General features: G+C 39.2%; 1 protein-coding gene across 1 annotated transcript; it reads right to left on the reverse strand.

Annotated features, from left to right (window-relative positions):
• Nucleotides 1-31595: 31595 nt before the first annotated feature.
• Nucleotides 31596-218131, reverse strand: MEI4 (meiotic double-stranded break formation protein 4; the record flags this gene model as incomplete). Its single annotated transcript, XM_081251102.1, has 4 exons — nucleotides 217891-218131; nucleotides 177190-177725; nucleotides 80568-80699; nucleotides 31596-31865 (listed from the first exon to the last, which is right to left on the reverse strand). The coding sequence occupies exons 1-4, from the start codon at nucleotides 218120-218122 to the stop codon at nucleotides 31596-31598; spliced, it is 1170 nt and encodes a 389-aa protein (XP_081107228.1). The 5' UTR covers nucleotides 218123-218131.
• Between the last annotated feature and the right edge of the window lie 70227 nt (nucleotides 218132-288358).

Genomic DNA, 288358 nt, shown 5'->3' on the forward strand with positions numbered 1-288358 from the left:
TAAATGAATCAGGAGCACTATTTTGAGCATCTCTACGGCATTTTTGTAAAAGGACTAACCATCTTCATTTATCCATCTGAATTATCAATTGCCGTGAGTATTTAAAATGGGGCTGTTTCGGACTGGTCAGAATGTCCGTTCATCATGTTTGCAATGGCTTTGTGTCATTGCCATCCTTTAGTGACCAGGAGAGGGGCCATCTCCTCTGAGAGGGACATTCTGTTCTCAAGAGCTTTAGGAGTCCTCAGCACCACCGTAGAGCTTTAAGAGTCCTCAGCACCACTACTTTGGTACAAGTCACCCCACCTTTTTCTAACAACTTAGATTTACAAGTTTGTGTTGTAAATATTGGTTCTGCCACCCACCTGTGTATGGCATTCCCCAGGGATGGGAATAATTATTGATGCTTAACTCTGTGTCAAGCATCTAACGGAATGTCTTTCATTTATTCAATGAACACATATTTCTGAGGTCTGTATAAGTTAGGCACTATTTACTGTGTTTTATATGGGGCATAAGACAATGAACAAAAAACCAAAACCCCTTACCTCCAGTGTCTTATATTCTAGTGGGAATAGATAGGAAATAAAAAAAAAATAACATATGTGGTGTGTAAGAAGTCAATAAATGTTAAGAACACTAAAGCAGGGAAGAAAGTTGGTGATGTGGTCAGGAGGAAGCTTGCAAGTTAACATAGGATGGTCTGAGCGACCTCACAGAGAAGGCAGCATTTGTGAACGGACCTCAAGAATGTGAGGTTGTATGTTTATCTTTAGCCATTTTCAGTTGCCTGGGTACAGATGGATATTTAGGAAGAGAAATCTCCAGATATGGAAAGCAACAAGTAGAGAAGACTTGAGGTGAGGGTGTGCCTGGAATGTTCTTGAACAATAAGGAGGGCTGCCGCAGAAGAAGTGAGCAGGAGAAGGAAAGGAAATAGGTCAGAGACAATGGGTGTTCAGAAAGTAGAGTATCTTGTGGGTGACGCAAGGATTCTGGCTCTTCTTAGAGTCTGTCTGGGTCACCGGAGGATTTTGAGCAGAGCAGTGACATTATTTGACTTTACAGGATTACTCGGACTTCTGTGCTGAGGATCAAGTGTAGGTGGGTGAGGCAGGACTGAGAATCGTAAGTGCTCATGGGATGCTGATCAAGCCAGACCTCCACTAGAGATGGGAGACGGCTTGTGCACGCGAGCAGGCTTCGTTATGGGCTCCTGAGTTCCAGAACTCTCTTAACTGTAGTCTCTGGACACTGAGCTGCCTGCCCTTTCAAATCGCCAGAACCTCTAACCTATCCTGAGCTTTCTGTCCTGAAAGCTGAATTCTGGCAAGTTTTACCTCATACGTCTAAGACATCTTTTTTTTTTTTTTTTTTTTTGACAGGAAAGTAGGATTTATTGGTGGGCAAGAGTAAGGAGCGGACAGTGCCAAGGCTCTCACGAGCGCAGGGCCCGTCATGTGTCCAGAGGGTCACGATTAGGGATGTATCCGACCCCACAGCCATCGGGGATGAGCCGCTTTTCTGCCACCATGTTTTCAAACTCGTCTGCATTAAACTTAGTAAATCCCCACTTCTTGGAGATGTGGATCTTCTGGCGGCCAGGGGACTTGAACTTGGCCCTGCGGAGGGCCTCAATCACATGCTCCTTGTTCTGCAGCTTGGGGTGGATGGACATTATGACTTGGCCAATGTGGACCCTGGCCACTGTGCCCTGGGGCTTTCCAAGGGCACCGCACATACCTGTCTGGAGCCTAGATTAGGGACAGCATGCCGGTCACTAATGTCCACTGGAAAGGGCTGTCTCCAAGGTCCCTTAGGGCAAACCATGCAGGCAATAGGCTGCGTACACTATACCCAGGAGGCTGCTGTTTGCAGACATTGCACACCGGGCCCTCATGGGGAAAAGAGTGCAGTCAACTTAATTGGCTGCAAACATCTAAGACATTTTTTACTTTACATTTGTTTCCTTTGAGTGTGGGCAAGGCACATTGGATTAGCAAATTAAAATGTACTAATTGTACATTATCTCTCCTAAGAAAAACAGATGGTTATGTTATTAAAAAAAAGGAATGATTTTAGAAAAATATCCAATTGTGAATGAAGAAGTGTCTGAAGATAACCTAATGCCAAGTTTGGGCCTTATCTAAAATGTGAAACTGTCGACATTTACCTGGAGCTCCTGTTCCCTCTTTTTTCTTGCTATCCCTTCTGCAGTTAGGCTCCTGGCTGCTCAGGGCTCGCATGCCTGGATATCTGCACCTTCCTCACTCTTACGTAAATCCACACATTACAGCCCCCTCTTTACATCTTGTGTTCTGCTAGGTGCCTAAGAGTTAAGATCATTTTCTCATGAGATACAGCTAAAGGAAAATGACTACATTACCACTCTCAAACAATGTCATTCCTTAATCTAGTTAAAATGACTAGTATATATTTGAGCAGGTTGGTCGCAGGTAGTTTTGATTTAGAAAACTTGTTGACACCTTTCAAATCACCTAGAAAGGAGACACCCACTCGGACCAAATTAATGACCATTAGCATCCCCGGGAATACTGTGCAACCTAGGATATTATTTTAAAATTATTATTCAGGTATGAGGAGGCCAACAGATCAGAGGATGATTGTTCTTGAAAAGACAGATAATTAAAGTCACAGATGCCAAGAGGAGAGGGGTGTACCATCCCATGAGGGGCCATGTGTGGAAGCCACAGGGTTAGGTAAGAGGCTGACGGAGCAGGGAACACAAGGGCGATAGTCTTTCCTGTGGTTTCCATAGGACAGTATGGGCAAGCAGTGTAAGCATGTTCAGGATTGGTTAGTTTGGATCATTTCAGCAGGCTCTGGGGTCTAGGGACTGTCCCTAGTTATCTGGCACCTGGCCCTGGAGTGATTCGGGCAGGTGGAGGGTACCCAGAATGTAAGAGGTCTGTGAAAGCCCCTACAGGAGAGTTGGGGTATGGCTTTTGGATTGGATGGTTTGCATATGAAAGCTGTGCTCTCAGCCCAGTAGTTCCCTACCTTTAGGAATTGGCTAGCCCTGGCAGGGACAGTCTCTCCAGGATCAGCAAGGGCCCAGATGTCAAAGATTCAGAGACATGGTAAATATAGACATTGATGCGTATGTCCTGACTTCAGAAGATTTCATGTTTCCTGGGCATAATGACACACATCCGAGAACTCTCAACAGAAGAAAACATAAAGTGGATCTTCCCTGAGTGTGAACCATGATAAGCAAAGCAGATGTACTGATGAGGTTTTATGTATTTATTTTGGGCTGTACCACACGGCTTGTGGGATCTCAGTTCCCTGACCAGGGATCGAACCCGGGTCCCTTGCAGTGATCGAACCCGGGTCCCTTGCAGTGATAGCGTGGAGTCCTAACCACTGGATCGCCAGGGAATTCCCCTGATGAGGTTTTAAATTTCCTCTAAATTTCACTACAAGAGAGATTTTTCAGAGGTTTCAGATTATAATTATACTATTATGGAACCTGCCAGGCTGTAAACCTCTCTACTTGTAATAAAATCCTTGAAAGGATCTTTGACCTCCTCATGATGGTAGACAAACAGTCTTGTCCACAATAGAAGTCTAAGTAGTTTCTGACTCATACTTGCACCTAAGAGTTATGTGTCCTCTAAAAATATAGAAAAATTCATTGCAGACAATACTTCAATTACACTAAAGTGTTCTGTAAAAATGTGGCAAATGCAACTGCATTTTAACTTCTCCCCCTTGATGTTTGCTGAGAAGCTTGTTATTTCTTTATTTCTCTGAACAATATCCAGGCAGCTTCAAGAGAAAATCCATTAAGGCCCCTAAATTTGCATTTGTATAGCAGTTTTCTCAATTCTTTAACACAGTACGGAGGAAAACATTATGACAGCTGCCATGCACCCCTAAAGAAACACTGTGTTGGAAAGTAAGAGAGGTCTGTGGAGGATTTGGATTCACTTGAAAAAATCAGCTGTGGGACCTGCCAAATTGCTGCTAGCTATCGCAGACACGATGCTCATTAAGAAGTCCCACTGGCTCACGATTTATTGATTAGAGACCAAATATCCTGGAAGACTCATAAATTACTCTTTAAATGGGCTTTTAAACATCCCTCCTACATCCCACCAATGGATTATGCTTCAGATACATTTGCAACTGACTTAACCTATGTGAAAATTTATCCGTTCTTCCTATCTCATTACTTAGATTGTTATATAAAAAGATTATGTAGCTGGAATATGGAATATATTTAAACAACAGAGTTTTTGTTAACAAGATATTATCAGTCCTATTAAATTCTAAAAACGATTTTCAGAGAGATGTTATTTCAAATCTAGGTTTTAATATTTGACTGATTTGCTAAAATGCTTTCTGGATGTAGGGGTTAGGGCATTCACACAGATCAAGCTACAGCTATTTTTATTCTAAAATAGGCTTTCTTTAATTTGGAGGAGAAAAAAAATCAAAGTATCAGAATTTTCTCTACCTCCCCAGATATGAAGGATATTTAATAGTTTCTGCAAAAGCTTGAATCCAAAAAATTGTCAGCATTCTGTGCATGAGGTATGAGAATTAAAGAAACCAACCCCTGGTTTCCAAACAGTTTAGAAAATTGAAACTAAAATGATTCCATGCTAGCAGTAAACTGGACATAGAAAAATAAAACAAAATAAAGAACAGATGGGCAAACAACATCATGTAAACAACAAACAATGGTAATTTTTAAAACTATGAAGTTAAAAAATAGCTGGATATGGGCTTCCCTGGTGGCACAGTGGTTAGGAGTCCGCCTGCCAATGCAGGGGACACAGGTCCGATCCCTGGTCCAGGAAGATCCCACATGCCGCGGAGCAACTAAGCCCATGTGCCACAACTACTGAGCCTGCGCTCTAGAGCCCGTGAGCCACAACTACTGAGCGTACATGCCACAACTACTGAAGCCTGCATGCCTAGAGCCCGTGCTTCACAGCAAGAGAAGCCACTGCAGTGAGAAGCCTGTGCACCACAACAAAGAGTAGCCCCCGCTTGCTGCAACTAGAGAACGACCACACGCAGTGATGAAGACCCAACGCAGCCAAAAATAAATACATTTATTTTTTTAAAAAAAGAATTTCCTTCCTTTTAAAATAAAATAGCTGGACATAGACTTAAGTAGGCAGAACAACTGAAAAACTGGAAGACGATAAATGTGTAAAAGCATCTTCTAAGTGTCATTCATTTATTCAGAGACAAACCCTCATTCAGAACAATACTATTGATGGCCTTTGTCGTGTTAGACATTGAAGAAACAGTGGCAATCCAGCCAATGTTTTCTTCATCATGGAATGTAAAGACTATTTTGAGAAAACAAAGATAAGATACAACAAAAGGACGGCATGAGTGAACATTAAGTATGAAATACTTTGGGAGCATATCACTGGTCCAGAGGACCAAGGATGAAGACTTGTTTCCTGAGGCAACAGCATTGAACAGAGATGTAGATGAGGCCCTGGCATCAGAGACTGAGTGATGTCGTAAGATAGAGGTGGTGGTGGTGGTAGTGGATGTATTGGGTGGTTGGGGAAGTGACTACAGATAAAGGACGCAACAGCAGAACAGAAGCTCTGAGCTGAGGAAAAGGATAGCAAGTCTTCAGAACTGAATGCCAGTCAGCACTTGCAGAGAACAGTATGAAGATCTGATGAGCAAAAGGCTAGACCATGTAGAACCTTAAAGGTCTCAGTCAGGAATTCCAACTTACACTAAGAAATGAGAAGCCATTGGTGGCTTTAATGAAGAGGTTTTAAATCTATACTTAAAACTAAACAATCACCTGAAGAACCATGTTGGCAGTAGCATGGGGGCTGGCTTGTAAGGCAGTGATAAATGGGGGGTAACTAGGTATGAGGCTATTTCATTAAATTATGTAAGAGATGATGGGGTTTTTTTGGACTAGGCTATTGGAAGTAGGGTCCAGGACTAGAGAAACATAGAGGAAGTGAAAAACCATAGCACCTGGACATTGACAGCATGTGAGTAATAGAAAATAGGAAGAATCAGGAAAGATTCTTAAGTTTTTAAATTGATCAAACGTACAGTTGTTGGAGGATTTATTGAGGCAGGAAACACTGGAGGAAGAATAATTTATGGAAGAGTTCATGAGTTCTGTTTTGGACATGTTGAACTTGACGTGTTGTACAATAGTCCTGTGTCATGACTTGCAAGCTGTTAGCTATGTATAGTATAAAAGGTGCAGTCAGAAGAGAGGTCTGGGCTTCTGTCCGTCAGCATGGGCTGGATTATGTCACAGCAAAATTTCAGGAAATTAGAACAAGTTTTTTTTGTTGTTGTTGTTGTTTTTGCGGTACGCGGGCCTCTCACTGCCGTGGCCTCTCCCGTTGCGGAGCACAGGCTCCGGACACGCAGGCTCAGCGGCCATGGCTCACGGGCCCAGCCACTCCGCGGCATGTGGTATCCTCCCGGACCGGGGCACGAACCCGTGTCCCCTGCATCGGCAGGCGGACTCTCAACCACTGCGCCACCAGGGAAGCCCAGAACAAGTTTTATTTCTTGCTTTTGCCACATGTCCATGGTAGATCAAGAAGGGAGTTGTTCAGATCATTTAGACACCCAGGCTGATTGAAGACTTACTGTGTTACGATGCTGCCGCCTCTACTGGGGGCTTCAGCGTTGACCGTGGCAAGGCGAGAGAGTACATAGAAGGCATATCAGCTCAAATATGTCCTGTCCTGACATGACACTTGTCACTTCCATTTACATTACATCAGCCAAGGGAAGTTATATGACCTCTGCTGCAGTTTCCAATTATCTTCTAGGAAGAGGAAGAGATCCATAAAGTTTTTTGTGAGTGCTAATAATGGCTACCACAGAATTGAGGATGTCATTTTAGGTGATCTTAACATATGGCGCATGTAGTGAATACTTATCACGTGTGATGCCCCAGTATTTTGCCTAAACTTTGGTAACTCCTCAAATTATTAATCTATCTTCACAAGACAGAGGACAGAATATTTATATTCCAGACCCTCTTGCAGTTTTAGATGCAGGCATGCGACTTAGATTTTTCCAGTCATTTGAACCCACTTGAGATTTGCATTATAAAGTTAGAATTGTGAAGAGGTGACCATGAAAGGAAGAATACACACTCCAGCACATGTGATGACAGAGACTCTGGCTCTTTCTGGGTGTGGAGGAAAGGAAGGGAGTGGAGCATCAGGCTTCCAACCCTGAGGGCAGTCAGTCCCAAGTGGCATGGCCATGGTATCTTTTCCAGAGCCGCCCCTTTGGTGCAGTTTCATTGCTCCTGGTTGGGTAGCTTCAGAATCTGATCCTCTGACGCTTCCCTAATTTACATTAGCTCATAAGTTCCCTTTAAAAATCCATTTTCTCTTTAAATAAATCAGAATATTTTATAGTATTTGCAGTTACAAGCCTGACCAATATGGTATTTGATTCCAGGAAAGGCAACAAGCCCTCAAAGAAATGGAAATCAGTGAGTGGGTTATTTAACCTGGTTGAGCTTTCAGGTATTGAAGATCTAGCTAGTCCAGAACTGGGGACTCTGGTGGTTAATGGCAGAGCAAGTTAAAAAGTTACTTAAATCATCCTCTACAATGAAATGGCTATTGAAGACAAGACTTTGGAAAAGCATGTAGCTGTTGATAAAGAATGAGTAGGGAGGACTGAGGATTACCAGGAAGAGAAGGAAGACCGGCTGCCTCTAGCTGGACTGGGGAGCTTAGGGACAGAAAATGATTAGATCAAAGTTTTAAATTCTTGGCTCAAGGCAGATGTTAAGAGAATCAGGGACTTGCTGTGTCTGTCAAAAGTATTTGTTGCAACAGCAAGATTGACATAGTTAAGAATAAAACATCAGGCCTGATGCTCTGGGTTGCTGAAATTCAGATTAGCTTGAATTCACCTCTTTGTCAGACTCCTTAGTAATAGCATGGTGAATGGAAAAGATGTGGACACTAGAATCAAAAAGAAGGCATTTGGGAGAGCCCTAAAGGAAGAGAAATACCCAGACACTTTGTTGAGTTTTGGACACCAACTCTGAATTTATACTACTGGCTGAGCCACTTTTGTAATTCACTAAAAATGCTGGGTTTATTGGGGGTCAGGTGATTAATGGATGTCTCAGCCAGCTTGGTCTACTACAACAAAATACCACAGCTGGGTGGCTTGAACAACAGATTTTTTTCTCACAGTTCTGGAGGCTGGGATATTTGAGACCAAGATGCCAGTAGAGTCAGCCCACCTTCAAGACTCATCTAAACGTAATTACCTCCCAAAGGCTCCACCTTCCAATACTGTTGCATTGGGGTTTAGGGCTCCAACATAGTAATTTGGGGAGGGACACAAACATTCAGTCCATAGCAAGGGAGGTTGGGCGCGAATATATTTCAAAGTAGGCCCTGTGAGTTTGCAAACATCCTGTTGCTATTTCCCTAGTTCCTTGTGATAGTTGGAATAAATATAATCAGTAACTGGAATGATTTGCAGATTGGATTCATAACTCATGGAGCAAACTCTATTATGGCTGGCTAAGTAGAAGTTCCTGGACCTATTCTTTGCCTTTAAGTTTAAATTTTAAAATTAAAAGTCAAAGTGTTATCATATCTCAGGTGGAATTATAGGGATTTATATTCCCACCAAAGTAGACTTCCCTACATTTAATTAGGTATTAATTCTAATTTCAAGTACTGTTTTAGATTCAGTCTTATTTCATGAGGAAAATTTTAAAAAACAGGCTTGGAATAGCACTTGGAATGCAGCTATTGATATAGTAAATACCATTTCCTATCCTAATAGGCATACTAGAGAACAACAGTAACAGTTTGCTTTTACCTGGTACAAACAGCAGTACATCTTTACTATCTTGTCTTCAGAACTGCATTACATCTATGCCTCTGTACCATAATTTATTCTAGGGGGACCTTGATCTTCTCACAATGTCAGGGAGCATCAACCAAGCTCACTATATTAACAACATCATGAGGAAAGGAATTTGAAAGCAAGTACTCTAGATTTTAGGTGGACAAATTTTGTATGCATGCTAAAGTCTGGGTAATAAATACCATGAAAATACAGAGGTCTGCCACCTTAGAAAAGTTTCTGATCATCCTGTGGTATAGGACATGGTACGATATACTATTTGAAGTGAAAGGCAAGTTGCTGTACCTTGCCCCATAATTCTCTAAAAAAGAAGTCCAGTGAATTTCTATGGATATTGGAGAAAATTATCACCACATTTGTGTTGGCTGCTTGATTGATTTGCCAAGGGACTCCAAGGATGCCTTTTTTAAAGGGAGTCTCAGCAAGAGAAGGCTTTTTAGTTGGACCACATGCCATGAAAGCAACTCTCCAATGGGCCCTATGACAACCAATCCGATTGTGCCCTAAGTATCTGTGGCAGAGGAGATGTTGTATAAAGCGTGTGTCAAGTCTTAATAGGAGAATCATAGTATAGATACCCAAGGTTTTGAAGCAAAATTGCAGCCTCTTTGCCAGTAACTCTTTCCTTTTGATTAACAGTTTTTGGTTTTCTCGTAGAAACAAGATCATGATAGGCACTGGACAGCTAGCAATAGAGCACCAAATGACCTGATCTTATATTCATAAACTCGGTGTTACCTAATAGTCCAAGCTCTAGAACTGATTACGCCGGGCAATAACCCATCAATTAAAAATCATATATACATGTTTGACCTCAAACAGGTCCTGAAGGACAAATAAGTTGCATAAACACATTCGTCAATCAAAAATAAAAGAAGCTGGAAATTGAAGTGTGGCCAAGATGGCAGAGTAGGGTGTCCCTGACCTTACCCCCTCCCATGGGCACACCAAAATTACAACTATTTACAGAGCAACTATCTATGAGAATGACCTGAAGACTAGCAGAAAAGATTTTCCACAACTAAAGATACAAAGAAGGAACAACAACAAGATGGGTAGGAGAGGTGGAGATGCGATATAATCAAGACCCACAGCCCCAGGGAAGGATAATGGTAGGATAATCACAATTGCAGAGGTTCTCTCCAAGGAGTGAGGGGTTTGAGCTCCCCAGCCTGGGGGGCTGCACCAGGAAGATGAGTCCCCAGAATGCCTGGCTTTGAAGGCCAGAGGGACTTGCATACTGGAGAGCAATCCCTATCAAAATACCAATGGCATTTTTCACAGAACTAGAAAAAAAAATTAAGTCAGTTATTCTTTTATTTTAAAAAAGGCATCACATGTAGCCACAAAAAGACAAGTAAAAAATAAACAAAACTGGACAATAAAGTGATAAACAGTTTTAAATCAATATACTATATAATACAGCATAATTATTGCAATAGGGAAGGGGGTTCAGGGTAAATTAAACTCAACTTCAATTTTTACAAACGTGACTGGGCAGAAGAGCAGAATGAGGGAGTGAGGTAGGGGCCTGGAGGAGGCTTGAGCAGAGCCCGGGAAGTGAAAACATTGCAAAGGGTTGGTCAATATAAATGCATTGAGCCCAGCTGAGTCTGTCAGCTGGCAATTATTGAAGTTAGGATTCTTTCCTACCACCGTGACCTGGAGACAGAGGCACTGTCCTTCCTAATGGTGATTACATTTCAAAGGAATGAACTTTCAGGACCCTGAGAAGACATTCCTGAGTTCAAGGACATACCTGTATATCTCAAAGGAGTAGGGGAAGGGTTCACAGTTGTAAGTTCTTTTTAGCAAATGCTCTAAGAAAGTCAGAGGCCTACCTGATGAGGTATTGGCTAGAACACACAGTATATTCTTTGAGCAGCCTTGAGTTTTCTTTCATCCTAGGGGGTTAGGGTCATCCTAGGGATGCAGCCTTGAGCTGTTAGAAATTATGCTAGTGCTGTTCAAGTCTTTTAATGTGGGGGGTGCGCGCCCACGTGTGTGTGTGTGTGTGTGTGTGTGTGTGTGTGTGTGTAGGTGAGGAACTAAATAATTTGCGCTCAGAGTCTGCAGTCCTTTTGGCCAAAGTTGAGGCTTTGTCAAAGAGAGGGATCAGAGGAGACTGACTAGAGTTTGGTTCAAGGAGAGAACTTTTGTAATGTCATAATCCCAGTGTCCCACTGGTTTTCTACTATCATTCCCCATCAACTTGCTTTCATAACTCATGAGGAGGTCCTATAACAAACAGATTGAGAAGGAAATAATCTGAGCCTAGTTCACTTAGCACCACATGGTGGCACTAATCAGAACTGGAGAGCTGTCACATTAAACCCATTCAGAGGTGGCCATAAAGACAGTAGAAAAAGAATATCCTCTCAAAATACAGAAGTTCAGGTGTTCAAGTTCAAGTTCATATTTTGTGTTCTGCTTAGAGAGAGATATGGCTGAAGCCTGGCTCTATGCTGACTCATGAGTAATAAGCAACAGTTTGACTAGCTGGTCTGGCACTTGATGGAAGAAACTTGAAGTGTTGGTGAAAAGGAAGTTTGGGGTTAGATTTATGGACTTATTTCTCAAATGTATTCCAAGTGAATACTCTGTAAAAGGTCCCCACCGTGGAAGAGGCTCTCAGTAATCAGTTGGACAAAATGACCTTCCTGATGGATGAAGGTCTGATCCCTTCCCAGTCACCCCAGAATCTGCCCAGTACACTCAGGAATAAAGTGACCATGGTGCCAAGGACAGTGGATTTCGATGGACTTCCCCACAACAAGGCTGACCTGGACACCACAGCTGCTGATTACCTGATTTTTCTGCATCAGGAAACAATCCTAAGGCCCCAGTAGGGTTCTATACCCTAGGGAAGCTATCCAGTTTGGGGTGGTAAATTAATTATGTAAGGCTGCTTCCATTATGGAATAGAAATTTGTCCTTAGTAGGATAAATGCTTAATTTGGATTTATTTTCGCATCCATGCTCATTCTCCTTCCTCCAGCACCGTCATTCACAGACTTTATGAAATATCATATTTAGTGTTAAGACTTTGCACACAACAGTTCTGCCTTTTTGAGGACTCATTTTTCAGTAAAAGAAATAAATCAGTGGGCCAACTGTCATGAAAATCACTGGTCCTATGGATACTATGATTGACGAAACGCTTGCTTCCTTCTCGAGAAGGTGATGATATATTTGTTTATAGGTAGTTGCAATGGGATGGGTGGTGGCCTGTGGCTATTTGGAAGATTAATTTTGAAAGAAGGATATTAATGTTGGGTCAGTAAGAGTGGACTGCTGTGGATCTTTGCCATTTTTGGTCACCTGATGTCTTAGAATACTCTCCCTATTTTTTATAATCTCTATATTATGAATCCTGTCCAGCTAGGAATCAGAAAACTCACATTTGTTGACTCTTTGCTGTCTGAGTGAGGACAGATGCAGACATGTGACCTAAGTTCCCCTAATTAGACACAATTTTTTAAAAAAATGTTGAGCCTTCTTTTAATTAATTTATTTTTATTTTTGGCTGTGTTGGGTCTTCGTTTCTGTGCAAGGGCTTTCTCTAGTTGTGGCAAGCGGGAGCCACTCTTCATTGCGGTGCGTGGGCCTCTCACTGTCGTGGCCTCTCTTGTTGCGGAGCACAGGCTCTGGACCCGCAGGCTCAGTAGTTGTGGTTCACGGGCCCAGCTGCACTGCGGCACACGGGATCTTCCCAGACCAGGGCTCGAACCCGTGTCCCCTGCATTAGCAGGCAGATTCTCAACCACTGCACCACCAGGGAAGCCCCAGACACAATTTTGAGAGACTTGGATGCATACGTGAGAAATGTGAGGAGCTTGCTGTGTAGGGGGAAGCATAGTGGCAGAGCCCTCCCATTCTTCAGAGGCACCACTAGCATTTTCACTAACACATCTTCCTAGCATGGGTCCTATTTCTGGGATTAGCTTTACAGACTGTCTCTCTCACCCTTCTCCAGATTTTGTGAGCACTCGAATATGAATAAATTCCTTTTCTGCTTAAGCTAGTTGATATGCAGGTGTTTTCAACTAGGCACTCTGACCCATAGGGCAAAATTATGGTCACTAAAACCATGGGGACAAATATTTCTCCTAGAGAGAGAGACTGTATGAAGCGAAAAGAAGGCCTGAGAGTAGAATCCTGAGGACCTTCACGGTGACTCATCAGGTAGAGGAAGAGAAGCCAATAAGGGAGAAGGATATAGAGGTGTCAGGGATGTGGGGACACCACGCAAAGAGCGTGGATCACTGTGTCCAGAAAGGAGAGTGTTTCCAGAGGAGAGTGGTTGTCCTGAAAGAGTAATGGGGAATAACAATCATCTTTTATTGTGCTGTTTACCCGACTACCACATTTCATCATCACAAGAACCCTATCAGAGAGGCAATATTTCCTAATACGAATTGAGGAGAATGAGGATGATAGGGAAATAATAGTAGATACCACAGAAAATTATTTAAATTAATGAGAAATAGAGTGTTAGTCAGAGGAAGATGTGGCACACTGGGAGGCTGTTTGTTTGTGGTGTGGAAATTTGGAAAAATTTAAAGACACTGGAGAGAGGACATAGAATGACATAGAGAGAATGTGATACAAAATGTAAATAACCTCATTACCTTTGATAGGAGGAGGCCAACATAACTTCATTATTATAAAATTGATAAAGAGAAGATGGTTGTAGATGGACAGGCTTACGTTTGATAGCAGGAATTAAAGAGAATTCCTGTTTTTTCTTTTTCTTTTTTCTAATTTCTATGTAAAGTACAAGATAAAGTTATTTGCTGAGAATGAGGAGAATTTGTTCAAAATTCTGAGGAAAGAAGAGGTGCTTTGAGAAATTTCTTGAGGACGAGAGTTGAGGACAAAATGAGAAAAAAAGAAGAGGTTCAGGGTGCAGCTACGCTGAAATTGGTAACAGTGAAAATATAGCAGCACGATTAGGTCTTCCTTTGTGGTTTTCTCCAGGAACACTCAGCAGGTGGGTATAGGACACAGAAGATGGATCACAGTCCTCATCCAGAGTTGGAGAAATGGAGATGTAAGATACCCGCCACCGTCTTTGTCAGTAGGACAGAGATATGCACACCCTATGATAAAAATCAGTATGGGCCATAGTGGTGGCACAGAGCAGGAAGTGATCAACCCCACTGGGGGACCACTTCATAGATAAGGTGCCCCTCGACTGGGTGCTTGGAAGACTTGAGGATGGGCTATGTGTGACGTGAGGAGTGTACTCAGGGCAAAGGTAAACTTGTATGAAAACGTCTTGGTTTTGATAATCGACTCCCTGTGCATTCTGAGTAATGTAGGGAAATAGGTCATAAATATTTCTCACAAAATAAATATTAAACTGGGGTTGCACATCCAATTCCAGTGATTTAGTAATACTGTATTGCCATCTTGTCATTGATACTGGGACCAACTGGAGAGACTAGGCCAGCTTACACAAGACGTTACTGCTACATTCAGGTGTGTAGCTAGTATCAATAAATGATATTTCACTGTGCCTATGAAGCTCCAGGTGGACAATAGTGACCCACTGCATAACAAACCCATCAACCAGCATTTAACCTTAGATGATTGCAAACAAAACAAACAAATGAACAAACAAAACTGTGTTTCTCAACACGTGCTAAGATTTTACTTTCTAGTGCTAGGTTAGTGATGAGTGTATCAGTAACTTAGTTTCATATGATGTCTCTAATATCCAAAGGCACTATGGTAAAAGGTACCAGGTATGGTATCTGGAAAGTAGTCTATAATTTAAAGTGATGGAGGTAACACAGAGAAAGTAAAATAGTCTATGGATATTAAGTTAAATTTGCTGAAATAGTCAAAGGCTGTGAGTACATGTCTGAATGTCTGAGGTATTTCCATATATGTTGTTTCTAATGTATACTATATATTTTTTAAAATAAATTAATTTTTTGGTTTTGGCTGTGTTGGGTCTTCGTTGTTGCACACGGGCTTTCTCTAGTTGTGGAGAGCAGGGGCTACTCTTCATTGTGGTGCGCGGGCTTCTCATTGCGGTGGCTTCTCCTATTGCGGAGCACGGGTTCTAGGCGTGCGGGCTTCAGTAGTTGTGGCACGTGGGCTGTAGAGCACAGGCTCAGTAGTTGTGGCGCATGGGCTTAGTTGCTCCACAGCATGTGGGATCTTCCTGGACCAAGGCTAGAACCCGTGTCCCTGGCATTGGCAGGCAGATTCTTAACCACTGCACCACCAGGGAAGTCCAATCCTATATTTTCACACTTGCTTTATTTTCTTTTTTTTTTTAACAGTGAGAATAGATCACTTTCATTGTTAGTATTTAGGGAATACTTAATGAGTGTTGTATCAGAAAATTAATGGACTTTAAATGTAAAATGTTAAAAAGTTTCTTGACTTCTCAAATATTATAGAATTGCATGTAGGATTAACATTTCTTTCCAACAAATATTATGTAAATTATTATATCATTCAAAATAGAAGTAAAGGCTTCCCTGGTGGCACAGTGGTTGAGAGTCCGCCTGCCGACGCAGGGGACACGGGTTTGTGCCCCGGTCCGGGAAGATCCCACATGCTGCGGAGTGGCTGGGCCCGTGAGCCATGGCTGCTGAGCCTACGCGTCCAGAGCCTGTGCTCTGCAACGTGAGAGGCCACAACAGTGAGAGGCCCGCGTACCGCAAAAAAAAAAAAAAAAAAAAAAAAATCTGGTGGCTCACAGACCGAACTGGAAAGCTGAGGATCAGGTTTAGAAAAAGGCAGAAAGCAGGCAGCAGTGGGAATCTAGGAGCAGGAATTGTGCAACAATCTCATCAGCGTGCTGTGGCTGGGATCAATGAGCTACAGCTGGTTTCAGTGATTCTGCACAGGAGTCAAATGTTAGAGAGGGAGTTTCCAAATGGTTCAGCTTGTGTCATGCGAACACCTTTCAGCTAGATAAAAAGGCATCTTGATTTTTTTAGTGTTAAAAAAGACTGTACACAATGGGACAAGGAAATTCACAAAAGAAAATTAAGATGCTCTTTCCAAAAGATGAGGAACTAACATCCCCTCTCCAGATCCCATTTAGGAGAAGGACCCAAATTCAACAGGAAATCAGAATGAGAATCAGGAGTCAGTGCAGGAAGCCTGGCATGTGAACCACACACAAAAAACTGTCTGTCTAGGCTGCAGGCATGTGAAAGCCAGAGTCCCTGGCTGGCAGGAAGAGGTCTCCTACATTTACCGCTATTTCAGAATGTCACTGGTTCTAGACTTCTGCATGACTGGTTTGTCTACGGCAGGTCAGCAAATTAAACTACAGAATATAGTGAAGCATGTTGCAGTTTCTAGCACACATAAATTATGGCTGACATTTGTTGATTATCATAAATATAATGGGAAAGATTCAGCCAGAGATTGAGTTTCATTACGGCTCAGCTATGAGTCCACTTAGAATTCATGTCGAACATTTGGAATCAAAGGAGATAGGAATGAATAAAACTTGTTTAATACGATCTCTGTCACATTCTTTGTGACTCTGGAAAGTTCTTAAACTCTCTGTGCCTGTTTCCTCATCTGTAAAAAAAGGACTAATAGAAATAATAGTACTGGCCTATGTTAGAGAGTTGTTATGAGGGTTGAAGGAGGAAGTACATGTAAAGTGCCTGGTGCATAATAAACACTAAGTGTTCACTCATCTGCTTCTTAGTATCATTATTTTTATTATTATTATTATTATTTTTTGGGGTACGCGGGCCTCTCACTGTTGTGGCCTCTCCCGTTGTGGAGCACAGGCTCCGGACGTGCAGGCTCAGCGGCCATGGCTCACAGGCCCAGCCGCTCCGTGGCACGTGGGATCCTCCCGGACCGGGGCCCGAACCCGCATCCCCTGCATCGGCAGGCAGACTCTCAACCACTGCGCCACCAGGGAAGCCCCTTAGTATCATTATTTTACCTGTAGAGTTCACAAAGTAGTTTTCACAGACCTCATTCCATTTCATTCACCCAATCCTATGGTGAGATTGTCCTTGTAAAAAAAAAAAAATTAACAATGAAGAAATGGAGTTTTTATTTATATGACAGGGATAGAATGATACCCTCATCTTTTAACTCCAAGTACTAGAACCTGTTACGTGTGTAAAAATACATATCAAGGGAAGACTTCCATGAAGACAGAAAAGAGACAAAACTTCCAATGCTGGGCAGTCACATTTAGTAATAAGGGGTAGGTACCGTGAACAATTTTAGTCTAATCATTTATGCATACATTCAGAGAAACACATTTTCCAAGCAGAGATACAGATACTTTTTGTTCTTTCCACTTGAAAACTGAAACACAGATGCTCTATATTACAAGGTGAAACCGAGAGTATTAATTTACTTGTCCTAAGTCACATGATGGCTGGGCCCGTGATGGCCCTCCGTTCTCTGTTCTTCCGTCCACTCCACAACACATTCCCCTGCATCTGTGCCTTCCACAGCCTGTTCCTTTCTGGGCTTCACTGTTGTCTCCCTGTGGGAAAAATAGAAAAGCTCTCAAATGAAACGGGGTGCAGTGAGAGCTGATGGACAAGGCAGATGGCCAGTCAAGTCCCCATATCTCTTTTCCCGGATCAAAGGAAAATGAGTCAACAAGAACTGCCTAAACTTTTTGGGGGAACATGTCACTGAAATGCTTTATTTATTTATTTATACATCTTTTTCCTGTGATGTATAGAGTTATAAAGACATTTTCTGTCTACTTCATAGGATTGTTGAGAAATGTCAAATACTGTCAACAGGCTCATACTCATCAATTTCAATCATGAAATGGAGATATTTTTCTTTACACTAACAACAGAAAAGTATGATTTTGGAGCCAATATAGAGAAACTGTGCTTCACATGTATTATTTATTTCCATGCCTAAGACTTAGGAATTAACTGTAATCCATATACGGTTGTCTGATCTTGATCCTCGCATTTTGAAAGATTTAACCTCCTTTATCCTCGGAAAGTGTTACTCATACTGGCTTACAAAACAATCAGATACTAGAGCAGAATTTATATCTATTTCATTTAAATAAATGCCACCAATTGGATATCGCTGGTGTCTTTCTGAACTTCTTTTATTCTTCCAAATATAAAGGAATGTTTCAATCATCCCAGTTTTACTTAATGGAGTGTAAATTGCCCACCATTGTAATTATCACAGGCACATGCTCTGTATGTCTAAAATGAACTCCTAAAAAGAGTGCACACTGGAGTTTTACTGTCAGGGTAACTTTATTCTGTACACTTAGTTTCCACTTTTGCAGAGCACATGGCAGCTGAGGGCAGCTGAGTGCTCAGAATGCAGGCTCTTGACTCAGTGGCTCGTTGCCTCTTTGAATCTTGGCTCTGATTTTTTTTTTCCCAGCCTTGTGATTATGAGCTAATTACTTACAATATACACAGAGCATGTAAGCAATGCATGCATTACTTAACAATACTCTCAGTTTCTCCTTGTAATATAGCATGTAAGTAATGCATTCCTAAGTATATTATCATCAAACTGGGGATGATAATATACTTACCTCATAAGGTTGTTAGAAGGATTAAGCAAAATAATAAATGTCAAGAATTGAGTGGAGTGCCTAGCACATACCAGGGGTTCACTAAACGCTGGGTATTACAACCTGCCTTAATAAAGTGATGGTGCAAAGGCACATGGATTAGATGGTACGTATGGAGGAGACTCTAATTAAAAGGAAAGTGTGTCATGAGCCAAGCTCATACTAACCTTAGAAATTATTTTTAACTTTTCACATGGAAATAATATCAGTATATTCATTTGGAGTTGGAGACATCCTCACATTTCTATAGTAACTTCTAGCTCTGTTTTTTTGGTTTGTTGGTTGTATAATTGGAGTTGCTATATTTTCTCAGCCCAGTCTCTGGAACTCCCTCCTAGATTTTATCAAGTTGTGAGGTAAGATGCCTAACCAGCTGTGGCGAGCTACACTTCTTGGTCATGAGCCACTGTGGAAGGGGACAAACCACACATTTTAATGGACCGTGGTCACTCCTCCCAGGAGAGTGCCCTAGCTCTGGAGTCCTCGCAGAGGGGAAGATCATGTCAGGGTAGTTCCAGGACCTGCACCCCGTCCTCAGTGCAAGTTAGCTATCAACACTTAAGGACCACGAGGTAAAATATAAGAAAGGATAATTTGTTTTCCAAACAATAGACTTAGTTTCAAGAGGTTTGGATCTCTTTTTACAAAATGAATGTTGAAGTCGAGTGTGAGTTTGAAAGAGAAATAAGAACAAATACATCCTTTTCCATGCTGGTGGAGTGTCTGGTGTTTCTAGTGTTCCTGAAATGATTAATCATTCATGAAAATGTCTTAGCAAGTCATTAAGGCTAAAAGGAGTGATGGTTCTGTTCCGTCATCACGTCATCACATCATCGGGGCTGCTGTCTTTAGGTCACTCTGGAGATTATAGTAACATGGTAAAGCCTCAAAATGGTGAAAATAAATTAAGCACAAGAGTTGAGAACAGGCCATTGTTTATTATACATCTCACCATATTCCAGGATTGAAAGAAGATAGAATTTCATCTCTAGGGTTGAGAAATAGAATCATATATTTATAACTAAACTATATTTACTGTATGTATAAAAACAGAACTGGAATAAGAGAAATATTCTGATACTATTTGGGATGCCCAATATCTCGACTTAAAAGTAACATCCTGGGGGCTTCCCTGGTGGCACAGTGGTTGAGAGTCTGCCTGCCGATGCAGGGGACATGGGTTCGTGCCCCAGTCCGGGAAGATCCCACATGCCGCGGAGTGGCTGGGCCCGTGAGCCATGGCTGCTGAGCCTGCGCGTCCGGAGTCTGTGCTCCACAACGGGAGAGGCCACAGCAGTGAGAGGCCCGCGTACCACAAAAACAAACAAACAAACAAAAAACATGTAACATCCTGTCTGCATCTCTCTGCATGCTCCATACTGGGACTAATGCAGAAAGCTGTAATTAGTTTATATCTCTTAAACTCAGATTATAATAATTTTTAAAAATACCATCAACAGAGAGTATTTTAGTGAAGGAACTAAAAGCTAAGTGTAAACATGCTCATTTTTAAAGTGCTATTAAGGTTGATATGTTTATAAATTTGCTACTCATTTTAAGTAAATCGTGAATAATTTAGGTTCCCCAACTCCTCCTTTGGAATTTTAAGGCACTCACTGGGGAAGTTTAAAAATTCAGTAATTTGGGATGACTGAATTTCTACTTTCTGAATGATATTATATGTGGTAAGCCCTCCTGTTCAGTAAAAAACAATGATTATGACAGTGGTTCTTCTTATTTTTTATTTTTTAATTTTTATTGGCATATAGTTGCTTTACAATGTTGTGTTAGTTTCTGCTGTACAACAAAGTGAATCTGTTATACGTATACGTGGCAGTGGTTCTTAAACGTTGGTGGAGGGCTTGATCCAACACAGATTTCTGGGCTCTACCCCAGCCTTTCTGATTCTAACGTAGGTCTGGTGTGGGACCCTAGAACATGTATTTCTAACAGCTTCCTAAGAGTTGCTGATGCTGATGGCCTGGGACCCACATCTGAGAACCACTGCTTTACATCAGAGACAATTGAGGTTAATGTTATCACTGTAAATCTGGTTGCTCGAATGGATTGGCTATGGAACACTTAACAACTACGGAATAAAATACAACAGAGGGCTTCCCTGGTGGCGCAGTGGTTGAGAGTCCGCCTGCCGATGCAGGGGACACGGGTTCGTGCCCCTATCCCGGAAGATCCCACATGCCGCGGAGCGGCTGGGCCCGTGAGCCATGGCCGCGGAGCCTGTGTGTCCGGAGCCTGTGCTCCGCAACGGGAGAGGCCACAGCAGTGAGAGGCCCGCGTACAGCAAAAAAAAAAAAAAAAAAAAAAAAAAAAAAATACAACAGAAGTTCACCAACCAGTTAAGCAGCCACAAGAGAAATTAGATTAAAATATCAAAAGAAAATATTACAAATTCAGAATGTACACCTATGAATTATAAAATGGAGTTTGATGTCTTGAATGTTAGATTCATATTTTCTTTTCACAAGCTTTACTTCCTATTTGTAGTCGATTCTTAAAACAACTTAGAGCACTTTCATATTAAAGACAAATAAGAGGCCAACATCATTTCCTATGTGTCAATCATATTCTATAATATTTAGACAATTCTTAAAAGAGTAGCCCATTCTTTGGCCAGATAAATTTAGTTCTGTCCAATTCTATAAATACTTCTAAAAGAATAAATGGACTTTAAAAAATAATAAAAATCCTATATATATATTTTTCAGTATTAGGTAAATATCATCACCCTAATAATCTCCTTCAGCAAATACAAACTGATTTTTTATTTGGTGTTATATTGACTGTTGGGTTGTTATATTGGCTGTTAAAAGAAAATTTCTGTTTTATAATCATGATAAAAGATAAAGTTTAGTATGCTTATTTTTCATATGTACAAATAATTCATTTGCACAAAGTTGGTGCTTAATGAATAAATGAAACTACATTATCACAAACCAGAGCCATCAATATTTTAAAAAAATCTACAAATGTACATAAAAATATGGAAACGTGAAAGGCTTTTTTTGCTTGCCTCTTTAGGAATATCCTGCCCTTATTTATAGGACGACAACAGACATGATTAATCAGTACAACAGGCTGTGAAAGAATTGCATCTATTTATAGATCCAAGAACAAAATAATCAGATTTGTTTCCTCTGAGCACTGCACCCTGACAGCCCACCTACCCTACCTTTAGAGAGAGCTTTGCACTTTTTAGAACATTATTGTTGGAAGATGCTCTATAACATATCTAAAGAGTCTTGACTATGGTAAAATGCTACAGTCCAGAAAAGGACAGCTGCTCAGCACAGGTTGAAGAATCCAAAATAAGCTAAAAATGAACTGCCACGCTATAAGATTTGTAGTTGAGGGCTTATAAAGCTTTGATGACAATCACAAAGAAGTATTTTTGAAAGTTTCATGAAGTGCCAGGACAGCTGATTAGGGGAGTCGACTGCAAAGACAGAATTCCTGGGGGTGAAACCCAAGTCTTCCCTTCCTGGTTTGCCTGAGTTCCTCATCTCTAAAACGGAGGTAACAATGTTACCTATCACATAGAGTTGTTGGGGGAATTGAATGAGTAAATATATGTAAAATGCTTAGACCAGTGCATCTGTTTATTACATATATATGTATACTACATATAATAAATACTATATGAGTGTAAGCACTTAACATTTTTATTATTTCCTCCATTATTAGGAGTGTTCTATGGTCATTATTTCCCATCCTATCCTACATCCAATTTCATCGCTGCCTAAATGCTAATGTCTCCATTATTATTATCCCCCAAGTCTTAATTGCTACATCATTCTTAGATATTGTTAATTCTAGTTTAAATCATTCATTCTCTATCTTTCACCATTTTACTGAAACACAGAGATACAAATGTCTCATTTGATCTTTTTCACCAGCAGGCAATTTAGACCTCAATACTATTGGGTTCACCAAGTAGTTACTTGGGTCAACTTTTCAGCCAGCCCAATACATACACTGCACAGTTAACAGTGTTGTAGACCTAAACACAGGAAATGAAGGGTTAGGTATTGTAGAAATGACTGAAGTTAAGTGTTTACATAAACCTAATACCAAATAGAAATAAAATGTATCTCCATATTGTACCTTAAGGATGACCCCCAACACCTTGTCTCTTCTTCTGTAAAAAATACATTTTCTAGGCTAATTTTCAGACCATGAAGCTTTGAAGATTACTGGAATTATTCTTAGGGTCACTACATTGTCTGACTGCAGTGGAAAAAGGGCCACTGCTGTTGCTTGTATATTTATCCACCTTGTCTAATCATTACGGCAGAGAGATGATAGGGTGATGTTGTGGGTAGTGAATTTGTACAAATCTTCAGAGGTGTTCCCAGGAATCAAATAATAGAAAAAAATCCTTCTAATTCAGGATCGGGAATATCTTTCGTGTGTTCAACTAGGAAGTGTGGTGCAGCAAATTATCTGCCCCAACTCTTTAGCCTCTCGTGTATCCATACCCTTTGACATGTAACTAAGTTTGCAAGTCTTCCCACTCAAGGTGGAGGGTACTTCCCTGTCTCTTTCCTCTGGGCTTGACCCTTTGAAGTACTCGGCCCAGGCATGTGGGCAGGAGTAACAATGTGTGATTTCTCAGCCTAGCCCTTTTGCTCTTGCCCAGGGTAAGCACATGTGGAAGAGAACAAAGCCCAATCTATAAAAAGGAAACTTGCCCAGGGGGAGCTGCCAAGTGAGGAGAATTTTCCAGCAGAGCCCAGATGAACTGACCCTGAAGCAACCCTCAGATATCTGAGAAGAAACACTTATTGCCGTATACCACTAAGATTTTGAGGTTCTTTGTTACATAACAATAGCTGACTGATATATTTTGTTTCAGTATTATAAAAAAGGCTTTATCTTTTCTAGTAATAGAAAGCTAGAAATAACTCCACAAATGTGTGTCAAATAATGATACGATTTTATATAAATTGTTTTTTAATACCAATGACATTCAGGAATGGTAATTAAATTATAAAAAATATCACATACAATTAATAAAGCAAATTTGTATTTGTTGTGCCCTAAATTGCACTATAGGAAAGTAAATAATGTTTTCTCATTAAGTTAGTTGGTTATGATTTTTTTAAAAACTTTATTGGAGAATAATTGCTTCAAAATGGTGTGTTACTTTCTGCTTTTTTTTTTTACAACTTTATTGGAGTATAATTCCTTCACAATGGTGTATTAGTTTCTGCATTATAACAAAATGAATCAGTTATACATATACATCTGTCCCCATATCCCTTCCCTCTTGCATCTCTCTCCCTCCCACCCTCCACATCCCACCCCTCCAGGTGGTCACAAAGCAGCGAGCTGATCTCCCTGTGCTATGCGGCTGCTTCCCACTAGCTATCTACCTTACGTTTGGTAGTGTATATATGCCCATGCCTCTATCTCGCTTTGTCACAGCTTACCCTTCCCCCTCCCCATATCCTCAAGTCCATTCTCTAGTAGGTCTGTGTCTTTATTCCTGTTTTACCCCTAGGTTCTTCATGACCATTTCTTTTTCTTAGATTCCATATATATGTGTTAGCATATGGTAGTTGTTTTTCTCTTTCTGACTTACTTCACTCTGTATGACAGACTATAGGTCTATCCACCTCATTACAAATAGCTCAGTTTCGTTTCTTTTTATGGCTGAGTAATATTCCATTGTATATATGTGCCACATCTTCTTTATCCATTCATCCGATGATGGACATTTAGGTTGGTTCCATGTCCTGGCTATTGTAAATAGAGCTGCAGTGAACATTTGGGTACATGACTCTTTTTGAATTATAGTTTTCTCAGGGTATATGCCCCATAGTGGGATTGCTGGGTCATATGGTAGTTCTATTTGTAGTTTTTTAAGGAACCTCCATACTGTTCTTCATAGTGGATGTACCAATTCACATTCCCAACAGCAGTGCAAGAGTGTTCCCTTTTCTCCACACCCTCTCCAGCATTTATTGTTTCTAGAGTTTTTGATAATGGCCATTCTGACTGCTGTGAGATGATATCTCATTGTAGTTTTGATTTGCATTTCTCTAATGATTAATGATGTTGAGCATTCTTTCATGTGTTTGTTGGCAGTCTGTATATCTTCTTTGGAGAAATGTCTATTTAAGTCTTCTGCCCATTTTTGGATTGGGTTGTTTGTTTTTTTGTTATTGAGCTGCATGAGCTGCTTATAAATTTTGCAGATTAATCCTTTGTCAGTTGCTTCATTTGCAAATACTTTCTCCCATTCTGAGTGTTGTCTTTTTATCTTGTTTATGGTTTCCTTTGCTGTGCAAAAGCTTTGAAGTTTCATTAGGTCCCATTTGTTTGTTTTTATTTCCATTTCTCTAGGAGGTGGGTCCAAAAGGATCTTGCTGTGATTTATGTCATAGAGTGTTCTGCCTATGTTTTCCTCTAAGAGTTTGATAGTTTTTGGCCTTACATTTAGGTCTTTAATCCATTTTGAGCTTATTTTTGTGTATGGTGTTAGGGAGTGGTCTAATCTCATACTTTTACATGTCCCTGTCCAGTTTTCCCAGCACCACTTATTGAAGAGGCTGTCCTTTCTCCACTGTACATTCCTGCCTCCTTTATCAAAGATAAGGTGACCATATGTGCGTGGGTTTATCTGTGGGCTTTCTATCCTGTTCCATTGATCTATCTTTCTGTTTTTGTGCCAGGACCATACTGTCTTGATTACTGTAGCTTAGTAGTATAGTCTGAAATCAGGGAGCCTGATTATTCCACCTCCGTTTTTCGTTCTCAAGATTGCTTTGGCTATTCGGGGTCTTTTGTGTTTTCATGCAAATTGTGAAATTTTTTGTTCTAGTTCTGTGAAAAATGCCAGTGGTATTTTGAAAGGGATTGCATTGAATCTGTAGATTGCTTTGGGTAGTAGAGTCATTTTCACAATGTTGATTCTTCCAATCCAGGAACATGGTATATCTCTCCATCTATTTGTATCATCTTTAATTTCTTTCATCAGTGTCTTATAATTTTCTGCATACAGGTCTTTTGTCTCCTTAGGTAGGTTTATTCCTAGATATTTTATTCTTTTTGTTGCAATGGTAAATGGGAGTGTTTCCTTGATTTCACTTTCAGATTTTTCATCATTAGTGTACAGGAATGCCAGAGATCTCTGTGCATTAATTTTGTATCCTGCTACTTTACCAAATTCATTGATTAGCTCTAGTAGTTTTCTGGTAGCATCTTTAGGATTCTCTATGTATAGTATCATGTCATCTGCAAACAGTGACAGCTTTACTTCTTCTTTTCTGATTTGGATTCCTTTTATTTCCTTTTCTTCTCTGATTGCTGTGGCTAAAACTTCCAAAACTATGTTGAATAAGAGTGGTGAGAATGGGCAGCCTTCTCTTGTTCCTTATCTTAGTGGAAATGCTTTCCGTTTTTCACCATTGATGATGATGTTGGCTGTGGGTTTGTCATATATGGCCTTTATTATGTTGAGGAAAGTTCCCTCTATGCCTACCCTCTGCAGGGTTTTTATCATAAATGGGTGTTGAATTTTGTCGAAAGCTTTCTCTGCATCTATTGAGATGATCATATGGTTTTTCTCCTTCAACTTGTTAATATGGTGTATCACATTGATTGATTTGCGTATATTGAAGAATCCTTGCATTCCTGGAATAAACCCCACTTGATCATGGTGTATGATCTTTTTAATGTGCTGTTGGATTCTGTTTGCTAGTATTTTGTTGAGGATTTTTGCATCTATGTTCATCAGTGATATTGGCCTGTAGTTTTCTTTCTGTGTGACATCCTTGTCTGGTTTTGGTATCAAGGTGATGGTGGCCTCGTAGAACGAGTTTGGGAGTGTTCCTCCCTCTGCTATATTTTGGAAGAGTTTGAGAAGGATAGGTGTTAGCTCTTCGCTAAATGTTGGATAGAATTCGCCTGTGAAGCCATCTGGTCCTGGGCTTTTGTTTGTTGGAAGATTTTTAATCACAGTTTCAATTTCAGTGCTTGTGATCGGTCTGTTCATATTTTCTATTCCTGATTCAGTCTTGGCAGGTTGTGCATTTCTAAGAATTTGTCCATTTCTTCCAGGTTGTCCATTTTATTGGCATAGACTTTCTTGTAGTAATCTCTCATGATCTTTTGTATTTCTGCAGTGTCAGTTGCTACTTCTCCTTTTTCATTTCTAATTCTATTGATTTGAGTCTTCTCCTTTTTTTCCTTGATGAGTCTGGCTAATGGTTTATCAATTTTGTTTATCTTCTCAAAGAGCCAGCTTTTAGTTTTATTGATGTTTGCTATCATTTCCTTCATTTCTTTTTCATTTATTTCTGATCTGATTTTTATGATTTCTTTCCTTCCGCTAACTTTGGGGTTTTTTTGTTCTTCTTTCTCTAATTGCTTTAGGTGCAAGGTCAGGTTGTTTATTCGAGATGTTTCCTGTTTCTTAAGGTGGGTTTGTATTGCTATAAACTTCCCTCTTAGAACTGCTGTTGCTGCATCGCACAGGTTTTGGGTCCTCGTGTCTCCATTGTCATTTGTTTCTAGGTATTTTTTTATTTCCTCTGTGATTTCTTCAGTGATCACTTTGTTATTAAGTAATGTATTGTTTAGCCTCCATGTGTTTGTATTTTTTGCAGGTCTTTTCCTATAATTGTTATCTAGTCTCATAGCATTGTGGTCGGAAAAGATACTTGATACAATTTCAATTTTCTTAAATTTACCAAGGCTTGATTTGTGACCCAAGATATGATCTATCCTGGAGAATGTTCCATGAGCACTTGAGAAAAATGTGTATTCTGTTGTTTTTAGATGGAATGTCCTATAAATATCAATTAAGTCCATCTTGTTTAATGTATCACTTAAAGCTTGTGTTTCCTCATTTATTTTCATTTTGGATGATCTGTCCATTGGTGAAAGTGGGATGTTAAAAGTCCCCTACTATGAATGTGTTACTGTCGATTTCTCCTTTTATGGCTGTTAGTATTTGCCTTATGTATTGAGGTGCTGCTATGTTGGATGCATAAATATTTACAATTGTTATATCTTCTCCTTGGATCCATCCCTTGATCATTATGTAATATCCTTTTTTGTTTTTTCTAATAGTCTTTATTTTAAAGTCTATTTTGTCTGATATGGGAATTGCTACTCCAGCTTTCTTTTGCTTTTCATTTGTATGGAATATCTTTTTCCATTCCCTTACTTTCAGTCTGTATGTGTCTGTAGGTCTGAAGTGCGTCTCTTATAGACAGCATATATATGGGTCTTGTTTTTGTATCCATTCAGCCAATCTGTGTCTTTTGGTGGGAGCATTTAGTCTATTTTCATTTAAGCTAATTATTGACATGTATGTTCCTAGTCTCATTTTCTTAATTGTTTTGGGTTCATTATTGTAGGTCTTTTCCTTGTCTTGTGTTTCTTGCCTAGAGAAGTTCCTTTAGCATTTGTTGTAAAGCTGGTTTGGTGGTGCTGAAATCTCTCAGCTTTTGCTTGTCTGTAGAGGTTTTAATTTCTGCATCAAATCTGAATGAGGTCTTTGCTTGGTAGAGTAATCTTGCTTGCAGTTTTTTCTCCTTCATCACTTTAAAATGTCCTCCCACTCCCTTCCAGGTTGCAGAATTTCTGCTGAAAGATCAGCTGTTAACCTTATGGGTATTCCCTTGTGTGTTATTTGTTGTTATTCCCTTGCTGCTTTTAATATGTTTTCTTTGTATGTAATTTTTGACAGTTTCATTAATATGTGTCTTGGCGTATTCCTCCTTGGATTTATTCTGTATGGGGTTCTCTGTGCCTCCTGGACTTAACTATTTCCTTTCCCGTATTAGGGAAGTTTTCAACTATAATCTCTTCAAATATTTTCTTAGTCCCTTTCTTTTTCTCTTCTTCTTCTGGAACCCCTATAATTCGAATGTTGGTGTGTTTAATGTTGTCCCAGAGGTCTCTGAGACTGTCCTCAATGCTTTTCATTCTTTTTTCTTTACTGTGCTCTGCAGTAGTTATTTCCACTATTTTATCTTCTCTGCCTCAGTTATTCTGCTATTGATCCCATCTAGAGTGTTTTTAATTTCATTTATTGTGTTGTTCATCATTGCTTGTTTCATCTGCAGTTCTTCTAGACCCTTGTTAAATGTTTCTTGCATTTTCTCTGTTCTATTTCCAAGATTTTGTATCATCTTTACTATCATTATTCTGAATTCTTTTTCAGGTAGACGCCTATTTGCTCTTCATTTGTTAGGTCTGGTGGGTTTTTATCTTGCTCCTTCACCTGCTGTTTTTCTGTCTTCTCATTTTGCTTATCTTACTGTTTGGGGTCTCCTTTTTGCAGGCTGCAGGTTCATAGTTCCCATTGTTTTTGGTGTCTGTCCCCAGTGGCTAAGGTTGGTTCAGTGAGTTGTGTAGGCTTCCTGGTGGAGGGGACTAGTGCCTGTGTTCTGGTGGATGAGGCTGGATCTTGTCTGTCTGGTGGGCAGGTCCACGTCTGGTGGTGTGTTTTGGGGTGTCTGTGGACTTATGATTTTAGGCAGCCTCTCTGCTAATGGTTGGGGTTGTGTTCCTGTCTTGCTACTTGTTTGGCATAGGGTGTCCAGCACTGTAGCTTGCTGGTCGTTGAGTGAAGCTGGGTGCTGGTGTTGAGATGGAGATCTCTGGGAGATTTTTGCCATTTGATATTGCATGGAGCTGGGAGGTCTCTTGTGGACCCATGTCCTGAATTTGGCTCTCCCACCTCAGAGGCACAGCACTGACTCCTGGCTGCAGCACCAAGAACCTTTCATCCACACGGCTCAGAATAAAAAGGAGAAAAAGTAGAAAGAAAGAATTAATAGAAGTAGAAAGAAAGGAAGGAAGGAAGAAAGAAAGGATGGAGGGAGGGAGGAAGGAAGGAGGGAAGGTAGGAAAAAAGAAAGAAAGAAGGTAAAGTAAAATAGAAGTATGTTAAAATATAATAAAGTTATTAAAATAAAAAATAATTATTAAGAAGAAAAATTTTAAACAAAACAAAAAAACGGATGGATAGAGCCCTGGGACAAATGGTGGAAGCAAAGCTATACAGACAAAATCTCACACAGAAGCATACACATACACACTCACAGAGGAAAAGGGAAAAAATCATAAATCTTGCTCTCAAAGTCCACCTCCTCAATTTGGGATGATTCATTGTCTATTCATGTATTCCACAGATGTAGGGTACATCAAGTTGATTGTGGAGCTTTAATCCGCTGCTTCTGAGGCTGCTGGGAGAGATTCCCCTTTCTCTTCTTTGTTCTCACAACTCCCGGGTCTCAGCTTTGGATTTGGCCCCAGCTCTTCGTGTAGGTCACCGGAGGGCGTCTGTTCTTTGCTCAGACAGGATGGGGTTAAAGGAGCAGCTGCTTCGGGGACTCTGGGTCACTCAGGGCAGGGAGGAGGGAGGGGTACGGAGTGCGGGGCGAGCCTGCGGCTGCAGAGGCCGGCGTGACGTTGCACCAGCCCAAGGCGCGCAGTGCACTCTACCGGGGAAGCCGTCCCTGGATCACAGGACCCCAGCAGTGGCGGGCTGCACAGGCTCCTGGGAGGGGAGGTATGGACAGTGACCTGCGCTTGCACACAGGCCTCTTGGCGGCGGCAGTAGCAGCCCCAGCATCCCACGCCCCTCCTTGTGGTCCGTGCTTTTAGCCGCGGCTCGTGCCCATCTCCGGAGCTCCTTTAAGCAGCACTCTGAATCCCCTCTCCTCGCGCACCAGGAAACAAAGAGGTAAGAAAAAGTCTATTGCCTCTTCGGCAGCTCCCGACTTTTCCCGGACTCCCTCCCGGCCAGCCGTGGCGCACTAGCCCCTGCAGGCTGTGTTCACACTGGCAAACCCAGTCCTCTCCCTGTGCCCGAGCCTCAGCTCCCAGCCCTGCCCGCCCGGCGGGTGAGCAGACAGGCCTCTCGGGCTGGTGAGTGCCGGTCGGCACAGGTCCTCTGTGCGGGAATCTCTCTGCTTTGCCCTCCACACCCCTGTGGCTGTGCTCTCCTCCACGGCCCCGAAGCTTCCCCCCTCTGCCACCCACAGTCTCCGCCCGCGAAGGGGCTTCCTAATGTGTGCAAACCTTTCCTCCTTCACGGCTCCCTCCCCCTGGTGCAGGTCCCGTCCCTATCCTTTTGTCTCTGTTTATTCTATTTTCTTTTGCCCTACCCATGTACGTGGGGGAGTTTCTTGCCTTTTGGGAGGTCTGAGGTCTTCTGCCAGTGTTCAGTAGGTGTTCTGTAGGAGTTGTTCCTCGTGTAGATGTATTTCTGATGTATCTGTGGGGAGGCAGGTGATCTCCACATCTTACTCTTCCACCACCTTCCCCGGAAGTCACCCATCTTCTAGTTATGATTTTAATAATTGAATGAAAGTCAATGAAATTGTGTGACTTGAAAATTAAACCAATACGTTCATAAGTATAATTATACTTTTAATAAATATAAAGTATATTTCTAGACAGATGTTAGACTTAATTTCACATAACAACTACATTTTTAACAACAGGAATATTTTATATAATCAACAGAATCAAAACAAACAATTTGAAAAACAAACAGAACATTTTTAACTAATTAGTACTTTCAAAAGGACTTGAAAAATATGTTGATTATGTGAAATTACAGGCCGTTAGTTTTACCAATGTTAAAAACTTTTCTCCTACATGAGTCCCCTCTAAGACAACAGAAAATTATATAAGTGAAACTATTTAAGAAAGAAAAGTTAAAAAAATCTTATTTATAACCACTTATTTTAAATGCCCTGTTGATAAAGTGACAAAACATAAGATCTCTTCTGTTACCTTTTAGCATCTATTACACGAAAATCTTTTAAAATGTAATTTTTTAATAAAAGGCAATTAATGGTCCATTTTAGAGAATAACAGAACTAGACTGTATTGAGTAACATATTGTAAGATACCATTCCGTAAGAATAAGGAGGGCATTCTCAACTAAAACTGGCTGATTTTAGTATAGAAATATGACTCATAATCTTCTTTTATACACAATTTAAGACTATTAAATTGATTTAATGATTATATTTAGAGATGCATTTAAAATGCTCATTTAAAAATATTCTTGAAAATCTGTTAAGCACAAGATCTTCATATATTCAACTTTAGTATGCTTCTGATATTTGGTAAATTGCTAAGGAAGTGAGTTATTTTCAACAGTTCCTATCTCTACTGAGTTCAAGAGAGTGCCCAGTCTCCATAAATAAAAAGTAAATAAAGGAAATGCATCAGAGAGTTGCAAAATAGTTTCATCATGCTTCTGAAGAAATTTCTTGATTTCTTGGTCCTCATGCCCTATTCTTGAAGCGTTGCCTTCTTCAGTTTCCTTCTGAAGAAGTTGTTCCAGAATGCAGAACACAGAGAAAATATTTTCATAGCGTGTCACATCGTAACTGGCTTGCACCTACAGATAAACAACAAACTAATGAGAACCTACTGTATAGCACAGGGAACTCTACTCGGTGCTCTGCATGACCTAAATGAGAAGGAAATCCAAAAAAGAGGGGATATATGTATATGTATAGCTGATTCACTTTGCTTTACAGTATCAACTAACACAATGTTGCATAATAATGTAAAGCAACTGTACTCCAATTAAAAGAAAAAAAAAACTCCTTTAAAAAAATACTGGTTGTAGCTCAGATCAGCAAAAGCCAAATAAAGAGATCAAATTTTTCAACAAAAAGTAAAATATTTGGCTTATTTAACACCTTCTATCTTCCCATTCCGCTGATTGGAGTGGGGGGAGAGAGAACAAAAGAGAACATTTCCTCTTCCAATCTTGGTGAATGACTTTTCCTTCTCACGGTTTACAGAGTTCTGAATCCTTTCTCTATGGTGCTGCTATAATTCGTTACTGAGATGAATCTGCGAATACTCGGCAGAGAGTCTAACACACAACAAATCTTGTGTGTTGAATTCAATGTTTCACCAAAGACTTCCAATGCCTGATACTCCTGTCAATGATAACAAAAGGATCTTTGGTGGTAGGATTTTAGGAACGTGTTTCGAAGTATAACTCAGTCCTAAAGTAGTTAGGGTTATGACCTGTAAGCGACTGGATGTGATCTCATCCTGAGACTACACAAACTGGGGAGGAGGAGGATTAGACTGTGTGGAATCAGACAGATGGTCATGAGAAGAAATGTAGATGTTTCTTGTAGAAATTTTTTGGCCTAGATGGCTGAAAGTGAGAAAAAATCAAAGGAAGGCCTAAAAAGTGCACAATGGAAAGCAGAACATGAGGGGATACAGGAAGCATGTAAAGATATAAACTGGCTTTATCATTTGCTTATTAAGAAATATGTTGGAAACATTCCAACAAATTTATCCACTGTAATAACATATATAAAGAAACATTCTATTAGAGCCCAGAGGAATTATCTTCAACAAGGTTGTCTGATAAAAGAATCAAACATATACAGATAACTGATACTGTCTTTTTCTTGATTGAGGTATATAATTGACATCACATTATATTAGTTTCATGTGTACAATGTAACGATTCAATATTTGTATATGCTGCAAAATGATCATCACAGTAAGTCCATTTAAAATCCATCAGCCTACATAGTTACAAATTTTTTTTCTTGTGATATTTTAAGGTTGACTCTCCTAGGCACTTTCAAACATGCAATACAGTATTATTAACTATAGTTATCATGTTGTACATTACATCCCAATGACTTATTCATTTTATAATGAAATCTGCACCTTGTGACTCCCTTAACCCATTTTGCCCCCTACCCTCACCTCAGGCAACCCCCAATCTGTTTTCCATATCCAGGAGCTCAGTTGTTTGCTTTTCGGTTTCACATATAAAAGAGATCACACAGTGATTATTATTTTTTTACAACTTTATTGGAGTATAATTGCTTTACAATGGTGTTAGTTTCTGCTTTATAACAAAGTGAATCAGTTATACATATACATCTGTTCCCATATCTCTTCCCTCTTGCGTCTCCCTCCCTCCCACCCTCCCTATCCCACCCCTCCAGGCGGTCACAAAGCACTGAGCTGACCTCCCTGTGCTATGCGGCTGCTTCCCACTAGCTATCTACCTTATGTTTGGTAGTGTATATATGTCCATGCCTCTCTCTCGCTGTGTCACAGCTTACCCTTCCCCCTCCCCATATCCTCAAGTCCATTCTCAAGTAGGTCTGTGCCTTTATTCCTGTTTTACACTTAGGTTCTTCATGACATATTTTTTTCTTAAATTCCATATATATGTGTTAGCATACGGTATTTGTCTTTCTCTTTCTTACTTCACTCTGTATGACAGACTCTAGGTCTATCCACCTCATTACAAATAGCTGAATTTCGTTTCTTTTTATGGCTGAGTAATATTCCATTGTATATATGTGCCACATCTTCTTTATCCATTCATCTGATGATGGACACTTAGGTTGTTTCCATCTCTGGGCTATTGTAAATAGAACTGCAATGAACATTTTGCTACATGACTCTTTTTGAATTATAGTTTTCTCAGGGTATATGCCCTGTAGTGGGATTGCTGGGTCATATGGTAGTTCTATTTGTAGTTTTTAAAGGAACCTCCATACTGTTCTCCATAGTGGGTGTACCAATTCACACTCCCACCAGCAGTGGAAAAGTGTTCCGTTTTCTCCACACCCTCTCCAGCATTTATTGTTTCTAGATTTTTTGATGATGGCCGTTCTGACTGGTGTGAGATGATATCTCATTGTAGTTTTCATTGCATTTCTCTAATGATTAATGATGTTGAGCATTCTTTCATGTGTTTGTTGGCAGTCTGTATATCTTCTTTGGAGAAGTGTCTATTTAGGTCTTCTGCCCATTTTTGGATTGGGTTGTTTTTTTGTTATTGAGCTGCATGAGCTGCTTATAAATTTTGAGGATTAATCCTTTGTCAGTTGCTTCATTTGCAAATACTTTCTCCCATTCTGAGGGTTGTCTTTTGGTCTTGTTTATGGTTTCCTTTGCTGTGCAAAAGCTTTGAAGTTTCGTTAGGTCCCATTTGTTTATTTTTGTTTTTATTTCCATTTCTCTAGGAGGTGGGTCCAAAAGGATCTTGCTGTGATTTATGTCATAGTGTTCTGCCTATGTTTTCCTCTAAGAGTTTGATAATTTTTGGCCTTACATTTAGGTCTTTAATCCATTTTGAGCTTATTTTTGTGTATGGTGTTAGGGAGTGGTCTAATCTCATACTTTTACATGTCCCTGTCCAGTTTTCCCAGCACCACTTATTGAAGAGGCTGTCCTTTCTCCACTGTACTTTCCTGCCTCCTTTATCAAAGATAAGGTGACCATATGTGTGTGGGTTTATCTCTGGGCTTTCTATCCTGTTCCATTGATCTATCTTTCTGTTTTTGTGCCAGTACCATACTGTCTTGATTACTGTAGCTTTGTAGTATAGTCTGAAGTCAGGGAGCCCGATTCCTTACTATTTGACTTAGCATAAGGCCTCAAGGTCCCTCCATGTGTTGCAAATGGAATGACTTCATTCTTTTTTTACAGCTGAATAATAGTCCATTTTACATACATATATACGTATATGTGTGTGTGTGTATATATATGTATATGTGCATGTGTATATATACCCCACCTTTTCTTTATTCATCCATCGATGACATTTAGGTTGTTTCCATGTCTTGGCTATTTGGCTGTTGTAAATAATGCTGCAATGAACACAGGGGCGCAGTGCATATACCTTTTCTAATTAGTGTTTCAAATTAGTTAAGACTAATACTCAGAAGTGGAATTGTTGGATCATACAGTAGTTCTATTTTTAATTTTTTGAGGGAGCTCCATACTGTTTTCCATAGTGGCTGCACCAGTTTTCATTCCCACCAACAGGTGCACAAGGGTTCCCTTTTTCTCTACATCTTCACCATCATTTGTTATTTCTTGTCTTTTTGATAATAACCATCCTAACAGGTGTAATATGATATCTCATTGTGGTTTTAATTTGCATTTCCTTGATGACTAGTGATGTTGGGAATCTTTTCATGTACCTATTGGCCATGTGTACATCTTCTTTGGAAAAACATCTATCCAGCTCCTCTGCCCATTTTTTAATTGGATGGTTGTTTGCTATTGAGATATATGAGATCTTTATATATTTTGGATATTAACCTCTTAACAAGTATATGATTTGCAAACATTTTCTCACATTCAGTAGGTTGCCTTTTCATTTTGTTGACTTTCTTTGCTTTGCTGAAGCTTTTTAAAAGTTTGAAGTAGCCCCAGGTTGATTTTTGCTTTTGGTGTCAATCCAAAAAATAATTGCCAAGACCAGTGTCAAGGCACTCACTGCCTATGTTTCTTCCAGGAGTTTTATGGGTGTAAAGCAGGCAGAGTATGTCTTGGTCCCTTTCCATTTGCTTGGAGAATCTCACTTTGGGCATATTTAGCTCTGCTTCCAGGTGGGCTGGGGTTCCCTGTAGTATCGCATTTCTCTACACTGTTTGGGACTTTGATTTTACCAGAATTTATCTGTCTTGAGTTCCACCTTTATCCCAAATGCCTATTCTCATAATATTAATTGGATAAACTCTTTTTGCTCCAAGATATTTACATCTCATAGAACATTAACTTGAAACTAACTCCTCCATTTAGAGACAGTATACATTTAACTTACACCCCTTAGCAGCCCTCCTGCTCAACGTGACTCAGATGGCATGTCTGTGGGGGAGGTCTTTCCTGTAGTTCCCAAATTTTATCACACTGGCAGCTGCCTGCTCTGCCTAATCATATGTTCAGACACTTTCTGAAATAGTGCATAAGCTGAATAAAAACTAAAATAAATGGAATTAAGATGACAGCTGATACCCTTCTACTATATTTTGGTGTAATTTTTACATTCTCACTGTCAAATTAGACTGAACCACACCAGTGCTGGAAAATCCGCAACACAGATGAAACATACTCACCTGGAAAATGCCCACGTGTTTTTGCCTGAACACCTACCAGGAAGACTGAATGAAGCCCGATATACAAGCATGATGGCTCTATACATCCAACAGAAGGCTATCAATTTGTCTCTCTATCTGGGTCTTTCTGAACTGAAGGACCCCTGAGAGGCAGCTTCGATAGTCCCATGACTACTTCTTATACCTAATCCTATTTTATACAGTAGGGGACCTTCAGAAGAGGAAATACTTTCCTGGTAGGAAAATCACCATGTATTTTTGTAGGTCACTTTTAGAATTAAATATTTCTTTGATTATTTTTCTTTTTCTGAGTTGGGCTTGAGAAAGTCAAAGTATCCAAATATTTATTTAAATAGTAAAAAAAATATTTCTTTACAAGGCCATGCAGAAGTGCAGTCTGACTCTTTCAGAAATAAGCATGCTGCTACAGAAAGGGTAAAAACACAACACGACATTTTTCTTATTGCTCCAAATGTAAGAGATGAAGGAGAAAACTGGATCGTTAAAAGGCAGAAAACCAAGTCAAAGAGTACAGGTGCATGGCCTAAATGTTAAATTAAATGTTCACGGAATATAATATGCCACTGGCTCAGTATCCCACATGCCAGATTTTATTAGACAGAAGCAATAAGTAAGATACAATTAAAACAAGCAGTTTCTAAAACAATGAATTCAACACAGTACTTTAAAGGAAAAGGTCAGTTGTCTACCTGATAATTAAGTGAAAAACTTACCCCTAAGTTTTAATAACTTAGCATTTTTTATCTACTAGAGGGCAGTAGATTTCAGTCAAGGAGCTGAGGAGGATGAAAGTTAACTCTCTAGCAGCTGTTTACTAAGCAGATTGCAGCTTCTGAAGCACACGAAAGGTACTGAAAGAGCCCAGTGCAATACTGCACGTGACCATGCTAGCAACAGTGCCTGAGAACAGAGTAGCAGAGCCACATGCATCTTATATATCATCTGTATAAAATATAAATCACACACACACACACACACACACACACACAATCAAGGAACTTATGGCTGCAACAGAACCCTGGCAACCTGGGTGCCAGACCCATACCGAGGGAGTATAAGGCAAAAGGCTGATCAGAGCAGAGTGTAGTTAGCTAATTAGGGACGATTTCCTAGAGATGATTTGTGAGCCAAGGCCCAAAGGGAGCGAGGGGTATAGACTGGTGAATCACCTTTTGATCAAAGTGTCAGGTCAAAAAGAATAAAAAGGATTCAATGGATATTAATCCATTTTGCTTTAACAGATAATGGTATAGTTATCTCCCTAAAATGTTGCATCCTAGAGACTGGTTCCAAGGGGCTTATGTCTAATTTGTAGGTAACTTAGATGAAAAATTCTAAACTATTAAACTATTACAATGACTAGCATTTAGGATCTTGATATTTTGCCATGTTTCCAGTGGGAAGATTTATACATAAAAATATCAATGAAAGAAAGACATAACAGAATTTAAAAAAAATCTGTCATAATTAGCCTTGTTTAAAGATGATGGTTTTCTCATTAACCAATTTTACCTACTTTTCTCAAATCTGTTTCTTGAGGCTGAATATTAAAAACACAGCACAGGATCACAAATTTTCAAATAAGTATTATCTATTATCATTTATCATCATCATCATCGTTATGTTTTTACCCAAAGTGAAAAAGATATCATCCCTATCCCTATCCATAAGGTACTTTGAACCTAGAGGAAAGCTACTGGTATTATTCAAGTACTGTACTATGGTCAACTGTTGGGGGCATTTCACGTTCACTGTGAACTGTTCCTGTAGAGATGTGTGAGAACCTGATGATGCACCTTCATCTACTTTCCTCTACCAAGAAAATCCTTCACGAATAGCAGTCATCTAGCAGACAGCTCCTTTTTGCATAGAAGGGTGGTAACAAGGAACCTAAGTGTGAGACGATCGTCTTTCTGATATTAGAAGGCCCTGAAGTAGGCATAGGTGTGGGCTAAAGATGGCATCTTATAGGAAATAGAAAAAGGTCCAGTTATTTGACTAGTGTGAGATGAATCAACTTGTTCATCTATTCTAGTGGTAGTTTGGTAAAAATGACCTTCTAAGCAGTACGCCCTTTTGGTGACTAACTCAATAACATCACAGATTAAACCCCAAGTGCTTAAAATTTTATATTTGCACATTTCTCTGGGGAAATCTCCTGTGGTTTGACTCCAATTCATCCCTTTCTTGGTCATCAGAATAGCAGATTGTTGGACATAATAATAAGATAGATCCCACATCATTTTTAATTCTCAAATCTCTTCGTGTAGAGAACAGAGGGTTCCCGATACAGGGACAAAGCATTTCTTTGTTCTATGAGATCCCCTGAGTCAACTTGAAGTAGCTTTACCCTGCATCCCCACTGCTTTCTTAGGATCTGCACCCTTAATTATGGGGTCATCAACCCCACTCAGAGAAACTTTTTCACGACTTTATACCACAATATTAAACTTAGTCTCAGGCTGGAAATGCCTTTCAAGCATTTTGAGAAGCAAACAGATCATTTATTTGTCTGGACTTCCATCACAGCAGTTCTTGACAAAGCAGTACAAACCGGATGACTTTGTTATTATTATAAGAGTCTATTAAGTGAAAGAACAGGGCTCACAGACTGGAATAAAAGTAGCTGAATTCATTAAGGATGAATTTAGCTGCGAATACTTAGCACTTTATGACGTTATGTTTCTGCCTGCCTCACGCGCCTCCTCTCTTGCTTCAGTCCTGTTACAAGCACTGATTGGATACCTTCGAATGCCAGACCCCACGGTGAAAGCTGAGAACGCAGAGGTGAGCAGGACAGGATCCCTACCTGTAGGAGAGCTCCTCGTATGCATCTAGGGAGACAGAGAAGTAGAAAATAATGGCAATGCAAAGTACGTGCATGCTCTAAGGGCTACGGAGGAATGCTAAAGATAGCTGAGTCACATGTGTGAGAAGACACTGAAGGGCAGGAAACGAGTTAGTCATGAGTGATCACCCTGTAGGCTCAGCTCCTTCTGGATGGGCTGGCAGGATTCTTTTGGAGAGATGACTTGAAAGTTATTGTCAGCACAGGCCAACGCCTGTTTGGCTTCCACCACAGGGCTCTCAGTCTGGTCGTTCAGGATGCACTGAGGCAAGGGAGCAGCAGAGAGCTTAAAGGGGGAGTTGGGGGCCGTCAGCATTCTCTGCAACAGCTCACTCGGCACAGACCCCACCTCTCAGCCTTCTTTAAGGCAGTGGAACCAGACCCATCTGACCGGTGCATGCAGTCAGAGGCCAAGTCAGGTCTATACGTTAAGAAAATCTTAAAGACTGTGCGTTTGGTTCCATGAGGTCTATAGTCACTTTCATGCCTGACACACTTATCTTCCTGAAGGAAGGCACGGAGAACAAGAGAAATGACGAAAGTATAATTTGTCATTGTTATACTTTATAGCAGAGAGAATGCACTGCTTCACTAAGTTAAGCCACCACCGCCATGCAGTTCAGACACCGCGTGAGTAGAAGAAATCAGAGCTGGTGAAATGTCTGATGTATATTAGAACCAGAGATCCAGATGGCTATTATTTACGGCAAACACATGTCCAAATAGCCAGTGGGGATAAAATCAACAAGATACTTTCTTCTTTAGGACTCTAAATAAATACTATCCAAGATAGCATCAAAACCTGCGCAACCAGGCAGGAACCAGATTTGCTGGAGTAGAATCGATGACCACCCAGACTAAAAAAGAATCTCCTAGAGGCTGCTTAGCTAAGCACTGATAAATGTGCCAAAGTAAGCAAGAAATGTAGATATATCTTTAAGAGCACTGGATCCAAAGCCTAAGATTAGTGGCAATAAGGGGGTGGACTCATAGTGACCAGATCTTTTCCAATACTTTTGTTTGGAAACTGAAAGCTAACTTTGGCCTCAGATAAATCTACTAATTATCTCCCAAAGCACAACTGAACGGGATTGTATTTATAGAAATTAAAAGCCAACACATTTGTCCCTTTTTCTTCCTATTTTAAACATGTGTCACCACTGATTCAATGAAATCATTTTATCAGAACTTGCTTTCAAAGGCTAAGTGGAACTGCACAACACCCAGGAAAGTCTGGAAACACAAAAGAGAAAAAACTGAATGTGTTCTCATGAACATTTATTGACATAGAGACTGTGTCTATAGCAAAGTGAGTACTGCATTTCTTGTTCTTTTGTTCTTTTTAAAAAATCAACTGACCACCATTTCTCTTTTTTTTAAAATCAGATTTTTTGAGATATAATTGACATACAGTAAAATTTACCCTTTTTAAGTGTTTGGTATTGTGAATTTGATAAGTTACTTTTAAGAACAAAGAAATGTCATAATAGAAATACTCTTTGAATAAAAGAAAAAGCAATCATGCTATAGCCATGTGATATTGTTTAACAACATTTTAAATGTTTTGCTACCTTCTAGTTGATTTATTAAAAGATATATAAAACATTGTGTTTTTTACTATTATATGAAATACTTCTATAACCATGATTATAATAACTATAATTTGTTACTTGAAGATACTCTAGAGAATTTTTTTAAAAGTAAAGATCCATATGCAATGCAGAAAGTTTAGGACAAGGCACTAGACTTCAAACTATGAGACAGTTATCTGGTTTGACTATTTTCATTACCTTTGTGCTGAGAGGCTGCTGGGGAAATTTATCTGTTACAAAAGTGCTAAGTGGTTCTACAGAAAGCTTTGGTATGTTAGTGCTGGTGAAAGTCACTACCTGATGACAAATGTAAAGGAAGGAATATAGAACCAGAGGACCTTCTGTCTCTCCTTCAAAGAACATCTCCTCAGTAGCTACAGCCAACCGCATGCTGAGATGGAAATTATAGAAAGATGACTAGAAGTATGGCTTCATATCCTTTAGGCATCACGGTTCAAGGTAGAATTACATATGGGAATAAGCATAATACAATGGGATGTATATTGTAAGAGTGTTATTCTATTTGCATTGCTCCTGGATGAGTTACAGTCAAAAACATGAAGAATGCGCTCAGCACATATTCTCAGTGGAGAATGCTAAATGCCTCTGTTTTAAACTAGCAGTGGCTTACAAGGAAAATTAAATACGTTATGGGGAATTAAGTTAACTTAAATGCACTGAAAATAAAACAAGTGGGAGAACAACTCAGTATACGTATATTAATACACAGGTTATAAAAGTCTTTTTTAGATACATGTTGCAAAACGAAAATTGGCCAGTTGGTCAGAAGTGCAGACCTCTGAACCAGTGGCTGGCATCTGAAATGAGGGCAGTCTTGTTGGGGACTATGTCTTTGCCCTGTGAAGTCTGCACTAAGTCCAGGTGACTAGCATCAGAACTGAACTGATCTGGAATACACCAGTCTGCCTTGAAGTTGAGGCAAGTTACACGAAGGTATTCAAAAGTTCTAAGAAGTCACAAGAATGTAAAATAAATTTCCCAAGATTTCTTCCTCATCTTTCACACTTGTTTTTACTGAGGTATAACATATAATGTTATATGAGTTTCAGGTGTACAACATAATAATTCAATATCTGTATATATGTGAAATGGTCGCCACAATAAGTCTAGTTAACATCCATCACCACCAAACAGTTACAAATGTTTTTTTCTTCTGATGAGGACTTTTAAGATTTACTGTCTTCGCAAGAGGGAAGGGATGTGGGAACAGATGTATATGTATGACTGATTCACTTTGTTATAAAGCAGAAACTAATAAATAAATAAAAACAAACAAAAAAATAAAAAATAATTATATGGAGTTTATGTAAAAAAAAAAAAGATTTACTGTCTTAGCAATTTTCCAATATGCAATACAGTATTATTAACCATAGTTACCATGCTGTACATTACATCCTCATGACATGTATTTTATAACTAGCCTGTACCTTTTGACCACCTTAACCAATTTCACCCATCCCCCCCCCAGCCTGTTGTATCTATGAGCTTGTTTTCGGTTTGCTTATTTTGTTACCATCCATCACCATACAGTTGACCCCTTTCACCCATTTTGCCCACTCCTAACCTCCTTCCCCTCTGATAACCACTAATCTGATCTCTGTATCTATGAGTTTGTTTGTTTGTTTTGTTCTTTTAGATTCCACATATGAGTGAAATCATACACATTTCACTTAATATAATACCTTCGAGGTCCATCCACATTGTGGAATATGGCAGGGCTTCATTCTTTTTAATGGCTGAGTAGTATTCCATTGTATTCATATACCACATCTTTATCCATTCATCATCCATCAGTGAACACCTAGGTTGTTTCCATATCTTGGCTCTCATGAATAATGCCACAATGACATTGGCATGCATGTATCTCTTTGAATTAGTGTTTTGTGTCCTTTGGATAAACACCCAGAAGTGGAATAACTGGGTCATTCTTTATTTTTTGAGGAATCTCCATACTGTTTTCCATTGTGGCTGTACCAATTTACAATCCTTCCAAAATGTACAAGCATTCCTTTTGCTCCACAGCCTACCAACATTTGTAATTTCTTGTCTTTTTGATAATAGTCATTCTAACAAATGTGAGGTGATCTCATTGTAGTTTTGATTTGCATTTCCCTAATAATTGGTGATGTTGGACATTTTTTTCATGCACCTGTTGGCCATGTGTATATCTTCTTTGAAAAAAAAGTCTACTCAGATCCTTTGCCCATTTTTAATCAGATTGTTTTGTTGTTGTTGCTGTGTTGTATAAATTCTATATATTTTGGATATTAACCCCTTAACAAATATGATTTGAAAATATTTCTGATTCAGTTAGTGGCCTTTTAATTTTAATCATGGTTTCCTTCACTGTGCAGAAGCTTTGTAGTTTAATGGAACCTCATGTTTATTTTTGCTTTTATTTCCCTTACTTTTGGAGCTAGATTCACAACAACATCGCTAAGACCAATGTAAATGAGTTCTGCCTATGTTTACTTCTAGAAATTTTATGGTTTCTGGTCTTACATTCAAGTCTTTAATCCATTTTAATTTTTGTGTATACTGTAAGATAGTGGTCTAGTCTCATTCTTTCACATGTGGCTGTCCAGTTTTCCCAACACCATTTACTGATGAGATTGTCCTTTCTCCACTGCATGTTCTTTGCTCTTTTGTTGTAAGTTAATCGTCCATACATGTGTGGGTTTATTTCTGGGCTCTCTATTCTGTTCCATTGATCTGTGTGTCTTTTTTGTTGCACCAGTACAATGCTGTTTTTTATTACTGTAGCTTTGTATTACAGTTTGAAAAACACGGAGTATTATATCTCCAGCTTTGTTCTTTTTTCTCAAACTGTTTCGCTTATTCAGGGTCTTTTGTGGTTCCATATGAATTTTAGGATTATTTGCACTAGTTCTGTGAAATATGCCATTGGAATTTTGATAGGGATTGCACTGAATCTGTAGATTGCTTTGGGTAGTATGGGCAACATTTTAACAATATTAATTCTTCTAACCCAAGAACGTGGAATACCTTTCCATCTACTTGTGTCTTCTTCACTTTCTTTCATTAGTATCTTATCATTTTCAGGATACAGTTCTTTCACCTCTTTGGTTAAACTTATTTGTAGGTATTTTGTTCTATTTGATGCCATTATAAATGAGATTTTCTTAATTTCCCATTCTGATAGCTCATTATTAGTATATAGAAACAACATGATTTCTGTACATTGATTTCATATCCTGTGACTTTCCTGAATTCATTTATTAGTTCTAACGGATTTTTTGGTGGAGTCTTCAGGGTTTTCTATACGTAGTATCATGTCACCTACAAATAGTGGCAGTTTTACTTCTTCCTTTCTGATTTGGATGACATTTAATTCTTTTTCTTACATAATTAGTGTAGCTAATAAGACTTCCAAAACCATATTGAACAAAAGTGATGAGAGTGGGCATCCTTGTCTTGTTTCTGATCTTAGAGGAAAAGCTTTCAGCCTTTCACCTTTGAGTATGATGTTAGCTATTGGTTTTTCATATATGGTCTTTATTTCGTTGAGGTACATTCCCTCTATACCCAGTTTGTTGACAGTTGTTATGATAAATGGATGTTGAATTTTATCATATGCTTTTTCTGCATCTAATGAGATGATTTTTACTCTTCATTTTGTTAATTTGATGGATCACGATGATTGCTTTGCAGATGTTGAACCACCCTTGTGTCTCTGGAGTAAACTCCACCTGATCATGTTGTATGAGCCTTTTAATGTATTGCTGGATTCAGTTTGCTAATATTTTGTTGAGAATTTCTGCATCAGTGTTCATCAGGGATATTGGCCTGATATTGCTCTAACTAAGTGACAAGAATACAAATAAAATTTGCAAAGTTTTCACCTCATATTTCATACTCTAGTGACCTCACATGGTACTGTTTAATTAGGTGCCCCTTGCTATTTAAAACCCTTTCACACCATCACTTAGATGTCTATTCCTCCAGCTCAAAATCTTTCAATTAGATGGCACAAACAGTCCAAAAGGTAAGTAAGTATTTATAACTAACAAAGGTAAATATTCCCACAATACTTATGTCTGCTTGTTGTTCTGCTTCTCTGGAGCTTTTCTGTTTTTCATCAATAATAAAATCTATGTCATTCTAAGGCACAGCTGCCCCACCAGAATAGCTTTTCTGGGATAGTGGAAGTGCATCGAACAGTGTCTGTTCTCTTTGCTCTGGGTTTGCTCTAGACACTTTCAGGGTCCAAATATGGATTCTGAGGGATCGAATGTGAGCCTCACCTACTCAGGGAAGAGCAGTCTTTAAAACAGACCCTGAGGCCCTTGTTCTCATGAACTTCCACAGATCATTCCTAGCATGGCATGTCCTCGTTGTACAGACAGAATCCAAGACAACTTCTAAAGCAGCAGCACAAGTCTACACTGAAGATGGCTACAAAGGTCACTGGTAGGAGGGCGTTCTTCTCTCTTCAACCACTAACGGGGCAACTGCAGCATGTAGAGAGGAACTTCTCAACCTTTATATGAGACAAGGATGCTGTTTACTGTGAAATGCTGTGAGGATGCTATGAAATCAAAGATGTAAGTTTGCATGGCCTATGTGTTCTAAATTCAGCCTTGGCACAGTTTCAGAGAATACTCAGAAGCTTGATTTAAAGGGGGAATAAAACACTTATGATTAATTTCGAGTTTGGTTGAATTTAAGCCTTGTGATTTGGTGTTTTAAGTGTCGTTGATGTGCATGGTGTTTTCTCTACATAATACAAGACAATCCCTACATGTACTTTTCATGTCATCATTTTCTAATTCTAAATGTTTGACTCAGTTTTAGAGACACAAAAACAGGCAGTTGATATTGAAACTTTAAAAATTTGATAGCCTATAAATATAAAACAGCATCACATTTTGCTTAATACATTTACTTAATATGAGGAAATATTATATACATATTTCATTTTGAATCCAAAAGAAGTAAAATGTTTTTTGTGTGTGTTTATTTGTTTTGGTTAATTTGTTTTCCCAGGTTACTCATGTTTCAAGAGACATGATAGCCTTGTCATGCCAAAGGAATATCTGGTATCCTGAACAATTCTATCCTCAGTATCACTGAATAAATTTGGATTCTGATTGTTTTTAAATGTTGACAATTGTAGAACAGATATTTAGGTCACTGACTGTGGGATCCTCATGAGATTTCAAACGTTTTCCACCTTAAATGTCTATATGTTGCCACATCATACAGATTCTTACACAAAAACCTGGAGTGTAACCTAACCTTTAGGAGATCCAGACCTAGACCTATATCCTTGTTGTATTAGGTTAAGCCATATCAAATTTTCTATATTTGACAGTTGTGACCTACAAAAACAGCAGTTTTATATGGTTCAATGTAATACTATATGTATGTATCCCTATACCAGTAAATAAAATTTACTTTAATAGTTCATTTGATTAAGAACAAAATGAAAACAAAATGAAAAGACAACCTACGGACTGGGAGAAAATATTTGCAAATGATGCGGCTGATAAGGGCTTAATTTCCAAAATATACAAATAGCTCGTACAGCTCAATATCAAAAAAACAAACAGCCCAACTGAAAAATAAGCAGAAGACCTAAATTGACATTTCTCCAAAAAAGATATACAGATGGCCTATAGGCACATAAAAAGATGCTCAACATCACTAATTATTAGAGAAATGCAAATCAAAACTACAATGAGGTATTGACTCACACTGGTCAGAATGGCCATCATTAAAAAGTCTACCAATAACAAATGCTCAAGAAGGTGTGGAGAACAGGGAACACTCCTGCACCGTTGGTGGGAATGTAAATCAGTGCAGCCACTATGGAGAACAGTATGGAGGTTCCTCAAAAAGTAAAAATAGAGTTGCCATATGATTCAGCAGTCCCACTCCTGGGCATATATCCAGACAAAACTATAATTCGAAAAAATGCATGCACCCCTATGTTCATAGCAGCACTATTTACAATAGCCAAGACATGGAAACAACCTGAATGTCCATTGACAGATGAATGGACAAAGAAGAAATGGTATGTATATACAATGGAATATTACTCAGCCATAAAAATGAACGAAATAATGCCATTTACAGCAACATGGATGGACCTAGAGATTATCATACTAAGCGAAGTAAGTCAGAAAAAGAAAGACAAATGCCATATTATATCACTTATATGTGGAATCTAAAATATGAAACAAATGCACATGTCTATGAAACAAACAGACTGACAGACATAGAGAACAGACTTGTGGTTGCCAAGGGGGAGGGGGTGGGGGAGGGATGGATTGGGAGTTTGGTGTTAGCAGATGCAAACTATTATATACAGAATGGATAAACAACAAGGTCCTACTGTATAGCACAGGGAACTATATTCAATATCCTCTGATAAACCATAACAAAAAAGAACATGAAATAGTATATATATATGTATAACTGAATCACTTTGCTGTACAGCAGAAATTAAAACATTGTAAATCAACTATACTTCAATAAAAAATGAAATAGAAAAAATAAAATAACAAACCTCTGATCAAATATCTGTAGGTCATCTGAAATTAAAACATCCACTATAAAGTGACTATTTCTGACTTAGCTAGCTAATGGTCAACAATTAATTGCATGAAACTAACTTCTAAAAAGATTGCCATCTAAAGGTTTCACCATGTCCCTTTACAATGTATTATTATGCTTACCTTTTCTGAAGACTTCTATACTCATCTCCTATCTATTAATTGTGCATTTTAGACATCTATTTCAAATCATTTCCAGTATTCATTAGGAAGAGTCCTATGATGATTATTTATTGTTGAACACTTCAAGTTTGGAATATTGACAATCAATGGTACTTAATTTACTAATTAATTCCTTTTTATTTGTCACCTACAGGTAGTCAGGCTTTCGAATCAGGGGGTTATTTATTCTAGTAGGTGTGTGTGTGTATGTGTCGGGGGTGGGGAGAGAGCGCACGTGAGCAAGAGAGCTATAAATGACAAAACGCAGGCAGAAGCCCATGGAATCAGCTCTTCTCCACCCAGTGACACAGCAGTGCTGCCCATGATGACCACTCAGGGCCCAGTGCAAAGCAGTCTTTCAAAAGTGGTCACAGCAAAGGAATTAATTGTTTGATGCATTTTATTGCTAATTTGCTATATTAAATTTTAATTATTAAAGACTGAGTATCATTAAATGCTCTCTTTCCACTTACTTGCATCAGGTTCAACATATTATGACTTCACTTCTATTTCACGGTGAAAGTAGTAATGCAGTTTTCAAAAAAGTCATACCATGGATTATCTTTTCCAAGCAATCCTCTGATTCTCACATCTTTTTTTTAATGATGTTTCAATAAGAATATGAGATTTTTGAGAGGAGCGAGAATCATTCTCACATTCTCCAGTGCCTTTTCCAATGCTCCTTACCCAGTGAGTTTTCCAGAAAAGGGGGTTGACTACTCGGTTTCTGGAGCACAGCATTTTCAGCTCTCCAAATCAAAACCAGCAGGGGGACAGACTTGAGTCAGTGCTTCCCTCAGTCACAGCAACTGATATTTTCAAAACAGTCATTTTTCAGATGGCTAGATTTGCCATTTCTGATAATCAGTGTTTAAGATGGTTATTCACGTCCTGAACTATAAGCCATCTACTTGAGTATGTATGTGAATTGAAAAGGTTAGCAAACCTAAGCGTGTGAGGAAATCTTCCCTTGTCAGCCATCAACTGTATGACATTCAGGGAAAAAGGCATAACTTCTTTCCTTTTGAATATGGGCATTTCAACCGTCAAAAGATTATCTTCCTAAATATTTGGCCAAGGAAATCTGAGCAACGCCATCTGCTCATGGGCTCTTATCAATACAACCTGGAAGAATCGTAAGAAACTTAGAAGGAAAGTTATATATATCTTCTGTTCGTAGCTAGTAGCACTAAGAGTTAAGTGTGATTCCATTTTATTTGCTTCAGACAAAAAATAAGTATATATATTATATATATATGTAAAATTATATATTATATATATGAATATATAATATATATGAACAACATGAATAAATAAGCAGTTAAAAGCAAAGTGGGTATTTCTAGGATTTCCATCGAAATGTACTTTAAAACTCCATTTTTTCTTAAATGTTCCAATTCCATCCTGAGCCTTAAATCAGTGCTGCTTCATAAGTAGTATGCATTCTACAAAAGATTAACAGAGTCCTTGTACTAATGGGCATGACCCTAACATTTGACAATTTCACTGTGCATTTTTGTTTTCTTTTCTTTCTCTTCCTTCTTTCTCTCCTCTTCCCCCCCTACTTCACACTTTTTCTATTTCTCTTCCTAATTTGAGAAGCACTGCCTGAGACATTTTGTCATTGAAGTTGTTATGGTATTTTGTCTCATATTTTGCTAAGTCATTATGTTTTATATTTTTAATGGCTTTAACTGATCAGTAAACAGCTTGTCTTGGCAACAACATTGTGGGGTTGCTATTACTGGACATGGTATGAGGAGAGGTAATATTTAGGAGAAGGCAGAGGAAACTGATATTTATTGTCACACCAGGGACCTGACATGAACTCTTATTTAAACCACACTGGGTTAGGCAGTTAGTATTATCATTGTTATTTTATAGACCAAGAAACAGTGCAACTGACCTGGGTCATGGTATAGCTGTGATCCTCCCCAGGTCTCTATGGCTCTGAAGCCTGTGTTCTTTTATATCCTAAACTCCAGTATCTGGTGGTGAGACCTTGATTTACATCATCACATTGCAGAAAAAGGATTTGAAGTAGATAAATTACCTAATCTCTCTGGATTACAGCTTCTTTGTCAAAAAATGAGGATTTCCATTCAACTATCCCTTGAATACTGTGGTTTGATCACTTCCACATGGACTAGCGCTCCCAAAGTGCCCAGATTAAGTGGTACATGCGTCTCTTATGCTGCATGATTGGCATTTTATCATGAAATACATAATTCAACACAACTCTTAATTCTTTGAGCAGTCTTAAGATCTGTTAAATTCTGTTGCCACAGAACAGTATTACAACATTTATTTAGTATAAAACTATATGGATGAGTATTAATCCAGTGCTTGTCATTTAGTATAGAAATTCCTTCCCAAGATTCTGAACTTCTGAATTTTGAAGCCCTAAAAATCACTGACAATGGTTAAAACTACTCTTTGTCCAGTTTGCAGACCGTTTGCAAAGCTTGTTTCACAATTTCAGAGATGTATAATGGGGTTTAAAGGCTCCTAGATCTTCTGCAGTCATGTCAAACAGAGCAAAAAACTAAAGCTATCGTTAAACTACACTTTGTTCATACTTATCACACAGTCAGTTATTCAAGGAGTCATTCATTCACATAACGTTTCCTAACTGCCTATGGGCCACATAAAATTCAGGGCCTCTATGTAGTAGTGAACCGAAAAGATGTAGACTGTGCCTCGTGGAGTTTACAGTCTAATTAAGGAGAAAGAAAAGAAACAACTAAACGTGCACGCGCGCACACACACACACACAGTGATGAGCACCATGAAGAAAACATGGAACGCTGTGACAGATCGGCTTAGGAGATGGGGAGCTACCCATGGTGGGCCCAGCAGGGGGGGGGCCTATGGAGGGGCCACCTTTGTGAAGGACGTGGGCCGAGCACACCAGTAACATGAGCTGGGCTGGGTACCTGGGTCCATGTACACACCTGGACAGGCTGAACCCCATCCTTCAGCCACGACCCTTCAGCTTTTTTTTTTTTGGTACGCGGGCCTCTCACTGTTGTGGCCTCTCCCATTGCGGAGCACAGGCTCCGGACGCGCAGGCTCAGTGGCCATGGCTCACGGGCCCAGCCGCTCCGCGGCACGTGGGATCTTCCCGGACCGGGGCACGAACCCGTGTCCCCTGCATCGGCAGGCGGACTCTCAACCACTGCGCCACCAGGGAAGCCCGACCCTTCAGCTTTTAAAGGAACCAAATTGCTAACAGGCAAGACCTTCCACCTCCCTGCCTTCTTCAGGGCTCACAGAAGACAATTTTGCCTTCCTGTGTAAACATTTCTCCTGAACGTAACTTTTTATGTTATGGTGTAACATCTGTATCTAAGTCTACAAAATTAAATTGAAATTAAAATGAGTATATTCTACAGCGTGATTATAATTTCTCAAGGTTTTTTTCAACGGACTTAGGGTTCTTTCTGGTCTTTTTTTTTTTTTTTTTCTAGTAGGACAAAAGAGCACCAGATGTCAAAAGCTTCCAATCCTAGCTCTGACTTTGCAACTTGCTCGATGAAGTCCTTTCTCTCCCTTGAGTTTTGTCTCTTCATTTGTAAAAAGAAGGATTGGCTGTGAGGTACGTAAGTACTTTAAGCCATCTCCAGCTGTAAATTCTATGATGATCAAAGACGAGGTAAGGCTCTGTCTGAATGTTAAGGAATCCAACTCATGGTGCTAAGTCTACAAATATGAAAATATGTGTAGGAGGTGTGTTATTTACTATAGAAGTCTTGTTTAAACATAATTCATAGGCATTTGCCAAAAAAATGCTTAATTAACTGATGAAATCTCCCTCAAAGGAAACCTACAGTTTTGAACCTAATCTAAAATGGTATTTCAGTAGTTAATTTAAAAGGAAGAACTAGTTTCAATAATTTATTATCAGAAAGCATTACGCTAACCAGATATTCACTACAAATTCAGGACACGTTTTAGAAACTACACTGCCCTGCTGTAAAAAAAGAACTTTTAATAATGCAGCTACCTGATGAAAACCAGCACATCACGGCTTCGCTCAGTGTAATTACAGTTTTGCTGGCTCCGTAACAGTCATGTTTGTAAACTGTTTGATTGGCGTGTAATTATGTTTTCTCCTAAAACTCTCCCTGAACCTCTCTGTTAATGTCAAAAAAAAAAAAAAAAAAAAAAAAAGGCGTTCCAAAATTAAAGGCAGTCAAATTGAAGCGACATCCGTTTAACTTTACAGTTTGGGCACCTTGCTTTAGGAAGTAAAGTGATGTTGCGCAGTGTTGCATAACTCACTCTACACTTCATTGGCGATTCTTCTGTTCATCCCCCATGGCGTTTAAAACGTGGGTTTAACACGCATCATTAGAATGTTTACATTGGAAGGGAACCAATTTACCCATGTCCCTTCTGTCTCTCCTCGCCCCATCTGCTCTTCCGCCTGCAGCCCCTGCCCGCTGCCCCTCCGGGGGTGGCAGGATGGCCCTCAGAAGCCTCCCCGCGGAGCAGTTCCACATCGTGCCCAGCCTGGCCTCGGAGCCCTCGCCAGGTGGCGTGTCCGGCAGCCCCATAAATCCCGATTCGGCAGGTACCCACTGCAGACCCACGTCCCCCCTCCACTCCGCCATTCACGTGCTCACCAGGTATCCGCCCCCAGCACTCTGCAGCCTCAGGACGTCTGTGCTTGCTGCCCCCCTCCCTGATGGTCCCCTCACTGAACAGTCACAAGAGTCCATGCCCTTGCTTCACCCAGGCTGGTGTTCAAACGTCACCTCTGCAGGGAGGTCCACCCTTCCTAATGACAGCGCCCCATTCCGTTCCATCTCCTCCTCACTGCAACTGACTTTTCTTCACAGCACTTACTAGGGGACATTATTGATATGTAGCTCTTTTTCATTTAAGGTCCAGGAAATACTTTGGCTCACTGCACAGTATTCCCAGCATGTAAACTGGTCTCCAGTATGGAGTCGCCATTCAGAATATAAAAGCTGAATGGGGGAGTGATTTTTCTCAGGACCTCCGCTGCCTAAGGCAGGGGTCCCCAACCTCCGGGTTGTGGCCTCTTAGGAACCGGGCCGCACAGCAGGAGGTGAACGGCGGGCGAGGACCGAAGCTTCATCTGCCGCTCCCCATCGCTCGCATCACCACCTGAGCCATATCCCAGTCCCCTCACCGGCCCCTTCCCGTGGGAAAAGATATCTTCCACAAAACCAGTCCCTGGTGCAGAAAAGTCTGGGAACCGCTGGCCTAAGACACTGGACTGGGCCAAGTGGGGGATGCAGCCAAGAGGAGGCCACATCCCAACAGCCGGGGAGCAGAACCCAAACAAGGACAGGGGCTGCACCAAGCACAGGGCTCCTCTTCAGTTGCCCGTCCCTGCTCTTCCACAGCGGGGGCCACACTGTGCTTCATCTGGGCACTGCTGGTGGGGATCTTGGGATGACCCCAGAATCCGGGCAAACGTGAACACCTACTTCATACGTAGCCTAGACGTTAATCCAGTCTTAGACTCTTTCTCTAGAGAGTTTGCTCAAGAGCTCTGTCTTTTGACTTAAAAGGCAGGGGACAAGAACTTTAGAGGTGGGTTCTTACCTTCCTTTCTTGCTCATTACCTTCAACACCTATACTTTTTCCACTTTTGAGTAGAAATCACGTAGCTGTTCTTTTGGAGAAACAAGGGGGCATGGAGAGAAGAATTTATTGCACAGTGCTCTAGACTGTGCCTTTAATAGCTTGTTTGTTCAATTTTGCAAAGTAAAAAAATATAGTTTTAAATATATACACACACACACACGTATGGACATGGAAGACTTCATTTACATATATGTTACTGCTGGTGTGTAATGGTTTAACCTACCCAAGTTTTCCTTTTCTTCAAGTATGTGTAGTGCTGATCTGTTCACAGAGGCCCTGCAGTCTGATTGCCAAAAGCACATAATATCAGTGTCTGAACATATACTGCTACTAGGGAAAGCAAGGCAAACAGATAAATGTTCTGTATCCTGAGTTTTCTTATATAATCTAAAAAATTAAAACTACTGTACTTACTTGCGTAATTAATGAAATTAGTATAATATTTGTAACCAGAAAAATGCTACTTCTACTCATCAATTGCGTATCTTTCCTGCTATTGGCAACTTTTCTTTTTAAATTTTTCCTGCACATGTGCCTAGGCTTCTGAAACTCACTGGCCACAAAACATGTCCTAGAGTAGTGTTTCCCAAACTGTGTTTGATTAAAAGATGCTTCATCCCAAGAAGATAAAAAGATTTCATGGTCAATAAGCTTGGTAATATTCATAGTAAAGGCTCCGATAAGTTCTTCAGCAAATACATATGAATAACTGTCTTTAAACCAATGTTTCCTATACTTTTATTTTGAATGCCTTATTCACAGAACAACAAGATCTAGTGAGACAATGATCTGTGGGGTATTGATTTGGGAAATGCTAGTCTCCAAGCCTTTTGGATCATACTCTTCTTTCTGTTATCCTTCCCCTTTTTCCTTCTCCCAGGTCGTTGCACCTGCCATGACACTACCCATCACTTAGAGCCCACTGCAAACACTCTCCTGGGGATTACCCTGCGTCCCTTCCTCCACCCTCTCTGCCCTCCTTCCAATAACTATTTTCCCCACATCTACTGTGTGCCAGGCTCTGTGCTTGGCTCCCACGATGTAAGATCAACAGACTGATTACCCTTGAGGAGTCCTGCGGATGTGGAGCAACACGGAACCCAAGCTGAGCTGATAACTGGGCTGAACAAGGATGAATTAGGGAAGTGATCCAGGTGAAAGGGGACACAGGACCGTATGTGTGTGCAGAGGAGCAACTGGGGGAGGGTTATTTGGTGCACATGACACAGTATGTGCAAAAGTAGCTTGACCTACAGGAATCTGCGGATTTCCCTGCCCTCTCTAGAACTCTCTCTAGGGAGAAAGTAGGGAGGTGGGCTGTGAAGGAGAATGATGGAGAGGTAAGAATGACTGTGATCACAGAGGGCTCTGCATGTTAGGCATATTGAATTTATCCTCTAAACCAGAGGTTCTCAACCTAGACTCCGCTTTTGCATTACCTGGAGCTTTTAAGAAATGCTTATTCATGCAGCCGGCATCAATTCAGGGGGCGTCGAGAGGACAGTCTACTGCATAATGCTCTAGATTTTGTCTTTAACAGTTTGTTTACCTTCGCAAAGTTAAAAAAATAAGGTTCTATGTATCTTTTTGGGCACGGAAGATTTATTTTATTTACATGTATATTATTGTTGGTATATAAGGGCCTAACATACCCAAGTTTTTCCTTTGCTTTTAAGTATCTGTATCGCTGCTCTGTTCACAGAGGCCCTGCAGTCTGACTGCCAAAAGCACGTTATATCACTGTCTGGAGTAGGGCCTGTTTTTCTGTTTTGTTTTTTAAACTTCACAGGTGATTTAATATGCAGCCAGAGTTGAAACTGCTGTTGGATGCCTTGGAAACTTTGAAAGCTATTGAAAGATTTTGAAAAGTATGAAACATGATCAGATTTATATTTCAGAGATATTACTTTAAAGGAAAACAAAAGATGTCTATGATTACAGAATGATGTTTAACCCCGAGAATCCCTGGCACGCAGAAGCCATCCAAGAAACATTTGGTGCAAGAATAAATAGGAAGCAAACAAAACATTTGTGGTAGACACTGGAGCCCTTGCTTTCCAAGCTGGTCAAGGGAGGACTGACAGCAGCAGGAACAGAGCTCTCTAATAAGGAAAGAGAGCAGGAGAGTGTTATCTCAAATCTGACCCTTTTTGTCAAGACCTTTCTCTAAGGGCTGTCTGGTACCCAGGGTAGGGGCATGAGGTTGGAAGCAAACAGACCTGGTTTCTAATTCCTACCTAATACATACAACTGTTTACTTTTGGATGAGTTATTTATTCTCTTTAAGCCTCAGCTTTAAGATCTGTAAAATGGGGATGAAGATAAGACAAATGAGGTAATGGTTAAGAATCATTTAGTCTAATGCCTGATATAGAATGAAAACTCATTAAGTGTTCACGGAAAAAAAAACCTTATGACTGACACGTACTTCCTGGGAATTCATGGAATTTCTCCCCTTTCTGTTCTATGTGTAGCCACCAAACACACCAACTATAAAGAGAAGTTTCACCTACAAAGTATAGCTGTTAGCATACCCTAGGCATATGCTTAGTCTTTCTTAAAGCAAACGTCTTGGGATGCCAATATGGCAACACAAAAACATGTACATAGCTCAAAACTTCGCCCAAATGCACTTCTAGGTGAACAGTGAATGAGTAGCATGGTATAGAGAGATTGTGGGAGGCCTGGAGAGGTCAGGCCAGTAGACGGTATGGCAGGCTGCAGGACCCAGCATCAAAGGGTCTAAACCAAAGAAAGCTATAGAGAATATGAATATTATAAAACTTTGTGGCTGTTTTAATCATTATAAAATGTCAACCTCATAGAAAATATAGTATTTATTCAACTGTCTATGAAATATTCACAAAAGGTGATCATATATATTATATGTGATTCAATATATAAAGTAAACACAAAAAGAAATACATAGGCCGCATGATCTAACCAGAACACAATAGAAATAGTAATTAATAATAAAAATATAAATAACCAAAAATAATAGTTAAGATTAACTAAATACTACACATACTGCTTTGGGCATTTTATATGTTTTTGTTAATTTAATGCTACCAAACACCCCTTGAAGTATTTATTACTATTGTCTGCATTTTACAGATGAAGCTTAAAAAAGATGAATGACTTGTCCAGCTAATTAGAGGTGAAGACAGCACTGAAATTCAAGAAGTCTTATGTCAAAACTTTGTTTAACCACTATTCTACACTGCCTCTCAAACTCTTGGAAATGAAATTTTCTTTCTCAGAATGAAACTTTAAGTTAAAATAGTTTTTTTTAAACAAAAGAAATGCAATTCAAGAAAGAAGAAAAAATAAAGTCAAAAGCAGAAGTTAATGAACTAAAGACTGAAAACCAATATACATACTAAAGATTCAACGTGGTTTTTTTTTGAGATGTGCACAATAATAACAAATGACCACATACTCTAATTATAGAAAAAATAATTAGCAGCATTGCTTCTACTAGTAAGAGTAATGACAATATGAGAGCCAACTGTTACACAGAATTTACTATGTGCCAGGCACTGAGCTAAGTGCTTCAATTTGTACTACATCAATTAATCCTCACAATAAACCTTCATGATAAACACTCTAAAAAAACTCATTTTACAGATGAGGAAACTGAGTCTCAGAGAAGTTAATTAACTTGCTTAAGTTCACCCAATTACTAAGTGCCTGCATCAGGTTTTGAATTCATGTCCTTTTGATTCCAGAACCCAATCTCATATGATTATACATGTAGCTACTCAGAGAAAACAAATATCTAAAATTACGAACAAGAAAGTACATGTAACAAAGTAAGTGAAGAATATTAAAATTTATTAGAGAATACTAGGAAAAAAAATTGTGTGGCACAGAAGTCAAAACCTCTATTAAATGACTGATTTTTACCAGGAAAATAGTATTGACTCAAGCTGATGTAAGAAGGAGTTTAAAAATGCATAACCATAAAAAAATGGGAGGTGCTGTTTTAAAATAAAACAAAACAAAAACCTTTCAATAAAAGAACCCTGCCTAGATCGTTTTATATGTAAATTTTATGAAGATTTAAGAGGCAGATAATTCCATTACTATGTAAATCTTTGCAACCCATCAAAAGGGCACTAGGGAACAAGACAGACAAATGAAGATGGCATTACAGAGGGTGAAGCAGATAATAAAGTAGCCGTTACAATGAAGCAACTTTAGATAAGTTCTGTGAAGGCGATGGGGTTGAGAGGAATTCTGCTTCAGACGCTACTGCCAGTACAGCCCTCTCCGAGAAGCAGCTGGACATGACAAGATAGGCAGAAAGCAGCATTCAAGGGAATAACAGAGAGAATAACAAGGAAAAACACCCTGCGGCAGGAATGTAGGGAACACGGACAGGAGATAGAAGAAAGGACAGAACAAAAATATTAACAGTGAAGAGGGAGGAGGGGTGAGATCCTTCTGGAGAGGCAATTCAGTCATCTAAGTGACAGAGGGTGGTAACGGAGAGACGGTGAGATGGGAAAGTTGTGAATTGTATTTTGGAAATGCTGACATTCAATATACATGTGTAATATGTTATATATATTGTATATGTATATATACACACACGTATATCTCTTTTACTCTGAACATGGTCAGGGAGGCATAATGAAATGCAAAAAAATATTTTTCTATAAGTGGTCTGATATAATGATATGAAATGTAATAAAAGAAACTCTGAGTTTAGACTGAGAGATGTGGTTTATTAATGAAAAGATGCTTCTTTATGAAATAAAATCATTCTACAGCATTTTAAGCCATCATGATGACCCCTGTTAACACCCCTGTGAGTGGGAACAGATCTCCTAGTAAAGTACACCGACCAGAATGTTGTTTGGTGGAATGGAAAAGAATAGGCAACAAACTGTGCCACAGAATCTTTGAAACTGTCAGTTCTAAGGAATCATTAGGAGTACCTTCAAATTACTGTCTGTGTAATTGGAGAATCTGTGTCAAAGCAATAGGAATCATTCTTCTATGATGAAGTCAATGTTCCACTCCTGTGAACAATGCTTTCTCTAATCAATTCGTCAGTAACAACTTCCTATCCCTTTCTTCCAACTATTTGCTGAATAGCAACCAAAACGAAAATGTATCCATATTTTAAAAATAGGTCTTTTTTTTGTGTGTGTGGTACGCGGGCCTCTCACTGCTGTGACCGCTCCCGTTGCGGAGCACAGGCTCTGGACGCGCAGGCTTCAGCAGCCATGGCTCACGGGCCCAGCTGCTCTGTGGCATGTGGGATCTTCCCGGACCAGGGCATGAACCCGCGTCCCCTGCATCGGCAGGCGGACTCCCAACCACTGCGCCACCAGGGAAGCCCTCAAAAATAGGTCTTTTAAGAAGTCCGTGATTACCAAAATGAGAAATTCTGTCCTGAAGACGACTCATTGTATTGTAATTTTGAGATATAGAGATGTTCCAGATTATCACAGCATAATCTGAAATTTCTGCACATGAACCTTCTCTAAAAGAATTGCTTGAGGATCTGCTTCAGCAAATGAAAAAAGGATTCTAAAAAAAAATGTGGATATAAAAATGGAATACACACTAAGGAAGGCTCTGATGACTATTTTTCAGCAATAAAGTGTTTTTAATTAACAGACTTAACAGACTACAGTATAGTGTAAACATAACTTTTATATGCACTGGGAAATCAAAAACATTGTGTGGCTGGCTTTACTGCAGTTGTCTGGAATTGAACCCGCAATATCTCTGAGGTCTGCCTGTCCCTAACAGTAAGACACAAAACAGCACATCACTGTTTACCTTATTTAACCTGACCTCCATTTAGGTCCCCAATTGCTTTCTTAATAAGGCTTATCAAAATGTGTAATTATTTTATTCTTTCTTGTTCAGGGTCTCCCTGTTCCACTAGAATGTAAGCATCACAAGGGAAGGGATTATCACCTTTTTATTCACTAATATATTCTTAGTAACTTGCACAGTGCTATATGCTGTTTACATCAGATAAATATTAAATAAAACTAACAAAGAAAAGTACAAAATAATTGGTTGGAACACAGATACAACAGGAAAATGCTAATAAAAATCAAGCAAGCATGGACATATAATAGACAAAACACAGTCAAGATGAAAAGTACTGAATAAGACAAAAAAGGCTTATTTTGTATTGAGCAAAATTATAATTCACCACAAAGATATATTGGTCATTTATCAATATAGCTGCAAAAAATGAACATGCAATAAAAACCTGTCAAAAACAGAAGCAACAGATGTGCCTACAATCAGAATAATTTAACATTTCTAAGGTTGTGATAGATGAAGAAGACAAAACATAAGTAAGCCTATAAATAATATAACCAGATAATTATAACACAGAACTTGTTACCAGACAAAGAGAATACAGTCAGCCCTCCGTATCTGTAGGTTCCACATCTGTGGATTCAACCAGCTGTTGGTTGAATCTGCTGGATGCAGAACTGGCAGATGTGGACGGCCGACTGTACTACATCTTTTTCTATGAGGGACTTGAGTGTCCTCAGATATTAGTATCTGGGGAGGGGGAGAGGGGTCCTGGAACCAGTCCCCCCCAGGTATTGAGGGACGACTGTGTATTCTTTTGAAATAACCCTGGAACAGTTTTGTTCTTTTTTTTAAGTCATGTATTAGGTTACAAAGAAATTCCAAAACACACCAAAAAGTGTAAGTCATAAAGGTCTTGCTAAACCATAATACAATTAAATTGGAATTTAAAAAGAAAAGGATAGCAACAATGCCCATAACCGATTCAAACCACTTGGAAATAAAGATACACAGCGTGTAGCTGGAAGAAAAGACAATACTGTAAGAATGAATTATCCTTATATCAAACTAAAGAATCACTGCAGTACCAGTGAAAATCCTAAGAATATACTTTAATGACCTCACCAAGCTGGCTGTAAAGTTCACTAGGAAGAGAAAATTAAACTTATCAGTGAATAGATGAGTGAAATTAAAAAAAAAAGAACCCTGTTCACATAACAGCAGAGTTCTACAAAGTCTCATGCTGTCCATCAGATACATGGCAAATCAGCTGTATTCAAAAGGCCACACACCATTTAGGATTCAGTTTGAGACACCTTTGATTCCCTCTATAAAAGCAATAACAGTAACACCAATTGGTTGTAAGATTTAAAATTTTAAAATATTCTAAAAATATCAAAATTAGTACTCTCTTTGAATTCTATATAACCTGATTAAGTAATGTGTCTATTAATTTCTTGAATTTTCATTATTTGCCAGATACTTTCTCCTTTACACTTAATGACCTTCATTTGAATCTTACTGTAGGGTGTTCAGTGTCCTTTCACATACCTGATTTTAGCATCTGCGTGCAATAGGTGCATTAAGATTATCCTGCTTTATAAATAAACAGCCCCAAAGTTTAGTTTGCCCAAATCTATGTAGCTGTGAGTGACACGGGTCTAAGCCTAGCTCTTGCACTCCACACTCTGAAGCCCTGAGGGGCCAATGCAGAAGATCTTGATGTACGGTTGGAGATCAAAGGGCATTCCCCAAACCACATGCCATGCTCCTGGGCTCTGTCTCTAAACGGGTTATCATCAGTCTGTTTCCCTTCTCCATCTCTCAAATAGTTACCAATGTTAATTTCATGAAGCCTGTCCTCCTTTATACTTCTGGGTAACCCTTCATGTGTACAATGGCATAAACAGATGGGGTTTCATGGGAACATAAGACAGGGATACGCAACAGAGTCTGGGGAGAGTCAGGTAGGCACCTGAGTTGAATTTGAAGGATGAGGAGTCAGCAAAGAGAAGGAAGGCTGGGGTTAGGGAATGACATTCTAGCAGCGAGGGAGTAACCAAGGCAAGGATGTAAGAAAGAGAACACCACCTGTCAGTACACACTGTGCCAGACTGGCTGGAAAGGCCAGTTCACACAGCGGCTTGTCTATCATGCGAGGGAGCTTGGGTTTAACCAGGGGACTAATGAGGTGCCGGGGAATGGATGCAGGCGCAAGAGAAGCGCTGTTGATGGAGCCCTGTGGGAGCTGGGTGAGGAACTGACGCCCAGGGTAAAATGATGAGAGTAAGGAAATCCTATTAGGAGAGAAATAGCAACTTCTTCTCCCAAGAATACAAAGCGCCTATTTTGAGTTCTAATTCTTTGTTAGAGTTAAGCCAGCTGTCTCAATTACCAACTCCTGATTCTACTGAGATGAGTAAACCATTACAGTTATGTTTCCTTGACAGTGTGATTTCTTTCCAAAGGGAGAGTGGGGAGGAGACTTTTTTGAAACTACCTTTTTAGTGATCGCAGAGTTTTTCTCCATTTTATCTTAGCAAAACAGAAAGTCTTTTTAAATTTATCTGCTTTGACCTCTCCCAAGAAGAAATATTACTAGTTAAGGGCCCTGAGTTTGGAGTCAGATAGGCCTGAGCCTTAGTATCCATGTGACCTAAAGCAGTTTATCCCCCCTCTCTGAACCTCAGCTCCTGAGCAGTAATGCGAAAATAATATATATCTTGGGGGGCTTGTAATGTTTAAAAGCAGTAATTTTCTTAAGTACTTAGCACAAGTCCCATACATAGGAAGGGCTCAAAAAATAACAGCAGCTATTATTATTATTATATTGAGGTAGCATAGGTTGATACCTAACATCATGAGGCTTTGAAATTAGTCAGGTTTGAATTCCAGCTCAGACACCCAAGTTTCTGATCTCAAAAGTTATTTATCATCTCATCTGCAAATTGGAAAAAAAATTATACCTACACCAGAGGGTCGTTTTGAAGATTAAATGAGACAATGTAAGTCCAGCGCATCTCTGGGCTGGCACACAGCGAGCAGTCAGGGCATGTTTACACTACCATGTGCACCACCACTATCACGACCCCTGTCGTTAGTAACCTCTTCCCGGCTCAGTCATGAGTCTAACAGGCCAGACAGACACAAACGTCTTCACATAAACTCTTTACATAAGCTACTGCAATATGGCTATTACTGGGGCAAACATATATTTTGGCCACAATTACTTCCTTTCTTTCCTCCTTATCTTTGTTTATAACCATGTGTTTTAGTCTTTAAAGAAAAATAATATTTTTTCCTTATTAAAAAAGACATACCACATGATCCATGAAAGAAATAATTGGTGAGCTGGAGTTTATTAAAATTAAAACCTCTGCTCTCAGGGCTTCCCTGGTGGCGCAGTGGTTGAGAGTCCGCCTGCCGATGCAGGGGACACGGGTTTGTGCCCCGGTCCGGGAAGATCCCACGTGCCACGGAGCGGCTGGGCCCGTGAGCCATGGCCGCTGAGCCTGAGCGTCCGGAGCCTGTGCTCCGCAACGGGAGAAGCCACAACGGAGAGGCCTGCGTACCGCAAAAAAAAAAAAAAAAAAAAAAAAAAAAAAACCCTCTGCTCTATGAAAGACAATGTCAAGAAAAGACAGCAAGCCAGAGGCTGGGAGAAAATATTTACAACAGACACATCTGATAAAGGACTGTTAACCAAAATATACAAAGAACTCTTAAAACTCAACAAGTAGAAATCAACCCAATTAAAAAATGGGCCAAAGATCTGAATAGACACCTCACAAAAGACACACAGATGGCAAATAAGCACGTGAAAAGATGCTCAACATCACATATCATCAGAGAAATGCAAATTAAAACAACAGGAGATCGTTAGGCACCTACTAAAATGGTTAAAATCCAGAACGTTGACAACACTAAGTGCTGATGAGGAAGGAATGCTCATTCACTGCTGGTGGGAGTGCACAGTGGTACAGCTACTCTGAAAGACAGTTTGGTGGTTTCTTACAAAACTAAACATATCCTGATCACATGATCCAGCAATTGCGCTCCTTGGCATTTATCCAACGGAGTTAAAAACATGTCTACACAAAAACCTGTACACAGATGTTTACTGCAGCTTTATTCATACATGCCCAAACTTGGAAGCAACCAAGGTGTCCTTTAGTGAATGAGTGGATACATAAACTGTAGAACATCCAGAACATGGAATGTTATTCAGCACTAAAAAGAAATTAGCTATCAAGCTTCAAAAAGACATGGAGGAACTTAAAGGCACATTACTAAGTGAAAGAAGTCAATCTGAAAAGGCTACATACGGTGTAATTCCAGGTATATGACATTCTGGACAGGGCCAAGCTATGGAGACAGTAAAATGATCAGTGGTTTGGGGAAGGGAAGAGATGCAGAGGCCGAGCACAGAAAATATTTAGATCATGAAACTACACTGCGTGATGCTACAGGAGTGGGGACCTGTCAGGAGACGTTCGTCTAAACCCACAGAATGCACACCACCGAGAGGACATCGTCATGTAAACTCGGGACTCTGGCTAATAAAGACGTGCTAGTGTAGGTTCATGTACTGCTCTGCTGGGGGCACTGATCATGGGGGAGGCTGTGCATGGGTGGAAACAAGGGGGCACATGGGAAATCTCTGTACCTAAACCTCAGTTTTGCAGTGACTGTATAACTGCTCTAAAAGTAAAGCATATTAGAAAAAGGCATGCATAGTATAATGGAAATTTAGAGAATGTAGATTAACAAAGAATAAATAAAAATCATTCATAATCCATCACTCTACAATTACTGCTGACATTAACAATGTATTGTACATTAGTTCACTCATTTTTACATTTGTTTCTGTTTTTTTCTTATTTAAAAAAAAGATGATTTCTAGGGCTTCCCTGGTGGCGCAGTGGTTGAGAGTCCGCCTGCCGATGCAGGGGACACGGGTTCGTGCCCCTGTCCGGGAAGATCCCACATGCCGCGGAGCGGCTGGGCGCGTGAGCCATGGCCGCTGAGCCTGCGCGTCCGGAGCCTGTGCTCCGCAACGGGAGAGGCCACAACAGTGAGAGGCCCACGTACCGCAAAAAAAAAAAGATTATTTCTAGACAAAAGTCTTATACTGAGCACGATGGCCAAGCCTTTCATTTCAAACACTGAAGCAAACAGTTGGGGTGAATGATACCATCTCTCGTTTACATTTAAAGGGTAAATTTAATAGCATGTCTTTAATACAGCAAATTCTCAAACAAAAACCTTAACTAGAATCCAAAGGATTTAGAATCCTCATTTAACTTGCTCCCCCCTGCCTCCATGCTGTGCTTTTAGGAGAAATATTACAATAAGAATAAGAAGAGAACACATGATTTATTTTTTAAGAGGAAGTTCACTGTCACAAAGAATCACTATTAACACAGTCTCTTTAGTTCAGCTAAGTCCAAGGACAAGTGATATTCACCAGCATCACACTTTTCAAGATTATCTAGAAAATATTTAATTATGTTGAATTGATTCGTAGTTAAACATAAAATCCAATTAACCAGAATAGCCCATTACTTGGATATTCCAATAAAATATTACATAGTCTTTGAAGAATGAGAGTCATTAAAAATGGATCTTCTTTAACATAGCTACCTTTTAGATTGTACTTTCTAAGACTCTCATTATTTCATTTGCTAATCTTCTAACAGAACCTATTTATTTATTTTTGTCTGTGTGCCGTGCAGCTTGCGGGATCTTAGTTCCCTGACCAGGGACTGAACCCATGCCCCTCCCAGTGGAAGCAGGAGTCCTAACCACTGGACCACTAGGAAATTCCCTAACAGAACCTAATTTAGACCCTGAAATAGAAAATTCCTGAGACGTACATTCAAGGATTCAGGCCAACCTTCGGATTTAACTCTTCTGGAAGAGACCGAGTTTTAGTACTTTGACAGAGAATAAGAATTCTGCAGACCTTGATCTGTCACAGAGTTTCAGTATAGTTTTCAAAGCACCCAGATACACACTGTCTCATGTGCTTTTCACAGCCATTTAAGTTATGCAGTGAAGATATTGTTATCTTTCACTTACAACAAAGACACAGATTCAGAGATATTAAATGGCTTTTTTCCTATGGGCACAAAACACTGAAATTGCAGAGTTAGCACAGCCTTCTTGTTTTTCCTACTGTGAAAATGAGCAACCTTGGGCATGTCACAGAATCTCCTAGTTCTTCTTCTTTCACTAGTAAAATGCAGGGATCAGGCTAGATGACCTTTTCTTTCCCACCCAGCGGGATGATTCTATGAGCTATCACCCTCTAGAGCACAATGCTCCTGGGCCCTAACAGTTAGGTAGTAGGAAACCTTATTTTGCTGGAAATAACCTTTCTTACTGACTTTATTGATCCCTTTTCCTCTCAAAGTGTGGTTCACAAATTCCTGGGGGCTGAAGACCCCTTAATAGTGTCTGTGAGTTAAAACTATCAGAATAAAAGTAAGAAATTATCTTTTTCACTGTGTTAATATCTGTTAAGATTATACAAAAGTGATAATGGGTCAAATTGTGAGCACCTAAGCACCAAATCAAAGCAGTGGTACCAAACTATCTAAGCAGGTATTGTTTTCTTCATCATCTAGCAGTACAAACAAAAGTAAAAAACAAAACAAAACAACAACAACAAATGCTACATTCAAGAATGTCCTTCATGGAGCAGTAAAAATTATTCATCTTATTAAATAGCCATTCTTGAGTGCACATCTTTTTAATCATCTATATGACAAAATTGGAAGCATGCATAAAGCACTTCTGCTGCATGCCTAAGTATAATGGTTTTCACAAGAAAAATGACTTGGGTGATTGTCTGAGTTGTAAGCTGAACTAACTTCTTTTTAGATGGAACAACATTTTTACTTGGAAAAATAGCTATTAGAAAACTATGGATGACGTGAAACCACCATTTCAAAGAAAACAAATTACAGTATTTGCTGCTGATGCTAAATTCTAGCTTTCAAGCAAAAATTAGACGTTTGAAAGATTTGTATCCACCACAATGGGCTGGTAAGTTTTCTAATATTTAGAGACTTTTCTAATGAGATCAATGGTAATATTAACAGAAATAATTTTTTTAGTATTGTATAATGAAATGTGTCAACATTTACAAACTTTATGTAACTCAGTGAACCAGTATTTTCCAAATAATTAATGCATGGGTACAAGGTCCATTCAAAGTGCAAGCTAGACCAAAGGACTTGAAGATAACACAGTATGAAAAGTTCACTGTTGTGATTTCACATCAGTTGATGCCCAGAGCAAACACGTCTGGTGTTTCTCATCTTTTTTCTTGTGTGCTTCTCCATTCCTACAATTCCCTCCCATTTTTCACTGTGTCTCTATATTCTCATTCTTTAAGGTCTATCAAATCTTGCATATAGGAAGCGCTAAAGAAGCATGTATTAATTTGTGTTAAATTATAACACAAATACCCAACAAGCCAAATCTTTCAAATCTCACCTCACTCAAGAAAAACAAGTACTTACTGCCCATTTCCCATAAGGAATTGGGGATTCAGAGGTGCATGTAATACACGTTCTCCCTGCAGGACAGACATGCTTCCTGCACACTCCCTACCTGGGAACCTCCCACGGCAGCCCAGTCCCCTGCGGTCTCTTACTCCACATCTTGGGCAGCAATCACTTGAAGCCTCTGAGTTCTGTGTCTATGTCTGTATGTTAATATATGGTGGCATACACTTCACTGCTCGGGAAGACCAAGCCCTTTGAATGCTTGCTTGACTGGTTCTAGTGCAATGAAAAATTCACTTGCTCCTTGTCCACAGTTTAGACGTGAAGACTTTTCAATTACTTAGTTGCTGTCTTTCTGTAAAAGTTTTTGCATTTATTTGTATCGCATCTTGATTCAAAAAGGAATCAAAGCACACCAAATTGTTACATATATATGCTTTACACATACTTTGAATTGTGAACTTCGACTTTTTCCCGGGTAGGGACACGTGCTACAACACTCTCATGATGCTGTGTAGTGGCTGCTACTCCCATTCAGTTGGCCACACCATCACAAGGGAAAACAATCAGTACACTTAAAACCATTCTGTGTCCATATGACCATTCTGTTTTTCACTTTCAGTATAGTATTCAACAAATTATGCATGAGACGTTCAACAGTATTTATAAAACAGGCTTTGTGTTAGACGATTCTGCCAACTGTAGGCTAGTTTAAGTGTTCTGAGCACATTTAAGGTGGGCTGGTCTAAGCTCTGAGGCTCCGTAGGGTAGGTGTCTGAAATGCATTTTCAACATACAACATGTTCAACTTATGACAACCCATCGTAAGTCCAGGAATATGTGTACCTCCTCCTCTGTGACCCCAAAGAAACCTGGCTCTGAACTAACAGTGGCACCTCCAGAGTTTCCTTGAGAGAGGAGCTTAGGCAAAGAGAAGGGGGTGGGATAACATAGCAGATCTGGATGTGCTGTGTCATGGCCACCAAGCTCACCTTCCCAGACATCCTAGCAGAGCGGAGCCCAATGCCCACAGCAGCGACCTTCATAGTGCTCACTCACCACCCTCTCTTCTCTACTTCTCATCCAAAGATTTTTCATTCTTTCATTCATTTTCTGAGCTTAGATGTACCCAGCACTCTCGCAGGCACTGATCAAAGAGTCAGGCACCTGTCTCTCAGGCCCCTTTCCTTCTGCTTTACTGTCATTTGACTGATTCCTATGCCCACTGAATGAACCATCTAAGAATAATGAACCATACCTCGAATGATTTCTCGGCCTTGTCAATTGCAATAAACTTCACCACCTTCACCATAACCGAAAGCTACAAGTGGGTGCCCCAATTCTAAAATCTTAAAACGCTAAACTTCCATACGCAGGACACAGCTTTCCTTCTTTTTGTTTCTTTCTTTTATTCACTAGACTTGACACTTGACACCCCAGGCCATCCAAAACACCTCTCTTTATCACTGTACCTTTTAGTTGCTTTTGTTTTTTCCCTGTTTTACTGTGATATAATTGACTTATAACTTTGCATTAGTTTAGGTGTTTTGCCTAATGATTTGATATATATTTTTATCATGAAATGATTACCACAGTAAGTTTAGTTAACATCCACCACCTTACACAGAAAGTTTTTTTTCTTCTTCTTTTTTCTATATATTTATTTATTTATTTATATTTTTGGCTGCATTGGGTCTTCATTGTTGTGCTCGGGCTTTCTCTAGTTGCAGCGAGTGGGGGCTACTCTTCATTGTGGTGCACGGGTTTCTCACTGCAGTGGCTTCTCTTGTTGCAGAGCACAGGCTCTAGGTGTGCGGGCTTCAGTAGTTGTGACACGTGGGCTCAGCAGTTGTGGCTGGCGGGCCCTAGAGCGCAGGCTCAGTAGTTGTGGCACATGGGCTTAGTTGCTCCGTGGCATGTGGGATCTTCCCCGACCAGGGCTTGAACCCGTGTCCCCTGCATTGGCAGGCGGATTCTTAACCACTGCACCACCAGGGAAGTCCCAGTTTTTCTTTTTATGATAAGAACTTTTAAGGTCTACTCTCCTAGCAACTTTCAAATATACAATAGAGTATTGCTTACTATAGTAACTATATTGTATCTTACACCCTAGAACTTATTTATCCTGTAACTGGAAGTCTGCGTCTTTTGATCACCCAGCCCCTATGTGACAGTATGGTATTTGTCCTTCTCTGACTTATTTCACTTGGTATAATGCCCTCAGGATGCAACCATGTTGTCAAAAATGGCAAGATTTCATTCCTTTTTAATGGCTGAATAATATTACATTGTGTGTGTATTATATGTACATGTACACTCTATCTATATATATTTATACCCCGTTTTCTTTATCCACTCATCCACGGATAGACACCTTGTTTCCATGTCTTGGCTACTGTGAATGCTGTAAAAAACATAGGAATGCAGATTCCCGTTCGAGATCCTGATTTCATTTTCTTTGAATATATACCATAAGTGGGATTGCTGGATCATATGGTAGCTCTATTTTTAGTTTTTTGAGGACCCTCCATACTGTTCTCCACAGTGGCTGCACTGATTTACATTCCCACCAACAGCATACATTTTCTTCATGTCCCTGCCAGCACTTCTTATCTCCTGTCTTTGGATGATGGCCATTCTAAGAGGTGTGAGGTGATGTCTCACTGCAGTTTTGTTTTCCATTTCTATGATGATTAGTGATGTTGAGCACCTTTTCATGTACGCATTGGCCATCTGTACGTCGTCTTTGGAAAAATGTCTATTCAGATCCTCTGCCCATTTTTCAAATCAGATCTTTTTTTTTTTTGCTATTGCATTGCATGAATTCTTTATGTATTTTGGATATTAACCCTTTATCAGGAATATGATTCGCAAATATTTTCTCCCATTCCATAGGTTGCCTTTTCGTTATGTTGATGTTTCCTATGCAGGAAGCTTTTTAGTTTGGTGTAGTCCCAGTTTATTTTTAATTTTGTTGCCTTTGCTTTTGGTGTCAAATTCATTTCTTTCTATTTCTTCAATAAGTACTTTTTAAAGTACCAAATATGTACCTTCTCAGAAAAATACAAAGAGCCATAGATCAGCCTTTCATCTGAAATCATTCTTTTTAGGTCCTCAGAGGATTTCTGCACAAAGTGAACATGGTGAGATTTAGATTCCAACATCCTTTTCTTTCTTTTTTTCCTTTTTAATTTTGAGTGAATCACAGCTTAGAAAACAAGTGGTGTGTGTTTCAGGGTCAGTGAGAGTTGCTGATTATGGGTTGATTCCTTTCTACTTAAAGTGAAAAATCCTGATTTGATCAACACATTTCTTTCTTTCATAGGTGAGTTACAGAGAGAGAACAATGGATAAGACGTTTTCGCTAACCTCAGTACATTAAAAAAAAAAGCATGTAAATGATACTGGATTCTAATGATTTCCAATAAAATGTGTTAATATCTATCATACAGAGACAGGAGTGGGAAGGATTTGGGTGCTCTTGCCCTTGGTGATTAGAGAAGACTTCCAAGAAGGCATTAGGTTTCAAGTACATCAGAAAATCGCTCAGAACAAATATAATTTTACTTGCCACGGAGAGCAAAAGCAAAACAATCAGGAAAGGATACATTATTGAAATACATTTGGATTTTCTCATGACACTGAAGTGACTCTGATAATTTCTTTTGAGTACTGATAGATCTCAATCTGACAGCCGTTAAAACTGCAGTAATACATTCTCCCGCTTATGGAAAAAAGAAAGAATCATATTTAATTGATATTTTATTGCTAGCCTAGCCAAGTGCAGTGGAAATAACTGGTTTTATTTTCTGTACTTACTCAAAACTTCTCTTATATTAATTGTACTGTAAGGCACAGAATTGTTGTGACAGCCACTGGTCACCTGGTCTCCCCACAACATTTTGCTCCTGCATATAACGAATGACTCCATATACTGCCTCAGAACTTGTAGAAAGAGCCCCAATGATTCTTTTATTTAAGCACATTTAAATTTTTTTAATTAACTTTCCAAAATAAATGAATAAGGAAATGTTCCCTCACTCCTTTCAACTCCTTATAAGGGCACAGAACCTTTAAAGGTGATAGGAATTCTTGTTAAAAATGACTTCCCCAAGAGTCCTCCAGTTTCACACTAAAGAATCTGTGATGGCAAAAGAAACTCTAAGCAAGAAGCCGACTGAGCAGAATAGAGAAACATAATCCATAACCTCCCCCTAAATTCTCCTGTACTTGCCAAACAACAGGCTGGGGGACTGGGGGCACTGATGCCATGTACATGGCAAGATGTGGCAGAAGCTCTGGAAACCGTCAGTGCTTGGCACTCTAGTCCTACTGTTTCTGGTTAACTCATCAAAACACTATGGTCAAGGCTACCGGAGTCCATGTCGGGTCAACAGAAACGCGCTGACCACAGGTGCCACAATCTGCTCTCCAGGACAGGAGTGGGAGGGGTGTTTCTCCTGTCATCGAGTGCACTGACCAGGGAGAAAGGACACAGGCAATTGTGGGAAAATTCTGGTCAGATCCAATGATAATTTTCTCCTTATAAGGGAAAAGGAAAAAGGCAATTAAACAAATGAAAATATAGATCCCATGAGAAACACTGAGGTGACACAGGAAAAGGGATAGCATCCTAAATACAAGGAGGAAGAGCACAACGGAAAAGACTTACCAAGGAGACCAGAGTAAACAGGGAAGCGGATGTGGTAAGCTCGGCGGTAGGCAAGGATGTGTACCATTATGAGAGGGGGAAGCCAAGAGAAGATAAAAAGGCAAGCGTATTTAATTACGGAAAGCATGTAAAAACTGAAATAAAAATGGAATGCGGTGAAATGATGAAAATTTATGAGAACTAAAATTCCAAAAGGAAAACTGAAATCCACCATTGAAGATAATAAACTGAAGAAGCAATACTACAGAAAGTCAAATAAACAATGAAGGAAGAACTTGAAAAGTTCTACTTGACATATAATGGGTAAGGACAAAGAAATTAAAATAATAAGAAAATATGATACATATAGAGAATGTCAACTATAAACTACAATGACTGGTCTTTTTGAAGACATAATTTTTAAAAATGTTTCCTCGAAAAAATTCTCAATGAAATTCTATATAGTTTTATTTTTGAACTTGAAAAAAATTATTCTCAAGGCCATTTAGAAGTATGAACAGGAAGAACACCTAATAAAAAGCAGTTATAACAATTGGGTATTAAAATATCTAATAAAACTAAGGTAACTAAGTTAATGTGGTGGTAGCGTAGGAACCTACAGGTTAGATTAATAAACAAATGCCGTATGTGAAAACAAAGTATAAACTAAAGGAAGCATCACAAACCAAAGGAAAGTCATTAGAGTGATTCAACAAATAACTGGGAACTTGATTTCTTTTTCCACTTGGAGCCTCAGTTCACTCTATGCATCAATATATTTTCCAAATATATTAAATAAAGGTAGAAAAGTAAGATATGAGATGAATCAATTTTTAGCAATATGATGAACCAGGCTACCAAATTAACCCTCATGCTACAGAATACCTAAGAGTATTAAATAGATACATTCCCCCTCACAGACCCATACAGACACACAAACCTAGAATTAACAGGAAGAGGAGAGGGGCTGAACTGTCTGGAAAATAAGGATCACTGTGGGAGTCTGAAATAACAAGAAAGAGCAAACACGAAGAGCTGGTCTGCCTGACACTGCTGAAGCTGTGCTACCGGGGAATTTACCAATTCCTTGCTGACAAACATTTTGGGTTTTGCCTGGCTACCTCCACACAGGACGGAAGACAAAGGCTGCTGCCTGTACAGGGTGAGATTTTGGAACTGAGGCAACCACACGAGGCTGAAGCCATCAAAAGTCACTGTAAGTAGGTGAACTGGGAAAAAAAACAAAAGGAGAGTGTGCAATCTTCTCTGCTTCACTTGGTTCCCAGTGGATAAGACAAAAGGAAAAAGAATTTCTGAAAATTCGGAGCTGTAAACCAACCCTCACCCAGGTTGGAGACCAAGTTCGCATCTATTTTAACATTTATATGGACTGTCTTATTCCTTGAAGGTTAAGTAGTCCTAGGTCCTAAAGCCACTTGCATGTATTGCTTTGTCCAGGAGTCTAGGAAAGGGTGTGGAGATCTTGGCTTCCCTTTCATTTTTTACTATCCATATAATATAAATATATTTATGGATTCTATTAAATCCACATAATATAAATCTATATAATAAAATATAAAACCATTGCCTTTAACTTCCTTCCTCAACGTGTAGCAAGGAGTGGGGGATGGATTCAGGCATGGTAAGTGTTGTAAATATAACAATAAATATACTCTGATATATTCACTGCATATTTTAAATTTTTGCCTCAAGATTTTTACCAAATTACTGATTTCTGTGTAATTATTTAGTGTTTTGTATTTGTCCCATCATTCTTTAACATAAAGATTTTAATTTTCAATACACACTTCTGAATAAATAAGCAAAAATTTAGAGAGCTGAGAAAGCTTGATCAATCATGGAGAAATGACTAGCCTAGATCTTCAAGACAGAGGAAATTAACCCCAATGTGTTCATGTATTGCTAGAAGGCTTCTGTTAGGTTTTCAGGGTTTGAAAGACGGTGACCTTTCAAGGTAGACAGAGAGATTTGGTTTGCAGGTGTGAAAATACTTAGAAATTCCACATTTAAATTTTAGGACATGGCTTTGTGATCATGAACTCTACTTTTAAAAGAATTATTCATATCATGATTCAAAAAGTTATGAACAATGTTTGTGTCAAGAGAAAAACAAACAGAAACAGATTCATGATCCATTCTAACAAGCATCAGTAATGTCGCTATGCTTTGTGTGGGCATCTGCTCTATACAACCCTTGAGATGTTCTCCAAACTAAAATGGTAAAATGGCCAGAAAAGTGGAGTGACCATGATGCAATCTGTTTGAAGAATACCCATAAACCACATGTTGGATTGGCTGCCACTCTAAGTCTTTGATTCAACTGCCTGAACACAAAAAACATACTTCTCACCAAACAGCAACTGCATCTGATTTTAGAATTAAGCTCAGAGGAGTGGATTTTCCAAAGCCACTAAACTAGTTAATGATGGAGCCAGACCAGAACCCAGGGCTCCCAGCTGGCACTCTGCTCTATGTCCCCACATTTCCCCAATTCTATTACATCTCTGTCTTCATTATGATCAAATCATGAGTAAATTAATAATTACTTGAAAATGTCATTTTTAAGAATAACTCATTTTCATACTTTGAGTTGCCTTGTCACAGCCTCTTCAGATATGGCTTCTGAAATTAGAACATAGAGGCCATCAAAATACTCACAAGTACATAGTAATGTATGGCCTTTAGTGATAAATCACCCTAGCCTTTATCTTTCTTACAAATTGATTATGCCCTCTAGCATGAGCTAGACAGGGATTCAAGTGGTTATTTTGAACTACTTGTTCTTTAATAGGTTTTTTAAAATAAAAAAGTCTGCCTATCTTTTTATAGCTTTCTCCTTGGTTTTTTTTTTCTCAACAGGCCTATGGCTTTGAATTTTTTTTTTTTTTTTTTTTTTGCGGTATGCGGGCCTCTCACTGTTGTGGCCTCTCCTGTTGCGGAGCACAGGCTCTGGACGCGCAGGCTCAGCGGCCATGGCTCACGGGCCCAGCCGCTTCGCGGCATATGGGATCCTCCCAGACCGGGGCACGAACCCGTATCCCCTGCATCGGCAGGCGGACTCTCAACCACTGCGCCACCAGGGAAGCCCTGGCTTTGAATTTAAACAGAAAAAATGGGTAATTAAAGTTACCAAACATTTAATGAGGATATTATGGTAATAGAGAAGATTATGCAAAATAAGGCATCTTAAACAGATCTTAAGAAATTTTACTTTTAGATAAAAATAAAAGAAGACATCCACTTATTTATCCAGTGTTAACTTCTCAGTAATATTATCTAAGTGGAAGCCATACTCCATAGAAATGCTGTAATGGTGTTTTATTTTAAATACTTACCATCTGCATGCCATTCTACCATAAAGCATTTACTTGAAGTAAGCACAGTGTCCAAAACTTTAGCAGGTTTCTAAAAGGCTAATTATTTTTACATCCCACCACCGCAGAAACTTATAATAGTCAAACCTGTGAAACCAATCTTGGAAATAGAAAAAAACAAAAACAAAAACAAAACACATGCTACCTAATGTCTCTCAAAGACAATCAGAATTTATGTTTGCTCCTCCCATCTCCCCCCTACCCTCTCCTGCTCTCATTTCTCACTGCTTTTTGCCAGAGACACTAGGTGTCTCTCAGTTTTAACCATTCATGCTACTGGTGCACATTGACATGACCGTGACCATTACAGAAGGCACTGGAGAGAAAGCAGATACAAAACCAAACAGCTATAGGATTCCTGCCACACTTTCCAGCTCATCAAGGCCCTGCTCCCCATCTGCTTGCCAGAGATGTTTCTGCCCAAGCTTTTGGGCAGACACTGTCTTAAAATATAGCCTCCTTATTCCTCTCTTTCCCCCCCTTCCACTTCTTCTCTCTATAATACAATCTATTTGTTGGGAAAATAAGTTGTTTTTCCTATATAGGCTGGATTTTACCAAAGGTTTCCTCATGGTTAATTTAACATGTTCCTCTGCATTGCCTGTAAGTTTGTAACTCATTCTAGAGCCTTCAAGCTTGATGTGTTGACAAGACAGACTACTTCAGAAGTCACGTGGCATTTTAACCAGGCATCTGATTCCAAAGCTCATGCTCTGAGCCAAAATAATTTCACTTCCCCTTGGAGCCATCTCTTAAAAAGATCTAGCCTCCATGTGGCAAATGCCCCAGATAACGTTCATCTTTGTTGCCAGTTGAGCTGATAGATAGAAGTTTTTTCTTAATACGCAGTAGCTACAAAAAGGCATTCAGTGATGTGGAAACGTTTAGGCCAATAGTATATTTTGACAAATTTTAAGCCTTATTTCATCCTTACCTAATAAATTATTATTTGCATCAAAAACACTGGTAAAGGAAAAATTGCGCTAATCTAAAATAGAGCTCATTATTGGGAATTTCTAAGTCCTTGTTAAAAAATTCAAAATAAAAAGGGAAAAGCCATACTGAAGACCCCTAATCCCTATATTGTCCACTTGAGCACAGTTTGATGCAAACTCTATTCTCACCGATGGATTGACTGCTGACTGCACCAGGCTTCCCAGATCTTAGAGATGATCAAAATATGCATCATTTGAGAAAACAATATGGTTTCTCTCTCAGCTGAAATAGGTCAGCTGTTTCTTGCTCTTTATCTTACTAAAAATGATTATTTTGTTGCCACATTTTGCCCTGATGTAAAAAATTAGTTTACTTTGGAGAAAGTATGCATAAACTCATTCCAGATTCAGAATCTTTAATTTTCATGTTCTATTTTTATAAATGAGTTGCTTAGCTTTTATTTTAATTAACAAGTTAAACAGACATTTGAAAAGTAAAAATGCTTCCTGATGTAAGCAGGCGAGTTCTTCTGCTTTCTTTTGCTAATATGCTTTACTTCCAATTAAAAAAATCTGTTTTCATGTAGAAATTTCATTTACTTTGTAAACATTAGGCTTATAAAGTATTTAACATGAGTAGGCATATAATACTCTAAATTCAGATTTCACCCCAACCTTATCAATATTCCAAAAGCATTGCCATTTCTAATAGCTTGGCTACTATACCCAAAACATGCTGAGAGGTATGAACTGTAAATAAGGAGAAAATATTTCTGTAAAAAAGCCATTAAAAACTCAAGTTTCATTTTAAATGAATTTTATAGTTCTGATGCTCAGAGACTTTTTCTTTTAGAATCTATTTTGTATTTTTAATTCTGAAATATTTTTTCAACATAAAAATATTTCACAATATAAAAAGCATAGCTCTTGAGTACACAAACTATATATTTTCAACACTCATTGATATTTTTCTTATATTTACTTCAGATTCCATATTTTTAAAAGAAACTTTAGAAGTATGAATATACTGGAGAACTGTTTCATGTGTTTGTGTGTTTGTTAGAGTTGCTTTGTGTATATAATTTTCAAAACTGGTTTGAGTATCTCTCCTCCTTGGATACTTCCTTCTTCCCTATAAGTCAACATTTATGCTTTCAAAATTTATCACTGTTGACACATGAAGACCTAATTTATTCATTTTAACTGCTACAGAATATTCATTTTTACCATACCACATCCAGCCATCTTTTGAAAAGGGACAATGTTATTTCCAAGTTTTAGCTACTTCAGAAATGTTAACATGCACATCCCTGTACAGGTGTCCTTTGTACAGTATACAAAGTATCTTAGAGCATATATATCTTTAACTTTACCCAGTGATAAACTCCATTTCCCCACACAATCACTAACACCTGATATTGTTGCTACGTTATCTTTTTTTTAAAGTTAATATCAATAGAATCGGTATGAAACATCTCATTGTTTTCTAGACTTGCATTTCCTGGAACTGCTGAGGTTGATCATCATTCAGGTTAATTTTCCTTCTGTGTTTTCCCTTCTATTAAAGTGCCTTTTCATATTGTTACCTCACTTTTCTATTGGATTGTTTACCTCTTCTTATTGGTATGCAGTTCATTGTATAATATATAATATTATATAATTATAATGATAAATTTTACAGATTTTTTGAGGGAAATACCATAACCCTATTTACCATGTGAAAAAACTGAAATATACCTTTATAAAAACATTTTCTTTCTCAGCTGTCTTGGTTCCATAAACAATTCTAGCACACCGAGGCCTTGGGAACTTGACAGCCAGTTGGGAGGAAGAAGACAAAGCTGCTGGTACTTACTGGGGATATGCCCCCCGGGAGAAAGACAAGAAGCTGATGACTAGGCCTATCTCCTCCTCAGGTGGACCTCCTGGTATTTGCTAGTAGGAGGAAATTTTATCTATGGAACATTCTTAGTTGGACATTCCTAGCAAAAGAATTACTTATTTAAATGGACCAAGAATCTATGAGACATAGCTCCTTGAAGATGGTCATACAAGCTGTAAAATTCTCCGGGTTATAAAATGGAGATGCTTAACAACTTAAAGCTCCCTCTGTGTGAGACACCCCACAAAATCTCACTTGGGGACCTCATCTACTGTTCGAGGATAGAGACACATCTCTCAACAAGGACGCTGGGAAACACAGAGAATGTCCCACATTTTGTTCTGATTCACCTTTGCCCTGTGATTTTCTGTCTCTTTGAAATAATTAGTTAAGCTGGTATTGAATAAGGTCTCTCTGATTCATAGGATCCAATCTGACAATCCAATCATGAGTGTGCTCACACGTATGGGCAGCGATTTTGCCTGGATAAGCCTGACCCTCTCTGAACCTCTGTATTGTCTACTTTCTACCTTGTTTCTAGACTCCATTTCTGCCTATCTGATTTTACTTGAAACAACATAGAAATGGTCTTTCTATTGATTTCAGTTTCTTCAAAAAATACTATCTTTGCCACCTTCCTAATTATTCTCGCCTCAAGGCAACTGGTTTGTTAATGAGGCCCAAATTGGAGCCAGGATTGGAGTTAGGATTCTTCAACATTCATATAAAGTATAAACTAAACAGTTATGCCTCTTTTTCCATATTGCCTTTCTGCATTAACAAAACACTCCACTTTTGTTAAAATTTAAAAATAAAATATACTGATAAACCAGCTTTCAGTAGTATAATATTTTTGTAATGCCTGATCAAAAGGATGATTCTGTGAAAATCAGGTACCATCTAGATCTAGACAAACCTATAAACTTATTAATAAAATTCTAATAAATAAAACAGGAAACTTACTAAAAACATGTGTATTGTTTTTTATAGAGATATCCACCCTGTGCATTCTAACTATTTGTGTACTGGCTGGCTTTTCCTAGATGGCAGCTGCTTGAATTCTATCTGAAAAGAGGAAGAAAGCTATTCAAAGAAGGAGTTACAGAATTTTCCAACACAAAGTCCCAATGGCATAAGGATAAAAAAATTAAAATCAATGTCTTGATTTTGTTCTCTGTTTTGAACAGCCAAACAATGCAGGCCCTTAGAAAATCAATATGTCAGCAGTCTACGGAATCCTATGGGAGCCACCTTTTCAAAGTTATTTTAAAAACAAATAGAAAATAAAGGTGATTATGTCACAAGGTGGTGAATATACAATAACTGTGGTGAGAAGATTCTGTCACTCCAAAAATGAATGACAGACACAAATTCTTAATTTTAATCAATTGATAAAGAAAAGACTCCAACAGGAGAATACAAAAAACATAATTTGTCAAGATATTAGGACAGTTTTATGCTCAGCATCATGTAAACAATTTTTTCAAGACCTAAGAAAACTGCATTCAAATAAGCACAGCTATAGAAAAGGGTAACAAAATAAAAGGATACAAGCCCACTTTATCATAAATCTGGTTCACAGATTACAGATGAAGGATATATTAAAATTGACACAAATATATTATCTACTATAATTTTACCTCTATAAAAATAGGTGAGACAGTATACATATCAGATGAAGACAAGTTAAAATAAAAACTGTCAGTGAAATACAAAGAACTAAGGTGGGCAGTCAGTGGCTTATTTATTTTATAACTGGAGGTTTGTACCTCTTAATCTCGTTCACCTATTTCCCAGCTGCCCTGGCAACCACGCATTTGTTCTCTGTATCTGTTCCTTTTTCATGAAATCTTTTCAGGACTTGCAACCTACCTTGATCACTTCCTTGATCTTGGAGCTCCTACAAATGGCACCATGCATTTTAGCACTTCACTGTTTTTTTTTCCACTAGTAAATGTGCCTTATTTCTTTCTCAAATGGATTTTTAGCTCCTTGAGATCAGTAACAACTACTTTTTAAAAATATATCTAACAGGGGCTTCCCTGGTGGCACAGTGGTTGAGAGTCCGCCTGCCGATGCAGGGGACACGGGGTCGTGCCCCGGTCCGGGAAGATCCCACATGCCGCGGAGCAGCTGGGCCCGTGAGTCATGGCCGCTGAACCTGCGCGTCCATAGCCTGTGCTCCACAATGGGAGAGGCCACAACAGTGAGAGGCCCGCATACCACACACACAGACACACACAAATATATATATATATCTAACAGAGCTCTTACAAGGGGTCACCATTTAACAGTCACTTGAAAAACTGCTGACTAGATGATTTACCATGACATTGATTGAATTCAAGTAGATTATATAATACTTTGGAATATGTTATTAAATGTAGAGAATTTAGATGTAAGAACTTGGTTTAAAGCATTTAATATTATATAAATATATATACATTTCTCTTATTAATTTATTCTCTTTACCAAAACATTTCTGTCTCTAATTTCCTTTATTTGTGTTTAATTCTAACCACAGAAAGAATAATATTAAGTGAGCTGAGAAAGTGAACACGTAATATGTCACCGTCAACATTAAAACATGGGAATGACTTCTGTTCCTTAGACACATTTGTCAGCAGTGACATAAGATTTTGCACAGATAAAAGAGTACTGTTTTCAACCTTGGTTACACACTGGAATCATCTGGAGAACTTTAACAATACCAATACCTGCGTCTTAACCCCAGAGACCTCCATTTAATTGGATTGGCATATGGCTTGGCAACGGAATATTTAAAGTTAGCCACGTGAGTGCCATGAGCAATTAGGAGTAAGAACCACTGGTCAGAGGCTGTTCTCCATTTATCATCCTCTCCTGTTCACTTTGCACTCACTGCTTTGCTTTAGGAACACACTGCCTTCTTGGAGAGGTTTAAGGTCATTCCTTTGCCATCACTAGTGACACCTTTGGCACAGATATACCAGTAAGGATGATAAAACGGCATTACTCTGAAAACTATTTTCTGAAAATATCCTTCTGTAATTTCAGCAGGCAGCAACAGTATTCATGTAGATTAGAAATAAGGTAACGACTAAAATATCAGCCGGCAAAAAGAGAGGGGAGGAGAAAGGGAAAGAAAAGTCTACAGCTGCATTAACTATAAGTGAAAGTTACAGTGTCAAGTTATATGTACCTGACTGATGGCGCCCAGATCATCAGCGAAGCTGTTTACTTCTGACAGAAGCAGGGATATTATAGATTTTCTCAACAAGCTGCAACTTCCCAGGGTTACCAGACTCTGAGAGACGTAACGCTGCACCTGAAACTAAAGATCAAAATGAGTTGATTTCTATTTTCTATCAAGTTAACTCAAAATATATTTAATGGGCACTTTCTAAAATTTACTGTTGAGCTCCATGCTGCAGGGAGTACAAAAAGTGTCAACATAATTCTGGGTCAGTCTCAAGCAAAACTGTGAAACAGACAGACTATCATAATAGAAGTAATGAAATTTTATAGCAGTTAATATTTTGAAATGTGTGACAAGGTGCTAAAATGGAAGTCTTAGCTGAAGAACCAAAAAATCATATCATTTAGAGAGAGTACATACAGAATGAATCAAGATGATAAAACAAGACTCTCAAGCCCTTAACCACTAAATATACTGGGTGGGCCAAAAAGTGCCTTCATTTTTTTAAGTAAAAATAAAAGACACAGCTTTCCTTTTCACCAGGAACTTTATTGAACAATGTATTCACCCTTTTGCTCCACTACCTTCTGCCATTTTTCAGGCAACTTCATAATTCCATCTATCCAAAACTTTTTATCTTTTTGAGCAAAGAACTGTTCCAGGTACCTTTTACAGTCTTCCAGGGAATGGAAATTTTTTCCATTAAGAGAATTTTGTAAAGACCTAAATCAATGGAAACCTGAAGGTGCAACATCTGGTGAATATGGCAGATGAATCAGAACTTCCCAGCCAAGCTGTAGCAATTTTTGCCTGGTCATCAAAGAAACGTGTAGTCTTGCGTTATCTTGATGGAAGATTATGCGTTTTCTGCTGACTAATTCCAGATGTTTTTTGTCAAGTGCTGCTTTCAGTTGGTCTAATTGGGAACACTCCTTGTTGGAATTAGTCGTTTGGTTTTCCGGAAGGAGCTCATAATAGAGCATTCCCTTCCAATCCCACCATATACACAACATCACCTTCTCTGGATGAAGACCTGCCTTTGGTATAGTTGGTAGTGATTCGTTTCACTTGCTCCACAATCTCTTCTGTGCCACACAGTTGTACAGTATCCACTTTTCATTGCCCGTCACAATTTGTTTTTAAAATGGAACGTTTTCATTACATTTCAGCAGAGAATCTCATGTGGAAATATGGTCAAGAAGGTTTTGTTCACTTAACTTATGTGGAACCCAAACATCAAAGCGATTCACATAAACAAGCTTGTGCAAATGATTTTCACGCTTGATTTGGATAAGTTGGATTTGAGTATGTCGGCTATCTCCCGTGTGGTATAACGTCTCAATTAATGTCTCAATTTGATCGTTATCAACTTCAACTGGTCTACCCGACTGTGGAACATCATCCAGCGAGAAATCTCCAGCAAGAAACTTCGCAAACCACTTCAGACATGTTCAATCAGTCACAGCCCCTTCTCCACACACTGCACAAATCTTTTTGTGTGTTTCTGTTGCATTTTTACCTTTCTTGAAATAATAAAGCATAATATGCCAAACTGTTGCTTTTTTTTCTTCCATCTTCAATATTAAAATGGATACACACAAATTCACCGATTTTGATGTCTTTTTTTTAAAAGCACGTTGACATGACAGCTGTCACATACAGTCTTAACAAAATTGTTTGGAATGAAGTTAAAGACAACTAAGGGCTACTAGAGCCATCTAACGGAGAAAAAATCAAACGAACCTTTTGGCCCACCCAATAGATATGGAGATATAGAGGTAGAGGTGGATAAACAGGGCAAGAGGAAAAAGTTTGAAGACGTTTTTGAGGAGAGTCCCACCTCCACGTTGCAGAGGGACAGGTGTGGGTGTGGGCGTGGGTGTTTATTTTCCACTAGTCAAAAGTCTAAAGTCACAATGTTTTAGAAGGAGGAGAAAGAAATGTGGGACTCTGAATTTTCATCTAGAGGCAGCAAAAGAACTCGTCATTAAATAAATGTCAAAGGATTGTGGGAGACAATAAACTATATCCCCTATAGTTAGTAGGAGAAAGGCCATTTGACTATAATTCACATTAAGTTGCATATAACTCTATCTGGAATTTCATTAAATCTTTCCTTTAATATATCTGGGAGAAAGGAGGCTCCATGGAGTATCTCAAAACACAGAAACAGCATCTGCCTTGCCACTGTTCTCTATGGGCTTAAAATCAGATTGAGGAGACACTGCTTTTATATGTAAAATGTTTAAATGACAATGCTTAAATAACTAATGCCATATGAAACTAGGAAATGCCATCTGTGTCCTTTACGATGTATACTTAATATAGATATTTCTCAAACTGATATTTTAATAATATACTTTAACTTTCAAAGTTAATCAGTGGGGCTTCCTTGGTGGCACAGTGGTTGAGAGTCCGCCTGCCGATGCAGGGGACACGGGTTCGTGCCCCGGTGTGGGAAGATCCCACATGCCACGGAGCAGCTGGGCCCGTGAGCCACGGCCGCTGGGCCTGTGCGTCCGGAGGCTGTGCTCCGCAACGGGAGAGGCCACAGCAGCAAGAGGTCCGCATACCGCCAAAAAAAAAAGTTAATCAGTGACACTAAGAAAGTGAATGGATTATAGACTTCAAAAGAAATTTCTATTATAAATCTGGACATGCATAACTAGCTGTTAATAATAATTTTTGAAATCGACTTATCAAATTTAAAACTAAAACCACATCAATTTATTATCATAGAAAATCATAGTTATTTATTATTGTTATTTCCTAACAATGTAATCAGCTAAGACTCCCATCTTTTGTAACTCTCCAGTATGACTTATTAGATGTCACATGTTTTACAACATTTTAATTTGTACCTGAAAAAAGAGTACTTTTACCTAAGCCCTAAAAACTTCGGTTGAGTATTTCACTGGTGCTTTAACTGTTTGTTTATCTTTTTTCCTCAATATTTCATCTTTAGGAGATAACTTAAAGAGAAGAAAAATTTCACCATAAACTGAAAGGGACTTTACAGAATGGGGATGAAATGAAAGTGTGACAGGGTAGGCTACAGACTCTGGAGCCCAACACTGCCTGAGTCAAATCCCAACTCCATGCTTACTAACTTGTACTAGCAACTTACTTAACCTTTTATGTCTCAGCGTACACATCTGCAAATCAGTGACTGGGACAGCACCCACTACCTAGAGTCGTGCATATTAAGTTAGACAGCAAAAGTGATTAGCATAGTGTCAAGCCCCTAGCAAGTGCCCAATAAGTGTTAAACGTTATAATGTAGGATAATAATGTAAAAGCATCGAAGGTTATACGTGTAATTCATTGACCCTTAAGAAGTTAAACACTAGAAGTAAAATCCATTTGTCTAGAGTTAATACAGTCCTTTTAGAGGACATTGCTGAGAAGGAAAGTTCACCACAAAGAGATTTTCCACAATACAGCTATGAACTGTGACTGTCTCCCCAGTATGACTGAGGTTCAAACGAGAGCAAAGACTAAGTATAGAGCCATGAAGGTGATTTAAAATTCTGTGAATATTATTATAAAATGGCCTCTCTTCTTCCTTACATTTAATTTATTTATTTATAAATAAATAGGCCTCTCGCTGCTGTGGCCTCTCCCGTGGCGGAGCACAGGCTCCGGACGCGCAGGCTCAGCGGCCGTGGCTCACGGGCCCAGCCGCTGCGCAGCATGTGGGATCCTCCCGGACCGGGGCACGAACCCGTGTCCCCCTGCATCGGCAGGAGGACTCTCAACCACTGCGCCACCAGGGAAGCCCTTCCTTACATTTCAATTGTCACTTGCCCTTTTGTAAATGCAGCGGAACTTTGAGGGGGGCTGACGTGGAGGCCTGGGCTCACATTACGCACGAGGCAAGTGCAGCGGAAACCGCGGGAGGACCTGCCAACACCCTCGCCATCATTTCCTACTCTAGCGCATCTTTCTGCATTTCAGGGGCACATTTCCCCAGATTCCTCTGCAGTTAGGATTTTGGAGGAGGTTTGAGTTCTGCCAATCAGAGCACTCATTTGGGAACCGGATTTAGCCGTGCGTTACGGAAGAAGAGGAGGGGGCTCAGGGCATGCGTTTTGCTGGTTCGGACTGTAGCAGAGGCGGCACGGTTCTGGCTTATCGTGCAGCTGGTCCAGAGGCTTCCTGCGCTTCCGGGTTCTCAATCCTAGTAGAAGCAGCGGGATGCTATCTTGGTGACCCACTGGTTTAGGGAGTCATTGCTGTAAGCTCAGTCTTCCCAAAGGTGCTTAGATCTATATATCCACCTGGAAGATTCACAGAGGTCAGTGCCACGCTGAAGTCTTGAAATATTCAGGGGTGGAAATGCCTACCACATGCCCAATAAATGTGCCTATTTGACCTGTTCAGGACATTGAAGTATCTTGGAGAATAACAGTGAGTTATCACAAAATTAATCGGGTGGTGTTTGTAATTACACAGTGCTAATTGCTGTTCCAGATGTAGCTCCCAGCCTCTGACACATATTAGACAGGTCTTGATCTGGGGGTTTGCATTCACCTAGGAGATAGCAGGGCACTTTTCCTGTCCTATTAAGGCTATGTCAACTTGCTGGCTCCGGGCCATTATTTAATAGTTCATAGGATTCTGATCATGGAAACATTCCACAGGACATCGTGCCAGTGCACTGTACTGATGACATCATGCTGATATGGCAGGGGTTTTGAGGGCCCTGGTAAATCACATGCATTCCAGAGAGGGAACCCCAGAATTCAGGTGCCTGATACACTTGGGCAGTTTCTGGGTCTTAGGCATGTTGGAATACACCCCTAAAGTGAAAAACATGTTGCTTTAGATGTACTTACTATCACTAATAAACAGATACAATGCTTGATGGGTCTCTGGATATTTGAGGCAACATATATTTCTTTGGTTTTCTACTCAGATGCACATATTGAGAAACCACAAGGCTGTGAACTTTGAGCAGGGTCCAGAGGAGCATATTAAGATCTCTAGCTGGTCTACGTTGGGGAACAAGAGGCTCTGCCCCATGGACCTGATAACCAGTAAGAGCCACTATTCCTGGAGCTAATCAGTACACCTGTAGCTGACCCTAATGAGACAATCACGGGGTGGGGGGCACTTGGGTTTGGGAAGAAAGTCATAACTTTCTTGACAAGTAAATATTACCCTTTATAGAAAAAAAGAAAAACTCCTTGCTTATGCTATTTGGCCCCAGTAATGACTGAACGCGTGCCTGATAGTGGGACACCACGTGACTATACGCCCAGAGCTGCTCATCTGAACTGGGTATCACCTAAGGTTAGGTATACACAGTGATACTCCATCATCAAGTAGTTGTACTAGATACAAAATTGGGATCAAGGGGGAACTAAAAACAGAAGTAAACTTTCCTTGAACAGTTAGTTCCAACTGGAATACCACTTCTTATAAGGTTGAGGGATAGGAAACTTATGTTCTAAACCAGTGACCAATATCCGATGCTCTTTCTCCCACATCCAGAATATACAGGTTCAGGAGCCAAGGTATGAAGGCCAGACTGGAAACTCTCGATATTACACCTAATGGTTATATTGGCAAAGTGTTATTGCCATCCTTGTGGCATTGGATTTTGTCTTAGAGGTCTACATAACCACATGAAAAGGGTTCCGACCAAAGGACCAAACAATGGCTCCGTGGACTGGAAGCTGAGATTGCCACCTGGCTACATGGATTTCTTCATGCCACTGTACCAATGGCAAAAAAGAAGTTCCTGTGTTGGCTGGTGCAATTGACCGCTATGGTGGAGGAAAACAGGCATTTACAGTGCCGTGTCAGCAGGGAAGATTACATCTGGAAGCCAGGGATTGCCCTCTATTTCTGACACGTCCCAGTGGCAGAAATAAATAGATTACTACAGCAACCTCATGAGGCAAGATGACCAAAAGGTCAGATCCTTCAGGGATGAAACTCTGGGTAGATCAACTAAGTGAGGTTCTGGCTGAGGACAAAGGGAGAATGTAACTGGCAGTGGAGGGAGAAAATCAATACAAACTATGGACTTATAACCAGTTGTAGAACCGAAGGCCATGATGGGTTACTTTATTCCTTCTTTGTGGGTATGTGTGCGTGTTTGTGTATTTTATAATTTAGTCCATGAATTACAAAGTATCAAACTAGAACTGTGACTGAACTAGCATAGGGATGATCATCACATCACACTACAACACACGAAAAGATCGAGATTGAATCCTTCCTTTTGATAAGAGGTCTACAGATTTTTGTTTCTATAGCGCACTGGTGCATTACGTTTTCACAGCACATTGCTGTTGCTATTGAGATTTGGTGGAAGTTTGAATACGGGAAAAAGGGAGTCTATGAACACTGAATAATTAGAGGAGCAGGCCACAGCAGGTAGACTGGGATCACCACTCAAATATTCTTCAAGCATGCTTCCAGTGCTGAAGAGGCTAAAACTCTCTTTTAGAGAGGGTTCTGGATATAACGTAAATGTTTGTAGTAAGTCGATCTTATGTAAGACATAGTCAGAATTACTTGAGGTGAAAGGCAGGTTGCAGGGCATCCCTTTTGAATGATGATACGGTTCCTAGAAGATGCAGCAGGATTCTGGAACAGATGGCAGAAGTGTTCCTGATTCAGGAGATTCCTGATGATGACAGAAGTGCTTTCGATCTGGGACTGGCAGCTTTGGAAACTTCTATCTCTGTGCTGCCTCGATCGTGGCAGAAGCAGCAGCAACCCTGATTCTGTGGTGTGGTTTACAAGAAGAGATTTTAAGACAAATTTCAGAACTGTGCTTAATGTGAGCACTGATCCCAAAGATACAAGTTCAGCAGAGAAAGAGAAAAGAGTAAAGAGAACCAAGCAGAGATTCAAGAACGTGTGAAATAAAAACTCAAGGCAGATGAGCTCAGGAGCAGAATGAAGGTGACTGAGGAAAGAGTCTATGAACTTGAATACAAGTCAGTAGAATTTATGCACCCTGAGGAATGAACAGAATCTCAGGGGCGCATGGGACAATACACACAGGTCTATCAAGTGTAACTGGGATCCAGAAGGAGAAATGGGTCAGAACAGGCAGAAAATGTTTGAACAAATAATGGCTGAAAACCCCCTGAATTTGGCCAAAGACATACATTAAAGAATCTCATTGAACCCAAGCAACAAATATAAAAAGAAAAAGTAAAGCCTAGGCATATCAGAGCCAAACCCTTAAAACTGTGGATAAAGAGACAAAGTTGAGAGCAATCAGAGAAAAATGACACCTTACAGGGCACATAATACAAATAACTGTGGACTTCCCATCAGAAACTAGGGTGGTTTGAAAAGACTAGATTATTATCTTTAAATTGCTGGGAAAAAAAGAAATGTCAACCTAGTATTCTATATCCAGCAAAAAATCCTTCAAGAATGAAGGTAAAATAGATATTTTCAGGTAAAATAGATATTTTCAGATAAGAAGTAAAAGTAAGAAAATAGGTAACCCACAGAGCCACAGTATAAGAAATGCTAAGATAAATTATTTTTATGCTTAGTAGAAATGATACTAGTGGAAAATTTGAATCTTCATGAAGAAATGAAGGCCATCAAAAATGGTAACTATTTGGAAAAATATAAAAGTTTATTTCCCCCTTAATTTCTTCAAAATACAAGTAAAAATATATACAATATTGTCTTGGATGTGGATGTAATATATGGGACAATTATAGCATAAGAAATAAGGGCATGAGCCAATGATCAATTTATCACCTCTCAGCTCCAAATTCACCCTTCAATATATGATCAGCGATAGCAGACACCATTCTTTTAAATATCTCCTTTACATGAGCAACACAGTAGGTTTCTCAGCACAGGATGCTGAGAAAGGATTAACTGCAGGAGAAAGAAGGTTTCCTGCTGTTTCTGGCTGCTGCACAGCGGGCCGGTGGCGCCAATGGGAGCACATCTGGTGGAGATCAGCCCCAGCTGCCCATCCAGAACATGAGGCCCCCTGAAGACCTTGCAAGCTCACCCTAGCCTGGCGATAATCCTCCCACAACCCTCTCTCCGCAGAAACCAGCAGCCTGAAGTCCTCCTGCCCTGGGTGCCTTCTGCAGGCATCAGGGTGGCTTGTCTGCAGCCCAGAAGGTTCCTGCCAAGCTGACCCTTCCTCTGTGGCTTTCCTGTGACCTGGAGGGTTTCCTCTGAGCCCCCACTCCCTGTGTACACTCACTCCACTAATTGCTGACCACCTGAATCCTGCTGCATGAAAATACAACATATAGACCCTTGTGTAATACAGCTGAAGATGCTCTTGGAGGCAAATTTAGGGGGGAAGCACGGGAAGAAAAGCCTAAATCAAAGTAACTGATCGTTCACTATTTCTTAACTTCATTCATCTGGAAAGCAGAAGCTAAGCTGCCTTTGAGGGCCTTAGAGATTACATTGCCCACCTCTCAGCAGCCAACACTGACTTTTGCAATTTGATCTTTTTATTTTGGATAACAGCTCTCCATTTGCCACCCCTCCCCCAACAGCCCCTGGCAACCACTAATCTACATTCTGTCTCTACTCTGTCTCTATAGATTTACCTATCTGGACATTTCATGTAATAGAATGATACTACAGGTGGTGTTCGTGCCTGACTTGTGCCATTTAGAATATTTTTTCGAAGTTCATAAATTCTGTAGCATGTATCAGTATGCCATTCTTTTTAATGGCCAAATCATAGTCCATTGTATTTATGAATATACTATTTTTGTTTATCCACCCATCAACTGACGGACATTTGGGTTGTTTCCATTTTTTGGCTATTAGGAGTATTGATGCTATGAACATTCATGTGCATGTTTTTAGATAGATACATGTTTCAACTCTCTTGAACACATACCTAGGAGTGGAACTGCTCAGTAACATGATAACTCTATATTTAACTTTTTGAGGAAATGCCAAACTGTTTTTCAAAGTGACTACACCATTTTATATGCCCGCCAGCCATGGACAATGATGAGTTTCTCCACATCCTTGTTCCATCCTCATCAACACCTGCCATCTTTTTTATTTTAGCCATCCTACTGGATGCGAACTGGTATCTCATTGTGCTTTTGGTTTCTACTTCCCTGAACGACTAATGCTTCTGAGCATCTTTTCATGTTGTTTATTGGCCATCTGTATATTTCCTTTGCAGAAATATCTACTCAACTCATTTGCCTATCTTTATTGGTTTATGTATCTTTTTTTATTATTGAGTTTTAAGAGTTCCTTATATAGTCTGGATATAGGTCCCGTATCAGATATAAGGCTTGCAAAAATTTTCTCCCATTCTGTGGGATGTCTGTCTATTTTCCTGTTATCATTAATAGCACAAAAGTTTATTTTTTGTCTTTTGGCATCTCTGTGTTTGGTTTCACATCTAAGAAACAAATGCCTAGCCCTAGGTCAGAAATAATTACTCCTATGTTTGCTCCTCAGAATTTACAGTTTTAGTTCTTTAACTTACAATCCATTTTGAGTTAGTTTTGGTATATGGTCCATTTGCATGTGGATATGCAGTTGTTCCAGGACCATTTGTTGAAAAAACTATCTTTACCACACTGAATTGCTTTAGTACCCTTGCTGAAATCAACTGTCTACAAATTTAAGGGTTTACTGACAGATCCTCAATTCTATTACATTAATATATATACGTATCCTTAACCCTTACTCTTTGCTATAGATTTGTAGCAAGTTTTGTATTTAGGACATGTGAATCCTCCAACTTTGTTCTCCTTTTTGAAGATTATTTTGGTTATTCTGGGCCCCCCTTTTCTTTTTTTTTTTGCGGTACACAGGCCTCTCACTGTTGCGGCCTCTCCCGTTGTGGAGCACAGGCTCCGGATGCTCAGGCCCAGCCGCCATGGCTTACGGGCCCAGCCGCTCCGCGGCACGTGGGATCCTCCCAGACCAGGGCACGAACCCGTGTCCCCTGCATCAGCAGGCGGACTCTCAACCACTGCGCCACCAGGGAAGGCCTCTGGGTCCTTTTTATTTCCATGTGAACTTTAGTGTCAGCTTGTCAATTTCTGAAAACAAATGTGGCTGGGATTTTAGTAGGGATTGTGTGGGATCTCTAGATCAATTTGAGGAATATTACCATCTTAAAAATATAATCCCTGAACATGAAATATTTTTCTCTTTGATTTATTTCAACAATGTCTGGTAGTTTTTAGCAAGGATATCTTGTACTTCTCTTGATAATTCATTCCTAAGTATTTTGTTATTTTCATGCTAATATAAACAGAATTATCTTAATTTCATTTTAGAATCAAATCACTTTTTGAATATGTATTTTATATATAACTTTCCTTAATATATATTTTTCTTAAACATGTGCAAGAAACTTGGGTTAGAAACAACTAAATTATCAATACATTCTTCCTATAGTATATAAGATACATCAATAAACCTAAGAATTGTGGGTGGGAAGCAAAAAAAAATTACATACAGCATCTCCTTTGGTTCCCTTTTTGCTTCAAAAAAAATTAACTTCAGCCATTAAAGATAGGAAATGAAATTTGTAACAGAATTATATCATCAAAGTGGTACTGCTGTGTAGCATTTTCATGAATATTTGGGATATACAATACTATGGATTCTGTAATCATCTCTATATTCTCTAAAATGTCCATCACCTAACCTCTCAGGAGGCTCCCATAACTTGGGGTGTAACTTGCCTATCCCTCTGCTGCTGCTATAGCTACTACTAGGATACTTACAACTATTTCTACTACTATCCCCACCTCTGAGAGGTGAGATAATCTGGTCACTAAGAGTTCAGACTCTGAAGCCAGACGCCTGTTCAAAACTTGACTCTGCAAAGTACTCCCTATGTGACCATTGGGAAGTTACCACACTTCTCTGCATCTCAGTTTTCTCACTTGTAAAAGGGGGTTAAGAAGAGTTAAAGTTTCATAGGCTTGTTTTGAAAAATAGATGAGTTAATACACACAGGTACTTGTAATAGTGCTTGGCACGTAGAAATGCCCAATAAATGTCAGCTATTTTCAACTCCAAGAAAAGAAGATAACAAAATGGAAGTATGGAAATGTCTTTCTTTCATCCCACCTGTAGCTTTATGAAGCGCTTACATCTCCTCTACCCTATTTCTTCTCTCAAGGAGAAGTGCAGGAATGACTGGGCTCTGGACTGAAGTGCCAAAGAAGGAACAGGCTGGGTGAAGAAATAACAGGATTTGTGCCTTTGGCTTTAGCTCTCAGGGAACATCATGTCTTTGTGACTGCAGTGATAAGAGACTCTCAGAGGGTGCCTATCTCCTGACTAAGAGTACACCCCAGTTAAAAAAAAAAAAAGAGGGCTTCCCTGGTGGCGCAGTCGTTGAGAGTCTGCCTGCCGATGCAGGGGACGCGGGTTCGTGTCCCGGTCTGGGAAGATCCCACATGCTGCAGAGCGGCTGGGCCCGTGAGCCATGGCCGCTGAGCCTGCGCGTCCGGAGCCTGTGCTCCGCAACGGGAAAAGCCACAACAGTGAGAGGCCCGTGCAAAAAAAAAAAAAAAAGGGAAAAAGGGTGACAATGAGGAGGAACAAGGTATGGCCAAGAATGCCTAGATCAAGCACTATTGTTGGCCAGAGATATGCACATATGCCTGACACAGGTACATCCCAGTCCTTTAAGGCAACATTACAGGTAGGCCTTCATTATAGTAGGGCTTTTGCTCTAAAGACAGTGCATAGGTCTGTGGGCAGAATTCTGGAAATCTTCTCCTCAGAGGCGCCACTAAGGAGAAATCTAAAAACTAGAGCTTAGCAGGTTTCCAAAGGAGAGACCTAGTGTTGGATAACACTGATCGGCGGGAGGAATAACTCCAAACAAGTGTGTTTAGAAAGACAGTAATAGTAGACAAGTTCAGACCTTGTCAGAAGAACAGCAAGAAGTGACAGGCACCCTGGCAATCAAGTTCAATACAAGAAAGAAGGGTCTGAGAAGAGGTCATGTTTGAAAATCCATGATCAGCTGTACACTGCAGGATCTCAGTTTTGAGGATAAAGTAAGAAATTGGGAAGGCTGACAATGCAGGGAACCAAGCAGAGAGAAATAAGACAGGAACTCAGTTCCCATGCCTGCCAGACACGGGCAAAGCACAAAATATGCTTACTGGGATTAGAATATGAGGTCTGCAGTTCTAGAAGCACTACTGATTTGAGATGAAATTATCCAGGTCTCCTCAAATCCTCGCCATGGAACAGCTGAGAGCACAGGGCTTGAGGAAGAGTTAAGCACACAGATATGGGTCAACTGACTGCTGGGGAAATAGGTAGAAGGGGCAACGTCCCACTATGTGAAGACGCTCAAATACTTCGTGTGTCATGGAGCTTCAAAATAAAGCAAGGCTTTAAAAACAATCAAAAGGTAGGCAAACGTTTGATTAAGTTTAGGGCAAGGAGTAAAAAATGGTGGTACAGGGCTAACAGATGACCAAAAAAACCCCTATGCATTTACTTCCCATTTTTCCCATTCAAAGGGATGATCTTCAATCTGGAGATAATAAAAAATAGTATAAATAGAAGATAATATAATGCAGAATTAGAAGTTCAAATTCAGTGATTACTGGGTAGAGCAGATGTAAGTGCTTTGTAAAGCTTCAGATGTGATTAAAAAAGACATACTGGGGCTTCCCTGGTGGCGCAGTGGTTGGGGGTCCGCCTGCCAATGCAGGGGACATGGGTTTGGGCCCTGGTCCGGGAGGATCCCACATGCCGCTGAGCGGCCGGGCCGGTGTGCCGCAACTACTGAGCCTGTGCTCTAGAGCCCGAGAACCACGACTACTGAGGTCCGCATGCCTAGAGCCTGTGCTCTGCTACAGGAAAAAAGCCACCGCGGTGAGAGGCCTGTGCACTGCGGCGGGGAGTGGCCCCCGCTTGCCGCAGCTGGAGAGGGCCCGTGCGAAGCAATGAAGACCCAATGAAGCCAAAAGTAAATAAATTAAATAAATAATTAAAAAAAAAAAAGACATACTGTGAGAACTGAACTACTTGAACTGAGCTCAAAGTTTAAAGGATTTTATCCTAAAGTACACAAGGTACTTGTAAATATGACTGATAATATATTCATGATAACTGTTGAGAAATCAGAAAAAAGGCGCTAAGGAATAGAAATGGGCAAGTGACACACGGATTTAAAAAAATATGAGAGTAGACGTCTTGATTTATAGAATAATATATATGTGGATACTGGGACAATTCTAGACATTACTATGCTGAAATTTTTTTTTTTTTTTTTGCGGTACGCGGGCCTCTCACTGTTGTGGCCTCTCTCGTTGGGGAGCACAGGCTCCGGAGGCGCAGGCTCAGCGGCCATGGCTCATGGGCCCAGCCGCTCCACGGCATGTGGGATCTTCCCGGACTGGGGCACAAACCCGTGTCCCCTGCATCGGCAGGTGGACTCTCAACCACTGCGCCACCAGGGAAGCCCTGGTAATATTTTTAATGAATAATTTGAACAAAATCTTGCAAATCAAAATTTAAACTATGTAATACTGGAACAGACAGTTAGTGCTGTGGTAGCAAAATCAAGACGCAAATGAACTCCCTCAGCTACAATAACTAGCCCTAATTAAGTGAAATTTAATAGGGATATGTGAAAAGTTATGTTTATTTAAATTCCTATAACTGGTGAAAACAATAATTGTAACTATAGATATTGGAAATATCTTTTTTTAATATGCTAAGTACCTACTCAGGTTGGTGCTAAGGACAATTAACATCCAGAAGAATCCAAAAGGTCCCAAAAGGGAACAGTGGTACCTTCATAAAGGTCTTCATATTTCCTATAAGATTTCTCACATAGGCTCAGACATGGGCTAGGCAGTGATTTCTGTTAGACTTTGTCATTTTGTTCAAGCCAATGTGACTGAGAATCTGGAAGGATGTGGCACCCTACCCAATAAACTTTAAAACAGCCATCTGCCTATATGCAGAGTGGATCTTGCTTATTTATGAAACTTCTCAAAGGCAGCAGATTAACTGAACAAAATTTCATTTCCTTATCACTGGGGACTGTGTGACATTTGAATGGAAGTCAGAAGTAAATAATAATAATAACATGGCATTTTATATGCTCAAAAGGATCTGAGCGGGTTGTAGAAATTCTATGCTTTGTCATTTATTCAAATGGTTCCTATCCTTGAGTCACTGACATGTGTTTAAAGATGTACATGCTAGTAAGAGATACATCATATCACACTTCACAAAAGAATAATAGCAAACATGTGAGTGCTAGCAAGTTCACACTGAATTCTGGGAAACAATCTGAAGAAAACAGTTTGAGATCAAAGGTACATAATTATCACTGAATAACCAAACAAGTAGTAGAGATTGGTTATATGGAAGGACTGCCTTGGATAGGCATTAGGATGCTGAACCACGCCTTCTATTTCTATGATATCTATTTGTATAACTCTACTAATGAAGGAAACTAAGTTAAACCAACTAAAAATGTCTATTAGAACAACAAGAACTATGCTAGTTTCTTCTGCCTAAGATTTAGGCAAAAGAGTTGGGATACTCCATTTAGTATCTTGACAACACTGATAATGGCATTCCCCATTTTTAAAAGAATTTGAAAAATGAGGCAATTAAGACTCAAAAATGTTAAGGTTACATGGTGAGTGGTAGAGTCTAGTACTAGATTTATATATTTTTTTCAACTTGAATGCCTATTATCTCTGCTGCCAGTAAAGTAAAACTTACAGGATAACATGGCAACAGAGTAGCAGAAAATAATATCAGTAAAAATACACTGCAATTTATTAAGCTTTTATGTTGCATTATACACAATGCTTAGTGTCTATATATTATATCATTTAATCCTCAAAACAATCCTAGGAGGAGGTGTCATCTCAATCTAAATAATAGGAATTCGGTTGAGAGAGAGTAGTCTGTTCAAAGTTAGATCAAATACACATTAGAATCAGAATTGTCTTGTGCTCTTAACCATTGCATACCTAAAGCTATCATATCCCAATCTCTCATGGAGGCATAATTAATCTGAATGCCTCCAAGAGCATTCATGGAGAATGTTTAACCACTTGCCATATTTTGGTAAGAATGTTATTACCACTTTGAATTAAAGATACAATTGCTGGACTATAAAGTATTGACTTCTGTTACTAGACCAACACTGGAAACAAGCTGAACTGTAAGGGAAAAGAGACTCAAATACATAGGTACAGATGGTATCAGCCCTAAATCTGGGTGGACAATGCACTGATAATTGTTTCCTACTTCCTGAAACATCTAACATTATATTTTACCCCTTTATTTCCCTAGTATTCTATAGTTAACATTCATTAATTATATAAAACAAGAAAACCAAAGTCTACGTAGAACAAAAAATATATATTCTAGGGAATGTTACTCCAGGAAAGCTGGGGAAATAAACAGTTATGAAAACCCTCTTCCCGTAAATGTTACAAGCACACCTATGAAACTTCTGAAATAACCAAAATATTCAGCAATATAAACTGTAGCTATTAATATAAATCTGGATTATCAGAATGGAGGTGACCACAGTAGTCAAGCAATTTAGAGGTAGAAATGTCCAGAGAATTGACCTCTGGAACTAACCACGGCTTTACACAAACCATATGAAGGGCCCTGCCACTGCCCTAGCCCTCCAGGATCTGAGCAGTGCCGATCTGTGGAAGAGAAGCTGTTTTACAAAGATCTTAGAACTTCAGCACAACAAGAGTGACGGTAAGCAATCCAAACTCAATCGAAAGTAAATCACAGTAAAAAATTTTCAAGGCTCTCACTGATGAAAAAATATATACTACAAAAGTAAATATGTTATACAGTTTAGAGTAAAAGTTACTGCTGCAATTAATTACATAAAATGATTTTTTTTAAACAACTGCATGTGTTAAGATTTCCTATGAGGTAGGAGATTATTCATGAAAATGCCATGATTCTAAAGAATAGGACACAACAAAATTAAAGCTATAATAGTCAAAAGTAAATGGTCATACATTCATTCATTCTTTATAGCAAACTTTGACTGAGTGTAGACCTTGTGCAAATGACTGAGCTAGTCCCCACTGTCACTTAGAATTCAATAAAGAAGAAAATAAGATTACTTTTGCTTTAGTGGTTACTTCTGCCTATGGTGGGCAAGATAATTTAAAAAGCTTTCAAAATGCAATCCGACTTGATCCTGATGTGAAAGGATTCTTTTCAAAAAGTTTAAGACGTGACTCCTACAAATTTGGAGTGAACACATCAGTGGTGTATTTGTATCATTAATGAGGGTAAAGAACATTTGAGGAATTGAGCATTGGCTTTAAACAAAGAATACTGTAATAAGACTGCTAGGTTAGATACAAAACTGGTTAATACCTCGGGTCCACAAGAGACCTCCCAGCTCCACATAATATCAAGCAGCGAAAATCTCCCAGAGATCTCCATCTCAACACCAGCACCCAGCTTCAGTCAACGACCAGCAAGCTACAGTGCTGGTCACCCTATGCCAAGCAACTAGCAAGACAGGAACACAACCCCACCCATTAGCAGAGAGGCTGCCTAAAAACATAATAAGGCCACAGGCACCCCAAAACACACCACCAGACACGGACCTGTCCACCAGAAAGACAAGATAGAGCCTCAACCACCAGAACACAGGCACTAGTCCCCCCCCCACCAGGAAGCCTACACAACCTACTGAAACAACCTTAGCCACTGGGGACAGACACCAAAAACAATGGGAACTACGAATCTGCAGCCTGCAAAAAGGAGACCCCAAACATAGTAACATAAGCAAAATGAGAAGACAGAAAAACACACAGCAGGTGAAGGAGCAAGATAAAAACCTACCAGACCTAACAAATGAAGAGGTAATAGGCAGTCTACCTGAAAAAGAATTCAGAATAATGATAGTAAAGATGATCCAAGATTCTATTTCCAAGATCCAAAATCTTGGAAATAGAATAGACAAAATGCAAGAAACAGTTAACAAGGACCTAGAAGAACTAAAGATGAATCAAGCATTGATTAAAAACACAATAAATGAAATGAAAAATACTCTAGATGGGATCAATAGCAGAATAACTGAGACAGAAGAACGGATAAGTGAGGTGGAAGATAAAAGAGTGGAAATAACTGATGCAGAGTAAAATAAAGAAAAAAGAATGAAAAGAACAGAGGACAGACTCAGAGACCTCTGGGAAAACATTAAATGCACCAACATTCGAATTATAGGAGTTCCAGAAGAAGAAGAGAAAAAGAAAGGGACTGAGAAAATATTTGAAGAGATTATAGTTGAAAACTTCCCTAATATGGGAAAGGAAATAGCTAATCAAGTCCAGGAGGCACAGAGAGTCCCATACAGAATAAATCCAAGGAGAAATACGCCAAGACACATATTAATCAAACTGTCAAAAATTAAACACAAAGAAATCATATTAAAAGCAGCAAGGCAAAAACAACAAATAACACGCAAGGGAATCCCCATCAGGATAACAGCTGATCTCTCAGCAGAAACTCTACAAGCCAGAAGGGAATGGCAGGACATAATTAAAGTGATGAAGGAGAAAAACCTGCAACCAAGATTACTCTACCCAGCAAGGATCTCATTCAGATTTGATGGAGAAATTAAAACGTTTACAGACAAGCAAAAGCTGAGAGAGTTCAGCACCACCAAACCAGCTTTACAACAAATGCTAAAGGAACTTCTCTAGGCAAGAAACACAACAGAAGGAATATACCTACAATAACGAACCCAAAGCAATTAAGGAAATGGGAATAGGAACATACATATCAATAATTACCTTAAATGTAAATGGACTAAATGCTCCCACCAAAAGACACAGATTGGCTGAATGGATACAAAAACAAGACCCATATATATGCTGTCTACAAGAGACCCACTTCAGACCTAGAGACACATACAGATTGAAAGTAAGGGGATGGAAAAAGATATTCCATGCAAATGGAAATCAAAAGAAAGCTGGAGTAGCAATTCTTATATCAGACAAAATAGACTTTAAAATAAAGACTATTAGAAGAGACAAAGAAGGACACTACATAATGAACAAGGGACTGATCCAAGAAGAAGATATAACAATTATAAATATTTATGCACCCAACATAGGAGCACCTCAATACATAAGGCAAATACTGACAGCCATAAAAGGGGAAATCGACAGTAACACACTCATAGTAGGGGACTTGAACACCCCACTTTCACCAATGGACAGATCATCCAAAATGAAAATAAATAAGGAGACATAAGCTTTAAATGATACACTTAACAAGATGGACTTAACTGATATTTATAGGACATTCCATCCAAAAACAACAGAATACATATTTTTCTCAAGTGCTCATGGAACATTCTCCAGGATAGATCATATCTTGGGTCACAAATCAAGCCTTGGTAAATTTAAGAAAATTGAAATTGTATCAAGTATCTTTTCCGACCACAATGCTATGAGACTAGATATCAATTACAGGAAAAGAGCTGTAAAAAATACAAACACATGGAGGCTAAACAATACACTACTTAATAACGAAGTGATCACTGAAGAAATCAAAGAGGAAATAAAAAAATACCTAGAAACAAATGACAACGGAGATACGATGACCCAAAACCTATGGGACGCAGCAAAAGCAGTTCTAAGGGGGAAGTTTATAGCAATACAATCCCACCTTAAGAAACAGGAAACATCTCGAGTAAACAACCTGACCCTGCACCTAAAGCAATTAGAGAAAGAAGAACAAAAAAACCCCAAAGTTAGTAGAAGGAAAGAAATCATAAAGATCAGATCAGAAAAAAATGAAAAAGAAATGAAGGAAATGATAGCAATGATCAATAAAACTAAAAGCTGGTTCTTTGAGAAGATAAACAAAATTGACAAACCATTAGCCAGACTCATCAAGAAAAAAAGGGAGAAGACTCAAATCAATAGAATTAGAAATGAAAAAGGAGAAGTAACAACTGACACTGCAGAAATACAAAAGATCATGAGAGATTACTACAAGCAACTATATGCCAATAAAATGGACAACCTGGAAGAAATGGACACATTCTTAGAAATGCACAACCTTCTGAGACTGAACCAGGAAGAAGTAGAAAATATGAACAGACCAATCACAAGCACTGAAATTGAAACTGTGATTAAAAATCTTCCAACAAACAAAAGCCCAGGACCAGATGGCTTCACAGGCGAATTCTATCAAACATTTAGAGAAGAGCTAACACCTATCCTTCTCAAACTCTTCCAAACAATTTCAGAAGAAGGAACACTCCCAAACTCATTCTACGAGGCCACCATCACCTTGATACCAAAACCAGGCAAGGATGTCACAAAGAAAGAAAACTACAGGCCAATATCACTGATGAACATAGATGCAAAAATCCTCAACAAAATACTAGCAAACAGAATCCAACAGCACATTAAAAGGATCATACACCATGATCAAGTGGGGTTTATTCCAGGAATGCAAGGATTCTTCAATATACGCAAATCAATCAATGTGATACATCATATTAACAAACTGAAAAAGAAAAACCAAATGATCATCTCAATAGATGAAGAGAAAGCTTTCGACAAAATTCAACACCCATTTATGATAAAAACCCTGCAGAAAGAAGGCATAGAGGGAACTTTCCTCAACATAATAAAGGCTATATATGACAAACCCACAGCCAACATTGTCCTCAATGGTGAAAAACTGAAACCATTTCCACTAAGATCAGGAACAAGACAAGGCTGTCCACTCTCACCACTCTTATTCAACCTAGTTTTGGAAATTTTAGCCACAGCAATCAGAGAAGAAAAGGAAATAAAAGGAATCCAAATTGGAAAAGAAGAAGTAAAGCTGTCACTGTTTGCAGATGACATGATACTATACATAGAGAATCCTAAAGATGCTACCAGAAAACTACTAGAGCTAATCAATTAATTTGGTAAAGTAGCAGGATATAAAATTAATGCACAGAAATCTCTGGCATTCCTGTACACTAAAGATGAAAAATCTGAAAGTGAAATCAAGAAAACACTCCCATTTACCATTGCAACAAAAAGAATAAAATATCTAGGAATAAACCTACCTAAGGAGACAAAAGACCTGTATGCAGAAAATTATAAGACACTGATGAAAGAAATTAAAGATGATACAAATAGATGGAGAGATATACTATGCTCCTGGATTGGAAGAATCAATATTGTGAAAATGACTCTACTACCCAAAGCAATCTACAGATTCAATGCAATCCCTATCAAACTACCACTGGCATTTTTCACAGAACTATAACAAAAAATTTCAAAATTTGTTTAGAAACACAAAAGACTCCGAATAGCCAAAGCAATCTTGAGAACGAAAAACGGAGCTGGAGGAATCAGGCTCCCTGACTTCAGACTTTACTACAAAGCTACAGTAATCAAGACAGTGTGGTACTGGCACAAAAACAAAGATAGATCAATGGAACAGGATAGAAAGCCCAGAGATAAACACACGCACATATGGTCAACTTATCTTTGATAAAGGAGGCAGGAATGTATAGTGGAGAAAGGACAGCCTCTTCAATAAGTGGTGCTGGGAAAACTGGACAGGGACATGTAAAAGTATGAGATTAGATCACTCCTTAACACCATACACAAAAATAAGCTCAAAATGGATTAAAGACCTAAATGTAAGGCCAGAAACTATCAAACTCTTAGAGGAAAACATAGACAGAACACTCTATGACATAAATCACAGCAAGATCCTTTTGGACCCACCTCCTAGAGAAATGGAAATAAAAACAAAGATAAACAAATGGGACCTAATGAAACTTCAAAGCTTTTGCACAGCAAAGGAAACCATAAACAAGACCAAAAGACAACCCTCAGAATGGGAGAAAATATTTGCAAATGAAGCAACTGACAAAGGATTAATCTCCAAAATTTATAAACAGGCTCATGCAGCTCAATAGCAAAAAAACAAACAACCCAATCCAAAAATGGGCAGAAGACCTAAATAGGCATTTCTCCAAAGAAGATATACAGATTGCCAACAAACACATGAAAGAATACTCAACAACACTAATCATTAGAGAAATGCAAATCAAAACTACAATGAGATATCATCTCACACCAGTCAGAATGGCCATCATCAAGAAATCTAGAAACAATAAATGCTGGAGAGGGTGTGGAGAAAAGGGAACACTCTTGCACTGCTGGTGGGAATGTGAATTGTTACAGCCACTATGGAGAACAGCACGGAGGTTCCTTAAAAAACTACAAATAGAACTACCATATGACCCAGCAATCCCACTACTAGGCATATATCCTGAGAAAACCATAATTCAAAAAGAGACATGTACCAAAATGTTCATTGCAGCTCTATTCACAATAGCCTGGAGATGGAAACAACCTAAGTGTCCATCATCGGATGAATGGATAAAGAAGATGTGGCACATATATACAATGGAATATTACTCAGCCATAAAAAGAAATGAAACTGAGTTATGTGTAACGAGGTGGATGGACCGAGAGTCTGTCATACAGAGTGAAGTAAGTCAGAAAGAGAAAGACAAATACTGTATGCTAACACATATATATGGAATTAAAAAAAATGTCATGAAGAACCTAGGGGTAAATTGGGAATAAAGACACAGACCTACTTGAGAATGCACTTGAGGATATGGGGAGGGGGAAGGGTAATCTGTGACAAAGCGAAAGAGAGGCATGGACATATATACACTACCAAACGTAAGGTAGATAGATAGTGGGAAGCAGCCACAGAGCACAGGGAGATCAGCTCGGTGCTTTGTGACCGCCTGGAGGGGTGGGATGGGGAGGGTGGGAGGGAGGGAGATGCATGAGGGAAGGGATGTGGGAACAGATGTATATGTATGACTGATTCAGTTTGTTATAAAGCAGAAACTAATAAAAAAAATTAAAAAAAAACTGCTTAATACCTTACAGAATAAATCCCTAACGTAACCTCCAGGCTAATCTTTTTCTTTTCTTTTTATAAGCTTTGAGAGAGTTTATGCATTTATGCATTAACACAAATGGCTGTGCCTAGTAGGGCTTATCTTTTCAACTGTACAGAATCATTTGCATCTATACTAGACAAGAATCAATGTGTTAATACGGAACATTACAGAGTCAGGGCTCTGATGAAGTACATTCCCAGACATTTCAATACTCCTTGGGTTAGCCTATTAGATAAGGCCCTAGTATGTCACTAAGAGGATGACTAGTCAACCTCTTATCTTATTTCTAGCTCTTGATAATGTATCTTAACACTAGATAAAGCAGTATATTTTAATGCATTGTTGAATTCTTAAGAAAGAAGGAGGGATCCTCAGAGGCCAAAAGACAAAGAGGAAATAAAGGGAAAAAAGATGAAATCAGACAGTTAACTTTTAGAAATGGGTAAGCTGGGGCTGCCTTGTCAGTAAACAAGTACTAACAGCACAGAATTCTCAACTAATGACTGGGCACTTCTGACGCAAGCGAAATCCTGAGATTCCCCAGATTAAGTCTAAAGGGCTAAAGTACTAATGAAAGGTGTCCTGGGAAACATCTACTAGCAAAAGAAACTTCCAAATTAGTAATAATAATACCAGTGGAAGAACTAGTAATAATCACCTCTAAGGACGTGAAAAGTCAGCTATGTCTACATGGGGTCTGCAGTTCAAATTTATACTACTGCATATTCCGGGACCCCAAGCTGAGAAAGTCAGCTAATTTCTTCTGGCAACTAGAAGATGCAAATATAAAAACCCTTTTTTCTAGCTTTACTGAGATATAATTGATATATAATCTTGTGTATGCTTCAGATATATAATTTGATGATTTGATGCACTTTCATATTGTGAAATGATTACTACTGTAGGGTTAGTGAACACCTCCATCACCTCACATAATCACTGTTTCTTTTTCTGTAGTAAAAGTTTAAGATCTACACTCTTAGCATCTTTCAAGTATATAATACAATATGATTAACTATAATCACCATGCTGTACATTAGGTCCCTAGAACTTGTTCATCTTATAGCTGAAAGTCTGTACCCCTTGACCAACATCTCCCAGTTTCTTCCACCCAACAGCCCTTCATAAACACCATTCTACTCTCTATGAGTTCAGCTTTTTTAGAATTCACTTCTAAGTGATACCATATGGCATTTGTCTCTCTCTGTCTGACTTATTTCACTTTGCATACTGCCCTCAAGCTCCACCCATGTTGTCAAAAATGGCAGGATTTCCTTCTTTCTTGTGACTGAATAATATTCCATTATATGTATATATGCTACATCATCTTTACCCATTCATCTATAGATAGACACTTATGTTGTTTCCTTCCTTATCTTGGCCATTATGAATAATGCTACAATGAACATAGGAATAAGGATATCTCTTTGAGATCCTGATTTCATTTCCTTTGGATATATAACCAGAAGTGGAATTGCTGGATCATATAGTAGTTCCAATTTTAATTTTTTGAGGAACCTCCATACTATTTTCCCTACTGGCTGTACATTTTACATTCCCACCAACAGTGCACCAGGGCCCCTTTCTCTACATCCTCATCAACATTTATCTCTTCCCTTTTTTATGACAGCTGTTCTAACGCGTGTAAGGTGATATCTCCTTGTGGTTTTGTTTTGCATTTGCCTGTTGATTTGTGATATTGAGCGTTCTTTCATGTACCTGTTGGTCATGTTTATGCCTTCTCTGGAAAAATGCCTGTTCAGTTCCTCTGCCCAGTTTTAAACAGATTGTATGTTTTTTTGTTATTCAGTTGTACAAGTTCTTTATTTTCTCCCATTCTGTAGGTTGCCTTTTCATTTTGGTGATTCTTTCTTTTGCTGTGCAGAAGCTTTGAAGTTTGATGTAGTCCCACTTGTTGAATTTTGCTTTCGTTGCATGTGCTTTGGTGTCATATCCAAAAAAATCACTGCCAAGACCAATGTTAAAGAGCTTCTTCCCTGTTTTCTCCCAGGAATTTTATAGTGTTAGCTCTTATGTTTAAACCTTTAATCCATTTCAAATTAATATTTGTGAGTGGTATAAGATAGGACTAGGGGTCTGATTTCATTTTTCTGCATGTGGTTATACAGTTTTCCCAATACAATTTGTTGAAGAGACTATCCTTTCCCCATTGAGTGCTCTTGCCTCCCTTGTCAAATATTAGTTGACCATATATGTGGAGGATTTATTTCAGCTCTGTATTCTGTTCCATTGGTCTATGGGTCTATTTTTATGTCAGAACCATACTGTTTTAATTACTATAGCTTTGTAGCATGGTTTGGAAATGTGTGATGCCTCCAGCTTTGTACTTCTTTCTTAGGATTGTTTTGGTTATTTGTGGTCTTTTGTGGTTCCATAAGAATTTTAGGATTGGGGTTTCTATTTCTGTGAAAAATGCCATTTGAATTTTAATAGGGATGCCATTCAATCTATAGATGGTTTTGGGTAGTATGGACATTTTAACAACATTAATTTTTTCTGAGCAATGAATATAGAATATTTTTCTATTTATTTGTATCTTAACTTCTTTCTCCAACATCTTTAAGTTTTCAGTGTACAGATTTTTCACTTCCTTGGTTATACTTATTCCAAACTATTTTTTTGTTTAATTTATTTCTGGCTGTGTTGGGTCTTTGTTGCTGTGCAAGGGCTTTCTCTAGTTGTGGCGAGCAGGGGCTACTCTTCATTGTGGTGCACGGGCTTCTCATTGTGGTGGATTCTCTCATTGTGGAGCATGGGGTCTAGGCACATAGGCTTCAGTAGTTGTGGTGTACAGGCTCAGTAGTTATGGCTTGCAGGCTCTAGAGCACAGGCTCAGTAGTTGTGGTGCACCTGCTCCGTGGCAGGTGGGATCTTCCCAGACCAGGGCTCAAACCCGTGTCCCTAACATTGGCAGGCAGATTCTTAACCACTGTGCCACCAGGGAAGTCTCCAAAGTATTTTATTTTATTTTTATTTTTTTGCGGTACATGGGCCTCTCACTGCTGTGGCCTCTCCCGTTGCGGAGTACAGGCTCCGGACGCGCAGGCTCAGCGGCCATGGCTCACAGACCCAGCCGCTCCGCGGCATGTGGAATCCTCCCAGACCGGGGCACGAACCCATGTCCCCTGCATTGGCAGGCGGACTCTCAACCACTGCACCACCAGGGAAGCCCCAAAGTATTTTAATGTATAATACATTTGGGAGTGCTCCAGCCTCTTCAATTATTTGGAAGACTTTGAGACAGATTGGCATTAATTCCTTAAACATTTGGTAGAATTCACCAGAGAAACTACTACAAAACCACTCTTGAGGAAAACATTGCCAACTTAGTTCTTCAGGATAAACACAGATTAAATTCAAATATGGGCTTATAATAAAAACTGACCAAATAAACTTGAAAATAAGCCATCATCCATTAAACAGCAATAACAACATAACAAATTTGGATCTCTGATGACTTCAGACATAACGAGATTTATGAAATATAGGCTATAAAATAACTATGAATGAAATGATGAGATTTGAAAAAATAAAATTAACTGAAGCTGAAAAATAAAATATTAAAATTATACACAGTTAATGAGAGAAATAGCAGTTTAGTCACAGTTAAAGGGAAAGGTAGTAAGTTAGAAATGGATATAAAGAAATCATCCAGAATATAGAAATATAAAAAATAGAAGATATTTTTTGGCCATGACATGGCTTGTGGGATCTTATTTGCCTGACCAGGGATTGAACCTGGGCCAGAGCAGTGAAAGAACTGAGTCCTAACCAGTGGACCACTAGGGTATTCCCAAGAAAGGATGTTTAATATGTGAATAGAGGTTAAGAGACATAGAGAATAGAATGACAAGATATATGTTTATAGAGTTTTGCTTTTTTTTTTTTTGTGGTACACGGGCCTCTCACTGTTGTGGCCTCTCCCGTTGCGGAGCACAGGCTCCGGACGCGCAGGCTCAGTGGCCAAGGCTCACGGGCACAGCCACTCCGCGGCATGTGGGATCCTCCCAGACCGGGGCATGAACCCGCATCCCCTGCATTGGCAGGCGGACTCTCAACCACTGCGCCACCAGGGAAGCCCCTGCTTTTTCTTTTAAAGAGAGAAATCTGGACAGGAAACAATATAGGAAAATATAAAGGAAGAAAGTTTTCCAGGCATAAGGAACAACAAGAATTTATAGATAAGGGAAGCATAACGTATACTAACAGAAAAGAACAGACTGACAACATAATTCCTCAATAGCAACAATTAAAGCCGTAAGTCTTTGGTATATTATCTTCAAGATACCTAGAAATAACTGTGTACCTAGCAGAACTATTCTTCAAGAACAAAGAGAAAATAAGACAATTTTAATGACTAAAACATGATTTCAACACTTAACTGTACTGAAGGCACCTCTGAAGGTTGGACTTAAAGAAAAAGGAAAATGGTCCCAGGAGTCTCTTTTTGTTTAGTATTCTGAAGAGGTCTGTTTCCATTTTCTTATGTCTATTTATTTAAAAGTTTTTTTTTAGACATACTTTTATATTCATTTTAACCTGCATCAAAAGAAAGCTTATCCCAATACTGACATTTGGTGGATGTGTTAAGTAAAGCCACACACTGCATAGTGAGAAAAGGGATAACATGGTAAAAAAAATAAATAAGGCTTATGTTCTCAGAAAGCTCAGTAAAAAGCAAACACAAACTTAAATAATACATGGAGGAAATAAATGAAGAAAAGAAAATAAGAAAAGCAGGTACATATAAAGGTTAGATATTGTGAAAATCAGACTTTCTTGAAGAAGAAAATAGAACAAATGAATCAGAATAAATTCTCAAAGCTCAAAGTAAGTAAATCTTCCTAGAAAAAAACAAAAGATCAGATATAGGAAACTGAAGGACCTCTTCTTCCAAACAAAATCGATACACTGAAACCAACACCAAGATATATGTAGGAAATATTAAATCCCAGTTAAAAAGAAAGGCTCTTATTATTTCCTTCCTAAGGCAGTTGTTGGATCTCTTTAATGGAGGAAAGCTACCAGCCAATTTCCAGTTCTCAAGCATCACTTAAAAGTATTTCCCACATCGCAGGTTAATGTATTCATAGGGGAAAGACAAGGGCAAAGTGAAGAAAACTTTGGATGAAAAGAACTTGGGGTGATCAATGGATAAATATAGACAGCCTTTTGGGGAAGAGCCTGGAGTCTAGAGCAGGAGCTCGCACCTCTTCATTCTTTGATCCATGAGTAAAGCTTTCCTTTGCTTCTGAACCGAACTTGGTCTCACTCTACTGACGCAAGCAACACCAGACAGAAGGACCAACTCAAGAGGATCCCATTAGACTACTGCATTTATTTTTCTCAAGTTTGTTTTTCCCTTCAGAGAAGATCTCATAACAAGCATGAGCACCAAAAGTACTTGTTTTTGGCCTTAATCTTCACTAGCTCTTTAAAAGAGCCATTATAGGGGAGAGACCTTCAAGATGGTGGAGGAGTAAGATGTGGAGATCACCTTGCTCCCCATAAATACATCAAAGATACATCTACATGTGGAACAACTCCTACAAAACACTTACTGAACGCTGGCAGAAGACCTCAGACTTCCTCAGAGGCAAGAAAATCCCCACATACCTGGGCAGGGCAAAAGGAAAAAACAGAGAGAAAAGAATAGGGACAGGACCCGCACCTCTGGGAGGGAGCTGTGAAGGAGGAAAAGATTCCACACACTAGGAAACCCCTTCACTGGCGGGGATGGGGGGAAGCTTCAGAGCCACGAAGGAAATGCAGCAACAGGGGTGCAGAGGGCAAAGTGGAGAGATTCCTGCACAGAGGATCGGGGCCGACCATCACTCACAAGTCTGAGGGGCTTGTCTGCTCACCCGCCAGGGCAGGTGGGGGGTGGGAGCTGAGGCTCAGGCTTTGGAGGTCAGACCCCAGGGAGAGGACGGGTTGGCTGCATGAACACAGCCTGAAGGGGGCTAGTGCGCCACAGCTAGCCAGGAGTGTGTTTGGGAAAAAGACTGGACCTGTGGAGAAGCAAAAGACCTTTGTTTTGGGGGTGCGCGAGGAGAGGGGATTCCTCCCCAGTGTGCCCACAGAACCAGAGCACCAACTAAGTGAGCTCCAGAGATGGGTGCGAGCCGCGGCCATCAGATTAGACCCCAGAGATGGGCATGAAATGCCAAGGCTGCTGCCGCTGCCACCAAGAATCCTGTATGCAAGCACAGGTCAATATCCAAACATCCCAGGAGCCTGTGCAGCCCGCCACTGCAAGGGTCCTAGGAACCAGGGACAACTTCCCCGGGAGAACACACAGCACGCCTCAGGCTACTGCAACGTCACTCTGGCCTCTGCTGCCTCAGGCTTGCTCCGCAGTTCAACTGGACAACTGTACCCCTCCCTCTCCCTGGCCTGAGTGAGCAAGAGCCCCCTAATCAGCTGCTGCTCTAACCTCCTACCGTCTGGGCGGGTAAGACTCCTGCAGGCAGCCTACACACAGAGGCGGGGCCAAATCCAAAGCTGAACCCCAGGAACTGTGCGAACGAAGAAGAGAAAGGGAAATCTCTCCGTGCAGCCTCCATGCAGACTCAGGAGCAGCAGATTAAATCCCCACAATCAATTTGATAAACCCTGAATCTGAAGAATACCTGAACAGACAACGAATGTTCCCAAAACTGAGGTGGTAGACTTTAGGAGCAACTGTAGAGTTGGGGTTGCCTTCTGTATCTGATTTGTTTCTGGCTTTTTATTTATCTTAGTATAGTATTCAGTGCTTTTTATCATTGGTGGATTTGTTTATTGAGTTGGTTGCTCTCTTCCTATATATATATACACACACACACACACACATATATATATATATATAGTGTTTTTCCTTTTTCTCTTTTTTTGAGTGTCTATGTGTAAGCTTCTTTGTGTGATTTTGTCTGTAGAGGTTTGCTTTTACAAACCTAGGGTTGTCCTAGGGTTCTGTCTGTTCTCTTTTGTTGGTTTGTTTCTTTTCCCTCTTCCTTTTCTTCAGAGCAATGTAGCTGGCAGGATCCTTGGTGCTCCAGCCAGGTGTTGGGCCAGAGACTTCGAGGTGGGAGGGCCACATCCAGGACACTGGACCACCAGAAACCTCCCGGCCCCACGTAATATCAATCGGTGAGAGCTCTCCCAGAGATCTTCATCTAAACACAAAGACCCAGCTGCACCCAAGGGCCAGCAAGCTCCAGTGATGAACGCCCCATGCAAAACAACTAACAAGACAGGAATACAACCACACTCATTAGCAGAGAGGCTGCCTAAAGTCATACTAAGTTCAAAGAAACTCCAAAACACATCACCGGACATGACCCTGACCACCAGAAGAACAAGATAAAGTCCACCCAGCAGAACACAGGCACAAACCCACTGGGGGCAGACACCAAAAATAACGGGAACTAAGAACTTGCAGCCTACCGAAAGGAGACACCAAAAACAGTAAGTTAAACAAAATGAGAAGACAGATATATATGCAGCAGATGAAGGAGCAAGGTAAAAACCCAATAGATCAAACAAATGAAGAGGAAATAGTCAGTCTACCTGAAAAAGAATTCAGAGTAATGATAATAAGGATGATGTAAAACCTTGGAAACAGAATGGAGAAACTACAAGAAACGTTTAACAAGGACCTAGAAGAACTAAAGAGCAAACACACAATGATGAACAACACAAGAAGTGAAATTAAAAATACTCTAGAAGAAATCAATAGCAGAATAACTGAGGCAGAAGAACGGAGAAGTGACCTGGAAAATAAAAGAGCGGAAATAACTGCCACAGAGTAGAATAAAGAAAAAAGAATGAAAAGAATTTAGGACAGTCTCAGAGACCTCTGGGACAACATTAAATGCACCAACATTTGAAGTATAGGGGTCCCAGAAGAAGAAGAGAAAAAGAAAGGATCTGAGAAAATATGTGAAGAGATTATAGTTGACTACTTCCCTAATATGGGAAAGGAAATAGTCATTCAAGTCCAGGAAGCACAGAAGTCCCATACTGGATAAACCCAAGGAGAAACAGGCCAAGACACATATTAATCAAACTATCAAAATTTAACTTCAAAGAAAAAATATTAAAAGCAGCAAGGGAAAAGCAACAAACAACACCCAAGGGAAACCCCATAAGGATAAGAGCTGATCTTACAGCAGAAACTCTATAAGCCAGAAAGGAGTGGCAGGACATACTTAAAGTGATGAAAGGGAAAAACCTACAACCAAGATGATGCAGCAAAGATCTCATTCAGATTCAATGGAGAAATTAAAACCTTTACAAACAAGCAAAAGCTAAGAGAATTCAGCACCACCAAACCAGCTTTACAACAAATGCTCAAGGAACTTCTCTAGACAGGAAACACCACAAAAGGAAAAGACCTACAATAACAACCCAAAACAATTAAGAAAATGGTACTAAGAACATACATATCGATAATTACCTTAAATGTAAATGGATTAAATGCTCCCATCAAAAGACACAAACTGGCTGAATGAATACAAAAACAAGACCAGTATATATGCTGTCTACAAGAGACCCACTTCAGACCTAGGGACACACAGACTGAAAGTGAGGGGATGGAAAAAGATATTCCATGGAAATGGAAATCAAAAGAAAGCTGGAGTAGCAATACACACAACAGACAAAACAGAATTTAAAATAAAGAATGTTACAAGAGAAAAAGGAGGACACTATATAATGATCAAGGGATCAATCTAAGAAGAAGATATAACAACAGTAAATATTTATGCACTCAACATAGGAGCACCTCAATACATAAGGCAAATGCTAACAGCTATAAAAGAGGAAACTGACAGTAACACAGTAATAGTGGGGGAGTTTAACACCCCACTTTCACCAATGGACATATCATCCGGACAGAAAATTAATAAGGAAACACAAGCATTAAATGACACAATAGACCAAATAGATTTAAATGATATTTATAGGACATTCCATCCAAAAACAGCTGATTACACTATCTTCTTAAGTGCACATGAAACATTCGCCAGGATTGATAACATCTTGGGTCACAAAACAAGCCTTGGTAAACTTAAGAAAATTGAAATAATATCAAGCATCTTTTCCAACCACAACACTATGAGATTAGAAATCAATTACAGGGAAAAAAACATAAAAAAACACAAAAACGTGGAGGCTAAACAATACACTACTAAAAAATCAAGAGATCATTGAAGAAATCAAAGAGGAAATCAAAAAATACCAAGAGACAAATTACAATGAAAACACGATGATCCAAAATCCATGGGACGCAGCAAAAGCAGTTCAAGAGGGAAGTTTAGAGCAAATAAACTAAATCTAACCTTATCAAATAAAAAATAAAATAAAATAAATAATCTAACCTTACACCTAAAGGACCTAGAGAAAGAAGAACAAACAAAACCCAAAGTTGGTAGAAGGAAAGAAATCATAAAGATCAGAGCAGAAATAAATGAAATAGAAACAAAGAAAACAATAGCAAAGATCAATAAAACTAAAAGCTGGTTCTTTGAGAAGACAAACAAATTTGATAAAACTTTAGCCAGACTCATCAAGAAAAAGAGGGAGAGGACTCAAATCAAAATTAGAAATGAAAAAGAAGTCAAACAGACACTGCAGAAATACAAAGCATCCTAAGAGACTACTACAGGCAACTCTATGCCAATCAAATGGACAACCTGGAAGAAATGAACAAATTCTTAGAAAGGTATAACCTTCCAAGACTGTACCAGGAAGAAATAGAAAATATGAACAGACCAATCGCAAGTAATGAAATTGAAAGTGTGATTAAAAATCTTCCAACAAACAAAAGTCCAGGACCAGATGGCTTCACAGGTGAATTCTATGAAACATTTAGAGAAGAGTTAACACCTATCCTTCTCAAGCTCTTCCAAAATATAGCAGTGGGAGGAACACTCCAAAACTCATTCTATGAGGCCACCATCACTCTGATATCAAAACCAGACAAAGATACTACAAAAAAAAGAAAATTATAAGCCAATATCACTGATGAATATAGATGCAAAAATCCTCAGCAAAACAGTAGCACAAAGAATCCAATAACACATTAAAAGGATCATACACCATGATCAAGTGGGATTTATCCCAGTGATGCAAGGATTCTCCAATATATGCAAATCAATCAATGTGATACACCATTTTAACAAATTGAAGAATAAAAACCATATGATCATCTCAATAGATGCAGGAAAAACTTTTGACAAAATTCGACACCCATTTATGATAAAAACTCTCTAGGAAGTGGGCCTAGAGGGAACCTACCTCGACATATTAAAGGCCATATATGACAGACCCACAGCAAACATCTTTCTCAATGGTGAAAAACTGAAACCATTTCCACTAAGATCAGGAAAAAGACAAGGATGTCCACTCTCACTGCTATTATTCAACACAGTTTTGGAGTCCTACCCATGGCAATCAGAGAAGAAAATGAAATAAAAGTAATGCAGATTGCAAAAGAAGAAGTGAAACTGTCATTGTTTGCAGATGACATGATACTATACATAGAGAATCCTAAAGATGCCACCAGAAAACTACTGGAGCTAATTAATGAATTTGGTAAAGTTGCAGGATACAAAATTTATGCACAGAAATCTCTTGCCTTCCTATACACTAACAATGAAAGATCAGAAAGAGAAATTAAGGAAACAATCCCATTCAACACTGTAACAAAAATAATAAAATACCTAGGAATAAAACTACCTAAGGAGACAAGAGACCTGTATGCAGAAAACTGTAAGACACTGATGAAAGAAATTAAAGATAATATAAACAGATGGAGAGATACACCATGTTCTTGGTTTAGAATAATTAACATTATGAAAGTGACTATACTACCCAAAGCAATCTACAGATTCAATGCAATCCCTATCAAACTACCAATGGCATTTTTCAGAGAACAAGAACAAAAATATTCACAATTTGTATAGAATCACAGAAGACCCCGAATAGCCAAAGCCATCTTGAGAAAGAAAAACAGAGCAGGAGGAATCAGGCTCCCTCACTTCAAACTATACCACAAAGCTATGGTAATCAAGACAGTATGGTACTGGCACAAAAACAGAAATATAGATCAATGGAACAGGATAGAAAGCTCAGAGCTAAACCCACACACATGTGGTCACCTTATCTTTGATAAAAGAAGCAAGAATATACAAGGGAGAAGAGACAGCCTCTTCAATAAGTGGTGCTGGGAAAACTGGACAGCTACATGTAAACGAATGTAATTAGAACACTTCCTAACAGCATACACAAAAAAAAAAACCCTCAAAAGGATTAAAGACCTAAATGTAAGGTCAGAAACTATGAAACTCTTAGAGGAGAACATAGCCAAAACACTCTATGACATAAATCATAGCAAGATCCTTTTTGACCCACCTCCTAGAGAAATAGAAATAAAAACAGAAATAAATGAATGGGACCTAATGAATCTTAAAAGCTTTTGCACAGCAAAGGAAACATAAACAAGATGAAAAGACAACCCTCAGAAAACGAGAAAATATTCGCAAATGAATCAATGGACAATGGATTAATCTCCAAAATATACAAGCAGCTCATGCAGTTCAATATCAAAAAAACCAAACAACCCAATCCAAAAATGGGCAGAAGACCTAAATAGACATTTCTCCAAAGAAGATATACAGACTGCCAACAAACACAAGAAAGAATGCTCAACATCATTAATCATTAGAGAAATGCAAATCAAAACTACAATGAGATATCATCTCACACCAGTCAGCATGGCCATCGTCAAAAAGTCTACAAACAATAAATGCTGGAGAGGGTGTGGAGAAAAGGGAACCCTCTTGCACTGTTGGTGGGAATGTAAATTGATACAGCCACTATCAGAACAGTATGGAGGTTCCTTAAAAAACTAAAAACAGAACTACCATATGACCCAGCAATCCCACTACTGGGCATATAACCTGAGAAAACCGTAATTCAAAACGAGTCATGTACCACTTTGCTCACTGCAGCACTATTTACAGTAGCCAGGACATGGAAGCAACCTAAATGTCCATGAACAGATGAATGGATAAAGAAGATGTGGCACATATATACAATGGAATATTACTCAGCCATAGAAAGAAATGAAATTGAGTTATTTGTAGTGATGTGGATGGACCTAGAGTCTGTCATACAGAGTGAAGTAAGTCTGAAAGAGAAAAACAAATACCATATACTAACACATATGTAATCTAAAAAAAATGATTTTAATGAACCTAGGGGCAGGACAGGAATAAATATGCAGAGGTAAGAAGGGACTTGAGGACACGGGGAGGGGGAACGGTAAAGTGGGACGAAGTGGAAGAGTAACATTGACATATATACACTACTAAATGTAAAATAGATAGCTAGTGGGAAGCAGCTGCATAGAATAGGGAGATCAGCTTGGTGGTCTGTGACCACCTAGAGGGGTGGGATAGGGAGGGTGGGAGTGGGGCACAGGAGGGAGGGGATATGGGATATATATATACATATAGCTGATTCACTTGTTTTACAGCAGAGGCTAACACAACATTGTAAGGTGACTATGCTCCAATAAAGATGTTAAAAATAATAAAAAATTTAAAAAATAAAGTAAAAAAAAAATAAAAGTGCCACGATCAAAAAAAAAAGGGTTAATCATAATATCCCCATCACATTGAATTAAGAGTAGATTAAGGAGTTAATGTTTTAATCCTAGGAATAATACCAGAATGTAATACTAATATCCATTAGAGTTCTGATCAGGTAATAATTTTTCTAAGTTTTGAGCAGTAATATGATTAAGACAAAAAAAATCACCTATATAAAATGTTTAAACTACAGTACCACAACTTTAAGTAAACTAAAAGTGAAAAACAATTGTGAGAAAAAAAATCTACTAAATATGACAAAAGAGTTAATGGTGCTAGTCAAAAAGCACTTAAACCAGTTAAAACATTATTGAGTACCCAATGATTAACAGCAAAATGTTACTAGATAATTCATACAGAAGTAAACAGAGATAATACACCCTACTATATATAGATAACTAATAAGGACCTACTGTATAGCAGAGGGAACTCTACTTAGTACTCTGTAATGGCCTATGTGGGAAAAGAATCTAAAAAGAGTGGATATATGTATACATATAGCTGATTCACTTTGCTGTACACTTGAAACTAACACAAGATTGTAAATCAACTATACGCCAATAAAAATAGAAAAAAAGAAATAGAAATAGTAAATACAGTAAATATATATAAAAAACGTTCTACACCTCAAAATAACCAAATTTAAATTAAAACAAGGTATCACACTCATTAAATTGGAATATAATATTTAAATGTGAATGAATGAAAATACTGTATATTTACACTGAAACTGTATTTTTTAAACAGCTAAATAACCAACAATGTAGGAACAGTAAGATTAGGTTGTATCCACTAAATAAGTACCATAAATATTAAAATTATATAGTAACACAGAATACTTATAATACACAGCAGAAAAGTATGAAAAATAATGGTGTAAAAAACTAACTGATGGTTTTTAAAATAAATTTTTAAAATGTGTGTATATTAAAATGACCAGGAAGGAAATTTTAAGTTTCTAAAGAAGAAGGATTGTGAAAATTAATTCACTGTAATTTGAGAGTTGTATTGATGTTGACATTTCTGTTTAAAAAGCTCAAGAAATCGTGAATTTAAAAAACCAATTAGATTGATATAAATGTAACTCATATACTGCTGTACATCTGAGACATACAAATGTTTACCTTATGAAAAGATATGAAAGATAAGACTCCTATTTTGACAGATCCTCTAATGCTTTCCAAATACGATATAAAGGAGAATTAGATATAAAATAAACTTTTCCAGGGACACTGATTATAAACACTAGTTTCAAATGAAAAGTTAAGGTAGTAAACATACAAAGCACCAAAACATAATGAAAGTCCTGAAACATAGGCTATGCAGCAAAGTAAATTTTCCAAACTAGTGGGTAGGTGGCAGAAATCATATTTAAAAAAAAAAAAAAGACAAGCTCTAATTGAATAAAACTTTGAAAAAGCCTTGTTCTGTTGGCTTCAATGACTTGGTTTATAGATTGTGATGAGCAGGTTTTTACACACTGGCTAAGGGCTCTGCAGCCCGTGAGCAATGAGGCTCAAGTCATTATCAAGACGACAAGGCCAGTGAGCAGCAGGAAGACGGCGCTGCCCGAGTGAGGGACAGGAGCACTGCCTAGTGCAGCCCTTAAGAGCACGGTAAGCCACAGGATATGTGAGATCTCTTCCCGTGTTACCTGAGCTCTGGGCCCTAAAAGCCAGTCTGCTTGCATTATTCTGGCCTATTTCAGGGAGGAAAAAAAAAGAAAAAGAGTGAAAAAGTAAAATGTTTTTTCAAGAAGAACCAAAACATTGTCAGAGTAGTTAAGAGTAAGACTAGAGAAATAAGAAGAGGTTGTAGAGCCTACAAAGGCTAAGCTAATTATTGCTTTGAATACGGCACATGGCAAACTTCCTTCAAGATGGTACAGATTCATGGGGAAAGAACAGAGAGCAGGCCAAGTCCAGAGACAATCCAACTGGCCATTAATGACAATCAGAACTCAGGTCTGCAGAGGTGTAAACAGAAAGGCAACTCTGATGAGGATTCAGTATCAGGTGGCTAAGGTTACCCTGGAGGTAAGAACTGAAATCTAGGGATCCTAAGCTCAAGGAGGCTCCTCGCCCCTCAGGGAACTTTAGCATTCAATCCTCACAAAGGGAGACATCTTTCAGAAGGATGCAGGAGACCGTCAAGGACAACTTACCCCACAGGGTGCGAGAAAGTGTTGCCTTTATTGCCTATATCTTTTTCAGTACCTGAGTTATACCAAGGATAATGTACATAGAGTAATAATAAAACTGAGCTACAGATAAAATGCTGGAAAGCAGGAATATTTTAAAAAGTAAAATAAACAAGCAAACACACACACACACACACACACACACACACACACACACCCCAGTGTCATCCAACAACAAATACAGGATGAATTACAGCTTCACTCAATAACATGATCGGATCTTACAGACATAACATTTTTCTCAACACATTAAAGAATATTTATGGTATTTTATTTGCAAAAAGTTCAAAAACAGACAAAGCTAAACTATATTCTTTAGAAACACATGCATAGGTAATATAACTATTTCAAAAAAGAAAGTTATTGGTGTAAAAGTCAGAAAAGTGTCTATGTCTGGTGGAGAGGGGGTGCCAGTTAAATTTTATTTCTTGACCTGGGGTGGTGGTTACATGGGTGTTCATTTTCTAACCATCTGTTAAAATGTGAATGTGCGTGTGTGTGTGTGTATAACAAAGCACTTTTCTGTATATGTTAGTTGGAAAGAAGAGGCCTAAAATTGAATAATGCCGTCATCATACTCTTGCAAATTCAAGAGAACATGACAGAAACTGAGCCCAGGAATGTGTGGGTCAGTATAAAGGGCCAGCCACTAAGAAGCTTGGTAGAAGAGCCAGGCCTTTAGCACATTCGACAGTGAGTCTTCTTGTGAGATGACACTGAGCACCATTTTAATGAGGAGAATAAAATAGGAGTCCTGTCTAGTGAACTCAAGTAGAAAACCATATGGGAAAAGCATGTACAGATTTGATGTTTGGGTGTACACTCTTCTGGATACTTCTGACAGATTTTGCCCATGGTCTGAATCTAGAATTTTGGCCAACATGGTGTTGTTTCACTTAGCCACTCCACTGTCCCTCTGCCACCACACAGGGAAAGGTAGCAACTAGGAATCTGTTCACAGCTGGAACATGGTCTAGCTCTTTTTAAGACTCCACCCACCTTTTAATCAGCATTCCCTGTAATTGGCCCCTTGTTCTTCTATAGATGAGAAAACAAAAGATAAACTGATAGTGATTATAAGAAATGGAAGCGATGTTGGCTTCTCTAAGGTACTGATAACTTCTTTTATGTATCCAGGATGCAGCAAAGTCAGAGTTTGGGGTCAAAGGTAACAGCAGTAACAGTCTGGGAGGTTGTGTCAGGAGAGGGGCTTGGGAATGCCTGGGATGATTTCCTCTGACTCCTGGGGCTTGATATGATTTTGTTTCTCCTCATCTGGGTCTCCACTTTAATTTGGTCTGTGGGCTGATTTCTACTGAGCTGAAGGAGATTCACTGTCCATCAGAGGCCAAAACTAATATCCAAATGTGCCCTCACTATGTACAGGACTGCTCAGAGCCCTGTAGGGTGTCCCCATAGTACCTTTTAGGTCACATCTTTGAACACTTTAAGTATGGAGCTAATATTTTATGACCAAGACATTTTTATTAACAAAAAGTGTTACTGCTTCTTTTTCTTAGTGGTATTTTAGACTATGAAATTCTCTTTCTTATTTATAAAAGTTTGCTTTGTTTTGCTCCTGATTTCCTTTTTTTTTTTTTTTTTTTTGCGGTACGCGGGCCTCTCACTGCTGTGGCCTCTCCCATTGCAGAGCACAGGCTCAGGACACGCAGGCTCAGCAGTCATGGCTCACGGGCCCAGCCGCTCCGCGGCATGTGGGACCCTCCCAGACTGGGGCACGAACCCGTGTCCCCTGCATCAGCAGGAGGACTCCCAACCACTGCGCCACCAGGGAAGCCCTTGATTTCCATTTATTCTAGTGTAGCGACTCATCACTTACTCCTTTCCATTCTCAAAGTTTCTGTATACTATCTTGCTGCCTTCATTAGGTAGCTTCAGTTTTATTGTTTCCTCCTTACCCATACATAGCAATGTGCGTTGTTATTCTCCATTCTGTAGGCATTTAACTGTAAATACAATTAACTTCCTAAATAATATAAGTAGCTGAACTAAGCTAAAATACCACCTTGCCTAGATGTTTTAATACACTGTCAACCTGACTTTGGCTTTTTATTCATTCTCTTGTAAGTAGATATTTTAAATTATTAATAGTAAATATTTAAACTACTGTTGGCAAATTTTGAGCCTAAAATTTATCATTTCATAATTAAATAACCCATATCCAATTCAATCCAATCCAATTTGATTTTGTTATTTAGAATACTAAATCAAAGCTTTACATCAAATAAGAGCCAAAGATGGATTGTCAATACAAGTACTCTAACATGACTTCAAGTAAGCATTTAAACAGTTTATTCCCTAAGTGATGTTTTGTGCTGTAAACTTATTGCAATTGTGAATACCAATGCTTGGAATACTCTAGTGTTTAATGTTCAATTCCAACTTGTCCTAATGAAATTCTCACCATCATCTGAATACTGTCATCATCATATTTATCTTTTAAAGACTACATTTGCTTACTCCTTCAGGCTATAATTCATATAACTGCTCTTTTTCACAAAAAATCAAAGACTCTACTTATTACCTGGTTAGAGACTACAGAGAATAAAAAATAAACATTAACTTTGTTATTCAACATAAATTCCCAGGCACCATTATAATTCTGTGCATTATTACAGATCTTCCTTGACTTACAATGGGGTTACATCCCAATAAATCCATTGTAGTTGAAAATATCAGTATGTCGAACATGCATTTAATACACCAAACCAACCAAACATCATAGCTTATGCTAGCCCACCTCAAAGGTGCACAGAACATTTGCATTAGTTTACAGTTGGGCAAAATCCTTTAACACAAAGCCTGTTTTACAATACAGTGTTGAATATCTCATGTAGTTTATTGAATACTCTACTGAAAGTGAAAAACAGAATGGTTATATGGGTACAGAACTGTTGTCAATCACTAAGAACTTCAACAAGGAGAAAATATGAGAAAGTTCATAACAGAAGTCACAGACCTGAAGAATACAATAACTGAATTGAAAAATACACTAGAGGAGTATATGAACCAGTAGACTATATGAACAGCAGACTACATGAACCAGGAAAGGAACATGAAGGCAGAGGAACTCACCCAATCAGAGCAAGGAAATAAAGAAAGAGAGGGAAGGAGGAAGGGAGGGAGAGAGAAGGCAGGGAGGAAGAAAAAAAGTGAAGACAGCCTAAGGGACTTATGGAACAACATCAAGAGGACTAACTGTCAAATTACAGGAGTCCCTTAAGGTGAAAAGAGAAAGGGGCAGAAAACTTATTTAAAGAAATAATGGCTGAAAACTCCCATAACCTGGAGAAAGAAAAAGACATCAAGATCCAGTAAGCTCAGCAAGTCCCCCAAAAAAATAAATTCAAGGAGGCCCACAACAAGATACAGTATAATGAAAAAGTCAAAATTTAAGGACAAGAAGAGAATCTTAAAAGCAGAAAGGAAAAAAACATCTTGTTACATAAAAGGGAATGCCCATAAAACTATGGGTAGATTTCTCAAGAGAAACTTTGCAGGCCAGAGGGAGTGACACAATATATTCAAAGTGCTAAAAGAAAAGAATTCCAACCAAGAATATTCTACCCAGCAAAGATAAGAGTTTTCCAGACAAGCAAAAGCTAAAGGAGTTCATCACCACTAAGCCAGCCTTACAAGGAATGTTAAAGGGATTTCCTTAAGGTGACTAGCTAATAAGTAACAAGAAAATATATAAAGTGTAAATCTCACTGATAAGGTTAAATATATAGTATATATAGTGTATTAATCACTTATAAGGCTAGTATGAAGGTTAAAAGACAAAATTAGTAAAAATGTAATTACACAGTTAAGGGATATACAAGGTGAAAGGGGCAAAGTGAGACTAGCATTGGCATATATACACTACCAAATGTAAAATAGTTAGCTAGTGGGAAGCAGCAGCATAGCACAGGGAGATCAGCTCGGTGCTTTGTGATGACCTAGAGGGGTAGGATAGGGAGTGTGGGAGGGAGGCTTAAGAGGGAGGGGATATAGGGATATATGTACTCATATGGCTGACTTACTTTGTTGTACAACAGAAACTAACACAGTATTGTGAAGCGATTATACTCCAATATAGATTTATTAAAAAAATATAAAACACGGTTGGGGAGAGAGGAAAAATGTAGAACTTTAGAATGTGTTCAAATTTAAGTTTTTTATGAACTTAAAATAGACTTTTATAAATATTAGTTTTCATATAGAAGCCTCACATTAACCACAAAGGTAAAACAATGGATAAACAAGAGACAATGAGAAAGAAATCTAAGCATACCACTAAAGAAAGTAATCAAACCACAAAGGAAGAAAACAAGAGAAGGAACAGAGAAACTGCAAAACAGACAGAAAACAATGAGCAAAATGGCAATAAGTACATACCTATCAGTAATTACTTTAAATGTAAATGAACTAGATTCTCCAAACAAAAGACAGAGTGGCAGAATGGATAAAAAAACAAGACCCATCTATATGCTGCCTATAAGAGATTTACTTCTTATGTAAGAACACACACAGACTGAAAGTAAAGGAATGGAAAAAGATATTCCATGCAAATGCAAACCAAAGGAAAGCTGGGATAGCTACACTAATATCAAATAAAACAGACTTCAAAACAAGGACTGTAATAACAAAGAATGGCATTACATAATAACAAAGGGGTCAATCCAACTACAGAATGTAACATTTGTAAATATTTATGCATCCCATACAGGAGCACCTAAATATACAAAGGAAATATTAACAAATCTAGGGGAGAAATAAACAGCGATACAATAATAGTAGGGGACTTTAACACCCCACTTACATCAATGAATAGATCACCAAGACATTAAATCAATAAGGAAACATCACATAATAAATAACGCATTAGAACAGATTACCTTAACACGTATATACAGAAAATTCCATCCGAAAGCAACAGAATACAAATTCTTCTCAAGTGCCCTGGAACATTCTTTAGGATAGATCATACGATAGTCCAAAATACAAGTCTTAACAAATTTAAAAGGAATGAAATCATATCAAGCATCTTTACCATTGTGGTAAAGATGGTATGAAACTAGAAATCAATTAGAAGAAAAAACTGGAAAATTCATAGATATGCAGAGATTAAAAAACATTCTACTGAACAATCAATGGATCAACAAAGAAACCAAAATCAAAATCAAAAAAATCTGAGACAAATAAAAATTGAAACACAATATACAAAAACTTATGGGATGCAGCAAAAGTAGTCCTAGGAGGGACATTCATAGTGATAAATGCTTACCTCAAGAAACAAGAAAAATCTCAAATGAACAACCTAACTTTACACCTCAAGGAACTGGAAGAAGAACAAGCAAAGCACAATGTTAGCAGAAGGAAGAGAATTACAAAAATTAGAACAAAAATAAAGACTGAAAAAAAATAGAAAAGATCACTGAAAACAAGAGTTGGTTCTTTGAAAATATAAAATTGACAAACACTTAGCTAGGTTCACCAAGAAAAAAAGAGAGAGGACTCAAATAAATAAAATCAGAAACAGATGATGAGACATTACACTCATACCACACAAATACAAGGGATCATAAGATGGTACTTTGGTATCAACAATGGTAAGATAGTATAAACAATTATATACCAACAAACTGGACAACCTAAAAAATGAAAAAAAAAATCCTAGAAATAGACAATCTTCCAAGACTAAATCATGATGAAGTAGAATATCTGAACAGACTGATTGCTAGTAAGGAAACTGAATCAGTAATTAACACTCTCCCAACAAACAAAGGTCCAGGACCAGATGGCTTCAAATTCTACCAAACATTCAAAGAAGAATTAATACAAATCCTTCTCAAATTCTTCTAAAAAGCATTAGGGAAGGGAATACTTCCAAACTCATTTTATGAGGTTAGTATTACCCCACTACCAAAATGAGACAAGGACACCCACCAGAAAAGAAAACTACAGGCCAATATTCCTGATGAACATAAATGTAAAATTCCTCCAAAAAATACTAGTGAACTGAATTCAATGATATTTTAAAAGGATCATACACCATGACCAAGTGGGATTTATTCTAGGGATGCAAGGATGGTTCAAAATATACAATTCAATGGGATACATCACATTAACAAAATTAAGAATAAAAGTCATATGATCAAATGTATGGACACCAAGGGGGGAAAGTGGCATGGGGTGGGTGTGTGATGAATTGGGAGATTGGGATTGACATGTATACACTAATATGTATAAAATGGATAACTAATAAGAACCTGCTGTATAAAAAAAAATTAAATAAAATTCAAAAAGAAATGTTTTTAAAAAGTCATATGACCCTCTCAATAGATGCAAAAAAAAGCATTTGTCAAAATTCAACATCCATTTATCATAATAACTATCAACAAAGTTGGTATAAGGGAATGTACCTCAACATAATAAAGGTCATTTGACAAGACCACAGCTAACATTATATTCAACAGTTAAAAGCTGAAAGCTTTTCCTCAAAGATCAGAAACAAGACAAGGATGACCACTCTTGGCACTTTTATTCAACGTAGTATTGGAATTCCTAGTCTGAGCAAAAAAATAAATAAAAGACATCTAAATTGGAAAAGAATAAGTAAAACTGCTACTATTTGTGGATGACATGATATTATATATAGAAAACCCTAATGAATCTACAAAAAAACTGTTGGAACTAATAAATGAATTAGGTAAAGTTCCAGGGCACGAAATCAATATTTAAAAATCTTTTGTGTTTTTATTCACTAATAACAAACTACCAGAAAGAGAAATAAAGAAGACAATTCCATTTACACTTATATCAAAAAGAATAAAATACCTAGGAATAAATTTGACCAAGGAGGGTGAAAAAAACTGAACACTAAAAACTGTAAGACACTGATAAAAGAAATTGAAGATGACACAAATAAATGGAAAGACAGTCCATGCTCATGGATTAGAAGAAGTAATACTGCTAAAATGTCCATACTACCCAAAGCAATCTACAGATTCAATGTAATCCTTATCAAAATTCCAATGGCATTTTACACAGAAATAAACAAACAGTACTAAAATTTGTATGGACAGAAAGGACCATGAATAGCCAAAGTAATCATGATAAAGAAGAAGAAAGTTGGAGGTATCACACTCCCTGATTTCAACCTATATTGCAAAGCTATAGTAATCAAAACAGTATGGTACTGGCATAAAAACAAACACACAGATCAATGAAACAGAAGAGAGAGCCCAGAAAGAAACTCATGCATATGTTGTCAATTAATTCATAACAAAGAAGCTAAGACTATATAATGGGAAAAGGACAGTCTCTTCAATAAATGTGTTGGAAAAACTGTACAGCCACATGCAAAAGAATGAAACTGGACTACTGTCTTACACTGTATGTAAAATTTGGCTCAAAATGGATTAAATATTTAAATGTAAGATCTGAAATCATGAAACTCCTACAAAGAAACATAATTGATAAGCTCCTTGACACTGGTCTTTTAGATGATTTTTTTTTAATTTGACATCAAAAGCAAAGGCAAAATTCAACAAGCAGATTAAATCAAACTAAAAAGCTTCTGCACAAAAAAGGAAACTATAAAAAAAAATGAAAAGGCAACTTATTGAATGGGAGAAGACATTTGCAAATTATGTATTAGAGGTTAATATCCAAAATATATTAAGAACTCAACACCAAAAATAAATCAATTGAAAAATAGGCAGAGGATTTTAACAGAAATTATTCCAAATAAGACATACAGAAGGCCAGCAGGTACATGAAAAGATGCTCAGTATCACTAATCATCAGAGAAATGCAGAGCAAAACCACATTGATATATCACCTCACACCTAGTCAGAATAGCTATCATCAAAAAAACAAGAAATGACAGGTGTTGGTGAGAATGTGGAGAAAAGGGAACTATTTTGTGCACTGTAGGTGGGAATGTAAATTGGTATAGCCTCTATGAAAAAGAGTAAGGAGTTTCCTCAAAAAATTTTAAATACCGTATGATCCAGCAATTCCAGTTTTGGGTATTTATCCAAAGAAACAAAAACACTAACTCAAGAAGATATATGCACCTCTATGCTCACTGCAGCATTATTTACAATAGTCAATTTATGGAAACAACCTAAGTGAATGGATAAAGAAAATGTGATACACACACACACACACACACACACACAGGAATATTATTCAGCTATTAAAAAAGAAGGAAATCCTGCCACTTATAACAACATGGTTGAACCTTAAGGGTGCTAAATTTGAAATAAGTCAGATAGAGAAAGACAAATACTGTATAATCTCACTTATATGCGGCATCTGAAAATAAAATAAAACCCAAGCTCAGATACAAAGAACATATTGATGGTTGCCAGAGGTGAAGGGTGGGGAGTGGGTGAAATGGGTGTAGGGATTCAAAAGGTACAAACGTCCAGTTATAAAATAAATAAATTATAGGGATGCAATGTACAGCATGGCAACTACAGTTTATACTGTATTGCATATTTGAAAGTTACTAAGAGTGTAAACCTCAGGCACATTGTTTAATGTATCTTTTAATTTTCTCCTTCAAAAGTTCTATCTGCTTACATTTTTTTCTCACCCAAATTAATTCATTAATAATCAGTGATCAGCATGGATTATATAATCAAAATAATACTTAGTACCTTGCATATTTAAACTTTTTATAATTAAGGAATATAGGAAATGTTTCTTTGTGGATTCCCCAAAGAATAGTTATTGTATGGGTTAACAGCAGCTGTTATATATTCCATTGCTGTGCTTTCCAAATCATTCATAAATATTAACCGGAAACTGAAAAGCAACTACTCAGGGAAAACATAAAGAAAAGAAAACTATAAGTAATATGTTTTAGCTCTAACTTCACAGAAAAAGGTTGTTTGTTATCATTATGTAATACCCCCTTTTGAACAAGAATGAGATATATTTCCATACACACCTCCCAGGATTCTAAAATGCACAATTTCATAGAGTGTAAGAGTTTATTAACTGCCTTCAAAAAGATCTGAGAAATCAAGTACACACATTAAATAGTTATTGTGAATGTCCAAAAGTAGCAAAAATTAGCTAAGTGTTGCATATCCTTACTTGCATACATAAATACTGTTTTAAAGATATTACATAGGCATTTGTACCAAATATATCTTCATACTGCTAAAATACATTATTAAGATTTACTCCTAAGGTGACTTATTTTAAATGCCCTTCTAGAGAATATTTTGAAATTACTTCATCATCTCTAAAGCAATAAGCTTATCATAAACAATAGCATCAAAATACACTGTATAGAATTCATTATGCTAGATAGCATTTTGAGTATCCTCTGTAGATTAACTCATTCAATCCTCACAGCAACCTTATGAAGTAGATATGATGATTCTCCCTCTTTTACAAGATTAAGGAATTGAAGTTCAGAGGGGTGAAGTGACTTTCCCAAGGTCACACAGTAAACAAACGGTGAAGCCAGGATTCAAACCCAGACCATCTGACGTCTGATACAAGAGTCTCTTTTCTTAACTACATGCCGACCTACCAAATACATATGTATGCTTGAATAAATTTGTTTTCCAATACTGGAGATGCATCTATAAACAATGGAATGATGTCTCTGATGCCTATTTACACAGCTTTAATCAATTGTTAAAAGAAAATTAGAGTACAACTGAGCTTTAATTAAACACTCTTGAATATCCAATCATGCAATCAATTTCAATATAAGCAGTTCTGATTTTAAGTAGATAGATTTTTTCCCTTCTCTTCCTGCTCACAGCAAGAGATCTAATCAAGAAGATATATCCAAATGCATTAATTTGGAGACAGATCATGGATTGTTACGATATAAAAGGAAACCATTTGTCACATCCAAAGGACAAACAAGGATAGATTCTGCTGCTTGTGCACTAGAAAAAAAATGTATTTCATTTCTGGACCCTTCCTTCTATATTTTGTGACCTATTTATGTATTGACCTTTGATGATTAAGAATTCAGGGTGTCTATGACTTGTATTTTCCCTTTGATAGCAGTAAGATTCTACTAATGGGGCCAAAACTAAAATGGCCCCCCAAAATCTGAATTTTAATTACTTTTTACATTACAAAAATAAGAGCCTAGGAGCTTCGTATAAGCTTTACATTAACAATGATGTTCAAACAAATGCTTGCAAAATGTATTGAATAACTTGCCTTTACCTTTTATTCGCTGGCACTAGGCGAATGCCTTCTTTACCTCTTGCCAAGCTCATAAACAGCTGTATTCCTATGATCATACTCCTCAAGATGCCTTCCCTGGAAGCAGCTGGCCTAGAGATCAGTGTCCAATCATGGTGTACCGAGACACACCGCTCCCATTCCCTTCTTTCCAGGACAGTTACCGTTCTGAGGTCAAAACAAGGCTGCCAGAGTCCCGAACAGGTGGCGGAAGGAAGATTTGGAGATCCACTCAAATGTTAACCACAGAGTTTCGCTGCTTGGCACTAAAAATGCTAGACCATCTGCCAGGCACACCTCCACACTCATGAAAACCATTTTGTCATGTCTCTCCTCACCTGGGAAGGTTCGGTGGACATTAATGAGATTCCACATCTGATCGCAGGCAACATATACAAGCTGCTCAGCAGGCACTGATTTAGCTCACTCTAACTTACATTCATGTATGCATGCCCAGCAACATGGCTCTTCTACTTGGCAGGTGTTACATTTCTAATGTCACCAATTGCAACTGCATATGCTGTGAGGGAATTCCTTCCTTCCTTCCTTCCTTCCTTCCTCTCTCCCTCCCTCCCTCCCTCCCTCTTTTTTGTGGCACAGACTGTAAAGGCAGCAAATACCATCATGTCATACAACCAGAGCTGCCAGACTTAGCAAATTAATAGAGGAAATCCAGTTACTTTGAATTTCAGGTAAACAAGGAATAGTTTTTTAGTATAAGCATGTCCCAAATATTGCCTTTCATTTGGTAACTCTACAGGCAACACGATTACCTGAATTTGATCAAAAATGTTTAAGCCCTGGTTAGTAGGTCAGCTTGATTTAACAGACTAGTGGACAATACGTCAAAAGATGGGTTTCTCAGCCTCATTCCACCTCCTCCCATATGCTAACTCTCAGTTTATCCCCTCCCTCTGTGAACTCCAGTCTTCCTTATAAAATAGGCTGAATGATGCTTTTCCTGTCAGTCTTACAGGGCAGAAAACCAACTAAATGAACAGAAGTGAAAGAATTCTAAAAATTGAATATAAGACAACCTTATCTGTGAGTCATTATTAATCAGTATGTTTTTAATAAGAACAGTTGACATATTATCTTTCCACATAGAAACAATTCATAACTTACTTGTTTGAAAATAAAACTATCCCATTAATTGCTCAAACTACTTCAGTCTGTTTCTCTCCAAACCATGCCATCCAACTACTATTGTAAAGGTCACAAGGGCCTCCTTAACTACGCTAAGTAAATCCTAACCCAGCAGTCTCCATTACTTATCTCTGTTCCCTTTGTTCACTACAACTTATTACAATGTGTGAAATTGTTTTTTACGTACTTATCCACCAGCACGAAGCCCACTGCCTGGCATACTAGAGATGTTCAATAAATATGCTAAGTAAGTAAACAAAGGTCACTAATTGGTCCTCATCTAGCTTGTCCCTTGTAGTCGACACTAAGATGGGTCCCCAGATCCCCGTCCAATGAAACAGCTGTTGCCCCAGCTGTGAGGAATGCTCTTGGCAGATAGCCTTCAATGGACAGTGTCTTCAGACACTGCCTTGGCTACAGGGAGCTACCTCACCCAAAGTATCAGCCCTTCTCTGGGTGCCCACACTCCAGTGGGAATATGATGACCTGGCCCTTTGGCCCAGCCTGGGAGAGCTCTGAAGGACCATCCCAGCTGCGGAGCTCCACTGAGGGGTCAGCCGAGGTTGCTATCGGGCCTACACAGGGGCTCCACTTCTCCTGTAACCCTCCTTCCTGACCTTCTCTTCCACAGATTCTGATCCCAAAGACCTCCTGGATAGACATCCTGCACGTTACACTTCTCAGAATTTGCTTCCCAGAGAATTCAACCTGCGATAGTCTCACAATAGCTTCTAACAGAGATAAAACTCCCTCTTAGAAACAAGCGCCGCCCAAGATTTTCATCTTTCGCCAGTTCTCTTTTCCCCTCTTACAAACATGAAGGTGCTAGGATTACCAGAGCCAGTCCTCCTGTTTCTCTTGCTTTTTATTTTATTTTTTAAATTGTTTTACATTCTCTCTTTAGTCGATCTCAACCATTTCTATATTTCTTGATGTTAAGGGTTCCCACACTGTTCTCTAATCCACACTGCTCTTCTGAAGTTCACATTTGTACACTTCATCTGAATGGCATCCCCATTTGGCACCGTCATCTGGAAGCAGGGACACCCTTGCTGCCTTTCAATTAATTCTTCACATGCCAACCACTGATCTTTGAAAAACAAATCAAACCACATTTTTCTTCTACTTCAGTGGCTTTCCATTGTATTTTTAGATAAAAATTCAAATTATTTTCATGACCTAAAAGGAAGCTGAGGGCTTCCCTGGTGGCGCAGTGGTTGGGAGTCTGCCTGCCGATGCAGGGGACGCGGGTTCGTGCCCCGGTCTGGGAAGATCCCATGTGCTGCGGAGCGGTTGGGCCCGTGAGCCATGGCCGCTGAGCCTGCGCGTCCGGAGCCTGTGCTCCGCAACGGGAGAGGCCACAACAGTGAGAGGCCCGCGTACGCAAAAAAAAAAAAAAAAAAAAAAAGAAGCTGAATACTTTTCATATCAGTGAACATTTGCTCTTCATATTCAATCAGATTAATAATTACCCAAACTGGGATGCTTTAGAGAGTGACAGAGTGCTATTAACAATTACTCCAAGACAACAGACAATAAGCAGAACAAGCCCAGGCGATCGGAGACGTATGTTCAGTCTATGTATAAGATGTCCACTACATTGTTTTCAAACTTTCTGAAGTTAGAGAATGCCTACAGCTAGTTCTAGTGTCCTAATGTTCACAGCTCTTAGTACTGATTTAGGTCCCAAATGCAGTAGCTACATACATTTTGTGTGTGAAACCATAAAGACAAGATGTCTCGGGGAGACACGGTGTTTAACTGAGCTGGTGCTTCACAGTCTTTGGTGCTCTTCAACATCACTGCTGGGACATTTTCAAAATGTATGACCGTAGGATCTTTCCAGAACCACAAAATCAAAATGTCTGGGGATAGGGCCAGGCATGTGCATTCTGGAAAACCTTTCCAGGGTGAGAACCACTGCACAACTCTATGACTGCTTCAGCCACTTTTTAAGTTAAAAGCAAATACACTAAAATTGATTGTGAACCCTTATCTGCAGTGAGAGTATTACCAGACTTAGCAGTACTGATTATGCTTAGACTAGTGCTTGGTTTTGCTTTAGAATACTCCAGCAATAATAGTATTTTTTTAGGAGTGAAGAGAGATAAAACATGACTGGCAAATGTTGATTACTGTTGAAACCAGGGGCTCATTACATGGCTGCCCACCCTTACACTAAGTCCCCTACATATGAACCTTCAAGTTGTGAGCTTTCAAAGATGCAAACACATGTCCAATCACATAAGTTAGTTCACGTGTCTGGTGTATATTTTCACGTGTGTGCATCCTCTACAAGTGGTTGTGCTTTTGTGTACTTTACTGCACAGTACTGTATAGAGTACAGTAGTACAGTATCTTTATTTCAAGCCCAGGATGTCCAGAAGCAGCGGTGATGAGGCTGGTACTACTGTACTTTTCAAGGCACTGCACTGTAAGATTAAAAATGTTTTATTTTTTGTGATTGTTTGTTTTTTATGTATTATTTGTGTGAAAAGTATTATGAACCTATCACAGTACAGTACTACATAGCCAATTGTGTTAGTTGGGTACCTAGGCTAACTTTGTTGGACTTATAAACTGGACTTATGAACACGCTCTTGGAACAAAACTCCTTCTTATATAGGGGACTTACTGTACTTTTGCATATACTTAAAACTTTTGATAACTAAGTGCTTAAAAAATAAGATCCATTGGTAAAAACAAATGACTGATTTACTAAAATGAACAAGCGAAGTCCAGCTATTTCTATTTCTCAAATAACTTTAATTTAGACCCTCTCTTTACTACCTCTCTTTCCACTATCCTTATTTAAGGCTTTTATTAACTCTCACCTGAAATCTGAATTTACTTTTTTTTTTTTTCTTGTGGTACGCGGGCCTCTCACTGCTGTGGCCTCTCCCGTTGCGGAACACAGGCTCCAGATGCACAGGCTCGGCAGCCATGGCTCATGGGCCTAGCCTCTCCGCGGCATGTGGGTTCCTCCCGGACCGGGGCACGAACCCGTGTCCCCTGCATCGGCAGGTGGACTCTCAACCACTGCGCCACCAGGGAAGCTCTCCATTTTTATATAATAATATCTAACTGAAAATAAATGAACATGGCATTATCTAAAGTAGGAGGTCTGAAAGCACATGAAGTTATAACAATTCACCTTGAATAAGAAAAACATATAGCGGTACTGAGATAGTTTGCAGATACTATTTCATTCATATTCAAGACACCATTGTCTGAGTTAATCAGAAAGCTAAAGGGATGACAGAGGGAAGGAATTCTTATTTGTGTCTAAGTCTTATCATTCTTCACTACTTATACTTTACTTTTCCAGCCTGAAGACATTTTCTTTATCTTTCTCATGCAAGATCAAAATATCTTCTATTATTTTATTCTACTTTATTGTATAATAACAAAAGTTACAAATAACACACTGCTCAACAGGATTTCAAAGTGTTTTATCATTAAAATGTCATATGCCTGATAGTGATGCTGAAAGTACAGATAAAGCCTGCTGATCGATTACCCATAAAATATATTTGATTGGCATATTATACCAGTATTAAGATCTATAGGATCTTATAGGATCTCTATGAAATAAAATTGACAGATGATTCTATCATAGGAGACTAGAAAACTATCATGTGTAGATCAGTGCCTCTCAAGCCTGGATATACTTCAGAATCACTTGGGAAGCTTTTAAAAGTAGATTGATACCTGAACCACATCACCCAGATATTTTGATTTCTCTGAGATGCATCCTGGACATCAATATGTTTAAAAATTGGCCAAATAATTCGAATATACAGCAAGGGATGTGAACCACTGATGGAGCTACATAACAGAGAAAGCACTATATTAAAAAATGGAAATAGAAAGAAGGAGAGAAAAAAAAAGAGAAAGAAATGGTCTGGTAGAAAGGGGCAGTGTGCTGAATTGAATAGACAGGCCAATGAGAAATGAAGTTGTCAATGGCTAGTTTCTCTGTCTCTGCTGGGAACCACTGCCTTTATTGTTTCTACTTTTCTGCTTACTCCATTCTCCTCTGTAAAATCTGGATGCTACCATTTTCACACAACTCAACATTCTGATCAACCCTTGGATTGTATAACCCTAAAGTTCTAGTGTTCACCATCAGCTGACTTCAGTATCTTGTTCCAGTTCTAAATTCCTGGAGAGCAAACCTGTCTTTACTCACTTGAATTAAGCATTCTCTCCTGGTCAATTTATTAGTTGTAACCAAGAACGAAGCAGGTACAAACATGGCCACCTACACCTATCCATCACCATGATCTGTGGATAGGGGAAACTTTTCTTAAATGATGTTAGAGAGATGAACTAGAATATAAGGACTGTTTTCCATTCTGAATATATTATTATATACATTATTATATATTTTATTATTATATATATTATGTATAACATATTATTGTATATTTTATATATATATATATATAAAATAGTATATTATATATATTCAGGTTTAGCCTGAATAGGTTTGTCCACTTTGCCAAACTTTGCTATTTATGGCTGACTCTAAAACTCATAGAGTGCACAATATGTATGATCACCTTGAACTCTGCAAGCTCAAACTGCAATGTTCCCAACTGGTCCATCCATAGTTCAGCATTCCCAAGGGTCAACTGCCTCTAGCTTGATTCTTTGGCTTTTATTTCTTCTGCTTATATTCTCAGTTATTACACTCCTACTAACTGCATAAAATCTAGTCCAATAAAGCTGGAATGAAACCTGAACGGCTGTAATTTTGGTACACCAGGTGGACTAATGCTCAAGTAGTCACACTGACAGCACAGATAACAGAATACTTCCATAACTGCAGAAAGTTCTATTGGACAGTGCTGGAATCCTGTTCTATTATCCAGGCATCAGTATTTTACTGTATTGTAGGTTTTCTATGCTGTATGTAGGTATCCAAAATTATTTTCTTCAATTTTAGTTTTGGTTACCGTACCAGAACATAATGAAAATACAAAATGTTTCAAATGCTTGGTCCAGATATGATCAACTCCTGATTTTTTTTAATTAATTAATTTGCTTATTTATTTTGGCTGTATTGGGTCTTCGTTTCTGTGCGAGGGCTTTCTCTAGTTGCGGCGAGCGGGGGCCACTCTTCATCGTGGTGCACGGGCCTCTCACTGTCGCGACCTCTCTTGTTGCGGAGCACAAGCTCCAGACGCGCAAGCTCAGTAGTTGTGGCTCACGGGCCTAGCTGCTCCGTGGCATGTGGGATCTTCCCAGACCAGGGCTCGAACCCGTGTCCCCTGCATTGGCAGGCAGATTCTCAACCACTGCACCACCAGAGAAGCCCAACTCCTGGTTTTTTGTGTGTGGATATCCTGAGAGCTTTGCCCAAAAAGCTGTCCAATTCATCAGCACTGTTTCCAATAGAACATGTGACCAACCTGACTATCTCATATCTTGGTTTAAATTGTTTCCTAAAAAACTATAGCTTCCTCGTGTTTGGAAGCTTTAAATAAAAACATTTTTAAAGAAAGCTTTAAGCAAAAACACAACATCTAAAATAATAGCTAGGAAATAAGCAGTCATATTATTTAACAGTCTTTTCAATACTCACCATATATTCTTCCCAAAGTATCACAAGTCATGGCTACCTTTCTGAAACTAGAATGCAAATGTCATACTATTCTAAGTCTACACTAAAAACCAGAAGTTTTCTTTTTACATATCTCAAATGTAATATATAAAAGATGTTAATGTCCCACTTTCAAGTTGGTTTGTAGCTTGGAAATACTGCATGGAATTTTTACCACCTACATATTTCTTGTTTTAATTATTGAAGTATAGTTGATTTACAGTGTTACATTAGTTTCATCTGTACAACATAGTGATTTAGTACTTTTATAGATTATACTCCACTTAAATTTATTATAAAATATTGGCTATATTCCTTGTGCTGTACAATATATCCTTGCAACTTATTTATTTTATACATAGTAATCTGTACCTCTTAATCCCCTACCTATATTTTACCCTTCCCCCTTCTTATATCCAGAATAATGTTCAGAAACTTGCCAACTTGGTTTCATCAATAATAGGTAAATGGGATCACTCTGAATAAAAGTGTCAAAAATCTATAGATCCCTAGTGAATAATTTAAATTATGGAAAAAGATAACACATAACCTGTATATTCTGAAAGGTAAAAAGAAACGACTTAAGAGGTAAGTGAATTTAGTTACTCACAGTTAAAGCAATTTCTTCTAAAACATATAAGAAGTATATTTTGAGCTGAATTTTTTTTTTTTACCAATGTGAGTGACATCTTCCTGTTTTGAATTTGGTAACACCATTAACCATGTCAGAAATAAAAACAAAATAATACTACTAAAACAGTAAAGAAATATTTGTACAAAACTGATACTAAAAGAAAAAGACATACATACGGTAAGTTAATCATAGACAATTTTTAAAAACTGATCTAAAACTGAGGAGAGGGGTTGGAGCAAATCAGTAAGACTAGTCTCATTGATTTGAACCTGCAAGTAATAACTATTAAAGACAATTTTATAAAATTCGTGACTGTCTTAGTATCAAAATAATCATTTTTATCCCAAACAGTTCTGTTAAAGACATAAGGTATTCAATCCACACTCCCTCACCACCATCCTGAGGTAACCACTGGCCTTCTTTCTGTCACTACAGTTTGGCCTTTTTCTAGAAATTTCATATAAGTGGAATCATACAATATGTAGTCTGTTTTTGTATGGAATCTTTCACTTAACATGATGTTTTTAAGATTTATCTATGTTGTAACATACAAGTAGTTTGTACCTTTTTATTGTTTAACAGTATTTCATTGTGTGGATATACCACAATTTGTTCATTCACAAGCAAATGTACATCTGTGCTGTGTCCATTTGGGGGCTGTTATGAAAATTCACAAGCAAGCACTATTATAGTCTAGCATATAGCCTATGTTCATGAATGTATCAGGTGTACTTAAAAAGAATGTGGAGTCTGCTGTTGTTGGATGGGGTTTTCTATATATAAGTCACTTGGGGTTGGTGTTTGATAGGCTTATTGATTTTCTACCTACTTGTTCTATCATTTATTGCAGGAGGAGTATTAACTTGTCTTACTCTTTTTAATTCTGAAAGTTTTGTGGTTCCGTTATTCGGTGCGTATACATTTATAAATGTTATATCTTCCTGATGTACTGACACTTTTAACATTACGAAATGTCCCTCTTCTCTCTAGTATTATTCTTCCCTTAAAGTCTATTTTGTCTGACAGTAACGTACCCACTCCAGGTCTTTTATGCTTACAGTTAGCATAGTGTATCTTTTTTAATCTTTACTTACAAACTATTTATGTCTTTGAATTTAAAGTGCCTCACTTATATTATAGATACCATATAGTTGAATCTTACATGTTTGTCTAGAATGATAATCTCTTAATTAGAATGTTTAGTCCTTCACGTTTAATGTATTTAAGGTTATTTATTAATAATATTTAATAAATTTATGTTCAATGTTTAATATAATAGTTAAATGATATTAAATATATAAAATAAATTATTATTTAATTAACTATTCAGATGTTGGGATTTAGTACTGTCATCTTGCTTTTTGATTTATATCTGTCCCATCTCTTTTTTGTTCTACTATTCCTTCTTTATTGCCTTCTTTGTGTCAAATGTATAGTTTTTTATTTACCTGTCAATTTTTTAGTGGCATTTATGTGTTTGTTTTTAGTGTTATACTGAAAATTATAATATGCCTCTATAACTCACCATGATCTCCTTCAAGTTACTACTGACATTTCCAGTACAATACAGTAAGTTTCCTCCAGTTTAGCTCCATTTTCCCCTTCTTGTACTACTGTTAAAACATACATATTTACTTATATTAGAAACACATTTATAGTATTTTGTACATAAGTGTGTGTTTATAATTTTTACTTTACTGAGTCATTAACAGAAGAAATTAACAGAAGAAAACTATAAATATATTTCCTCACACATTTGATACTTCCAGTACTCTTAATTCCTCCTAGGATCCCAGTTACATCTGTAGTCACATCCTTTCAGCCTGAAGAATTTCCTTTAGTGATTCTCTTTTTTTTTAATTGAAATACAGTTGATTTATAATATCATGTTAGTTTCAGGTGTACGGCACAGTGATTCAGTTATTTCTTCAATTTATATTCCATTATAGGTTATTACAAGATATTAAATATAATTTCTGTACTATACAGTAAATCCTTGTTGCTAAGCTATTGTTTGTATCTGTTAATCCTACATTCTAATTTGTCTCTCACTATGCCCTACCTTTGGTAACCATAAGTTTGTTTTCTGTATCTGTGAGTCTGTTTCTGTCTTGTATATAGATTCACTTGTATTATATTTTTAGATTCCACATATAAGTGATATGATATAGTATTTGTCTTTCTCTGTATGACTTACTTCACTAAGCATGATATTCTCTAGGTGCATCCATGCTGCTGCAAATGGCAATGTTTCATTATTTTTAATGGCTGAGTAATATTCCATTGTATGTATATACCACATCTTCTTAAGCCTGTTGATGGGCACTTGGGTTGTTTATAGTTTTTTGTCTTTTCTGTATATATAACCAGGAGTGGAATTGCTGGATCATATAATAGCTCTATTTTGAGTTAGTTTTTTTTTTTTTTGCGGTAGGCGGGCCTCTCACTGTTGTGGCCTCTCCCGTTGTGGAGCACAGGCTCCGACGTGCAGGCTCAGCAGCCATGGCTCACGGGCCCAGCTGCTCCGTGGCATGTGGGATCTTCCCGGACCAGGGCATGAACCCATGTCCCCTGCATCGGCAGGCGGACTCTCAACCATTGCACCACCAGGGAAGCCCTTAGTTTTAGTTTTTTAATGAACTTCCATACTGTTTCCCAATAGTGGCTGCACCAAATTACATTCCCACCAACAGTGTAAAAGGGTTCTTTCTTTTTCATACTCTCTCCAGTCATTCTGACAAGTGTAAGGTGATACCTCACTGTGATTTTGATTTGCATTTCTCTAATAATTAGTGATGTTGAGCTCCTTTTCATGTGCCCGTTGGCCATCTGTATGTCTTCCTTGGAAAAATGTCTATTTAGATCTTCTGCCCATTTTTTGATTGGGTTCTTTTTTCAATAGTGAATTGGATGAGTTGTTTGTATATTTTGGATATTAACCCCTTGTCAGTTGCATCATTTGCAAATATATTTTCCGATTCTGTAGGTTGTCTTATTGTTTTCGTGGAGGTTTCCTTTGCTGTGCAAAAGCTTTTTGGGTCCATTCAGTAATTCCTGAAGTGCAAGTATGCTAAAAACAAATTCTCTCCATTTTGCTTTATCTGTAAACATCTTTACTTTACTCTCGTTTTTAAAATTCTGTTATCTCCTAGATATAGAATTTTTGTTGTCAGCTTTTTTCATTCAACACTTTGACTATGTCATTCCATTGCCTTCCTGCCTCTTATTTTTGATGAAAAGCCAGATGTTCATCATGTCATTGTGTCTTTCTTCTCTTGCTGCTTTAAATATTTTTCCCTTTGACTTTGCTGACAGTAGTTTGACTATATTCGGTCTATGTGTGTTTTTATTTATATTTATCCTATTTGACATTCAGTGAGCTTCTTCAATCTGCAAGGTAATGTTTTTTTCATCAAATTTATATTGTTTTCTACAGAAAGCCTCCATTAGCAGAAGTAAGAAGTGGTTCCCAAAATTTTAACTGGAATCATTTATGAATTGATGAATCTAGTAACCAGAACATAAATCTTGAACAAATACACATAATTACAAGTCAACTGGAGAGAATTGACATCCTTACCATATTGAGTTTTATTATTCATGAATATGGTGTAGCTGTCCATTTATTTTACTTCCCTTGTTAATGTTAATCTTTTTTCCACAGAGATCTTACATAAATCTTCTGTGTTTCTTCCTGTTTGTTTTTTGTTGCTATTGCAAGTGGACTTTTTTCCTATCCAATTTGTTAATTAATCATTACTAGTATAAAAACCTTTGAATCTGAATAATGACTTTGCATCTAAGAACCTTCTTAAACTCTGACTTTACATCTGAAAACCTTGTCAAATTCTAATATTTCTAATCTGTACGTTCTCTTGTATTTACTACATAGATTAATCATATTAACTACAAATATGGACAGGTTTACCTCTTCTCTTCTAATCCTTAGTACGTATTTCCTTTTCTTGTCTTACTACATTACTTAGCACCTCCACTAAAATGCTGTATAGAAGCAGTGATACTATTTCTTATTTTAAAACAGGCATGTTTGAAATTGATCATCAAACACTTCTACTTATAACAATGTTAGAGTGTTTATTAATATAGGTTTATTAACAAATTTTTGACTGGAGACATACTACAGCCATAGGCATTAGTTTCTGCAAAAATCCCCCAGTCAATAACATGTTAAGGAGACCTTCAAGATGCCGGGGGAGTAAGATGTGGAGATCACCTTCCTCCCCACAAATACATCAAAAAGACATCTACACGTGGAACAACTCCTACAGAACGCCTACTGAACACTGGCAGAAGACCTGAGACTTCCCAAGAGGCAAGAAAACCCCCACATACATGGGTAGGGCAAAAGAAAAAAGAGAAAACAAAGACAAAAGAAGAGGGATGGGACCCACACCTGTGGGAGGGAGCTGTGAAGGAAGAAAGTTTCCAAACGCATATATATGGAACCTAGAAAAATGATACAGATGAACCCGTTTTCAGGGCAGAAAGAGAGACACAGATGTAGAGAACAAATGTATGGACACCAAGGGGGGAAAGTGGCGGGGGGTGGTGGTGTGATGAATTGGGAGATTGGGATTGACATATATACACTAATATGTATAAAATGGATAACTAATAAGAACCTGCTGTATAAAACAATAAATAAAATAAAATTCAAAAAAGAAAAAAGAAAGTTTCCACACACTAGGAAGCCCCTTCACTGGCGGGGACAGGGTGTTGGCGGGGGGGAAGCTTCAGAGCCATGAAGGAGAGCACAGCCACAGGGGTGCAGAGGGCAAAGCGGAGAGATTCCCACACAGAGGATCGGTGTCAACCAGCACTCACCAACCTGAGAGCCTTGTCTGCTCACCCACCAGGGCGGGCGGGGGCTGGAAGCTGAGGCTTGGGCTTCGGAGGTCAGACGCCAGGGAGGGGAATGGGGTTGGTTGTGTGAACACAGCCTGAAGGGGGCTAGTGCACCAGAGTTAGCCCGCAGGGAGTCCAGGAAAAAGTCTGGACCTGCCGAAGAGGCAAGAGACCTTTGTTTTGGGGGTGCATGAGGCGAGGGGACTCCTTCCCAGTGTGCACACAGAAGGCAGAGCACTGCCTAAGCGAGCTCCAGAGACGGGCGTGAGCTGCGGCTATCAGCATGGACGCCAGAGATGGGCGTGAAAAACTAACACTACTGCCGCTGCCACCAAGAATCCTGTGTGCAAGTGCAGGTCACTATCCACCCCTCCCGGTGGGAGCCTGTGTATCATGCCACTGCCAGGGTCCTGAGATCCAGAGACAACTTCCCTGGGAGAACACACGGGTGCCGCAGGCTGGAGCAACCTCACGCTGGCCTCTGCTGCCTCAGGCTCGCCCCACGTTCCAATGATGACTGCAGTACCACTTCCCCCCAACGGCCTGAGCGACTAAGAGAGCCGTAATAAGCCGCTGCTTTAACCCCCTCCTCTCTGGGCGGGTAACAGACTCCAGAGGGCGGCCCATATGCAGAGGCGGGGCCAAAACCAAAGCTGAACCTCAGGAGCTGTGCAAACAAAGAAGAGAAAGGGAAATTTCTCCATGTAGCCTAGGGAGCAGCAGATTAAATCCCCACAATCAACATGATAAATCCTGAATCTGAAGAATACCTGAACAGATAACGAATGTTCTCAAATTGAGGCGGTGGACTTTGGGAGCAACTGTAGATTTGGGGTTTGCTTTATGCGTCTAACTTGTTTCTGGTTTTATGTTTATCGTAGTTCAGTATTTAGTGCTTAATATCACTGGTGGATTTGTTTATTGGTTTCATTGCTCTCTTCCCGTTTTTTTCCTTTTGTTTTATATATATATATATATTTTTGTCCTTTTTCTCTTTTTTTTTATTCGTTTCTGCTTTATAACAAAGTGAATCAGTCATACATATACATCTGTTCCCACATCCCTTCCCTCATGCATCTCCCTCCCTCCCACCCTCCCCATCCCACCCCTCCAGGCGGTCACAAAGCACCGAGCTGATCTCCCTGTGCTCGGCGGCTGCTTCCCACTATCTATCTACCTTACGTTTGGTAGTGTATATATGTCCATGCCTCTCTTTCGCTTTGTCACAGCTTACCCTTCCCCCTCCCCATATCCTCAAGTCCATTCTCAAGTAGGTCTGTGTCTTTATTCCCGTTTTACCCCTAGGTTCTTCATGCCTTTTTTTTTTAATTCCATATATATGTGTCAGCATACAGTATTTGTCTTTCTCTTTCTGACTTACTTCACTCTGTATGACAGACTCTAGGTCTATCCACCTCATTACAAATAGCTCAGTTTCGTTTCTTTTTATGGCTGAGTAATATTCCATTGTATATATGTGCCACATCTTCTTTATCCATTCATGTTTTTCTCTTTTTGTGAGTGTGTACGAGTATGTTTCTTTGTGTGAGTTTCTCTGTATACGTTTGCTTTTATCATTTGTCCTAGAGTTCTGTCTGTCCGTTTTTTTTGTTTCTCTTTTGGTTGTTTTTTTTCTTTCTTTCTCTCTTCCTTTTCTTCTGAGCCTTGTGGCTGGAAGGGTCTTGGTATTCTGGCTGGGTGTCGGGCTTGAGCCTTTGAGGTGGGAGGGCTGAGTCCTGGACACTGGACCACCAGAAACCTCCCTGCCCCACGTAATATCAATCAGCTAGAGCTCTCCCAGAGATCTTCGTCTCAACACAGACCCAACTCCACCCAAAGGCCAGCAAGCTCCAGTGCCAGATACCCCACGCCAAACAACTAGCAAGACAGGAAAACAACCCCACCCATTAGCAGAGAGGCTGGCTAAAGTCCTACTAAGTTCACAGACACTCCAAAACATACCACTGGATGCAGAACTGCCCATCAGAAAGACAATATCCAGTCCACCCACTAGAACACAGGCACCAGGCCCCTCTAGAAGGAAGTCTACACAAGCCACTGAACGAACTTCACCCACTGGGGGCAGACACCAAAAATAATGGGAACTACGAACATGCAGCCTGCAAAAAGGAGATCCTAAGCACAGTAAGTTAAAGAAAATGAGGAAACAGAGAATTATGCAGCAGAGGAAGGAGCAACGTAAAAACCCACCAACAAACAAATGAAGAGGAAACAGGCAGTCTACCTGAAAAAGAATTCAGAGTAATGATCGTAAAGATGATCCAAAATCAAGGACACAGAATGCAGAAAATACAAGAAACGTTTCTCAAGGACCTAGAAGAACTAAAGAGCAAACAAACAAAACGAAATTAAAAATGCTCTAGGAGGAACTGATAGCAGAATAACGGAGGCAGAAGACCGGAGAAGTGAGCTGGAAGACAAAAGGGTGGAAATAACTGCCGCAGAGCAGAATAGAGAGAAAAGTAATGAAGAGAGCTGAGGACAGCCTCAGAGACCTCTGGGACGACATTAAACGCACCAACAGTCGAACTACAGCGCTCCCAGAAGAAGAAGAGAGAGAGAAAGGGTCTGAGACAATATTTGAAGAGATGATAGTGGAAAACTTCCAAACATGGGACAGGAAACAGCCAATCAAGTCCAGGAGGCACAGAGACACCCGTACAGGAGGAGAAACACACCAAGACACAGATTAATCAAACGATCAAAACTTAAATAAAAATAAAAAATATTAAAAGCAGCAAGGGAAAAGCAACAAATAACATACAAGGGAAACCACATAAAGTTGACAGCTGATCTTTCAGCAGAAACTCTGCTGAAGCCAGAAGGGAGTGGCAGAACATATTTAAAGTGATGAAAGGGAAAAATCTACAACCAAAATTACTCTACCCAGAAAGGATCTCACTCATTCGACGGAGAAATTAAAACCTTCACAGACAAGCAAAAGCTAAGAGAATTCATCACCACCAAACCAACTTTACAACAAATTCTAAAGGAACTTATTTAGGCAGGAAACACAAGAGAAGGAAAAGACCTACAATAACAAACCCAAAACAGTTAACAAAATGGTAACAGGAACATCCATATTGATAATTACCTTAAATATAAATGGATTAAATGCTCCAAACAATAAACAAAGACTGTCTGAATGGATACAAACTCAAGACCTGTATATACGCTGTCTACAAGAGACCCAATTCAGACCTAGGGACACATACAGACCAAAAGTGAAGGAATGGAAAAAGATATTCCATGCAAATGGAAATCAAAAGAAAGTTGGAAGAACAATACTCATACCAGACAAAATACACTTTAAAATAAAGACTATTATAAGAGACAAAGAAGGACACTACAGAACGATCAAGGGATCAATCCAAGAAGATATAACAACTGTAAATATATATGCACCCAACATAGGAGCACCTCAATACATAAGGCAAAGGCTAACAGCCATAAAAGGGGAAATCGACAGTAACACAGTCATAGTAGGGCATTTTAACACACCACTCCCACCAATGGACAGATCATCCAAAATGAAAATAAATAAGGAAACACAAGCTTTAAATGACACATTACACAAGATGGACTTAATTGATATTTATAAGACATCCCATCCCAAAACAACAGAATACACTTTCTTCTCAAGTGCTCATAAAACATTCTCCAGGATAGATCATATCTTGGGTCACAAATCAAGGCTTGGTTAATTTAAGAAAATTGAAATCACATCATGTATGTTTTCCAACCACAACCCTATAAGACTAAATATCAATTACAGGAAAAAATCTGTAAAAACTGCAAACACATGGAGGTTAAACAAAACACTACTAAATAACCAAGAGATCACTGAAGAAATCAAAGAGAAAATTTTTAAAAACCTAGAAACAAATGACAATGAAAACACGATGACCCAAAACCTATCGGATGCAGCAAATGCAGTTCTAAGAGGGAAGTTTATAGCAATACAATCCTACCTCAAGAAACAAGAAAAATCTCAAATAAACAACCTAACCTTACACCTAAAGCAATTAGAGAAAGAAAAACAAAAACCCCCACAAAGTTAGCAGAATGAAAGAGCATAAATAACAGATCAGAAATAAATGAAAAAGAAGTAAAGGAAAAGATAGAAAAGATCAATAAAACTAAAAGCTGGTTCTTTGAGAAGATGAAGTTGACAAACCATTAGCTAGATTCATCAAGAAAAAAAGGAAAAAGACTCAAATCAACAGAATTAGAAATGAAAAAGGAGAAGTAACAACTGACACTGCAGAAATACAAAGGATCATGAGAGACTGCTACAAGCAACTATATGCCAATAAAATGGACAACCTGGAAGAAATGGACAAATGCTAGAAAGGTACAACCTTCTGAGACTGAACCAGGAAGAAACAGAAAATATAAACAGACCAAACACAAGCACTGAAATGGAAACTGTGATTAAAAATCTTCCAAGAAATAAAAGCCCAGGATTAGATGGCTTTACAGGTGAATTCTATCAAACATTTAGAGAAGAGCTAACACCTATCCCTCTCAAACTCTTCCAAAATACAGCAGAAGGAGGAACACTCCCAAACTCATTTTACAAGGCCACCATCACCATAATACCAAAACCAGACAAAGATGTCATAAAAAAAGAAAATTACAGGCCAATATCACTGATGAACATAGATGCAAAAAGCCTCAGCAAAATACTAGCAAACAGAATCCAACAGCACATTAAAAGGATCATACACCATGATCAAGGGGGTTTATTCCAGGAATGCAAGGTTTCTTCTGTATATGCAAATCAATCAATATGATAAACCATATTAACAAATTGAAGGAGAAAACCATATGATCATCTCAATAGATGCAGAAAAAACTTTTGACAAAATTCAACACTCATTTAGGATAAAAACCCTCCAGAAAGTAGGAATAGAGGGAACTTACCTCAACATAATAAAGGCCATATATGACAAACCCAGAGCCAACATCTTTTTCAATGGTGGGAAACTGAAACCATCTCCTCTAAGACCAGGAACAAGACAAGGTTGCCCACTCTCACCACTGTTATTCAACACAGTTTTGGAAGTTTTAGCCACAGCAATCAGAGAAGAAAAAGGAATAAAAGGAATAAAAGGAAATAAAAGGAATTGGAAATGAAAAAGTAAAACTGTCACTGTTTGCAGATGACATTATACTATGGATAGAGAATCCTAAAGATGCTACCAGAAAACTACTAGAGCTAATCAATGTATTTGGTAAAGTAGCAGGATACAAAATTAATGCAGAGAAATCTCTTGCAGTCCTTCACACTACTGACGAAAAATCTGAAAGAGAAATTAAGGAAACAATCCCATTTACCATTGCAACAAAAAGAATAAAATACCTAGGAATAAACTTTCCTAAGGAGACAAAAGACCTGTATGCAGAAAACTATAAGACACTGATAAAAGAAATTAAAGATGATACAAACAGATAGAGAGATAACCATGTTCTTGATTTGGAAGAATCAACACTATGAAAATGACTATCCTATCCAAATCCATCTACAGATTCAGTGCAATCCCTATCAAGATATCAAATGCAATTTTCACAGAACTAAAACAAAAAATTTCAGTTTATATGGAAATACTAATGACCCCGAATAGCCAAAGCAATCTTGAGAAAGAAAAACAATGCTAGAGGAATCAGGCTCCCTTACTTCAGAGTATACTACACAGCTACAGTAATCAAGACCGTATGGTACTGGCACAAAAGCAAAAATATAGATCAATGGAACAGGATAGAAAACCCAGAGATAAACCCACACACATATGGTCTCCTTATCTTTGACAAAGGCAAGAATATACAATGGAGAAAAGACAGCCTCTTCAATAAGTGGTGCTGGGAAAACGGGACAGCTACATGTAAAAGAATGAAATTAGAATACTTCCTAAAACCAAAAGAAACTCAAAATGGATTAAAGACCTAAATGGAAAGCCAGACACTATAAAACTCTTAGAAGAAAATATAGGCAGAACACTATGACAAAAATCACAGCAAGATCCTTCTTGACCCACCTCCTAGAGAAATGGAAATAAAAACAAAAATAAAAAAATGGGACCTAATGAAATTTAAAAGCTTTTTCACAGCAAACGAAAACATAAACAAGACAAAACGACAGCCCTGAGAATGGGATAAAATATTTGCAAATGAAGCAACTGACAATGGATTAATCTCCAAAATTACAAGCAGCTCATGAAGCTCAATATCAAAAAAACAAACAACCCAATCCAAAAATGGGCAGAAGACCTAAATAGACATTTTTCCAAAGAAGATATATAGACTGCCAACAAACACATGAAAGGATGCTCAACATCACTAATCACTAGATAAATGTAAATCAAAACCACAATGAATTATCACCTCATGCCAGTCAGCATGGTCATCATCAAAAAATCTACAAACAATAAATGCTGGAGAGGGTGTGGAGAAAAGGGAGCCCTCTTGCACTGTTGGTGGGAATGTAAATTGATACAGCCAATATAGAGAACAGTATGGAGGATCCTTAAAAAACTAAAGATAGAACTACCATACGACCCAGCAATCCCACTACTGGGCATATACCCTGAGAAAACCATTATTCAAAAAGAGACATGCACCATAATGTTCACTGCAGCACTATTTACAATAGGCAGGACGTGGAAGCAACCTAAGTGTCCATCGACAGAAGAATGGATAAAGAAGATGTGGCATATATATACAATGGAATATTACTCGGCCATAACAAGAAATGAAACTGAGTATTTGTAGTGAGGTGGATGGACCTAGAGACTGTCATACAGAGTGAAGTAAGTCAGAAAGAGAAAAACAAATACCATATGCTAACACATATATATGGAATCTAAAAAAAAAAGAAAAAAAGGTTGTGATGAACCGAGGGGCAGGACAGGAATAAAGACACAGACATAGAGATGGACTTGAGGACACGGGGAGGGGGAAGGGTAAGCTGGGACCAAGTAAAAGAGTAGCATTGACATATATACACTACCAAATGTAAAATAGATAGCTAGTGGGAAGCAGCCACATAGCACAGGGAGAGCAGCTCGGTGCTTTGTGACCGCCTGGAGGAGTGGGATAGGGAGGGTGGGAGGGAGACGCAAGAGGGAGGGTATATGGGGATATATGTATGTATATGTATAACTGATTCACTCTGTTATACAGCAGAAACTAATACAACATTGTAAAGCAATTATACTCCAATAAAGATGTTTAAAAAATTAATGTGTTAAGATTTATTAAGATTGCCTCTTAAGAAAGATGCTGATAATTTATTGAACATACATTATTCTGTATATTCTACAATCAAGCTTACCACTATTACAATTTTCTCTTAATAAGAGTTTGTTGATAATTAAGTAATCATGCATGAACTCACTGTCATTTGTCACCATAACAGTCACTCAAAATTTAGTTAATTTACATATTCCTCATAAAAAATTCCTCTCTCCACTATTTCTCTCTTTAGTGAATTTCCTCCCACAGTTCCAATTTTAAAAATAATTAAGGAAACAGTTTAACTAAATAGTTCCCAAGCTGTAAGTTTTGTTTGTTTGTTTTTTCTACTTTGAAACATAAATAGTGGATACTTGAAGAGCCATTTCCGTTTGTTGAGTAAGAGACATCAAAGGCAGAAACAGGATGAAATACTGGCTATGCATCAGATGTTTTTGTGTCTCTCATTCAAAAGTAAATATGCCCCAGGTACTAAGATCCTAAAACTGTATATGTAATGGGAACTATGAGGGCGATTCTGAGGTTTAGTGAGAACTGGGGATGTCTGCGCAAACCAACAAAGCTGATGATGACTTACATCAACTGCAGGAAGAATGACAGCTCCTTGCTCAGTTTCCTGTTTTCTAACTAGCTGCTTATTTCTCCACTTTCTCCTAATCCATTTCCTCCAAGCTACATTTGTTAGGTTATTCTTACCCTAGGGCCAAAGGTCTTCCTTATAAAGAAAGCTGAAAAGTCTACTCACCTCTCCTGCCCCCAAAATACAAAACTAGTAATTTCTCCCATATTCTCACAAAAATAAACTAGCAGGGCTTCCCTGGTGGCGCAGTGGTTGAGAGTCCGCCTGCCGATGCAGGGGACACGGGTTTGTGGCCTGGTCCGGGAGGATCCCACATGCCGCGGAGCGGCTGGGCCCGTGAGCCATGGCCGCTGAGCCTGCGCGTCCGGAGCCTGTGCTCCGCAACGGGAGAGGCCACAACAGTGGGAGCCGCCCGCGTACTGCGAAAAAGAAACAAACAAACAAAAAAAACTAGCAGATGTCCAGTGGTACGTGCATACACAATCTATGACACAGTGTCTTGCTTTTTCTTGTCCATTCTACCTAACTCCTTTATAGAATCATGTAGCAGAGTCTGATAAGAATGAAGGAAGGAATAGTGAAATGTGAGAAATTTCTAGCCTGTGTCCTACCATTTTCCTTCTCAATGACCTCTTATTCTACTTCTATGCCTTCCCTCATTCCTTAGAGTTTACTGCAAATATGTAAAGTATGATACCTCTGGATAGCAACTTAGGCCTATTATCCCCAAGCTATGATCCGTAGTTGTGATGTGCATTGAAACAAACCCTCACAAGGATTTTAATGATGAATTGGCTTTTATGTGTCATCTCTCATTCCAGAGAGAGCTGCATTAATAATAAAATAACAGAATTTGCATAAAGCTTCAAAACTTTACCAAGTGCCTCTACAAACACCATCTTATCCTTCTCTAATCCGTTTTCAAATGACAAAATGCAACGGCACAGAGGTTACGTGACTTTCTGAGACGTGAAAAACTCTCTCACGTCCCACTCCAAATCCCTAGTGACTTCCCATATTCTATACTAGCTTAACCCAAATGTCTATCTGTTGGAGAAATTGTAGAGCCAGGATGTTATTCATAAAGGTAACTGGGAGAGAAAGAAAAAGTATGGACAATTTCTAATATGCCTCAATCCTGAGTCAGCAATGTGCCTTGCCACTGATTTCTTGGAAATTCTGGATAATTACCTCATTAGAAAGTAAGAGGAAGAAGTAGGATTTATGAGTTGCCTAGAATGAAAACTTAAGAGGACCCAGATGGTGAGTTATATTTCCTCTTCTATTTATCATGGGGTATAAAGGGAGGAAATAATGCATATAAATATGGTACTCTGAAAAAACAACCTAGGGCAAGTCAATTTCATTCAACATTTACATTTAACAGTGCTCGGTATCCAGCCGTTTGTTGTTAGTTACCAGACTGCAGATTTTAGAAGAGCTTCTTAATAACCCCTGTGATTGAATTGTTGCTCTGCCAGCTTTAACTGACACTCTTGCACCTAAGAATGTACAGTGTTTCTTCAGCATTAAATCCCTTGGTATTTAATTAATTCATGGAGAATGAAGCCTCATGTTCATAAACTTGAAATGCATCAAGGGCATACATTAATCTATTTTTAAATAGCATTTGTCCATGAACAGAAAATCTCTCCTGGTTGCTAACTCAGGTTTTGTCAACGCAGTAGCTGCCAGAACCAACCAGCGTGAGATGGCTCACGGTGGCTGCTTAGTAACAGCTTTAACTAGCTGACACACAAACACAGCACTGAGAGATCAGTGTTCATTTCAGCATCTGAAAACTTCAGGACCCACACCCCATCATCTAAAAAAAAAATGTATCTGATCAGTTACTAAATGGGGTGTGTGTGTATATGTCTGTGCACGCATGCCTGCATTTTCTTTTTTAAATAGACCACCCCTCTAGCTCAATGGTTCTCCATCATACAGAGTGTTAGGATCATCTGTGAAACTTTTAAAGACATCAGATGCCCAAAATTCCATTTCAGTGGGTCTGGCATGGGATTCAAGCACCAGTATTTTTTAAAGAAACAGGTTAAGGACCACTGTTAATTTCATGTAGAAATTATGTGAAGATGAATTCTACACTCAAGTTTTCTGTAATTCTATCCAACTTGATTTCTCTCACGTCAATTATTTAAGATTAGTTTGCTATAAAAAGGAAGTTTCAGTACTGTTTCTAGGGAACTCATCTCTTAGCAAAAGACTGAAACTAAGCATTAGTAAACATATTTATAAGTAACTATGTATAAATCTTCATTTAAATGTAGCATGCATTAGTGTTCAAGTGTTCTTATTTTATTATTTGATTTTACTCTGAAGCAATGAAAAGATCAGACTGATGATATTTACTTTCTAGTATTTTCCTCAATTTTGTGTTCTCAAAAATAATTGCTTTGCATAAAATAACAGAAATATTCACGAAAATGGCTAAAATAAAAGAAAATAATACTTTGGATAAAAATTTATGTCATATTTCTGAATAACTCTCTTCCACAGTACAAGGTAAAACTCCTGGTGAAGGAAATTAAGAGACCTTTCTAAGCCTTTTCTGGTTTCAATTATCTGAATACATATTATTGTTATATTTCCTGTTTGCCTTATGTTGAGAGATCAGCTTCATCAGATTTTTTCATGGCTTTTATCAAGACTCATGGAAAAAACTGAACGCATTTGAAAAGTAAACCAAGCTGTTTATCATGAAGGAAGGCGTGGGTTTTTTTTTAAATTATTTTGCCATTTTCCCCTTTTATACCCTTAGGTATATACCTATCACAGACTAAGGATATATTATTACATATATGTTCACCTGTACTCCAAATCATCCAACTAACTTCTTCTCTTAGATGAGTCTAAATTCATTGTTCTGTGATTGCTAGGGAATAGGTTGGAGGAAAGCCCCCATCTTTCAGACAGTGATCCCAGGAATGTACATGAAAGCTCAAGTCTTCTGTTTCCCAGACAAATACATCCCATGGTTTCCCTTGAAAGTGCAAAGCTGCCATGGACAGCAACACAGGAGTGCAAGAAAACAACAGATTTACAAAGAAATATAATGACTCCTTCTGAGTTTCAGGTAAATGCCCTAAGGAGAAGTAAAGTCAACTAAGATGGAGGCTTACTACTATATGTGCTATACTAACTCAGCAATAGACTGATACGAATTTGAAGTTGCTAGGCCTTTGGTGAAAAACAAAAGGCCTGTTGGTGAAAAACAGTAAGCAATTTTACATATGTTCAGTAAGTTACTCATTCAAAACTCATAATTAATTTGTTACTTTTATTAGCAAAGCAATGGATGAGCAATGGTCATGCTTCTAGTTCAGCCACAGCTACATACAACAACCCTTTTGTTTATACACATGATAATAAATGGGCTAAAACTGTCAAATTAGAGAACTGGCCCCAATCTTCCTTTATTCCAATTTCAGGTGCACCCTGTTCCTCACCCCTTGAAGTCAGCCTGTAACTTCTCTCCTCTAGACCTCTTCCCTTATCAAAACAAAAAGATTCAATATCATTTGGCCAAGATCTCAACTACTGTGGTATAAACTTTCCCACATAATTCTAGTTTTATATTTTGTGGTATAAGAGTGTTTGCCTCCTGTGAAAAGAATTGCAGACAAAACCGAAGAGAGGAAAGTTCATCAAGTTGGGTATTTTAAGCACATGTAGTTTACTTTACTACTCAGTAAAGCTGTTTTAAAAACCTGAGTAGATGAAGATATTTTTCTGAGATGGAAATCCTTTCCCTTAATGTAAAATCATGTCTTAGGCTGATACTGAAGATTCATCTACTTCCATGGTTTTAGGGTATCTAGACCACAAGGGACTCAGACTCTCTCCTCGTTTCTCATCTTTCCCTTAAGCCTAACCAACAACTCCCTACGGGAATTATAAATGCCAGAATCCAGACCGTATTCATAACATTCCTCCCTCTCTACTCTGTCTGCTCCTGAGGGCTAACACACAGCAGGTACACAATCCATGCATGTGGCTCCAAAACCCTCAGGACCCAGGGCAGACGGAAGGTGAACATTCTCCTCAAACACTTCTGTGCTTAGGGTGTGGGGAGGAAAGAGATTCTCTGAGCTTAGAGGACAGACACCACACCAGTGGAGCACAGGTTACTAGGAGCTGGGCATGAGCAAACTACAGCTTTGGGAAAGCAGCCACTGTCTTGATGAAGAACAGAGCCTGCTGAGTAGGACTGCCTGGGTCGGATCCAGGGTCTGCCTAGCTCTGTCTATGGAAAAGTTCTTATACCTCTTTTTTTTTTTTTTTTTTTTTTTGTGGTACATGGGCCTCTCACTGTTGCGGCCTCTCCCGTTGAGGAGCACAGGCTCCGGACGTGCAGGCTCAGCGGCCATGGCTCACGGGCCCAGCCGCTCCGCGGCATGTGGAATCTTCCCTGACTGGGGCATAAACCCGTGTCCCCTGCATCAGCAGGAGGACTCCCAACCACTGCGCCACCAGGGAAGCCCTCTTATACCTCTTTATGCCTCAGTTTCTCCATCTATAAAATAAGGATAATAAAAACACCTTTCCTGGGTTGTTATAAGGATTCCGTGAAATGATCTATGCAAAGAACTTAGCAAGAATTCAATAAATACGGGACTTCATTACTGGGGAGTTAGAATCAAAATTTATTTTTTAATTCAGTGCACCTCACACTTTCATATGTGTGTGAATCACCTGGGGATCTTGTTAACATGCAGAATCAGATTCTGTAGATCTGGGAGTTGAGAGCCTGTATTTCTAACAAGCTCCCAGGTGATGTCAGCATGGCTGGTCCCTGGAGCAGGCTTTGAGGAGTAAGGCTTTAATGTATTTCGCATTCACGTGCTATGGGGGAGACCAGCACACAGTATTTGGAAAATCTAACTGCACTGATGTGAACAGATCAAAGGCATTAGGAAAATAACACAGAAGAGGGAAGGCAATGTCTGTCCAGCTCTACAAAAACAATCTCGAATTATCACACAACACAATTATCAGTATAATTTTTACCATGATTTACCTTCAGAGTACATTCTGCAAATAAATATTAATCTTCATATGTGATGATTATTTGAGCACATTTGATGATCCTGGCATGATGGTCTTGACTTATACTTTTAACAGAAGGAACATGAGCTACCCACTCATTAATTATTCAGTTCAGTGAGACTATATTAGAATTAGAACTATTTAATTCAATTAGACTGTAATATGCCAGGGACTGTGCTTAGCCCTCAACTTAGTTTCAAGCACAGAACGGAAAGGTCATGATATGTAGAGAAGAGATGAACAGTAAGCCAAAATTACAAGTGAGCTAGTGAAGCAGATGTGCACCTGTATAGCCTGAAAAGAGCAACCCTGAGAGGGTCACAGAAAGCACCTTGCCTTGAGCCAAAGGGGTTGAGGTTGAGCTTTAAGGAGTCTCCGTTCCTCGCAACCTCCCGAGAAGGCTGTTACCTTCCAGGACACACCCCTATCAGGCGACTACTACCTAAAACTCTAACGCCCAGACGTCCCCAAGTAACTTCAGGTAGCTACCATGCCATTCCAAAACGGTCATAGGTGTTTCTTCATTAAGACATAAGACTTTTTGTTTGAAAGTGTTAAGAATCCTTCCTGTGAACATGAACAACTATAGCCAGTTCAATGCCATGTTCTTCTGTTGTTTGTTTCTAAGAGTTTCTGAATAAAAGTGTAGAACTAAAGAATTAAAGTGTGGAAGTAAGGGGGTGTGTGTGAAAATAGCATTTGACAGAGAGAACTGATAGAAGCCCAGGAAAGCGGCAAATTGTGACCAACAAAAAGACGGCTGTGGTAAATGGGTAACACCTTTCCTTACACACTAGTCACAGAAAGAGCAATCAACAGGTTCCAATCAAAAGCCCGCCAAAAGTTAAATCCAAATATAACAACATATTTTAAAAGGATACATAATTTTAAATTATTATTTTGAATTATCTATAGTATGTTTCCCCAGCATTAACTCAAAAATCAAGGTGTTTGTGTACAAGCAATGAAGTGACCACCGGTACATTACGATTTGAGAGCATCCGCAGTAAATGCATGGCAACAGCACTAAGTTATCAAGTTACATACGAACAACATGAGCCTACGATGGACACTTTTCAGCTTCCCCGTCCCAAAGCTCTGAGTGTCATGCAGCAAGACAACAACCCCTTCTCTCTGAAAGACGCTCTTCTCTTCACTTCCATGACGACACTCGCTAACTTTTCCGCTACTGCTCAGCGCTCTGATTCTTTATCTCCTTTTCAGGATCCTTCCTCGCTCCTACAACACCAAACGCCCAGGGCTCCTAGGGCTCATCCTAGGCCCTGCTCAATTTCTGCTTATGATCTGTCTCCCACAGCTTTAAATAACCTCTATACGCTGATGAAGACTCAATAATCTCCAGGCCAGTTCTCTCCTTTGGGATCCAGGCTGATAAAGCCCACTGCCTTGCTAAGCACATCACCTTACAGTCATCATAAAACTCGGTATGTCCCAAAGGGCACTTGGTCTGCCCAGCCCCACTCCTACCCCACAGTCTCAGCCTGTGCCTCCTCCTGGCTGTCCTCCTTGAACCTGTAAATGGCACTTCTATTCACCTGGTTGTTAGTGACCAGAAACCAAGGAATACTGCTGAATGACTACTTCTCCCTCATCCTCCATGTCGTCAATAGCCAAATCCAGTGGATTCTCTCTTTAACATACTTTTTGTTCAGTTTTTAATTTTTTTAAAGTGTTGCAAGCAGATACTGTCCAATCGTTGTACAGCATTTATCCCAAAGACAGTGGTACCCTACCCCTCTCCACCATCATTCTCATTTGAAACTATTCTAGCTGATTCTTTTGGTATTTACCTTCATGATTATAAGCAACATACTTCCTTAAAAAACACTGATTTTCCACTATGGAAGGGACTATCTTTCTTTGCCCTGCACTTATCTCCATTCTCCTCCTCTCTCTCTCTCTCTCTCTCTCTCTCACACACACACACACACACACACACACATATTCACACACACATCCACTTTCCATCCATTTTGGATAGATATCCACTCTATGTTTATATTATTGTAACTACATAAATGCATGAACAGCCAAACCATGTAGATTACTATACATTTTTCCTTTTCTGCACATTTTTCCCTGTAGTTAATAACTGTCTAGTTTTATTCATTGGTTAATTTTTTATGCACATAATGAAAATTCACCCCCACACTCTTCTTCAATTGTCTTAATCTGCTCTGAAGATGTTCCTACATACTCCACACTCTGTCAGTCTTACTTTCTTAAAGGCTTGTGCCTGGAGCCTCTGACCGACTCCACAAGGCTGCTCTCTAGGCCTTGTGCCACGCTGCCACCCTAAATTTGCCTTCAGCATAATCTTCCATCATGTGTTGTTCTTCAGTTTCCTGTATTTCCTGCCTTCTACTGCTGGTTCACTAGCTCATTTTGTGAGAGAATAGCATCAATAGTGTCCTGAGAGAAAATACATACATGGGAGGTATAATCCGAGACCTAATATGCCTGAGAATATCTCCATGTACTCTTATACTTTTTTTTTTTTTTTTGAGGTACGCGGGCCTCTCACTGTTGTGGCCTCTCCCGTTGCGGAGCACAGGCTCCGGACGCGCAGGCTCAGCGGCCATGGCTCACGGGCCCAGCTGCTCCGCGGCATGTGGGATCCTCCCGGACCGGGGCACGAACCCGTGTCCCCTGCATCGGCCCCCAGGGAAGCCCTACTCTTATACTTGATTGATAGTTTGATCAGGTACCAAATGCTGAGTTGGAAATCAATTTCCTGGAAAATATTCGGTAAGATTTCATTGTCTTCAATTCTTCCACTATTTTTGCTTTTGAAAAGTCTGAAATATGTGTATTCCTGGTATTTGGCTCATAAAACTGTAAATGTGTTTCCTCTTCTCTCTGGAAGCAGCTTTTTTCTTTGAGATAGTATTTAGAGATTTCACAGTGATGGCCTTAGTTTAAGTCTATTTTCATCCAAGTACAGGGTACTTGGTAGTCTGACAACCTAAAAGTACAGGTTTTTCACTGTTAGGAAATTTCTTAAATTGTATCTTCAGTGATTGCCTCTTATTTTCTTATTCCCTCTTTCCGGAACTCTATAATTCAAATGTTCGATTCCAAAAATTGGCCCTCTAGTTTCCTTTCTATTGCTCCATTATTTTCTATTTTCTTTCTTCCTTTAAACTCTGGAAGATTTCCCTACCTAAACTCCCAAACATTTAGTAATTTTAATTTTAAAAGTCTTATTTATTCCCTGAAATTTTTATTTTAAAGCACCATTTTCTTTTTTGTTACAAAACATGCTTTTACCTTTCTGAGACCATTAAACATATATATATATATATATATATATATATATATATATATACATAAAATACATATATTTGTGTGTGTATGTGTGTGTACACAAACATATATACATATATTTTTTATTTTTAAATTTAACTTTTGCCTCTCTGCCTGCTCTCTGAATCCACCAAATTGTTTTCAGGCACTGACTTTCATATTAGACACTCTCCTCAGAAATCTGCTAATTCTGCTTCATAAGAGCCACGACTGAAAGCTGACTGGATGCTCCCATTTGTGGGTGGGGCTAGTGCACTATAAGCTTTAGTACAGGATCTACTGCTGTTTCCTTTAGGGAAACTTTGATTTCAGTGTGTCCGTGCTTTTCCTCTTGGGATGTTCAACTTCCCCAGAAAAGATTTCTCCTTTGCTGTCTGAGAGGTAAAGGTCTTATTGCCAGGGTTCTGGAGCCAAATGGGAGAAGAAAGTTGGGGAAGTATCAGCAACCGTACATGTAGGTTTATTTAATCCCCGTTTAAAAAGAGTACCTTTACCCTCAACTCTGTCTAATTTCCAGAATAAGATGCCTTATCATTATTATTACTACTACTATTTCCAGAGGATAAATCCCCAGGCTTTTTCCGGTTGTGGGAGTGGCACATCCCTGCCATGTGTGGTAGGGGAGGGGATCCAGGGCTCTAATGCTTCCAAAGCACACCTCTGGCCAAACCTCCTTATTTTACCTACCATCACCTGGTCTCCATTTCCTCTTCCAAAGGTAACTAGCAGAGCTAATTTCTGGGTCTTTGGCAAGTCTACCGTGTAAACGAGTTTGGATAATAGCTTTCTCAAATGCTCCTTTACAATTCTGTTTTCTTGGATCCACTAAGGCATTTACCAATTGTCTGAGTCTTCTCCAGCTTCTAACAGTTTGTTGCTATTGTCTGGTTTCCCATTTCCCCCATATGCTTATGCCTTTAAAAAGTCCTTCACTATTGTTTTAATCAGGTAGAAGCCAAGTTAGATGTCTGTCCTCACTCTACCAACTTTAAGGAAAAATCTTCCAGGACATAATTTGTCCCCAGTATCTATTTTAAATCTGTATAATTCTTTTCATTACTACCTCCACCAACCTAGTGTAAGCCGTCATCCACTCTCACCTGGACTGCAACATGGCCTAAATGGTTTCTCTACCTCCACCTCTTGTCCCCCTTCTAATCAATGACCTCAGAGGTATTCAGAGTGAGGTTTTGAAACCTAAAGCAATGACTTCCATTGCATAGCAAATAAAATCCAAACTCCTTGCAGCAGCCTGTCCAAAAGATGCTGCGGGCTGCAAGTTGCAGAAAACCCAACTCAAACCACTTTAAAGGCTAACGAAATGCACTGACTCCTGTGAGTGGAAATCCAGAGACTGAGGAGGCTGCTCTGGCTGCTGACCAGCTCTGGTTGGATTTCCTGTGATTTTCTGGACTTGACCCTCCTTTATGTAGCTACTCTGCCCTTCAGATGCCAGCAGGATGACTGCGAGTCCCAGCTTTACATCTTCACAAGACAGTAGCCAGAGGAAGAGATGGAGAATTGCTTCTAGGAATCTCTCAGAGAATGAGAAGAAACTTCCCAAGAAGCCCAGAGGAACACGTGCATGGCCTGTACATAGATAGGGATAGACATTTTAATAAAATCAAAGGGCAATAAGAGCGGAAATGAATAGTGGGTAGGTGCGGTAGGCTAGAACATGGTCCTCAAAAGATATCTACATCAAGTCCCTCTAACCTGTGAATGCCACCATCTTATTTAGAAAAAGGGTCCTTGTGGAGGTGATTAAGTAAAGGATCTTGAAATGAAGAGAGAATCCTGGATTGTTCAGGAAGTCCCTAAATACCATCACCAGTATCCTCATAAGTAAGAGGCACAGGGTGCTTGGACACACAGTGAAGAAGGCAACGTGAAGATGAAAGAGAGCAGGATGCAGCCACAACCCAGCAATGCCAGAAGCCACCAGGAGCTGTCAGAGGCAAGGAACAGACTCTCCCCTAGCATCTCTAGACAAAAACACCTTTATTTCAGATTTCTGGCCACCAGAACTGTGAGAGAATAAATTTCTGTTGTTAAGCCTTCGAGAATAGGGCAATTTGTTTCAGCGGCCCCAGGAAATAAACACAGTAGGCATCCTACCAATCCATTACAGTCCATACTTTCCCAAACTCATTACGCAGCTCTCCGCCCTTCCCTCTCTCAATGTGAGCACACGCCACTTTCCAATCACTCACCCATCCTGTCTCAGGGGCACATGCTGCGACCACTGTCTCAACAGTCCTTACTCCAAACTCCCTCTCATTCTATTTAAAAGCTACTTCCTCCATGAGGCCTTGCACGTCCCACCAATTTAAATTAGATCTCGTCTTTCATCCTCTCCCATTGTACCCTGCTCATTTCTTTTTTGCATACCTGTTATGTTAGTTTACAGTTTATGGCTATCTCGATTATTAGCTCCCTAAGTCAGTGACTGTGTCTCATTAGTCAACCACAGTATATCCAGCATCTCTGGCAGAATCCAGTCCATTAGAGGGGTCCCGTGTTTCACATTAGAGACCTCACACTCAAAAAATACCATGGGAAAAACAAATAAATGAGTTAATGGTTAATTATATGCTCAGAGTAAAATGTTCTGCTTCAAAGTCATCATTGCCTATAAATAAAGGGGAAGCAATTTAATGTTCTCAGAATTCTTTGATTTTTCCAGGTCTTACATTTGATAGCTATGATTTAAGCTTTTCCAACCCTTATGAGTACTGATAACTAAGTGGGGTGGGTACTTTAAGCAGATTCTGAACTCAGTGGGAAAAATAAACTAAAAAAAAATGATAGCTTCAAATTCCTATTTATAAATTTATAAAGAGCAAACTTTAAATGTATTTCACAAAACTTATTAAAACAGGAAGGAAGATATTTTAATTTTTATGTAGACACAAGCAAAACCACATAGTTTATATACTCAATTAGAAACTAGTGCTATACGACTCAATATACAATCATAAAGTCTCCAACAGACTGTTATTTATAGCCAATAAAGAAAAAAAGGAACAAGTGACCCTATATTATAATGCAGAGCAGTTTTTTTTTCCATTATTGCTTTCTATAAACATAAACCTTTGTACAGAATAAAATGCAGCAACTCACCGAAGCAAACCATACATATTCTTCTTATAAAATTGAAAGAAATATTGCTAAGGTCTTTGATTTCCAATGAATATTTTTTTATCCCATAAATTGAAGTCAGTTTACTTCTTTTGCATTTAGGACAAAAACATATGGATAATTTTTAAAATTAATGATAGAAATAAGATACAGTAGAAAAGGGGAAGAATTTGTGGTCACATCTATAGGTTTGAGAAGCAGGTGTTCCATGACTGGTTAATTAAGTAACTTTACTGAGTCCTTTAACCTACCTATCCTCAACCTTTTCCACTATAAACTGAAGGTAGTAATAACAGCCACGACACAGAGTTGCTGACAGAAGAGATAATAAACTCCATGTGAAACTGCTTCACAAGCTATGAAGTATAATATGAAGATAGACTGCTGTTAATTATCTTAGGAAGAGATAAACTATACCTTGAAGGTAAACTGAACCAAGTTCTGCTCTGTCTACTCCTGGTTCCTCTGAATGAGTGCTGCAAGTTAAACACTACTTAGAAAATCCAAGGAATGTCTGATTGACGCAATGGTCAAATGAGTATTAAGATTTTAGTTTATGACACAACTTGTTTCAGTAAATGCTTATTAAGTTAAACTACAACCGCAGGAACATTAGCCCAGAATTCTTTTTTTTTTAAACACAGCTCTGCAAAAAGATGCAAAGGGGCATGGAGGCTTAACCTTAGACACAACTTCTGTTTACCCAGGAGTGTCCAAAAAAAAAAGCAGACTGTGAGTAGCCTTAAAAATCTGGGAGGCAAACTTTAAGGAACTGATGAACACCTATGACAAAAACAGAAACAGAGGATAAGTCAGCAAAGGAGCAAAAGCCTATGTCATTACCACAATGATGCCCTAACTCACAGCAAAAAAGAGGTAAAACAAATGCTGCTACCTAGACAGAACTATAATAAAAAGTTAACAGGTTTTATTCGTTGATATGATTGTGGCATGATTAAGTTTCAGATAAAACTAGGAGACACACATTGGTGAAAAAACACATCTGATTTCATGAAACACATCTTCAGATTTACCTAACAACTGCCTGAAGGCCACATCATTGGTGATCTAAGCAAAAGGGACAGGCTGAGGGGAATCAACAGCTAGCAAATCTGACAGCAGAAACATAACCCAGACAGGAAGGGATGGGTGCAAAGAGTAAGTGAAACCATGACACTCAAATAGTTAATTTACAATGGATTTTCTTTTAAGATTTTTTTTTTAATGTGGACCACTTTTTAAAAATAGTATCTTTCTCGGAATATAATTGCTTTACAATGGTGTGTAACTTTCTGCTTTATAACAAAGTGAATCAGCTATACATATACATATATCCCCATATCTCTTCCCTCTTGCGTCTCCCTCCCTCCCACCCTCCCTATCCCACCCCTCTAGGTGGACACAAAGCACCGAGCTGATCTCCCTGTGCTGTGCGAGTGCTTCCACCAGCTATCTATTTTATATTTGGTAATGTATATATGTCCAGGCCACTCTCTCATTTCGTGCCAGCTTACCCTTCCCCCTCCCCTTGTCCACAAGTCCATTCTCTACGTCTGAGTCTTTATTCCTGTCCTGCACCTAGGTTCTTCAGAACCTTTTTTTTCTTTTGATTGCATACTTATGTGTGAGCATGTTTCTATTTCTGACTTACTTCACTCTGTATGACAGACTCTAGGTCCATCCACCTCACTACAAAAAACTCAATTTCTTTTCTTTTTAAGGCAGAGTAATATTCCATTGCGTATATGCACCACATCTTCTTTATCCATTCATCTGTTGATGGACACTTAGATTGCTTCCATGTCCTGGCTACTGTAAATAGAGCTGCAATGAACACTGTGGTACACGACTCTTTTTGAATGACAGTTTTCTCAGGGTATATGCCCAGCAGTGGGATTTCTGGGTCGTATGGTAGTTCTATTTTTACTTTTTTAAGGACCTTCTATACCGTTCTCCATAGTGGCTGTATCAATTTACATTCCCACCAACAGTGCAAGAGGGTCCCATTTTCTCTACACCCTCTCCAGCATTTACTGTTTGTAGATTTTTTAATGATGACCATGCTGACCGGTGTGAGGTGATACCTCATTGTAGTTTTGATTTGCATTTCTCTAATGATTAGTGATGATGAGCATGCTTTCATGTGTTTGCTGGCAATCTGTATATCTTCTTTGGAGAAATGTCTATTTATATCTTTGCCAATTAGTGGATTGGGTTGTTTGTTTTTTGACATTGAGCTGCATGAGCTGCTTGTATATTTTGGAGATTAATCCTTTGTCCGTTGATTCGTTTGCAAATATTTTCTCCCATTCTGAGAGCTTTTCGTCTTGTTTATGTTTTCCTTTGCTATGCAAAAGCTTTTAAGCTTCATTAGGTCCCATTTGTTTATTTTTGTTTCCATTTCTCTAGGAGGTGGGTCAAAAAGGATCTTGCTGTGATTTATGCCACAGAGTGTTCTGCCTATGTTTTCCTCTAAGAGTTTTATAGTGTTTGGCCTTACACTTAAGTCTTTAATCCATTATAAGTTTATTTTTGTGTATAATGTTAAGGAGTGTTCTAATTTCATTCTTTGACATGTAGCTGTCCAGTTTTCCAAGCACCACTTATTGAAGAGGCTGTCTTTTCCCCAATGTATACTCTTGCCTCCTTTATAAAAACTAAGGTGACCATATGTGTGTGGGTTTATCTCTGGGCTTTCTATCCTGTTCCACTGATCTATATTTCTGTTTTTGTGCCAGTACCATACTGCCTTGATTACTGTAGCTTTGTAGTATACTCTGAAGCCAGGGAGCCTGTTTCCTCCAGCTCAGTTTTTCTTTCTCAAGACTGCTTGGGCTATTCGGGGTCTTTTGTGTTTCCATAAAAATTATGGTATTTTTTGTTTTAGTTCTGTAAAAAATGCCATAGGTAGTTTGATAGGGATTGCACTGAATCTGTAGATTGCTTTGGGTAGTGTAGTCATTTTAACAATGTTGATTCTTCCAATCCAAGAACATGGTTTATCTCTCCACCTGCTGGTATCATCTTTAATTTCTTTCATCAGTGTCTTATAGTTTTCTGCATACAGGTCTTTTGTCTCCTTAGGTGGGTTTTTTCCTAGGTATTTTATACTTCTTGTTGAAATGGTAAATGGGAGTGTTTCCTTAATTTCTCTTTCAGATTTTTCAGCATTAGCATATAGGAATGGAAGAGATTTCTGTGCTTTAATTTTGTATCCTGCTGCTTTACCAAATTCATGGATTAGCTCTAGTAGTTTTCTGGTAGGATCTTTAGGATTCTCTATGTATAGTATCATGTCATCTGCAAACAGTGACAGCTTTACTTCTTCTTTTCTGATTTGGATTCTTTTATTTCTTTTACTTCCCTGATTGCTGTGGCTAAAACTTCTAAAACTATGTTGAATAATAGTGGTGAGAGTGGGCAACCATGTCTTGTTCCTGATCTTAGTGGAAATGGTTTCATTTTTTCACCATTGAGAACAGGTTGGCTGTGGGTTTCTCATATATGGAGTTTATTATTTTGAGGTAAGTTTGATCTATGCCCACCTTTTAGAGGGTTTTTATCAAAAATGGGTGTTGAATTTTTTCGAAAGCTTTTTCTGCATCTATTGAGATGATCATATGTTTTTGTCCTCCAGTTTGTTAATATGGTGTATCACATTGATTGATTTGCATATGTAGAAGAATCCTTGCATTCCTTGGATAAACCCCACTTGATCCCGGTGTATGATCCTTTTGATGTGCTGTTGGATTCTGTTTGCTAGTATTTTGCTGAGGCTTTTTACATGTATGTTCATCAGTGATATTGGCCTGTAATTTTCTTTTATTATGACATCTTTGCCTCATTTTGGTATGGGGGTGATGGTGGCCTTGCAGAATGAGTTTGGGAGTGTTCCTACCTCTGCTACATTTTGGAAGAGGTTGAGAAGGATAGGTGTTAGCTCTTCTCTAAATGTCTGATAGAATTCGCCTGTGAAGCCATCTGGTCCTGAGCTTTTATTTGTTGGAAGATTTTTAATCATAGTTTCAACTTCAGCGCTTCTGATTGGTCTGTTTATATTTTCTACTTCCTCCAGATTCAGTCTTGGAAGGTTGTGCTTTTCTGAGAATTTGTCCATTTCTTCCAGGTCATCATTTTATTGGCATATAGTTGCTTGTAGTAATCTCTCATGATTCTTTGTATTTCTGCAGTGTCAGTTGTTACTTCTCCTTTTTTCATTTCTAATTCTATTGATTTGAGTCTTCTCCCTTTTTTCTTGATGAAGCTGGCTAATGGTTTATCAATTTTGTTTATTTTCTCAAAGAACCAGCCTTTAGTTTACGGATCTTTGCTATCATTTCCTTCATTTCTTTTTCATTTATTTCTGATATGATCTTTATGATTTCTTTCCTTCTGCTAACTTTGGCGATTTTTTGTTTGTTTTCTCTACTTGCGCTAGGCATAGGTTAAGTCGTTTACTTGAGATGTTTCTTGTTTCTTGAGGTAGGACTGTAATACTATAAACTTCCCTCTGAGAACTGCTTTTGCTGCATCCCATAGGTTTTGCGTCATTGTGTTTTCATTGCCATTTATTCTAGGTATTGTTTGATTTCTTCTTTGGTTTCTTCGGTGATATCTTGGTTATTCAGTAGTGTACTGTTTAGCCTCCATGTGTTTGTATATTTTACAGATTTTTTTCCTGTAATTGTTATCTAGTCTCACAGCATTGTGGTCAGAAGAGATACTTGATACAATTTCAAGTTTCTTAAATTTACCAAGCCTTGATTTGTGACCCACGATATGATCTATCCTGGAGAATGTTCCATGAGCACTTGAGAAGAAAGTATATTCTGTTGTTTTTGGATGGAATGTCCTACAAGTACCAAGTAAGTCTATCTTGTTTAATGTATCATTTAAAGCTTGTGTTTATTTATTTTCATTTTGGATGATCTGTCCATTGGTGAAAGTGTGGTGTTAAATTCCCCTACTATTACTGTATTACTGCCGAGTTCCCCTTTTATAGCTGTTAGCATTTGCCTTATGTATTGAGGTGATCCTATCTTGGGTGCATAAATATTTTCAATTGTTATATCTTCTTGGATTGATCCCTTGATCATTATATAGTGTCCTTCTTTGTCTCTTGTAACAGTCTATTTTAAAGTCTATTTTGTGTGATACGAGAATTGCTACTCCAGCTTTCTTTTGATTTCCATTTGCATGGAATATCTTTTTCCATCCCCTCAGTTTCAGTCTGTATCTGTCCCTAGGTGTGAAGTGGGTCTCTTGTAGACAGCATATATATGGGTCTTAATTTTGTATCCATTTGGCCAGTCTGTCTTTTGGTAGGAGCATTTAATCCATTTACATTTAAGGTCATTATCGGTATGTATGTTCCTATTAACATTTTCTTAACTATTTTGGGTTTGTTATTGTAGCTCTGTTCCTTCTCTTATGTTTCCCACCTAGAGAAGTTCCTTTAGCATTTGCTGTAAAGCTGGTTTGGTGGTGCTGAATTCTCTTAGATTTTGCTTGTCTGTGAAGGTTTTGATTTCTCTGTTGAATCTGAGTGAGATCTTTGTTGGGTAGAGTATTCTTGGTTGTAGGTTTTTCTCCCTTATCACATTAAATATATCCCACCACTCCCTTCTGGCTTGCAGAGTTTCTGCTGAAAGATTAGCTGTTAACCTTATGGGGATTCGCTTGTGTGTTATTTGTTGTTTTTCCCTTGCTGCTTTTAATATTTTTTCTTTGTATTTAATTTTTGATAGTTGGAGTAATATGCGTCTTGGTGTGTTTCTCCTTGGATTTATCCTGTATGGGTTTCTCTGAGCTTCCTGGACTTGACTGACTATTCCTTTTCCCATATTAGGGAAGTTTTCAACTATAAGCTCTTCAAATATTTTCTCAGTCCCTTTCATTTTCTCTTCTTCTTCTGGGACCCCTATAATATGAATGATGGTGGGTTTAACGTTGTCACAGAGGTCTCTGAGACTGTCCTCAATTCTTTTCATTCTTTTTTCTTTATTCTCCTCTGTGGTAGTTATTTCCGCTCTTTTATCTTCCAGGTCACTTATCCGTTCTTCTGCTTCAGTTATTCTGCTATTGATTCCTTATAGAGAATTTTTAATGTCATTTATTATGTTGTTCATCATTGTTTGTTTGCTCTTCAGTTCTTCTATGTCCTAGTTAAATGTTTCTTGTAGTTTCTCTATTCTAGTTCCAAGATTTTGGATTATCTTTACTATCATTACTCTGGATTCTTTTTCAGGTAGACTGCCTATTTCCTCTTCATCTGTTTGGTCTGGTGGGGGTTTTTACTTTGCTCCTTGATCTTCTGTGTATTTCTCTGTCTTCTCATTTTGCTTAACTTACTGCATTTGGGGGTCTCCTTTTCACCAGCTGCAGGTTCGTAGTTCCCATTGTTTTTGGTGTCTGACCCCAGTGCGTAAGGTCAGTCAGTGGGTTGTGTAGGCTTCTTGGTGGAGGGGACTGGTGCCTGTGTTCTGGTGGATGAGGCTGGATCTTCCCTTTCTGGTGGGCAGGGCCACATCCAGTGGTGTGTTTTGAGGTTTCTGTGAACTTATTATGATTCCAGGGAGCCTCTCAGCAAATGCATGGGGTCGTTTTCCTTTCTTGCTTGTTGTTTGGCATGGGGTGTCCACCACTGTAGCTTGCTGGTCATTGAATGGAGCTGGGTCTTAGCATTGAGATGGAGATCTCTGGGAGAGCTTTCACTATTTGATATTATGTGGGGCTGGGAGGCCTCTGGTGGACCAATGTCCTGGACTCGCCTCTCCCATCTAAGAAGCTCAGGCCTGACACCCAGCCAGAGCACCAAGACCCTGTCAGACGCACAGGTCAGAAGAAAAGGGAGGGAAAAAAAAAGAAAGAAAGAAAAATAAATAAATAAAATAAAGTTATTAAAATAAAAAATAAAAACAATATAATATTAAAAATAAAATTAAAAAGCAATAAACAAAGAAGAATGAAAGACTACAGCAACCAAACCAATAACCAATGATAACAAGCACTAAAAACTATACTAAAAAAAAGAAAAAAAAAATGGACAGAAAGAACCCTAGGACAAATGGTAAAAGCAAAGCTATACAGACAAAATCACACAATGAAGCATACACATACACATTCACAAAAAGAGAAAAAGGAAAAAATATATATATATTAAAAAAAGGAAGAGCAACCAAATCAATAAACAAATCTACCAATGATAATAAACTGTAATTACTAAACTAAGATAAACAAAACCAGAAACAAATTAGATGCAGAAAGCAAACCCCAAGTCTACAGTTGCTCCCAAAGTCTACTGACTCAATTTTGGGATGGATCGTTGTGTATTCAGGTATTCCACAGATGCAGGGTACATCAAGCTGATTGTGGAGAGTTAATCTGCTGCTCCTGAGGCTGCTGGGAGAGATTTCCCTTTCTCTTCTTTGTTCGCACAGCTCCCAGGGTTCAGCTTTGGATTTGGCCCCGCCTCTGCGTGTAGGTCACCTGAGAGCGTCTGTTCCTGCCCAGACGGGATGAGGTTAAAGTAGCAGCTGATTAGGGGCCTCTGGCTCACTGAGCCCAGGGGAGGGAGGGGTACGGAATGTGGGGTGAGCCTGTGGCGGCAGAGGGTGGTGTGATGTTGCAACAGCCTGAGGCACGCCGTGTGTTCTCCCAGGGAAGTTATCCCTGTATCACAGGACTCTGGCAGTGGAGGGCTGCACAGCCTCCTGGGGTGGGGTGAGGTGTGGATAGTGACCTGTGGTTTCACACAGGATTCCTGGTGGCTGTAGCAGCAGTCTTAGCATTTCATGCTGGTCTCTGGTGTCTGTGCTGATAGCCGTGGCTCATACCTCTCTCTGGAGCTTGTTTAGGCAGTCCTCTGAATCCCCTCTCCTTGCACACCCCAAAACAATGGTCTCTTGCCTCTTAGGCAGCTCCAGACTTTTTCCCAGACACACTCCTGGCTAGTTGTGGTGCACTAGACCCTCCAGGCTGTGTTCACACAGCCAACCCCAGTCCTCTCCCTGGGGTCTGACCTCCAAAGCCTGAGCCTCAGCTCCCAGCCCCCACTGCCCCAGCAGGTGAGCAGAGAAGCCTCTCAGGCTGGTGAGTGCTGGTCGGCACCAATCCTCTGTGCAGGAATCTCTCCGCTTTGCCTTCTGCACCCCTGTTGCTGCGCTCTCCTCTGTGGCTCTGAAGCTTCCTCCCCGCCCACCCCCCATCTCCACCAGTGAAGGGGCTTCCTAGTGTGTGGAAACTTTTCCTCCTTCACAGCTCCCTCCCACTGGTGCAGGTCCCGGCCCTATTCTTTTGTCTCTGTTTTTTCTTTTTTCTTTTGCCCTACCCAGGTATGTGGGGAGTTTCTTGTCTTTTGGGAGGTCTGAGGTCTTCTGCCAGCATTTAGTAGGTGTTCTGTAGGAGTTGTTCCACATGTAGGTGTATTTCTGATGTATTTGTGGGGAGGAAGGTGATCTCCACATCTTACTCCTCTGCCACCTTGAAGTTCCCCACTATGTGGACCATTTTTAAAGTTTTTATTGAATTTGTTACAACAGTGCTTCTGTTTTATGTTTCATATTTTTGGCCTCAAGGCATGTGGGATCTTAGCTCCCCAACCGGGGATTGATCCTGCACCCCCTGCATTGGAAGGCAATGTCTTAACCACGAGACCACCAGGGAAGTCCCTACAATGGATTTTCTATAATTAAAATAGGAAGAAAAATCCATGATACCTGCCAATAAGCTCATTGGTCAGCGGGAAGTCATGGCCATTGGAAGGGTAGTTAGTGACACCACGAAATGAGGCTGCTGCCTAGTACATGGAGGTGCTTCAGGAATGTCATTACAGTGTCAGTAAGACAGAGCTGCTCCTCAGGAAGGTTTTATACACAGAAAAATTTGATCAAAAGACAGAAGATGGTATTTAAGTATATAGGGGTATATGAAGTGTAACTTGTCATTTACTTTCGTTCTCTTATTTTCAATTCAGAAAATACTTCATTTTGCTCCTGGAATGAGCTCAGCATTATGTCAGGAATAGTAGTGAAAATAGGATATGGCCCTTCCTCAGGAGAGCATACGATATCTGATATTAAGCTAACAAGCACTTCATTTGCATCTACTCATTGAAAATTCCCAATAGCCCTATGAGGTTATCACATTTACTGTCCCCATTTTATAGATGTGGAACTCCATATCAGTTATCTAAGGCCAGCGCTAGTAAATAAAAGTTTGGGCATGCTAACCTAAGCTGTTAATCTCTGTGATAAAAACATTTGACAGGTTTAATAAAACATTAAAAAAATTCAAGCCATACTAGATAAGCTGAAATAATATAGCATATGGCAAACTGAAAAGTGAATTATGTAGACAATAATCACTACAGAAGTTCAGAAGAGGAGCCCATTTCAGGATCAAATTGATAAGAAAGAATTTATGAGTGAAGTAAGATTTGAGTCATGTTTTGAGGTATTTATTTGGGTGGGGTGTGCAAGTCAGTCTCAATGGTTTTCCCAGATGTTGTTTACTTTGGGGATCACATCATCGTTTCAGGATCACATGAAAAGGATGAGTTTCCTCCTAGGAAAAAAAGCACATGCTCCTACACACAAAATTGTGCACATGATTTTAAATTGTACACCTTATACCTCAGGGTTGCAGAAGAAACTCAAGTATTTAACAAAACAATACAAGAACCTTCACTACCTGGACCTTCTCATCACATTAGGTCCATGTCTTCCAAAGCTCCACTACTTCCCAACCGAACCCCCCAGACCGCAGCAGTTCCAGGGCTCTCCAAGCTTCCCTCTGCCTCAGTGTCTCTCGTCAAGCAGCTGGCATACCTCCCCCAAGTTATCTTTCAGGGGGCCCTTCTAAATCTTGTCCATCTTTCCAGGTTAGTTCAAGGCACTGGAAAGCCTCAAATATGAAAAACAGTGATCAACTGAGATGGGGAAACCAAGACCAGAAGAAAATAGAGGCAAAGCAGGGAACAAGGAAAATATAAAAGTTTTACACATTATTGTACATAAAACAAGAACTGGGAGCTATGAAAAGGAACAATCAAGAGAACAGGAACTCATAGAAACAAAAAATATTTCAGCAGAAATAAAAATTCAATAGAATGACTAAAAGAAAAAGTTGAGGAAATCTCCCAGGAAAAAGAAAAAGAAAAAGAATAAACAGTACAAGAAAAAAAGATAAGAAATCTAGAGGATCAGACCAAGAACTGTTCTAGAAAAAGAATACAGAGAAGATAAAAGGCAGAAATATATGAGAAAAACTATTCAAAAATTTTTCAGAACTGAAAGATGGAATCCCAAATTCAAAGACCCACCAAGGACTCAAGAAAAAGACCCACACTGAGGTACACCATCCTGTAATTACAAAACAATGGAAACAGGAGAGATCCTAAGTGCTTCTGTGGGTGTGCGAGGTTGAGGGATAGATCATGTTGAAGGAATTACAATCAGAATTACACTGGAAATCTCATTAGAAACACTGGAATCCAGAAGTTAGTAGAAAAATGTTTTAAATTCTACAGAAAAAATGACTTCCAACAAGAAAATCTATCTTAATCCACCAATAAAGTTTAAAGTTGGAATAAAATATTTTAAGCAAACAAATATTTTTAAAGTTTACATCCCAGGAATCCGTTCTAAGTGAGCTCGTAAACAATGTGCATCACCTAAATGAAGTTATAAACTAAGGAGAGGAATATATGAGATCTAGGGACTCAGAGACACAGCACAAAAAAGCAGCAAAGGGAATTCCCAGGGTGGTGATTAAAAGAAGTCTATGGAGTAAAGCTGATCAGAGACACAGGAAGCTCAGCCCAGATGAGAACAGGAAGATGAAGGGCTCCAGAAGGTGTATCTTAAAATAAATAAAAGATGGAACTGATAAATGACTTAATTTGTTTGGCCATAAAATAAATAAAAGATGGAACTGATAAATGACTTAATTTGTTTGGCCATACTGAGAGGATGTTTACAACCCTGTCAAAGTATCTGAAAGAAGCATCAATTATAGGTATGCAGAAAACTAAGCAAGTGGAAAAAAAAATCCTAAGGAAAAAAAAAGCTGTAAAAAAAGGAAATGAAACCATTGTATATTTGATGTGTTGGTGTTAAAAATTACATATTTATAATAATATAAATATACAATAACATATTTATAATAATACAAATACGTCATGGCATATTTATAATAGTACAAATACGTCTTGGCATGTTTATAATAATACAAATACATCATGGCATGTTTATAATAATACAAATATGTCATGACATATTTATAATAATATAAATATGTAATATTTATTTAACCAAAACTATGACAAAGCTATGATTGAGGAGTATGATTGGAAGAGAGCAGCCACATAAGACATACATTTTTGTCTTCTATGATAAAAAGTGAACAGATAAAAAAGAAAATACCCTGAGAAATAGCAGCATAAGCCTTTTGTTTAAAAGCACAGGTGTAAGTGGGAGCAGACCGGGAGTACAGACCTGGCCATGGTGGTCTCGGGGAGGACAGAGTGCTAGCTCTGTCATTAGAATACGGAACAGTACGTGCTTTAAAAATACACATACAGGTTTCCACTTCTGGGAAGTGGACTTGTGTATCTCTCATCCTCTCACTAAGTACTAAACACCCTAGGCATTATATTTAAAACACACCCAAGAAGACTGACAGGTGGACAGGCTATGAGCCTTAGGACCAAAGGAAGGACTAGGTGGTGAGTTCTCCGGTTTTCTTTTCCTTTTTTTTTTTCCTGTAATTACTTAGTTTTTGTTTTGTTTTGTTTTGTTTTTGTTTTTTTTAATTGAAGTATAGTCCATTTACAATGTTGTGTTAGTTTCAAGTGTACAGCAAAGTGATTCCGTTATACATATATATACATGTACATATACATATATATATATTCTTTCTCTGATTCTTTTCCCTTGTAGGTTATTACAAAATACTGAGTATAGCTCCCTGTGCTGTACAGCAGTTCCTTGTCGGTTATTTTATATACAGTAATGTGTATATGTCAATCCCAAACTCCTAATTTATCCCTCCCCACCTTTCCCCTTTGGTAACCATAAGCTTGCTTTCCATGTTTGTGGGTCTATTTCTGTTTTGTAAATAAGTTCATTAGCACCATTTTTTTTAGATTCCACATATAAGTGATATCATATGATACTTGTCTTTTTCTGTCTGACTTACTTCATTTAGTATGACAATCTCTAGGTCCATCCATGTTGCTGCAAATGGCATTATTTCATTCATTTTATGGCTGAGTAATATTCCACTGTGTATATATACCACATCTTCTTTATCCATTCATCTGCCAATGGTCATTTAGGTTGTTTTCATGTCTTGGCTATTGTAAACAGTGCTGCTATGAACACTGGGGTGCACGTATCTTTTCGAGTTACGGTTTTCTCCAGATATATGCCCAGGAGTGGGATTGAGAGGGTGTGGAGAAAAGCGGGAATGTAAATTGGTGCAGCCACTACGGAAAACAGTTTGGAGGTTCCTCAAAAAACAAAAAATAGATCCGATTTCCTTTTTGTCTTGTTTATCCCACATTTGGAACTAAAAAAGGCAACAACCCAGAAATGCCAATGGTTACGGACAAAAACAACAACAACAATAAAAGTCTGCTCTCCTAGCCACAGGACGGAAAAGGGGCATCCCAGCAAGAGGGAGAGCTTTAAAAGACAACCTCCCTAAGGCTGCCAAACTTCACAGGAGAAGACTGTGGCCCAGCCCCCTGTGGGAGCAAAGGCCACGGGAGAAGCCTAGACCCCACCTGCACCAGCTACAATGAGACCCCCACACTCACCCCACCAAGCACCGCATGGAGCCCTGAGGACACAGAGTGAGGACAGCCTGGCACTGGCCCAGAGCCTGGATTCTGATGGAGGAGAAATCCGAGTCAGGAGCCCCTGCACAGTGAGACGTGTGCTGCGGTGAATTCATGGGAAGGGTATTTAATCAGCCAAAGGTAAGGGAGACGGAGGCGGGGGATGAGGGAAGCTTCTCCAGCGAGCTGAGCCTCAAGCTCCGTCTGGAAAGCCGGGTGGAACTGGCTGGACCGCAGAAGGGCCTGGCAGGTCCCGCAGCACAGAGGGCAGGAACGGAACCGCAAGTCCTCGGACAACCACAAACACGTCTGCCTGACCGGGTGAGGAAGGTCCAGGATGGAATGGAGAGAGCTAAGGCCAAAGAGGCTGGACGAGGCCGTAGGAAAGGGCCCCCCGGGCTGCGATGAGGAATGTGGCTCCTCACGGATCCAGCGGGGCCACCGCCGCACTCCCAGCCGTGAGGCGGGGGATCAGACGGGGTCAGATGAGTCGGGACTCTGGCAGGAAGGGATGAGCATCAGGGAGCCGGCAGCAGGTGGGAAGAGGACTCTGTAGGCGACACCTGCAGACCTCTGGGTCTGTCTTCCAGATTTGAGGATTGTGAGGAGAGAGAAGGGAGCGAGCAAGCACAGCCACGTGCCATCCTCATGCGAGGGGCTAGTGTGCACAGCACCACTAATTAGTTTTCTGAGCCTCATCTTTCCTATCTATCAAATGGAAATAAGAATGGCAACCGCACGTATCTCATAGAGTTACTGTATGAAAATGGGCAACACAGCTTATTACGTCCTGTTGCTGCTGTATCAAACTACCACAAACGTAGTGGCTTAAAAGAACAAACATTTATTCCGTTACAGTTCTGGGGGTCAGAAGTCTGAAGGGGTCTCACTGGGCCCAAGGGAAGGGGCTGGCAGGCCTGCGATCCTTGTGGAGCCCATTTCCCTGCCTTCTCCAGCCTGCATTTCTTGGCTCTCGGCCCCGTCCTCCATCTCTACAGCAAGGAGCATAGCATCTTCAAAATTCTCTCTGATTTGGACACTGACTCTCCTGCCACTCTCTTTCACTTACAAGCACCCTTGTGGGTACTGGGCCCAGGTGGGTAATCCAGGAAAACCTCATCCCAAGGTCAGCTGATAAGCAACCTGAAATCCCACCCACCTGCCGTCATGTAAGGTAACATATTCACAAGCTCCAGGGATTAGGATGTGGACATCTCTGGGGGACCATTATTCTGCTTACAATACATACAAAAGATTCTAATTTAATGTCTATTTGATAATCAGTTTTTTTTTCTATTTCACAACTAATATGTCTAAGAGTTGTTTTATGGTTTAAAAAAATAAGAAATCTGAAGAATATGTGTTCTAAGTAACTCATTATTATGGCTCTAAGATTTAGCAATGTATGCTAAATATCTAAAAAGCTCAATGATAACTATAGGTTTTGATATTTAACTTAATATAATCATTCCCATCTCCTTAAAACAAACGAAAATTTAAGACAAAGATACCACTGCAAAATCTAAATAGAACTATAAGCGTTCTAGTGTTAAACTTCCATGATAGTAGAAATAGTTGGCCATACACTGCTAGGATTAGCTCATGCTGTTTCTAATCATAGAAATAAGCACATTTTAAAGTCTGGAAGTATAGGAAAGGTCAGTTTGTCAGTCAAACAAACGGCATTAAATAACTCAAAGGGAAACCTTCCTGACCCCAAGCAAGTACCCAGAGGAATGAGGAAGGTGCCATACTGGAGCCTGTAAGTAGAAGACAGTTCAACCCAAGTTAAGTCACCATTGCATCCCAGGACCCCTAGAACAGGCCCAGTGCAGACCCCTGGAAGCCATCTGGTTTCAAGACATATATCTTCCATGCCTGTCAAATGTCACACTATAGGTTATACCTTCAAGTCCTACCTAATGGCTATCCTAAAAATATAATACAGACATGGAACTAAGAGAACAATTCCTAAAAAATTTGTTATTAAATAAACATAATATAAAGTTCCTTTTAAAAAAGCACAAAAATAAATAGGATTTATCCAAATCTAAAAAAATCAGAAATCATATACTTTCCCCTAAATTTATTAATAATTTCAACCAAGCTAATATCAGAGAATTACTCAAAATAATTTCTAAGATATCTCATTTCAATCTCCTATTTCTTGAACATATGTGTGTGTATATATATATATATATATATATATATATATATATATATGTATATACAGCTCTAATATAACTGATATTCATCATGATGACCTCAAGATTTTGAAAGATACCAAGTTCTTACTGGTATCATTAAAGAAAGACTAAGTTATGATCAGAATAATTTTACTACTGAATGTGTTGAGAACATGTTGTTGAATATTTAGATTTTATTTAAAACCTGACTGTACATGAATTATAGATACATGAAATCCCTCAGTCAGAATATTAAAGTATTCATACCACACCTTTTCGTATCACATTGCACAAACATAGGTTCACTTTAATGAAATCAATAGCAGGGCTCACGTTTTTAACCAGTATAATTTAATTAAACACTTCCAATCTATGGAAACAAGGTTTTTCAAAAGAAGTACTTTTTCCCCCTAAACTAGGATATTTTGTTTTAATAAATCAAGAATAGTATCAATAAAAAATATAATAGTAGGAGCTATCCTATATTTCATGTCAGAATATATTCTTTCTTGAGATTTTATTACTCAAGGAAAGCTAAAAAAAACCACAGAAAAGCATTTATAAAGAGTAATTGTTAGTCAATTTTTGTACTAAAGAAGTTTTGTGAACATATCTGGAACAAGATGACAATGGTAATAATAATAATGATGGTAGTAATAACAACAAAAGTTTGAATGATTTAGTCTAAGATGCTTTTGCTGGGGAGAAGAAAAATCCCCAGAGATACAGTCATTAAAACTTATTTATGAACCATCATCCTAACTGTGAATGCAGTGAGCAATTTTATGATCCTACTTTCTCTAAATGGCAACAATGACCTCTCCAAGAAAAGTAGAGGTAATTGCAAGCAGAGGACAGCTTAACCTTCCCAGACAGACACAGGACTAAGATAACAATTAGATATTGGCTAAACAACAAAGCCACTCATTCACTCATTCTTCCACTGCTGACCAACTATTCAACAAGGGCTTGTACCATGATAAATGGTATGAAAATACACTTTGACCCACCTGTACCATCACAAGTTTCCTCTATACATACAGTTCCCAACTCTACTCTTGTGTAGGCTAATCCTTCAATGAGAGAAAGACTAGACTGAAAAAAATATTTGCATCATCTGGTAACTGATAAGGAATATGAATGCTAGTATCTGGAAGGCTCCAAGTCACACAAAACCTGTTTAAAGTAGTTTTAAAAGAAGAAAGCAAACATATGCAAAAAAACAGATTTAGGAATATTAAGTATTCGAGGTATTTACTGATGGCTAAGAAGCTGATTATGTATCTCAGATAGATACCGTGGAAAATCTGATATTTGATTCCTGATTGACCATATTAGGTAGAAAAAAATTTCAGTTCCCTAGACAGAAAATTCAGGATCTTTCAAAATGCCAACAGCTTAATTGTAAAGTTTTCTATAATATTGATCAAATCATACCTTAATAGAGAAGGAAAGAACAGATGGACGTGCAACAAATTAGCTCATTAGTTCAATTTTGTCACAGTTTTGAAAATTCAGGTAAAGCTGATATTGTACAAAAACTCTGAGCATTAGATAATGACGCTGGGAACAAACATGAGACAGAGAGGTATCAGAAAAAACAAGGTCCAACAACCTTGTGAACCTTTACCCAATGAAATGTAGTAAATAAGTTAAATGGACCTTTTGGTCTCCTCTGATATTTTTAGTAGTCAATTAAAAAAGATTAAAATATGAAGGCATTTACAACCATCCCAAAGGATCAGATAGTGAAGAAGATAGAAAGTAATACCAAAAAGAAACTCTCCATTATGTCTCAAGAGCCAAACAACAAAACAACTTCAGGTTGCCTCAATGTCACCTGTAAGAAAAGAATCCCTGAGTCAACTTTTCTAAGCCATGTTAAGTAAATAAGAAAAACAAAAACCAAAACAATGCCATATAGTGTCTGTTCCTCAGCCAATGTATTCTATTAACCCACATCTGCAGTGGGTCCATGGGATATTATGCCACTTACAAGGGAAATTCTAACAGAAGAGAAAAACAGTCTTTGACCTTCAGGCATCTGCTAGTCAATGCCAGAAAAAGAACAAACTCAATACAGTACAGGTAATCCATCCTGAGGAATTTAATGGTCATAGACGTTACAGATTGGAAAACCATAAGTATAAGTGGTGTTCTGAAAAGCATTGAGACTTTTTGAGCAATAGGAAGTAAATGTAGGCAGGGGAAAACAGAAGAGAAGCATCCAGGGCTTCCTTGGTGGTGCAGTGGTTGAGAATCCGCCTGCCAATGCAGGGGACATGGGTTCAATCCCTGGTCCAGGAAGATCCCACATGCTGCGGAGCAACTAAGCCCGTGTGCCACAACTACTGAGCCTGCGCTCTAGACCCCATGAGCCACAACTACTGAGCCTGCGCTCTAGAGCCCGTGAGCCACAACTACTGAGCCCATGTGCCACAACTACCGAAGCCCGCGTGCCTAGAGCCCGTGCCCCACGAGAGAAGCCACGGCAATGAGAAGCCCACACACTGCAATGAAGAGTAGCCCCCGCTCGCTGCAACAAGAGAAAGCCCACGCGCAGCAACAAAGACCCAACACAGCCAAAAATAAATAAATAAATAATTTTAAAAAAGAGAAGTATCCAAAGATACCAATAAAAAAACAGGGAAGGTAACTCAAAGTGGAGAAGCATAAGCTTGAAAGCATAGGCACCTATGGAGAGAACAAAGCTGTGGCATCAGAGGCCACAGATGGGTCATGAGGACCCAAGCAGATGTTGCTGGGTCAGAACTCCAGATGGCTGCAAAACAAGGTCCAACTGGTGACTGAGCCACGAGGCCAAGGGACCACAACAGGCATTACCCAGTGGGCGTGCTCACCCAAACTACTGACATGGTATTTCATACACAGAAAAGATGTATTACTTACCCGATTGATATGGCTGCTCCTTAAAATAACCTGTAGCAGGGTCTTCTCAAATTCTTCCAACTTCTTGGAACACTTTTTAAGAATATGATTAGATAAGTTACAATCACTCATCAGTCTAGCTAAAGTATCCACAGCTTCGATCCAAAAGCTTGAACAAGGAAGTCTGGGTTCTCGGTAAAAAGCGATCAAGCCATCCAGCAACTGAAAAACGGAATCGGATACTGTGGAAGAGGCGTTTTCAAAGTGGCGTAAGTCTGTTTTCAGACTCTCTGACTCGGTCAAGGTCTTCAGTCCAAGCAGATGTTGCAAGAACCCCATGTGGGAAGACAGAGGCTTTTCCAGAGGAGCACAAGGTCTGTCCACAATGGACAGTGGTGGGAAGGGGGTGGAGATGCAGCTCTCCCCAGAATGCTCGGTCATTTCTGAAGGTTCAGTTCTCTGATCATTTGATAAAATGCACCCAGAATCTTCCAGCGGAGTCGAAGTGTTTTCAGAACTTCTAGGTTCCTGAGCTTGCAGCTGGGAAGATGAACCTCCTGAAATAGAAAGCAACAGAAGTGTTATCCTTCCGTATCTAATTTTTTTTTTTTTTGCTGCACCACACAGCATGTGGGATCTCAGTTCCCTGACCAGGGATCAAACCTGCGTCCCCTGCTTTGGAAGCACAGTCTTAACCATTGGGCCACCAGGGAAGTCCCTAACATTTCTTCATATAAAAACTAGACATTGATTTTTCTAACTTAAAATACTAAATGAAGCATGAAATATGTATTAAACATTTGAAAAGCAGTAGTATAAAAACTGATAGAGGAGAAACTGTGAATGAAATTGCTTAGACTGACTGCAGACAAGGTCTTTATCTGGTAGAAAGCACAGATGATTCACCCATGTTTTGTCAAGTCACTATCTCCCAGTCAAGGCCATGCTTGAAAGATACAGAGGAGAGACCACGAAACCTGAAGGAGGTCACTGTCTGGTATAGATTCCAACAGGTACCTGCAAAACAACAGGTGTATGTAAGATAGAGATATGCTCAGGGCACTATGAAAACAGGAGGAACACTGAACAGCCCACCCCAGTTAGATCAGTGCCTCCTGGAAGAAGTGATGGTAGAACTAATTTATAACACATAAGCAAGAATTCCAAGTTAAAAAGTTGGGGGAATGGAGGAAGAGAAGAGAATTCCATCTACCAAAGGGTACGCACAAAAGCACAACTTAAGAAGGAAAAGAAAAGCACTGTATATATAAGGACGCACCAGTAGTTTCATGTTCCTTTTACAGAAAATATAAGGCAAGATATTAAGTTGGAGAAATACGTAGAGGCTGGTCACAAAAGATCTTAGAAGAGATATTAAGGACCTCAGAATTTATACGTAGAGTGTAGAGTGAGTGTAAGTTGGAAAAATTATCTATATACCCACACATATACCTAATATACAAAAATAAATATACAATGTATATATGTATGTGTACTTATTTATAATTATTCAAGTATATCTATCTATATCTATGTGTATATATATGTGTGTGTGTGTGTGTGTGTGTGCGCATATGTCACAGATCCTTGAAACTATATATATAACCACCAGGATTTTCTGACATCAGCTGAGACATACTGCAGTTCAGGCTTAACTTAGTAACTTTAGGTCATTCTGTCACAGAGGTGCCATCGTAAACACAAAAAGGCTGTTGTTTGTAAAATGATTATCAGTAAAACGTACACACAAAAGTCTCACTGAATGTTCTACAGCACATGCATATACCTATGCAACCACGTTTGAGAAATACTGATGTCAGCAGTGGAAGCAGGAATAGGACAGTAAACGACTTTCCTACGTAGGAAAGTGAAAATGGTCGTATTTTCATTTCACAGATCACTCTGTGGGCTTTGTGAATGGCACACTGGAGAAGGACCCAATGAGACACTGGAAGATCAGTTCAGAGTCATTCCTATGAGTCCTGATACCAAGTGATGAGAGACATGAAACAAGCAGTTACAGTGGAAGACTGGAAAGGAAACACAAAGGGAAGCCAGCGGACTGACTGACAGGCATTAGAGTAGAGTAGGAATAAATGCATCCCGTGATTGTGAATTAGGTGACCGGGTGGACGACGGTGCTACCAACTGATCAGTAAAAACACAAACAGAAAAATGGCTTAGGAGAAACAAAAAGAAGCTAGTCTTGGTCACGTAAACTTGGAAGCAACCAGAGGAAATCTAGGTGAAGATATTCACCTGGAAATTGGCCACATGAGCCGAAGGATGGGGAAGAGGTCTAGACTGAAACTACATTTTAGGAGTCATCAGTGTGCAGGTGGGATGTGGAAGGATGAAAATGGTAATGATCACTCAGGAGAGGATGCGCAGTGCCCAGAGCAGAGGCTCCAAGAGGGACCCTGAGAAGCATCAATCTGAGGGCTGAGTAGAGAAAAGACAATCATCAGGGAGACAGAGAAGGAACAGTTAAAGAGGTACAAGCAGAATAAAAACAACAGTGTCATGAAAGGCCAGGGAATAGTTTCAAGGAGCATTACACGCAGGAGGGCACTCCAATAAAATACAGAGCTAAAAATACATGTCGGAATTATCAGCTAGAAAATCACCAGCGATCAAGTCCAGAGCAGCTTCGGTCAGTCGGGGTGGTGGGCAGAAGCCACAGTGAGTGGACTGGAGAGTGATGGGGCAAGTCACAAAGACAGTCAAGAGTGGCGAAGCCTTCTGAGGACCTGGATCGGGACAGCTTAACACAGAGAGTAACTGCAGGCAAACACGGCCGGACACACGGGGAGAAACATGAGCAAATATAGACTATGAAGAGAAACGCTGGAGAAGCAAAAGCTAGAGGCAGGAGAGAAAAGAGGTGGGGCGTGACTCAGGAGCAGGCGGAAGGAGACTGAGTCGAGGACCAGTGGGTGGGTTGCACTTACTGATGAGGAAGGAGTTTTTCCCCCTCCCAGGCTGAAGGAAATAGGATAAGAATGTACAGGGATGTAAAAATACCCCTGGCACATAGGAAGTTAAAGGAGATCTCACCCAACAGTCTTTTTAAAAAATTTCTTATGTTGGAGACGGGGGACACTGGTTGAACAGGACATAAGAACAGTGGCAAAAGCAGCACCCTCTCCCTGCCCAGCATAGACTGGAGATCTATCTAATTTACTGCTCTTGTTTTCCTTCAGTAAAATGAGAAGCTGATGAGGCAGAATCAGAAGATTAAGCTTTAATTTAGCGTGCATTCATTTAACAAGTGTCTACTATGACCACTACAAATGTGCAAATATGTGCTTGGGAATTGTCACTACGGTATCTGTACTCCAAGTTAGGGAGGTGATGCAGCAAATTCCCAAATGTGGTGGTACCCAGAGCAGTGGGCTGTCAGCAACATGTTTAACGACACGTGGCTATTTCTATATTAAAACAGGCAGACAACATGTTCATTTTAAGCCAACAGACACTTTCTTTTTCTTAGGAGCAAGGAAAAACATTTGAAATAACTTCTCAAGACATGCATCTCACTCTTCACACAAGTAAAACAGGGGGTACTACGGTCATTATTCAGGTAGATTACATATTTCTTTCACAAAATTCAAAAAGGTCCTCCACTCAGAAAGTGACCTACTCAATTTTATTAACCTACTCAATTTTCCAGCAAAGTAAGCTGAACTTCACAGGTGATGATTTCAGGGAAGACTCATGAAATGAATTCTCCCAACAACTAAGTTGGGAAGCAAAAGCTACTTTCTTGTTTCTGCTTCTCACTCACTCCTTACTGAGGTGCCTTTGGGCAAGTAATCATCATGCCATCTCATCTCCAGGTGCTCACAGGTGCAAATTTGAAGGGAGTAGTTCTAACCACGCATGGGCTCTGGTGATAGGAATACACAAAACCAAGTACGATTCTTCCTCTCTGGTTTGTTCCTGTGTCCTCAGAGAAGAGTGATAAGGCCATACGCTGAGGATGACAATTACTAAAGTCATGCTACCAAATCGAAGAAAGGAATCGATATTCACATTTCACTTTACAAAGTAGCTCCAGGGAATAATTCAATTGTTCAGAGGAACCCTGGAAAGTATGCTGTTATCCCTAATTTACCAATAAGGACATAAACACAGGCTCAACTTGATGAAGAGGCCTGAGAAAAGCCACACAGTGAGCAAGGAAAACCAAGCCTTCTGTTTCAAGGCCTTCCAACCACGGCAAAGAGGCCTGTGTGTTTCCATACCAGCTTCTGTACATTTCCACTATGGCATTCATCAATTTCTTTTTTTTTTAATAAACTTATTTATTTACTTATTTTTGGCTGCATCGGGTCTTCCTTCGTTGCTGCACACGGGCTTTCTCTAGTTGTGGTGAGCAGGGGCTACTCTTCATTGCGGTGTGCAGGCTTCTCACTGCGGTGGCTTCTCTTGCTGTGGAGCACGGGCTCTGGGCACGCGGGCTTCAGTAGTTGTGGTGCGCAGGCTCAGCAGTTGTGGCTCACGGGCTCTAGAGCGCAGGCTTAGTAGTTGTGGCAAACGGGCTTAGTTGCTCTGCGGCATGTGGGATCTTCTCGGACCAGGGCTCGAACCCGTGTCCCCTGCATTGGCAGGCGGATTCTTAACCACTGTGCCACCAGGGAAGCCCCCATCGATTTCTATATGTTATCCACTTGTTTCTGGGCTCCTGAATGGCAGAAGTCCTGTCTCTTGTCATCTTTGTGGTCCCCTCACTGAGTAATGTTTTCATCTGTAGAAGACACCTTATCAGGGGAAATGCTTAGGGCGACAATCTGCTGCTGGCTGAGACAGACCCCCTCTCATCCCTCGATATTCACGGCGCGCCACGATCTTACACCAACCCGCGACAATTACATACACGGATAAGAGAAATCAAACAGAACAGATAGAAAGACAGGCAGAAATATGGTTATTCCAATAATAACTGAATGTTCTACAGCATGTAACAAAAAGCCAATAATTTACTTTTTATAGTATCTACTACTTCTGGTAACCAATAACCAATTAATTTCCTCTTCTATTTGTCCTCAGTGATGAACCTGTGTAGAATGCAAACAGCATTAGCACTGGAAACCAACACTTTCAGGGTGGAAACCGCTCACTGCCTACTAAATAAAGTAAATAATAGTGGGCAAATGTTCCTATTGTATATATTCTTATAAAATGGAAAAGACAAATGGGGAAAAAGCTTTCCTAGAGAGGATTAACCATTTTCAGTGATACTGAATATATTAACAGGTTATAATCTTGCAATAGTCATAAATGAAATATTTATTCATAAAACAAGATTTTTAAATATCCACCCTTATTTGGGTAACACAGAGCATGGAAACAGAAAAGGATCCCTGTCTCTTTAAATGAATCTTACATAACCACAGTCAGATTTCACTCATTTGCTTGGATGACTTTTCTCAACATAAATCGCAAAGCATGGCTAACAAAGCATCATACCCAAAGGAGAGGAGAGAAAATGAAGCCATGCTCCTGCAACTTTTTGTAATTCCTGTCGTTCCAGGAGGGATTAAGGTAAAGCAGAAGTCAAATGATGCTTCTTTCTTAACTTCTTATTGGGCTGAAGGGACTGAGGACTGTAATTTCCCTCCAAGTCACTGGATATGATCTAATTAACACATGTGTTATTAGATTTAAAAGAGATAATAAACTACACACACACAAACTGATCAAGCACAGTCCAGTACATATGAAATGCAAATATTATCTATTATTGTTAAATGATTATAGATATCAAGAATCTAAATTATGCTGAAGTGTGAAACCATATACAAAAGTACATGAAATAAGATAGCAATTAAAACTACAGATTCTGCCTAAAATATTCTATAGTCTCTGCCATACACTGGATCCCACAGACCTTCTATTCCACTTTACTGGACCCTTAACTCTTCCATTTTCTTGCAGTTGTTAACTTCCACTTTAATCCACTTACCATTTCAGAGTGGATCGCAAGCATACTTAACAAAACAAAGCCAGTGCCCTCTTGCCAGACATCCTGCCCTAGAAATGCTCACCCTTGAACAGTAAATATATATTCTGCTGCCCCCCCCAAAATATTCACACCCACATCAATTTTCATGCCTTTTCTCATCCATTTCCACGGTTCCTACTTCATTTATAAAAGAACCAGCTGTTTAAAATGCATCTGTACACCTTGCAAACCCCATGAACTCTATGTTTATAAAACTGAACAAGTCATCTTCACACTCTGCACACACAAACAACACAATTTATGTTTCTCCTACGTACTATCTATGTCAGCTGACAGCAGGACTATTCCTCCAGTCACCAGGCCTGGGGAGAGGGACCAGCCTCACCCCCTCTTTTTCCTATCCTACACACACACTGCAATGCCACATTATGTTGGTTCTACCTTCTGCACGTGTGTAAGTCAGGACAATCCAGAGAAACAGAACCAATAGGGTAGAAAGAGAGACAAAGAAGTAAATTTATTATGAGGAATTGGCTCACATGATTATGGAAACTGAGAAATTCCTAGATCTAGAGTCAGCAAGCTGGAGCCCCAGGAGAGCTGATGGTGTGAGTTCCCGTCTGAAATTCAGCAGGTTCCAGACCCAAGAAGAGCCAAGGTTTCAGTTCAGTTTGAGTCCAAAGGCAGGAAAATACAGACATCCCAGCTCAGAACCAGTCAGGCAGGAGGACTTTTCTCTCAATTTTCTTAAATTTACCGAGGCTTGATATGTGTGACCCAAGATGTGATCTATGCTGGAGAATGTTCCATGTGCACTTGAGAAGAAAGTGTAATCTGCTGTTTTTGGATGGAGTGTCCTATAAATATCAATTAAATCTATCTGGTCTATTGTGTCATGTAAAGCTTGTGTTTCCTTATTAATTTTTTGTCTGGATGATCTGTCCATTGGTGTAAGTGTGGTGTTAAAGTCCCTCACTATTATTGTATTACTGATGATTTCCTATTTTATAGCTGTTAGCATTTGCCTTATGTATGGAAGTGCTCCTATGTTGGGTGCATATATATTTATAATTGTTATATCTTCTTCTTGGATTGATCCCTTGATCATTATGTAGTATCCTTCCTTGTCTCTTATAACATTCTTTATTTTAAAGTCTACTTTATCTGTATTGCTACTCCAGCTTTCTTTTGATTTCCATTTGCATGGAATATCTTTTTCCATCCCCTCACTTTTAGTCTGTATGTGTCCCTACGTCTGAAGTGGGTCTCTTGTAGACAGCACACATACAGGTCTTGCTTTTGTATCCATTTAGCGAGCCTATGTCTTTTGGTTGGAGCATATAATCCACTCACATTTAAGGTAAGTATCGATATGTATGTTCCTATTACCATTTTCTTAAATGTTTTGGGTTTGCTTTAGGTCCTTTTCTTCCCTTTTGTTTCCCACTTAGAGAAGTTCCTTTAGCATTTGTTGTAGAGCTGGTTTGGTGGTGCTGAATTCTCTTAGCTTTTGCTTGTCTGTAAAGCTTTTGATTTCTCTGTCGAATCTGAATGAGATCCTTGCCGGTAGAGTAATCTTGGTTGTAGGTTCTTCCCTTTCATCACTTTAAATATATCGTGCCACTCCCTTCTGGCTTGTAGAGTTTCTGCTGAGAAATCAGCTGTTAACCTTATGGGAGTTCCCTTATATATTATTTGTCATTTTTCCCTTGTTTTTAATAATTTTTCTTTGTCTTTAATTTTTGTCAATTTGATTACTATGTGTCTTGGCGTGTTTCTCCTTGGGTTTATCCTGTAGGGGACTCTCTGTACTTCCTGGCCTTAGGTGGCTATTTCCTTTCCCATGTTAGGGAAGTTTTCGACTATAATCTCTTCAAATATTTTCTCAGTTCCTTTCTCTCTCTCTTCTCTTTCTAGGACCCCTAAAATGCAAATGTTGGTACATTTAATGTTGTCCCAGAGGTCTCTTAAGCTGTCTTCATTTCTTTTCATTCTTTTTTCTTTATTCAGCAGTGATTTCCACCATTCTGTCTTCCTAGTCACTTATTCATTCCTCTGTCTCAGTTATTCTGCTATTGATTCCTTCTAGTGTATTTTCCATTTCAGTTATTGTATTATTCATCTCTGTTTGTTCTTTAATTCTTCTAGGTCTTTGTTAAACATTTCTTGCATCTTCTAGATCTTTGCCTCCATTCTTTTTCTGAGGTCCTGAATCATCTTCATTATCATTACTCTGAATTCTTTTTCTGGAAGGTTGCCTACCTCCACTTCATTCAGTCATTTTTCTGGGGTTTTTTCTTGTTCCTTCATCTGGTACATAGTCCTCTGCCTTTTCATCTTGTCTATCTTTCTGTGAATGTGATTTTCATTCAACAGTCTGCAGGATTGTAGCTCTTGCTTCTGCTGTCTGCCCTCTGGTGGATGAGGCTATCTAAGAGGCTTGTGCAAGCTTCCTGATGGGAGGGACTGGTGGTGGGTAGAGCTGGGTGTTGCTCTGGTAGGCAGAGCTCAGTTAAACTTTAATCCACTTGTCTGCTGATGGGTGGGGCTGAGTTCCCTCCCTGTTGGTTGTCTGGCCTGAGGCAACCCTGCACTGGAGCCTACAGGCTCTTTGGTGGGGCTAGTGGCAGACTCGAGGAGGAGGGCTCACGCCAAGGAACACATTCCAGTACTTCTGCTGCCAGTGTCTTTGTCCTCACGGTGAGACACAGCCATGCCCCACCTCTGTAGGAGACCCTCCAACACTAGCAGGTAGGTCTGCTTCAGTCTCCTATGGGGTCACTGCTCCTTCCCCCGGGTCTTGATGCGCACACTACTTTGTGTGTGCCCTCCAAGAATGGAGTCTCTGTTTCCCCCAGTCCTGTCGTAGTTCTGCAATCAAATCCCGCTAGCCTTCAAAGTCTGTATCTCTGGGAATTCCTCCTCTGGCTGCTGGACCCCCAGGTTGGGAAGCCTGACGTGGGGTTCAGAACCTTCACTCCAGTGGGTGGACTTCTGTGGTATAAGTGTTCTCCAGTTTGTGAGTCACCCACCCAGTGGTTATCAGATTTGATTTTATTGTGATTGCGCCCCTCCTACCGTGTCACTGCAGCTTCTCCTTTGTCTTTGGATGTGGGGTGTCTTTTCTGGTGTTCCAGTGTCTTACGGTCGATGATTGTTCAGCAGTTAGTTGTGATGCGGGTGCTCTTGCAAGAGGGAGTGAGCGCACATCCTTGTACTCCGCCATCTTGAACCAATCTCTAAGTTTAATAATAATCACTCACTTGTACATTGAACAACTTAAAAGTAATGTTTACATTACCTGGAGGCCAATTTGGAAAAGTTATTTTAAAATGAATTCATCTTCTAATAGACAATTTTCAGTTTAAAGGAATTGTTTGACTTCTACCTCTGGAAGGATATATTTTAGCATATGACAAAGCATGTTTAAGAAATTCTGACCAAGAAAAGGCTGCAGTTTTGTTTAATTCCTCTCTCGAAGCCTGCATTAAAATTCTAAATTTGAATACACCAAGACAGGCAGTAATATCAAATGCATGAAATTATAAACTAATGAAATAATTGTCTTAGCTGGACTGTCTTCATTGCATGAGATTCACAAAGCAAAACAGTATACTTGTGTGCCTGGATGGTTCAGGACTATATGACAGTATGATTCCTCCTGCCTTTGGATGCTCAAACTCTGGACTTTCCTGGTTATCCCCATACTCTTTCTCCCAAGTCATCCTCTAGTTCCCAAAGTAAGCCATCCTCATGGCTGTGCCTTTGGCTTTCCCCCTCTAACTTCCTGGACATCCCCACCTTTCCTACAGCCTCAAAGAATTCCTTTGGGCAGATGAGTCTCAAATCTCTATCTCTAATCCTACTCCTCTCCCAAGGTCAAGCCCCTAGGTATCTTGATGTGACTTGGCCTCTCAACATTAAACCACAAATGTCCAAAACACATCGTCACCTTCACCTACACTTGGTCCAGCTTCCGAACACTGGTGCTACGACGTTCTAGACTCCAATGTTTGAACCCCAAGAGTCAACGCGGTCTTCTTCCTTGACCCCCCCCTTTACACTCCACTGACAAATAACACGACCCTGCCGCACCCTTCTGCTCCTCGGAATCCCTAAGCTGGTTCCCCCGTTAGGGCCTTTGTGCTAAACATTCGCTCTGCCCCGGTTGCTCTCCCCACAACCCATTCCTAATTTTCTCAAGGCTGGTTCCTCCTTATCATTCAAGTGTCTGTTTAAAGTCACGTCTTCAGGGAGGCCTTCCCCGACCACTCAATCTAAAGATGTCACCGGATCAGCCTCCGTCACATCTCCCCGTTTTAATTCTCTGAATCTCCTTGTCACTGCCTGATCATTTCCTGCTGGTAAAATCTGTCTCACCCACAAGAATGTGGGCTCTATGAGAGTCTTGGACTGCCTGGTTTACTGCCATGGCCCAGAGCCTGGAATACTGAGTAAGAGTTCAATAGATATTACTCAGTAAATAAAAATCTTTTTATATCACCTCTTTATTTCTATGCCAAAATAATTACATGCCAGACGTGGGCTGTGACAATGATGTTCCCATCTCCAATCTCTTCCCTCCCCAAACGATTCTAAACACGCAGCCCAATTACATTGCCTGAATAATATTATCCCTCGGGTCACCTAGAGGAATCACTTTCGGAAAGAATACTGCTTGGCACGTGCAGAGCACACACCCAATAAATGTTGGTTTCTCTTCTATTCTCCTGCTGGAAAAATTCCAAAGGCCCCTTACTGCCTACAGAATAAAGTACATTTCCCACTGGCTGTCACACCTCTTCTTAACAGGCTCCAACCTTTTTTTCATCTTATTTTCCAGAATACCTCTTCATGCTCCACATGCCCTAGTCAAATTAAACCATCTGCCAGTAGTAGATTCTTGTGTCCCTAATTTACACTGTTCCTTCTTGCCTGAAATACTCTAGTATCCATAGCTTTCTAAATCCTACCCATCCTTCAAGGTCAGCAACTTCCTCCAAAAAGACACTTAAGAGTCCTAGTTCTCTAAGGAAAAAAAATCACTTTCTCTCTCCTCTGAACATCAGTATCAATCTCTGGACCACAGAGTCTCACTGGGTACAATAAGTGATATGATTTTGTTCCCAATAGACTGAGCAGGGCTCAGACCTTATCCCTCTCTGTAATCTTCACTTTGTAACTGACAGCTAGTGAATAAAAAGGGGCTGATTAAATGAACAAGAGAATTTCTCCAAAGAAAAAGAATGACTGGGATAAAATTAGGAGCTGATAAGAAGTGCCTTCTCTTTGGATGCAATCATTTAGGGGTCAGAGACGTGCAGTATAGGGAATATGTATTGTCCTAATTCCTAACAAATGGGAAGTGTGAGGCTGAGAGATGGTGGATACTTCTACTGATGCCAGTATGACAGCCCCATAGAATAACATGAAAACTATGAAAAGACAACTCACTGTCAAGGGAACTGATGATTCTACTGGCATAACTTCCACTCATCAGTGGGTGGGTGCTATGACCACCACGGGGAACTGGGAAAAACAATAAAATGACTGAAGTCAGCAATACACCACATTCACTGGCCTCCTAATACTGTGGAAGCCAAACCACACAGCTCTCTGCCATCTCGCCCTTGTTTGTTACCTTTCCTGCTGAGATCCCACATACCTTCAATCTCTCCTTGACCAAGCCTCTTCCAAGAGAATTTGCCTGAATTTGTCTTCCACCAAACCGCTGAAAGCACTGCTTTGACTTCAGCTCGTGGCCTCAGGGCTCCCCCTGCTCACAGGGTACACTGCTGAGATGGCACCTTGAAGCTGGCTTGGTCCCCTAGCCTTCCTGCTAGACAACTGAAATTGACATTCATTTCCACCAGATGTGTCCTCTTCACTCTCTTTATCAGAAAACAAAAGCACTGAGATCTTTTACCCAGTTCAGTGTTTCCATAACCATAAAGGGAACACACTAAACACAGGCCTTCCTAGGTATGGTAATCAGAGTTTCCATGGGAGGACTCTAGGAACCTGGGTTTTACATGAACATCTCAGAGGAGTCCCATAATTGAGAAAGCTTCAAAAGCACTGCTTTGCTGTGCTCCTAAATCATGCACTCAGCCCGCTTCGTTAGTTTTTTGCCAGGCTCAAAGCCTCCTGCCTGGGTCTAAGAAGCTACACTGAACTATCTTACAGCAGTGGTTTTCAACCTTGCTGCACATTACAGTGACGTGCATACTAGACCACACCCCATGCCAAGTACATCAGAATCTCCAGGGCTGGGGACCAGATATTAATATTTTTTTAAAACTCCCCAAGTGATTCCAGTGTCAGGAACATGATCTTAGATCATTTCATGTTTGTTCTGCTTTCTTAGGAGAGCAGGGGAGTGGGCTGTGCCCCCTTCATGGCATCTCCACCCCTGCCTTCCAACCTCCTAGAAAGGCCTTTCTCCTTCCTCTCTACACGTTCATGTTTAATTCATGTGGAACCTTTCAGAGTTCAGCTGGGATGCCACTCCCTTTTCAGGGTTCACCTTTGCCACAGAATTTTCTCTTTTGTAATCGGAGAGCCTCACATAGCCTAGCTGTCTGCTTCCTGACTTATCCTAAGACAGTGGCACCTGACTTATGGACCGCAGCCTTGGATTCTATCCAGCAGCCCTGCCTCTCCTCCCACTTATGTTCTCCACACAGCAGCCAGTGCAAGAAGCTTAAAACTCCTGCTCAATACCTACCAAAGGATTCCACTCCACTTAAAGTGCTACCCACTGGAACAAGCCCGACATGACCTGTGCTCCTGCCCTGCCGCAGGCCTCCTCCCCCGCCCTCTATTCCTCACTCTGCTCCCCAGCCATGCCATCCACTTTCTGCTCACTGAGTACACAGGCTACTTCCTGCCTCGGGGCCACCTGGATGACCCTGCTCCTTCAGGAGTCAGCTCCATCGCCTCTCCTTCTCATGAGGTCTCATTAGCAACACAGTCTAAGTCTGCAGCCCTGAACCATCCCCAGACACAACATCACTTCAACCTGGTTTAGCATCTCCATAGCTTTTAACACTCTCGGAATTTTTCTTGCTTATAGGTTTACTTGCTATTGTCTGCCCCCCCCCAACTCCATAGGAATATAAATTCTACTTCTTCTGTTGTTTTCATCACCACTCCAGAAATTAAGTTTCTGTGGAATAAATAAATTAATGAACTAATCAACAAATGAATAAACATGAATAAATATAACTTAAAACAAAATTATATACATCACATGTAGTATCTTTACAAGTGACTGTCTCAAGAGCTCTCGCCTCTATGATCATACCATAAACTCATAATGGCACCAAGTAAACCTCTTCTCCTTTTCCAGCCTTGAAAGTCAAGCACTGTACTGAGAAAATATCATCTTTAGTATGTACAAGTTGATATTTCTTGCTATTGTAGAAGATCCTCTGTACTGTATTCAAAAAGATATGTGTTTTTCAGCATATCTTCTCAACTGCTCATGGAACATTCTCCAGGTTAGGTCATATCTTGGGTCACAAATCAAGCCTCCGTAAATTTAAGAAAATTGAAATTGTATCAACTATCTTTTCCAACCACAACACTCTGAGACTAGATATAAATTACAGGAAAAAATCTGTAAAAAATACAAACACATAGACGCTAAATGATACACTACTAAATAACCAAGAGATCACTGAAGAAATCAAACAAAAACTAAAAAAATACCTAGAAACAAATGACAACAAAAACATGACAACCCAAAACCTATGGGATGCAGCAAAAGCAGTCCTAAGAAGGAAGTTTATAGCAATAAAATCCTACCTCAAGAAACAAGAAACATCTCAAATAAACAACCTAACATTACACCTAAAGCAGTTAGAGAAAAAAGAACAAAAAACCCCCAAAGTTAGCAGAAGGAAAGAAACCATAAAGATCAGAGCAGAAATAAATAAAAAAGAAATGAAGGAAACGATAACAAAGGTCAATAAAACTAAAAGCTGGTTCTTTGAGAAGATAAACAAAATTGATAAACCATTAGCCAGACTCATCAACAAAAAGAGGGAGAAGACTCAAATCAATAGAATTAGAAATGAAAAAGGAGAAGTAACAACTGACACTGCAGAAATACAAAAGATCATGAGAGAGTACTCTAAGCAACTCTATGCCAATAAAATGGACAATCTGGAAGACATGGACAAATTCTTAGAAAAGCAGAACCTTCTGAGACTGAAACAGGAAGAAATAGAAAATATAAACAGACCAATCACAAGCACTGAAATTGAAACTGCGATTAAAAATCTTCCAACAGGGCCTCCCTGGTGGCGCAGTGGTTGAGAGTCCGCCTGCCGATGCAGGGGATACGGGTTCGTGCCCCGGTCTGGGAGGATCCCATATGCCGCGGAGCGGCTGGGCCCGTGAGCCATTGCCGCTGGGCCTGCGCGTCCGGAGCCTGTGCTCCGCAACGGGAGAGGCCACAGCAGTGAGAGGCCCACATACCGCAAAAAGAAAAAAAAAAAAAAAAAAAAAATCTTCCAACAAACTAAAGCCCAGGATCAGATGGCTTCACAGGCAAATTCTATCAAACATTTACACAAGAGCTAACACCTATCCTTCTCAAAGTCTTCCAAAATATAGCAGAGGGAGGAACACTCCCACACTCATTCTATGAGGCCGCCATCACCCTGATACCAAAACCAGACAAAGATGCCACAAAAAAAGAAAACTACAGGCCAATATCAATGATGAACATAGATGCAAAAATCTTCAACAAAATACTAGCAAAGAGAATCCAACAGCACATTAAAAGGATCATACACCATGATCAAGTGGGGTTATCCTAAGAATGCAAGGATTCTTCAATATATGCAGATCAATCAATGTGATAAACCATATTAACAAATTGAAGGAGAAAAATCATACGATCATCTCAGTAGATGCAGAAAAAGCTTTTGACAAAATTCAACACTCATTTATGATAAAAACCCTCCAGAAAGTAGGCATAGAGGGAACTTACCTCAACATAATAAAGGCCATATATGACAAACCCACAGCCAACATCGCTCTCAATGGTGAAAAACCAAAATCATTTCCACTAAGATCAGAAACAAGACAAGGTTGTGCACTCTCACCACTATTAATCAACATAGTTTTGGAAGTTTTAGCCACAGCAATCAAAGAAAAAGAAATTAAGGGATTCCGAATAGGTAAAGAAGAAGTAAAGCTGTCACTGTTTGCAGATGACATGATACTATACATAGAGAATCCTAAAGATGCTACCAGAAAACTACTAGAGCTAATCAATGAATTTGGAAAGTAGCACGGTACAAAATTAATGCACAGAAATCTCTTGCATTTCTATACACTAATGATGAAAAATCTGAAAGAGAAAATAAGGAACAAATACCATTTACCACTGCAACAAAAAGAATAAAATACCTAGGAATAAACCTACCTAAGGAGACAAAAGACCTGTATGCAGAAAACTATAAGACACTGATGAAAAAAATTAAAGATGATACCAGCAGATGGAGAGATATACCATGTTCTTGGATTGGAAGAATCAACACTGTTAAAATGACTCTACTACCCAAAGCAATCTACAGATTCAATGCAATCCCTATCAAACTACCAATGGCATTTTTCACAGAACTAGAACAAAAGATTTCACAATTTGTATGGAAACACAAAAGACCCCGAATAGCCAGAGCAATCTAGAGAAAGAAAAATGGAGCTGGAGGAATCAGGCTCCTCGACTTCAGACTATACTACAAAGCTACAGTAATCAAGACAGTATGGTACTGGCACAGAAACAGAAATACAGATCAATGGAACATGATAGAAAGCCCAGAGATAAACCCACACACATATGGTCACCTTATCTTTGATAAAGGAGGCAAGAATACACAATGGAGAAAAGACAGCATCTTCAATAAGGAGTGCTGGGAAAATTGGACAGCTACTTGTAAAAGAATGAAATTAGGATACTCCCTAACACCATACACAAAAATAAACTCAAAATGGATTAAAGACCTCAGTGTAAGGACAGACACCATAAAACTCTTAGAGGAAAACATAGGCAGAACATTTTATGACATAAATCACAGCAAGATTCTTTTTGACCCACCTCCTAGAGAAATGGAAATTAAAAACAAAAATAAACAAATGGGACCTAATGAATCTTAAAAGCTTTTGCACAGCAAAGGGAACTACAAACAAGATGAAAAGACAACCCTCAGAATGGGAGAAAATATTTGCAAACGAATCAAGGGATAAAGGATTAATCTCCAAAATATATAAACAGCGTATGCAGCTCAATATTAAAAAAACAAACAACCCAATCCAAAAATGGGCAGAAGACCTAAATAGACAATTCTCCAAAGAATACCTACAGATGGCAAAGAAGCACATGAAAAGTTGTTCAACATCACTAATTACTAGAGAAATGCAAAGCAAAACTACAATGAGGTATCACTTCACACCAGTTAGAATGGGCATCATCAGAAAATCTACAAACAACAAATGCTGGAGAGGATATGGAGAAAAGGGTACCCTCTTGCACGCTTGGTGGGAATGTAAATTGATACAGCCACTATGGAGAACAGTAAGGAGGTTCCTCAGAAAACTAAAAATAGAACTACCATACGACCCAGCAATCCCACTACTGGGCATATACCCCAAGAAAACCATAATTCAAAAAGAGTCATGTACCACAATGTTCATTGCAGCTCTATTTACAACAGCCAGTACAATGTTCATTGCAGCTCTATTTACAATAGCCAGGACATGGAAGCAACCTAAGTGTCCATCAACAGATGAATGGTTAAAGAAGATGTGGCACATATATACAATGGAATATTACTCAGCCATAAAAAGAAACGAAAGTGAGTTATTTGTAGTGAGGTAGATGGACCTAGAGACTGTCATACAGAGTGAAGGAAGTCAGAAAGAGAAAAACAAATACCGTATTCTAACATATATATGGAATCTAAAAAAAAAAAATGGTTCTGAAGCACCTAGGAGCAGGACAGGAATAAAGACGCAGACATAGAGAATAGACTTGAGGACACAGGGAGGGAGAAGGGTAAGCTGGGACGAAGTGAGAGGGTGGCATGGACATATATACACTACCAAATGTAAAATAGATAGCTAGTGGGAAGCAGCCACATAGCACAGGGAGATCAGCTCAGTGCTTTGTGTCCACCTAGAGGGGTGGGATAGGCAGGGTGAGGGAGACGCAAGAGGGAGGGGATATGGGGATATATGTATATGTACAGCTGATTCACTTTGTTATACAGCAGAAACTAATCTTTGTAAAGCAGTTATACTCCAATAAAGATGTTTAAAAAAAGTGTGTTTTTTTAACCAACTTTCAGTTACCTATAGTCCTCCAACCCCTAAACATGTACCTGAATTGTTACATTTATGTATCACACCTGAACAAGCACAGCAAAAGTCTTTTATTTTAAATCTTCCAATGTTGCCACCTTCAATCCCACTCTCTAAATTACATCCATTTTATTAGGTCCTGAACAACTTCTGAGTCTGCAATTGCAGGCTTTGCCTGGATGTGGCCGTTGATCTGCCTGATATAGAGCCAAGCACATTTCTGTCTAACTGACGTGCACCTGTTCAGATCAAACAGACAGAGACCTCAGCCAGGACACTGCTACAGGGATGCTCCAAGTCCGAGCTGCATCTATGGAGATAAGGCCTTCCTCTGACTAGGATATCTCTGAAAGCCTGCCTCAGATAGGCTATTGGTTCTGGTTTCAAGACTTTATTGTATTTGTTAGTTTCCATCTGACATATCAAAACCAGTCTGTGAAATCTAGACGTTATTAAGAAGCAATCAAAAACTTATTGGGCAAGAAGATAATCATTTCTTTTCCCTAAAACCTTGCTGACAATCTCAGATACTAAGGAAACTGCTTTTGATGAAATAGAAGGAAGAAAAAACCCACAAAATTCAGGCAATTTTGTTAGGATCACTTAAAATATAATTTTATTTATGCCCATAATGGGCAATACTGCCTTCCAATGCCCCCTTCTTATTTACTTCAGAATCAGTAACAGTTCAGTCTTTCCCCAGATAACTGCTAAACATGTATCTTCAAATAACTCAGGCTTCTCCAAGGAAATAATCTCATAGTCTTAGGATACACAAAACATTCATAAAATCCCCTTTAATCTTCAGTCCTGATGACTAAAGATAACGTTTCTCCCTACGGCAGATGATTATAATACAAGCCATAAAACACACCAGTCCTCCTACTAGTACCTTCCAGAGCCTTGATGTATGTACTTATCATCCCCCAGGTTCTGGGGGTCCCCATAAATTCTGTTGACCCAGGTGGGGGGACTCTGCTCCAAGACCCTCACTGACCCTGCAGGGCTCAGAAATCAGCACTCACATCCGAGACATCCTCTCTCCCTTTCACATGGAGACGTCACTCCACCAGGACTCTGACAATGGATCTTGCTGGTACCAAAAAGACATTTTTCAATGTTGGTTCATTAAATACGTGTTTCCTTTCCCTCTCAAAATGCGAAATATTTTTGACCTCATAATCAACTAAATCAATAAACAGCATATACGTGTATCACTGTTATCACTGTTAAATAAAAAGTTCTTCCTTCAAACCACCAAATTTCAAAACGTTGAATCCAACTTTGAGCACTCTCTTTTTCTTCTCTCCCTACAGCCAGTTATTTGATAAGCTTTATTATCTTTGTTTCAAAATGCATCACTTTGCCCCTTTTCATTCCCTCTTCCAGCATCCTAGGCCATGCTCTTCTCATTTATCTACCATCTTCTCCTATCAGGCTTTCTTGCCCTCAGTATAGCTTCTCCCCCTCACCTGCAATCAATACTTTGCTGCTAGACTAACACCAGTCCTAGTGCATAACTTTTAATGTCTCCTCATTATTGGAAAATAAAGCCGGAACTTGATAAAAGCAATCATATATTCTGGCCCTGGACACATCACACCCACACCATGGGATGTTCTTTTCTTCCTGGGTTGTGTATTCCCATTTACTGAAGTTCTACGTGTCCTTCAAGGCTCACTCACGTGCTCTTTCTTCCCTTAAGTGTTTCCTGATCACATTATACCAGTTACTTTTCTATTATTATTCAAGGAACTCATTGCCTACTGAATGTGGATGGGTCTTTCATATATATTCTACTTCTCTAGGCAAAGATGCTACTGAACAAAGGACCTCCTGGTCACTTGAATAAATGGACAGTCAACAGTTACCACATTACTTGACCTCTCACCTCATACATTTCCTCATTCTCAAATTACTCTCTTCATTTGGTTTATGTGATATTAACTTCAGATTTTCTCAGAACTAATTGGCCTCTTTTCTCTTTTCTGTTTGCCAACTGCTGTGGTTTGAATGTTCATGTCTCCTCCAAAATTCATAGGTTGAAATCCTAAGCCCCAATGTGCTGGTTTAGGAAATGGGACCTTTGGGAGGTGATTAGGTCATGTGGGTGTAGCCCTCATGAGTGGGATCAGTGCCCTTACAGAGAGGCCCTGGAGAGGTCCCTCAGCCCTTCCACCATGTGAGGACACAGCGAGAAGGTGCTGCCTATAAACCAGGCAGCAAGCCCACACCAGCAACCAAATCTGCTGGTGCCTTAATTTGGGACTTCTGAGCCTCCAGAAGTGTGAGAAATCAACGCCCGCTGTTTATGAGCCACCCAGTCTGTGGTATTTTTGTTATAACAGCCTGAAAAGTCTAAGACACCAACTTTTACTCTCACCATTGTCCTTCATCCCAGCTGACGCTAAGCTGTTCCCCTCTGTTGCCCAGTTCACGGCAGTGCCTCTCAGTGGGTCTGTGCCCACCCAGCCTCAGCCCTCTGCAATCTGTCTCAGGCTGAAGCCCAGTGATCTCCTCCCACAATCAGACTGTGTCACCCACCTGCTGAAAATACCTCAATAATGGTTTTCCAAGTATCCAACAGTGTCTCTCAGAATGGGATCTAAGCAGTGACTTTTTTCAAACTCTTCAGGTGATTCTAATGTGCACCCAAGTTTAGAAACCACTCCTCTAACTATATTTACCTCCACACCTCTGTGTTTTGTTTTGTTTTTATCTAGAACATTCTCCTACCCCTTATAAACTCACCTATCCTGACTACTATTCAATCTTCAGATTTTAATTTAAATGCCTTCTCTGATGCTTGGATCAGATCAGATTCCTCTGAAATGGGATCCGCAGGACCTGTTATTACACATTAACTGTCTTCTCTTTGTGACTGTAAACTCCAAACATCAGTCTTACGCTATATCCTAAGCACTCAACACAGTGCCAGGCACAAGGTGGGTGGTCAGAGGTCCCTGATAAATGGATATTATAACAGCATTATAAGAAAAGGGTTAGGAAAGCTCAGAGGTGAAAAGATTATTTCATCATGGAATCACATAAATTATTCTTTTAACAACTCACAAGACTATCTGAAAATATGAATAACAGCCCTAGACAGACAGACAATCCAGAAATAGAAAAACACTGTAATTGGCCAATTTTGAATTTCATTTCACTGTGGAATAAAACATTTGAAGGATGACATAATAGCTCATCATATGCCTTAAGTATGTGAACTAATTATAGGCTTATTACAAAGACCAAGAGTCATTCACATGCCACTGTCTGGAGACATATGCATTTTCAGAGCTAACATTCTTTTTTTAAGTACAGTCTATCTGCCAGTAAAGTCCCAAATGACAACTCTGTAAGAACATATGGATATGGCCAAAAGTCACATGCTTAATTCTGTAGAGTCTGTTCCCTAGTATAAGGAGACAAAGTAAAAATAGTCTTAATTCTGATAAAAGAGGCATAACCAGAGAGAGCTCAAATAGTCAATTATTACACTGTCAATTATGATTAAAATTTATTCTTTGGTAAAAAGGAAAACTCAAAGTCAGTTTTCTGCAGACACCTTACTGCTAACCAAGCAGAACTCATTTTCCACTGCTCTTTACTATTGTGATATTCCTGAAAATAAAGTCCACTCTCAGGAGTTCTGGTTTCCATAACTTGCAAGGCTGAGTTATAAAGCAGTACAGCACAGCTTTAGTATTACAGTTCATCCATCCATCACTCATTGTAAAAATCAGTGGTCTAGGAAATTAAATAAACTTGACCAAAAGTGCAGCATAATCTCTTGCCATTAAAAAAATGAAATGAACACACATTTTTCAGGGAGAAAATAAACCAAACTAAGTATATCCTGCCTTGCCAGATCAGAGGATTTCACAGAGCTTATACTGTATTCAATTTAATTCATCAGATATGTGTTGGGTGCCACAATGTAAAGGCACTGGAATAAGGGGTGAGAGGACTCAAAGGGTAAAGAAGGCAAGGCCTCCTACCAACAGGGAATGAGAAAAAGGAAGGCCAAGAACGAGCTCTACCACAGGCAAAAATGCATCACTGTCAACTGAGGTCCCTGTGATGCTACAGGAACCTGAAGGAATCAGTTCTGACCAGGGAGAAGCCAGAAAGACCTCATGTGGTATGAGTGTCAAGGGATCACAGAGCTTTCCCCAGGGAGTCTTTTGCAGAAGGAAGGAGCATGGAGGAAGGGCACAGAGGCAGGTGCGTGGGCAAGGGCTGTGTGAAGGTAGAGCTGGAGCAGAGGGAACGAAGAGGCACGTAGAGACGGGCATGTGGGGCTGAGAAAAAATTCTGGGTTCACGACAGGAAAGGACCTGAATTACATCTGTTCTAACACAATGGAACGCTATCACTGCCTAAAAACTGATCTTAACTGTGCCTTAGGAAAAACTGCAGAGGTAAAATGGGTGGTAGATGACCTGCAGGGTGCTCCTACAATGTTCAAGGAGAAATAACGTTTTCAGAAAAGACAGAACTCACAGGGCTCCTTGTGGAAGGAGTACACTGAAAATTATATGATTGAGAAATGAGAACAACAGAAGAGAAACGAGATTAGAATTTTTAATAACAATACAGAGACAGGGCAGAGAATGAAAGTCCAGTTCCATTAATGTAACTCCCAAACTAATGAGACAGGGTAACAGCTAAATTCCTACAGAGTGTTCTAAAGCGTTTACTTACTCCTAACAGAATCAGACCTCCAGGCCTGGGGCACACCAAGGAGCTTCCACTTTTGCTTCCGGACCAAACTGAAAACATGGCAATGATGCCAATTATTCAATTTTACTATTGGAAAAAAGAAAACTTACACACACCCTTAAACCTTTGGTCTTCCCTTTCCCTCCAGAATAACCTGCTAAAAAGCTAGATTCAGGTCTTTGCAAGACAGAATTAAACAATAAAACTCTCAAGTCAAAAAACAAAACACAAAAAAACAAGAAACTTAAGTTGTTCTGCTGTTAAGGAATCAATGACAATTCCCATCAGACTATCAAGCCGAGGAAGAAAACTAGTATTTATTTTCTGTCTTCGTGTCAAGAAGCTTGGGGCCAAGCATTCCCCATTAAACCTCACCACTGCCCATCACTATCCTCCTCCTCCTCTTCCTCCTCCTCATTTTACAGAGGAGGAAAGTGAGACTCATAGAAGGAAAGTGAGTTGTCTAAAGGAACTTAGCCAATGTCGGTAGAACTGAGATTCAACCCAGATTCCTCTAATTCCCAAATCCATGCTCTTTCCAGTAAGCTATCCACCTCCAGAATTTGTCCTCAGCAACCTTCCCCCCATCAATAATACCTCCTCTTCCTGTGCTGGTTCTTTTTTCATTCATTTATGTATGTTCATTCTTAAATTAATCACTGAGCACCTACTGGGTACTACACTTGCACGATGACCACTCATTCGTGTATTCAGGTGTTTTACACCAAGCATGGTGCTCTAGGCATTGCCCTTTTCCTTATTCAAACATGTCAGAATGGATGTTAAAATCACATCATTTCCACTTGCTTACAAGATGCCTTCTGGTAAACATAAATCCATGATAGTCAAGCCACAAAAAGTCAGTATCTACTACCTTCCAGTAAATATTGAAGATTTTAGCTAGTTGGGGGGAAAAAAGCATTTACTTCAGAACTATCTGGAAGATAACATCCTAATTAATTCATTTTTGTAGCTGAGAATTCTTGGTAAAATTGTTCACAGCATTAAAAGCAGAATATATGAATTAAGACCATGCTGCCACAACGTTTTTAGTGTAATTTTAACTAAAGCATTATGTAGTTGTGTGCATATATATATTAAGTACTCTATTAATTAAATAGTTATTTATGAATCATACAATAGAAAACATCTCTGCACCAACTGGTATGGGGTTTCTCAGTAATATACCACAGTACTGCTAAGACTTCATCTGCAAATGTTAGTCAAAGGGAGGAATAATACTTGATTCTTTCCTAAGAGGTACCTTAACTCATCGTGAACTGCGGAGTATTACTGCTAATTCAAGGACCCTGAACAGTACAGTAATTACAGCAATAACCTAAGAAGAAGCATTTTAAAAGCATACCACAGATTGTTCAATAAGCCATATACTAAAGTGAACAAATAATACTGGAGAAAGAGCAGAAATACAAGTATTCCCTAATTTTAAAAATGATATGCCTGTGATATTGCTTTTGGAGCTAGAAGAAGCTGTCTACTCCTACTGCTCTCTGCCCTTACAGAATAAAGGAAGAGGAGATTGAAAAAAAATGCCATTTCATTTAATAGTTGCTCACCGTCCCCACCAAAGAGCTTGCGAACCCCACCAAGAGGCCGGCTCCAATCCTAGTCAGGTCACCAGCACATCCAAACACACACACAGGCAACTGGACAGCCCTCCCCCAGCTGCCTACACACCCACCATCCCCTCCATGGGTACCACCCATGCTCCCAAGTCCCATAATTACAGTAAATTAGTGTAGACTAAATCTATCACCAGGTAACTCCCCCAAAGGGCCAATATTAGTGTGTTCTACTCTTTCCAGTCAATAACTGCAGCATTCCACAGAGAATATGCCAAGAAAACAGGGGCATTAAAACTACATGGGATTAGTGATGAAAACTGGAAATAAGAGCATTTGGGTTGAACACAGAAAATAAAAGTTGGCCTTAAAGCAGTGTTTCTCAATCTTGGCTGTACTTTAGAATAACACAGGGATAGTGAAAGAATAAGGATACCTCAGTCCAACCCCTAGAGATTCTGATGTCATCCGGCTGGAATGCAACCCAGGCATCAAGATATTTTCACAGCTCCCAGGGGATTTGAATGCAGGGGGCAAGATTTAAGCCACTACCAGGAACTCTGGCCTGATGTCTACCAGCTCTGAAGAGGAAAAGCCTTTCAGAAAGTCACTTAGAAATAAAAACAAAATTTAAAACTGTACATTGCACATCTGACTAAACATACTTTTCTTTTTTACACAGACCTGTGGGTACAAAAGGCCTAGGTGCATGTGGCATTTGCTGTCTATAAGGGAAGTAAGCAGCTAAGTTTGTCACCACTGTGTTCACCGTCACAGATGCCTGTGCACAGACTAAGTGCTTCTTTAAAGAAAAGCTTCAGAAGGCCTGGAAAAGTACAGCTCACTGAGGCCCAGAGCCCTCCGGGCCACCTCCTCTGTCTCCCTCACACCATCAGACATGAGAGAGCTGCGTGACCACACAGAACAGCCACCAGCATGGACTTGGCCTACTTTGGACCAACTCCTGCTTGGAAATTACAGATATGAGGAGACGCTCCGTGGTTCACAGGGGCAAAACTAATCAGGTCAGGATAAACACTTCATAAAATACACAGATAGAAATAACTGCAGAGTTAGTAAAGGCATAATGATCATCAAAATTAGATATTAAATATGCAAAATGCCATCTTATCTATATGACCTGGGTTGAAGAATAAGGTCATTCTAACAAAAATATTATTTTAGATAAAGAATGGACAAATTACTCCCTCTTGCGAGGGCACCAGAATCACAACTTACTGTTGAACAATCATCGAAAGGAAGACACTGAAACTCACCAAAAAAGACACCCCACATCCAAAGACAAAGGAGAAGCCACAATGAGACGGTAGGAGGGGTGCAATCACAATAAAACCAAATCCCATAACCGCTGGGTGGGTGACTCACAAATTGGAGAACACTTATACCACAGAAATCCACCCACTTCAGTGAAGGTCCTGAGCCCCACGTCAGGCTTCCCAACCTGGGGGTCTGGCAACGGGAGGAGGAATTCCCAGAGATTCAGACTCTGAAGGCTAGCAGGATTTGATTGCAGAACTATGACAGGACCGGGAGAAACTGAGACTCCACTCTTAGAGGGCACACACAAAGTAATGTGTGCATCAGGACCCAGGGGAAGGAGCAGTGACCCCAGGGGAGACTGAACCAGACCTACCTGCTAGTGTTGGAGGGTCTCCTGCAGAGGCAGGGGGTGGCTCTGTCTCACCGTGAGGACAAGGACGCTGGCAGCAGAAGTTCTGGGAAGTACTCCTTGGCCTGAGCCCTCCCTGGGTCAGCCATTAGCCCCACCAAAGAGTCCAGTTAGGCTCCAGTGTTGGGTCGCCTCAAGCCAAACAACCAACAGGGAGGGAACCCAACCCCACCCATCAGCAGACAAGCGGATTAAAGTTTTACTGAGCTCTGCCCACCGGAGCACCAGCCAGCTCTACCCACCACCAGTCTCTCCCATCAGGAAACCTGAACAAGCCTCTTAGATAGCCTCATCCACCAGAGGGCAGACAGCAAAAGCAAGAAGAACTACAAACCTGAAGCCTGTGGAACAAAAACCACATTCACAGAAAGATAGACAAGATGAAAACGCAGAGAGCTATGTACCAGATGAAGGAACAAGTTAAAACCCCAAAAAAACAACCAAATGAAATGGAGATAGGCAACCTTCCAGAAAAAGAATTCAGAATAATGATAGTGAAGATGATCCAAGATGTCAGAAAAAGAATGGAGGCAAAGATCGAGAAGATGCAAGGACGTTTAACAAAGACGTAGAAGAATTAAAGAACAAACAAACAGATGAACAGTACAATAACTGAAATGAAAAATACACTAGAAGGAATCAATAGCAGTATAACTGAGGCAGAAGAATAGATAAGTGACCTAGAAGACAGAACGGTGGAATTCACTGCTGCGGAAGAGAATAAAAAAAAAGAAGGAAAAGAAATGAAGACAGCCTAAGAGACCTCTGGGACAACATTAAATGCAACAACATTCGCATTATAGGGGTCCCAGAAGGAGAAGAGAGAGAGAAAGGAACTGAGAAAATATTTGAAGAGATTATAGTCAAAAACTTCCCTAACATGGGAAAGGAAATAACCACCCAAGTCCAGGAAGTGCAGAGACTCCCAGACAGGACAAACTCAAGGAGAAACACGCCAAGACACTTAGTAATCAAATTGGCAAAAATTAAAGACAAAGAAAAATTATTGAAAGCAGCAAGAGAAAAATGACAAACAACATACAAAGGAAATCCCATAAGGTTTAACAGCTGATTTCTCAGCAGAAACTCTACAATCCAGAAGGGAGTGGCATGACATATTTAAAGTGATGAAAGGGAAGAACCTAAAACCAAGATTACTCTACCCAGCAAGGATCTCATTCAGATTCGCTGGAGAAATCAAACGCTTTACAGACAAGCAAAAGCTAAAAGAATTCAGCACCACTGAACCAACTCTACAACAAATGCTAAAGGAACTTCTCTAAGTGGGAAACACAAAAGAAGAAAAGGACCTACAAAAACAAACCAAAACAATTAAGAAAATGGTAACAGGAACATACGTATCGATAATTACCTTAAATGTGAATGGATTAAATGCTCCAACCAAAAGACACAGGCTTGCTGAATGGATACAGTAACAAGACTCATATATATGCTGTCTAAAAGAGACCCATTTCAGACCTAGGGATACATACAGACTGAAAGTGAGGGGACGGAAAAAGATATTCCATGCAAATGGAAATCAAAAGAAAGCTGGAGTAGCAATACTCATAACAGATAAAATAGACTTTAAAATAAAGAATGTTACAAGAGACATGAAAGGACACTACATAATGATCAAGGGATCAGTCCAAGAAGAAGAAACAACAATTATAAATATATATGCACCCAACATAGAGGCACCTCAATACATAAGCTATAAAAGCTGTAAAATACAAAAGCTATAAAAGAGGAAATCGACAGTAACACAATAATAGTGGGGGATTTTAACATCTCACTTACACCAATGGACAGATCATCCAAAATGAAAATTAATAAGGAAACACAAGCTTTAAATGACACAACAGATCAGATAGATTTAATTGATATTTATAGGACATTCCACCCAAAAACAGCAGGTTACACTTTCTCCTCAAGTGCGCATGGAACATTCTCCAGGACAGATCACATCTTGGGTCACAAATCAAGCCTCAGTAAATTTAAGAAAACTGAAATCATATCAAGCATCTTTTCTGTCCACAACGTTATGAGATTAGAAATCAATTACAGGGGGAAAAAACATAAAAATCACAAACACATGGAGGCTAAACATTATGTTACTAAATAACCAAGAGATCACTGAAGAAATCAAAGAGAAAATCAAAAAATACCTAGAGACAAATGACAATGAAAACAAAATGATCCAAAACCTATGGGATGCACCAAAAGCAGTTCTAAGAGGGAACTTTATAGCAATACAATCCTACCTCAAGAAACAACAAACATCTCAAATAAACAATCTAACCTTACACCTAAAGGAACTAGAGAAAGAAGAACAAACAAAACCCAAAGTTAGTAGAAGGAAAGAAATCATAAAGATCAGAGCAGAAATAAATGAAACAGAAACAAAGAAAACAATTGCAATGATTAATAAAACTAAAAGATGGTTCTTTGAGAAGATAAAATTGATAATCCATTAGCCAGACTCATCAAGAAAAAGAGGGAGAGGACTCAGATCAGTAAAATTAGAAATGAAAAAGGAGAAGTTACAACAGACACCGCAGAAATACAAAGCATCCTGAGAGACTACTACAAGCAACTCTATGCCAATAAAATGGACAGCCTGGAAGAAATGGACAAATTCTTAGAAAGGTATAACGTTCCAAGACTGAACCAGGAAGAAACAGAAAATATGAACAGACCAATCACAAGTAATGAAATTGAAACTGTGATTAAAAATCTTCCAACAAAGGTCCAGGACCAGATGGCTTCACAGATGAATTCTATCAAACATTTAGAGAAGAAATAGCACCCATCCTTCTCAAACTCTTCCAAAAAGTTGCAGAGGAAGGAATACTCCCAAACTCATTCTATAAGGCCACCATCACCCTGATACCAAAACCAGACAAAGATACTACAAAAAGAGAAAATTACAGACCAATTTCACTGATGAATATAGATGCAAAAATCCTCAACAAAATATTAGCGAACAGAATCCAACAACACATTAAAAGGACCATACATCATGATCAAGTGGGATTTATCCCAGGGATGCAAGGACTCTTCAATATACGCAAATCAATCAATGTGATAAACCATATTAACAAATTGAAGAATAAAAACCATATGGTCATCTCAATTGATGCAGAAAAAGCTTTTGACAAAATTCGACACCAATTTATGATAAAAACTCTCCAGAAAGTGGGCAAAGTTGGAACTTACCTCAACATAATGAAGGCCATATATGACAAGCCCACAGCAAACATCATTCTCAATGATGAATAACTGAAAGCATTTCCTCTAAGATCAGGACCAAGACAACTATGTCCACTCTCACCACTACTATTCAACATAGTTGTGGAAGTCCTAGCCATGGCAATCAGAGAAGAAAAAGAAATAAAAGGAATACAAATTGGAAAAGAAGAAGTAAAACTGTCACTGTTTGCAGATGACATGATACTATACATAGAGCATCCTAAAGATGCCACCAGAAAACTACTAGAGCTAATCAATTAATATGGTAAAGTTGCAGGATACAAAATTAATGCACCAAAATCACTTGCATTCCTATACACTAATTATGAAAAATCTGAAAGAGAAATTAATGAAACACTCCCATTTACCTCTGCAACAAAAAGAATAAAATACCTAGGAATAAACCTACCTAGGGAGACAAAAGACCTGTATGCAGAAAACTATTAGACACTGATGAAAGAAATTAAAGATGATACAAACAGATGGAGAGATATACCATGTTCTTGGACTGGAAAAATCACTATTGTGAAAATGCCTCTATTACCCAAAGCAATCTACAGATTCAATGCAATCCCTATCAAATTACCAATGGCATTTTTTACAGAACTAGAAGAAAAAATCTTAAAATTTGTATGGAGACACAAAAGACCCCGAATAGCCAAAGTGGTCTGGAGAGAAAAAAACGGAGCTGGCGGAATCAGACTCCCTGACTTCAGACTATACTACAAAGCTACAGTAATCAAGACAATATGGTACTGGCACAAAAACAGAAATACAGATCAATGGAACAGGATATTAAGCCCAGAGATAAACCCACGCACCTATGGTCAACTAATGTATGACACAGGAGGCAAGGATATACAATGGAGAAAAGACAGCCTCTTCAATAAGTGGTGCTGGGAGAATTGGACAGGTACATGTAAAAGAATGAAATTAGAACACTCCCTAACACCATACACAAAAAATAAACTCAAAATGGATTAGACACCTAAATGTAAGACAAGACACTATAAAACTCTTAGAGGAAAACATAGGAAGAACACTCTTTGACATAAATCACAGCAAGATCTTTTTTGGTCCACCTCCTAGAGTAACGGAAGTAAAAACAAAAAGAAACAAATGGGACCTAATGAAACTTAAAAGCTTTTGCACAGCAAAGGAAACCATAAACAAGACCAAAAGACAACCCTCAAAATGGGAGTAAATATTTGCAAACGAATCAACGGACAAAGGATTAATCTCCAATATATATAAACAGCTTATGCAGCTCAATATTAAAAAAACAAACAACCCAATCCAAAAATGGGCAGAAGACCTAAATAGACATTTCTCCAAAGAATACATACAGATGGCCAAGAAGCACATGAAAAGCTGCTCAACATCACTAATTATTAGAGAAATGCAAATCAAAACTACAATGAGGTATCACCTCACACCAGTTAGAATGGGCATCATCAGAAGATCTACAAACAACAAATGCTGGAGAGGGTGTGGAGAAAAGCAAATCCTCTTGCACTGTTAGTGGGAATGTAAATTGATACAGATACTTTGGAGAACAGTATGGAGGTTCCTTATAAAACTAAAAATAGAACTACCATATGACCCATCAATCCCACTACTGCATATATACCCAGAGAAAACCATAATTCAAAAAGGCACATGCACCCCCAATGTTCACTGCAGCACTATTTACAATAGCCAGGACGTGGAAGCACCCTAAATGCCCATCAAGAGACGAATGGATAAAGAAGATGTGGTACATATATATAATGGAATATTACTCAGCTATAAAAAGGAATGAAACTGGGTCATTTTTAGAGACATGTATGGACCTAGAGACTGTCATCAGAGTGAAGTATGTCAGAAAGAGAAAAACAAATATCGTACATTAATGCATATATGTGGAACCTAGAAAAATGGTACAGAAGAACCGGTTTGCAGGGTAGAAATTGAGACACAGATGTAGAGAACAATCGTATGGACACCAAGGGGGGAAAGCAGAGGGGGTGTGGTGGTGGGATGAATTGGGAGACTGGGTTTGACATGTATACACTAATATGTATAAAATGGATAACTAATAAGAACCTGCTGTATAAAAAAATAAAGAAAATAAAATTCAAAAATTCAACAACAACAACAACAAAATAAAACAAAGAAAATATCTCTAACAAAAAAAAAGAATGGACAAATTATAGTAAATTCAAGGGCAAGTTGTAGATATAGTCTGTTACTAGAATAACAAGGGAGGGAGGAAAGATGCTTAAATTCTGCATATCCTGTTTTATTAATAATTTAGAAAAACTCCAAATACAATTAGAAGTATGTAGAAGTAGAAGGATCAGAGGAGGCATTACTTAAATTTTTACCAGTTTCTTTTTCACCAAGTGGTTACTTTTCAAATTGATACAAAATGTTAACATTTTACTTTTTCACCAAGTGGTTACTTTTCAAATTGATACAAAATGTTAACATTTTGTCTGTATTACATTACATTTTACACAGAAAATCCCACGTTAGCTGGAAAATTATTTCTGCTACAAATATTTACAAGCCTAATCAGAGTCAATAATTTAAAAATCAAGCCAAGGAACGTCTCTGAAAATCGACTGTAAGATGGTACTGAATGAAGCACCAAGGGAGGACACAAAGGCAACTTAGTCTTTGTTCTTCGTGTGACATTAATTAAAAGAGTAACGAGGAATGTTTCGAGCTGGGCTTTGAAAGCATAAGAACTAGCTTGCTCTGGCAGCAATCTTTTTCTTGTTTACGTCAAAGCACAAAACTTGGCAGACGTGGTCTGAATGAATTAAGAACACACAGGCAATATTCCTCTCTGACTCTGAGAGAAATGGGAGAGACCGAAAACAAGAAAAATTATCACACGCTTACCATGAAATAACTGACGATGTGATAGGATGCATCTGCTGGCGGCTGAGAGCAGCTCCCAGCCTCGTTGTCCCCTTCACAGCGCGCACCCCAGCCAGGCACTCGCCCATGGATTTAATTTTCACAGTAACTCCAAGAAAGGCTTACAAGAAATTTAATTTTTAAAAGTCACAGAAACGAGGTCCCTAAAACAGGAGATTCAATTGAAAAGACCACAATTTAGGTGCAGTATGAGAAACACGTAATAATGCCCTTCCTCCTGAATGAGGGCTGTATCTCCATATTCCATTTAGGAATTCATTCAAATTCATTTGATAACCACGTTACCTGCTTCGGCCCTCAGAATCACCCGGAATACGATGTAAGTAAGTACCTGTGTTTATAGTTGTCCATGTGTGACAGACTTTATTAACGACTCAGTGTTTTCTGTCTTGTTGCCTGCACCATGCTAGCATTCATTGTTGGCAATATATTTCTTTTTAGGTATGTTACATTATATTCTTTTTGAAGGATTCGTAAAATATTATCAGAATTTAAGGTTTTCTACTAGTTTTTAGAATAGAGTATATTGCTTCTCCTATGCAGTATTTTCCCCTACAATGTATTTCCAAAATTACTTGAAATAGATATAAGAAATATTTTCCCCTGCCAAAATGGGAGCTGTCTTATACAACTGTACATATATACAGAAAACATGGCATATATTCAGGATTGCACATAGGATGCTTATGAAGAAGAGATGAGGGAAGCGGGATGGAGGGAGGAGGAGAGGAGAGAGGGGTAAAGAGGGAAGAGAGACGTTCTCCTAGAACAAGAACGTACAATACTCATGCCTTGTATTCCTATGATGCTTACATACATATTTCACCGAACGGTATGGAATAGTATCAAACACGGTTGTTAGAGTCCTGTAAATGTTACTATTTTATATTTTTATTCATTTTCTCTAAGTTCTACTACCTGCCTCAGCTCAATCAGGCTCTAAATGAACACTTTGTCAGTTCTTTGGTGACTGAGGGTATCAGCTGGTATTAAGGAATCTTTCAGAGTCTTGCCAACAAATCCCTTGATGTGTGACATTCAGATGGTGTGACCCCTTTTTTGGAGAGGTCTCGTTATGCTCCCTGAACATATATTTCACGTTTATGTGTTTAATTCAGTGGTTTCGGTGGTTCTCAAACTTCAGTTTTCATCAGAATCACTAGGGGGGCTAGTTAAGCCACAGATGCTGGCTCTCCCGCCAAGGTTTCTGATTCAAGTCAGGGGTGAGGTCTGTAAATCTGTCATATCTCCACCTGATGCTGACACAGCTGGTCTGGGACCACAGTTTGAGAAATACCTTTTAAGAAAACACCTTCAAGTACTATAAAGGCATGGTTCAAGGATCCTACAGGAATCCCACTCCATTTACTTAACCTCAGGCAAGTTAGCCAACTTGCTTTCCTCATTCCTTTATCTATACAACCAAAGCAAGAGGTAGGGAAAGAGGTAGGGAGGACTCAGACCAGAGTTGAAACAGCAGGGAAAGAAATGTGAGGATGAGACTCCAAAGGCAGTTTGAAAAAAGAAACAACACAACCAGAAGTCATTAGGAAGCAGGGGCGCTGGGTGGGACGGGAGAGCTTTAAAGGGAAGGAACTCCTTGAAGAGCTGCCAGGAATGACTCAGAGAAACACAGATCAAGGGGCAGCGACTCCCTCCTTCAGAAGAGAGGGCGGCTCCTTTTGGGGCCCAGGGCCCGTCTCTCTGTGTGTGCTCTGTAATTCTTCTAGGTTTAGGGCCCCAAGCCACCTGGGATTCCTTTATTATCTTCCTTTTGTATCTTTCCCTTTCCTCTCTCTGCTAATTCCTTCCCACCAAAGTACCAGTGGGCTAATGTCTTTTCCATCCTAAAGAGAAAACTTTCCCTCCACCGTGCACGCCCCGCCCCCAACTGCCAACCTATCACTTCTCCTTCCTTCACAGACAAACGCCCCACCAGGGATTCCCCAGCCCCGCAGCTCCTTACACTGTGGTCTTCAGAGCAGCAGCACGGCGTCACCTGGGAGCTCATCAGAAATGCACAAGCTCAAGCCTACTCCCATTTACCTTCATCATCTGATCTCCTGGCTTTGATAATGGAATTGATATTATTCCATCAATTTTCCCACTCCAAACTGTAGCCCACAGCTACCTACCTGGATTCTCTTCACTGCACACTGCACTTATCCAGAAAAATAAATTTTAGGATGTTTAGGATCCAAGTATTGAATCCAAAATCCTCAAGGTACTTTCATATTTCTAACAGAATCTTGAAATTTGAAAACCAACCGCAGGGCATTCAAAAAACACAAATAAAACCTGAAAAAATTAAATATAATCCTAAATGAAAGGACTAGATTAAAATTTGCTACAGGGTAAACTATTCCAAAAACATCACAATGAGCAAAGACCTAGGAATACACAAGTACTCTGAGCAGTTTTAGCTTTTGTTCCGCAGAGGGGCCCCCAACATTGTCACTCTTCATTTATTCTGCTCTGATTATGTGACTGTGTGCCTGCACAGCTCCCTCCGAGGAGGAGCCCCGATACTCACCCTACCTGAGTGGGTTCCCTTTCCTAGGATGCTGGACCTCACTCTCTGATTCTCCTTCCATCGTTACAGGGCTTTGGTGGATCTCCAGAAACGACAGATCAGCCAGGCCACTTTGTTCGAGGTATTAACACCCACATAAACCTTTCCTAAACATATTCATTCAAAAATGTCGCCAAGGAGCCCTCCCCTGCCAGGTACTGGGCTAAACTAGGAGTACAGTGGTAATGAGAAAAGACACACTCCCTGAAAGCATGGAGTGTAGGCCCTACGGGGAAGACAGACTGATTAAACCCTTGTAATTTAGCTCAAAAATGCCATAAACAGTACAGAATATCATGGGGACCCCTAGCAGGGGAATCTGATCTAGTCTAGGGAGGTAGTCAAGGAAGGCAGAAGAGATTTTAAAACTACATCAGCAGAAAAGAATACTGCAGTGCACAACTAGACCAAAAGGAGAGGGAGAACACATCCTCCAAAGAGAAACCACGTGTGCAAAAGCCTGGAGCTGAGAGAGAACAGGGTGGATTCAAGTAAGTGGAAGAAATTTCGCCTGTTGCCAAGCAGAATGTGGAGGACACAGTGGTGAGAGGCTGGGCTGGAGAGGGAAGCAAGTGCCACACTGTGGAGAGGCTTGGAGCCCGTTTTATGGGTTGAGGACTTCATCCTAAAGTAAGTGAGAGGACCTGAGACTAGGCTGCAATATGGACTTGAACACAGCAAGGCTACAAACACAGACATGGAGTCCAGTTGGGATTTTTCAGACAAGACCAAGACAGTGGTACTGGGAATGCAGAGAAGTGGAGGGAATCCAGAGATGCATCCCAACTAGGGCATCGCCTGGCCATGCCAGATACCTACCTGAAACCCAGCTTAGGCTGCATCACACAGTGACATTCGGAGCCTCGTACAGGAAGAGCATGGGAGGACGGATGGCCTCTACCTGGAACACTCCACATGTGAGACGCCAGGCTGCCTTGCCCAGGCACAGCCTCTGGGGCTCCCTCAGGCCTCGTCCATGTGCCAGGACTTGTGCGGCCCTCCTGATTCCCTATCTCCACCATTCCCACCAGAGCCACCGCCTGTGATGATAAGGAAGGTGTTCACATTTCTAAATTATCGCTGTTACTGTTAAAGCCATTTGATACTGAGCTTTTTCAGTCTTAACTTTAATTTCTTTGCATGTTGACAGTGGTCTCTAATATCAAAAGTTTAATTCAGTTTTTATATATAATGAGTAAAGCATTTCTAATGTACAATTATAAATTTACTTTAAATTATTTTACAGACTTTCATTAGAATCCATACTAAATTAAGGGCGTATTCTCTGATGTGTATGTACATTAGGCATGTGTGCTTTAAATCAACTGCAATTTTAGGCAAATTCCCATTATTATTATATTTGACAATTTATACTCTAGGAGCTCATGTGAAGAAGGAAATGCTATGCTTTCATAGTCTATGCTCTTTCAGCCTCTGTAAAACAGGGAAGGCCCCAACATATAAATGCTGAGCTCCACAACTGTGTCTGCAAGTCTGTTATTTGTGGTGTCTCCCCATTATGTGGTCTGGAACAGGGTGAGAAGGAAGGGAGGGCACAGAGGCTGAGTAGGCGGGACCAGAAGAGTGGCAGCAGGCAGCCACGACAAGCTCCGAGCAGGGTGGTGGCGATATCCAGCCCCTGCTCCGACACCTCACCAGCACCAGTCAGCTGAGAGCCTTTGCCTGAACGCAGACTTACAGGGAATGAGAAGTGGGGTCTGGGGTAGGCAGTGCTGCAGTAATGGGAACTGCAGGGGAGGCTGGACAAACCTGAACAGTGTCAGCAAGGATGGGGAAGCTTCCACAGCCATCTGGTTGTGCTGGTCCTGCTCCCCAGGACCCCACACTGAGAAGAGCTGAGTTCAACCTAAAACGACGGTGCTGCCCTGCCCACCACGCTTCCCAGCCCCAAGCCCGTGACACCTGAGCCCCAGATTCAATGAGTATTTACTAAATAAACAGACAAATCGATGAGTTAATTTGGTTTGATTTTCTTGTACTTTTTTACTTTAGCTAGTTGCTCATCCAGTAACCTATGTAACATGTATGAAGATACTGAGTGCCTATGTTGTAGGGGAAAAAGCATATGCCTGACAGGACATCCATCTCTGTCCCTCCTGTAAATGCCAAAGCACTGTGCAAGTCTCACAGCAACCGTCCAGGTCCCACCAGCACATTCACACACACACTCAAAGCTTAGATCTAAATCTGCTCACTGAAGTCCTAGGCCAGTCTTCCCACTAACAAGGCCCTGTGCCTGTCGTCACATCCCTTTCAAACCCTGGTCAACATTTAAGAACGATCACTAATGTCTTCCTGGCCAGTCTCTATGCTCTGTGTCTCCCTCAACTACCTACTCAGACCCTACCTAAATCCTTGCAACATTATAAGGCCATCACTTAACAGGAAGCTGTTCTAGATAAAAGAACACTTTTCTCTCTCTCTCTCGTTTTCTCCCCTATAAATCAAGAAGATTCTTGGGGAAAAAAACAGCTCTCTAATTTATTCATTATCCCCACCACTTCCCCACTCTTTAAGTTAGGATGTGTTGTTACAAGGAAGAGATTTATGGGGATAACAGTGGCTTAAACCATTACTTATCTTTGAAAACAAAATTCCTAATAAAGTAATCCTAGAGTTGCTTTGGCTGGTCAGCAGTGACAAGAAGGACCAAGGCTCTTCTCACCCTCCTGCTTATCATCCTTACCATATTGATATTCATTTTTCAATATTGCCACATGGTTGTAAAACAGCTACCGCAGTTCCAGGCATCACATCTTCATGTGGCAGTGCCCATACAGGAAGCAAGTGGTTGAGGTAAAAACATTTTTAAATTGCCACCTCTCACAGGCCTCAATCTCTTTATACAATGAGGTGAATCTTTACCAAAAGCTCTAAAGATTCCTCTTTAGCTTCCACTGCCCAACCATAGAACAATACTGGCAAAACAAGTCTAAGCCTTTCATAGATTAACCCACTAGGCGTGGGCACATGTCTGTCAAAACAAAATTGGACTGTTTTAGTAAAGACAAAGGAAGCTCGCTATCGAGTAGACAGCTAACCTGTCTGTCACACGTCACCCAGAAGGTTTTAAGAAATGTGACACCGGATGTCTGGGCTTCTTTCATCCATCCTCCTTCCCTCCCTCCTCTAATAAGAAGCATTTAGGTAAAATTAAAATGTGGCATAATTCCAAGAGCAAGTTCTATGTATCCCTTCTCTATATAGTCTAGCCCCTTAATAAATACAATAAAGAAGAATATTTCCCTTTAAGAAACTACAGAAAAGTAAATCAGAATAAAGAAATAGCTGAGTTCCTGAAATGCTGTATAAACCATATCATACTTCCTTATTTGTTTACTTTGCCATTTCAGCTCTGCTTTATCTAATTCTGGGTTGTTCGGTTGCTTCAATGGATAGCTGATGCTGTAGATTAAGTTCCCCAGCCTCTCAATCCGTCAGGAAGGATTCCATTCACCATTTTCTGAGGGCCTGTGGTCTCTGAACACTGGAGAACATGCATGTGTAAAGAAATACATAATATAAATACACCTATAAAATAGTTTGATTTTCAGCGATGGAGTTTTCTTAGAGCAAGGCATGTCAGTCTTTCAAGTCATACATCTTTAAAAACCAACTATGTTCCTCCTTTATTTTCCTATCAATCTAATACCCCCCCTTTCTTAGTTTTTTTTTCCTTTCCCCTTTAATACTGACTCTATTTATCTGAATCTATCCTTTTATTCCTCATTTTTCAAGGTTAAGCTAACAGATGGAGAGTCAGACTACTTCCAAACATCTGCACTGAAACACTTCACCTGCAACTCTTGCTGTGAGTAAAAGAGATTTTAATTACATGATATTTGAAAATTCCTCTCACAGGCACTGTAAGTGAAAGGTCTCAGCGTAAAAACAAGTCACCCTGGAGGCTCTCACCGTTAGGTCCACTCACGTCCCGAACAAATCACACACCCCACCGTATCGGTGTTGTAAACAGACCCTTGATGGTAAACAACAGTTCTGATACCATGGATGTTTATGATATTCACAGTTCAATATTACTGGGAATTTTTACATGTGTGCCATTATATCAGTCATACGACTGCACAAAAAAAGTTAAAAATAAGTATGTTTGCCATTCACAGATATTCTCAAAGAGGCCATTGCCTAGAAAGATGAGAGAGACTAAAATGTGGCTATAAATCATGTAACACTGTTTCTGCTCACACAGTGATGAGATTTAGTAACACCACGGGTATTGGGTTAGCAGGGTTTGCCTGAGTCTAGCAGGTACCCAACTAGCACCCACGGCAGGCACCAGTCCACTACGCCTGCACATCCTAATATGACAGTCACGCTCTTTCCAACGGCCCCTTGCCCTCTGCCCACCCTGCAGTGTTGGAACCCGCAGCCTCCCCGTAGCCTCATCCACGATGATAACTTCACTATCACTTAAATACCAGGAAATCCTTACTATCAGTCTATATTTCCAGTCTGCTCATCCCCTTTGAGATTTAGGACCATACTTCCACCTTCCTTCTAGGTAATGCCTATATACTCAGGGATATGTTCAGAGCACTCTCAGACAGACCTGGACTCAACCTGTTATCCTATAAGCTTTCTTCTGTGTTCACTATCTGGATTCAAAGCATCACAATCAATTTAATGAACAAGAATTAGAATCCTCAATTATCCTACACGCCTCCAGCTCCCTTAAAACCCCCTCTTAACTCATTCACAAACTTCTGAAGTTTCTACTCTGAAACTGTGCATTTTGGTTCTATCACAGATCTAGTTCAACGCATCACTCTTTTTTTTGGGGGGAGGGGTTCGCGGGCCTCTCACCGTTGTGGCCTCTCCCATTGCGGAGCACAGGCTCCGGACGCGCAGGCTCAGCGGCCACGGCTCATGGGCCCAGCCACTCCGCGGCATGTGGGATCTTCCCAGACCGGGGCACGAACCCGCGTCCCCTGCATAGACAGACGGACTCTCAACCACTGCGCCACCAGGGAAGCCCCAACGCATCACTCTTCACGTGGGCTTGGTAAACCCTTTTAGAACCTGCCTCCTTGCCTCCAAGCACTGCCACAGCCAAAGCATCCTCTGCACTCCACTTCATTTGACAAATATGGATTGAGCACCTTCTCTGAGGCAGGCTTTGGGGTGGGTCTTGAGTAGATAGTGGTGAGCAAATCAAAGACCCTCTCCCTCAGCAAACCCAGACTCAAGTCACAGAGATCAAGCAGCAACCAAGTAGGCAAACAGATACATAACCCACGGTGGGGGGGGGGGGTTGGGTAAAAAATAACTGTGCGTGGTGCTATACCTGTAGTGATCACTGAGCAGGGGTCACTTAGAATAAGACCTCTAGGAAGGGATGAGGCAGCCACATGTCAGAGAGACGAGCATAGCAAAGACCCGAGGCAAGGAGAGCCTGCCCAGGCTGGAAGGAAGCCCAGGGAGACTGGAGCTGTGTGCACAGCGGGGAGGGTACATGCGTGCGGGGCAGCAGAAGTGAGATCAGCACGGCGTCAAGAGCCACGGCCGTAAGGGGGAGTCTAGTGCCAGGCACAACGGGAAGTCAGGGAAAGCTTTTAGGCAAAGGAGTAACACGATCTGATTTACATTTTCAAATAATCGGCAGAGTTACATTTCACAATCACAACGTGAGGGTCAGTCCTCTGAGTCAAAAAGGTGAACGGCTCCTGAGGAAGGAGGTGCCCACGTGCTCTGGTTTGTCCTAGCGGGTCCTGGTCTTCCCTGCTGTCCTCGTGTCATTATCACAGTCCCCCTTTCGCTCTCTCTCACGGGTTCTATGGAGATCACACATCGTTTGCCAGCTCACTCATAAGGAACATTCCTCAGGCTGACATCCACAGCCCTTCTGAGCCTGGTCCCCACTCCCCTCTCTGCCTCTCCCTGTCAGATCTCTACCCTACGGCCTTCTGGGCTCGGGGCTGTCCCGCTGGCCATGGTGAATGGGGCAGATATTCTCCCTGCTGCCCAACTCACACTGCTACCTCTTGCTGCAGGCTCTGACCACCTCCCTATTATGGACAGACCCGCGAGGGGCAAACCTGGGAAGCCTTTCCAGAAACCAGGCAGAATGAATGGCTTCCTGCTCTGCACTTCGTCACTGACTCTATGGGTGAATTATCTATATACAGGTCTGTTTTCCCTGCTGGAATGGTAGGTACTTCATGGTAAGGACAGCACCTCTCTCTATGTGTTTTTGGGTCCTCACCACCCACTGCGTGCCTGGTCCAGAGCTGGTACTTGATACAGGGCTGCTGGATGAATTATGTAATATAAAAGCAACATAAAATACAGAGTAAAATAATCTGGATGAGTGAGATTTTTTAATTAATTTCTCCAGTAAACTTAAAGTATTATTGCCTTTGCATCTAGATAATTTATTCTCCAACTTCATCCCCAGGTGTAATGCAGCCCCATCCATTAGAAAGTGACAATAAGTTTTTCATGAATGATTAGAAGTAAAAAATCTTTATAGGGTAAGAAGAAGCAGTCTAATTTCAGGAAACTAAAAAATGGTGTCTTGGTAACAAATTTCTAAATAACTGTGAAGCTGAAATAAAACAGACTGATACATCCCCAGGTTTCATCCACTCACCACTCTCAAATGATCCCGGACAAATACTGCTCAGAAGTTGCTTTTGACGTAATTGCAGAACTTCAGCTTCCAAGGCTTCGACTTTTGCTCTCCACTTTGATTCCTGCCCAGACACCATCCTTGCAAGATGCTCTGTGTGTTCTCTGCTGCTTTTGTCTGCTGGTTTTGAGTGGATAATTGCCAAGGCCAGAGCCAGCTTTGAAGTTCTCAAATACCATGCTTGATCATCCATCCTGGCTTTTGTCCCTATCATGTAATAAGAAAAAAAAGTTACAGAAATTCCTTGCAGTACATTTCATTTGCTCAAAATGGATTTCGCAGAATAACACTAACTAATAAGGTTACAACTTGAAACCAAATAGCAGAAAAATTTCTCAGGAACTGAAGACAGTTTGAAAAAAACACGCAGAAGAGAAATGCAAACACATGCACATTAAGTGTATTAAGATTCAAAACAGTAGGTGAGGATAATCTGACAATTTCTTGGAATGCAAAAAACACAAATTAATTCATTTAGTGGTTTCTAACCAGAGACACACATTGAAATCTCTGAGGGAGCTTTTTTTTTTTTTTTTTTTTTTGCAGTACGCGGGCCTCTCACCGCTGTGGCCTCTCCCGCCGTGGAGCACAGGCTCCAGACGCGCAGGCCCAGCCGCTCCGCGGCATGTGGGATGTTCCCAGACCGTGGCATGAACCCGCATCCCCTGCAGCGGCAGGTGGACTCTCAACCACTGCGCCACCAGGGAAGCCCTCTGAGGGAGCTTTTTAATATATATACCTGGTCTCATCCCTCCAAAATTCTGATTCGGCAAATCTGGGGCAGGACCGAGGCTTTTATATCTTACAAAGAGTTCACTGTGTAATCAGAATCACTAAATTACATCCTTCGTTTAAATGTAAGCCCTTCTACTCCTGTAACCCACTCTAAGTCTTGAAGTCAGTGCCCCGCAATCCTGAAGGCCTTAGTGAACCTTTACCCACTATTCCTGCTTCTCACCAAGCCCCTCTGATCTATATTTAGAACAATCTTCCAAATATTTGCATCACTTTAGCTATGACTCTGCTCTGACTCCACACCTCCAAAGCTTTGCAATTGCCACCGTGAGGATACTTTTCCAAACCAACACTGTTCCACAGTCTGACAATTATGAGGACAACATGACACTAAGTTCATTGGTTTAATACCAATGAATATTCATTGGTTTAATACAAATGAAGCATAAACCCCTGTGGACCTCCACCATGCTTTACTGAATTCAGGGGCTTTGCACATAAAACATGCTACATAAACATTTTTAATGAATGGTTAAAAAGTACAATGGTGCAGAAAATTCAGGACTTTTAGTTGCCACATCTACATACTAACATAATTTCAAATTCCACACTTTCACCTTCATTTCCTTCAGTTTCTCAAGGCTTATTCTCCACCATGGTTGGATCACAGTCATACAAATAGATGTACACAGCCCAAGGTCATTCCCATTCACTTCTCTGCTCGTGAATTTTCCCCAATTATGACGCCCTGACAGTCTTACAGCTGCCAAGGCCCTGTGTACAACACCTTTCAAAGAACAGCTTGAAAGGCTGCATATCCAATCTTACCAGATGTATCCCCACCCTCTACAATGAGTATCTATCTGATATCCTAAAAATTTTCACTGAAAACATACAATCTAACAGGTAGCATAATGCTGTTTTATTATAATCAGAGATGAACACAAGAATGTGTGTACAATATGTTCATTACAGGATTATTTATAATATTTAAAACTGGGACCAACAACCAGTTAAGTAAATAATCATATACCATACAAATGATAATTACATATCCATTAAATACTGAATTTTCAGAGAAATTTTTATTAGCATGGGAAAGTGTTACTGATGTGCTGAGGGGAAAAACAGTGAGTTCATGAAATTATATGTAAAACCCAATTATGTACAAAAATTAGGTAGTACTTCCCTCTACTGTAGAATTATTACTGATTTTTTCTCATATTTCTCTAAATTTTCCTTATTTTCTGCATTGAATATGTATCTACTATAGTCAGAAGAAAATTTATAAAAAATGGATTTCTAAAAGCAAAATACAGCTGCCATTTTCCAAACTTTCGCAGCTGGAGAATACACCAAGGACTAGATACTGTTAAGATGGACAGACTAATAGGAGTTACAGCTCCGCTGATTTTAGCTGTCACAGCACCCCTTTCACTTGGCTGGTTCATCCTCCATCTGTTGTGTCGGCGCGGGAAGCAGGAGAACCCACCTCTCAGCGCTCCACAAAGGCACGCTGTGCAAAAAGCGCACAGGGACGGATGCCTCTCCCTAAGGAAGGTTAACACGTATGTACAACAGTACTGACAGAAGATAACAACGGTAATAGTAATTAATAATAAGTGACCTATTTAAAGTGTTTCTGTTAGAAAAGAATCTGACATTCAATTATGAATGGTGGGAATCTTGGCTAAAAAAAAAGAAAAAAAGAAAACAGCTTATTAGCATAAGAGGACAAACTTCTCTGATAATAAAACACAGCAAACTCCCTGTCACTTTGCAGAAATATTTAATTAATTGATTCAAGCAAGCTGATTAATTAAATGTTCTGATTTTTAAGTCATCATATGTGATTTGTTAATAGTCTTAAAACCATGCTGAGTATCAGTGAATGGAAAAAAGATCAAATTATAAAGTGCTTCTGGATCATAAATATCCCAGGGTCACTTTTCTGAACATTAATCAGAAAGAAATGTATCACAAATAAGCAGAATACGACTGCTAATAGACATCTCTGGTACAGACTCTATGGTATAAATCACACTCAAAACACACACAGAACCACAACCTACACCCAAACAGAGCAAGCTTTTAAACTCCTTCCTCGTGTTTCTTTGGGTTTTTTTTTTTTTGTATGTGTGTATTATAAATATATACCTTCTTTATTTTAGGATAGCATTCCTATCCTCAAAGTACCATTTGCAAGGTGAAGATAATTCTATTTCCCCTAAAATTTCATGGAGAAAAAGATGAGCTTCCTAGATATATCCTCTATTTAACTGAGAAAAAAAATCAGTAGTAACTTCCAGACAGACTTTTGTAAATTCAATTTATGCTCAAATAATTATACTAAACAATTAAAATGAACATTTAATGTTCCTCAATAAGGTATTTAGTGTCTCTGAATTCTTAACAGCTTAAAGTATAAAATTTTAACAATCTTTTTAGAATAGTGCATTTGATCAAATGGGCTTTCTTTTTCCTGCATTTGGGAACAGTCCTCACCATAACAAAGTCCCCGCTGGGCTACGGAAAAATCTAGTCATTTTCCCTCTGTCCTCTACTCTCCTTCAGGCACGCGTGCAGAAACAGCTACTTGGCAAACAGTATTTTAGCAATTTTTATCCACCCTACTTCTGCTATCCTCATTTTCCCCTACTGAACTTAAATTTGTTATCAACTAACCAATTCTCTGTACTGTCAAAACTGTTTTAAATTATAATCCTGAATTCTGAAGTTAGTCCATCTCCAAGATCATCGATGAAAATTCTATGAAGAGCCCCAGACCACTCATATATAAGAATAATGGAAGTTTAAATTAGATAACCATTGAGGAAAATATTTTCCTAATATGTACCAAACATCTTCAAAACATTTATCCCCCTTTGGCCCAGCAATACAAGTCCTAAGATTTTATCTTAAAGAAATGACCAGAACTACAACAAAACTTTATGCCCACAGATGGTCTTACAGAATTATTTATAACTACCGAAAAAAAAACAAAAACAAAACAAAACCTGTCACTAGCTTGAACATCTAACAATCAAAACGTATTAATTAAATTGTCACATATTATACAATTTAATTGAAAATGTTTTTGAAAACATTTAAAAGTATGGGAAAATATTTCCCACATGATGTTAACTACAGATGCAAATGTTAACTACTAAATGCAAAACCACAATGAGATAACGCCTCACACCTGTCAGAACATCTATCATGAAAAAGAACACAACAAATGTTAGCAGGGATGTGGAAAAAAGGGAATCCTTGTACACTGTTGGTGGAACTGTAAATCGGTGCAGCCACTATGGAACAGTATGGAGGTTTCTCGAAAAACTAAAAATAGAACTATCGTATGACCCAGCAATTCCACTCCTGGGTATATATCCAAAAACAAAAACAATAATTCAAAAAGATACATGCACCTCAACGTTTATAGCAGCATTGTTTACAATAGCCAAGATATATGGAAAGCGACCTACGTGTCCATCAACAGATGAATGGATAATGAAGATGTGGTACACATATATACAATGGAATACTACTCAGCAATAAAAAAGAATGAAATTTTGCCATTTGAAGCAACATGGATGGACTTGGAGGGTATTATGCTAAGTGAAGTTAAGTCAGACAGAGAAAGACAAATACTGCATGACATCACTCATATGTGTAATCTAAAAAAATACAACAAACTAGTAAATATAACAAAAAAGAAGCAGATTCACAGATATAGAGAACAAACTACTGGTTACCAGTTGGGGGGAGGGGCAGTATAAGGGTAGGAGACTGGGAGGTACAAACTATTGGGTGTAAGATCAGCTCAAGAATGTATTGTACAACACAGGGAATAGAGCCAACATTTTGTAGTAACTGTAAATGGAGTGTAATGTTGAAAAACTGTATAAAAATAAATAAATTTTTAAAAAGTTAAATAAAAAAAGAGTAAATGCAATAAAATCAGAAAAAAAAGAAATAACCACACATTAAACACGCTCAGAAATGTTTAACTGTCCAAGTTCTTTCAGAATTGAGGAAACACAGCCAACGGAATGAGAATTCTGCCTCCTAGGTTTTCTAGTCTCCCTTCCTGATCAGCCTTCACCAAATTCTACTAATGAAACCAAGTCCCCCTAAAGTGGAGTTCCCTTACCGAGTTTATTACTAATCTCTCTATCCAAATCTTTATTCCCTTTCTTGTCCCCTCTGACCTCCGTCCTGTGCTAACTGAACACTAATCAACCAGAGTCCGATGACTAAGATTTCTGCTGCCAATAACAGCGTTAATGTCCTAAAATTGCTCTAACAGTTATCATCATTAACGTACAAACTCAGGTTGTTTCTCCTAACAGGCCCCTAAGCCGTGGACCATCTGGCCAGAGAGTAATAAACCAGAGTCATCCTGACCCCTGAAACTATGATTAAGGACTAAGAAACATCACAGAAATGTCACAAAACAATGATCAATCCCTGAACATTTGTTCTTTGCCTTTAAAACATCCCTAACTCAAAGACCAAGCTAAAGTGGATCTGAGGCTTGTCTCCCGTTCCCTTGCCTGGTGCCCTGCAATAAATGCTGTGCTTTTCTTCACAACCTGGGGTCAGTAGATTGGCTTTGCTGCACATCAGGTGAGTGGACCCAAATTCGGTTCAATAACACTTAGCCTGTGGACTTCAGATCTTTCCATGTCCATAGGAGATGCATGTCCTCTTGTTAGATGTGTTTTGTGTTCCTTCTAATTCAAAATACACAGTAGATTTTAGAGGTAGTGGGGGCAGAAAAACTTTCCAGTGTGACTAAGCAGCAAGCTACTAGCCACTGTATCCCCAGTGCCATGATAGCTGACTGGCTCATAGCAGGCATTCTACTGAGTACCTGAAGGACTGAATGAGTGAGTGACTGTATCGGTGCGGGTCAGGCAGTCACAGAGGGCTGCCTGGCCAGCGCTTATCCCGGCACTCCGCTAGTCCTTGTTAATTACATACTAGGGAGACTGGCACTGCAGGGAGAATGGATTAGGAGGGGAATTTAATTAGTTAACCTGAAGGTCACATCTGTCTCTCTTCACTTTACAAAGCCTCCTTTCTTGACTACCTCCAATGAGTCTACCCCCTCTAAACGTATGCCTTTCTAGAGTACACCCTTAAACTTTCACCAGTATAACTCCTGAGTAAAGAAAATACAAGACAAAATCTAGTTCATACACAGGTTTAGGTCAGAGGGTAAGCTATAAGGAAGAAAACCAGATTTTATCTCATGTAAACCCTATGATAAATACTTGTTTTCCCAGTAAAGCAAGAAACTGAAGAACATTGGCTGAACATTCCCTAAATGACTGAGCTGACTACGATAAGATAAGCCCAGATGTTGGAGGAGATCCCAAGGACCATACGCCATATGCATTTATCAAATACCAGTCTGGGGACAGCTGAGCTATGGTAATGCCAGAATGGTAAGACATTACAAAACTTTTTCGATAGGTTCAGTACAGTTTGGACAAGGCCTAACATGCACTTTTTAGATCAGATCCAGCTGACAAATTCTCTAATTACTGTTACAGTTTCAGCACATACTGTACTGTGAATTGTTCTGCAGATTAACATCATGTGAAATTTTACATAAAACAATCAGGAGTTCCTCAAGATTTCAAATCTCTCCACTTTAATTATTAAGGGGGTCTTTAAAGCCTTCTCAGCAAAGAGTCTGTGAATAACAAGAGGCTCAGAAAGATAAAAGGATACGTGCTTTTTTTCTTTCTGTTTCATTCCCATCATAACAGGCCAACTACCTGTAATCTTCCTCTTGTCGAAAGAATTAATTAAACATAGATTTAAATTGTCTACAGAGTGTCTTAACATGGTTTTCTTTTCATGCAACCCCCCAACTCTCACCTTTTGATTCCTCAATGCCTCTTTTTTGTCCTAGAAAAGATTTTCTCTGGATTTTGGCAAGAAATACGGCAGAATTTCACACAGGAAAAGTGCATCACACGTATTTCATAAGTCAGCAAAAAGTACACTGATTCAGAAATGTAGAGTCATGTATATTCATCACAATCAGTAATCATCTTCCACTATGCAAATCCACAGAAGGAATGGGGATCTGATACGTACTGTTGACACGTATTTAGAAAATAAATTGGAAGAATTATAGGTATTTCCTAGTTCCTAGCTACTTCACACATTGATAAAGACATAATGCTTATCACAAAAACAATCATATTGTTCTATTAAAAAGTCTGACAATCTACATAACTCAAATTCACAAACTGCACAAATTTGGAATCTTTGTTAGTCAGAAAATGAGGAAGACTGCAGAATGAAGCCAGAAACCAAAGAAACCACCAGAAGAGGCAACTGAGAGAGGATCAGTCAATCCCAGGAGAGAGAGAGGAGCAGCTGGGACCACTGAGCCAGGGCCTGAGCTTCAAGGAAAACAGAAGACTAAAGAGGGAAGGTGGTGCGCACAGAGTACCCTGCAGAAGGTAAAAGGCCCTATCCCAAGAAGTCCCCTTTTGTAAATGACACATAAGGAAATACGATGTGTTTTCACCACGCCATCTTAGACTTCACCTGTGCACTTGAAATGTGAACTCAAGGAAGCACAAGCAGCAGCACAGAAACATTTTCTTTAAGGCTCATCTTAACTCTGAACAAGTGCCCTGATTCCCATCTATCTCACTCATGTAAGTCTCACCAAGGAGACCGCCACAAATTTCACAGAGCAACTGACAACGCTTCATGGCCTCTCACAGGGCCTCATTTCACAAGTAAGTTTTTATTAAGTAGAAAGTTCTTTTACTTTCTACTTAGATTTGCATTTAAAATATTGATGGATTAGAGTTCTACTTTTTTACTTGCCTTAGAATGGCCCACAAAAAAGGGAGACCGTTTCACAGATACTGAGCACTTTGATGCTAGACATCCTCTAGCACTTGATGTTCTTTGCCCCTTTGTCCCTTTAAACTCAGCCCCTCAACTTGCTGCAGACAACAAAAACAGAGGCAATGTAGCCCTTGCTGTAGGGAAGCCGTCACTCAGGACTGGTCCCCATGCATTCCTCTACAGTGTGCATTTCTACCTGCTTCTGCCCAGACTCTCAACCTACTCCTACTGTTCCTCCAAAATCAGACAGTGACAAATATCTATGTCAATATAAAGCTCTTCTCTACCAAGAACCTGTCAATTCACAGGATCCATACTACTTCCCCTCTTCCCCTCTGAGTACGACTGTGACCCTTAACCAACTAAGCAATACCAGAAGGAGCAGCAGGCCATTCCACAAGATCAGCATGCGACCCTCCAGGGGAACAAGACGGAATAAGGCACACGTCTCTGGGTACCAGGTGCGGGAATGGGGCAGGAATTGGTTCCCGGCTTTCCTCCCATCATTGTAACCAACACCTACCTCCACCCATGTAACGGGAACCTTTCAAGGTCAAAGGCATCAGCAATCCTGTGGCCTAACGACTGCTGTCTAATTTGCCCAGGCAACTATACCACACTTTCCAAACTCCCTATTTCTTCTACCATCAGAACTTGCCTTCCTCCTTAAAATGTAGACCTGACCAACCTGAGATTACCAACCCAAACAAAGTCATGACAGCTAAGAACTGGCCTCATGATGACACCATGGCCAGGTCTGAACCTTGGTGCCCATGGAAAATATAGGCAGAACAGCAGCTGCACAGGCATCTTTTTTTTTTTCTTTTAGTAATATCATTTGTATTAAGAATTTCTAGAACCTCTTTTATTATGCTATGCTGTGGCCATGAAAGAGGCCTTTTATTGAAAATAATATCAAGCTACTTCATCTTCTAAATGGTATTCTCCAACAAAAACTAGACTTAGCTGTATCAGGAGTTCAATTTCACTCCAGGGTAATCAAGTAAAGTCATTTGTTTAAAGCCATAGGAATTTCCCAAAGTAACTCAGGCTGTAAAATAAATTCAGATCTTTAACTCATCATGCTTTCTGTATCTATTTGTCCTTTCAATTACTATAAGAAAATTGTAAGATTTGGGTTTTACTCCCTAATTTTTCTGAAATAAAGAAAATAAAGGAGGATCATTAATTTACACATATATTTGGCAATTTATCTCAAAGTAAAACTTTTACCTGGATGCTCTACCTAAAGTTATTTGATTTGTGTCCAAAGGGCTAAATTGAAAATATGTAGGTTAAAGCAATTAACTTTTTTCAAACAAATAGGGGCTGAAAGTAACTGAAAATGCAAACAGTAAACATAAGAAATCTGCAACAGGTATATTAATGTCAGACAAAAGAAACTTCATGACGAGAAAATATTACCTGAGATGTAGAGGAACATTTCATAATAATTTAAAAAGGTCAATTAATCATGAAGATTAACAATCCTAAATCTGTATGCACATAAAAGCAATAAAAGAACTTCCAAATATATGAAGCAAAAGTTGAAAGTGCTTAAGGAAGAGAAGGACAAATCCACAATCATATGTGAAGATTTTTACACATTTCTTTCAGTAATTGGTAGAATAAGTAGACCTTGAATAAAATGATGATTATATAAGATTTGAAAAATACTACCAACCATCTAGAACTCACTGGTATTTATAGAACATTACGACTTATAAATGTGGATGTATGCATATTCTTTGCAAGTTAACATGGGACGTTCAACAAGACAAATCATATGCTGAGACAAAATAATTCTCCTTAAATTTCAAGACAGAAATCTTACACAATATGTTCTCTAACCATAAGAAAAACAATTAGAAATTTTCTGGAAAATCTCTCAACTATTTGGAAAATAAACAATACATTTCTAAATAAAATAGGGGACAAAGAAAAAATTGTAAATATAATTAGAGTACTTTGAAAGCATATTTCAAACCGAATAATAATGAAAACACAGCATATCAAAATTTGGAGGAAGCTAAAAGAGCCTGTAAAGGAAATGTTATTTTAAATAAATACTTATCTTTATAAAAGAAAAGGAGTTTAAATTCAATGACCTACATTTCCACCTTAGACAATTAGAAAAAGAATAGCAAATTAAAACCAGAGGAAATAGAAGGAAGAATGTCATAAAGATATAATCAGAATGCAGTTAAATAGAAAATAAACAATTTTTTAAAGGCAAAAGCTATTTTTTAAAGATTAATAAAATTGATAAATGTGTAGAAGGAATTATCAAGAAAAAAGAGAAATAACACCAATCATATCATGATCAGGAGTAACAGAAGTGATTTCACTATATATCCCTTCAACCATTAAAAAAGCAAAATTATGAACAATTTATTTTAATAAATTTGAGAAGTTATGATGAAATAAATACATCTCTTGAAAAAAAATATACTGACCAACACTGATAAAAGAAGACAAAGAACTCTGGGGAGCCCTATACCTATTAAGGAAATTCAATGTTTATTAAAAACCTCACTCACACTCATACAATAATTCCATTCCCATATGGTTTCACTACTAGATTCTAGTTAACAATGAAAGAATAAATTGTACTAAGTTTATCTCTTTCAAAAGCTATGGGAATTCCCTGGAGGTCCAGTGGTTAGGACTCTGCACTTCCACTGCAGGGAGCACAGGTTCAATCCCAGGTCAGGTAACTAAGATCCCACAAACCGTGTAGCGTGGCCAAAACACACACACACACACACACACACACACAAAAAAAACTAATGGAAGTAGGGTAGAACAAACTTCATAAACTCTTTCTGTGAAAAACAGAAGAAAGAGAAAACACCACACATTGTTTTATAATTTGATATGTATACTGGTATAACCCCGATACTAATATTATAAAAATATTACAGGGGAAAAAATAAACACTACAAACCAATATATGTAATGAACAAAGATTCAAAAATCCTTTACACAATACTAGCAAATCAAACAGCAATTTATAAAAACAGTAATCATCATCACCAAGGAGAGCTTTTCCAAGAATGCAAGATTACTTTAACATTCAAAAATCAATCACTGTAATTCAACATATTAACAAAATAAGTTATTTTAAAAGCAACTTATGATCATCTTAATTGTTTCATAAGTAACTTTTAAAAAATGCAAACTGATTCGTGATAGAAAAAAACTTCTTCATAAACAAACAAAAACAAACAAACAAAAGAATAGAATAGAACTTACTCACTGTGATAAAGTTCTACAAAAGTGCACAGGAAATATTACACTTAATGATGAAACAATGAATGCCTTACCACTAAGACTGGAAATACAACAAGGATACCCACTCTTCTCAACTCTGTTAAATACTTTACTGGATATAACAGGGAGTAGAATACAGAAAAAAGTAAGAAGATATATAGGTTGGAAATAAAGAAGTAAAATTCTACTTATTAATATAGAGCATGAATGTCTACAGAAAACCCTCAGGAAGCTGAGAACAATTATTCGAATTTATGAATGAATTTAGCTAGGTCTCAGGACACAAGGTCAATAGGCAAAAATCCATTTACGTCAGAATAATAATAATGATGATGATGATGATGATGAATAAATTTAACAGCAGATGTGAAAGACTTCTACCTTGAAATCTGTAAAACATTGTCCAGTAAAACTGAAGACCTTAATAAATCAAGATATGTACAATGTTCATTGACTAGAAGACTTAACATTACTAGGATCTTAATTCTCCTCAAATTGACCCATATAAACAATCCTAAATCAAAATTCTAATCAACTACCTTGTAGAACTTGATAAGTTAATTCTAAATTTTATACTGAAATTAAAAAAAAAAACTAGAATAGCCAAAATAATCTTGAAAAAGAACAAAGCCAGACAAATCAAACGGCTTTAACTGCAACACAATATACAGACAAAGCAATCAAGACAATGTGGTATTAGAATAATGATAGACAAATATATCGATGGAACAAAACAGCGAGTTTAGAACTAGATCCACATTTTTAGAGTCAATTCATTTTTGACAATGGCAATTGGGAAAGTAAAGTCTTTTCAACACACAGTGCTAGAACAATTAGTTAAATATATGGAAAAAAGGAACACTGCCATCTATTCAGATCTTAAACAAAAATCGCATCTAATTAAATCACAAGCCTAAACATAAAAACTAAAATGAGAAGAAAACAGAATGAATTAGGGAATGAGAAAGATGATTGATAAAAGTCATAAAAAACACTGATCATTGAAAAAACCTTGATAAATTAGACATCATCAAAATTAAGTCTGCTACTCATCAAAGGCATCATTAAGAAAAGAAAGAGCAAAACCACAAACTAGGAGGAAATATTCACTATATATTTACCTGACAAAAGACTTGGATACAACTCTATAAAGAACTGCTAAAAATCCTTAAGGAAAAAGACAAGCAACCCAACTAAAAAATGGCCAAAAGACATAAACATATATCATAAAAGAAGCTAGAAAAATAGTCAGTAACCACATGAAAAGGTATTCAAAGTTATAAGTTATTAGAGAAACACAAATTAAAATCACAGCGAGATACCACTTCACATCCATCAGAGCTAAAATTAAGAAGTGTATGAAGTAATTGAGGCTCTCATACATGGCTGGTGGAAATGTAAAATGGCTTAACTATTTTTGGAAAAGGTTTCACAGTTTCTAAGAAAACTGAACATATAATCTCCCTATAGCCCAGGAAATCTACTCATTTATTTACCCAAGAGATAATATAAATATATGTCAAAAAGACTTGTACAAGAATGTTCATAGCAACTTTATTTGTAATAGCCCAAAACTGGAAATGGCCCAGGTGTCATCAGTAACAGGATGGAATAAAATAAATTCTGGCATATCCATACAATGAAATACTACTCAGCAATAAAAAGTAATGAACTACAGATACACTCAATATCACGAATGAATGTCAAAACATTATACTGTGTGAATAATGAAAACATACATAGAAGTATACATACTCTAAGTTTCCATTTAAATGAAGTTCTAGAACACTCTTATCAATGGTGGAAAAAATAACGATAATGTTTTCTCTATGAGATGGGGAAAGGGATTAACTGGGAAGAATAATGAGGGGATTTTCCAGGGTGGCAGTCATGTTCTATATCTCATGGGGCTGATATACACGGGTGTGTTAATTTATCAGAGCCACCAATGGTACACTTAATCTTTTCCATTTCCTTGTATTTAAATTTTACCCCTGTAAAACAGGGGGTTTCTAGCAAAGATGGAGTTTAAAAGGACCAGATTTACACTCCACCTTCAACAACTAGACAGAAAAACAAAACTGGACAGAAAGCATGCAGGGCTCTAATTTCCTAGAGAAGGAAACCAAGGTGAACCCCACACTGCACCAGCTTCTTGCTTGAAGGCAGTTTCCAGGCCACAATGAAAGGAGCTGGAACCCAAACAGAGCCTGAATATCTCAGAGAAATGAGCGGACTGAGGTCAGAATTCAGAAGCCAGAGATACAAGAACTGTCAGGGCAGAGTCCCACAGAGGAGGGAACTGCACAGAGAGAAAGCTCTGGAAATCTGCAGGAGTCCCTCAAAACGTTAGCTACTTATTTGTGCATGTGTGAAAGCAAACTATCCAAAGTCCGGTGGTTCCAGTGTTTTTCCACTTAATGGTAAGTGACAAAGGCAAATCCTTCGAAAGAAGAATATGAAGGAACGTTAGACAAACATGATAACCACTTGCAGCATCCACTTTGACCATGTGTGGCCACCACTGTGGGCAAAACATCTGATAAAGGAGGGTCAAGAAAAGGCAACAGATGAAAAGGCAACCCACGGAAATGCCACAAACATGAAGCAGTCCAAACAAATAACAGAATTGGTGCTTCCTTCTCCTTTATCCTGTTTCAGTAATTCTTACACTTGAAGCTGCCTTGGAATCACCTGGAAGCCTTGTAAAACACAGATCCCTCGGGGCCACAATCAGAGTTTCTGATTTAATAGGTCTGGAGTTGGCCTGATAATCTGTATTTCTTACATGTTCCCAGGTATAGTGATGTTGCTGGTCTGAGGACTACACTTAGAGCATCACTACCATACTCCATTCCTGGAATAATACCAGTTTCAAAAGTCTATAAATACTTCCTCTAAGCAATGGTCCATTCCAAAACTGTTATGACTTTCAGCCCCAAAACAATAATAAAACAAACAATAAAAAGCACTCATATTTTAGGTAGTTTCGTAGTTTATCTCACAATAACCCTGAAAATATTTCTACCTTCCACTCCTCTCTACCATATTTTTTTTCTTTTTTAACAGATTAGGAATCTGGAATTCAGAGATATTTTTAAGAACCCATCCTTAATCTCACAGCCCATCTGATATCAAAGCACATGCTCTTTTCTATATGTCATGCTGTCCCCCTCTGAAATCCCCAAGTGCCAAGCCTCTTATGGGGGCTTTGGCTGTTGATAGCCACCCACATTGAGGCTGTACCTAGTACTCTTGTTACATGAAAAAGTCCAAATTCCACTTTGTACTGGAACAATACCTATTTGGCTAAACTACTGAGAATGGTAGGTGAGATTCTGTCGCATCTCACAAAGCACAACTTCCTAAGAACTTACTTTAGGCAGACCTTTACTCCTCCCACCCCAAGAACTGATAACAGCCAACAGTTAATGAGTATTTCCTATGTGTCTCTTAGCAACTTTCAAATATACACTACAGTAATTTTAACCATAGTCACCATGTTGTACATTACATCCCCAGCATCCACTGTTATCTCAAGATAAACCTCGTAATATTCCTCATAAAATTTTCTAGGGTAAGTGGTTTAAAGTATTGCAAAGGTCTTAACCATAGTCCAAACAATTTGCCATTCTATAGGCCATTAATCTTATATTTTTACCCACAAAGACTAAACGTGTGGTCAGTGTTCTAATAACCATTCTGTGTGGTACAGGGCAACTTGGCGACAGCAATTCAGTTCGACAAACATATTGTGAGTGTGTATAACACCCAAGGCCAAAACCGTGTTAGGATTTGACCAAAGAGGAATTATATGTATTCTCTGTTTTTTTAAAAGTTCATAATAACGTCTGTTTTCTTGGGGGGAAGGGGTCAGGGAGAGAGAGAAAAGCATATTCAATCTGATAAGAGACTTAATCAGAGTCAGAGCACAAAAGATGATCCCCATGAGGTCATCATAACCTCTGGCTCCGATCCATAAAGCTCTTAAACGCATACTCAATGGGTCTCTAAGAAAGAGAATGCCTGGAATCCGGAAGCCAACATCCAACTACATCACTGCTGTACAGCAAAGCCCGACAAGATCATTTGGGAATCTTCCTGAGGGCGTCACTGGGGTTTTTCATCCTCTTCTGAAATCCAGTAGTAGTTTAACTTTTACTGTTAATGGTAAATCATTACAACAATTACAACCATTTCATAGTAAACTGTAACTATACTTTATGACTGATGATTAAAAAAAAGGAGATAAAACAAATAACTGAGACATGAAGATAAATTCAGACACATCAAGAGATACACCAGTGGTTTTTACGAGCATCTCTCCTTATAAGACTTCACACTTGTGAACAGTTTCACGAAAGGCAAGATTTCAGGAGTTCTGGACACCGAGGATTAAAGCATTGTGCAACTAAGATCAAACTTATCAAAAAAGATGATGACAAGTAAGCAGAAAAGCTTGAGAAGGCTACGAGAACAGCCGTACGAATGAAACACTTCAGGGTCACTGCACCAAAATTACATCCAAAGCCTCTTCTTCCTTCATTACAGCGAGCAATGGCCCATCTGAATTACTTATGGTTACTATGAGCTTTCTGTTCAGGAAGGAATGTGCACATGTGTGAATAAACACTTTACTATACATGAAAAATGTTTTATTAATAAACAGACTGATAATTCTGAGGTTTTACCATGGTTTCCCCTCCCTAAGCTCTCATTTTATAAAATGAATTATTGAATTTGGACAGAAAATTTATATATACAGTAGTTATGGTACAATGGTGGGCTCTGTTTTGAGTAAACTGGTATTGATAAAAGATATGTCAAACTGCACTGAGCCAATTTTGACTTTTGACTTTTTTAAAAAATCATGCTTTTCATCTTTACATTTAAGGATTACTTTAAATTAAATTTCCTTCCCTCAATATGGAAGAATTCTTAAATTAGACACATATGGTATAAATGAAAAAAGAGAAAATGACAAATTTTACATCAAAAGTAAGTCTGTTCATAAAAAGACACCACAAAAAAGCAAAAAGGTAGCCCACAGTCTAGGCAAAGACATGCTCAACACATATAGTCAATAAAGGGTAAATATTCATAACATATAAAAAGTCTATAAATCAATAAAGAAAAGATCATCCATTATAAAAAAATGAGCAAAAGAGATGAACAAGCAAGTCACACAAAAGGTAAGAAAATGGTCTGTAAACATATAAAAGACTTGCACATATATACACAAAGAGACATGTTCAAAACTGTTTATAACTTCATTGCTTGTAATAAAAATTACAAACTAAATATCTGCTAATAGAAAAATAGCTAAATAAATAGTGATATACTAATGCAATCAAATACTATTAGGTGATAAAAAACAAATGAACTAAAGCTATACACATCAAAATGAATGATTTCATAGTTAAAAGAAAAAACAAGAATTTAAAATGCATATAACAATATAATTATTTAATATAAAGAGTACTATATATTGCTTAGAAATTTAACCATATGTAGGAAAAATACAAAGAAATGCATGGGGTGATACATTCCAAATTCAGAACTATGATTACTCCTGCAGGGGACGGTGAAATCAGAAAGAGGAAGGTTTTCTTCCTGCCTTGCAAAGATCTAGTTTTGTAAGCTGGAAGTTGAGTACAGTGGTATTTGTTGTATTATTCTTTATGTTTTTTTTGTATGTCTTAAAATGTTAGAGCATATGTGTATTTTAAAGATTATTTTCTGTTGGAATGATTGAATGATCTTATATGTGAGTTAAAAACAATGGTTCAAAGGTGAGATCTGAATAAACAATTCATGTAGTTAACACAGTCAAGACCAACCCAACTGCTAAAAGAAGGAGGCATCTGCTCTGGGTGTCACCACAAAACATGGAAAGTTGTCTTCGTAAAGCATCGTTCTCTCTCGCAGCAGAATACTACCTTTCAGTTCTTCCTAAACACCTCTCTGCACTCTGTTTCTTCCACATCTATACAGAAGACACCATTAATAAGCTAATATTGTCTGCTTCCACTTTTAGAAGGCACAAGCAATAAGTTATACCAATTTTCAGAAATGAACTACATAGAAAGTATACACATATTTGAGCTATTTTTTAGAAGTGTCCAAAACCCGTTTAAAGATAAACAAGGCTATAATTTGTTAGGGTGCAGTTCATAAAATTCTTATCAGAATCTGAACACTAGAGGATACAATATGCTGTGGCAAAAAGCTTATTCAGCACTTAAGGGATAAGCCAAAGTCCACCTCTTCCAGGAAGCCTTCCCTAATCAGTTCAGCCCATAGTCATTTTTTGTTTTCTCAGCAGTTGCTGGAGCACTCATCACCTGAACCACTGATTCTGGCTCTTAATCAATAACCGTCTGCTTGTCTTTTCTCTCTGGCAGGATTAAGTTCCTTGGGGCTCACGGGCTACGTCTCCTTCCCTTTCTTCACTCCTCCACCAACACCCGCAAGAGGGTCCAAAGAAGTAGGTACACGTTTTCTCAAATGAATTATACAGCAGAGGGACTAAGAGCCAGATGTCAAAACAGAGGATTTGCATTTGCCCTTTGCCAGAGCTGAATGACAGAGTAATTCCTATGTCTCGCTTCATCCATAAAATGAAAAATATATTAGTAACATTCTCATAAGACTGTCTTAAAGACTAAAGTAAATCATGGTTGAAAAGCACATACAGTAGTATCTGGCACTCATGGCCTGGTAGGACTCAAAGAGTTGTTAGTTATTTTTATCACTATGAGTACCAGTACTATTATTACAGTTATGCTACTACACCACTAATTATGTGGAGGAAAGAAATGAGTCTTGGAGGGCTTCCCTGGTGGCGCAGTGGTTGAGAGTCCGCCTGCTGATGCAGGGGACACGTGTTCGTGCCCCGGTCCAGGAGGATCCCACATGCCGCGGAGCGGCTGGGCCCGTGAGCCATGGCCGCTGAGCCTGCGCATCCGGAGCCTGTGCTCCGCAACGGGAGAGGCCACAGCGGTGAGAGGCCCGCGTACCGCAAAAAAAAAAAAAAAAAAAGAGTCTTGGAAGCACATAATTCCTAATGTTGTGCTCTCCTACCCAATTTTATCAGTTTAACCATTACATTGATCAACGTCTTCCTTGACACCCAATTAATAAGCATGAATCCAAATGCAGTTCTGGTGTAACTAGAAAAACAATTATTTAATTCTGTGCCCAGATGTTCACTTCCCTAGACAGGAGTATTCATTTACTTAACAAAAGCTTCTACCATGATTGCTGCTATTGATAAAAGTTTATACTGACCTTGTATCCATGATATATTAATTTTGTTTAATTACAATATCCTTTATAAAGTCATAAAGACATTTTCATGCATTTAGTACAATACAGATTCTTCTATAACACACCCCCCTTCCCATTTAAAACAGAATGTAAATAAACAACTTGTTCATTTGGTCATTATTCTCCCATGCCAAGTGTATTTGCAACGTTTGGTACTTAGCAATGATAGACTTACAGCATTCTGCTGAAAGCTCCTCAGTGATTAAAATACACCAGAGAGCAAATTAAAAATTAGTTTAAATAAGCAGCTGTGGGATTCTTCAGGCACTCTGACCAAACATTATTCTGCAGCTTTAAATTCAGGACAGTTTGGCCCAACACTAACTGCTGACAGCATTATTTGATCTGGGTAGACATGCAAACGTTCAACAACAAAAAAGCGTGTGTCAATAATTCACAGCTCCTGGGGCTTCCCTGGTGGCGCAGTGGCTGAAAATCTGCCTGCTAATGCAGGGGACACGGGTTCGAGCCCTGGTACGGGAAGATCCCACATGCCGCGGAGCAACTGGGCCCGTGAGCCACGGCCACTGAGCTTGCGCATCTGAAGTCTGTGCTCCGCAACGAGAGGCCGCGACAGTGAGAGGCCCGCGCAATGAGATGAAGAGTGGCCCCCGCTCGCCGCAACTAGAGAAAGCCCTCGCACAGAAACGACGACCCAACACAGCCAAAATTAATTAATTAATTAAGAACATTTCGTAAAATCTTAAAAAATAATAATAATAATTCACAGCTCTAGAGTCAACTCCCTGGGGGAAGGAAAGTGGATCTTTTTATTTTGGTTTCCCTGTACCCCAAGACTTTTTTTTTTTTTTTTTTTTGCTGTGAGTTAATTCTTCCCTCTTCAGTCTGCCAGGAGTCAGATCACCTGCTACAATCAGATGTTCCGTCCAGGACAACCAGGCAGCCAGCTAGTTCAATGTGCAAGTCTCTAAACCACCAAAGACAGCCATCGGTCTGGAAATGGGACACTCCTTGCACTCCCAGTTACCAGAAGCCCACCACCTCCTTCACGGAGATGAATGAAGTTTTCCCAACCCAAGCCCGAGAACTCTATCTAGGCAGAAAACATGTTTCTAGACTCTGTTCATGCAGGAAGGCAAGCTAAGACCTCAGCAACCTTCCGGTCCCACTTAATCTCCCATTTGTAGGATCTAAATGCGTTTGCATTTCTGCCTCCCTTGCCCTGTTAATTCCCCTGCATCCAGTAACTCCAAAAACCATATTAACACAGAAACAGCCAGCAAGTGGCAGCTGTAAGATACACTGTCAGTCAGAAACTGGGATGGTGAGCAGCTACAGTGAACATATAAACAGAAAACCGAATGATCTGTTGTTACTTTAAAATAAAAACGTGTACGCATTTACCCATCAAACTGTGACCTTGAGTCATTAGAAACTGAAGCCAGTGATTAACTACATTTTCTTCATTTTCAGTAACATGCTTTAAGTTGAGAATTTTAACATTTCACTCCAGGAGTCCAGCTCAGATAACTGTTCTGTGAGAAAATACCCTCGAAGCACAAGGAAATCAACTGACAAATTAATTTATGAAACTGAAATATTAGAAGAGCAATTAATAAATTTTCCAGCTGTACTTTTATTCTGTTAAAAAAAAACTGAGAAGCACCTCACTGGGTTTTTTGATGGTAAGACCACATGAGCAACATAAACATGATGGTAATTCATTCATTTATTCACCAAGTATTTTTTATGACCTGCTCTGTCCAGAGAATATATAGCAGTGATGAAAACAGATGCACTCTTGAGCTCACAGTTTTTACATTCTGGTTGGGGGAGTCACAAAATAAATACATGTAAAATAGATGTACATTGAATTGTCATAAACACAGCTGAGAAAACTAATGCAGGCAAGATGGAGAGAGAAGGTAAGGGATTAGTTGCCATTTAAAATACAGCAGTTAAGAAAGGCCTCAATTAGCAGATGACTATTGAGGGAGCAAGTCATTCTGACACAGAGAGCAGAGAACGTGAAAGAGGGGGGCCGAGGAGAGGCTGGGGCTGGGGTACACAGAGTACTCTCCCTAGCACCAGCTTATTTGACCCCCATAATAGCGCTGTATTTTAGGGCCGTTACCATGCCAGTGTTACATCAGGGTCTGAGGCTCAGCTATGTCACCACCTGCCCGAGGTCACACAGGAAGCAGCAGTGCTGACACCTTAACCCAGGGGTTACAGCTCAGGCCAGAAGCTTTTCCACTGCGTCCAATTCCGTTACTACAACTTGTCAGAAACGACCGATTAAACTAGGATGTCAGAAAGGGCGACTGTCGTGGTGGGGGCTCTAGGGCACAGCAAGTGGAACTGAAGAAGCCTTGGAGAAGCACAGCAACTGAAGGGCTGCCAGACAGAGGAGGAGAGAGAGGTGCTCAGCACTTCCCCAGAAGGCCAAACTAGGCCCAATACCTGGAAATCACAGTAAGACAAATTTCCAATAATTAGATGAATAAGAGATCTAGTGGTAGGAGCTGTCCAACGATGGAATTGGTTGGCTTGTGAAGTTATGAAGCTCCAATTACAGGAGTTACTCAAGCAGAGGCTGAACGGCCACCTGCCTGAGATGAAGACAGGTTCTGGCACTGAAGTGAAGGCTAATGACCGACAGCTTTTCCAATTCTGAGTCTGTGGTTATCCAAGCATCTGTGCAGTATGGTGTGGCACTGAGAAGTTCTAGCTGTGGAGTCAGACAGCCTGGTTAAAATCCAGTCTCCACCACGGATACGCTTTGTACCCTCAACCTCTATAAGCCTCGGTTTGCTTACCTGAAAAAGGAAGCAAATAATAGAAGCTACTTCATAGCGGTTGTTGTGAGAATTCAATGAGATAATCCATGTAAAGGACTTAACACAGGGCCTGGCACACAATCAAAGGTCAGTCAAGTTTAGCTTATCCAGACATGTATATTTGGGAGCATGTGTATAAAAAGTAAATAAATATGTATAGAATGTATATAAATTTGTTTTTCTATTTCTGTTTTTACTCATATTCAGTGCAAGAAGAGGTCAATGTCCAAAGCTGAATCGTTACAGCACATTAAATGACAGCATGGTGATACTCACCACAATAGTTATAATAAGCATTTAAACTGTCAGCTTCTTAGCATAATCATTTCATATGAGACCTCTTTTAAATACCAGGAAATATGCAGAAACATTCATCTTTCAAACATCTGAGGTGCCAGTTTAAAACTTATGAAAGAAACCATCAACATTTTCTCAAGTGAAACAACTATTAAAAATTCGGTATTTTAGCATAAGAAAGAGTATCTAACAACCTGCACCTGTATTTAATATGCATTTATATGCAAATTCGTGAGTGCCCCAGTGTGTGTGTACACAAAGATACGCACACACACTCTTACACATGCTTTCTATTTTGAAATTATAAACTAGCAAGCCCACAGTTACCTTTAAATTACTTCTTAATAAGCAAAATGATTCCAGATATTTCTTATCAGGGTCAAGTATTTTACGCATATGTGTCTGTATTAATAGAAAATGAAGAAGAGATAACCACAGAATGTTGCCTCTATATGCTAGAATCCAGAGATGCTCCCAGATGGCAGAGAGTGAGTTATAACTTTAGATTAATTTGCCAGCACTCTTTTGTCATTCCGGATAAACTCACATTTACTATTCGTTGAAAAAACATTCAAGAATGGACCTGATTGATAAAAGGAGGCCTCCACTTTAGGAAAAACTCAGGCAATGTTTTATTTCTTCACTAGGGTACTCAATGCTTTTAGAAAGTGATAGCATGATACGTTACAGAAAGAAAAAAAATACTTCCAGTGATGATGATAGTATTTGTATGATCCATGGTATATGTATGGATGTATATCCACCACCACACTGATCCTCCCTCTGACATAACTGCTATTATTCCTGCTCTATCAGTATGCAAACAGAGGCTCAGGGAGTAACTTGCTCAGAGCCACACAGGAAGAAATGAAGATACAATCTGACTCTAAAACCTTTCATCTTTCTGTATTGTCTGCCATGTGGGTACATTAAATTAACATATTTGGGCACAGATAATCTATATTAATAAACGCATTTAGCACCAAAACTCTGTTGAATCTATTTCCTGGACTCTTAAGAGCTTGGTGTCAGAAGGGATGATGCAGTCTGTCACCCAATGACAGCGTCAGGAATCCAACCCAGTCTCCACAGACAATACCATAAGGAAATGTGGTTACCTAACCATCAGTTCTTAGACATTCCTGCCAGACACTCTATAGTGTCTGCTTATATTAATCCCAGGTCCACCCTTAAAGCAAAATAATATAAAGTCCACTTTCCCAAATCACCCTTCAAGGATCTGAAGGGAGCGGTCTCTCTCCCCTCATAAAATCCCCCGGACCCTCTCTCATGACATCGTAACATTTAGCCTCTTTTCATTCTGGCAGCCTCTCCTGGCTGTTCTTTGATCTGTCAAAATCCCTCTTCAGTGACACCCAGCACTAAACCTCCAATTCCACGATGAACATAATCAGTTACAACCCTTGAACCCTTTTCTTAATGTCACCCAAGATGGTATGAAGCTGTTGAACTGTCAGGCCTCAGTGATGGCTCAGATGGACATAATGGAAAAACAATTAAAATCTTTTTTCCAAGAATCTTGCTTTTAAGCTAGATCTCTAGTTGCACAACTGATTCTGCTGAGAACCAAAAACCTGACTTATCTCCAGTGCCCGTGGGCCATCTAGCCATAGAGCAACACACCATTCTCATGACTGTGCGCCTCTCCCGTGATCCATGATGCTCACTCCCGGACAGAAACGCCCTTCCCCAAGCCGCTGTCTGCAGACTCTCCGCTCACCCTTCACTGCCTTGTTCAGCTGCCTGGTCTGAAGTCCTCTGGATTCACCCCTCCTTCCTTCCTCACCCTGGGCTACCCTTTGCTCCTTTACCTGCATTTCCACAGCACTCTGGAAACACAGAAACTTGTTCTTACCACAAGGTAGGATCAAGAGCCATCTGGGGGTCCCGCTCCCCTACTAGAACAGAGAGGGAGCTCATCAGACATGTGGACTCTGCCCTCATCTATTATTTCCAGCGCTGGGCTCGGTGGGAAAATCAAGCCACGCTGTACGTGAATAACTACAGAATGGGTCAGAAGTGGAAGGAACAGTTCACAGAAAGGAAAGCTAAGACAGGAGAAGTTCAGGAGACTTAGCTACATGGAATTGAGGGCCTGCTTGGATATATGGACTAAGGAAAAGATGTCAGCAGAGGGGAGAAAGCCTTGAGCCTGGAGCATGAAGCATGAGGAAGCATGAAGCCTCAAAGGGAAATATAAACACCTCTTGGACACCTCTGCACACCAGACACCACACATTCACTTTACAGCCAGTACCTCGTGTAATGACCTCAGTTAATAATTCTGTGACTGCATGAACAACAAGGTCCTACTGTAGAGTACAGGGAACTATATTCAATATCCTCTGATAAACCATAATGGAAAAGAACATATGTATAACTGAATCGCTTTGCTGTATAGCAGAAATTAACACAACATCGTAAATCAACTATACTTCAATAAAATTTTAAAAAATAATTCTGTGGGGCTTCCCTGGTGGCGCAGTGGTTGGGAGTCTGCCTGCCGATGCAGGGGACACAGGTTCGTGCCCCGGTCTGGGAAGATCCCACGTGCCGTGCAGCGGCTGGGCCTGTGAGCCACTGCCGCTGGGCCTGGGCATCCGGAGCCTGTGCCCTGCAATGAGAGAGGCCATAACTGTGAGAGGCCCACGTACCGCAAAAAAAAAATTAATAATAATAATAATAATAATAATAATTCTGTGATGTAGAATTTAGTATCACTTTTTGGAGCTAAGGAAATTGAAGTTCAGAGGGTAGCTTTCTCAAGGATATCTGGTTAACAGACGGTAGAACTGGACTTTTTAATATTTCTCTCTCGGCATGTATTCTTTCTACGACGCAGCTCTGGATAGGACTGGGCCTCCCTGAACTGCCCTGTGTTCTTGCGTCTACCTTCACACGCATCTTAGCTTATCACTACAGCAGCGCGCGCACACGCACACGCACACGCACACACACACACACACACACACTGACAGGCCCACTAACTCCATAAGTACCGCTAGATAAGGGATTTTTACCCCCAAGCACAGCCCAGTGAGACAGGAAAGAGCAACACTGCATATTAATCAACTCTAAAACACCCCATCAGAAATAATTTCAAATATGTCTTTGAGAGGCAAGGAAAACATAGGGAATAGGAGAGCAAGTTCAGGAGCCAGGCTTCCTAGCTCTGTCCTGTACTAGCTGTGTGACCTCAGATCGGTTACTCAACCTCTCTGTGCCTCAGTTCGCGCATCTGTAAAAAGGGACTCAAAAGAGTACTCAACTTACTGTTACTGAGGAGATGAAATGAGTTAAGGCACGTGACTCCTGGGAACTCTGCTGGGCACACAGGAAACACTCAATTCAAGGCTTGGTCCACTTGAGACTAGTATGTGGCCATGAGTCAATCCCAGGCCCAGTGTCTCCAAAGCCTGTGCCTCTGCACGGCGTAAATCTAGTAAGAGCTCAAGGAAAGAGACACGTGTGGGCTGACATGAACAGGAGAAGAACAGACCTCTGGAGCCAGCGTGGAAGATCCAAAGGATGAGTAGGACTCAGAAAGGCAAAGAGGAGGCAAAAGAGCCCCCCACATGGGGTGAACAGTACAACCAGCCGGCAGATAATGCCATGCATATACGTGGGAGAGTGCACGGATCTCTCTGACTAAAGAATAAGGTATTTCAGGGAAGAAAAGGAAATAATATAGAATAGGGAAGTTGGGATCTTGAAGGTGAGTTAGAGGAGTCTGAACTTACTGCCGTGGACAGCGGGAAACAGGCATGGTCTTCTGAGTGGATGAGTGCAATGGTCCCAGTGATGTTTCTGGAAGAGAATATTGCTGGGTAGGAAGGACTTAGGGACTGTTGACGCCCCGCAGGGAAGAAGGGATGGAAGGAGAGGCAGGCCAGGACACTAACGTGTCACACAGAATACGACATGCCCTGAAAGATGTCTGTGACATGGTAGGGCTCACTGCCAGATTGGAAAGAGGGAGACAAAGCGAGGTACTTGAATATGACTCCAATATTAGGCCAGCAATGTGATGGACTCCAATCAGAAACTCATACTAAAATTTCTGGGAAGTAGAAAACATACAAAATAACGCTGATAAAATATTTACTCAGACCACTGGAACTATTCTCAGGAGCTGTTTCGTTAATTCTTTACTGAGCCTTCACTTTTTAACACATGAGTGATGAAAAGGAGGTAAGCACATTAATAATTAAAGAAGCCGGCTTCCTGCCAAGTGGTTTGAATCAGTGCCTTTCTCAGTGATCTTATGCAGTAGTCACATGCTGGGAAACTGGGAAACTGTCTATTATTTATCACTAAAGAGTTTTACGTCAGCAACCTAGTATGAAATGTACCTTCAGGGTCTTTGAGCTGAAACACTGCTTCATTTGCTATCCACAATGATTCTGTAGTTACTTGCCTGTGTGCATGCAGCACTTTTTAAATCACTACAATTTTGGTTTGGGGAAACTGATTTTGATGAAGAGTTTGTTGGTAATATTCACAATTTTAAAAATCTGTGCATTATATAGATGAAATAGTGCTTAGTAATTGTCAAATAAATAGATGAATGATGGATGGTGGATACATTTTTTTTAGTTAAAAGACAAGACAATCTTATAAGAGTGGATGCTTTAGGAGCCATATTTATTTAAAAAAAATCATTTTTTAGAAAACAGCGACCTTTTGAGAACTACATAAGCGTTTTGTGCACTGTCATAAAAAGGTGGATTGGCATGAGAAACTTATATTCTGCCCACTAACATATAACATCATCTATCGGTTATGCCAGGCATTGGAGGTAAGGATGTCCCTTCCCTCAGGAGCGTTCTCTCTGGGGCAGGTCAATAAATAAGAGAATAAATAAAATACCAGCTAATGCATAACAACTCTGGATAAAGTATAAAACAGTTCAGAAGAGAAAGAAAGTAGGTTTCTCTTACCATTGTTGCAAGAGCTAAAAATAAATGGGTCATAAACAATCAGCAATTACAAACCCATTTGGGGGGGGGTTTGTAAAGAATCATAAGTATGTTTTGTTTTGCTTTTTAATCTTTCAAGAAAAAGCTATTCGTGAAAGTAGAAGGAAGGTGTGGGAGAAGGGGCCATCAGCAAGCAGCCTCTGAAATATATTTCCTAGAAATTATTAAAGATTAAGAGAGTCACATCTCTCTCTCCAACAATCAAAATTACTTTCTAATGGGTTGTTTTCATTCTTTTATTCATCCAAATGAAACCAAAGTATACATTAAATACAAAAGGATTTATCTTCCAGAGTTCTGCCAGGGTGAAAGCCATCTAATCAAAAACGAAATGGGGAATGAGCTCACTGAAAAAATCAGAAGGAAGAATTAAAGAAACTGACAGATATTTTGGAGGCCAGTTAAAAAATAAATTGGACTTTCACTATAAAAATTGACTTAAATGAATGATACACTTAAGAACCTACTTCAGAACATTTCCTTAAAGTCAATTTGATGATAGACCCCAAGATACTACATTTCAATATATTTTGGTATATTTCCAAAATGTAAGAGGCACAGTAATGGGCATATATACACAGTAAATGTCCAGAAAATAAAAGGAACGAAATACTAAAAGAATCTATGAGTCTGCTGATATCTGCTGTTCAGATTTGAAACCTAAATAAAAATTTAGGCAAAATACTTTAAATACTGCCTCCAAAGCAATTAAAGGATAATTAAGGTACATTTGACATCTGAGGAAAAGCAAAAGAAAATGGAATAGTAGACACAGCCCTCTAAAATCTATAATTTATAAACTACTTTACTCTCTTGATGGATAACCTGTAAGTATAGATAAATCTAATAACAGGGACAAAATTAAGCCTTCATCAAAGACATCAAAGTTCATATGACATATGATACTTAAATCAGCAGACGTGGGGCATGTAGAGGGGGGTCGGATTTGTTCCCCTTATGTTTCCAAGCAGGGAATGAGGAAATGTAGATCTTCTCATAATCACTGGAGGTAGTAAGCCTTCCAGATAAAATTATCATGTTCATGCTCACTCAGCATGATCAGACGACACACGAGAAAAGAGATTCTGTTCTAGGCACCCTGCTTTTAAACACATAGAGCTGGAAAAGGAACTCGAAACCTGCTGTCTGAAGAACAGAGGAGTGAAATGTAAATTGGACTTGTCCATGAAACCCCAAGGAACAGGACAACGGCAGGGGCTGGACGTTGTGTATACATATTCCATGAGTCAGATGTGTCTAAAGATGTGTGAGAGAGCTGTAGGAGGAGTGAGTTCCCTGCTGTGGAAGGTATTCAAGCACAGAGAGAGACGACAGGGATGAGGCAGAACGCACCCAAACTCTGAACAGAAAAGTTAAATGGATCACCTTCCAGGACAACTGTCACCCTGAGATCTTGTGATTATACGAAATAGAAGCCACAGTCACTGACTTTGGGGGACTGAAGAGTCATTCAGTGACAGTGACATACAATAGGTGCCTTTGAAAAAAGTGTTAAGGATGCTATACCCATCAGGGTCCAGGCAGAAAGCTAACGGTACCTCAATTTGGGTAATATGACGAAAGGCTAATAATAAAAGAGACAATTTCTAAAGGCGTGGGCAACCTAAGGGGGCAACAGCAGTGGGCCGGGGGTATCCTCCACTTCCCCAGGGCCTAAAGGGAAGAGAGGGAGGAGGGAGCAGTTACCAGAACGGGGAGAGAGCACAGTGAGGACGGGACCACCTGGCAGGAGCTGCGACTTTCCATCCTAGGACCATCCTCATGACAGGGGAGGGATCAGGGGCTGGTGTGCACCTGCAGGGTGGGGTGGGGGGAGGAGATCTGGGAGGCCAAGCAGAAGGTATCCAGCACAAATGCCAGCAAAGCCACAGGAAACAGAGCAGACGTGAAAGCCCTGGACTGGGGAAGAGGCTGGACTGCCTTCTCTCTCAGGTCCCTTCCAAAGAGAACAACATGCATTTTTACCGGTGGGGAGTCACAGACCTGTGTTCTTTATCATCCTTTTACAGCGCTGGCTCTTTTTCATTCTTCAGGCACCCCCCACCCCCGTGGATTTGTTTTCTGAACTAAGCACTCAACTGCAATACATTTGCTCTACGCAAAATTGGTAGTGCCATAGAATACATGTTATAGGACCTGAAACTGTGAATATAGAACCATCTAGCCTACCTTAGTCGGGTAGTTTTCCATCTGATATCCTTGCTACTCATTCCTTTATTCAACAGATATGTTTAATGATCTCCTATCTGTCAGGTGCTGTGCTAGGCCTGGGGACACAACAGTCAACAAGAAAAGTCCATCACTGCCTCCTTAGAGCTTTCAGCTGACTATCAATCATTCCAATGTACAACAGCCTCTGCTCAGTAAAGAAATCTCGTAAGTGCTGTGGATCAGACGTTGGCAAACTATGGCCCACAGGTCAGATCTGGGGGGCCTTGCTTCCATCAACCATGTTTTATTGAAACAGCCATGTCCATTAGCCTATGTGTTGTCTATTGCTGCTTTAGTGCAATACAACAACCTCAGGGTTGCTACAGGTAGATTGCAAAGCCTGATATATTACTAACCGGTCCTGTCCAAAAAAAAGTTTGCCAACACTTGCTTTAAATAAAACCTAATGTTTTAAGGAAAAACATATTAAAGGATACATACTGTCACTCATAAAACATCCCTGGGGGCCCTAGTTACAAACCAAGTCATCATGAGGGGGTTTGGCTTCCTGCAGGGCTGCATTTCTATTGTTGTAAGCTTTGTTTCTTTTATTTTTTTCTTCTTTCATTAGAAAGGCAGATGACAAAAATGTGTCATGTGGCTAATGTCTTCTATTAACAGCTAGCCTTCTTCAGGTGATGCTCACATTCTCTTACGTTATATCTAGTCTTTTGATTGATCAGGGTTCTTCCACATCATGGGAGGCCCAGTTTTACAAAGATCTTTTTCCCTGAATCACACCGAACAAAAATTGACAGCGGTGATTTTAGGCTGTCTTTTACATTGAACAATAAAAGTGATCGTAAAAGCACTTAGCCAGCACTCAAGTGCTACATAAAGGCGAGATCACAGCAGCAACAGTACCTTCACTTCCCTGCAGAGAGAAACATGAGTGGATGCTTATTCCCCAACCACTTGACCCAGAGAGCATTAAAACTGGAGATGTCAACAACAACAACAACAACAACAACAACAACTAGCTTTCATTGGCTGTTACCAAAAATTCCTAAGAAGAAGTGACAGGATCTGTGCTCGTTGTGGTCCCTGCAAAGGCTGTTAAGAGGCTCAGTCCCAAAACCCTTTTCATCCCCTAATGGGAATCAATGTAGCATGAATAAAATTAAACGGCCATTTAGTTCCTATTTAGTCACTATAACGAAGCAATAGCTGGCTTGAGAAAGATCCTTGCCAAGCCTTGGTTCCTGAAAGTTTTCCCACCCCCTAACCCACTGATAACATACATTTCAAGTGTCAAGAGAAGGGAGACGGAGCCCACCAGGAACCAAGAACCGGGAATAAGATGATTACAGGAGGCAGCATGGGGAAGGCATGGCTGAGCTGGTAACCAGGGGGCTTTCTGCCAGGTACCAGCTTAAGCATTCTACCTTGAAAACGGCTTCCTTGATACCCTTAGACCACATCAGTTCCCTTTAATACACGTGCTGTTAATATTCCGTACCCTTGCATCGCAATTGCAGCTGGGTAATTCCTTACTTCATTGGGCGTTTGATGTCAATGGCCCTCAGGGGCACGTGAGTTCCGCTGAGCTCATGACCTGCCCGTGCAGAGCAGCAATCGCTACCGTGAACACACGATGAGCATTGAAAAAAACATTAGCTGGCTGACCTGATGAATGAATGGATGGGTAAGCAAGCTGGATCCTAGGCACTCTGCTAGCATATAAGAACACCTGGTTGTCCTGTGACATGCTCCTCAAAACTAACGGCCAATGTCTCCTGTCCTTACAGACCCTGAGCTAGGCTCTAGGAATATGCGCGAACTGCAGACCAGCTCCTGGTAGCTTCACCCTCCACCATCTCTTCTCTGCTCTTTCAATCTCTTCTTCTGTCCTGACTTCTCTCAATATATAATCATGCTCAGATTGCTCCCAGCTGTAAAAAAGAAGGAAAAAAAGCTATCCCATCACCCCCACCCCACCCAGGTGTTGTTACTAAGGCTGAAAATGAAATCATCACAGTGGCCAAGCCTGATGCCTATTTATAAACTCTCATTCCACTTCTCTGCAGACCTGACCCTAAGACCACGCCTCTATTCTTAAAACGCCTTGCTCTCTGCCTTTAGTGCCACTATTCCCCTGATTCTCCTTCTAGACCAAGCCTTGTCAATTCTATAACCCGATATATCTAAAAACGTGTCTACTTTTTCCCTCAAACCATTAACAACTCTTGCCTTTATGACCGCATCAGGCTGCTGCCGGGCCTCTCAGCTCCCTTCAATCCATTCTGCACAGTGAAGTCATATGTTCACCTCAATAACGCTCCAAAGTAATTTAACTGGTTCTATTAAGCCGTGACTCTGACCCTCAGCTTCAAGTGCCTTTGGACAGCAGAGCTTAATGTACATATGACAAACACAGGCCCCATAAAAAAGCTAAAGTATTCAGGCTGATCTTCACCACAACACCCAGTGGACTTGTAACATCTTTACATACGTCAAAACATATTTAAGGTAACGTTTTTTAAATCTTAACCAGGCCTCCAAAATACCGGTCTGGGAAAGCTGGTTCCAAATACTGGTATTCCCACCATCACCCAAGAAAAAAAGAATAAAACCCTTACTCAGAGTCATCAATCTGTGCTCCTGACCTTCATTCCCAAATTTTACCTCTGAATTTTGTCATCTGTCGTCCATTTATTTCCCTGCTCTGAAAGTCATCCGGATTATGCACATTCCAAATTACAAAGTCTCTTTACTGCACTTGATCTAAAACCCTTCTAAGGCAGTAAGTCTTCACAAAGAAAAACAAGTAGAAGGGTAGATAACAACACACAATTCTCTGCCAAGTGACTGCGTCTCATTGCAACCACGTGATACACTGTAAATCTCTCGATTTTAAGTAGAAAAAAGGCAATGCAAACAATCCCAAGAAAGTGATCAATGTGCGTGTAATCAGACACAAATATTGCTCTTGAAAAATACATCCTGCTCATGAACACAGTCTATGTTATCCTGGGTTTTTTCTACATTATGAGCGTTTTGTGAATATTAAACAACGGTGTCTTTATAATCTACGGATCCTGATGGAACGCAAGTCCAAAATGTGTTTCTGCACTTCCATAATAAAAAGCCTTTCATAATTCGGTACAAACCACTTTCCCACCTTATTTCCTGCCACTTTCGACACCGTAGTTACACTAATATACTGTTTTCTCCATGCTTCTTGCCTTTACTCTTACCCTCCGTTTCATCTGTAATAGAGTCCCCACTTCTATCCCTATTTCCCAAATACCTTGTACTTAGGCCTCCGTTGAGGTGCCATCGTCTCCAGGAAGCCTCTCTGTCCCACAGCATTTTATCTGATCCTCCTACTGCAATCCCACCCTGTCCCCGAATGTCTCCTAGCTCTACATCCATCTCCAGCCCAGGCCTGCGAGGTCCTTGAGCGAAGAGGCCATGCGTGTCCCATCTTTGACACCTCTGGCACTTTACACGGTTCCTGCAATACAATGGGGGCTCATTAAACGACCCACCAATGGTCTCCAAGCACAAGCCGCTCCTTCCCCAGGAAGGAGCCATCTTGATGGTCAGGTCAGGCTCGAACCTGCCCGGAAGCTGGAACACACCTCAGAAACCCACCAACTTGGGGGCCCACGCCTGAGTCTACCTCCAGAAGCTCCAGCGCACAGGCGATCGACTTGATTCGGTAGAGAGACGCCCACGGTATGTGCGGCGCACCGCGGCTCTGTGAACAGCGCGAACTCGGGTGGGAACCCGCGTCAGGGGTGAGGGGCGCTTCCCCACCTACCTTCTGGGCTCCCGCAGAGGAGGGAGGGCACCCCCGGCGGGGAGCCGGTGAAGGCGCGGAGAGGGGCGCGGGGGCGAGAGCTCTGCGGCATTCCCGGGCGGCGGCTCCCCGGCCGGAGTGAGAACGCCGCCCGGCGCCGGCTTCCGCCCTCCCGCAGGAGGCGGGGAGGGCCTGGCCACGCGCCCCACAAGGCCCCGCGGCGAGCTCGCCCGTCGGCGCCTGGGCTGCGGGCCCGAGGGGCGGGCTCGCGGCAGAGAGAGCGCCTCCTGCGGGGTGGGAGCAGGCCCGCCTGGCCGAGGGCCCGCGCTGCGAAGGCAAGGGAAGAGGAAAAGCCAGGCGCTTTCCCAAGGAGGGCGCCCCCTGGGCTTTGTAGCCGGAAGGGGAACTCGGAGCCTCAAAGGAAGGCCAGAAAAGAAGGAAAAAGGCCTCTGGGAGACTTCTGGTAAGAGGTGCAGTGATTCCACTGGGGGCGGGGGAACTTCGACGACTGAAGACCGCATGAATTCTACTGATGAGAAGAACTTGCCTTTTTTTTTTCTTTTAACATTGATGGGAGGCATAGAGTGTAGTGATTATGGGCAAAGCTCTGAACTAAGACTGCCTGGTTTCAGCTCCTAGTTTTACCTCTTAGGAGCAAGTGACACAGGATAAATTGCTTGACTTTTAAGATTTCAATTCCCTAATCTATAAAATGGAGATGATGACAATTGCACTCATATTAAATGATATAATTTATACATAACAACCTAAAAGCTGAGAGTTATGTATTAATCCGTGGACAAAACTGAGGACTTAAGCCCGGGACACAGCATCTTAGATAGCTCTGAGGGACTGCTCTGAAGAGGCAAGTGTCGGGTGAAGGGGGAGCCAGGATACATAGGAGTTTTTTGGTTTTTGTTTTGTTTTTTGCGGTACGCGGGCCTCCCACTGTTGTGGCCTCTCCCGTTGCAGAGCACAGGCTCCGGACGCGCAGGCTCAGCGGCCGTGGCTCACGGGCCCAGCCGCTCCGCGGCATGTGGGATCTTCCCGGACCGGGGCACGAACCCGTGCCCCCTGCATCGGCAGGTGGACTCCCAACCACTGCGCCACCAGGGAAGCCCACATAGGAGTTTTTGCAACAAAGACCAGGTAGTCAGAACATCAAAAGATTACTGCTAGGGAAGCCCACATAGGAGTTTTTGCAACAAAGACCAGGTAGTTGAAATATCAAAAGATTACTGCTGGGGCTTCCCTGGTGGCGCAGCGGTTGGGAGTCCGCCTGCCGATGCAGAGGACGCCGGTTCGTGCCCCGGTCCGGGAAGATCCCACATGCCGTGGAACGGCTGGGCCCGTGAGCCACGGCCGCTGAGCCTGCGCGTCCGGAGCCTGTGCCCCGCAACGGGAGAGGCCACAACAGTGAGAGGCCCGTGTACCATAAAAAAAAAAAAAAAGATTACTGCTAATTAAGGAGAAACAGTCATCTCAAGTTAAGGAATTTAGCACTCTTCTATGTATGGGAAGATGCAAGAGTCTGGGCTTTCTGAAATTATTCCTTTAATATGCATCTCAGCTATCTGGGGCCAGTATCCTGAGTTGTCTCAGGGTGCACATCGGGGTGGCTGCAGCAGCTGACTGCTAGATGGGGGGGCATCCTGCCTCCACCCTGAGTTCCCTCAGGGCTCATCGTCAGGCTTGATGGCTGCAACATCCTTTGCTTACGGTTAAAGCAGGCTGTATTTTTCATTCACAAGTCTTTAGCACACGCTGTTTTACATAAATATTAGCTATTATTACTACCTGAATTCTGACCTCCCTTGCATACTGATTTGTTTTAGCAACTCAAATATAAAAGTAAGTAGATTACTGTAGTTCATATTGCTGTGTTTCTCTGACCATTAGCAAAGGAGTATAGCAACTACTATCCATAAGAAAACCCTCAACTGCTTTTATCCTCAGTAACAAGAATTCATAAGTAAATTTGGGTCTCCTAACAGAACACAAATTTTCCAATAAACTTTTTCCCAAACACTTTCCTATGCACTGAGCCTCCCAAAATCATATAGAAAACCACTGCCTTTGAGCACATCTTTTAAAATAAGGTTTATTATAGAAAGGTGCGATAGAAATGGAAGATATTCCAACTAGCCAAAATAACCTTCTTCATAGTGTCAACCAAAAAATTATTCACAACCGGAAAGTTGAGAGTTATGTTTCATTTGGCAGAAATGTTTAGGACTTTGAGCCCAGGAGGTAGCATCTGAAGTAACCCTGAGAGAGCTGCTCCGAGGAGGTGAGGGGGAGCCGGGTTATAAAGAAGTTTTGCAACAAAGGGCAGGGCTTGCGAACGTCAGAAGATTATTGTTAATTAAAAAAAAAAACCTGATATGTCAAGTTAAGGAATTTAGCGCTTTTCTCTGTTTGGGAAGATGCAAGAGTCTGGGCTCACTGAAATCATTCCTTTGATACGCACCTCAGCTACCTGGGGCCAGTATGCTGTGCTTTCTCATCCTGAGTTTCCTCAGGGCTCACCATTGGGAGTGGCTGCAGTCTGATGGCTGCTAGATGGCAGGTGTTCTTTCCTTCCTGAGTTTCCTCAGGGTTCACTGGCTTACGTTGGAGGGCTGCAATCGCTGATGACTGTGACATCCTTTGTTTACTGATATGGCAGGCAATATTCCATTTATCAATAGTGTCCTCAAAATGTAAATTTTAAAGAGCTGTGTAAAGATTATCCAAAATCCAGTTTTTATCCAAAGAGAAGTTTACATAGCCAACAGTATCAAATTTTTTATATGACATGCAGCCCAAGAGAAGAGAAAGAATCTACACAGTTATGATGTGTTGAAGACAAATTTTACACATTATTTTCGGCTTCGACTTCTGTTTGTTTAGTGTTTATTTGGGTACAGACCTCAGCCAAGGCTGTTAAAGCTGCACATCGGAAATGTGCACACAATAACAAGTAACCACAATATCTATTGTTTATTGATGCCTCACTCTTTGCTGAGGTCTTTGCATGCCTCTTCTCATGTAAAGCTCACCACAACCCTAGGAGATAAGTATTCCTATTTTCTTTTCCCTCCATTAACAAATCACAGAAGGTGAGGAACATTCACAAAGTCACCCAAGCATTTTAAGTAGCAAAACCAAGGCTACAGCCCATTTCAGACACTCCTTTACCCTCTGAGTAGTCACTTTCAGCCTCAGGTTTATTTCTTCCAGCTGAAGCAAGTACCCCTCTAGCTCCCCCCACCCCTCCCTGTACCACACACACACATAACTCACACACACACTGAGATTTGTTGACTTCTGTCTATGTTCAAAGACTTAGTTCAGTCCAGACTTTCTGATGATGCACCTTCAGCGCCAAGTGAACCACAGTTGTATCTCCTGACAAACTGTGAGACTAACTGTACCCTAAAATCATATTCCTTTGTATTCTACTAGTTAGCCAGAAAGTGATCTTGTATAAAGGGTTATTCATTTGATTCTAATAGTATTGCCTTACTACAGCAGAAGGAATTTGTGTCACAAATGGCCACAGACATTTTCTACTTAAAGCAATAAACATCTGTTATTCCTCTTGCTAACTTGGAGCCAGAAACCTGCAGTTTCTGCTTTCCCTGTTGACGGGATCTGTGATATCCTGAAACAGACAGTGGCTTTAGAGTCAGAGCACCTGGGATTTCATCTGTATTCTGCCATTTATTGCACTGTGACCCTGGGAAAATCTCTTTACCTCTTTGTAAAAGGAAGGATTTGGGCACGATGACCTCAGAAGTTCCTCTCAGCCCTGAAGTTGTAATTGTGCCCAGACCATATTGTTAATTTTCAATTTCTGAAATTGTCATTTATCCTTCTGCATAACCTCCACATTTCCCACCATTCTTCTAGAAAAAAGAAAAAGTATTTCTGCACTCCCTGTTTAAAAAAATGTCACATATGACCTTATTAAGAGAAATGGATACATGTATCATACGGATCGTGTATAGAATTTAAGTACGTTCAATTTGTTACTAATCTTCAAGTGTTTGGTATATCGCTTACAAGAATTAGGCTGCCTTAGCTGCTCCTCGAATATATAACTTGCCAGGGGGCCTTGGAGAGACTGAAAACCCTGTATTCATTTCTTGGTGGCCCATGCTGGTTAGACTCCTATGAGGTGCCATGCAAAACACTGGGCAAAGAATGTAGAAATTGCCATTAAGGGACTCACAGCGTCTCAGGGACACAGACAGTTAACAGACATCACAGGGCAGCACGTGTTTTAATGATGGCCAACACTGGATGCTACAGGAAATACGGGAACAGACACCAGACTTACTTAGGGGAGGGAGTTAGGAGTGGCTTTTTAGAAGATGTAATGTCAAAGGTAAATTCTGATAAGATGAGTAAAGTTATGACAAGGGAGGATGAACAGTGTTTTGGGGAAAAAATGCCCCGTCTCAGATCCCAGGACTAATGGGGTCTGGTGTACCAGGATGTGTACCAAAGTAGATCTACTGGTAATTTTGAATTGCTACCTCTTTAAAACAAACAAAAACACTTTCCAGTTAATATCCCCGATGTACATTATCAAAATAAACTGAGCTGTGCTGGTAGATTGATAACAACTGGATATTCGTTTTCTTACCTATATACTACTTAACTCCCTGCTGGAAAAGCTGTCTCCAGTTGTTTATTGTGAAAAGACCTTTGGCCTTTTGTATGCTCTTCAGAAATTATAGTATTTTTATTTATTCTAATTCTTACCTGTCCTTTCAAGTTGTACTCCTCAGGCTGAAAATCAGCAGCTTTTGTTCACAAATAATAATTCATTTTAAGAGTTAAAACTGAAGATCTGATACTGTGTCTTGAGATCACTAAAGCTGTTTGTCCTCAATGATTTCACTATTTGATTATCTTTTAGAAATGCTATGCTATTGAGGATTGCTTTCTGTACTATCTAATGCCTCATCCAGTTAAACAAATTTTAAAATCCCAGCTGGAGGTGAGTGTTTGCCTTCACGGTGGACTCATAAGAGGCTTATTGTCTCCATCCTTTTCTTACTCTAGCTTAAATCCATCCTCAAGCAAATCCTCTCCTTTTGTTTGTCTCTTGGTTTGGTGGGACAGATGCAGCAACAGCGTGAAAATGTATTTGGAAGAGCTAAAGCTTCATTTATAAATTGTTCTGTGCTAACACTTCATAGAATCGCCATGTCTTTGTGCATTAGGAAAAGAAGCCTCTGCCATCCATAATGGTCTCTTCCAGTTCGGAGTGACGTGGGGTACGAACGAGCCTTGGCTGTGATCCCTGTTTTACACCTTTACTCCAGCATCTCTAGAGGTGAGAGGGGTAAACCATACAAAACTGTGCATTGAAATCTTTATGCATGTGTCTTAGAATTAAGAAGGAGTAAGAATATTCTGGAAGCTACTTTTAAAATCAAATCTGTGCGAATATTAATATGTCAGTGTGCTGCTTCAAGTAATAGTTCTGTCTTTCAAAAATGCCTAATTTCCATTCAAAATATTCTGATGAAGTAAAATGGAGTGATTCCCAATATAAAGTAATAAAGTCCCTCAGGTTTTTTAATAAAAAAATAAGAGGAAATGACAGTGGAGGTTGAAGAGGATGGTAAGAGAAAGTTATGATATTAACAACTCTTTTATTCTGTGTTCATTATGTTAATTCTCGTCCAACTATATTTAAGATATGATTAATAGGAGAGAAATGCTTTAAGAGAACAGTAAGGGAAATATGGAAAATCCTTCCTGAAATTCAATCCTACTTTAAGCTTGAGGCACATAGATCCTCTATCCAATTAAGTGTTCATTCCCTAAATGAGTTAAGAGTTTCAAAAGTACTGGAGCTTTTCAGCACTTTGGTTAAAAGTACAAATTCTAGGGTCAAACAACTTCAACTCCAATGCCAGCTTTTCTACTTACTGGCTGTGTCACCTTAAAAACTTAACTTTTCCAACTCTCAGTTTTCATATCTATAAAATGAAGATGATAATAGGTTTATTGTGAAAATTAAAAGATAATTCACATGAAGCACATAGCAAAGAGTCTGGCACACAGAAAATGTCCAATATGTTAACTATTATAAACAGATAAATAAGGCATGTTAATATCTTTACTATGCTCAAGATTGCCTACAGAGTGATTATGGTGCTTGTTCATTAGAGCCATCAGTGGCATGTGAGTATGTGTCAGGGTGAATGTATGTGAACCAGAGGAGACGGTAGGTAATATCATCCCTATTTTCAGGACATCTATGATATTCAACTTAATTTTTCTGGGCAACACATTTGATTTTGATTTTTGTTTATTATGTCCACAAGCCCAACTTATTTTAGAAATTTGGATCTGAAATATTATTTCTAAATTTAGAACAGAACAACAGAAGAGAAATTAGGTACAAATGTTCTGTACTTCAAAAATTATTGCCAGAGGCATATTACAACTACGAACAGAAAAATTGCTGTATTAAATATTCATAACACATTATGGTTATATATCACCTAAGTAGCTAATTAATTTACTTAATCAATCTAAAACACAGAGATTGTTAAAGGTGAAATATGATTATATAACTAGTCATTTTTAATATCAAAATTGATAAGCTATAATTCCCTCATTTGTAAATTAAGACAAAATATAAATAGTCAAAGAAAAATGTTTCCATTAAAACGTAAAAAGTGAAGACAAAATAAGTATATGCTTTAGGGTGGTGTCCTGCACATTGTAGGTGGTTAGTAAATATTTGCTAAATTGAACTGAGATACACAAAATGAGGTTCAGAGTAACCAGAGTAGATTGAAGAGCAAAGTCAAGAACAAAGATTTAAGGGTAAGAGCCTGTTTGGGGAAATTTTAAAACTGGACCCATAACCTTGGTCCTGTGGAGAGCACTGAAATTCCAATTAAATTTCTAATTTTGCAAAGAAAGCCAGCTGCATTCAGCATGTATTATTGTAACTTTTCAACAATTAACTGTGTTACTTTTAATCATGCATTTTAACCAGTCCAGGTTTCCATATTGCCTCATCTTTATTATTACTTTTTTTTACATGGATCATCATAGCATGTTTATTTTTAATAGACAGAATTGTAACAACCTTGAGCACCCATCAACCAGTGAGTGAACAAACATACTGTGGTATACTCATACAGTGAAACACTACTTAGCAAAACAAAGTAATAAACTACTGATACCCACGAAAATATGAATTACTCTCAAAATAATTACATTGAGTGAAAGAAGCCAGACAAAAGAGTCCTCACTCTGTGAATCCATTTATATAAATTTCTAGAAAAGTGCAAACACATCTATAATGATAGAAAGCATATCAGTGGTCACCTGGGGATGTGGAGGGGTGGAATGTGGGGAAGAAAAGGGGGCTTTATGAATGAGGCATAAAAACACTTGCAAGTGATGGATATGTTCCTTTCCTTGATTGTGTTGGCAGTTGGTATATGCATATTTCAGAATTTAAATTGTGTTCTTTAAGTATGTGCAGTTTACTGTGTGTCAGTTATATTTTAACAGAGCCATATAAAAAGGCTAAGAACAGACGCTTGTCTCAACAAATAAATGTAGCAAAGAACAGAAAAGTCAAGTACAGTATGATCTCTGTTAGTTGAATTTTTTTGTTTGTTTGTTTTTGTTTTCTTTTTTTCACATTTTTATTGGAGTATAATTGCTTTACAATGGTGTGTTAGTTTCCGCTTTATAACAAAGTGAATCATTTATACATATACATATATCCCCATATCTCTTCCCTCTTGCATCTCCCTCCCTCCCACCCTCCCTATCCCACCCTTCTAGCTGGTCACAAAGCACCAAGCTGATCTCCCTGTGCTATGCGACTGCTTCCCACTAGCTATCTATTTTACATTTGGTAGTGTATGTATGGGCATATATACACTACCACTCCCTCACTTTGTCCCAGCTTACCCTTCCCCCTCCCATGTCCTCAAGTCCATTCTCTAGTAGGTCTGCATCTTTATTCCCATCTTGCCCCTAGGTTCTTCATGACCAATTTTTTTTTTTTTTAGATTCCATATATATGTGTTAGCATACGGTATTTGTTTTTCTCTTTCTGACTTACTTCACTCTGTATGACAGACTCTAGGTCCATCCACCTCACTGCAAATAACTCAATTTTGTTTCTTTTTATGGCTGAGTAATATTCCATTGTATATATGTGCCACATCTTCTTAATCCATTCATCTGTCAGTGGACATGTAGGTTGCTTCCATGTCCTGGCTATTGTAAATAGAGCTGCAATGAACATTTTGGTACATGACTCTTTTTGAATTATGGTTTTCTCAGGGTATATGCCCAGTAGTGAGATTGCTGGGTCGTATGGTAGTTCTATTTTTAGTTTTTTGAGGAACCTCCATACTGTTCTCCATAGTGGCTGTATCAATTTACATTCCCACCAACAGTGTATGAGGGTTCCCTTTTCTCCACACCCTCTCCAGCATTTATTGTTTGTAGATTTTTTGATGATGGCCATTCTGACCAGTGTGAGATGATATCACATTGTAGTTTTGATTTGCATTTCTCTAATGATTAAGGATGTTGAGCATTCTTTCATGTGTTTGTTTGGCCATATTGCCTCATCTTTAAAGGGGGATGGCAATAATGTTCTGTGCTGTTGTGAACCCCCTGAATCAGGGGTACCTGATGGAGTTTGTCAACAAGCACAACCCAGGGCCTGTATCAGGCCTCCTGAATTGAAATCTCAGGCTGGGCCTGGGGAGCTACAATTTAAGAAGCACCCCCATGTGGTTCTTAGGCAGAATCAGCCCTGAGAGTCACTGGTCCTCAGAGTTTCTGTTAATGACAGAGTGAGGAAAGGTGCAAAGACATCCTTTCCTCTTGGAACAGAATTCAGAGACCTAATGCTTTGCTAAAAATTAAAAAATAAAATAATAAAAATACATCTATAAATGGAAGTAAAAATGATAGTGTATAGTAAACTACTATTTACTGCCTCCCGAATCAAGGAAGAAGTAATGAAAAATAATATTTTCTTGTGTGAGTAGTATATTACAGGTTTAGAAGTTTGTGGTTATTTCTTAAAATTCAGGCCTCATATTACCCGCCATTCATGCCTTTGCTACTGTGTCCATATTTTTAGTTTTCAGATCCATACAGAGCACATGCTTTGTGGCCAGACGTTGTCATAAGCACATTACAAACTCTAACAAATTTAATAATCAAACAGCAGATGTGCTGCTTTTTTGATATAATACAGGTTTCCATTCCCAACGTATATTCATACTGGCTTATCAAAAGAAGTATTAATAGAAAATACACTTTCTTCACACAGTATTCTGTCTTCAGAATAGGAATATGAGCAGAAGAATGCATTTCTGTTTGAATCAATTCTCTTTGGCTATTTGGCTGCCTTGTTACAGTGAAAGTGAAAAGGCTCACACCAAATGATTCATTACATGCAGAAAAGAAATCCAAAGATACAAGGGAAAAATAATTCAGAAATATTTAATCTCAGAATTCATTTTCTAGTAGAAAATTTTTAAAAATTGCTGAGATAATTTAATGCTCCTAAATTTTCAATAATAAATGCTTTAAATAATGATTTTATGTGAATTTTTAAAATTTCTTTTGTTTTCAGAATGGAATATACTATTCACTGCCTCAGCTCCAGAAAAAATAAGGGAGAGTCACTTTTCCGCAATGCAGCAAAGGCTTTAAATACAGTTACAAAAATGCTGCACACTTTTAGGGAATCTGACTACTTTTGAACAGTAGCATATGAGGAGAAACTTGAAAGTGAAAAGAAAAATATTATAGTTTTGAATTAAATCGAAAGATTTTTCTGCTGGCAAGTTTTTCCTATCTCCTTGTAATAGAAATATATCTGATTTTTCAGAACTTTCAGTGCCTATGTCTGTTATCTTTTTACAAAAGACATGCTTGGGTATTTTGTTCTAATAGATGTCTTAACTGGAGTCTGAAAATCAGGTAGGTTTTTTGTTTTTCGTTTTTGTCCTCACTTTCTTTTTTATTCTTTCTTCTTTTTTTTTTCCTGCTAGTTCTATTGCCTCACAAGTCATTTGGCTCTTTTGATCCTCAGTTTCTAATCCTATTTATTCACTGATTCAACAAATTATAAGCTTAATTTGTCACACTATGTTAGAGATAGTGAGTTTAAAAAAAAAAAAGATTCATTCCTTCAAAGAGTTGATCCCTCGATACCGCAAACCCTTCCAGACATTGCTTTACATAAATCAGGTTGAACCAATCAGGTTCCAGAACCAAAATATCATATTCTAGTCAATGCTGCTTTTATTCCTAGCACTAATATGATGTATATCTCTGCCCTGTATTTTCATATCCCATGTCCATGCATTGAAATTCATTGCTTTTCCAAACAACACCCGTGTTTTGTGTGTGGAAAATGTCTCTCAAAACCAATCAGTATTCCTTACTTACAATCTCTGAATGACCTGCAAAATGGCAAACTGCAACCCAATGTGTATTTCTTTGGAATTTTGACATGTAATTAATATATTGATGAGGTTTATAGCCATCTAAGCGCATAATTATAAACACTTTTTAATCTATGTTACCAGTCTGTCACTTAAGCTTATTTTCCATCAGTAAAAATACTGCTATTTCAGAATTAATGATAGCTCTTAGATAGCCTCATCCACCAGAGGGCAGACAGCAGACGCAAGAAGAACTACAATCCTGCAGCCTATGGAACAAAAACCACATTCACAGAAACATAAGTGAGGTAAAAAGGCAGAGGGCTATGTACCAGATGAAGGAACAAGATAAAACCCCAGAAAAACAACTAACTGAAGTGGAGATAGGCAACCATCCAGAAAAAGAATTCAGAATAATGATAGTGAAGACGATCCAGGACCTTGGAAAAAGAATGGAGGCAAAGACTGAGAAGATGCAAGAAATGTGTAACAAAGATCTAGAAGATTTAAAGAACAAACAAACAGATGAACAATACAATAACTGAAATGAAAAATACATTAGAAGGAATCAATAGCAGAATAAAAGGCAGAAAAACAGATAAGTGACATGGAAGACAGAATGGTGGAATTCACTGCTGCAGAACAGAATAAAGAAAAAGCATGAAAAGAAATGAAGACAGCCTAAGACACCTCTGGGACAATATTAAATGCAACAACATTCGCATTATAGGGGTCACAGAAGGAGAAGAGACAGAGAAAGGACCCGAGAAAATATTTGAAGAGATTATAGTAGAAAATATCCCCAACGTGGAAAAGGAAATAGCCACCCAAGCCCAGGAAACACAGAGAGTCCCAGACAGGATAAAACCAAGGCGACACATGCTGAGATGCATAGTAATCAAATTGACAAAAATTAAAGACAAAAAAAATTATTAAAAGCAATAAGGGAAAAATGACAAATAACATACAAGGGAACTTCCATAAGGTTAACAGCTGATTTCTCAGCAGAAACTCTACAAGCCAGAAGGCAGTGGCATGGCATATATAAAGTGATGAAAGGGAAGAAACTACAACCAAGGTTACTCTACCCAGCAAGGATCTCATTCAGATTCGATGGAGAAATCAAAAGCTTTACAGACAAGCAAAAGCTAAGAGAATTCAGCACCACCAAACCAGCTCTACAACAAATGCTAGAGGAACTTCTCTAAGTGGGACCACAAGGGAAGAAAAGGACCTACAAAAGCAAACCCCAAACAATTAAGAAAATGGTAATAGGAACATACATGTCAATAATTACCATAATGTGAATGGATTAAATGGTCCAACCAGAAGACACAGGCTCGCTAAATGGATACAAAAACAAGACCCATATACATGCTGTCTACAAGAGACCCACTGCAGGCCTAGGGACACATACATACTGAAAGTGAGGCAATGGAAGAAGATATTCCATGCAAATGAAAATCAAAAGAAAGCTGCAGTAGCAATACTCATATCAGATAAAATATACTTTAAAATAAAGAATGTTACAAGAGGCAAGGAAGGACAGTACATAATGATCAACGGATCAATCCAAGAAGAAGATATAACAATTGTAAATATATATGCATCCAACTTAGGAGCACCTCAATACATAAGGCAACTGCTAACAGCTATAAAAGAGGAAATTGATAGTAACACAATAATAGTGGGGGACTTTAACACCTCACTTACACCAATGGACAGATCATCCAAACAGAAAATTAGTAAGGAAACACAAGCTTTAAATGACATAATAGACCAGATAGATTTAATTGACATTTATAGGACATTCCATCCAAAAACAGCAGATTACACTTTCTTCTCAAGTGCACATGGAACATTCTCCAGGATAGGTCACATCTTGGGTCACAAATCCAGCCTCAGTAAATTTAAGAAAATTGAAATCATATCAAGCATCTTTTCTAACCACAACGTTACGAGATTAGAAATCAATTACAGGGGAAAAAATGTAAAACACACAAACACATGGAGGCTAAACATTACATTACTAAATAACCAAGAGATCACTGAGGAAATCAAAGAGCAAATCAAAAAATATCTGAGACAAATGACAATGAAAACACGACGATCCAAAACCTATGGGATGCAGCAAAAGCAGTTCTAAGAGGGAAGTTTAGAGCAATACAAGCCTACCTCAAGAAACAAGAAAAATCTCAAATAAACAATCTAAACCTACACCTAAATGAGCTAGAGAAAGAAGAACAAACAAAACCCAAAGTTAGTAGAAGGAACGAAATCATAAAGATCAGAGCAGAAATAAATAAAATAGAAACATAGAAAACAATAGCAAAGATCAATAAAACTAAAAACTGGCTCTTTGAGAAGATAAAAAAAATTGATAAACCATTAGCCAGACTCATCAAGAAAAAGAGGGAGAGGACTCAGATCAATAAAATTACAAATGAAAAAGGAGAAGTTACAACAGAAACGGCAGAAATACAAAGCATCCTAAGAGACTACTACAAGCAACTCTATGCCAGTAAAATGGACAACCTGGAAGAAATGGACAAATTCTTAGAAAGGTATAACCTTCCAAGACTGAACCAGGAAGAAATAGAAAATATGAACAGGCCAAGCACAAGTAATGAAATTGAAACTGTGATTAAAAATCTTCCAACAAACAAAAGTCCAGGACCAGATGGCTTCACAGGTGAATTCTATCAAACATTTAGAGAAGAGCTAACACCCATCCTTCTCAAACTCTTCCAAAAAATTGCAGAGGAAGGAGCACTCCCAAAGTCATTCTATGAGGTCACCATCACAAGGTAAGAATGAAAAAGAATGCAATAGTTATGCAATCTGAAAGACTGACTGGCAATGAATTAATGATTACTTTAATGTGAAACATTATTTTTACATAGATATTTTAACCACCCTGAAGTTTGATAGCATATATGGCTAGAAGGAGAAATTTTTAAGAACCAAAATGGTAACATTAAAATATGTATGAAGTTTTCCCAGCAGTTGCTTCATGGAGAAAGGGATAGATTTCAGAAGTTTCCCTAAGGGAAAAGTAAATTTAGCCAAGTGAGATGAAAGAAAAATGATCAAAGCTTGCCCCTGATTTGCTTGCTTAAAGTCAGTAACAATAATGGGTGGGAAAGATGAGAAGAGAAACTAAGTAGAATTTTTTTTTTCTTTATGGACAGTCAGAAATACAACCTTGTTCACCTGACAGCTGAAAGGAGAAGTCAAATGTAGAAGTGTAGAATTAATGTGGGCCCTGTACAATTGTGATTAAAACAAATCAAATGATAGAAAATTGTAAGCTTCAGTTTAAAAGATTCTGTTTAAAAATTTCAGTTTAGAAGATGAACTGTCACAAAATAAACATCCATATTAAATAATGGAAAGAATAGGAGAGATGACTAAACAAGAGAAATTAAAGAAAAAGGAAAGACAAAGATTGTGGGAAAGAGTTTTAAAATTATGTCACAATTGAAGTCACAAGATTCAAAATCGGAATAATTGGGATCACTATTTGTTAAACTTGTTACTAATGATCTTTTTATAACAACACAACACCTATTTAAAAGTTTCTATCACTATAACAGTTGCCATTAAAAACCAATAACTTCTTTCTTGTCTGATAAAATTTTCTTTGGAAAAAAAAGACATTATAATTGTTTGTTTGCCAGTGCAATAGACTCTTTTTATGTTTATATCGATCAAATCACATACGTTATCAAAGTTTTCTGCAGAAGATATTTCTTAATTTATGGATTCTAGTTTATGTTAAATCTTGTCATCTTAAATAAAATTTCCAAAGAGCAGATAAATATTCTATTATTTCACATTGAAAGCAAACTACTAAATTGTTTAAAAATATTTTTACAGGGGACTAGAAAGCTCAGTCTGTGGTGTTTTATGAATTTAACCCTTTTTGGTTAACTTTATTAGATTGATGGGGGAAAAAACACTCAGACAACCCCTCTGGCAGTGATTATGGATTTAATGTACTATATTAGTTGAATATTCCAATACGCCACACAAGTTATTAACAGCAACCCAGAATGTAATATCCCTGAAGTACTGCTTCAGTGATTTTTTTTTCACATAAAAACTTTATGAACTTCAAAGAAAAACTGATATGTTATTGGCACTTTCTTTCCTCTAATGTAAGAATTTGGGGGGAAAATCAAAAGACACAATTTAGAATTTAATATTACAATAGATAAAACTTGCAAAAACTGGCAACCTTAAATATTCAAATGATGATAATCACCTACTTGTTTATAATGGTAATAATGATAACTTTATAAACAAGTTTATGCTTTCACATTTTTCCTATTTGCCTCCCACAAGTCATTATTTTGCTTGTTTTACACATAGGAAACCAAAGTGTCAAGTGATTTGTCCAAGGTCATTCATACATCTTCAAATTAAACAACTTATGTTGTTTGCAAAGTGATCACTCAGGGATTATAATTAAAAACACTCCTCAATGGATATGAAAGTCCATAGTTTAATTATATACCTCTCTCCATATTTCCTCCTGCACAAATAATTTAGGCATCTCACCAGAACGGCCTACTCTGGTAGCAAGAGAAGGGAAAGCCAGTTTCAATTGTAATTTTAATGGCATGCTCCTGAAAAATTCCATGTGTAATGGTATTGACTAAATTAATGGAAGGTGACAATATTTCATCAGTTAGTGCCTGTCAATTCCAGAATATTCTGTCTTGCCATTCTGAGATGGGGTAGGGGAATATCTTAGCCCTTTGTACAGAAATTTTTCTTTAATCAGAGCTAATGGCTAACATTGATTCTGGAAAACAGTAGGACATATATATATATGCTTTGCCTCTCAAAATAATAGTTATACTGTTTCATATTTTTCCTTATCATATTTAATTGAAATGTATTTTAATTTAATATAGTTGTCATTCAACATATTACCGATGCAGTAATTCCACATCTAAATAAATAATCAAATACGTGGGCACTGAAGTTTTTTGTTTGTTTGTTTGTTTGTTTTTGTGGTAAACAGGCCTCTCACTGTTGTAGCCTCTCCCGTTGTGGAGCACAGGCTCCGGACGCGCAGGCTCAATGACCATGGCTCATGGGCCCAGCTGCTCTGCGGCATGTGGGATCTTCCCGGACAGGGGCACGAACCCGTGTCCCCTGCATCAGCAGGAGGACTCTCAACCACTGCGCCACCAAGGGAGCCCCACTGAAGTATTTTTGTACCCTCATCATAGCATGTTGAACAATGCAAAAAATCCTAAGTGTGTTACACTCGAGAGTGGTTAAATAAATCCAAGAGCCCTATGACATAGAATATTATTGCACCATTAAAATGATTTCAAAATCTTTTTGTGATATGGAAAAATTCTTAGATTGCAATATTGGAAATGAAATCCAGGGCTCCAAAGGAAATATACAACATGACCTAAACCATTGTAAAAATTATGTGCATAGAATAAAATACTAGAAACACTCTGATGAAAGTAGTTTTTTCTGAGTGGTAAGAATTGTAAATGTTCATCACTTTCTTCTCTGTCCTTATCTGGATTTCCAAATTGCATTGAATGGGTATGCATTTCTTTTATAATCAGAAACACACTACTTTTAAAAAATGACTATTGCTCTTGATATTAACTTTTAAAAAGTAAATCAGGTTTTTTCTGCTAGCATTCATATTCAGAACCAGTCATTTCTGTGACTACACATAATTTTAGTTCCTTCTGAATGTGGAAAATGAGAGACAATATCAAAGAAAACCATAATTATTGTTATTTTTGATAAGATCATTTCATACTTTAATACTTCTTGAACACTTTCAAAAAACATGGGTCTTCATAAAGTCTGTGAAACATGGTATGAATGACGTACAAAAGGAAAAAAATGTGTTTAGTATTGAGAGAATAGAGTTCGTGCTTTCCTACCTGAGTTACTTACATAGTTTAGTTTACAATATGTTTCATTGCAAGGACTGAAGGAAGAAATTTCATTTTAAAGTTCACATAAAACATAAGAGATTTTGAAGTTTTTGGAAGAAAATCAATTACTAGAAAAAATGATACAAGATTGCTTACAAGTAATTGAGTAAAAACTTTTATTCCTCCCTGCAAAGATAAATTTTATATTAATGCGGATGCACTGTAAATGTCAACTTGACATTCTTTCGTTGCTATATTAGTTTCTTGATGTTGCCCAACAAATTACCCATGCTTAGTGACTTAAAACAACAGAAATTTATTTTTTCACGTTCCTGGAGGCTGGAATATTGAAATCTAGTCTGCAGCGCCATGCTCCTTCTTAAGGCTCTGGGGGAGATCCTACCTTGCCTTTCCCCAGTTTTTGGTGGTTGCCAGCAATTCTTGGGGCAACCCTTGAAGTTCACTGGTTTACAGCTTTATCACTCCAATTTCTGCCTCTTTTTATTCATGTGGCTGTCTTCCCTCTGTGTCTGTCTGTGTCCAAAATTTTCCCTTCTATGTACCCACGATAATCCACATCATCTAAACTTGATTACATCTGCAAAGACCCTATTATTGCCCAATAAGGTCACATTGATGGGTACCAGGAACTATGACTTCAACATATCTTTCCTGGGGACACAAATCAAAACTGTACTCCTTCTCTCTTTCCTGTCCTTCTGTCTTTCCCTCTCCTCCCTCCCTCCCTCCCTCCTTCCTCCCTTCCTCACACAAATTAAACACTTTCTTCTTTTGTCATCCTTGAACCTACAACCTCCCAGATGTATTTATACCTCGTTGACTGCTTTCACTCAGTCTCCTTGCTAGAGCCTCCTTTTCTGGTCAGCTCTCAAAATTTGCTGAGTCCAGAACTTGATTCTTAGCTTCTTTACCTTTAGAATCCTTAGATTTTTCCTTAGATGATCTTATCCCATTTCTAGGCTCTAAATAGCATTTACAAAACCTTGTAATTTAGAATTGCTTAGGACTGGATACCAGACTATCTAACTATGCACTACTATGCCCTCATTCCCTAGATAATGTTATTAATTTCAGGCTTTCAGACATTATCTACTAGCAAAATATTCTCAACTTATCCATCTCCAGTCTGGTTTCTGAACCACAATTCCTTTTCCCACCTGCCTACCGAGCATCTTTGTTTGGTGTCTCGCAGGCACTCAAAACGAGCATGTTCAGAATTCATCCTGAAGGGGTCTACCTCTCATTCCTAAGAGGTTTCCGCCTTTAATGTTTTCCATCTCAGGAGTGGCTTCTACTCAGTTGCTGGTGGTAGGAATTGGTCTCACTTAGTTCAGATTTTAACCCCATTTCTCCTGGTTTGTTTCTAAGTCTTAGTGGAGAAGAAGAAACCTCAAGGAGCCTAAACACAGGGACCAGAGAGGTAAGAGAGTGGAGAGTCACAGGAGTGAAGGGAAAGGTGTCTTAAGAAGAGATTCATCAGCTGTTTTAAATGGGGCAACATTCCTTACAATGAAAACATTTTAAAAAATTTTCTTTAAATGGAACAATGTGGAAGTCAGTGTTTACTTTAAAAGGTGGGCTTTTAATGGAGATGTTGGGATAAAATATGTCGAGGCATAAATGGAGAACAAGGAAGTGGAGACAGATGGCGTCTAAGAAGTTTGGCTATGAAGGCAAGTTGAAAGGGTGATGGCTTGCTAGGAGGTATGGTGTAAGGATATATTTGTTGTTTATTTGTTTTTATTGTTTTTAATTTGAAAGAAAGCATATTTGAATGTTGATAGTAAAGGCCCAGTAGAGCCATCAGAGAATGATTTAAAGGAATCAGGATACTTGATGGAACAAAAATCCTAAGAATGCAGATTAGAGTGGAATCCAAAAATATATGACAGATTTGACCCCTGGCTGAAACACCTGCACCTGTAAGATTGAGATAGAAGACTCCTTCCCCTGAAATAGTTACAGGTTCAGATAAATTTGTGGATGAAGTGATAGGAAGAGGAGAAAATGTCTGATGTCTTCTGTCTTTGTTGGGGAGTATGAGGGAAGGTCATCCACTGAAAGTGACTGATAAGGGGTGAGGCATGATGCTTGCGGGTAGTGAATTAGATGGGAGATAGTTTCCTTAGAGATTGGAAGAGTAAACTAATTAGAGAAGCATGGAAGAGTATCTGGCAGTATTGGGGTCAGATTGTGATTGGTAATCATGATTTCAGGGTAATATCAACATGCATGTTTTTAAATATATTGGTGTGACCTAGCCTGCTAACATACCATGTAGGTGTTTTAAGGAAGTTGGAGAGGTAGTATAATAGCCTTGACAACAGGTATGCTTTTGTCATAAGACCAGAGATACCAGAAAAGTTGGGCCAGGAGACTGTCTTTGGGCAGCAATGACTCATGCACAGCCAGTGGGGGCTTGCCACCTCACCTCATTTTCAGCTTTCCTAGCTTGTTCACCTCCTTCTAAATGACACATTTTATTTTACTTTGGCCTGGGACCCCTTATGTAACACCAAGTGGCTTTGCCTATCTCTACTTTATTCCGTTCTGGGCGGATTCGTAATAATTCTCACATGGCAATCTCAATCTTCTTTTCCACATTCTTGGAGTATATCATTAGCATGATTAAGAAATGTCATAATTTCTCGTTTTCCCCTAATTTTACAGTGATTAGTCAGCTTTTGACCATTTAATGAGAAGAAAGGTGATCATCTTAAAATTTACAGGTGCTATATGAAGATTAACTTCAATTGTTTTCCTTAACATGTATCAGCAACTTCTAGAGAAAAACTTACGAATAACTTACTGTTAATTCACTCAGTTTACACAAGTAAATATACAGTACTCTTAACTACAGAACAAGTCACATCCTGTTAATTAGCCTGGTTTGTACAAAGTAAACACACAGTAGTTTGAACTGTAGCTGTAATAGTTTAAAAATGAAGTGTGACTATATAGCATTTCATCCTTTGAGTTTCCATACTAAAATGCTGAATAAAGAAATCCTGAATCCTCTTCTCCCAGTTTCTCAAACTAGTTCCAACCAAAAGATTTTCAAAAATCCACTTTACAAAATTTAGTGGTCATAGGAACATGCTTAAAATCACTAACTTGACCAGAGACAGATTTCTGAAAGTCTTTTGCAGAGGCCTAAAGAATATTTCTATATCTTTTAGTCTTACCTTGCTCTGTTCCTTAAATCAATTCAGCTATTTTTATGCTCCAGTTATTTCTTTTCCTGGATACATGTTCAAAGACTGTTAAGTAGAAATCATCCTTTAAACATTCTCTTCTAGAGGCAACCACGAGACCTAATTTCTGATCTTTTATAAGGCCATTGCTACCAACCAGGCCAGAAGTAGTCAGTGTGGGTTCCCATTTCCACCAGGGACCTCAATATCAAGGTTTTGCACTCTGCTACCTTAAGGACAACAAAATTATAGCAGTCATAATGATAATGATGCTACTTTTCATTGAGCACCTGTGAATCAAGAACTTTCCTTGCACTGTTTCATTTAATTCTACTTAATCCTCAAAGCAAACCTTTCTGGGATTCAGTGGCAGAATAGGCCTGGTAGCACAACTCTCAGAGACTTCTGGGTAAACGTTCATCATTCTAGTTCCATACCTGGGAATTCTTGAATCTGCCTGGACCAGACTCTGTTAGCCTAGGAAGGCTGGTAATAAACGATGGGAAGTTCATTCAAGACTGACTATATATCACACATACAATAATTCTGTGATTGGTGAGGGCTATCTGGCTCAGATAACAAGGTTTTCAGCATGTCTCCAGGCAAGGCTATTTGTAGGATGACCCCAGTCTTATATATGTAAGATCACAGCTGTAAGAAAACACTGAACACTCAACCTCTAGAGGTTCTGATGTTACTTCATTCCCTCACTGCGTTATCCACCCCGTGTATGCGTCCTCCTACCAGCTGCACCAGCACCATGCGGTTGATCATCGTACCTCCAGGGTGAAGCCTCTCGCTCTGCCTTGGATGATGTATCCCTGCCAGGTATCTTCACCATACTGCTTCCTTCTGTACCTTTCACATGAGAAAATTCTATTTGATGAGCCCAGTGTTTTCTCTAATTACATCCTTCCATTAATCTGAGCCTACTGTTAGCATGTGTCTATAGCATGGTTACACAGCATAACTATCCCTCTTTTTACTAATTAAAGGGAAAAAAACCTGGAAGGCAACATGGTTGTGTAAAGTTACAGGTCATCCAGCACTGAAACAAAGGTCTGTGTGGTTTGAATATCGTCACCCTGCACATCACTAGGACTGCAGGGTGATATGATGAGGCCATGGGAACCTCACTACTGAGGTATCATGAAGGATCACTCTAGGTATACTTTACATCTAAAGTAACACTCATAGACCTAAAAGAGTGGCTCTAACCAGGGAAAATTTTGCCTCCCAGAGCACACTTAGCAATATTTTTAGGGGGGTGCTTCTGGAAACTAGTGGGTAAAAACCAGGTATGCTGCTGAATAACCTACAGTGCACAGGACAGTTTCTTACAACAAAGAATTATCTGATCTAAAATATCAGTAATGCCAAGTTTCAGAAACCCTGCCCTAAAGATTTTTGGTGTTCTGTAAGATACAACAATACTTTGAATATTTGTGTTGAATCTTGAATATTTGTGAGGCAGGTGTGCTTTATCTGTGACCACTCCTCACCTCCCCATCTGGACGTCTCTGCTGGAAGTGCTGTTCCTTCCTCATCTCTCTGGGACAATAGGATGAGTCTCACTTAAAAGTATTCACATTCATGTATTGGATGTTTATTTTTTAGTATTTTTACAAATATTTTTTAAAGTGACCATAATAAATATGTTTTTCAAACCCCTCAAAAACTGTATATGGAAAAAAATTAATTCTAATTCAGATATTTTCAGTTTATAATCTGTGGCTCTTCTTTTGTTCCAACATGTAACAATAATGGGTAACATGTAAAAAAAATACTAAAAATTCATTACTGTGTTTAAAATAAAATTAATACCTTCATAGATCAGAAATGAGAGGAATCATACAGAGGTAAGTGGGCTACTTTCTTACCAGTACAGAAATAAGCAGAGTTGAAGAAAAATTCTAGCCTTGCAGAAAAAAAAGGAGATTAAAAAGTCTTCAGCCCCAACAATAACAAAAAAGCATGCTGAAAAGAAAAAAATAAGCAAAGGACTTGAATAAACGTTTCTCCAAAGACATTACACAAGTGGCCAATAAGCACATAAAAAGATGCTCATCAACATTAGTCTTTAGGAAAATTCAAATTAAAACTATAATTAGATATCATCTCACACCTATTAGGATGGCTATTATAAAAATAAAAACAGAAAATAACAAATGTTGGCAAGGATGTGGAGGAATTGTAACCCTTGTGCATTGGGAATGTGAAACGTGGAATGTAAAATTGAAATGTGGGATGGTGAGAGTGTAAAATGGTGCAGCCACTGTGGAAAACAGTATGGTGGTTCCTGAAAAAAATAATCATAGAATTACCATATGATGCAGCAATTCATTTTCTGTGTTTATAGGCTCCAAAATTGAAAGCAGAGACTTGAGTGATCGTAAGTCCATGTTCATAGCAGCATTATTCACAATAGTCAAAAGATGGAAGCAACCTAAGTGCCCATCAACAGATGAATGGATAAATAAAACGTAGTATATACATACAATGGAATATTATTTAACCTTAAAAAGGAAGGAAATTCTAATATATGCTTCAACATGGATGTACCTTGCAGGCTTATACTAAGTCTTGAAATAAGACAGTTACAAAAGGACAAATATTACATGATTCCACTTGTATGAGTTACATAGAACAGTCAAATTCACTGAGGCAGAAAGTAGAATGGTGGATGTCTGGGGCAAGGGGAAGGAGGGAATAGGGATTTATTGTCTAATGGGTACAGGGTTTTAGTTTGGAAAGATGAAGAAGTTCTGGTCATGGATGGTGGTGATAATTACCCTGCAATGTGAATATCCTTAATGTCACTGAATAGTACACATACAAATTTAACACATACAAGGTTAAAATGGTACATTTTATGTTACGTATATTTTACCATACAAAAAAGTTCCCAGTCCAAAACTGGAAACAACCAAAATATCTATCAACACTCCAGTGGATAAATAAATTATGGTACATTCATACAATGGAATACAACACAGCTACAACACAACAGCATGAATAGATTTCAGACACAATCCTGAGTTAAAGGAGCCAAAGAGTACATACTGTAGGATTATACTTCCATTTATGTGAAATATAACTTCATATAAAACTAGTCTATGGGGCTTCCCTGGTGGCGCAGTGGTTGGGAGTCCGCCTGCCAATGCAGGGGACACGGGTTCGTGCCCTGGTCCGGGAAGATCCCACATGCCACGGAGTGGCTGGACCCGTGAGCCGTGGCCGCTGAGGCTGTGCGTCCGGAGCCTGTGCTCCGCAGTGGGAGAGGCCACAGCAGTGAGAGGCCTGCGTACCGCAAAAAAAAAAAAAAAAAAAAAAAAAAACTAGTCTATGGTCATAAAAATCAGAACAATGTTTACCTTTGTGGGGGATATTGACTGGGAAGGGGCACTAGGGAAATTCCTAGGGCTGGAAATGAGGTACATCTTGATCTGTATGTTAGTTATAGGGTGTCTACATATGTGTACTTTATTATATATGTTATACCTAAATTTTAGTAGAAAAAAATCTCACCATGTAAGGCTGAGGACCTAAGTCAGTGTCACTTTCTGAAAAGAGTTATGTGAACTTCCTATACTCATGAAAAAGTTGGAAAGACCTACACCTGTCTTTTCTTGATACTATAATTAAAGGAGCTGCTGGCATGAGGAGGTGGGGATGAAGCCAGTACACAAAGATGCAAGAGGAAATAGACACTATTTGAGGCCAGGTTATTCCACTAGCTTGGTGATGTGCAGGCAAAATTCCCAGTGTCACTGGATTGGTTGCCCTGCACCATACACACACACACACACACACACACACACACACACATATATACATATATATGTGTATATATGTATATATATGTGTGTAACAGGGGCTATAATTTAAAACTTTAATGTATTTTTGTCTTTCTGAGTAATGACCTCCTACCATCTATGTCCACCCTAGAAATCCTTTTGCAGGGAGAGGGTGGAAAAGCTGGAAGAGATTAGAATTTGTTATGGAGTATTGCCATGAGAAAAAGATAATAGCTTCTACATCTCAAAGTCGTTTTTTATACATATGGTTCAAGCTGAACTTGAAAAGATTAATAAAATAGAGATGCTATGACTCCTGATATTTTGCTCAGTATTTCATGCCAAGATGTTATTTTGAATATATGCCACCTTTTCCCCCCAAATATGAGGCTACCACAATTATAAAAGCTAAGGGGAATTGTTTGCCCAATAGGATGCTGGTAAAAGATTGTGTATTCATAGTCAGAAGGTGTGAGGAGAATTTCAATAACCTAGGACTAGTGGGTGTTTTATGTTGTCTTCATTAGCCCTTAATGCTTTCTTTTATTGCCTCCTTTTTTTGTGGCAGTGGTGTCTTTGGGCTGACTTTCTGAGAGTCAGCAGTATAAGAGCCATTCACAATAAGGTATTCTGCTTCCTAAGGGAAGCTGAAGAGGGTAGAATTTAATATTTGTAGTATGTCTTTAATTTCAAAAGTCAGAAGGAAAAATATTGAAATATTCAAATAATTATTAGTTGACACTTTTGTGCTTTATACCCCACACAGGAATTTCATAGCGGAATTCTGTGAGATTGACTGATTAACTACCAGATTTTATCAATTCTAAGATGCATATTAGAAAATATTTTAGCATCTTTAAATTGAGATGCATGTTAAAATCCTGGTATTTTATGACTGTGGTCAGCTAATTATAAGTCATTATCTTGTTATATAAAATTCTTCAAGAAATACCAATATCAAAGATACTTTGCTCAATGAAATATGGTAATTCACAGTGGCACGTAGAGTGCCCACTATGTGCCAGGTACTATGTGAAGTGTTGAGAGTAAAGAAAAAGGCAGAGATAATCCCCACTTCCCATGGAGTTTACAGTCTGTGAAGGAAATAGTTAACAAACAGTATTAAAATAAAGAAGAATGAGGGCTATAGCAGGAAAAGCATAGTAAAAAATATTCTGTATATTACTGTGAGGGTGTTTTTTGATGATATCTACATTTAAATTGGTGGACTTTGAGTAAAACAGATTGCCCTCCATGATGTGGGTGGGCCTCATCTAATCAGTTGAAAGTCTGACTTGAACAAAAGATAGACCTCTTCTGAGCAAGGGGAAATTCTGCAGTAGACAACTTTCATACTTGAACTGAATTATGGGCTCTTCACTGGTTTCCAGCCTGCTAGTCTACCCTACAGATTTTGGACTTGCCAGTCTCCATAATTGCATGAGGCAGTTCCTTAAGTAAATCTTTTTCTCTCTGTATATACACATATTATTGACTCTGTTTCTCTGAGGAACCCTGACTAATACAGCAACCTATTCCCTCGGTCAGGTGTCCTTATACCTAGCAAATGCTATGCTGCATTTTGTAACAAATATATGTTAATACTTCCATATTTCCTTCCTAAAATTTAACAGTAGACAATATAACTACCAAAACAAGTGATAAAAGTCAATATGATGTTGTAACTGTACCATAAGTAAACATAAAATGAAATATACTTAGAATAAGATAATTTTCACCATGAAAATTCACAGTCTTGACTACCCTAAAAGACAGAATGAGGTAGGTAAATGCTTGCAATGATTTACAATAAGTATAGCTGTAAGATGAATAAAAAGGCCAGAAGTTATTTTGAGCCAGAAACACCAGTAAATGAAGAATCAAAGGTTTTGAGTAGACCCTAAAGTAAAAACTACAGTTAGGAAAGGAAGAAAAAAAAAAAAAAAAAAAGACCTGAGTTATTGCTCTATGATAAGGAAAGAGGTTAAGTAACTTTAACTGAAGTAAGAATAATGTTCCAAACCAAACTGAAGACTATTGAAATAACAGAAATGAGAAAATATGATACTCTCATATCATAAATGAGCTGGACCATATTTATAAAAGTATTGTATCAAGAATATTCTATATGTTATACACATGTTATCACATAAAATACGTCTTTACCAAGAAATTCACTAACTGCTTCTAGTATTTAATGAGATCTTGAAATCCTATTGGCGTTACAGAGAAAAACAAAAACAAAAATAAAACATACAAACCCCACCTCTTTTAAACTGGTAGAGAATTCTGACTCTTACAGACATCATTACAGATAGTAAAAAAGCTGGTGTCTAGAAAAGATAAACAACATCCTTCACCAAAAAAAAAAAAGGCTTATTTTTTTCAAGATGTGCTATGTATAACATTACTCTTAAATATATCTTCTATAAAATTTCTCATGTAAATAAATCATAAGAAAGTTAAATTTTTCATTTTCAGAGATACAAAACAAATTAATTAGAATTTAAGTTTCTTTTGCATGAGTGATTTTGGTTATTGTTTTCTTCCGAGCAAACATGAAATGACTATATATTTACATACTGGATATATTCAAACTTCTCTTTGTGTTCTTTATTAAGTACAATTGTCTAGGACAGAAATTTTGCTCAGTTCTTTCCAATTCACAAACTCTTCTCTTAACATTAACTATGGCAATGAATAAATCATTTATAATATCTGATTTACAGTGCCCTTCAAATTCTTAATTTAAATTGGAGTTCTGTTAGGTAGTTGATTTCTGTGGTTTCATTTTCAGATGGTATCAACCTATGGACAAAATAATGAAATAACAGATTTAGTGATTCATGGAACTATTATTAAGGTATTATTCACCACTCAATGATTAGACATATTCTTTTCAAGAATACGTCAGCACAAAACACTATAGACTTCAAAAGGCTGTTTAGATTAAGAGATATTTCTAGCTAGAAGCACTTGACGAGTTCATTCCTGTTGGAGGATCAGCTGTGACATGGTTCTGAATTTGCTATTAGTAGGAAAACCAAGTTGCACTGAAGGAGGAGTCCAGAGAAGGAAAGTGTATTTCTCAGGATTCATTCTTTGGCAAATAACGGAGACCCAACTCAAACAAGTTAAAGCAAAACCAAAATCTACTTGCTGACACAACTAAAAAACCCAGAGTTCCAGGTGCTCATCTCCAGAACTCCTCTCCTCTCTCTTAATTTTTTTTTCTAGCTTTCATATCTGTTGTCATTTTTAAAAATTCAAGTATAGTTAATTCACAATATTGTGTTAGTTTCAGGTGTACAGCAAATTGATTCAGTTATACACACATATATATATTTATTCTTTTTCAGATTCTTTTCCCTTATAGGTTATTACAAAATACTGAGTATGCTACACAGTAGATCCTTATTGGTTATCTATTTTGTATATAGTAGTGTGTATATATTAATCCCAAACTCTTAATTTTGATTTCTTGCATGTGGCTCTACTCTCAGAAAAGCTTTTTCTTATGGTGACATATCCACTAGCAACTCCATGCTGATATTTTCATAACTATGCCCTTGCCCTGCCAACAAAGTGAGAGACCTCTTTCCTCAATGATTTCAGCAGAGTCAAGTCAAATATGTATCTCTGACGCATAGATTGTTTCCAGAAAGATGGAATATGATGATTGTTCAACTTGGTCACATGTCCATTCCTGGAGTGGAGACTGGAAAAGGGGGGATAGAAAGAATGGGGAATAGGGTCAGGCCAACCTAAATGATATGGACTGAGTGTGGGGAAGGGGCGGTTCTCAAAGGAAGATCCAAGTGTCCTCTGTAGACACAGGGAGGGTGGGCAGGTGAAAACCACCAGTTGGCCACACTCATCTCACTCTTGGGGCTTAGAAAGAGCAGATGATGGAAAAAGGGTTGGAGAGTAGAAAAAAAAAAATGAAGAAACCTCAACCTCCTAGCACAATGGGTGGGAGTTGTCAGAGAAAATAGTTCTGAAACCCAGTTTGGCAAAACATGTCAATAAGTCAAGAGACAAGGTGTTGAGGCAAGGAAAGTGACTTTATTCTAGAAAGCCAGCTAACCGAGAAGATGGTGGACTAGTGTCCTTAAAAACCATCTTAGGGCTTCCCTGGTGGCGCAGTGGTTGGGAGTCCGCCTGCTGATGCAGGGGACGCGGGTTCATGCCCCGGTCCGAGAGGATCCCGCATGCCACGGAGCGGCTGGGCCCGTGAGCCATGGCCGCTGGGCCTGCGTGTCTGGAGCCTGTGCTCTGCGGCGGGAGAGGCCACAACGGTGAGAGGCCCGCGTACCGCAAAAAAAAAAAACCATCTTAACATCTCGGCACAGGCAATGGGCTTTAAAGGCAGAGTGAGGGGTGTGCGAGCAGCTTGTGACAGTTCTGGGATTGGTTGGCATCAAGGTGAATTTTCGAGTGTCACCAGTCTTCTGGTTTCCGCCGGTCTGGGGTCTACCTGCTTGTGGTCAGCAGTTTTCATCTGGTGGAGGTCTGCTTCCTATAAAACAACTTAGGAATGTGTGTCAGACCTTTACCTACATCTTTCAGGGAATTTGGTGACCTGGCTATGTGGCTGGTTTATAGTCTAAATTGTCACCGGTGTCCTGATCCAACAGCTATTCTTTGTTTCTACATCTTCATGTTCCCTAATTATTAACTCTTGAACCAGCTTTTGACCGTCAGGGGAGGCCTGGGAGACTAAAGCAAAAGCCTTTTACTTCAAAGGACAGGGACACAGGGGCTGCTATACGGTTTCAAGGGTTCAATCCCCCCTTTTCTTTGATATTCCTCAGTTTTGAGGGGAACGAGTTTGGAACAAAAAAGGGAATACAATTTTGTATGGAGAGGTTAATCATAAACTTGGCAACGGAACTGTGTTTCAAAAGCAGACTTAATCAGCTCAGAAATGAGCATGGGAGTGAAGTTCCCAGAGGAACTAACTTCCATTCCATACAGTCAGTGTTGAATTAAATGTGGATCTCACTTTTAACAATGATTGCCAGGACTTCAGGAGTGGAGATGGCTGTTAGCTAAATTATTTGAGCTTCCTGCAAACTCACACTTTCCAGATTACGTGGATGATGGCTTCCAGTTTTATGGTCCAGAGAGTAGTTCCATAGTTTTTTGTTCAGTTTAGTATAATTATAAAGCAACCTTCATCTCTGTGTCTCCTATAATGTGATGAGAAGCTAGCCTGATTTTATTGGGCAGATCCTATATTACACTTTTGTACATGTAATCCAGAAGAATAACAGGCATCTGCTGGAAGAGTAAAACAGAATCATATAGGAAGTAAACACATTCCATTGGTTGTGTAATTGAGTGATTAGGGCCGTGTATCTGTCTCCTGCAGGCTGACTAAACGGATTTTATAAACAGCTTTGCTTTAGGCTACTTGCAGCCACATGCCAGCCTGTCTTAAACTTTCATATTCTATTTAAAAACTTAAAAAAAAAAATTTCCTGAACCTGAATCCCACGGCTCTACTAGTCTATATGTGTCGGTGTAGCTCTCTCACATACATACCAAGTACTCTAATTTGGTAGAGAATATTACAATGAGAAGAGAATGGACAGTTCTATCAAGGCCAGAAGCTCAGCCTCCCAGACCAGGGAGATTTTCAACTACACTGCCTTGGAAGTCTAGACAAGCCATAAAAGGAAAATAACAATGCCTTTTTCTTAATATACTATCAGCATCCTGTTTCATTATGGAATATGTGTGGAGAGCAACAAGAAATATTTTATAATTAACTTTTAACAGCATTTGCATTGTACTTTGGAAACAAAATCAAATATTTGTACCATATGTGGTATACATATAACATTTATGACAGGCTTTTTATAGAAGTTAATTATTTTTATAATCAACAAAGTTCTGAGTCCAGAAATTTTAGTGGTAACTCAGATACATATCAAATTTTAGTATAAGATCATTTAAAAGTTGAAAACTTTTATATATGCATATTTAATAAGGGAGAAGCTAAGTTATTACCTTGTGTAAATACTCCTAGTTGATAGTGATTATTTTAAAAGAAGAAATTTGCTGACATAATAAATAGTTTGTTTGTGTATGATCAAAGTATTTAGTCTGATTCTACCAGCTGTATGACCTGGGCAAGCCACTGAACTTCTAGGGCCTCATTTTCCCATGAGAAACTTGGATTTTATCATTTCTGTGGATCTCTGGAACTCTAAAATTCTAATTTCCTAAAAATGAGGATGTCTCTTGTTTAATCTGCCGCTAGACAGAATGGGATTTTAATAGTTCTGATCAGATAGATATAGTATATCATGTTTAAAAACAAAAACAAAGTAAGTGTGTAAAATGAGAAAAGTTTCTCCTGAACTTCTGGTAACTTTCATCATCTTGAATTTGCTCCCTGCAGGAGGGAACAACTATCGATTTAGTAGCTTGTAGACAAATTTCACGCTTGGCATCTCTGCCCCTCATCTTGGTATCTAAAAATTTAAACTATATTATTTATGAATATAGTTTGAGTTTTCAGATGCAGCTGAAACCAAACTAATGTCTGGAGAAATAATGGCATTCTTCATCTTTCAGAGTTTCAGCCAAGGTTTTTTTTTTCGTTTTTATTTTTTTTAACATTTTTTATGGTATAGTTCTGAACCATATACAAAATTCAAGAGACTTCCCCCTTTCCTAAGGACTGATCAAACCTAGACTGACAATCCCTAGGACTTCCCTGCAACAAAGTGACCTTTTCTGTGTTCCCATATAAGATGAAGCCTTATTTCTCAAACATCTCCATAGGTTCGTGTAAGGCAAAATCATAGCACAACTAATAAAGGCAATTTATCTCTAAATGGATAAAATATGTGAGAAAAATCAAGGTGAGAAGGAAAATGGCTCTCATTGACTCATACTCTGGGCTATGTTGATTCCTTCTAAGGAAAGCTAAAGTCAAATGATAATTTATCCATAGAAACCTCACAGGACTAAAGGCCTTATAGAGTAAGAGTGACACTAATAATTTTTCTAGACTTTACCACATTCTGCTGCAAAGCATCTATTATGGACAGTTGCTACACAGTTGGTTGATTTAAGACTGATTCTATACCTTTTATTCAATTTCTCCAAGGCTAAATTACATACTAAGCTATATTTCTAGTCAGGACATAAACACAAAATGTACAGATTTCATATATTAGTCATTAGTAAATTTTGGAATCTATTCGAGGTAAATTTGATACATTGCAAATGATTTGATTTTGTGACTACTTTCCCCACTTATTTTAGATAATGCAAGGAACAAGGGGTGAACTGTGATATTTAGCTTTCTATTACCTGTACTATTTGAAAGCATGAATATTTTTTGTGGAGACTGGTCAGGAGAACAAAGGTTGCAATTTGTTTTTCAATAATTGTGTTAACTTGTATTAAATTTGCCTTTCAATTATTGCTGCATTTAAAGGTTTTTGATTGTCATAGTGATATGAAAAAAATCAGAATGCTATCCATAACCTTTGTAAAATTGTCACAAACTTTATAAATCAGATAACATTAACAATGTAAAGTTACATAAATTTCAAGAAATTTCGAGTACACTTTGTGAAGTTATTACCTCATTCAGGTTAATTAACATGTCCATCACCTCACATAGTTAGCATTCTTCCTCCCACCATGGTTGGCATTAGCACTGTCCTAGGCTAAGCCCTAATTATCTTGTGTTTCACTCTTTACAGAGACTTTCCCAACTGGTCCTCCTGCCTCCAATATCCACTCTTCCATTTCCTTCTGTAGATTATTGTCAGATCAATTTTCTTTATGACTGCTCTCAGTATGTCACCTCCTACTTGAAAGCTTTCCTTACTGCCAACTCTGTTAAGTCCAGGCAGCTCAGTCTGGCATCCAATATCTTCTATGATACAGCCTTCTGCTACCTCTCTCACCTTACTATTCTCTTCTCTTGTCATCCTATACCCCTTCTCTCTGTGTGCCCCAAAATCATAACAATTCCATATTTTTCATCCAGTTGGTTAAGAACCCTCTCTTCTCTAAACTCCTATAAAACCTGTGGTTTGTTCTCCTTTGGGACTTGATTAGACACTGATTTATGACAAATCATTTGCTATAATGATATATTTTTCATTAACCTGTAGATTGTGATGTGTGGTGTGTCTCCTTACTCTGTTAAATATTAAGCTCTTTGAAAGAGAGAATGTAGAATCATACCTCCCAAGGTTCCAGGCTAATCTAATTAGTGGATTTTGAGATATCAGCTGAATTAATGAAGTTAAAACAGTAGATTCAATATTTTAAATTACCACAGTATGCATAAACAGTACTAAAAGAATGTACAGTAAGACGTTTGTTATATTTTTCACAAGGGGCAGAGCTGATTTATTCATTATTCAACAAGTACCTGTGGGGTGCTAACTCTGTTCCCGGCACAGTTCTGGTTCTAGGCATACAGAGAGAGTTGGACTAAGTCTCTACACTCATACAACTTACATTAAAGTAAACGGAGACACACACACACAAAAGAAAAAATGGGGAGGGGATCAAGAAAGAAGACATAAGAGAGACTAAGTACTATGATAAGAATTAAAATGATATAATATAATAAAGAATGGCTTCTTAAGTGCTCTAGACTGTGTGGTCAGGAAAGTTCTCTCTGAGCGGATGTCATCTGAGGTGAGGTATGATAAGCCATCCCAAGATTTTTTTAAACAACATTGCTGGCTGTAGCAACAACCGCTATTGCAAAGAGACTACGTGGATTCTGAGTGTGACATATTCAAGGAAATAAAAGAAGGCTGCATTGATGAGGCCTGATAAGGTTAGGAGGTGGGCATCCTCTAGACTGTTTTGAAAGCCAGGATAATGAGTTTAGATTTTAATCTCAAATGGAATTTTTACTTTTAAGAAAGGTGTGTGACTGATATGATTAGACTATTGTTTTAAAAGATTCCTCTGATTTTGTGAAGTAGACTATGGGAGGCATGGAGATGGTTGCAGTGGTCTAGGGTATAGGTTATGCAGACTTGGATCATGATGACTGTACTGGAGAAAGAGTGAGATGGAGATTTTCAGGAAATATTTTGGAGATTGACATGACAGGATTTGATGAGAGATTAGATATGGATCTAGGAAAAGGGAGTAACCAAGAACAAATTCTAGGCATTAGGCTTGAGCTGGAATGGAGGGGTGAGGATGGGTTGTATCACTTTTTGAGCTGGGGAAAATTAAGGCAGAGTAAGTTGAGGGCGGGGAAGGAAATCAGTGTTTCTGTTTGGTACCATTTAATTTGTGATGCCAATTAAGCATCCAACTAGAGATGTATTATAGGCCTTTGTTTTCGAGTCTGGAGTTCTGGGAAGATTGGGAGATCTCAGTGCTGTAGATAAATATTTTGGAGTTGTTAATGTGTAGATTCTATTTATAGCCGTGGAGCTAGATGAGATCACCCTTGGAAGACTATATAGAAGAAAAGAGAAGCAGAGGAAGGGGGGTTTCATTAAAGACCCAGAAGGAGAAGAGCTACAAAATTTCAAAAGGAGCATCCTAGGCAAATAGGAGAACAACCAAGAGAGTGTGAGGTCATGAAAGAACATATTTCAAGAAGGAGAAATGCTTAGGGATGATTTTATTTCCTGTTTGTGCTTTCCTGTATTTCTCAGATTTTTTTCTGTCAATGTAGTGAGTATTTGGAGCATCTCCCTAACATATATTTCTATAAAGTTGCTGTGTGGTTTGGATGGGCTTGACCCTACCGCTGATTTCCAGAGTGTGCCTAGATTGGTATATGCCACTGTTTCTCAATGCAGATGCTGTTAGTATTTTGAACAGTATAATCCATCATTGTGTAAGACTGTTCAGGAATGGCAGGCTGTTTAGCTTCCTACTAAATTCTACTAAATTCCAATAACACCCTCAGTCATTTTGACAATCAAAAGAACATCTTTATAACAATATAACTCGTATGGATTCTTATGTTATGAATGAGCCTGTCTGTATATAGAGATGTACTAGAATGTTAAACTGGTTTATATAATTTATTAGTTTGTCCATTCATTCATCATGCACTTATTGAGAGCCTGTCATGTCTCAGCCATTGCAATCAGTACAGGGAATACAAAGATGCTTAAGACGCATTCCTTCGGGGAGCTTGCAGTTATGGATCAGACACAGAGAAACCAATAATAACAATATAATGTGATGAGCACAACACTGAAGTTGTGTACCCATTATGGTAGTGCTGGAAAGGAGAGAATGATCAGTTTTATCTGAATGTCTAGAGAACTCAGATTTCAGCACTGTTCCTTCCATTCCCTGATAAAAATGCCTAAACTGTTTATACAAACGATACACTTTTGCTGACCTTCTGATTTCCTTCTAGGAGTCTAGAAATTTGATACATGTTAAGGTGCTAGTTAAGGGGTGCCTATGTGCCAAGCCCCCATTAAAAATTCTGGCACTGAGTTTTTAATGAGCTTCCCGAATAGACAATACTTCACATGTATTGTCACAACTTTTTCCTGGGGGATTAAGTGCATCCTGTGTGACTCCACTGGGAGAAGACCCTTGGAAGCTTGCACCTGGTTTCCTCCAGACCTCACTCCATGTACCTTTTCCCTTTGCTGATAGTATATCAGCAAGCTGTATATATATATACCCTAAACTTCTATCCTTCAGCTGTAGTAAATCACAACCCTGAGTATGACTATATTCTGAGTCCTGTGACTCCTCCCAGCAAATCAACCTAAGGGTCGTATTGGAGAGACCCAGGACAAGATATATTTTGGGAGGTCCTCTTTGGCAGAGGGAAGCGCATTGGGTCAGAGACAAGAAGACTCAGAAAGAAACAATGTATATTTGGGGAAGTGCACCTCATTTTGAATGATTCTGCTAAGATGGGGAGATCATTGTACAAGAGACCAAAGGTGACCTTAAACATTATCTAGGTATTTCATTCTCTCTCTTTTTAAGGGCTTTGGTTAGTCTGATTCTTCTTTGACCATGCCACCTTAAAATCTTGATGTTTCTTACAGGGAATGAAAACAGAGAGGTAGTAATAGTCCAGCTGAAGTCATGGACCCAACTCAAATATCACCGCTTTTATGAAAATTTTTCTGATTGTTACCAGTAAAAATGAAACCTGTCCCTAGTCTTGTTTTTCAAGATATTTATTATAAAATAAGCTTCTTGAGAGAAGATTTGTGTTTCATTTGTTTTATTTATCCTTAGTGCAGTGCCAAGGATAGTGTTTTGTCAATAGAAGACATTTAATGAACATTATGATCCTTTATGAGATTATGGGTTTCTTACAAGATGGGACCATATCTTATTCATCTTTGTATCTCTGGAATCTAGTACAATATCTGGTTTACATAATCCATTCCTTCATTCTCAGGATATTTATTGAGCACTTGTGGTGTGGCACACACAGTTCTGGGTGCTTATAATTAAATAGCAAGCTAGGTAGCAGGGCTAACATGTCACATGGTAACTGGATAAATGTTTGTTGCATTCAGTTGTATTTGTCTGCTCTTACATAAGTCAGCCAGAGTACCCCACAAGCCTGGCACTGTGAAAGCTGTACCTTTCTTTATCCTTTATGTTGCTTGCTATATTCCTTTATCAATTATTCCGGTTTTGAAACTTATAACTATTGCTGATCTTGTCATTCAGAGAGTTTTTTTAGAAATAGCATAACATATGTGGGATTGACATACACTACTATATTTAAAATAGATAACTAACAAGGACCTACTGTATAGCACAGGGTACTCTGCTCAATATTCTGTAATAACCTAAATGGGAAAAGAATTTGAAAAATAATTGTTATATGTATGTGTATAACTGAATCACTTTGCTGTACAACTGAAACTAACACAATATTGTAAATCAACTATACTCCAATATAAAATAAAAATTCAAAAAAAGAAATGACAGGGCCTCCCTGGTGGCGCAGTGGTTGAGAGTCCGCCTGCCGATGCAGGGGATACGGGTTCGTGCCCCGGTCTGGGAGGATCCCATATGCCGCGGAGCGGCTGGGCCCGTGAGCCATGGCCGCTGAGCCTGTGCATCCGGAGCCTGTGCCCTGCAACGGGAGAGGCCACAACAGTGAGAGGCCCGCGTACCGCAAAAAAAAAAAAAAAAGAAAAAAAAGAAATGACATAAACTCCTAGTCTAAAACAATTCTAACCAAAGACACAATTTCATTGACCAAGACGGAATATGACAATTATAAAATAAAATGTGTAACTTAGATTATATGTTCCAGCGAGGGCAAGGATTTTTATTTGGTTTTTTGACTTCCATATTCTCAGAATTTATAATAGTGATTGGTATACAGCAATTGCTCAATTAAAAGTTGTTCACCAATTAGTGGAATAATTATGTTTGTATCCAAGCAACTTTTTATTAATGAAATATTACTTAGAATGATTTTTTTCAGGAAATACTATTAGTCATGGAAACCAAAACATACAACACAATGTAAAAGAAGCTGAAAACCTCAAGGTGATTCTATAATGAAAACAATTTCCAAAGATGGGAGGCAGACAACTTAGGCTCCCAGTGCTTTGCCATTAACTTGCAATAATATGACCTTTGGTCATTTTAAACTTTCTGAACCTCAGTTTTCTCTTCTGTGAATTAGAGGTATTAAAAGACATTTCTAAACTCTCTTTCAGTGTATTAAATCTGTGTGATTGTTTAAAAGGAATGGTATCTCATTGGATTTATGTAAAACCTAATTTGATTAAATTTTAGACTAATTCCATCAGTTGCTGGTCACTTTCTCATATTCAAAATTTACTAATGTCTCAGAGTGGGAGGACAGTGGCATGACAGTGGCAGGCAAATACAAACAATGCTATGAACTTACAATGTTATAAACAGGAAAAACTGTTTCCACCAGATGAGGCTTTATCAGAAAATAAAATAAAGAGCTAGGCAATGGGAAAGTAGGGAACACAATAGGATGATGCATTTTTAAATAATTAATTAATTAATTTATTTATTTATTTATTTATGGCTGTGTTGGGTCTTTGTTGCTGCGCGCGGGCTTTCTCTAGTTGCGGCAAGCGGGGGCTACTCTTCATTGTGGTGCGTGGGCTTCTCATTGCGGTGGCTTCTCTTGTTGTGGTGTGCAGGCTCTAGGCACGCGGGCTTCGGTAGTTGTGGCATGTAGGCTCAGTAGTTGTGACGGGCTCTAGAGTGCGGACTCAGTAGTTGTGGCACATGGGCTTAGCTGCTCAGTGGCATGTGAGATCTTCCCGGACCAGGGCTTGAACCCGTGTCCCCTGCACTGGCAGGCAGATTCTCAACCACTGCGCCACCAGGGAAGCCTGGATGATGCATTTTTTATCTTTGTCTTTTATGATGTATTTGAATTTAGGTTGTGCAGAGCAGGAAGAAGGTTAGATTGACATAGACTGATGTAGGAAGACTGACTTTCTTTTCCGAAAAATTTATCATAGAATTTCACATTTCTAATTGATATTAAATTTATTACCTATATTTTTAATAGTGATATGTCTTAGATCTATTACTTACATTTTATTATAATAGTTTCCAGTAAAATAGTATAATTTCATAAAACAATGTATTTGATGCAATAAAATGAATACAGTGATATTTAGTTTCCCTCTGTGCCAAGCTCTCTTGAGAATTAACACATGTAAAACACTATAACACATAGCTCACATTATTGAGGATTACCATGGGATAGGATGCTGTTGTTATTTACTCAAATGTACAATTATCCAGGGTTTTCATTGGGAATTAGAATTCTTGGACAAAAACAAGTTTTTACCATGGAGTCTGAATTAGGCAGACAAGTAGCTTAAACAGTAAGCAGTCTTTTCAGACTGATTTTTTTTCCCCTCATCAAGAGTCTGTGCCAATGGGACTTCCTTGGTGGCACAGAGTCCGTCTGCCAAGGCAGAGGACACGGTTCGAGCCCTGGTCCGGGAAGATCCCACATGCCACGGAGCGGCTGGGCCCATCCACCACAGCTGCTAAGCTTGTGCTCTAGAACCCGTGAGCCTGCGTGCCACGGCTGCTGAGGCCTGTGTGCCTGGAGCCCATGCTCCGCAACAGAAGAGACCACCGCGGTGAGAGGTTCTTGCACCACAATGAGGAGTGGCCCCTCTTCGCCGCAACTAGAGGGGGCCCGCGCACAGCAGCGAAAACCCAGTGCAGCCCAAAAATAAATAAATAAACAAACAAATAAATAAACGTATTTTAAAAAATAAAGAAAAAGGGAAGGCCAAAATTATTTTTAAAAAATTACAAAAGAGTCTGTGTCACTGACATCTGGCTTTCCCCAGGATCCATGTCATGAAATCTTTATCTTAAGAAATATTTGTTAAAAATAGAAAGTATTTAATGTGTATTCTTATCATATGATGGCTATAATGTAGCACCAGGCATTAAGTTATATCTGCCCATAGTTTATTTATCCAAATGTAAGTTTTTAAAGGACCTGATTCTGTAAATACGTAAGAATATCATAAAGTTTATACTTGGGCTAATTAATACTAGCCCAAAATTAATATTATACTTTGGGCTAATTAATGAAAGGAGTGGAGGGACTTATATAATTCTTCTAAGTCTTTTTTTAAAACTAAAAGAAAAGTTTATGACTACACAAGTATGACCTCTTAAAAACTTCATAGCACTTACTTTTTGAAAAAAAACCCTGTGATTAGTAAGCAACAACTATAGTAAAACTAATTTTAAAACACAATT

Source organism: Mesoplodon bidens (genome assembly GCF_964165515.1).
Source record: "Mesoplodon bidens genome assembly, chromosome: 12".
Lineage (NCBI taxonomy): Eukaryota > Metazoa > Chordata > Mammalia > Artiodactyla > Ziphiidae > Mesoplodon > Mesoplodon bidens.